Source organism: Nipponia nippon, unplaced genomic scaffold (assembly GCF_047370975.1).
Source record: "Nipponia nippon isolate SJK-2023a ecotype South Korea unplaced genomic scaffold, ASM4737097v1 scaffold_4, whole genome shotgun sequence".
Taxonomy (NCBI): domain Eukaryota; kingdom Metazoa; phylum Chordata; class Aves; order Pelecaniformes; family Threskiornithidae; genus Nipponia; species Nipponia nippon.
The window spans coordinates 81,086,899-81,375,256 of record NW_028262358.1 but is presented as its reverse complement, the minus strand read 5'-3'; the positions used below and the strand labels follow the sequence as shown (position 1 = coordinate 81,375,256).

The window sequence follows — 288,358 nt, the reverse complement described above, 5'->3', positions numbered from 1 at the left end:
ACTGGGAAGAAAAAAAAAACAAACTCGAGACCCTTTTTTCCCTTAAATATAAAGCAACTGTTAGGATCATTTACAGATCTATACATTTAGGGTTTTATTGCTTTAGTTAATGATTTGATTTAAATGGTAGCAAAGGTTCTACCAACTCCACACTATTGATTATGTGGTCAATAACTGGATACAATTATTATGCCAAAATACATTCTCATATTAATGCTGATGTAAAGGCATTTCAAAATACAAAGCGACAGTGGATATGTTGTGACTCAGAGCAGAGAATCAAAGCCACAGCATGGGATGGCAATAAAGAAAAGAACACAGTAATGAGGAGAAAAGTCTAAGAGAGAAAAAAAGGCAGCACTTGACAGACTCTTTGCAAGTTAGAAAACAAGCAGTTCTGAGAGCCGCATCATTAACGAAGCCTAGTTTACTATGAAACTGTGTCCTATATTCCTGTTCCCCTCCTCCTCCCCACAAACCATCCCAAATCCTCACCGTGTTCCCTATGGCCTTGATACCCTCCCACAGCATCCTTCCCTTGTCCCCTCATCCTCCACCTCCCCCAGCACTGTCATTTCTCTGCCGTCCCCCGTGCCGCCCAAGCGGCAGCGTGCGCCCAGGCCAGTCCCAAGGGGTGAGGGTGCCGACTGGCTGGCCACTGAGCACCTCCTGCTTGGCCAGCTGGCAACCAAACCCCGCAGATAACTGCTAGGCTCAGGCTCCTGCCACTGAGCTCCTCCCCGAGGAAATCTCCAGCACAGCATTGCCTTGGATCCCTCTTCCCTTTGCAGATGCTGCTTTTCACAGTTTCTAATAAACTCACGCATCTGAGAGCTGCAGTCAGTAAAACTTGTTTATGTCAATCATCAGTGGATTAAAGAAAGGATGAGGGGTGGGATGGGTGGAATCTCAGTCAGTACAGGTTCAAGTCTTTTTTTCCCTTGCAAAACCGCAAAACTGGATCAGAATTCCTGTCCAGTATCTACTTTTCCAAAGAAGAGCTACAACAAACAGCTCTGACCCAAGGTCGCAGCTACAGCCTCTTTCAAATGCTTGTTTTCCCTTTAAAGAAATACTCAGGTTAGCTACGTTCTGGCATAATATAAAGACCACATAAATAAAGACCAACAACTAAAACTCAGCCTCAGTTTCCCTCAGCCATGGGTATGCAATGGAAAAAGTAATGCTACCCTCTATACAAACCGCAGCTGCGTGTACAGCTCAGTCCAACCCTTGGCTCATAGCAGTATTCCTTGTTTTAATTGCGGAGTCGGGAGGCTCCCGCTTTTTCATCCCACGGCATCTGGGGATAACTGAGGCAGATACGGTGCAATAAATAATCAGCAGGTTTCAGCATTCACAGCGACCTGGGATTCTGCACAGGACTGCTTGATGGCATAATTAAAAGCTTAATTCAGAGACCAGAATTAAAGTTCAGCTGCCACTTTTACTCTTTTTCCCTGCCTTTGAACCTTTAATTTTGCTATGTTAATAGTCTTCTAAGAGAATTCCTACAGAATTTTTTTGTATTTCTTTAAAATGACAGGAATAAACCTATTCTGCCACGTACCTAGATCTGTTAGCAACAGGGCACCTGGGGCTGTTCAGGAGGTACAACCTGAGATCGAACTTTCTGCCTCATTTAATGTAAAATTTCCTGAGTTATATGGATAAATTTCCTGCGTTATAGGGATAAAACTTGGACACTGGCAGTGACAAGCATCTCTCCAGCAGCTTAGTGGAAAGCTTTCCATGCAACTCCAATAACCATTGAGAAAAGCAGGGTGTGATTTACATACTCCTACACTAGGCATTCCCACAGAACCACTAGGCTGTGATCACAGCACATTATTAAATGCAGAGAGCATGCAAGAAAAGGACATTTAAAAAAAAAAACCTTACCTTTTTTTCAAATCACAGCTAATTTCCACCAGCTGACAGGAACCACATTTTGCTCTCCTACACATCCTCTTTCTCAAAAATGCCCAGTTTCTGTTTGTTTTGACAAGTTTGGTCTCATTTTAGAAAGTGTTGGGTTTTTTTAAAGTTTAAAAAATGCCTAAGCCAAATAATTTTCCAAATAAATGGATAAATAAATAATTACAGAATTGAGAAAGCACTGACAGTTACAAAGGAGGAGGTAAAGAGTAACAAAATTAGAAGCAGGTGAAAAGGTGGAAATGGCTATATAGTCCTAACTGCAGGCATTACATATAGTTTTGTTTATGAGCATGTTCAACACATAGGCACATCACACTTTTCCAGTAATGACGGCCATATGGCAGAGCGTGGAACTGCGAGGAAAGTCCTGGATCAATGACAATATAACTAAATCATGCATGTATATTTGACAACCTCATTGACTCCCTGACCATCCGTCCATCTCTGCTGAAGCTCTTGAGATGTTCCAAACCTCTAAACAGATTAAGGCTTTTCTTCTAAACTAACCTACTAGAGCATTTCTTTTGTATTTCCTGCACAAGGATCAGCACAGATGCTTTGTATCATTGGGAAGGAAACCTCTCCTTCCCAAAGATGTAGAGGTTGCCAGAGTCACAGAGGAGGCCAAGGCTCCCTCTGAGTCTGGGAGGAATGTGAGAATGGACTTTCAATGCAGGACAATTTCATGTGCTGAAAATCTATTGTAGGCCATTTTAAGTAGTTTTTATGGCTTCCTCTGAGTTGTACATCCATATTATTTGCTTCCTGGATAAAATATGGTTCAAGGTTATGGATCCACATTGAAGTTTAATAGTTACTTCAACATCAGAAATATTTGTTTGACTTGTATCTCCCAATGTCACAGAAGTTCAAATACTGCTGCAACAATATTTTAAGGCAGAAAACCGACTTAAAAATTTGAGGCCAACAGGTCAAACATTCTATCATTTAAAAAAAAAAAAGAAAGGAAGTTGAGCATCTATTTCTTAAAAGATATTCAGAGACCACCAGATCTCATGCAGGAACTTCCTCTTTAGAAGATGTGTGTTTTAAAAATGCAAAAGAAGAATCTTAATCAAAGAAAGCTCAATTCATTCCCTTTCCCCCCCCCCTTTTTAAAGAAAATAAAATATGGAAATGCGAATTGAAGAGTGTGTCTGTGAGACACTGGAAGATGCTACCCAAGGGTGTTCACTGTAGAGAGGAGGATAGCTGTATTAAAATGAATAATTTTGTGGGGAAAGGATAGAGAGTTGTTGCTGTAAGAAAAAAAATCTTTTTGATTGACATGAGAAATTGCTGCCACATGAAACAGTTCATCTTCTTTGAAGGGCTCTTTTGTCAGTGAGGTCAGGTCAAAGAGGTTTGAAAGGTCCTCATCAAAGGAAGTTGCCTTTCTAGGCCCACTGCATTCCCTTGCTGGAGTAGTCTTGGCTTCAGGAACTGTATGGAGATGTGGGAAGCCGGGGGATGGCAGCTGCATAGCTAAGCAACCGCGTCTGGCTGAGCCATGAATCAACACTGTCACCTGCTGTGGGCAAGATAATCTCCTCATCGCCCAGGCCAGTGGAAAGCTGCTGCACAAGGGCGAGTGCTCAGTAGTAGTTGTCTGACTGTAGCTGCTCAGTAACAGTTGTCTGACCATAGCACGGTGCTGCTCGGTTTGTACATGTAAGTACGAAGCAGGAGGGAGACCCTGTGCTCACTGCCCCACGCCCCAGAGTCAGAATTTGGGTTTGCAGCTGAAATAGCAATGTAAGCCATGCAGTGTGTCCCAAAACCTAGAAATCCCTCTTCCCTCCTTTTCTGTCTCAGTGCTAGTCCTCAGCCCTTGGGCATCTCCACTCATCTGGGAGTGGAAGAGTCCAGGTTTTCCCCTTGGTAAAGGAGCATTGTCCCCAGGGAGGGCATGGCACCTCTTTGCAATGTGAAGGAGCAATACGTGTTAAATTCTAGCCCTAAGCCTCTGGTCCAACATGTCTGTGCCACCCCCTGCGACGGTGTCGCTAGCCCATTTTGTAGCTGTCCCCCACCACCCCACTTGATGATGGAGGTGCTGAACCAACCAAACCAAGGACCTGAGCATGGCATCTCGGTGTCACACCCAACCAGTTACCCAGGCACCATGCAGCGGGCTCAGCCGAACCAAGTCAGTGCTGCTGCAGCCTCCGCCAATGCAACTGAGACTACCACAGGGGACCTCTGGCTCCAGAGCTGCTGGCGTGCTCCAACCCGAACACAGCTCTGGTTCAATGCGGGCTGAACAGTACAGGAGGCTGTACTTGTCTTTCTGGTAGCCAGCACCACTTTCTGTATTCTCCATTTTCTTCCGAAATCTTGTTCCAAGCATCTATTCTTGCTTAGTTTTCAAGAGTCTACAGACCAGGATGGCAGTCACAATCCAGTGAGACCTGAGCTCTCCCCTTCTGCCCTGCAACTCATCAAAATTCAGAGAAAAATTCACCTCCTCCTTTTTCCCAGTCACTTGGGGATGCCCCACATGCTGAAGGAGGGTTCTTCTCCCCACTTCCACCCCAGTCCCACAGCCCCCTGCCCTGGTGGGACCTGGTGTCTCCCCGCAGAAAGAGAGTATGGGAATTAGCATCTCATTGAAATGAAAGAAGCAGCTCACACCTCTCCCAGCGAGGTGCAAAGCCCAGCCCTGGTAAAGGTCAATTCTTTTTTTTTTTTTTGCAGGGTAATTTTCTAGGAAGGCTTGAAAATTTGGGGGTTTCTGTTTGTTCTCCAAGAAAGAGGTGACCTTCTGGTATAGTTGTGTGACTCCAGGCTCCGCTTCCTTGGGCAGGAATTTTGGATGCTCAGTGCCTCAAAGACTCATTTGTCTGATTGCGGGAAGGTTTCACCACTGCTTACTCAGCCACATCTCGAGTTATGTGAAAAATCACCTTTGCTGATTAGGGCAGGGCTTTCCTTCCTGATTGCATTGCCCTGTTTACTGTCATTGAATTTTTGAATCAGGAGGACGTTTTGTTTGTTTCTCAAATTTTAATTGCTGTATGACTTTCCTCTTCTTCACTAACCTGCTTTTATGTTTTAGCAAACAGTTCCAGAGGTAATTGCCGAATTTATATATTCATGGAAACCCAGCAGATATGTACGATAATAGCACAATTTGATATTTATGAAGTGCCACTTTTCTATAAAGGCAGAATTTCAGTTAATTATCACTGGGCTGTTTATTAACACTTGGAAATGGAAAAATAATGAATGGGCACATCGTTTATTCATTAAAATGCTGATGATGAGTTGCCCCATTCATAAATTAGCCTTGCATTTCACTTCAGCAAAGCACTGCCTGTGCTGGTGGGTTTTGAAGGTCAATTGTGCTCTAACCCACGGCTTCCTGCGAATGGCGAACATGTCGCCTTGGACTGTGATCACAGTGACTCTTGTCAACCAAACAGAGTTATTCTGCAAGGAGTTTGGCTGGCAGGCTGTGTAGGCAATGGAAGAGAGCTGCAGCAAGCGCCATTGTTCAGGAGATAATTCTCTTTTGCTTGGAAGGAGTGCATCCGTCTCTAGCAGACAGTGAGGATTTATGCACCAAGCTGGGAAGGTGCTCCTGTGGACATCCCTATACGTCTTCTGAAATCAATTGCCCTTCCCTCCCACAGTCAAAACCCCAGGTCTTCTTGGGGAAGGTGCTGCCTTGCTGCTGTCCCTCCGATGAGAAATCACACACCCTTGACTGGCAGAGCTACCTGGGCAGGGCATTTTAATATAGATGCAGACGATGGATAGAAATTCTAAGCAAGTATCTGAACATTTGGGCCACCTATTACCCTTTTTCCATGGGTGACCCCCGGGAGGACTGTGCCAGGGCACGCAGAGCCCTGTGGGCGGAGAGGAGCCGCAGGGACAGAGCTGGAACGGAGAGGCTGGGCAGAGGACACCTCCTCACAGCCGTTTGCTATGCAGTGCAGTGTTGAGAAGATGCTACACTGGAATGAGATTAATAGAGACACTTTTTCCTGAATTGCTTCATTCATTACAATTATCAAGAACTTCCTCCCAGGATAAGTTAGCCCTGAGGTCAGTTTAAAATTGCATATTTCATTCTGCCCATCCGCAGCTTTCCTGCAGCTCAGGCTGGACGCCGCCTGGTGCCGTTGAGGAACTGCTGATAACTGCTGCCCCAGGGGCAGCGGGACAGTCTCCACAAAGTTTGCTGTATACCTTGGTACAGAGGTGCCATTGAAATGCCAGCTGTTATGAGGGCAGCGACTCTGCCAGATGTGCTAAACATGATGAAAATGACAAAGCAGGTGCCGAAATAATCGCTGGTGGTTAAATGGAGAAAATGTCTTCAAAGCCATCTTGAGCCAATGCCCATTTCCGATGGGTTTGGAGTAATCCACAATGCAGCTGGAGCTTGAGAGAGACCCAAGGTGTGAAATGGCACAATAGTAGTGTCCATTTCCAGGGCAAAATACACACCAATAACAGGAGCTGAGCAAGCACTCGTGGCTGTGGGCTCTGCTACTGGCTGCAAGCAGCTGTAGGCTCTCCTGAGAAAAAGCCCGGTATCGCTAAGAGAAGGAAAGCTAATGCCGTTTAGCACTGTAGCTCCAGTTCTGGAGATGAGTCACCCTCTCACATGCATAGGTCAAACTCTGCTAGCACCCCTAAGCTTATGCCCAGTTCCCTTGACTGTGGTCAGCAATAACATTAACTAGGTGCTCCTGTGAGTATCTCGGCCATGAAACAGTTTTCAGAGGATGCTATTCCTTTCTGATAGCATAATCACCGCATGCTCAGGTAAGGAGGAGTACGAAACTTGTTTTAGGAATGACTGCAAAGCAAAAGAATGATCCTAAAGGGTCGTGAAGGGCTGCAGAAGGACAGACGTGGTTATCTAAACGTGAAGCCAGTTATAAGCAAGGTGGGTTTTCTGAAAAACGGATCTCCAGTGACCTTGGACAAGACCAATACCTCTCAAGTGTTTGTGCTGCACAGAGTTGTTCAGAGAGAAATCTGGGCTGCTAACATTAGTTACTAAGACTATATATTGGCTTATTTTTCCAGTGGCATGTCTGAAAATGAGAATGCAAGAATCAAATTCAGGGTTTTTTTTAGCTGTCTTTAAAAATGCATAAAGTTTTGCTTCAAGTGTCACTGTTGGAGTTTTACTATTATGCTAACAATCCAGGCTACCCGCTGAATGCAATGGGCTACAGGCTCCATTTGGGGATTTTGCCTACTGTGAGCATTTTTTCATTTCTTTTAAAATAAAATACCGTTCTCAAGTGCCCACCTTGCAGAGTTCCTTTCATATTTTTTTAAATAAAAGGAATGTTTAGAGAAATTATCTCTGCTTTCATAGGTGTTGCTTATAAAGTCAAAGAAAAGTATTTCTGCATTTTTTTTTCCTTATCAGCTACAACTAAAATGCAAGACCCACCAAACTTTTACCTAGTTTAAGGTACACAATATTCTTCTAAGCATTGTGATCCTTCCTGAGGTAACCAACTGAATTTTAAGATACATGTCAAATAAAATGACTAGCAAGGACAAATTAAGGTTAGCATTCGACTTTTTCTTTTGAAGTACGACTTATTTTCTTGCAAAAGTACAGCATCAGTTCCTGCAAAGCACTTCTTTTGTTATTGATTGGAGAGATATAATATATAAAGCTGCTGCCTGTACCACTCTACAATAATTAAAAGTACTTCATCATGCAGCTTTGAGATTTATTTTAAATGCACAAAATATGTTCCTTATTGTGATTCACAGGAATTTACTGGTCTAATTTCTTTAGAGACCAGCAGGAATATATATTGACTCTGGTTTATTTATAAACCAGCTATTTAAATTACCAAGTTATTTACATTGTTATTGTCTCCATCATTTAGTCACCATTTGCAAAGATTTCACATTGCTCTTAATTTGGCACTCCCTAGTGCTAATAGTACATATGGTAGAAGGTTGTTTAGAAGACAGTCATGCAAGCCGTCTTGGTACAGGCAGTCTCCTTCTTGCGCCAGCCAGGCTTGTTCTCTTGGTGACCTCCTTTGCAAGGGGACAATGTGCAGGACCGGAGGATGTTGTGGTTATTTATCATCATGATACAAGGAAGAAACAGGGCATGTTGTGAGGAACGGTAGATCCAGGGGTTTTAGTTGCCCTCAAGGTCTGGATTAAAGAACCTCTAGGGCAGAGGTTTCTAATATTGCACAGCTGTAAATCAGTCAGGGAGAACAGGGAGCGCCAAGGGAGGGACATGGTGTCCCAGAAGTCCTCCAAGATCTTGACTTCGTTCTGGGGTTACGTGAAGGAAGGAACAGGCTTTGGGTGGACCCGACTGGCCCCATTTCATCTTAGTCCACCGGCAGTACATGAAAAACAGCAAGACCACAAGGATCTGAAACTGCTGTAAGAGTAGCAGAGGAAAATAGTTATTAAAGGAATATTTCATTGCTGAGAGTGAGGACGCTACCTAGTCCTTATTTTCATTTCTAGCAGCATTTACTTCTTAACGTCTTAAGCACACAGTACACTACTTAATTTCACAGCACTCGCTCTCCCTTTCTTCTTTTCTTTTCTGCCTTAAACTCTGTGTGTAGAGGATTGAGAATAATAGCTATTATTTATTGTGTGGCTTTTATCCTGTGGCAGAGTCTCGCGCTGAAGGGCCTCCCTGAGTATCTCCAGTCGAGAGACAACTGTCGAGCAGACCGTGATGAAGAGCAACCCTGGCGGCCCCTGTGGGGAGGCGAGCGGTGGGTGCCCTGGCCAAGGGGACGCCGTGCTTTCGGAGCCTGGGAGGGAGAGAGGTGAAGTGCCCCAGCAAGCCGGCCAGCCCCAGCAGACCCGCCTGGTGCTGGCAGGACCGGGAGACACCGGCTGACACTGCACTGAAAGCCTTTCAGCGCAGATGAAAGGGATTGCAGCTCAAGTGTTTGAGCGGGGCTTCGTTTTCGGTTGGCTTTGGGATGATTGTTGGCTGGGTGAGCCTGGAGAGGCAACTTGTCTTTTAGCTTGGGTTGACCTCAGTGCCACGGCGACTGGGAGCTGTATACAATTATGCAACTCAGTTTTCATTTCCAACAGCAAAAAATGAACAGATTCAGACCACCCAAGGCGGGGAAAAACCCACGGGAGTTTACTCGCACTGAGGTTTATTTCCTTCTAGATGCTTCAAGAAGCAGTCTCAGATGGAGGTACAAGGATCACAAATGCCACGTGAGCCATGTGCGAGGGCAGCGTGGGAGCCGCCCGTGGCTTCAGGACACAGTTGTCCAAATCTTGCCTTAAAAACAGGGCTCGGCGTGATGCCAAGCCAAAGGTGCCCACCGGTTGTGGTGCCTGCCACCCCATCTTTTGTTGCAGCTGCTGCTATGATGAAAACCCCGAAACCAACAACAAATAAACCTTCTGAAAGAGTGTGGTCCCCTCTGCAAGGAGATGATTGCTTCTTTCTGAAGGAGGAAATTACTGAAATGCATGCTACTTTGTTGCCTTATATTTCTAAATAGCCCATTCCACATAAGGAATGAATCCCTTCTCTTACACAATGCAGGCAGATTCATAGCACATTTTGGAATAAGGAGAATTTTAATTTTTTTCAGTCAGCTTTGGATCATAGCATTGGAGTTTTTACATTCAGAACAGTTTTAAGGGAACTGAAGAAGTTTCAGAGGTATGGGTCCCAAGCCAAGAGATGCTGATCCAGAAATTTTACAACACTGTACTTTCTCTCAAGATATTCAAAACGCCATGAATTATGTATCCAACCTTGAAATGTTGTTAAAAATATAATAGAAAGTCACATATTGTGCATATTTAAGTTTTTTTGAATACTCATACTTCATAGTTTTGAGCCAGATTTCTTCTCCTCCATGACATTTGTCCACACCGAGAACTGAGTCCAAAATACGCTTAAAGGCAATTGAAAGTTGTTTGGAATTTTTCTCATTTAAAGCATTTACTTACTGTGCAAGTTGCCAAAAATCTGAACAGTTTAAAAACACTGGGCACCTCATTTTCAGTTTTTCTCAGCAGTCATTCCATTTATTTCTTTGGAGCTTACAGGTTTTATTTAATTTTCACATCATGCATTTCAAGATCATTTTCGTGGAGTGCCTTTAATAGATATTGTTTTAATTCCCAGCATACAGATCTTCGTAGTTATTTATTGTTAATGTTTCCTTTTGGACTGAACCCAAGAAACTGAAGAACTTGGCTCCAGAACATGGCAGACACAGGGAGGGAATGCTCTGACAAGTGAATTTGGGATTTAATTGGCTTGTACCGCTAGATGCTGGGTTTGAAATGTATTGACAGCAAAGGGCTGAAAGAGAAGCCTTGAACAGTACAAGCATTATTATGCTGATAAAATGGAGAGCAAAACGAGTAATGGCATTTCTTTTTCTGGTTGTTATCAGCCATTCAGCCTCCCCCAAACCGACGAAGAAGCTGTTCTTCAGTAAATCTTCAGCTTGTGTAAAGCAACTTCTTTTCAAGTGAGGGCAGGTATGCCATTTTATACCATCTATGCGTGTTCACTGCCACCTTTGCAGAGGAAAACTGGCTAGTAAGATAGATATTAGGACTGCATCTGGCAACAAAAGAGAGTCCCCAAACCACAGTGACTGATCTGAAAAAAGTATGAAGCGGCTTCATTTCAACCCACATGGCCAGCAGATACAGTCATTCAGTTACAGGTAGGACAGAGGATAATGTCTCCCCATTCCCTGAACTCCATAATTAGTGGAAAGATAAAAACAAAACAAAACAAAACAAAAACCCTCTGACATTTCAGGGGAAATTCCAGAAAATCTGTGCTTAGAGAACCAGCAGCAGTCAAAGATCCCTGTATTCTTTCATCTTCCCTTTAAAAACCTTTTGTTATCAGTAATAAAGATAATTCAAACATGGACAGATCACATTTACCTCTGAGAAGAGCTAACTATGGTGAAGGAGGAGACATGAAAAAATCTATCCTGATTTTTCAAATCGTGAAAAAAGGAGACCTTGTATCACACTAAAAAAAAGACTTCATTCGCACAGGTATTGAAATCCTAACCTTTCCTGCTCCAAACTATATTACTCAGATGGGAGGATGGAGGGAGCAGGAGACAGGCAGAAGATGAGGGGAGCAGACTGCCTTATGTCATCAATTTATGCATTGTAGATGAAATAAAAATACATACTTTTATGACGCTAAGTGCTAATTCTTCAAATCTTAATTGATGCAGGGTGTGGATTTCTGCTTAAAAGGAGCATGCATGTTATGGTCTGGAAAGGAACCTGAGAACTGGAAAATTAAATATACTACTATATTTCTTAGAGGAGATAAGCTTATTCCTACTTGGAATGTATTTAATTATTATCAAATCCATTTTCTCTGAAACTGAAAAGTTTCAGTAATGTTCACAGTGAAACAATACCTACTTGAAAGAGTCCTAATGCAATGTGTGTTCTGGTGCAACAGAAGGAAACGCTACAAACCTCTCTCAGATACAGCAAATGACTTATTTGTTCTTCTAAACCAAATTGATGTGCAGCATTTCTGAGAAAGATATTTCGTGTCACCTGGACTAGTATAGGTGTACACAGCAGATTGTCTTTGTCAAATACGAGGTAGCTTAAAAAGCAGCTTTTATTTCTGTTATGGGGAGTGTTTACCAGTCTGCTTTGAAAGAGTGTGTTGCTAGAGGCATCCAGACTACCTGCTACTGCTGTTTATTATTTTGTTATCGTCTTAGCCTTTTTTCTGGATGTCCATATAGGTCATACAGTATGTATGTATATGGCTATATATGCAATTCAGTTGTGATTACACAACAAAACTGGTTAGAGCTTTGTAGATTTGGAGACTTTTTTTTCGTGGCTAGTGAGGCGAGTGAGGAGGGTACTGGCTTGCAGTGCTTCTTTGCCATGCTGGCATTGGCCAATGCAGCAGATGGATCAGTCCTTAAGCAGAGACACTTTTGATAAATCCTAGTGCTGGTCCAGGTGTCAGTGGGGAATGCAGAACTCCTGTTATGCTTAGACTTCAGAATTATATTAGAGAGAAACATAATACATTTTTTCATCTGTCTGAAATTTCATATCCATAACTCTCTATGTCAGTGCAACAAATGTAAATCTGTTCCTGCAAAACCTCTCCCATTGGCTTTAATATGTGTGCAATTTTTGCAGAAATCCGGATCCATAAAGTCACGTTCTGTTTCACTAATTACCTGCCCAGTATATCACAAATAAGATCCTGACACTCCCGTGCACAAAGTTCTCTGCAGCCAATAAAGGTGCAAGTGCACAGGGATGGTGCAAGGCTCCCTCTGCTTTCCACACTGATAAACCCCGCTTTCACAGCACTGGGAAGGGGCTGCGTTCGCCATTTGCTGCTCTGTTGGGACAACGAGCAGCAGTGCTGGTCCAGGCTTCAGCCTTTGTAATGAAGACACTTTCTCCTGAAACAGGAGTAAATTTATTTCAAGCAGATTCCTAAATAGTCTTTAGATTATAAAGTCATGTTGTGCTAGGGACAGATTTGAACCAGTAACCTACCTAGAAAAAGGCTTTATATCATGTGTTTTTTCCCTTAGCAAATAAGTCACCTATAGCCCAAACATTGGTCCTTGGATTTAAAAATACTTCACTGCATATTTATAACCTGCTTTTTGTATATTTATGTCTCTAATATTTGTAAATTCTTATTATGCATCCCTCTCCCGCTCTTAATCATCAACTACCAAAGATAACTAGTTATCTTTCCCCTTGTAAATGAATTCACTCCATGCCCCTAATTATTTTTGTAGGTCTCATTTCTCCTGTAAGACAGAATCTTATGATTAAGGAAGTGCCTTAAATGAATTCATTCTTTCCTGAATTATGCCTGTAACAAAATCCTTCTGAAAGGATCTGAGGTTTTCCTTTTACGTCAGGTGCTGCTCTACTGTATATTCAGTTTCAGATTCTATAGACATTTTTAGTCTCAATTTCATAGCAAATTTGCCTTTTGCCATTCCTGATAGTTCTGTTTAGTTACCACTTCTTCCTACTTTTTCTGCTCTTCAGAATATCTGTATTATGGACAATTTTTCATTAGCAACATTTTTTTTTCCAACTTAAATGTGCATCACAATTAGGGAAATACGTCTTTGTGCAGCTTAGAGGTATTTGGATTGGGATTCTTTGTGTATCTGTGTCAGACAGAGAAAACCTTCCATCTAGAAGAGGAATTTGTTTGCCTTCTCTGCTGTCTTTTGCATCTCAATGAGTTAAAACTTACACAAGTAACAAGAATCACTCTTGTACCTGGCTCAACTTTGGGCCCCTCTTACGGCTGAAGTTTTGGAAGGAGTTTGCTCATGCTTCTGGGAAGTCAGGACAAGACCCAGGTCTCCTGTAAGAGAGCACAGTCCCTGGAAATACGACATTGGACTCACTGGATACATATCTATGGCAAATAGGACTCAGCAGAAATACAACACTCCCATGGCACGGAACTTAGGACTTTTCAGAAAGCTGGTTGTTTCTTTCTGCCCTTTCTCGTAGTCTTTAGGTGACTGCATATAGTGGAATACAGGAAACAAGTGGTTGTAGAATCCTATCACTAACCAAAATGCTTAAGTACTTAATCTCCAAAGCAGTTTTTCTGGGCATACTGCAAATCACTAGAGTATTCTGATTATTTGAAAGAATTAAAAAAGAAAAATCTCATGTTTCTTTGTGGAAACGAGAAAGTAGTGTGTTGTGGTTGGTTCTGCTGACCTACAAAGCAAATGCACAAAGGCGTGGGATACTTCCATGAGGAAGTAAGTTTAAAAACAAAAGGGTCTGCTGGGGAACTGACACAAGTGTTGGCATATGTTTACTGTCCTCTGAAGGTTCTCACCGTGATCGTTCTTAGGCTAGTACAGTCACAGCCCTTCACGTGCATGTGTTCTCATGCAGTGCCCACGTGTGTGGGTGCTGAACAAGGAACCTGAGATAATTTTGAAGGAAAGCTCAGCTGTCCCTTATCACACAGCCACCTTAAGATTTTGCTGTCCCAGGCAGGCAAAATATTCTCTTCCCCAAAACAAAGGCCTCACTTTGCCACTCGTTGCTATTCATCCCAGTCTTCTTCCAAGAAGCAACATGACATGTTTTCCAATTAGTTTATAGATCCAGTAGCTACAGTGCCATTTCCATGCATTGCGCTCCATTTGTCGCTTAAATGAAAGGCCCTACGGAGACCACAGACCTGAGGAACGGCTGGCATTCAAAACTAACCGTGTTTGGATAAAGATTGAAGGAAAAGTGATGAAGGAAACACAGACAGTGGTAGGAAAGAATAAAAGATAAAAGATAGGACACGTGAGAAACATAGAGAAGGCACCTGATTTCATGATTTAAATTATTTTAAAGCTATTCGTTTGTGGTTTACACAGATAATTACTGGCAACTGCACAAGAAATATTTACAGGAATTTTGATGCTCAATTGTTACAGTAATATCAAAGAGCATTGATCCAAACCTGCTATCCTGCTTCAATAGTTTCGATCCAAACCTTCTACATTACATCAGCCAGGAAATTTAAATTGTGATAGGGTCAATTATATTCATCAGCTCTTGCTTTGACTTCTGAGAGAGACTTGGGGTTTGTCAGATACTGGGAGCTACACGAAAGGCAGCAGCAGTCCTATGGTACCTCCTCCTTTATATATTTGTTCAAAAACATCTTTATTCCACTGTGTATTGTACTTCCATATTCAAGCCTGTAATACATTTTTTTTGTAAGAGCATAAGGAAAGGTTATGACTCTGTTGAAATATTTACCTTTCCAAACATTAATAGGGTTGATTTCCTCCTTGGTAGAGCATTTTCTGGAAAAGACAAAGAGAATCCCATCAACATTTTTAAATAAGTAAAAATCAAAACATTTTAAGCTTTTGGAAGGCTTATGGTAACACTGTCTATTCTTTGGTGCCACAGTTACAGCAAAAAATACTGACATCTGAACTGCGGATGCTGTGCTCCCTAACACTTACCAAGGAGCATGTTCTTTCATACACTTAAAAACAGACTATTCAATGAATTTAAACCATTTGAATACATGCCATATTCACTCTTCCGAAAGCAAAGTGTTACACTTGTGTATGTGTGTATGAAACTAGTTAAAAAGTTAACTGAAAGCCAAACTTTTTATTTAAAGTTGTTCATTGCTATTGACCAGAACGGAAAGCAACAGGTGAACCACTAACACCTGTGTAATCTCCAAATAAAAGAAGACATTAATTTGTTATACATTTTTACAAATTAAAATTTTGACAAATGTTTTTACCCTGGGCATGAGTGGGGTGCATGCGTGGCTATGGGGTACATACAGTGTAAGCAGGTAAAGGAGCAATTACCAAGAAGTCCATAGCAAGGGATACTATATGCAGAAAAAGTTTTAATTAACCCGAGTTTTAATGGGATGGAGAAAAGAATAAAAAATGAAGGAGGTATTAAACTATATTAGTGACAAACCCTTGGTCTCCAGGGTAAGAAAATAAAAGAAGAAGAGAGATTAGGCTGAGCAGTGAACAGAAAGAAATGACGAGGAAAACAAGGTGATGATGATTATTGAATTTACTCAAAATACTTGCAAACACACAATTGAGACCAATCCTGAATTTGCTCTGGTTAGATAAGATATATATTTCATCTTGGATAGCTACCTGCCACACACCAGAACTAAAACAAGCATTTTCCAGAAAGCCTGATATTCGCCACACTCAATTTATGTGGATTAGATGAAATTTCCTCTTTCTTTTCAGCAATTTTGGCAGACCGCTGTACATTACCAAGGGTTGCCATTATCTTCCTCTGAACACTGCCGAAATGGTTTGTAATTTCATCCCAGTATTACCAAAGAAACCTGTAATCTCCAGCTACATTATTTTAAATAATACAGCCCAGCAATCACATCAACAAGCAGAATCCTCACAAATGAGGAAGTTTTTATCTAGAAGAAAACAACAATATTTATTTGCTATCACTTGCCTTCAAAATAAAATCACCCAGGCACCTTAAGAGTGTAGACAATGAGTGTAATCACAATTCTCTTTTTGTCTACAGAGGAAATGCATTGGATAGATGCAAAAAAACCCATATTAACAGTAATGTTTTTCGGTAGAACTGGTGTAACTGGGAGTGAATTCAGCTCAGGCAATATACTGTAATCTGTCATTACACACTGGACTGCTGTCAAAATGCCTTCCGATAGCTGGGCATCTAGATAGATATTTACTAGATTTAATCTCCTTCACTAGCAGAGGTTGGGAATGCAACCAATTTGATCAACATTTCAAAACAAGGCTATTGACTGATGCTATTTTCAGCAGAAAACCACACAACCTAGTTATTTTTCATGTTTCCTTAAATGTATACATTCAACAAAAAGATTTGTGGTTTCCATTGCAAAACAGTATGGTAATTTGAATTAACCTGTTCATTAGCAGAGTCTGATCACCTCCTGAGAGATTTTTCCAGGGGTCCTAAACAGGCAAAGGATAAAATGCCAAGCAGAGTAGGAATTTATGGAAAGATCAGTGTTTTAGATAGCAGCCCATTGGTATTAGGTACTCAAATGAATACTTTTTTAAAAACAGTAAGTTAAAAAATTATTATAGAAGGGCTTTATCAGACGAGAACATTTTAGCATCAACTGAAAAAGCAATGCTTTAGTGGGTTATGGCAGTAAAACTATAAATAGGGCTGAACTCTTATCTCATAATATGACATAATGAGCTCTGTGAACTAATGAATCCTGAATCAATTCAGCCATATTTTCACTGACACAGAGGATTCCTACTTTGGTATGTGTTTGTGTATGTGTGCCTATCTCATTATAAATTGCACTCATTATTTCTGCTCGCCACCTTAATGGCGGACCCACTTCAGCATTTCAATACAGTCACCAAGAATACTCATTCAGGAAACTGAAGGGAGGGGTTTTTTATGGGCATTCATATTCCTTTTGCTAGAATTACACCTGTACAAATATATAGTTCACTGGCCTTTCCCTTACTTAATATTAGTGTGATGTTTCAGTTTGCACAGGTGACCTGCAGGGGCTGGGGATATTTTTTCCTTTCCTGAACATACAGTTTGGCTTCTGGCAGGTTTTTCTCCACATTACTCCGAATCGTCTTGGACTGTCTGTAGCTAGAGATGAAATGTTGCACTGGATGCGTCCATGATCCTAGTGCTTTGGTGCACCATGTCAAATTGGCAGGGACTCTAGAAAAACAGGGAGCTGACTTGTCTATGGCATATGAGTGATCCACGTCTTAGAGTTGCTGAGATGCTTCCATGTAAATCCCTCACTATTGTGGGACTTCAGATACCTTTCACCGTCACTGCGCTCTTCTTGTGGCACTTTGCAGCTTTCTTGAATTTGGTATTAAATTGTCTGAAAGGATTTTGTGACTGGCAGCTGTTGGGGCACGTGAATGAGGTGCTCTCTTCACCCATCCTCTTGGATGTAAATCCATTGCAGGGCTGCTTATCCCTAGGCACAAGTCTTGGTAACCCATGCAGCCTTCTCCAGCCTGTGTTTGTAAGCACCAAGTGGGAGCACAAGAGAATTGTTTGGAAATTCAAGATAATAACATTGAAAGAATCCCAAATCTAGGCATTTGCAAAATCTCGAGCATTTTCTTCATAAGGTGCTCTGGGATGCGCAGGGATGGAAAACCGTGTGAAACTATGGGTGTTGTTAGTAAACTTTCCTTACTGTTCTTCTCTGGGTATGAGCAAAGATAACATGGGTCAGCTAATGATTTCCAAGGAATGCAGTTGTACTAATAACGAGATATGTACTTCTCGGTAGCTGTGATTGCTCCCTTCTACCCAAGGCATTTTATAAAATATGGTAATTAACGCAGCGCCTTCAGAAAGTCTAAATTTATTGCAATTTATATGTTCGGGAGTGTTGGTAAAAGGCCAATGCTGGCATTTCTTTAACTAATAATTATTGTGTTTTATTGTTGTGGTTCTCTAACACATTAACGAGCGAGGACCCAGCTTTATTAGAATTCACTTGGCCCCACTGTTCCATGCATATTTATTATGCGAGAGAATAGGATTCTCTTCCTCTAGCCTTTACTAATTTAAAAGAAGATATCCTCAATGAAATGTATTCAAATATTTTGACATTTTGCTTCACCTCACTTACAGAGCAGAAATTGTTTCTGACAGTTATTATACAGTACGGGAATCCTGCTGTTTCACTCTGCTGAAGCGCAGGTTGAAAAGACACAGCGATTGCATTTTGTTCAAAGAGTGATTCTCTGGCCTAGAAATAGCAACACTGTCAGCTGTGATTCACTAGAAGTTTAGATAATATCCACTCTGTACCTCTCCACCAAGAACATGGCATTTTTTTTTCTTCTTCTCCTTCTTCTTCTTCTTAAAACAGAAGAAAATGAATCAAAGTGTGAAAAATCTAACGTGTCCACCTTTGGGATCTGAGGTAGAGGGAGGTTTTGATTTTGAAATATAAGTGGAAATTGGGAGAAATTAGAGTGAGGGAAGTTGAGTAGGAATTTTTTCCTTCATTCAGACACTTTCAGTCCTGTCTTTTACTGTGTTTTAAAAAGGCCTGTTTAGAAGACGAAATAGCAGAGGTGAAAAATAAAAATATCTGGGCATTTCCAAAGTTTTTAAATGACTGAAACAATTATAGGTGGCACCTGCCTGACTTTTCTTTTGTATCATGCTTCCAGGGACGCTACATGTGCGGCAATGTCTTTTTTAATACAATAGCATCTATATGTGAAGCACAACGGCAAATTTCTCAGGTAATGCTCCCAAAAATTGCTTATAACATGAGAACCTCAGCTTTTTTTTTCCCATTTTAGAATGCATTTTGGTGCTGTCTCAAATATATATAGGTTGAAAAAGAAATTTTATCTTTAGATCTATACAATCAACTCTGAGTGAAGTTAAGCAGGGCTGTGGTAGCATATTTAACACTTTAATTTAGCCCAAAGGCCCTTGCTCTTAGAGCAGATCTGAAGTTTCATGAGGGTTGTTTATTCCATGGCAAGTGGAAGAGCACCTGGAGAATCTCAAGTAGGAGTAGGAGGAGGGAGGAATATGAGGAAAAACCTGTAAAAGGCTCTCCCGGATGCTTTGCTGCTCCCTTTGCTGTTCATGTTATGCAGATCCTATATCAGAACCGAGGCTTCTCTTTTCAGAATAAGAAAGAGGAAGTGAAATGCACAGTGAAAAGAAATCACAACAGTGGTATTTAATACAGTTCCTTAAGATTTCAGAAACTGAATTTCTGTCAAAACCACAGAATATCAGAAGGGCGTAGGAGACAGTGATAAAGGGTCTGTTCTTGTAAAGGGGGATTGTTCAGCTGTAATCTCTGTTAATACTCCTGTCATATCACAGGAGAATCTGCCTATTACATTGATTAGAAAATAATGAATATAATATCCGGAAAATCACGTTGCTCAAAGTGTTTCCTAACTTTTCCACACAAAAAAAGCCTCCCATACGGAGACAGACGTTATTAACTGGAGTGAAATAATGAGGGCGGCTGCAGGATGCAGCCCTTCTTGTCCTGGACATGCAAGTCTGGACTGTCAAATGATCAGCAGCATAGCATGCAAGCTCCGTTTGAACCCCGGTCTATTCAGGCAAGTGAACAGAAGCTTTAAATCAGGTCTTGTTTTGTGCCACTTCGTCAGGGGGCTGGAGGAAATAGGACGCGTGCGGAGGGCTCCCCAGGAGGCTTTGGAAAGCGTGGCATGCTGCAACTGTTCTCTGCTAGTCGCTCGGGCATGAGGCACGCCCACCCTTACAGAACTGTGTGGCAACGGGATGGCTATAGCAGGAGCCCTGCCAGAGCAATTGCCCATTAACTAGCCACCACGGTTTCAAGCGCTGGGGGTGCTGACTGTCCGGAGCATCCATCTTCCTCTTGTCAGGGCCGCATCCAGCCTTCCTCCAGGCACAGAAGGCACGGATCCCTCAGCAGCTGCCTCCCCAGCCCACGTTAAAGTTCTCCCCAACATAACAGGAGCTCATCCTGGACTCCCAGCCCAGCTCCTGGCCCCTGCTGCACCTTGAGGAGCAATCTCCTTGAACACTTCCTCCTGCAGAAACAGTCATCACACACACAGAAATAACTGGGTGTCAAAGCCTGGGATAACTGGTTTGATCTTAATTGCACACCCTGGCTTGGGACCTCTGCTTCCACATCATTTTCCTAGAGAATCATACTTTTTACGTGGCAAAATCTCTCAGGAAACAGTCGCTGGCAGAACAGGGTGTCTTTTGGAAACATGATTTGCCTAATTTCAGAGTCCGAGAAAAATTCTCTTGCCTTTGATCACCCTATTTGTGTGAAATGTCAGCTGGTATTTATGTAACTCTATGTTCCAGCTTGTGCAGGGGATGACACCATTGAAATGGATGACCAAGTCCTCACATCTGTTCTGCTTTTAAATACAATGGATTCATGGGAAGTTCCTGTTTGTTAATGGAATGAATTGTGGACCCTACCCAAGGGAAAAGAGATTTTAAACTTGAACACATAAAATGCACTCATGTTCTCCTCTCAGACAGCATTTTCTACAACGAAAGAGCTGAAATTACCAAGCCTGCTTCCCACATGCTCTAACGTCATCACATCATTTCAGATCCTCGTGCATCATGCAGCCAGCTGTGCCAGGACTGTAGTTACTGTAAAGGTTGATTATCCTCTCTGACATGGTTTTCCCACCTATACTGATCCCAATATTTTTCATTTCCACAAAACACAAACTAATACATTTTCCCAATTTTTTTTTATTTAAGGGACAGGCTGGCTTCTCAAAGGCTGCCCATGAAGGTATTGTCAGGAACTGTGTCTCACAGGAGGTCTGAGAGACACGGGACTTCACAGTGCAGTAGGCACAGATGGAGTAGCTGCTCAGCGGCCACTTTCAACACTGATATCCAGGGTAAAATCCAGTGCCCCAAAGTCAACGAGGTGGGACTTCACTCTTTGATTACACAAATAGGATTAAGACTGTCTAAACTGCCATTCGATATTAAGGCTAACAAAAAGGTATTTCAAAGAGTAGTGTGATTATTAAAAAGTATAATTGTAATCTCAGTTTCAAGGAGTAATATATATGCCAGTCTGTGAGCTGGTAGTCTTGATTCTTGAACTTAGGGCTCACTTGATCCTTATTACGAAAAGTTTACTGCAATATGAAGAAAACCACCGGTGGCTGGAAATTGAGGATGCAGTCATACCTGTGTGCTGGGCCTCGGCTTGCAGTCCTCCCCAGGCTCTCTGCAGATGCCTGCCACATGTAGGGACGCTCCCCTCTTTCCACCTCATGTTCTGTTCACTTTATTAACAGGCTTTCTAGCGGGAACTCATATAGAAACTAGACAAGACTCATCTTTTAGGTGAACTTCCAACGCAACCTTAATTTTTGTTACCAGGTGGCAAATTAAGAAAGCAATCATGAGAAGAAACTATCAATTAAGGTTGAGGGGGTTTTTATTCTGGTATTTATGACAGAATGAATGATCAGATGTGTAAATTAAAGTATACAGATAATGTCTCCAGAATATTGTTGGATCTAACTTGTTGGGTTTGTCAAATGATCCCTGACACTGAGTGCAATCTGTAAGTTTGACATATAAGGCACAGATATTCTTGTAAATACTGTGCTTCATTTTAAAAACATGAATGAATTGAAAAGTTGATATTAAGCAGGACTCAAGGGCACTTTTTAATAGGAACTTGGACAATACTCATTTGACAGGAATATATTAACTATGAAAAAAAGACGAATTGAATGGGCCTTGGGAGAGGGGAGAAAAATCCTGTCACTTGTTTCACTTCCAAAAGCCATCTCAGCTGCTTTCTATACTCAAAACCCTCTCAGACCTTCCCACACAGCCCCACTACCCCAGGGGCAGTTTTGGTGCAAGAGAAACATGAAAGAGTCCAAAACTTGCCAGGCCATCACGGGGCTGATGCTGTAGGGGAGATAGATGGAGGATGCAGTTAGGATGCTTCTGGCTCACCCTCAGGCACTACATCTTGTTTTCTGGGTTTAAGCTGGTCCCTTTGGTGTAGTGGGCTTGCTACCAGCGTGGACCAGACAGCAAGTTGTCTAAGCAAGACACCAAGAGACAGAAAGTTGTTTAAGCTTACTTAAAGAAGGGACAGTGGATTCACATGCACAGGCAAGGAGACACCAACCCAGTGCTGGCCAGCACGACTGGCCACAGTCTCGGCCTCAGCAGCACTTACACCAGTGTCCAGATATGTGTAGGGATCCTGTTGGCTTGGAGAGCAGGTAATGCTTAATTTTGCAGTGGTTACAGAGATCCTGCCAGGAGTGCAGGCAGCTCAGGAAAACCATGAAGATGCCTGTTAGAAATGCAGCAACTAAGCAATGAAGGCTGCTAGTCTAGGCAGACCTGGGAACTGACCTTACGGGAGGGAATGGTACATACAGCTAATGCACAGGAGGGAATAGGTAAGAAAAACCTTAAATACAAAGACGAGTAGGTTATGTTTGATGTAATAGAGAAGATGAAACCAGCAGAGGCATGTAAAGAGGAGTAATATTGTCAGTGACAGGCCAGTAAAATAATTTCTAGCAGGAAAATGAGGGCAAAATGGCATTTGTCAAGAGGTGTGCAGTTGAGGTGAAAACAGCTGTAGTTGTGTAGAGGGGTTGGAAGTACCTGTCACTGAAATATCATGAAAGGCTTAGCACGATATAAGGGCTATTGGCTGTGAGGGCTTAGAGAAAGGTACAGTACATCTATACAGTGTCCAGCATCATACAGATATGTAGTTAGTCAACCCTATGTACTGCCTGGACTCAGCCCCCATAGTGGGATATGGCACTCTTGTTTTGAATTGTTTTGAAAATGGCCTTCTTTTTTTTTTTTTTAAATGGCCACTCTTGTTTTGAAAATGGCCTTCTCTATTCCTTTGTGCCCTCTGGACTCTGTCCTTTTACCCTCTCAGTAAGCTTAGGACTGACACAAGCAGCAAGCTAAACTGCTTGCAGAAGGGTTTAATGAGCGCTAGCCATACACTGTAGTTCTCCATAGGTGAAGAAAATAAACAGTGATGGAACGAAGATTCGTTCGATACCAGCACAATGGTGGTATTATAGCAAAGATTGATTATGCAAAACAAAAATTCAATTCTAATAAATGCAAACTAATAGGCTTCAGAATGAAAGTGCACAGAAGCATAAGAATAAAAAACAGGGGTGCATTAAGAAATACAGTTTTTGAAGCCCAAATAAACAGAACACAGAGAGAGCCCCAGCAGCTGGTGCCGTCTGTGCTCCACGGCATTAACTACCACAGTGGCAGCATGCGCTGGGACCTAGCGCAAATCACAAGTAATGATCGCCAGGGCTCCTCTGCTCACCGGGGGCATTGCCACCAAGAGAAAATGTGCGCAATGACTGAGCTGAGGTCCCAGCTGCTCAAGCTGCCCCGGTCCCTGTCCCATGGGGCAGAAGAGGTACCACAAGATTTCAGAGTGCCTCAGCACAGCAAGCACATTCGTTCACTTAACTCAGACTTACGATATCGTATAGAAGAGCTTAGGAGAGTGGAAATGGAGTAACGCAGGCTGTGATCACAAGTCATAATATTTGTATCTTCTGTTCTGCTGATTTAAAAATTACCTTCATTTCTAATATCCACTGCCATAAGATTTCTAGCCAGTTTCTCCCGACCATCTCTTTCCACAGATGACCTTTAGAGACAGAAACACTAGTGTGCTATGTAATTCCCCCTTAAATTTCGAGAAAGTTCTGCTGCAGATATTTCAGCACCGATTTCTCCATAAATGACAGCGCTAACAGTGTCACTGTTCCAGGCTTGTGATTGTTCGGGTACAACCTTTTCCATTCATATTAATTGGCAGTGGGTTTATTTAAACCCATTACGATAGGTTTCAGAGATGACTCCTATTTTGTAAGCCATTGGGTAGTAAAAGCAACTGAATGTATCAGAGAATTCTACTACCTAATTACAAAATCTGCAGATTTTCTCATTTAAGCAGAATAAAATCTAATACAGTTCAGTTTTACTCTCTCTTACTTACTTTGTAAGTTAGAACTATGGCCTTTTCTCATTTTAATTGCTCAGAGGGGAATTAAATCCCTCCCAGTATCTTTACCAGCTGTTTCCCTAAGAGATCTATCTGGGTATTTATATGGTCCAAATCATCACAGTCTTTCTGCTAATCCCAAGGACTATATTCATAGATTTCTGTTTGCAAAATCCCTATGGGACAGGGTAGCGCCGTTTTCTCCACTGTACAAATAAGGAACTGACACACAGAGAGATGAAGGCTTCCCAGCTGGGAGAGAAGGGCCAGATTCCCTTGGGATTTGGGCAATGAAATGCTTGGCACCCCAGTGGTCCTTCCAACCACAAAAGTCTGCAATGCAGATGCTCTGCCCATGTGCAAAGGAGGACTAGAGAAACGTTGTAGCATAAAAGCAGGGACCTTGCTCGGGGTACCTGGGGCCTGAGGAAGGCGTCCTTGGCCCAATGGGCCAGGCTCCCTCAGTAGCTGAGCAAAAATGATCATCTTTTGCAAAAGGTGCATTATTTTTCCTTGCCTGGATAAACAGGTGGGATGGATGTTTCTGTGAGATAGAGATGCCTTGTGTAGGTCAGAAGGTGTTGCTTAGATGGGCCACGGCAAAGTGAGAGGAACTTCAGCTGGGGTTAATGTACCTATTTATGGATTTGGCCCTGTGATTATTCAGGGTCATATATGAAATCTGGAAAGCTGTCAAGGCATCAAATTCAGATCTCCTAATCGATGTGCAGTTTCCTAATGGCTGAATGGTCTATGTCTTCAATTTCCAGACTCCAGATTAGCATAAAGTCAGAGCATCAGATGCAGCTCTTCTTAATGGAATAGTACTTAGAGCAAAATTGATGCCTCTTTAAGAGCAAGTCAGTCCTGAAACAACACGTTTCTGCCAGATCTTGGGCACGTTCTTGGAAAGCAGTGCACTCACTGGGCATCATAACCAGAGAGCCATCAAAGTCATTGCAACAAATGCTGGCTCAGTCACTATGTCTTCTCAGAAGTACTCCAGACTGGGTTTTGCCTGTGCAAGGCATTCAGGATTTGGCCCAAAAGTAATAAAAAAGAAAAACAACTTCCCTGTATACCTCACTTTCAAATGCTACAAAGCATTTTTTGCAGATTAATAAAACAGGTCCCACAAGTTTGCCAAAATTTACTGTTCTCCCTTTAGCTAATGGGGAAAGGGCAGCACAGGAGGTGAGCTTTCTGCCTGGGTCATGGAGGAGAAGTCAGCAGCAGGCTTTGGGCTGGACTCCAGACCTCTGCAGCATGGTAACTGTCTGAATAAAAGCACAGTGTTAATAAGATAAGACTGCAGTAAGACAGTCAATGACTGCACTAAAATCTAGGATACGCAAAGCAGCTCACTGGGCTTCTTCACTGAAAGGTTCAAATAATTTTTGGTTGTGCCTACATTACTCACCAGTGCAGACCAGGATGAAAACCTATAGACTGCAGAGAAGAACAGGTGTTTCAGAGACCCTGATGTTAATCCCATGCACATTTCTTTAATTCAGCCCATCCCTAGTCTGGCCCCATTGGCTGAATGCCTGTTCATGGCTGGGGTGCTCTCCTAATGCAGATGCACTCTTAATGCCCATTTTAAGCCTGGTTGTACGCTGTCGTTGCTATTTGTTCTCAATTTGCCTAAAGGAAGAAACTGTTTCTAGACTGGAGGACTCTCTTGGTTCATAATTCTACCAAGGTTGCTTTGTCTTAAAAGTTTGGAGCCGTGCCCTCGTACTGATTAGTGAGCCCAGAAGTCTTTCAGCACTACATTCCTCAGACATTTAAAACATCTTCCTTTCAATCTTGTAGAGTATTAATTCTGTATGGCACATATCCCTGCATCAATTTTAACTTTGATCTTGAGGAACCATTCAAAGCAGAGATTGGTATTTAAAACTAATGCCCTTATTATTTCGCTCTTGTTCATCTTCCAAATGGAATATGTCGTAGTCTTTCATACCAAATGTTGGGGTGCCAGTGGTGTGGATATGGACGGATGTATACTATGATCCACAGATAAGAGAAAACACAATGACCTTGATTTGAACACAGGCACCTTAGGTGACAGACCAATGCTAAAGGGCAGCCAGATCTCACGTTGTCGTTTCAAAGTGTGTATTCAGTGTAACTTTTTAGAAAACAAGATGAAATATAATTCTTTAGCTTCAAAGGAGTCTTTTTGAAAGTTGTGATATTTCAACAAAAGATGACAACGTGCCACCACAGAATAACTTGTGAATGCAAATACCACTCACCTCATTGTTCCTGGTTTTCTTCAGAAGCCGTACATCTTACTTTTCTAAAAAATGTAGGCTGGAGAACTAATAGAATTTAAAAGAACTTCCTTTCAATGTGAAGAGTTGTAAGAGTGTTAGTTCTCCAAGTCTTTAAGGAAATCCAATTATAAGTCTCTTTATATTCATGCACCTTACCAAAAGAGGAACTTTTTTCTCCGTTGGTGTCATTTTCTCAGCGGGGACTCACCGTGACATTGGTGCTGAGTTTCAGTGCCTTTCTCATTAGGAGACAACTGCCATCAATTCCCAAGAGACTGGGGCGGGGCCCAGCCACACTGCCCTCGCCAGTGGTGCGTTATAAAAGGGGCTTAATGTTCAGAAGCGATGCAGAAAAGTTCTCCAAGGCCACTGGCTTCAAATTTTTAAATGTGTACTCCGCTGAGAAATGCAAAGTCTAAAGGGAAATGGGAAGTCTATGGGAAATATTGTTCCCATATTTTACTGTGAACCTCTGAGCAAAAGTCTTTCACTTCCCCTCCATTTACTGCAGTACATAATCACAGATTATTATTATTATTATTATTATTATTGATATTGTTATTGTTATTGTTATTGTTATTGTTATTGTTATTGTTATTGTTATTGTTATTGTTATTGTTATTCTATCCTAAATAGTTTAAAACAAGTGTCCGTTTGCCTGACTTTTAATCACATAATATAATCACACCAATAATTTCTGATGTAATGCTTACAGTTTTACAAGCAACGGTGAATTTGGGGGAATCTGAAGTTACAAAAGATCAAGACATTATTAGAAGGAGTATTAATTCAGTCTACTCTATGTCAGTCTTGTGAAAATGACTCTTTTAAGACTGACAAGTAATCACAACACTTTCAAATTAGTAACCTCCTGTCTCATTTGCCAGTCAATCACATTTGCTGCAATATTTCTGGTAACAATCCCTTACTCATAGGCCTTGGTGGTGTGATGTTAAATTCCGCTGTCTTTATTAATAAAGGTTTAGTCATTTATGTTTCCAGAAGAGATGACAGGATACACCAAGCCCTAGACAGACTTTGTGCCATTGAATCGCCATCCCGGGACAGCGCTGGTGCAAAGGCTCCTCCTGACCCTGGGGGGAACTGAGCCTGGGCGATGTACAGACAGACATCACGGGTGGCAGGGCACTGGTGTCACTGATTTGGCACAAGAAGGATGAGCCTGTATCAGCCTCTCCATTCAGATCTGGAGGGCGGTTTCAGCGTGAGCGTCCCTGCTGCGCTCATGCACAGAGCTCTGGCTCTCACCACAGCACTCGGACAGAGTGGGCTTGCTGCATGTTCACTTGATGAACACGCTTCATGTTCTCCAGCGCTGTGGCATTCACTCTATGGCACCAGACCAAATAAAACCAGATGTGCATAGGGTGAACGGAAGGTTTTGGCACCAGCTGACGCACTTCATATACCCGCTCCTACCAAGCCATGCTGCCTGCTGACTCAGACACAGCCAAGGAGGGTGAACTGGGATGAAATCTGTGACCTGCTGCCATCAGCTCCACAACCATTACATCCTTTTTAAACATCAGAAACCTGCAAAATGTTTCCTCTATGGCTGTTTCATAAAAAGTGTCCGGACAACCCAGAGCTGTTCTATCAGATGACTCTCACAGTCTTCATAAATTCACCAAGTCAATATTCTGCTTCAATATATTTAAAAAAGAAATACCCATCATGCTGCCACTACTCACTTTAGCCACAGGTAGCGTGCTATTATTATTAGAGATTTTCTTTTAAATAATTAAGGACATTTTCTGAGAGTTCTGTAAAATCTACAGTTGATAGCGCTAAAGTTTAAGGCTTTTATATCAATATATCAGAGGCACAGCATGTGGCTGAGGCAGAAGGGAGAACATCACTCTTAAATGACGGGAAGGAAGTGGGAGACTCTAAAACACTCTTCTGGATCAGCTGGAGCCATAGATGGCTTTGGTCCTCTCCCACCGCCAGCACCTCGAAGCAGCCGGCAGCAGCGGCGCTGGACAGGAACAGGCAGAAAGCCCTGCAGGCAGCGGCTCGGCCGCCTCCAGAGCAGGTCTGCCCAGGCCCCACTAGAAAATGAATGCTTTATAACTATGTTTTGCATGTTACATTTCCAAAGCGCCAGACAAACAATAGCTAATTATAATCCATACGAAAGGATTATATGTTTTGCAGCTTGTGGTAAAGCCTTTTAGGTAATTGCTTAGGGGTTTTAGAAATCTAATACTTTGTTGCAAAATAGCCTTATAAAAATCGTTGTGCTTGGACAGTGGAAGTTCGTAGGAAGGACCAAGCCCCATTTATCACTTTCCTGTGGATACAGTTTTAATACAATTGTGAAAATACTCAGTCAGGTATCAGTGACCACTCTAGTGGACATAGCCATCTTGGCCTCTGTAGCTCATGGGAAACAGGAGCCCTCTTCAGGGAGCCTCTGCACACGTGCACAGCACCCAACTCCTAGCTGCAGACACCTAGTAAATGCACGGGGCTGGGGTCTCGCTGCTGGGAGCTGGTCAAGGCCACTGATGGCACCTTTGGCTCTGGCCCATAGCTTATAGGCTTGCATAGAAAAGCACTGTTCTTAAAAACAAAGTAAATGCTGCAAAGTTTAGGAAAAGAAACACAGAGGCACCCACTAAAGACCAGCTATTATCTTTTAAATCTCATAATTATATATACAGTAATTAGGACAGGAAGAAGGAGTAAAGAGAAAACATCTCTGAATGGGCACAACAAGGTACTTTTAAGGAACAAGCAAAGCTAAGTGCTTAGCAAGGACACTGTATCATTTCTGATAATCCTCATCCAAAGCATGAGAGGCCTAAACTGTAATGGCAACGAGTGCCATCTTCATGAGCAATCCTTTTGGCCCCTGTGATACATACCAAGCATTTGCATCTGCAGCTCTGTAGCCCTCCAGGAAACCCCATAAAGTAGACACAACCATACTGGGAGCTGAGGCGGGACCCAGAGCCCCGTGCTGACTTAACCGGTACGTAAAACCAGGAAAATAGGCTTGGAGAAAGTAATGTAAGCCTCCACTTTACTTTGGGAGCCAGCTGAAGTGTAGCCAATGAGTTTAACAGACATTTTCACTTCTGAAGGTGAGCTGCTTTATTAAAGCAGTTATGTGGACGGATGCATTTTTGCAATCAATATTCAGCACTAGCAGAAACTGTACTGACAATACCAAAAGGTTTTCTGTGCCATTTACCTTTACTCAAAGGAATAAGACATATCCTTGCTTTCAAAGTATTTCAGCTGCCTGGTTCTAACTTTTCTGGATTTCTGTTTTAGTGGAAACCGTTGGCCTTACACTGCAGGAATGTAAGAAGAGACACTGGAGAGTGTGAGCAATCCTAGCAAGGCTCAGTGTGCGGCAAGGCGCATGCTGCCCTCAGGAAGGAGGGCAGGTTGCTCTGGGACAACGAGTGGGAACTCTGCCTGCCAAGGAACAGTTGCGAGAACTTCACCAGGCTGGCGTGCACCAACTGAGCGTGGAAGCCTGTGCATTCATCGACTGCACAAATTATAACCTTTAAATGTCACAGTAGCTGAGGCAGAGCATGGGCGCTGCTCTTTTGCTGCAGACCAAAGGACCTTTGGGCTCTCTGTACTGTCCCTTGGCAGTGACCAGGATGGATGCCTAGCAAGAAGACTAAGAAAAGAACCAAGAAAATGCCCTGCCCCACTGATTTTCCATTCCTCCCACCCCATTTTCCACATGTCCTACACTTGTCTCCATTCAGGAGATAGCCACAGCATCCCACTTTCTGACAATGTCCGTTATTCCAGCTGTTCAAAAGCCCATGTGTAGCAGAGGCATTATACCGACAGCTGTTTCAGGAGAACAATAGTTAAGCATAGTTCCTAGTAAATAGCAATGTAATCTTTTTCTCTGCCTTGCTCATGCTCATGGCCAACATTGTTTCTGATAAGTGATCATCACTGTATTACACTAAATTCAGAAACATGTTTAAAAAAGCATTGGCCTAGTAAAAATCTGGTTTTTCCTTCTTTTCTTGCTTCCTTCTTTCCTTCTTTCCTTCTTTCCTTCTTTCCTTCCTTCCTTCCTTCCTTCCTTACTTCCTTCCTTCCTTCCTTCCTTCCTTCCTTACTTCCTTCCCATACCCTAGAACATTTTGAATAATCACCAAATGTTAGAGATTGATTTTGATTTTTTTAAATATTATGTGTGACTTTTGCTTACCATGAAGGTATCTTGTGGGGGAGGGGTCCCAGGGACATGGACCCTCCCTCAGCTTGGAATGCCTTCAGTGGCTTACTTCCCATTGTCTTACAACTGCATAATGAGTAAAAAATCTTAAAAGTTCAATATTTAGCATTGCATATGCACAGTACCCATGTTTCTGCTTTGTTTAATGCTTGGTACAGTTTCACATGATGTGCTTTTCCCTATGAATGTTGTGGCCAAATTTGTCTCATTGGTGTAAGCCTAGAGTATTCCCACTACCTGGGAGCAGAGCCCTGTCTACAGTATTTTCAGCAAGTAGCAATTTTGCTGTGCTATTTTATGTGGTGGGTTTTGTGGAGTAATTTTAACTGGTCAGTGCTAGGATTGACAAGTTACAGGAAAACATGTCAACACCTAGCCATGGGCTTGCCGTCTTCTTAGGAATATGGCTAACTATTAATTAAATGGCAAAGCAAATACTAAACCCAAAAGGTCTTAGTGCTTCTATTTGAAAATGATTCAGGTTCTGCATCTCCTTCTAAGTGTGTCTCACACATGCAGTTAACACTAATAATGAGAAAATTGTGACTGCTACCAATTACCACTCAAATTTCATTTAACAGAAAAAAAAATCTCAGGAAATTACAGGCTGGCCATGGTTTGTGAGCATCCACGGGATGCAAGGAGGAGTCCAAGTATATTTTAGCATAACCCATTGACTGGCTGCCCTTGATCATTCATCAGTTCCCAGCGAAGGATAGTCAATCAGCTCTTAAATGCTGGAAACACTCAGAACAGCCTGTGCATTTCTGTCCTTCTCTTTGAAAGCCAGGAGCGAAGGCACAAGTGCGCAGACTGCCCTTCGAGCTCTGTGCCAGCCTGGGGACGGTGCCCATGCCAGCTCTGACTCTGCTCCTGCAGTGCAGCAGCTCCTCCAGCTCGTGAGCTGAAATGTCCCCAGTTCCTGCTGTCACCCACCAGAGCCACCAGTCATCCCATCCTCTGCACCAGGAAACAGCTGGAAGCACTGCTCATTTCCAGGGAGAGTGGAGACCAGAGAGGGGGATCCTCATCTGAATGCAGCAAGATCTCCAGACAGTTAGTTGGAGCGCTGTGTGTTGCTGGCAGGTTGTGCCTATGAAAGCATCCGTATCTTGGGGCAAAAAAGGAGGGGATCCAGCTCCATTGTACACACCATACTAATGAAGGTAGAAAACTAACTAAGGTTGAAAGCCCTTGAAACTAGCATAGGGTCACAACTGTACAGAGACCAGTTCCAGTTATAAGTTGAATTGTATTCCCCCGCCAGCCGTGCTAATGTGAGCCGGGCAGCCCGGCTCCCCAGGGATTAGTTTCTCTCTCTCCTACACTTTCTGGCAAAACCTTCACTGATGCCATGTGGGAGCCAGTCAGGCCCAAGGTCTCCCATGCATATGCTTTACACTCTTTTACAAACCGGCCAGGCTGGGTTTTTTATGCTTCTATGCCATTTTCCATATGTTTAAAGACAATTTCCATTTGGCAGCCAAGGTAACCTTAATTCTGGTTATTGGCATTCATTGCATGTGTTCGTCAGCTATGAAGATGTCAGGTTAATGCAAGCACTGTGGTGGATTACAGTTTTCCCTGATATATCAACTTGTAAAATTGCCTGAGGAAACACAGAGTTTAGTATCATCAAGTTTTGATTCTGCCCCAACTGCTGTTTGTGAGCAGCCTTTTTTTTTTTCATTTTCATCAAAAAGAGGTTGAATTGCCCAGCAGCCAAGCATTCTTAATACCTGTCAATAAGATTTTATTTACCTTGGATTATTTTGGAAGACCTAGGCTTCTCTATAACTGATGATTAAAACAGTGATACTTAGTACATTTCCCATGAAATGATGGAAAATATTTGCTCAGCTTTTCTCTAAGAGTGTCCCCTTAAGGTATACAAGCCACTGGGACGTCCACTATTAGGAAGTTCAACAGCAAGACCTGAGCGTTGGCTACAGGAGGCCCCATGGATAGTTCTGGTCTTCAGCAAATCATCCTTCAGTGCTCAGTCCCATGTGTGAAGCATCTCATTGCAGCGGTGTGGCTACTGGAGCTGAATTTCTTTCCCTTCCAACATCTTCAAAATAGGCATTTCAGCTCTGTAACTTGGTGTCTGAATCCAAGGGTAGGAGCACACGGGGAAGTCAGAGTGAGGTGTGATCTATGCTGCTATGAGTATCACTTCCCAGCCACTTGCTCAGAGCCCACTATGAGTGCCTTTTTTTGTCCGGTTTATTTTATGTCTGCTTAATGTAAACAATAAAAAGTCCTTATTGCAGGAAGACTAATTCTGATAGAAAAATGCAACTGTAGCATTCCAATTATACTAGCAGTGCTGGGAAAAAATACCATGTAGATAAGTCCATCAAGAAAATCAAAATAGAAAATCCCTTTAATCAAAAAATACAGCTGACCATCTATTTTCATTGCCAAAGTTAAGACAAATATTTCAAGTTGCTGGCTTTTGGAAGTTAATATCATGCAACTGTAAGGGTCGTCTTTCCACTTATTATTTCCCAGAGTTATTATCCTAACATGGCGTTTCATACTTTTGACTTTCTAATTTTCTTTCTCTCATATGCTCCTCCCTAGCACTTGTTCATGTTTCTAGTTACTTCTCTTTGCCTATTAGCTTTGTGTTAGTGCTATTAGTGAATGCTAAAGCTTTCAGTGCAATGCACAGTTTTTTTATCCATCTGTAACATTGACAGTAAGAAAAGCACTTTGGAAAAGGCTGGGGAAGGATGTTAGTTATGGAAAAATCCATTGCACCTCTGGAAACTCCTTTGTGTTTGTAGAGCAGTTATGGACAAGCTGTGACTGAGTCAACAAATGGGTAAAAAGAAGAAGTGATGTAAAGGATTTAAGAAGAAATTGCCTGGATGCTGTTTCTTTCTTGTTTCTGTGCAAGAAAGGAGTATGAGGAACAATTACCACCCAAGAAACAGAAAACAGTAAAAATACATGTGACAAAATGTCCTGTTCTAATGGTCAGGATTAACTTTTCCCTATAATCAGGACAGCACTGCCAAGTGTGTTGTCAATCCTATTTCAACAAAAATGGAGGATTTCCCCAAAAAAATCCCTTAAAAGCCCTCATATGGAAACAGAAAATTAAAAGAACTTTCTGGAATGCTTTCTGCAAAGAGCCATCGCATTAATTCTGAAATCACAGCTCTTCATTGAGAACCTTCCCTCAGAGAGAAAGGAAGCTGCGACCAAAAAGCTCCACAAAAGACAAACCTCTGGTGAATGGTTGAGCTTTTAATAACTGAGGAGAACAAGGAACAGAGACTCTGAATTAAATCACGAGCAAAATTTTGATGTCTATAGCATGAAACCAAGAATGGATTTAAAAGACAGCAGTCATGAGGCCTGCACAGAAAAACACAAAAGATTTTAAAATATGAAGTTGAATCGACTTGAATAAGTTCTAAATTTATCAGACAGGCTCAGTATCTGTTATAAACTGGTAATAAAGGGGGAAAGATTATGCATAGTATTCTTTCTAGGACAAATCCATGAATTCTTAAGGCAAGAAAGCAAGGTACAAAAAATAATTTCCATAAAAGAAATTTTTTTGACGTGCAAAAAGTAATTGCAGCTCAAGCAGACTTGCACTGTGTTCCTACTGCCATGGCTGGGTTGGGACTTTCCCCACGGTCCTGAAACAAAAAGTGCCTCTCACTCTTCTTGCCCTGGATCTTGGTTTTTATGTTGTTAGACCAAGGACTTTGAGCTGCAACTGGAAAAACAAAGGTCCCTATTTCCTTTCCTTTGGAGCGATTTCAGTTCTTTGGAGGGGATTCAGCAACTGCAGGAGCTGGTCTCCTGTTCTCTTGCATGAGCCTCACCATCAGATGGCCCCGTTGTTAGCACGGAGCACTGGGTTCTCCACAGCCTTCGGTGCTCACCAGCACCTGGGTGACAGGCAAGTCCTCCCGGCAAGGGAGGGCTGGGCATGCCCGGGAGCTAGGTTCACAAAGCTCGAGCCAACGTTTTTCTTTATTCTTCATTACAAGAAAATAAATTCTAGTCTCACCCACCAAAACACCATAATTTTAGGCTGAAACATTTTTTTTCTAACATTTGCTTTTGGCAAGTCTTTGCAGCGATAGCCTTATTGCACAAAAAGTCCTGTCGGCAGACAGAAGCAGCGCCATGTGAGTATTGTGCCCAACTGCAAGCAAGCGAGCACCAATCAAGCTGTAGAGTAAATGAAAAGAAATACGGTGCAAATGAAAATTTGGCAAAACACATCATCTAGTCTTGGTCAATGAATCTGGAAGAAGTCACAGCAACAGGCTACAGAGCCAACTGGTCCCCCTGACACGTCAGGGGTGTGAACATTTTGTAAATGCGCTCCATGTCATATTGTCAAGACACGAAGAGCGGTCTCTTACGAGCCATCCCTGTGCTTCATGGCATTATTACAGTCCTGATCGGCCTGCGGACATCCCATGAAGAGAAACAGAAAAGAGTGTTATGAATTATTCAGGGTTTCTTTTTATAAGGGCTTTTTCCCATTTTCCCCTCAAAATTAAAATATGATTTAAGCCTCCCTCACATCTTGCATTAGTGCAACAATTGATGGGTTTGAGTTCTTGGCCATTTTATCGAATTACACTTTCTTATCACAACATTTTTGAGACTCAGGCAGAAAAAGCAAGTGGTGCTTGTCTACTAATATTTTAAGTTACTAGGGATTACAAGGCACAAATTAAAATGGGTATAGGTGATTATTAGCCTGAAAAAAAACCACAAAGTCATGTTTTATATAAAATAGTATGAGTTGAATGGTGCAAGCAGAGTCAGATTTACTGCCATAAGAAAGGGTAGCGCCTGCCTCCCAACAGGCTCCCTCCGGGACACAGCAGAAGAGGTCCCCAGGTAGCAGGTACTCAGGGGAAGAGAGGCACGAGGTACATCCTTGGTGCCCCCATCACCTCCTTCTACAGGTCCAGCCTTTCAGGCAGGATAACCTCCTGCCAGAAATGCACTTGGGGCCAAATTCTGCTCCCAGACTCCCATGGCAACAGCATGATAACATTTCAGACCTGTTGGAAAATATTTACTCTTTGTTTCTCTACAGTGTCTTCCAGCATCTTATGTTGTTGTCAGGGTGCAGTTTTGAGGGGCAACCTATGTATGTAGTGGTTTTCTTGATCCTATTTTCCTATCAGCTTTTATATTTGACAAACACCCCTCCTTTATGTGTGTGCATTTACCTTTCCTTCTTGTATTCACACTCCGTGCATCAAAGCAATGGGATCTCTAAATCCAGGCTCAGCGTCCTCACCAGAAGCCTGTGCAGATGTTTTCTCCCTCAGGGACCCCAGCCAGAAAAGAATTAAGAGAAGATCCCTGAACATCAGACAGTGAAGTGCAGACCGGGAAGCATCCCTCAAAGATGCTATGCTGCCTTCCGTAAAGATGCAGGGAACGAAGAGTGGGCAGTAAGAAAATGGTGAGGCATCCTCTAAGGAAAAGGCTGGAACCTGCCTTTTTCTCCTTTTTCTTTTGTGGTTTTGTTGGGTTTTTTTTTAATGAGGGAGAACCATAGCCCACTAAGCTTTGTCTTTGTGGAACTGGAGGTGGGAGAGCAGGGATGAAGGGCAGAAGTGAGGGTGTGTTGGCTGTGAGGTGGGAACGTGTTGTTCCCTGCCAGGGAGGCAGGGAAGCAGCAGCCTTCCTCCACAGGCAGAGGCTGCCGTGCCTTTGACATTGCCTGCAATTAGGCAGGGAACTTCTCCATTTGAAACATGTCGCTCTGGCTCAATTGTTTTATCTTGCGAGGCTTCTCAGGTATTTATTTTCTTTCATTTTAGAGCAACTTGAAATCTTGTAATAAAGGCAAAAGGAAAATCTAACGAATCTTCAATGCCACCCGTGCTCCAGAGATGCAATTATCCCTCTCCGGGAGGGGATGCGACACATCCCCACTCCCACTCAGCAGGGCCCGGGCACACTGACAAGAAGTGAACAGTATAGGCAAAGGGTTAAAAATAAGCTATCAGATCTTCAGTTGTTTACCAACTTCTCTTGAATCTCAAGGATATTCCTGGTGGTCGAGGCACAAGCGGAACAAAAATCCTTGCTTTAGGGGCAGCCTCGAGAGGTGAGGCACAAACAGTAGGTGATGAGCGCACCCAGGGATGCCTCTCCTGCCTCCTCCACTGTCTCCCTCACCATGCGAGGAAGGAGATAACCGCTGTTTCCCTGACCCTCTCCTTGTCTGCCCAAGGGAGGGAGCAACGCTTGCGTTGCCCTTTCCCACCTGACATGCAGGAAGACGGCCAGGAGTGCTGACACGATTTACGTCACCCCCAGAAAGGTCTCTGCAAAACCCCACTGGTGGCAAGGCGTCACATTGCATCTGAGAGTGAAGGAGAGGGAAATGTGTGCATCAAGCTCTCCACTTCAGTTTACAGAGGACTGTCAGCAGTACCATCTTGTGCTGCTCCACGACGGCGTCCTTTCCTGACTGACGGCAACGTTCTCACCGCCAAACAAGACGCAAAATGAAGCCCCACATTTCTAGCCCATGATACGAAGGAGGGCACACCGAAAACAGGGAGAACATCCCTTGGAAGACAGCTGCTGCCTTCCTCATATTCTGTTCAAGTGACACCTGCAAATAAATCTGTGCGCAGTCACTTCAGCTGCTGTTAGCCTTCTGCACAACACGTAACAAAGAGATTAGAGGGGGTGATGGAGGGACGTATTGTGTTCACCCCACCTAGTCTGTGCCTTTGAGAGCACGCTGGGTGAAATTGCTGTGCCCAGGGTGGATGCAAGACCTGCACACGACTATCTACCTAGGGGCCTGGTTAGAAACGGGAACGGTTGCCCAGGTGTTGGGCTACCCCCAGCCGAGGGGCAGGTTTCAGCCAAAATGCTGACAAAATAAGCCACAAACACAGGGTCTCTAGCCTCACTTTCTCTGCTGTGGCTTCATGAGTGCATTCATGTTACAGAGCTCTTTTCATGCTGCTGCATGCCTGCATGAAGGCGGTCCTGGCCCAGCAGGATCTGCTTCTGACCCCTGCTCCCAGTGGGGCAGGGACAACAGACCAAGCAGACCTGGCTGGGGGGTCCATCAGCGAGCCAGGCCCTGCTACACCACGACGCGGACGGGAGCACAGGGCAGGGTCACAGGAGGACCGGGGCTGGCACCCACTCACGCTGAGCGGTTCCTGCGCTGCTGATGGAGACACCTCGGCTCCCTCCAAGGATGGTTTCCCGCAGCAGCAATCTTTCCTCCCCAAGACAAGCTGCACCCATGAGTAATGGTCTGTGGATGCAGCAAGAAAAACCTGCTCCGTCAGGCAGGGCAGGGGCTCTATTGCACTGCTCAGCAGCAATGTCAGGGACAAAATCTGATGCTAAATTTTTTGCACCAAGCACCAAATCCATAGCAGTAGCAGTCAAAGCCAGGCAGAAATTATAACTGCAGCATCTCCACCTCTTGACTTTATTTTTATTGCTGAGACTTGAATCCAAGAAAGAGTGTTTACCCCAGGACCCGAGTGGGTTTGTCTTTGGTATGAGCCCTGGTTCATAAGGAGATGATGTTTACACATGTGTTGTTTCTTAGTAACTTCTGATCCCATTGGCCAGACAAGATATTTCACAAAGATACAGTGTTCCTACAAGCTTTGCAAAAATTAGTGGCTGGATAAAGAAGAGGGACACAAACTGCTGCCACACACAGTGTGGGCTCTGCAGTCAGATGTGGCGTGGCCTCGGTTGCCTGGCGGGTGCCTGCATACACACTGCTGGCTGGGGCACGACGGCCGGCCCCAAATGCTGGCAGCCCATGGCTGACCTGGCATTGAGGGGCACGGGGCAGAGCTGGGGGCTGCGGGACTCGAAGAGGAGCAGCGATAAGGTGACGAGGTGATGCAACGAGAAAGATGCGACGGAGCTGTGACTGCAGCAGAGGTGGCAGAGAGATCCGAGATGTCCGTAGCAACTCCACCTTTGCTAGTGATAAGTGCCTTTCCAGGGCTTATGGCCATGGAGAGCAGCTGGAAACATGATCTCAGAGCACCTTAAAATTGCAAAATAATTCAAAATAAATAAGCCCCTTAAATATGCTGTTTTTAAAATCTCAGCATCCTTAAGCCAACTTCATTACTTTGGCCACACAAATTGTAATTTCTGAGTACTTTACACCAAGTCAGGCTTTTACAAGAATGTCAGTCCATGTGACACCTTTCCGGTACCTCCCTTGGACAGCAGCTAAAGATTGCACCCTGGAAGTGCCTCTTCCTTTTCATCAGCCCAGCCTGGGGTGGCTGGCTTGGACACAGACATCTGAGGATATCTAAAGCTGGGCCATAGCCCTCCTCTCAGCCCTTTCCAAAGCCTCTCAGGTATTAGTGTCTGTTTGGATGCAGCCAAATTTCCAACCTAGTGGCCACGTTGCAGCAGTGGCTCCTTCGTTTATCTGAGTCCTGAGCTGGAAGGGGTTCCCAAGGGACGATGACCCTGAAAATTCAGGGGAGCAGATGGCAACTTGCAGAACTGTCATTTCTGGACTCAAAGATACATTCTGGCCCAATTGGAGGCGTAAAATCCTGGCGGTGAAATCTGGGGGGGACCACAGCCATTCATAGCTTCATCGCTGGATGCCAAGACAGCCTCCATCACTTTCCGAAAGCTTCAGTAAACCAAGAATGCAAAACTGGAGCCATCGCCTCTCCCTATTGACTTATTGACATTGCTTGTTTGCTTTCCCTCCCCCCAAACTCTTAAATGTGAAGCAAATGGCAGCAAAAACCAGAAAAGCTCATATGACATTTTCCCATTTGGAGAACAGTTTAAAATAAAAGTAGTCACAATCGAGGGAAAATACAAATATAAACGTGTATACACAGATATATATATATTTGGCAAAATAGTAATACAGCAGGCATACTAGCCTAAGGAAAAGAATATCCTGCATTGGCTTTTTTTCCTGAGCATATCCCTAAACCCTCGCTGTTTACAAAGAACATTTTACATCTGTCCTTTGTCTGGCTTTAATACTTGAGTCTTCAAGCACTCCAGTGAGCACACACCAAAGGGAAAAGTGCCAGCATGGGACCCTGGCTTACTCCAAGACCTCTGCCTTACTCTTTGTAGCTTATAAGGCAAGAAAGCCTTGCCTCTGATCAAACCAGAATACATTTCATACACCGCGTACGTCGATCCACCGTTCCCACCAGGCACAATTTTCTTAGCACTGCCATAAGCTATTGAGGGTCTTTTTACCTTCCTGTAATCATTTCTGACACTTTTTTCAACAACATAAAGACTATGAAGATAGCTAAGAGTGGGTGGTATTCCTGTTTTTAAGCTGAACAGAGGAAAGAGAGAGTTTGTTTATTCTAGATTTCTAGTCTCAGGTGACACCAGTTGTTTTATTGTATTGTGTTTTTCTGACAAGTTATTTCGAATAAACAGAGCTTCTGTTACTGCTGTTTAGGGTGGCACTTGCTACATCCTCAACTTACAGCCTCCTTAGGCTCCTTTGATGTCCCTCGTGGTTGTTTCTCAGTTCCCTCTTCCTTTTGAGATACCTCTGGGTCCTTGTTTCATTATGTTGAGTCACGCATAAGACAGACTGATGTGCTTGTGGTGCAATGATGAGGCTGGTACTGAGCCTGCACTGTCTGTAGTAGTTTATTATTGCTGCCAGTGAAAAAGAAATCTAAACCTGGCAGCTCAGCAGCTCAGCCTGCTGTGAATCAATATTTTACAGGTAGTGTACTTTGAAGAGATGACACAAAGACAGACTTGAAGGAGGGGAGGTGGGGGGGAGGGGAGGAAAACGAGGAAGAGAAGAATCTACCCTGACATCCGTTGACATACTTTTCCACCAAAAGTGAGGGCAAACAAGCACCAGGCGCTGATGCTGAGGCTCTCTCACATAACAGGACTCTGCAGCCTTTACAGGAGCTGTTATCCCCTGCTTGCCTTCCCTGCTATTGCTCTGCCGCAAATGGGATAAAACTCGGGAGAGATACAACTTAGCACAGACAGAAACTGCACTTTGGGATGAATATGGAGCCGGAGAACAGAGCAGTACCCCCTCGGTGGGATCCTCAGAGCCACAGCCTCTCTGCAGCAAAGGACCCGGGAGGGAGGGAACCACCCTTCATGCGCCAGCCTGCGCTTTTTCTTCCTGGTGTCTTAAGGCTCTTGGCAAAGTTTGACTTATTTTTTATTTTTTCTCCTTTTTAGACTGGTCTGATTAAGCAATTTTTAGTTCTTTGTCACTGTACAATGGAGGAGCTTTCTAAGGTACCGTATGATAATAAAGCCTTTCATTACTTTGTGCTGGCCACCCATTTACTTCCCAGTGAAAATCAAGATATCAGTTACAATCTGCTAAGGCCTGAATAGCCCGACTCCAGATTATCTGAGAAATTATCTCTCCCTACCCGCCTCATTTTTTACATCTGCTTTTAAATAGGGTTCTTTGCCTGTTTAACTCAAAGGTAAAGCTTGCAGGAGCCAGACTCGGGCAGCTCCTCAAACTCTGCAATTCCCTGTCCCTGGAAAGAAGCTCGAATCCTTTTTTAAAGTACAACATAATGGCTTCTCTTGTTTGCCCTACATTGTTATAACATGCATAAGGCTTAAATATCCTGGTGGTAGGCACCTGGCACCTAGAATTCAGCGGCGGGCGGGTGTCCGACTGGCTGCAGGCTTCAGCCTGCAGGGTTTGCTCAGCCGCTATGGGAGGGCTGCAAAATCCTGGGGGGACCCCAGAATAGGGACCTTATCGAAAACTTGTGAGGTGCAATATCACGGTGACAGATGCGTCTCATAAATGCATATAGGGATGTCAGTCTTGCATTGAAATGAATAGAGTGGTTAAAATTACAGAGTAGTTTGTGTTTCATAGGATTTGGATCAACCTCTGAATGGAAGGGGAAGTGAAGAGTCTTCACCTCGTTATTCATTAGCACAGGGCCAATAAATTACAACATTTTGACTAGCACACCAACACTTACTATGTTTTATGTTGAAATCTGAATAAAGTAAAGCTTTCTAGAAGAAACTAGAATCATATTTCTCCACCTGTGCAGAATGATGCCCCAAATGAGAAACATAGCTGTGAGATTTAGTGCAGCAAGAAATCCCCAGGGGCAGAGAAATAACTTTGTAAAGATTAAGAAGTTTGCCCACAGTTTTACCAAAAAAAGGGCTAAATATTAAGTTCATGCTTTCCCACAGTAGTTTAGAAACTCTGCATTCTTACTTTGAGACAACATACATCAAAATGAAAATTATAATGGTCAGTTAAATACCAGCTAATCTGATTTTTAAAGCTGGTTATTATCCTTACTGAGAGAAGTCAGTAGGACTAAGTCAGACCAAGTGGACATCCGCAGCAAAAGGAGGAGGTTGGGGTCATGGAGGTACCATGACACCTTTCTGGACGTGAAGACTGACTTGTAGTTTGCAAGACATTTCAACAGTGGGTGGCTGCTTGTGTCCATCTTACCTGTGAGCCAGCTGAAAAGTACTTGCATTTCAGGGAATCCATCAGAAAGAGACATCAGATCTCTCATTCTAACATCCTTATCATAAAAATGTGTATAACATAATGCCTAATGGTTCAAAGACACACTGTGATGATAATTATTAGCAATAGCACATGAACTCTACAAAGTAATTTTGGTCAGGTATAAAAGGATTATTTGATTTGATCATAGAGAGTTACAAACCAAATTACTTCTGATACAAGAGATGTTATTAGTGATCTCCATGGCCTCCCTGGCTCATTTAAAATTTATTTTGCAAATTTGAATAATGGAAAGTGAAACAATATAGATTTCCACACCCCTTTCCCAAACTGTATAGATGAAAAGACCCTTAATCCACATGTGTGTACCTAGAATAATGACTGATCCAGGCTTACTTTTAAGTCTGCGCTCCCTGATGAGGCTGGTAATGAGCTGACATGAATTAAAGTAAATAAAACTCATGAGACCTATAACCTGGAACCTCTGTGTCTTGGAATTGAGGTCTTGATAATTGCTTAACTTACCACACCGTATCATTTTAAATGCTGAATTACAAACAATTTGAGAGAATTCTGTGCTGTACCCATGACATAATGGGTGTGAAGTCTTACATGCAAAAATGAATGCATCCCTGCTGTAGGTTAGTTCGACTCAATTCTTTAAACGATACAAATGCTTTCCATATGAAATGCACAACTGGCATTACGGAGCCTTCAGGTCTGCTCTTGCAGTAAGCCCTCCGCCTACAGACAAGTACATCATCTCCTGTGCACCAAGCACCCATCGAGGGAGGGACCCGCGCCCAAGGCACGGAGGGTCCCTGCTTCTACCCCGGTCCCTCCAGCCCCGCTTTGCCCTGCAATGGGTCCGGGGAGAGGACACTGAACAGGGCTTTGGCCGCAGACATCTGATGCTGGAAAACTGAGTTCACCAGGGTGTCAGTGACCCACAAGAGAAGCAGAGGCAGCTTCCTTTCAGTTCTTCGGGGTCATCATTAATAACGGATGGAATAAATCCAGGGCTGGTGCAGTGCCACTCACCAGCAGATCCCAGGATGCCGTGCAGAAGCACTGGCCCCAGGCTGCAGGCAAGGAGGCTGGTTTGACACCTGATGTGCCCAGGGTTGCTCAGGGAGCTGGTGGCAGGGCTAAGAGGAACATTTGGGCTCCTGAACGTGGTCCAGTATTCGGTGCATTGCCCCCTCCTCATCCCTCCGGCTGATGGAATAAAAGTTTGAATGGAAAGACAGAGATTTAAGGGTCTGGGGGAAAACAGAAGAGGGAAAACCAGACACTTAAATATGTTTCATATCTGTAAATGTAGTTCTTATGCTATACAAAGACTTTACCCAAGCAGACTTTATACCAAGTGGATGGACACAGCATGTTGCACTTTGTATATGGTGCAGGCATAACCAGTACATTTTCCTTCATGCTCAAACATTTCAGAGATGGAGCTCTGAAATCAAGTTGCCCACCCTGTTTAACACATAAAACATCACCCACCCTATTTTTTAATCTTTTAGTAGTGTGAGAACACCACCTCGTGCATCAGCATCCTCTGTCTTTTCCTCTTCCTTTCCATCGTGTCCCTTTTTACTCGGTTCACATCTCAGCAAACTTTGCAACCTTCTGGCTACTCGTAAGACAGAGCAGCTCTTTTCTGCATGAAAATACCTTGGGTTTTGGAACTGAAACCCACCACTCACAGGTGCTCTTAGCTAACCATTAATTAGTTGGGTTTCCATTATAGTTATTTGTTTACCTAGTGTGAAAACCTAATATCTCAGTACAATTACCTGGCATACATTGGATACTTAATATGTGCAGTTCATAAATTATTGAGGAAGAAGTCTTTCCCTTCAGCCTGTCCTACTGAAACAACAGCTGCTTTTAGAGGTTACCTTTGAAACTTTGGTAGTTTATAATTAAATCTCAATTGTGGGAGTCAAATGTTATATACCAAACTATGAAGAATGCATGAGAATTACTTCACAGGGTAATAAAAGGGATTTATTTCTTAATATTATGCTATTCTTTCCTTATGTTTCCATTACTGTAATCAAATTCCGGTTTTCTGATATTTTGGGTGCAATATTTTGGGCTGGAAGAATTGAAACCCTGCTGTATTTTTTTATGTCAGCATAGAAAAAAATCCAGAAAACTTTTTGTTTCTGTGTTTATCTGTGTTTCCACAAACTCCCTGCTTCAGTTATCTTTACAGTTGCTTCCCTATGTGACAGAAAGCGGGTGTCAGAGCTCACACAAAGCCTTCCTGTCCCACCAGCCCAGCCGGTGCCAGCAGGACTGGCTGGGGGCAGAGCACGCCCTGTGCCCCCCCAGCTGCAGCTGCCCACAAACAGCCCCTCGCCAGGCTGCAGCTTCACACAGACCAGGGCAATAGTCCATCTTTTTAAATACTTAAAGCCAAGAGTGATGGTTATCGAGAGTAACCTCACTGAAACACCTTGAATTAAGGATAACTCTCAGGATGAGGCCCTAAGCCTATAATCACAGCCTAATTTTAGTGCTATATACACAGTATCCCCTCACTAAAACCAATGACACCTTTGGTGCAAAGAGAAAAATAGATGTACCATGAGGGATACAGCAGAAAGCTCTAAAATCTTGTTCCACCTCACCTCACATGTCTACAGGAAACAAGAGGAAAAGATGTTCCTTTTAGTCTGGGCTGGTTTGTTGGAGGGGATTTTTGGCTCTTGCTCTGTGCAGCCTTTGCAGATTTTTTGGTTACATACAATTTCCCCTTTAAAATCAAAGGAAATTTGCTGGGACCAGAAAAACTGCATCTTTATGAATAACATTGTTATGTTATGTGATTTAGCTTTCACACTGAGAAAAACAACTATTTAAAAACAAGAGCTGGAATAATTGCATTTCACAAGGGTGACGTTATATTACACTGAGCTCTGAAGCTCACATCACTGTTATACTTAACTCTACCCTTCACGGTATTTGTAAACACATCAACATATTTGTTCAGCTGTAAGATGCTAAATAGGAAGAGTTCTTTGGATTTTGAAAGGAATCAACTTTTAAATGGCTAGGACAGTTTTATGACTCTTTCCCTGTCTCCAAGAGGAGGTACATAAACCATTCTCATTCCTATGCCTCTATTCTCCAAATGTGAACAGACAGTTTCTTTTCGATAGACCGATGACTGCTCACCAGGTTGGCACCTTTTGTGCAGGAGAATAGGAGCCACGTGTGCAATGCCGCTGTCAAATAGAGGAAAGGCAGCTGTTAGAATGACACTTTTCCTGCTTTAAAGCCAGTGACTGGTTGCAAGGCTTACAAATATTGCAAAAGAGTAATCTTACCCAATTCCTGCTCCGAAACCCAACAAACTCAACAAAAAGCCATCTCCAGGCACTCTGCCAATGCATCTGAATGAAAGGCCCAGCTTCAGTGAAGTGCTGTGATATAGCAGTAGCGCAGCCATTATGGTCCAAGAATCAGCTATTTTTCAACCCCTCTGAAATCAGGTTTCCATTAGACAAAAATTGAAAATCTGACATGTACAGATCTGAAACAAAATCCTGCCCTTCCCCTGCATGAGAGGTTTGCCCCAGATTTTACTTCAGGAGCAGGACTGGGTTCATGGATGGGTGTTACTCTATATAATCCTTATACTGTATTTATTGCGTTTATAGTAGCCAGGATAGTAGAGAGCCAGTGAATTAACATAACAGCTTGTAAAGCTGGTGTGAAATATGATGTTATATACAAAAATCTATCTGAGATCAAAGATACAGCATCAAGCCGGTTGGAAACCCATTTGATAAAGGGCATAAGAAACAGCTAGCAGTACTGCATTTAAAGAGAAACTCAGCCTCCAAGTGAGCCAAGCAGGTATAAACTCCCTTGCTGAGAACTGCAGATCTAATCTAATCTGTCTACCCTTTTATAGGATGCTACACTTGCAGCATTTAAGCACCTTACAAAGATAATCACAGCCATAAAATAGGCACATGCATGTGGTCTGCTAATCCACACCGCCCCCATTTCCTTTCATTCCAGCACCAGAATACCTGCAATAATACATGTATGCCATCAGGACACAAGGCTATAGGCAGGCATTTTGGAGCAGAGGCTGTTTTCCTGCTATGATGAAAGTGAGAAATGTCTACATTAATTTTATATTTATGTGTGCTTCTGCTCTGCTGTTTGCTATCTGGTTTCAAGGTGCTGGCTGCTATCAGAGCTCACATGCTGCAGGAAAGCATGTGACAACTTTAGAGAGCTCAGTGGTCAATATTCACCCAAAAACCCCAGTATTAAGGTTTAGAAGTTTGGTCCTGATTAAACTGGACACAACCACCCCTATCTTAAGGCAGGGTTGTGTCCCTTCAGTTGGACAACCTCAGAAAAATGATCAGGCAGGGAGACACACGATGTTAGGAAAAGTAATCCCAGCTCCCAGAAACGGACCTACCAGTGATGAATCAGGCTAGATCACATGGCAAGGGAAATGGCAGACTGCAAGACATGGAAAATACAGGTTGTTTCTTTTTACACTGACTGCTACATAAGGCTGTTACATATAAACTAAATAATGCTGTGGTGTGACGATGCTGATTTGAGTCATTATAGCTCATTCTGGGCACTCTGCTCTGGGATTGCACTCTGCTCTGGGATTGCAACCACAACAGACCGCACGAAGCAGCACGTTTGCGAACAGGGGTGGGAGCCAGGCGGTGAGAGGGAGCCTTGCCGGGGCTCCCGGCGCTGCGAGGGAGGATGCAGGCAGCCGCAGAGAGCAGGAGCAAAGCGCTCAAAAGAGGTGGATGGAGGGTCAGGGCACAGCTCACTCTCCAGCTCTGATCCCCTTCTCATCACCCATTCATTTCCTACATCTCATTGCCTCAGCTTCGGTTCAAGACAATGCATTTTCTTCCCCGACATCTTTTAAGTAAGGATCACAACTCTTTATTTGTCTGCACTAGAAAGATGTAGAGCTGTAGCTTTGTGTGATGCAAAGGCAAAGAAAATGCGTGCTGTATCTCCAATATAGAGTATTCTGAGCTAGAAGTCACATATCCCTAGAGAAGAAGAAACCAATCTCTGTAAAGGAATATTGGAGGAAAGCAATGGGCCAGTGCTCGGCCAGCTATCCTGCTTCACCTGCCAACAAATGATATGTAGGTTGTCAGGAGTCAGATTATTTTCCTATTAAAGTGAGTGATAAAAACTGCACAGACTGCAGTGCGCTCACCCTGACCACACAAACCTGCCCACTAGGAGCCAAAAATTAGGTTCCCTCACAATTTAGAAGCCAGATGTTAACGTTTAGGAAAGTCCTGGCTGAAATGAGTCCCCTGGCATCACTGAGGGACTCCAAGCCTGGGGTGCTTTGCTTCCTTCTTTGTGTTCAGGCCTCTCAGATTTATTTTGCATGTGGTCCCCTACAGCGCTACCTGCTCCGCAGCATGTCCTTTTCTCCTTAGGATACCTCATACTTCACGGGGGATCTCGGTGAAACTAGCAACACCAGCCTGTAATAAAACAGTTTAAAAAGAACATTTGAATCACTTGTACAAAAGCGAGTACACAAGATACAGGTAAGATACATGGCTATGGTACCCCAGATATCAGTTTTCCATAGCACTGTTTGTTCCTCATTAGTAAACATTTTCTTTAAATTATCTTGGATACTCATTAAATATTATCAGCTACTTAGAACCAAAGGATAATTATGAGTTTAATGAAGCGTGTACCAGCTTGCTGAAGTCTAACGTTTGTTTCTCTGCTGGGACTCCATTTTACTTTGCACTTATCCTTCAGCAAAGCTACTCTACAAAGTCACTTTGGCAATAAGAAGTATTTAATTAGATTAATGAATTTTTATCACCTCTCCCAGGGATTAGGCTTGTTAAATCCTGGCGACTAAAGAACAACAGATTTTTTATTACTAAATGTTTAGGGATGCATTGGTTGTGTTGCCGTGGCAGTCCTCATAACTCAGGCTGCTTTGGGCAGTTCTACCTTGTATATCCCTCGGTAGGCGAGGGATATTTGGCAGGGACAACCTGTGCCTTCAGTTAAATCACAGAAATCAAAATGCAAATGAGGGTATGCAGACTCCAGACAGGGTTTCCAGCAGCTGACTTTATTTCAAAGTTTTCTAACTAGCTCTGAGGGAGGATTAATGAAACCAGTCATCACAGGGTCCTCTCAAAAAAAAAAAAAAAAAAAAAAAAAGGAGGGCTAGCAGTCTGTATTTAGCTTTTCTCGCTAGCTGAAGAGCACAGGTGCTGCCTGAGCTAAGGAAAGTCTTAGAGTATTTGCTGTTTGTCACAGTCCTACTCACAGCCTGGGAAACTGGTTTTAGATGCTGCACTGAGACGCAAAAGGAGCATGACCTCTCCATCCCAAGGAGTTTCCTGCTAAAGAATTCCTTGTGTCATGCCATACAGGATGACGTGAAGCACATTTCTCAGGTGACACCGCTCAGCCATGAGCCAGTGGGCTCCTGAGACGCAACCTGGAAAACCATTTTGGGACCCCCTCACCAATGCAATTGATGTGCTTAATATCCCAATTATACATGCAACAGTTGCACTTTGAAAGCACAATTGCACTTTCATAGAGGTGAACTGAAGTAACCTCACAGCACAAATAACCAAGCTGTTAGACCAGGATAGCTGAGTCCCCCTCAAGACAAGTGAATATTTGAGATTTTGATGTGGATGTCTGTGGTCACAAACACAGCGTGGGGATGATTCATGTGATTTACATCACTCAAGCCTTGTACCAGTTGCACACAAGTGATGGTTATCACCATTGTTCAAGTGAGGCATCCAAGCAGGTGATGTGCAAAATTTCACAAATTTTAAATAGGGGCAAATGGACTGAGAAATATAAACCATACAGCTAATGTCATTGCTGTTCCTAAATCATCTGGGTGCTTTAAAATTTCCACCTGCCAAACTTGAAGGACAGATGTCATATTAGTGTTGGGACCAGAATGGCAGAGGTCCTGCCTGTTGCAGCAGGGATCAGTCTATAGCTATCATCGCTCTGGATTTCCCACTGAACGTGAAACATTAATATCATGTTTCTTCACTCAACACAGCACCAAACCCACCTGCAAAAGCTGAATGTAGCATCAAGTTTCCCCTCCCAGGCTGGGCTCTGCAGAGGCTGACGGCAGCCCTGCTGGCTTCCCTGTCACCAGCAGGCAATGCCACCTTCCAGACAAGCGGCTTCAGAGACTTTGCAGGAAGGAGGGAAACTAGTAGCAGCAAAAGAGACGACAATAACATCAATTTTAAAAGGCTGTTGTAAAGCAATAGGGAAGGGAGAACACGGCGTTGAGGCAAACAGATGACTTTTTAAAAAGTCGTCCCTGTGCGATTGCGCATTTGCACAGGTCTGCTGCATGCAGCCAAGTATACGAGATGGTGCAGGATTTCGTGTGCGTGCGCGTGTGACATCGTAGGCCCCCAGCTGAAGGCATCAGAATGACACGGGGTCACCAGTGCTCCGCACATGTTCAGTAGGCTCAGGCAATTTCCCGGGCATCTGGATGCGACCAGGGAGCTGTCAGCCCTTCCAGCCGTGGAACGGCTGCATCCAGCCTCATGCTAATGTATGCACATTTCTGTGCCCATCTGTCTTCAATAATCTGTCCCCCAGGACCAGGAGAAGGAAGGAATAATTAAGCTGTTCCATTAAGGGAAGAGGATGTTTTTGACCAGCGAAAGTAACTTATCCATTTAGCTCATCTCACGAACCGAGTAAAATGTGCACTCGTTGACCACTGATGCTGCAAGTATGTAGTCATTTGAACTTGTTAATGAAGATAACTCTCTGTGCTGGGAATGCTAGAAGATGAATAGCGGGTTAGAGGGGAGCACTGAAGTTTATCTGTATTCTGCAGAGTGCATCTGAGTAATAAAGTCACCTTCCTCAGAAAACTTTGCCCAAGAGTGAACTCGATTCCTCGCAGCGTGTTTAAGAGTCCTGTAAGACTGAATAATACCGAGTAGGACATGCTCACTGAACTTCCCAGGATGCTGGATTCGAAAGGGAAAGAAAAGAGGATGAGAAGTGGAAGGAATAGGAGGAAAGAGAAAGGGTGGGGGAGAAAAGCAGGATATGAGTAAAAAATTGAAGCTGTAACAAAACTTACTGATGATATACCAAGGAGACAACGCAAAAGTCAAAACTAGGATCCAAGGAATTCATGGCCTTATCTCATATATTTATTATGAAAACACAATAGGACTCTTTCTCTGAAAAATCTGCCTTGAAATGTATTGAGAGAAGCATCTTCCAATTACCAGGACATTAAACTCCAAACTCTGCGGCGTCACAGCAAACAGAGAGAGGGAACCAACACTGAGGGGAAATGAGTGATGAGGACTCCATCCACCTCCCAGCTGTGACAGGATGTGTTTTCACAACATGTCAACTGTTTAAATCATTTGATCTTCTTATTGTCTGATAGAACAAAATAAATATGCAATCTGTTTTCATGAGGCCTCCTTGTTCAAACCCTGCAACTTTCCTTTTTTTTTGCATTCACTTTTTAAGTTAATTAGAGCTCAGCTTACAAATCCCACAGAAGGGGATCCATGGGTGATCCTCGGTGAAAACCTATCAACTCATGGAGAAAGACTTTTTATAGCTGTCTCTGCTCAGGAGACTGAAGGTGCAGAGCAGACCATGGTTGGAGGCAGGCTTTGGTGCTTTGCTATGACCTGACCATTCAGTTGTGCTCACAGGTGAGGGAAAACATGTGCTTGCTGCCCATGGGGCTGCCTCCACTGCCCTACCTGTTTTGGGAGGGAATGAGCTCTGTGGAGGTGGTTGAAGCAGGGCAAGAATATTGGAAGGGGGGTGAAAATTGCACAAGGGGCTAAGAGTGAAAAGGGGGGAAAAAAAAAGGAGTAAAGTCTCTGGCAGGACGGGACCCTGACCAGCTGCCACTGCCGAGGGGCTGGAAGCCACCAAGAAGCACTCAAACACCCAAAAATGCCCAGGAGGAGCAAAGGCAGGAGGACCCTAGCACAGAAACACCAGTGCCTGTGGTGGGTGGCAGCGCAGAGTCCCCTGGGTGGCCATGTCCTGTGCCGGCGCGTCAGCAGGGCCACGGGAAACACATGCATCTGGCTTCCCCACAGCACACCTGGATTTTGAATACACAGTGCAGTTTGCCAAATTCAAATGCACCAGACTTCTGCACATTTTGCTAGGGAAGATCTGCTGTATAAAAGTGGCAGTGAGCAATACAACCATCCTCAGAGGTAATGGATGGGGAGGTTTACGGTACTGAGAGCATCCGACAGGCACAAGTTGCCCTTTACGGATAAAGAAGGAATTCCGACCTGGAGGTAGTCTTTAGTTCCCAGCACAACACTGATGAGCGAAGGTTGGTCTCTGGACACATTGGTTTATGTTGGAAATGGGTAAGCAAGGCCAGGAATTCACACCTAGGGCAAGCACAGGGCACACTGCTCGGTGACCTGACTTCTATCCCAGAGCCTGCTGACCCACACGGTCCCCACCGCCTTTTAGGTAGTGCCAGAGCATTCTGCTGTAGATGATCTAGTTGAAGATGTCCCTGCTCATTGCAGGAGGGCTGGACTAGATGACCTTTAAAGGTCCCTTCCAACCCAAACTATTCTATGATTCTATGCTAGGAGATTAACAGGATAAAGGTAAAATAGTTTAGAGAAAGCACACTGTGCTACTATATACATCTGTACAGTATATATATATATATGTGTGTGTGAGAGATTGACATACACTGTATATACCTTCCTCTAAAAATTCATTGTAGCTTATAAATACTTAAGTTTATTTATGAAATAAGATACTTAGGGCAAGGACCCTCATTTTATTCAGTGCTTGTAAAGTGATTAGAATAAAGGGGTCTGAAGATCTTTGCTGCAGATCCATACTGCAGCTTAGATATTGCAGTGTAAATAACAATAATTAGTGCATGAAAACTTAACATTCCTATTAGTGAGGGTGCTTCAATCAGGTGACTTTTGTTTCCATTTAATTCAAGACCAGTTTGGCACAGACTATTCAAAATTTTCAGCAATATTCTCTGTTCCTATCAGCGTAAACATGGTAATTTTCAGGCCAAAGGAAGTCTCCTAGCCATCGTTACAGGGGACCTAATAATGGAAACTAACTGCAACTTTAACTACACTGCCATGATTATACGAGGATATTTAGTTCTTCTTAGCAGACCACAGTTTGCAGAATAATTACTTTAGAACAATTAAATAGAATTTACTAAGCGAAGCTCAGGAAGACTACATGGCAGTACTGCTGAGCATATATGCCGGCTAAAACTATGTGATTGGAGTGTGAGGCAGCTGAGTAGAGCACACAATGATTTTGCCTGGTACCTTAAGGCAGGATCCACTGTGTTATACTGTGTAATGTGTTTCACTCCAGAGCGTGGCAGGAGGTAGAGGAGACCACACTGTGGAGACCTTACAATTTTTGGAAAAGCCTTTGACAAATATGTGCAGCTTAATTCAATATTGCCAGCCTCTGGTTTAGCACTGAAATAGTTCCTGCCTTATAAATCTCTCTGTTTATCTGTAAGTGCAGAGATAGGGAGGCATGATGGATACGTCTTAATACTATCTTTGTTGTTGCATATAGGTTTTAATTTAATTTTACGTTATATGGCATTTATTTTATCAGTTCCGATTAAACTAATTCTTCAAGGAACACAAGGAAGGTGACTGAAGGTGATCCAGGCAATCTCCTGGGGTCTGGATCTGCATAGGCAACCCCTTCTAGCCAGCCATGACTGGAGCCGCCAGAGAATGGGATTAGAGGGAGAGCAGCGTCTTCGATGCTCGGCATTGGGAAGGATTTAAAAACTAAGAGAAAGTGAAGGTAAAACTATAATCTAATTTTGAAAAATGAGGATTAAAGGTTCCATTACTCATGCTGTTTCCACTGTACATATGGAGGTAACAATATGTGATTTTGCTGGATAAAAATATAGGCCCCATGCAAAGCTAGCATGGTGCAAGTAAATCCCTACTGTGTTTGTAATGAGGGAAGGTTAGGATCATGCAGATGTGTGACTGTAAGCCGGTTTAGTATTCGAGCTGATATAATAGGAAGAGATTGTTTCTTGACTCACTGGCAAGTCTGGATATTCACCACCGTCTTGCAACAACAACAACAAAACCACCGGGAGACCGGTGTGGCTCTGCGCCGCATCTCCCCGCTTATCGCCTTCTAATGCACAAATTGGGTGTCAGCAGGGGGGCTCCCCACCTGGGGTGCTCCGGGCTTTCTTTCCTGTAAGGCTGCTTTAATTTCATATGTTTGGTAAGCATCTGTTTTTACAGGTCTAGGACAATGTCTAGAAGCATGGAGAAAAATATTGTCGTTGATAATTTCTAAGTAGTTGGAGAGGTCTGCCGTACTACTCCAGAGACACCCCAGGGGCAAGGCTGCCTGCCCTGATGGGCTTACAATTTAAACTGGAGAATAACACAGCCAGGGACATTGGTGTGGGAAGGTGAGGGGGAAGGAGGACTTCCCTGCTGAAGGAGGAGGTCACTTCACACATGGACAGCTTGTTCATCCAATGTCCATGTAGATTAGTGCAAAAGGAATAGACGAAGTTAGCAGCAGCGAGTTATCCCAATGAAGGATGCTTTGGAGACGTAGGAGGAAAAGCTGTTTGAAGGTACCTGATGCACAAGGGCATCACTTCTTCTGCACCACTGAGGAGGGCTGGCAGTTTTGGCTAATGGAAGCAGAGCCATAGAGAGGTGCAAGAGAAATCAGAGATGGAGCACCAGCTGCGAGAGGGACGGAAAAGAAGGAAGCTGGCAAAAAAAGAGAGCATAGCAGGTGGTGTTGCAGGGGAAACAGAAAGCAAGAACGAGGGATGGAGTGATGTGGAAAATTAACATCTTTGCTGTGAACCTGTGTGGACTGCGTGGAGGTCGTAGCGAGGTGGGTGTCGGTCTCTTTTCCTAAGTAACGAGTGATAGGACAAAAGGAAACAGCCTCAAGTTGCACCAGGGGAGGTTTAGATTGGATATTAGGAAAAGCTTCTTCACCAAAAGGGTTGTCAAGCACTGGAACAGGCTGCCCAGGGAAGTGGTTGAGTCCCCATCCCTGGAGGTATTTAAAAGACGTGTGGATGTGGTGCTTAGGGACATGGTTTAGTGGTGGACTTGGCAGTGCTAGGTTAATGGTTGGACCTGATGATCTTAAAGGTCGTTTCCAACCTAAATGATTCTATGATTTTCTGACTGAGGAGAGACCGGCAGAGCCTAACTCTGAACTCTCAGGAAGGTGAGGAGCTGCGGGCTGGTGCGGGGGGTGGGGTTACATGCAAAGGCAGAGCACAAGCAAAGGAAATTATATATCATTTTAATCTGTAGCACATTCCTTGTTGTCTTGGAATATGTATGTCACCAGGGGACATACCTGTGGAGGTTTCTGAAATTAGTTGTATTTTTACATTTTGTTCTCTCTTTCCCCCTCGCCCCCCCACAGATGCACACATACAAATTTCTATAGCTATAAATGTAACACCGACTTTTCATTATGGTTAGCAGTGTTGCTTGTCTCAAGCCATCGCATTGCCATGCTAACATTTTTCCATTCCATACCTCCCTTGATTCCCCGGACAGATAAAGAAGTCGTAATTTCTCAGAAGAAAAGGCTGGGTTCTCCGGGGGGGCTTTCTAAGTTTGTCTGTGTATTGAATCACCAAGAATTTCCTGAGACATTACCTGTGGCTGAGTAGATCTGGCTGACTGAGGTTTGAAATTTAAGTCTCTCCATCACTGCTTTACTGCCGTTGAGGTTTTTCTAACCTCTACATCCCAGTGTATTCATCGTGTCCGGGAGATAATGAAGCAGGAACACGTTCACTGATGCTGACCAGATAGACAGAAAATGGGTGATGGGCAAGGACCCAAGAAGATGAATCAGAAGATCCAGTGTCTAACAAACATGTAGGTCCCAGGTGCTGGGGTGAAGTGGGTCCACAGTAGTATTTTTATTGCTCTATAACAAACAATTCATTGTGAAAAAATAAAAATCATATTGATAATGTATCTCTAGCCTGAGGACACAGCGTATCTGAAACAAGGACACGTTTATTTCTGTGAATGTACCTGTTCTTTATTGAACACATTAGCATATTGACTGCTGTATGAAAAGACACAGTATTTGTTCCCCAGAGTTTATAATTTAAATTATAAATACATTACAGTATCGGAAGGGGTATCGGAATCAACTCATGCTATGATTCACTGCGGCAGCATGTCGCCCTGCAATGCTGCTGCCACGCTGGCTTTTCCCACAGGTGAAGGGAAAGCACCAAGGGAAATCCAAGTCCCAGTGCCCTCACTGAGAGTTTTGCACTGACTTCAGCGGAGGTGGGATTTCATTTGGAAGCTGTTGCAATGCTCCTACCTGGTTCACTCATGTTCTGTGTGTCTGCTTCATCCTCCACTTAGAAAGGCATTTTCCTCATTTTCTTGTAACAGTAGCCAGCACAGATAAGGTTTTATCCAAAATAAAAATGCTGCTGTATTGGAATAAATGACCATACAGTATTGAGCTGAAAGATTATGTCAGTGTGACTACATCAACATCACAGGAACACTTCGCTTTCCAGGTCTGCCACCCGAGGAGCTGGGATGTGCGCTGGCTCTCCATCACCCTCCCCAGCCTCCTGGTCCCCGCAGGCAGGAACCTCGGTGTGTTGGCTGGCAGGGGGACATGCTGCACCCCAAGGCGCCCGGGTTTGCCACAGGGCAGCCCAGCAGCTACATCAAGGCACGGTGCAGGGGACTCAAATGACGGCACTCATTTCTACAGTGCCATCCTCGAGGTACCAAGGTATTCTGGGGGGTTTCCTCCTTCGAACTGGAGCCAGAAATTGTCACTGATGCAAACTGTTTTGCTAATATAATGGATGTTAAAGGATGCCACTTTTACCTCTATTATTGATATTAAAAAATGCCAATTGTGCCTGGATATCAAAAAATAAGGAATCTTTTTGTAAACAAGGATTTTTTGGATCTCCTTTGTTTAACATCTCTTGAGTCTTTAAGATTCCTATTTTCCATTTTTCCTGAAAGCTATCATATCAGAGAACTTCTTCTGTTGGCATTTTTTCTTTTATCTTTCTTTTTTAATTAATAAAAGCTGAGATGTCTACATGAGTATAGCACAAACATTTGGGCTCCGAAAAATAAATCTATGGTTTTTAATACTTGATGGGTAATACTAAGTGATCAGCACCAATTTAAAATTGTTAGTAATAATATATCCACAGTTTGCATTTCAAGACATTCACTCGAAAAAGTCCAAACTGACAGCTACTTTCCATTTACTAAACAGGTAAATGCTGCCTTTAAAGCAGTGATATTGGAACAGGCTGCCCAGGGAAGTGGTTGAGTCTCCATCCCTGGAGGTATTTAAAAGACGGGTAGATGTGGTGCTCGAGGACATGGTTTAGTGGTGGACTTGGCAGTGACAGGTTAACAGTTGGACTCGATGATCTTAAGGGTCTTTTCCAACATCAACGATTCTATGATTCTATGATTCTATGATATTATTTGTCAGCATCAGCGTAAACTATTTTCAACTTGTTCTTGTAAATGGTTAAGATTGTGTTTTCCTCTGCTTTTCTGCTGCCAAATGAACTAGCACAGATTATTTTACACCATTTAAATGGTGCTTAGGGCATGCACACAAACCATAAGTCATCCATGTCGCTTTTGCCCACCACTGATCACTGTATTTTCCCTTTAGTGGACAGAGATTTTACTCCCCCTCCTCTAAGAGAAAGATTGTGGAGTCATCTCAGGGCTTATTACCCAATGGAGGTGTCACACAGGGGCACTTTTATGAATGACCCTGACAGAGTTAAATGCAAGAAATCAGTGCTAAAGGGTATGTGGCTATGTGAAACGTTTCCACCGATTTTTTTTCCCATACCACAGGATCTGAGTTTTCTCTATTTGACCAATTATTTAATGGGATTATTTCTGTGTGGTCACCTGAAGTGATAAGAGATTGTTACCTCTGGATCACAGATTCAAAGGTAGCCTAGGTGTCCTTTCAATAACCATTGTAAAATTAGTCAGCAATTTTAGTACCCTCTTCATTTTCACAAAATATTTAACCTAATGGTTGAAATTGTCACCAGATAAGGAGAATGATGAAGGAGTGAACAAGACTGTCCTGTGCCCTGCGTCCTCCTGCCTGGGAGAAGACCAGGTAGGTGCGACTGAGCCTTGTGACAAAGAGAAGCAAGCCGCGTATTTCAGTGACCGCGAGAGGGGATGTGTACGGCGGCTGCCAGGCGCAGCCCGCTCCTATTGTTCTTCCTGGCTCCGCCGCTTCAGGACGGGCTGCGATCGCTGCCGGCCCTCACGGTGTGGCCTTTCATCCTGGTCTGCTTCCACCCTCATGGAGCAGTCTGGAGGCTGTATTGCTGTGGACAAATTCAAAATTTCATTGCTGGTTTAGTGCCTGTTCTGGGGAGATACAAAAGGTATCAATCTCCAAGCCTATCAGTGTGGCAAGCAGCATGAACAATAAATTCAGGAAATGTCATATTTTGAACAACCAGTTTTGGTGTTTTCCACCAGTTCTCAAATGAAAAGGTCTCATGTTTTCTAAACACTGATTTTTTAATAAGGAATAATCTGCGGTGCCAGGACAATGCAGTTTTAGACTCATACATGTTTACTGCATATACTGTGAATCCTGTGAAGATTTATACAGTGATCAGCTGCTGCAGCATCCTGAATCATTCCAGAGACAGATTGTCTGTAAATCGGAGACCTTGAGGGAGCAGAAAATGTAAGTAAGAAAGTGAAGTTGCTCTAACAAGCAAAAAACCTTAAAATAGGGGATGATCTTCAGTACTTAAAAGCATTTAAAAGAAAAGCTGACAGTTTTCCATACAACGACATACTGACGAAGCAAGACAAGTCAGAGGAAAGGTAGCTGCCGTATAAAACAAGCCACAACAAACCTCTGCAGCATGGGAGGACCCAGACCGTAGGAGAGGACCCTTCACCCTTGTGCTCCTTCTTAACAGCGTGTGGGCAGTGCATGGGCAGCATAGCCCCTAAGAGAGCAGGGGAACAATTCTGCCTTTGGGCCTTCCCGCACGGGTTTGCCTCCTCCTTCCAACACAACCTCCTCCAAGGTCAGACCTCCTTGAAGACAGTGGGACCAGCAGTGGCTGTGACAGAAGCCCCACTGCGGCCAGACACCCCCAGGCTGAGGGTGGTAGGCAGGGACACAACCAAAATGACAACTGTCTTTTTAAGAACGGTGGCAGTGCCCTGTACGCTCATTGGGACAAGGTTTGAAGGCAGCACCTTGGCTCATCAGTGGCACAGCAATGCCTCACTCTCCCCCAGGCCTATGTGGGCTTAGCTGGGAAGAGGCACATGCATGTGGGACGGATGGGCTTGTTTATGCCACCTGCTATAAATGCATTAGTAAACAAGATGATGCAGCCTTGGTGTTTCAAAGATACCTATTTCTGGGTAGATTTTATTAACTTGAAGAAATTGGCTCCAGGAAGCTGGAGAAGGGTCTAAAATAACTCTTCATCATGCAGAAGCTTTTTAAGAAAGAAAAGAAGAACTTTCAAGAGTCTCCTTTGAGCAAATTCACAGGCGAATCAAAGCAAGGATAAAATGCTCTTTGCAGATCGCATGAGCCACCGGTCCTTGCCCACAACAGATAGCGTGCAATATCTGCCTCTGTGAGAGCCCGGACCTGTGCGTGGTCATTTACCTGGGGGGAATGAATGCAGAGCATTTCCAAACAGCAGCATGGACACTTCCACCAGCTCTGCACAGGGCTGAGTGTTTGGAGAGGGGTCTCAGACCTGCCTGAGCTGGCAGTTATGGAAAAGCCCATCTGCAAAAGGAGTCTTAAAGTGAGCATAACAAAAAACAGTGTACTTGTAACCGTGCCTAATGTGGGCACCAAAAGTATACACCAGGGCCTTGGCGTAGTGAAGAATCGGACCTTTAAACTCACGTGGAGGTTATGCCCTCCAAAATTTTGCCATCTGAAACTACGAGAGTCTCTAAGTCATACATCCAAGAGACAGCAAAGTATAATCTACCAAAAATGCAGCTAGCAGAAATTTGCGAGGAAATACAGGCTGAAGTAGACCACCTTTCCCAGGCAGTAGAGTTAAATCTACTACCTCTCATGTACTGTAAATGTAAGCAGTGAATCTAGTTTGTACGAGCTTCCCTGGCCCCAAAAGCTGACCCACTGTCTTTACTTTCAAAGGCAGAATTTATAAAGCCTGCATTGCAGTTCAGCCTTGAGTTTGGGCTGACATTTGTCTCCTTCCCCAAATGAGTTGCCTGGTTACATTTCAAGCAGACTTCTGAAAGTATACAAATGTACTTCTTCTAAAACTGATAATCATCTTCAAGGGGGGAAGGCTTATATCCTGTTTTTGCCAATGAGAAGGGCCCCAGGCACCCTGATTTAAAAAATGATCTGACAAGAAGCGAAGACTCAAATGCTCCTTGACACATATACATCTGACACCTCAGATAATCAACATCATTTCATGGAATTAGTTGAAACTCCATCCTCGTCCCCCACCCTACACTTGTCATCTCACAGCAGAAAACATGCTGAATAACAGTTCATCGCACCAGGGCTAGGCTTTTATTATATTTTCAATCCAGAAAGAAAAAAAAAGCAGAGATTCTTTTTTCTCATTGTTTCCTTTCCATCAACAGAGCTATTCTTCCCTTGATGCCATATCAAATGTTTAAAAACTTTCCACAGTTCAGTTTTAAAAGCAGTACACGAACCCAAGAAAGGGAAAATGGAAAAAGAGAAGACAAAATGGAGCTACTTGAGCTCAGCTTTCAAAGGAAGAAGCCTGACCAGGACCTCCGTACTCTGGAGCTGGAAGCCCTAGTCTGCCTTTGGACTAATGCCTTCACTTCCCACTGATTTCAGCGACATCTGCATAGTGTGGGCATGGGAGAAATTGGGCCCATCTTGCTTAAAAAACTATGTAGCTGTGCAAGAATTTGCCCATCAAAGAGAACCTATAGGATGTGAAAGTCATATGAAAGCACATGGATTTGGAAAAGGAGTACTTTATAGTGTACAGGAGTGCAATAAAGCCTTGCTCCCCCCCTTAGCTGAAGTGTTTTTGCAACTGCTACATTTACAAGATTCCTTCTTTATTTTCACCCTCTTTGATCTATCCAGTTCCTTTGATGTGAGTGATCAATCCCTGTCTTTCCTCCCAAGACTTTCAGAGAGTTTGTGCCCTGCTCTCATGACTACAGTCAGTATCCCCTGAGCTTCGTGGCTCATCCTCCTCCTCCATCCTCCTACTGCTCCACCCACTGGCCAAATTTCCCAAAGTCTTTGCCCATGGCTGTCTCCTTGTTTCTAGGCAACATTATCCTTAGGTGTCCTCACAAGTGACATCAATAGACAAATGACCTGTAATCCTCTCAATCCTGCCCAGATCTCCTTGGTTTCCAAGGATGCTGGTGCAGGTGAACAGGGAGCTCTGTATGGTCTGGCTCAGAGGGTTTTGTTTCCATTCTTTCATCTCCACTTCAAATGTAGCACAACAAAACCTGATTTCCTTCACCTTTCCTGGCACCACTGTTTTTCTTGATGACCAGTATTGCTGGTCCTGCAGTCCCATGTCTATCTGTACCTATGTGTCTCCTGACCCTTTTTCTATATGTCGTAGTCCAGGGCAGGAGCTCTCTTCTTCCGTGCTTTTGTAGCCCCTGGAGCAGCCACGTCCCAGCCCATGCCTGGACCTCCCAGCCACTCGGGTTAGGGCCATGCTGTAGATGAAGGGTTTGGATGTCTAGACATATTTTCCTTTCCATTTTTCTTTCAGCAGTGGGCTGTCAGTGATCTTTGAATAGTGACATCTTTACCCAGGCTCTGATTATCTACCATCTTACTGAAGATAGATAGCTTTTCTACCAACCTTCCAAGTTCTCACCTAAACTGACTCAAACACAGCTTCTTTCTCAGCCTTTGCTTTAGCTCACAGACGTTTGAATTTGGGAATAAGTTAGCATCCCCATAATAAGACTAGAAGAATTTCAGCCCACATTACATTTTGGCTGCTTATCTGAGGTCTCTGAGCAACCATGGTTTCCATCAGCTTCAAATGTGGATGCTCAGCAACTTTGGAGAAAAGTAGGTCACTAAATTCAATAAATTTCGTTTGAAAAACTGATATAAAACTGTTCTCTTTAAAAATTTCCAGTAGTTTTTGCTTCTAAAAGGCTAGGTATACTTAAAAGGATGGTCTCTTCCCCCATATTTTAGAGTTGCAGGTGCCAACAAACCCCCAGAAGTGCAGATAGCTGGGACAAGGAAGACAGTGGGGGATTGATGCTTTTATAAGTTTGGCAAGGAAAATGAAAAAGCCACCACAGTAAAAGGACAGAAAATACACAGTGAGTATATAAGATATCTCACCAGCCTTACAGCATTCGTAGATAAAGGGTTTGCAATCCAGCCTCATTGTATTCGTGTGGGGAGTATTTTGTAAAAGCACTGGCATCCAGCTGTACACAGTACTGCACAAGTGTTACTATTAATACTGTTAAGGCTTGCGTTTATTATGCTGGATGAAGGTAACAACTGTGGTAGTTGAGACTGCAAACACTGCCCATTTTAACCCTTTTTTTAACCGCTTTTTACCATTATTTTTCAGACATCATTTTCCATACTCATTTCAATACTTGGTTCCATGCCTATGCTGGACAAAAAAAGTGTTTTTAGTCAGCCCGTTATAGTAATCATTAAGTATAAGAGGGTTAATTTCAATAATTAGATACAAAATATACCTGTAAATGATGTAGCTATCATCAATATTTTTAATCTACATATTCTACATGGAATTTTGTGTGTTTGCATGTAATTGTCCATCTATTTTAAGGACTGTCCTGGGCTCTCTGCTGTTACAGAGTGTCTCTACCTTGTGGCACTTGGTATTACCTGGCATTTTACAGTAAAGAAAAGGCAAGGACATAGAAACTTTTATAAATAACAAATCTAGAAAACAATTGCAGCCGCAGGACTTATTAGTGTTCACTGTGCATTCTTGCAGGTAAGAGAGACCATCAGTGGACAAAGCTTGCTTCTCTGTCCAGGGCAACTCCATGCCCAGCGGAGGGCACGGCCGCAGCCCCAGCAGTGCGCACCGCACGGGGCGGCAGCATGCTCAGCCTTGTAAAATTTACACAGTGATCAATGGCTTCAGCATCCTGAATTACTCTGGAGATGGTTTGTTAAGAAGGGGCCTTAGGGAGCAGAAAATAGAAGCAGGGAGTAGATTCACAGTTAAAGGAAGAATGGGTACTAGGCAACTTACAGGTGAAAATTCAGATCCTCTTGCAAATTTCCTAAAAGCTTGAGGTGTTTGAATCCAGGGCTTTGCTCTGGGCCTGTGTCTAGAACTGATGTGCAAGTAAATCAGGCTCCTGTATGAAATCTCTCTAAATGTGTAAGGCACCATCAATCAAAAGGTGTAATCAGCGTTCCCCTGCTCAGTCCCTGCAGAGCTATTCTTGGCATGCTGTTGGAAGAAAGCAAAAGCAGAGAGCTGCTTTTTTTTCCCCCCTCCGAACGTGGTCCCAGTGAGATGGCTGCCCCACATAACAAATGCAGCCAATATCCCCTGTCTGTAAGCCAAGTTTCACAGTGTGTCATCGCTGCCTCTGCCAAGGTGATCAATTTCTGGTGTCTGGAACTGTCGGGTCAGTGTCTGGTCCATGCTCATTCACAGATATTTCTACCGCATTCGACTGTCAAGATTTCCTTTTTCATTTCTGGAATAACGTTACCAGACATGCCCTAAAATTTCATGAGGGAACTACAGACCAGCTCCTGCCTCCCCGTTCATGTATGTTCAGCTCCTCGGTGCACCAGAAGCAACATGAAAGGAGGGCAAAAGGAGTCGTGTCCACCAGCACTCCCCCTCACACATACGGCTGTGAAGCAGGAGTTGGGAGTCATGAGGTAGGAGTTTCAGATGCCCTTCGCATTAGCAATTATAGAAAACCTCAGTATGTTGCTGCCAGCCCCTGAGCTGGGCCACAGCCACAGACTTTTGCTGAGGCTCTTCTCCAAACCAGGAGCTTTACACTGGGCATCAGGGAGCCTTGCTTATATGGACACACACACACACGCAAGCAGAGACATTTTGGTTATAGAACTGGTTTTTGAAACAATTGAAAGGATGTTTGCGGAACCAGGAGGAGATATAAAGGCAGTAGAGCCTCACAGGAAAGAGGTGGGGGAGAAGGAGTGCTGGGAATTACCATACCTGGGGCTGCAGCACTAAATCCATCCCCTCGGTCCTCCGCAGCACATCGCAGGATTTTATGTCAAGGTTTCCCACACTGACGTTAGCCCTCGATCCACACATCAATGGCTGTCTCCCTGCTGGGATGGTTCAGAAGATACACTGCCAAACAAAGACTTTCAGCAAAGAGCACAGCGGTGAAATCAGATTGACCTGAGAAATTTTTTTCCTTTTTTTTTTTTGTTATACAAAAATATTGCATAAGGGTTACCACCTATTTTGCAATGCCAAGATGCATATCATTCACATATAGAGGTTACACAGGTGTCACTGGGAGAATGTATCCCTTCAAGAATTGTTCTAATTAGTGACTTGAGCTTTCATTTAATTACACTCTTTAATACACATCTTGGAATTACAGAGGTGGGTGTAATTTAATTAGGGGGAAAAAAAAAAAGACACATTTATATTCCCTTAAAATATAGGTTACACTTAAGACATGATGGGGATGACACAGATTTTTCCCGGGAACCAGGTCTGTACGCCTTCACCTTGAGGCATGTTCAGACGCAGCCCTGGGCCTGAGAGCGTGAGCATGGCTGGGGGCTGACAGATGCTCGTTAGGGTCTGCCAGGGGTCTCAGCCCGGCTCCTGGCGGACAGGTGGCCACATGACAAACGAAACCCCTCACAATTAGCACTAATTGACACTCTTGTGGCCGGTCTCCAACGAGAGGTCAGGGAGCGGGTGAGCTCGCAGGCTGAGCATCCCGTCCTGGCAGCGAGGGCCCAGGGAAGGGCGCCCTGCCACCGCCACCGCTGCCACCGCCGCATTGCCGCCTGCAAGCACGAGACACAGTGCCAGTATTTTGACAGCCCTGGCGTTCACCAGGGCCTCCTGCGGCCGCTGACTTAAACTATCCCGGTTTTAGCTCTGCTGTGAATGCCTCAGCCTGGCCTCCTTCCTACACCGACTCTGAGAATTTGCTCCATCCTCCCTCCTCCCTGCCCTTCACCCCCTCCCCACAGAGGCGCTGGCTTTCTGGGGAGCAGATGCAACAGTCTGAGTTTACTACCATCTCCCACCTTTCATTTTTTTCATTTAGAAACATTTCCACATTAAAAATGTGCAGTAAACTGACCAGCTGCCACCCCTTGATGCTTAATCCTCTCTAATCTGGTCTGGGAACACTGAAATGTACAACTTTTGTTTATTATGCAGCTTCCAAAAATAATTGAATGTAGCAAGTAGAGAGGGTAGCAAGTGAGGAGAAAAGGAAACTAACCCCACAGCTATTTATTTATCATTTGCTAAGGGCTTGCATGGCACACACACCACCGAGAATGATGTTCACCTCCTTAGAGGGCACATAATGCTGCTCAAGCCATGGACTGAAAAATGCCCCCCATCCAACACAGGCCCTCTCCACCCAGGAAAGAGATAGCTCGTGCCCCATAGACCTTGCAGTCTAACAGCAAACAACATGGTCCTCAGGGACAGAATTAATTGGGAGTTTGGCTTTTATACTAGTTGGCTTGATTGACTTCATCCGAGGCCTCACAAAAGCAGTAAGTCTTTCAGAGGGGCTCCCTATAAATTTATGGCTCACAAGGCAGGAAAAAAATCTCATGTAAATTATACCCTTTGAAAATGATCATGAGGTATCTAGATGGCCCAGGGGACTGGGGAGGAAGCCTGAAGTTTCATCTCTGGCTCATTTAGCATAGGTAAGTAGCAATAACTCATTGTTATTCTCTTAAAGCAATGTAAAAGCTTAGTAAAAACAAGTTGGTTTATTGGTCTGCTTTTACCATGCCCAGTACCAAAATATCCAAATACGTTGCTGTCGACAACCACATATCTACAAGCATTTTTGCACATGAAAACCAGCACGTCTCAGGACTGAGCGGTGGGTAGCCACAGAGACAGACTGGTCCTCTCCTTTCTTCATGGACAGCCTCTCCTCCTTTTGCTGAGAAGCCATAGATACTCCTAGATAATTTTGTGAAATGACGATTAGGAAACCCTGCTGTATGGGGAGTGATTGAAAGTATGTCTGACAGTGCCACTGGCACATTGCTCCATGTTGCTCCACATTGAGCCTAGGTTCATCTGGAGCCCCACCATCTAAGCCTTGCCTTCAACAGCCTCCATGGCTTCAGTCATGATTTCTAATTGAAACACCTAACATGACCTTTTCTTATGGTGCCAGCAGCCTTTTCCCCAGCATACAGCTCTTCTTCTTGACAGAAATACAAAACCTTATCCTTTGGAGAAAGGACTTCTCTCAGGATCTGACTGTCTAACTTGCGTAAGAGAGAGTTCCTGGCTAAGGCATCTATAGGAAGTGAAGTATTCAGTAGAATTCAGCTTTAAAAAATTCTTTTCCAGTCAGCTGTATCTCCCTTATGTCTCTGTTCTGAGAAACATTAAGTCTTTGTTTTTACTTGGCCTGGGCAAAAGCTTAAAAAAAAAAAACAATATAGAAAGCTCTGGAGGTCAGGGTCCTCTCTCAGTCGTCTGCAAACCATCTAACAAAGTCATCAGTTCTTAACAAAGTGCGATATTAAGAGCATATTTTTTCACACATGCTGCTTATCATTTTCCATTTTGAAACAAGCAGCTACAAGCTTTTCTAGAGGGGCATTTTATTTCTAGCAAACAATCAACCTGAAAAAAGTGACTGATGGCTATAGTGCTAGTTTGCATTTCATGTCACCTTGCTTTTAAGATCTCATTAATTACATTACATTAATTAATTAATCCTGATAGCACACCTGTTGTTAAGAATTATCTGTACTTTATAGTTAGAGACACCATAAGAGGGCTATTAAGAGGCTTGCTTAGGGTCTATATTAAAAATGGAGACTCTAGTCCAGTTTTATACTGGAACCAGATTATGTCCGGGTAAATATATGCCCTCCCTCTACCCTTTCCAATTGTATCCAAGACTTCCCAACTTCTAAAAATAGAGGCACTATCAAAGGAGTCACACTCTCCCTTCCCAGTATGCAGGAGAAAGCTTGGCTCATTTATAGGGCTGTACACGTGCAAGAAAATTATTGCGAAAAGGCAATAATTGCAAAACCTCGTTCATTTGCACACCTTTTCTGTTCACCCCAGCTAGGGCAGACCAATGTGGCTGGCTGGCCCTTGACTTCTGTCTGGGGTTAAGACAGAGCCAGTGCAGGCTGCTGAGCCCCCGCTGGAGGGTTCCCTGGGTGATGGGTACAGCTGGACCAGCCCTAGGCACAGGCGGAAAGGGCAACCACCGGAGGCAGCTAACAGCCAAGTCCTCACTCAGCCTTTCCTTTCTGCAGTGCAGAACACAGCAGCAGTGCTGGGGGGTGCAGGGAGTTGGGTTGGGCTCCCCTTTCTGCGGCTCCCATGCTGGGGGTGGGCAATGGTGCAGGAGACCAGCCGGACTGGCCAGAGCGCTGCCCTCTCCTCCTCCACCCATCCACCCAGCCCAGCTCAGCTTTGCCCGTGCTCCAGGAAGCCCTGCTGTGGGCTATGGCACTTTGTGCCAGTCGTGTTTCTACAGGAGTGCTATTTCATTCCTAGATAGGGCGTGATGCCACAGCCAAGCATCAAGATGATGGGGACACAGGCCACCATGTCCCAGTCTCTGCCTGATGGGATGTATTACAGATTTCCTGGTAACTCCCTTCAGGGAGAAGCGGTCTTTTTCCAGGCATGGTGTGTTGGGTAGCCAGCAATGTCCAGACAAGTCCAAAACCCCTTTGGGCTATGGCCCACCTTAATCTCAGAGTCTGTGTCCTCAAACAAGGTCCGCACACAGCCCTTCGCATGGCTTCCTCACAAACCAACCAACCCAGGAAAACCAAGATTCCTTGCTGCTAGGCTGGGTGCTGAAGTGTGTCCTCACATCTCATGTACCTCAAACAGCCCAGTTTCCCCCCTTTCCTTATTTCTCCCTCCATCTCCTTTTGTTGCACATGAGGAGGGATTGGGTCACCCTGGGGCATTCCTGTTGCCCAGGTGTCTCGTCAGAGGCAAGGGGAGGCTAGCACCCGCAAGCGTGGGCTGGGCACCACGTCACTGCATCCCCCTTCCTCTCCAGCAGCGTTTTAGCATCGCTCCAATCCCGGCAACTGAGAACTTCCCAGAGAGTTAATTTGTGAAAAGAAACGGTATCGATTCAAGGGGTGTGCAGCAGTAATTCTGTTGTTCAGCTTCAGCTCCGTGCAATCACACTTCATTTTTAGTCTCCAAACAATAAATAAAGATGAAATGAGTGTTGGCTTAAACAGGATTTAACAGGCGTGAGTTCCCAAAGAGTGGCATAAAAGCAGGATCCGTTGCTGCTTTTCCTTATGAGAATCAATAGGAAATGCTGAATGAGTTAAGAAAAGCAGAGAATTAAAAAAAATAAAGATTACTGTTAGAACAGGGGGCTCTCTGCATCACTTGTGCCATGTATCCGTGATCCTTTTGTGTCCCTTTTTATTCTACCCTGGAATGGAATTAGCTTTCAGCTTTTCCTTTTTTTTTTTTTTTTTTTAAAAAAGCAAAAAATTTGATCTTATTTAAATCAGCCCCTTAGCAGGTTGGCTGAATTCTTGAAAGCCTAACGCAGCCTGCAGATGTCTGTCTGTGCAGCCACATGGCAGAACCAGGCTTTGGGGGTCCCCAGAGCATCACGCGGGACCGTGAACTTCTTGGTGCTGGTTCCAAAAATCCATATCCCTTTCCAGTTCATTACAAACGCCTATTGTTTGCCATATTTATCTGCCATCACTGCTGTTTGTTAGCAAATGGAAAAAGAAATGCCAGGACTAAATTTCAGCCTGCCCTTAGAATAGTGGAAAGGGGCTACAGGAATTGAATGACAGATGGTCTTTGAATGATATACAGAACCTCTGCCCCTGGGCCTGCTTTGGAGGAGCTGTTTTGGATTGTTGCTCAGAAGAGTGGGAGGTTGTTGTGTGATATGTGATTATTCCATAATAATTTTAATTATTTTGCCTGTTTTCAAACAATAGTCTCAGCCTTTTTTAATTTTTACACTCACTGAGTTGTGACACGAGCATTCTTTCCTCTGTGTTAGCAGGGATTAAAATCAAACCCTGTATCCCTTCCCATTTTTTTTTTTTCAAATAATCCATGTTTAAATAAATTACCTCAGCCTGGAAAAGTGAGTTACAGAGCATTCTCCTGACGTGCGCGGCGGAGAGAAAAGCGAAGGGCTGGGGAGCGGGGCTGGGGGGATGGGGAAGGCTTTATTGTGTTTTGCAGGATGAGATTGTCACCGTAACAAGTTTCAAGAAGAGGCTGCTCTTTAACTCCTCTTCCTCGGTGCGGAGAGCGCAGCTCTGGGAGCCTCATTTACATGCATATGGGTATCTGATTGGATCTGTTCAAAGGTACAGTAGGAGTCAGTCAGATTGCATATGATGTGCATATAAATGAAGTTCCCAAAGTGGGGTGTGATGCTTCGGGAGAGACAGGGAAAATATGCTGTCTCTGCTTCATCCAAAGTCCAATAGAAACTTGGGGATTATTTTTTTTTTAACTGGCTTGAGATAACCAAGACTGCAAGCCAAAAAAAATACATACATATGTACATATATATATGTATGTATATATTTCCCCCTTCCCCATTTCTGAATTTACATTTTAGACCAAACGCAGGTCATCACTGAAACCCCATAAATCGCGTTAGCTCTGCATTATCGGAGCACATGTTGTTTGGTTTACAGGATGACGGCACACACATCCCTCTGCATGGGGCAGAAGCACTGGGTTCAGCTCCTTTGCAGCGCACGCATCTCCCCTTTGGCACGCCAGCATTGCGCACACCTCCATCCCTCTTCTGACAAGCAGGGATCTGGGGAAAGCTGTTGGGTTTTGCTGGGTTTTGGTCTTTCTCTCAGTATGGCAGATCTGCTCCACCAAAACCACAGCTCCATGATTTTTTGGGGTAACCGCAGGGGCACAGGAGCCTGTGGTTTCAGCTGAGCTTTGCCCTTGGGTGCAGGTAGCAAGCGTGGGGAGTGCAGGGAGCAGCTAGAAGTGTCAGGCAAAAAGTGTTGCTTAAAAGGAGGCTCAGTCCGCCCTCAGGAGCTGGTGTGCTCCAAAAGTGGTAGGGACACTCAGAAAAATGCAGCAAAATAACATGGTAAAGGACACAAGGAAACATTTCCCCCAGTGAAATAATCATTAAAGAAAGATACATTTCTGGGTGACACTGAATTTAAGTAACGCTGCAGTGCTAACCCAGGACTGGAAAAAGCACTGTGCCTACAAGCCGGGACCCCTTCTGTCTATGGGGCCTCCTGACCCACATAGTGTGACAGGAGCTGGGATGGGACCCTGCAGCACGTGGGTGCACGCCAGACCCCTGGGAGAGCCACTTAGCCCCACGCTGCCCCATCCCTGCCTGCACAGCTGAGATCCCAGCCTCCTCCCCAGAGCTGGCTGCGAGGAGAAATACACGGAGACTGGGAGGTGCCCAGAGGCTGTAAGGATGGGTGCTTTCCCTGAACCTAACTCCTACCCCGAGATGCTGCACCCATGGGGCTGGGGAGGGGGCTGTGGAGACAATGCAAGGTGATGTAGACAGGGGGATCCTGCATCTCGTCCAGGGGGGTGCGCTCTGTAATATCTGCAGTTTTATTTTCATCAAATCTCAGACTGTCTCTCCACAGAGAGGTGCCTCACTCGTCATGCAGTTAATGCCCAATTGAAATTCAGATTACTCCTGTCCCACCAGTGAGGAGAGCCTGGGAAGTGTACTCTGCCTCCCCGGGGATACACGCCGGCAGATGAAATCTAACCAGTCCCTACAGGGCACTCTTATGCCACATACACCGAGCCGAGTAAGCATATATCTACCCGTGGAAACAAAAATACTCTGTATTCCTGTCTCCTCAGCATTACAGGGAGACCAGAAGAAATAGCTTAGACAGTGATGAGGATGCTCTGGCAAACATCAAGAGTCCCTTGAAGCTAGATGCCATGATTTCAAAACCTTAAAGCCACAATACACACCTCTAAGAGAAATGTTTCCAAAGCAATTTGAAAAACTGAACTTAAAAGCTCTGTCTTTTTCTTTACTTTTTTTTTTTTTTTAACCTGCTGAGACTTGTATTCTGGTCTGGGTGTTTCTCATAAAACATTAGATGATATCAAACACTTCAAGCCATCATTAAAAGGAATTTACTGTACAGCTTTAGGGATACTACCAGACATAAAAGGAGCCAAGCAGAACACTGAGCACAGGTGAATACAACAGAGAGACATTTCCAGTTCTGCAGCTTAAAAAATATTTGTTTCCATAACTTTGGGCTACTTCCTATTTGCAGTTCAGAATCTAAACAGCTTTGCTTTGCTTTAAAGCTGAGCCTTGAACTCCTTTAGAACGAACCCGTGACGAGCAGAGCAGGTATCAGGTCTTAACACCAGGGCTTAATCACCGATGTTTGCAGGGAAAGACGAAGGAGAGTCACTGCTACAAGAAAGGGCTTGCAGGCAGAAGCCCATTTCAATTTTTATCAGCAACCCAGCTGATAAAATGAAATCTTGTAAAACTCAGTGATGACAGGAAGATTGGTGGAGTGGTAAACAAGGAGAGCCGCTTATTGTTACAGGCTGACGGGAATTGCCTGGCTGGCTGGTTGCAAGCCAGCAACAGGCATTTTAAGATAGCTGAATGCTGCGTAATTCAGGTAATACATTGGGGATCAGAGAGCAGGCTCTGCCTGGGACCACGGGGCCTCAGAAAAGGACTTAGAGCTGCTGAAGACAATTGCCTCTACAGAAGCTCTCACAGCAGTGGTATTGCAGAAGAGAGCAGTGCGATCTTTGGATGTGTGAGGGGGGATATCATCTGGTAGAAATCACAAACTATCTTGTCTCCACAGTCCTAGACGCTAATGTCCATCTCTGGAGAAGACCATGAAGGGGTCCGTATACATACAAATGAAATACAAAGCAGGGCTGGGAAAGTCTCTTCAGCTTCTCCACCATGGGCACAACACAGATGCTGAGCAAGAAGCAAGGCAAAGCGTTGGGACCCCAATTCTGCACATTAGATGTCAGGAGCCTTTTCGAAGATAAGGAAGCATAAGGGTGCCCTGTCCACAGGGGATTTGTGCAATTTAGAGGAGTCTTTTACCACCTGAAAAGCAGCCCTCAGTCTGACTTGTGGCACTAGCAATTAGAAAGTTACAGTGGCCGCTCAGCACCCTGCTAATGTTTACAGTGAACCTGGAGATGAAGTGAACCTGCCAGTGAAGTACTGGGCAGAGGGCCTCACTCTTAAATTTGCTTGAAGATAGGTTGCTGTCTCCTATCTTTCTGTGCTTCAATCAGGGGACTGGACTAAATGACCTCCCAAAGTCCCTTTCAACCTGAATTGTTCCATGATTCCGTCATGACACCTTATAAAAAGTAACGATCAGGTCACAGATCTCACCTCCAGACCTTGCAGCGCTTTGCTGCCCATCACACTGGGAAGATCTTGAAGTTCCCAGCTGGACAACAACTCTTACCACTGAAACACTGCAATTGCCTCTGTGATACGTGGAATAGCATGTAAAGAAAACATGTGATTTTGGATGGCTGGGGTTACTTTATAAATCTTTTTAGAAGAAAAAAAAGTACCCCTGGGAAATAATTGTCATTCTTCATTCATTATTTAAACCTTCAGAAAAAGCTTTGCAACTAGTTATGTACAATGCTCTTTATAAAAAAAGTTAAACCATAAGATACATATATCATATGCATTATATCACTTCCTTGAATTGGCCAAATATAAGAGAGACTATAAGGTGAGAATATAAGTGGTTGCTTAAGTCAAAATTCATATTGAAGTTTGAGATAGTTAAATACAGATCTAGCTCCCAGCATTAATAATAGCAGCAACAATGATTAAGTTTACTTCAGAGGTTTTTCCCAGTCCGTCATAGCTAAGGCTTAGATTTTGGTGATGTGTAATGCTAATCCACATTGTTTAAATGCCTGCTGCCCTTCAAAGTACAATCCATCTGGAACTGCGAGAAAAACAAGAATCAGTATCCAGTGGTGCTATTAATTATCCTTCATGGATTAAATGCTTCAATTTCACCGAGTTATCACCCTGTAACACCACTGCTCAGTAACTTTGCAGTATCTTTCCTCGCCCAAACAAGCTGAATCACATCGTTTTTGCATACTGCTGCTAACGTAGTTCGGGGCATCGTCTACATAATGTTGTTCCTGGGAGCCGGTGATTGAGAGAGCGCAAAATGTGTGTCCTGAGGGTTTCCACTGAAGGACTTAAATGGAATAGAAAGTCAGAGGTCCTGAGAGGTCTCCTGGTAAGGATTGTTTGCCATGCCTTTGAGCAGAGCCCTAAACTGCAACAGCAGCAGAATATTGGATATTTTTTTTTTCTGTTTAAGAAGCCCAATCCTCTTGAAGTTGCTCAGACAGCTCTGATTTTGAAACAATTTATTCTGGATACCGTAACAGCAGATTTAACTTCTTACTTGCAATAATTTTATTAAACTTCACTGACATTTCACTGGGAGACCAGAGAAAAAACAGTGTTACTCAGCCCATACCCTGAACTTGATCCTGCAGATCAAGTCAGTAGGGAGGTGGCTTGTGTAAGGACTCCTGGAAAAGGTCCGTAGTGGAATTAATCAGTATTAAATGCGCTAACACCTCTTGCAAGCAATTGACACGTTTCTTTGTAAATCAATTCAGAAACAGCTGCAATGAAATGGTGCTCCTGGTTCTGCTTTACTCTTTCTGATTCAGGACAGGTGATGTGGGGGGACACAGATTGTGCTAGCAGAAAAGAAAGGTATTTTTCTAACACTTTCCCAGGCACCCAGGGAGGCTTTCTTCTCTTCCTCTATCAGATCCCATCATCATCGCAGCTTTTAATTTCCTTGGCAAACCCAAGCAGCAAGACCTGGTACTGCAAGAAAATACATTCTTACTGAATGCTGAACATCTGTATTTTTTTCAGGAAGCCCTTTCCACCACAGACAAGGTACTGGGATACTATTCAGTGAGTGAGATTTAACTGCAGGATTCAGGGTCCATCTTCTGCTCCCGGCAGCACCTTTTTTCTTCAGTTTTTACTATTTCAAATAGAACTACTAAAAAGAGCTATCTTTTCCCAAGTATTTGCAAATGCATACATACATACACACGCACATACAGAGAGATGGAAAAAATATACAGCCTAATTTAATATAGCATATGTGCTCTTCCTTTATGAAACTGTGCCCAGTCTGTATATTAAAAATAAGCTTATTAATCAGTATGAACATTAAAATACAAAAGCAAAAAAGTCAGTATCTAAAAATGCGTTCTTCAGCAATTCCAGGAAGCTACAAAATAAATGGAAACAGTCTTTTAATGCTTGCTAAGTACAGTATATATCCAGTTAGTCAATGTAAGAATACAAAGGATATGATTAAAATGCAGTTTTTGTTATTAAAAGGTACAAAAGGCTGACTCTCAATACATATGACTCACCTACGCTAGGAGCAGAAATGGTCAGAAAATTTATGGCTTAGGAAAAGGTTGTTTGGACTGCAAATAACTGCAGGTGAAATCATAACCAGTTCAGTGAAATTTCTTTAAAATAAAAAAAAAAATCAGCATTTTGATGTAAGACTGTAATTTGGAATATTAAAATTTTGCTTTGTGTTTATTTGAATTTCATTTAAATGCAAATATTTACTTACTGTATTACATATTTACATGGTCAGAGCATGAATGCGTATTTTAATTATTATATTGTCTTAATGGCAAATTGACATTTTAAAATGTCACATAAAAGCACAAATTAAAGAGGCTAGCTTAATACAATAAACATGATGTGTGACTGAGAACAGGTACTTTCAATTTTCTTCTGTTAGCCTAGAAATACTTAATTAAGCTATTTTGGGGATTAATAAAACAGTTTCAAACCAGTTTATTAAAATACACACACAGAGTTTGACCCAGCAAAAGGAGTTTTAATCCCAGTTAAATCATAAAAACTAATGGTTTCTATTAAAACTTTACAACTTCACTCAATTCATGTTTTGGTATGCTACTCATATAAGTAAAGTAAAGAATATGAAAATTTAAAAAAAATACCAGTGAAATTCAGGAATTTAGTTTTCAGAGTGGAAGGGCACAAAATTTGCAAAAGACACTTGAGGTAATTCCTATTTCATGGGGAAATTAAAGATGTTTGACACGATTACAAGGAAGGCAAGGCGGTGATGGTTTATTACCCTCAGCATATTGATGTATCATATTGTGAATGGAAGAAAATCACTCTGGAGGTCTTAGAGCCCACCCCTGTTTCCTTGCCATGGACCCTGCTCCAGCGCTTAGCTGCCCTTGAGGGTGGAAAACTCTTCTTCCAACCTACATCTTCATGATTTCTCATCTAATCTCAAAAGGATACTCAGATCACCTGAATACCTTCCATTTATGCTTACTGTGTGTTAAAATTGGCCTGTATATCCTTACTTTTTTTTCTTCTTTACTTGAAACAAAGCTAATCCTGACATTTTTCCTTCAGAGGGCTTGTTTTCTGCTGCCCTTTCCTGGCCCCTCCAAGTGGCCTTTCTCTCTCTTGGATATATGGTACCTAACACTGGTCTCCAGTGCCGAGCACCATGTTATTCGAATATCTGCATACTAACATCTAATACACAGCTTTAATTATTCTTATGTAATGCTGTGGATGTACATTCATCATTACAACCTCCAACTCTTTTGCTGCCAAACTGCTCCCTAGGCAGTTATTCCCTTTCTTGCATTGCTGCAGTCAATTATGCTACCAAAATGTAGGAACTTGCATTTATCAAAATCTACCCAATTTTTGCAGATAAATTCCTCAAATTTTCAATATAATTCTGAATTCTAGCCCTGCCCAGCAATGCACTTGAAGTGTTTCCCAGTTTGGTATTTAAATCTGTCTGAGAGTGTCCAAACCACAGAGGAGGGACACTCAGTGCAGCCTTGCAGTCTGGCATTGAAGAGTTGCTTGCTGTTCTTTGGCCACTTTTCCAGCTAACCATCCACCCATCTGACCATAGGTCATGTTTTCCAAATTTGCTCATGAGACTGTCATGTGAGACATGACATCTAGGAATCAACAGCTATCCTGCATATCATTCTTCCTTCATCCATAAGGTCTGTTGCCCATAAGTCAGTTACCTTGGCTTGATGTATTTTATTCTTGATGAGGCCATTACTGGCTGTTGAGCATTTTTTTTTGTTTCATCCAGGTGGTTACAAATTGCTGATCCATTGGCTTGTATGTCCAAGAATTAAGTTAAAATGAGTCGAATTCCTGGGATCCCCCCTTCTTCTCTTTTTAAGAGAAGATAGATCCCCAAGTTGTCATCGCCCACTCTTCCAAAGCTGCACACCCCCTTCCCAAAGCTCTGGTAATTCTCCAGCTCCTTCAGGTAGTTCCCAAGCTATCCAAATTCAGCCCTGACATGTCCAGCTGATTCGAAATGTCTCAATTTTCATATATATTAGGCATTAGTTACTACTATTAATTGTTTTAGCCATCTCATTTAATCCTTCATGAAATACAAGGAAATACCAAAAACTTTGCCCTTCTTAATTTCCTCCTTGTTAGATTTTCCTCACCGCTGAAGACTCCACTGACATTTTTTCTGGTCTTCCTCTTACTAGTAGTATATTTTCAGAATTGTATATCTTTTATAATAAACTTTGCTTGCTGCACTTCCACTTAACTCAGTAAACACCTTGTAAAAATCATTTTTATTTTAAGAGGCACACACAAAAGAAAAATGCAATTGCTTTCCGTAACATAATCAAATAGAGGTTTTTCAAAGTTACCATGTCATTTAAATATCCCGGATCAGTAGTGACATGGTGAATGCCAATGAAATACCACTTTCATATTATACCAGCATCATTCTGCCAGTAAATTTCCCCATGTAGACAAGTCCTTAACAATATTCCCCAATGTTCTCCCATTGTGAGTGACATTTCATAGAGCTGAGAAGAATAACATTGAAATGACCCTAAACTGTGATGGAGCATGGCAAAATTGTGAAAATGCAGAGGCTTTGAATACAAATGATTTTAGGTTTTAAATACATCTTTCTTTTATTAATCTAGTGGAATTAGGGAGCTATTAAGTACAGCAGACCAAACAAAAAGAAGCCAGGAACTGTCGTGCAAAAAAATTATTCCAGTCAAAGTGAGACCACCAGGCTAACAAATCTCACTGCAAAATACCTACAAGGTTACAGCTATTTGTACATGTAGACCCTAGCCTTACTATTCCATGTGGTGATAAATGCTAACTACATGTATTTTTTCTGGGAATTAGCCTTTAATAATTATCATAATCATATCTGGCTCTAAATACTGGGTAGTTTCTCCACTGTTGCCAGCCTGTCGCCCTTCTAGCTGACTTCTGTGTGTCCCGTGACCAGCAGTGGCACTGTGGATGTCAAACTATGCTCGGCAGCTTCACCAGGAAAGCTGGGAAGGGCTCTGAGAATATCTCCAATCATCAGGCTTTTCCTTCTCCAACAGCAAGTGCAGAAAGCCAGTAGCCTTTGCTGAGGAGGCAGCAAGTCAAGATGAGGGTGTCTTTGCATCCAGTGTCCTATAGGGCTTCTCCCCCAGCTACACTGAGGTAGATCGCGTTAGCTCCTACATGTTGGTCATATTCAGGATTACAACAAAACCTCCCTCTTGCAACAAAATGGCCAAACTGTCACACTCCATTCAATAAGTTCTCAGCAAATGATGAATATATACAGAGAGGAAAATCTCGATCATAAATTAATTGTGCAGCAAAGGACGTCATATCTTGAGGATCTGCTCACTGGCAAAACTTCCCCGTGCAAGTGTTTCTCCCCCAAAAACTTGAAACTTATCATGGTAGGTGGTAAATAGTAATAAGCAGGGCCACATCCAGTTGGGTTTCGAATACCTCCAAGCATGGAGACTCCACAACCTCTCTGGGCAGCCTGTGCCAGTGCTCAGTCACCCTCATGGTAAAAAAGTGTTTCCTGATGTTCAGAGGGAACCTCCTGTGTTTCTGCTTGTGCCCACTGCCTCTTGTCTTGCCACTGGGTACCACTGAAAAGAGCCTGGCTTCTTTACACCCTCCCTTTTTTACACCTTCCCTCTTATTCAGGCTGCACAGTCCCAGATCTAATTCTTGTGTGTAGAAAGCTCATCAACTTTAAATCCCAGTCTTAAAAATAGGCTTAACTAGGCACTCACGTGGGATGGGGCCTTTCCAGGATGCCTTTGAGCTACATCAGCAGACCACTACAGAGAAGACTTGGCTGCCTTGGGCTCTGCAGTAGCTGTTGGGGGCTTAAAAGGGAGGCTTGTAGGTGCAGCATCTTCCATCTACCACAGTTTAGAAGTGGTAAAATTCCAATTGTTTGAAAGGTTTGTCGCTGTGTTTAATCATGCTCCTCGGTTACTCTTTGATAATGCTTGTTTTGTTCTCACATCTTTTTTTGCATTATTTTAAAATGGGTGGGGGGAGATATTTCTCAGAAAAAAAATATATATATATTAGCAAAAGAGAGTTTCATGCAACTATAATTCCATTTAGATCACTGTCAGTGACAGGCGGAATTTACTTAAAGATATTTTCTGTGCTTTACGGTTACTCATTCATGCAAATAAAGATAGCCCTTGAAGCCAAGTCACCTTGCCCTCTCAATCATCCACCTTGCCCTCCAGAGCTCTGGGGGGAATGCTAAATTAAAATCTGTCTGCTCTGGCAGAGGTGGGTTTTTTGATATAAAGCCAGAATAATTATTCAGACATATGTTTACAGCTGCAAGGTTATATTTTGCTGAAGATTTTTTAAAGTGAAAATGTAACTTGGTTGCTAAAGGGGTTTCTATTTAATCGCTGCAGAGGTATGGAAGACAGGGAAATTTGTGAATTTACCCTCTTTCATCTCACTTCTTGCAACTTTTATTTGTTTAGCTCACCTTTTTTTTTTTTAATAACCTAAAATTTTGGAGGGTTGAAAACATTTCCAAGTCATATCATTTAAGGAGTTTCATTATATTTTTGTGCATAGAAACAAAGTTACAGTTTTCCCCCTTTTTTGGCCTTCTGTGATGATAACAAACACTGGTTGGACTGAAGTAAAAGACTACAGGAAGGTTGTGTTAGTCATGTTAAGAAGAGTTCAATGGAAGGCTTCAAACAATATTTAAAGTTGTTTTGCAGCACTGAAAATTAGCTTAAAGGATGACAAATGCAAATTGAGAAATGCCTGGCTGGAATTTACAAACTCTCCTGTAGTGAAAAGAGATACAGACTTTAATTTTTTAACTGTAGCAATCCTTGAAGCAACAAGATGAACCGAAGAGACAGAAGAGGAAAATTCTCAAAAGGAAGATGACTCTGTCTTTGATGTTTTAATGGCACTCATGTTGCATAACCCTTGCAGGAACAGGTAATATAATACAAAATAAAACTTCCTCAAATGTGGCAGGATTCCACTTTAGGTATTAAACTCTTGAGTAGCGATGCATCTAAAGAAACTGTCATAGGGCTAACTTAATGGGAGACCTGAAATAGCTCTAGATGTTCATTCCCACTTTTTATTTAACCCACATTCTATTTAAGCTTGAGCTTTCAAACAATGCCTGTTGCGAACCAGGTCGGGCCAGTTTGGCAGTGTCTGTTTCCACCTCAACAGCTGGAACACATATGCAGTGAATGAGGTACATAGTGCATCCTGATTTTTCTCTCTTTCTTTCATTAGTGTGTTGTCTAGCTGCTCTCAGAAGAAAATCAATTATAGTTAGATCAGTGGTTTTCAGCCATTCACCTGCCTTGAGCTTTCCAGTGCCCTGGAAGCAGTACCTCATGAAGCTGCAAAGCCAGGAAGGTGGTGGTCGTGAATGCTGAGGCTCTGAGCAAGTGGAAGTTGGAAACACTGGGAAGTGCCTCAAGTTGTGGTAAACATTCAGAAAATTTGTCTCATAGTAAAAGACTCCAAAATCTTAGTTATATTATTTAAAACAAAAAAAGACTTAAGAAGTGATTGACTGTTGTAAGCAGGCACCTTCATGAGGAATTGATCTCTGATGCTGCATGGCTTTCTGATTCAGCAGAAAAAGACATCCAGGAGTTAGAAGCCAAAGGTAGAGAAAAAAGTATAAACAGATTTTTTTAAAAGGAACATTATTAACACCTAAAAGAATCATGGGGTGAAGTTTTGTGGATTTCTCAAAGCTTTCATTTCAGGACTCGATAGGTTTCTAAAGATGTAGGAGCCACCTAAGCATAGACACCTGATGGGAGCCTGCCTTGCGTCCTGAGGGAGGTCACACGACATGGTCACTGAAGTTCCTCTGGTCCTGCAGACTCCTGGAAACAGTCAGAGACACCAAGAAGATAGTTTTAAGGTATGAAGCTTGCAGGCAGACAGAAATTACCTGGAGCCTACGAATCCTTACTTGCAGCCAAGAATCACTTCTGATAAAATCTTTGAAATTAGCCCACACTTTATGGGGTGAGAATGGGCTGAAAGAGGAAAAAAATATTGCAATTAATTCAGAGAAGGTTGGCTTGTTTGTTTTCTTCATCTGCCTGTCTCATACTACGTTACACATAGTGGTGTTGAAGTCTTTAGTGTAATCTAATAACCAAGAAAGTTTGGGAACAAATTTATGTACACAAAGAAACTTTTTCTCAGTTATAATCTCTAAGCCTGGATAATGACATTACATTTTTGAGACACTGAGATCAACATTGTAACTGAGCCCATTCCAAGACCTATCAGCTTTCATTAACACAGCCATTCATCCCTGCTTTAATCTTTCTTCTTAAACTAATGAAACTATGAATCAAAGAAAATGTCTGTGTCCATATGGCTTAAGTTTTACCAAAGTCTGATATTTAGCTCAGGGTCTGATTCACAAAAACATCCGCCCGCCAGTCTAGATTTGTACATTAATTTCCAGGTAAGACACCTTTCTTAAAAAGACCATACTTAATACTGGAATTTAACACTGAGTATAGAAAAAAGCATACTGACATTCAGTTCAGGTGCTTAATGAATCGAACCAGAATGATTCAGGCCTTATTAGCCCCAGTTATGTGTCATTTCATCTTATAAAATCATTTTCCCCACCCATTTAATTTATGAATAATCTTTTGTCACGATTATTTTTTTAACACTTAGGAATCAGGTGGACTGCCATCAAGGCCACTTTCTGATACAATTTTTTCTTCTTTAATGAATTGTCAAGATGCTTTTGAGTCTTTCTGAAAGCAGCTCATAAAAGGTGCTTCTTTTTTTTTTTTTTAAAGGAGTAGGTTTCTGCTCTTTGTGGACCTTGCAGAGAGTTTGGCCACCTGTTTAATTGAACAGCGGACGTGTGAGATGGAGTAATTCCAACCTGTGGGTTGACTATTGATCCAGGAAGTAGCAGTCTCCTCTCATTGGCCTTCTGCCTTTAAGGTTTCCAAACATAGAATCATAGAATCATAGAATCATAGAATCATTAAGGTTGGAAAAGACCCTTAAGATCATCGAGTCCAACCGTTCACCTATCACTGCCAAGTCCACCACTAAACCATGTCCTCGAAACATGGGGTTGGATTAACTAGCATTTGCCAGTAGCAGGATTTTTGAATGCCAGCAAAGGCTCATCTGCTTTCCGACGCTTTCAAGGTATCTAAAATACCAAATGTTCTGTTCCAATTGCATTATGTTGTGAACAAGCAAGAAGCTAGGTTATCTGTAGCAACGCAGAGAGATAGATGCCATCACCAGCCCTCCTGCATTTCAGGTCAGTGCTGCAGTCCTGTAAACAAGCACTACTGTTGTTAAACAAAGATCTCTTTTTAGAAAAGTTATTTACAGCACATGCAAATCCTCCAAGTTTACTTCCATCGCATACATCAGAGTAACACTCATTTACAGTGAGTCCACTGAACTTATAAGTACTACTCCTTGTGAGCATGTGTTGCTGAAAATAAAGGTGAAGGCAGAGGAATCAGGGAGTACGATTACACCAAGCTGTACAGAGAACACCAAATCCTTGCCTCCCTTCATGACCCACTCTGGGAATCAAGCTTTGAAGTGGTGTTTGCTGTCAACATGAGTGGCTAAGAGCCAGATCCAATCCCTTTCCTCACTGAGAGTAACTCCTTATTCCCTGAGTAGCCTTGCTGATGGAGAGGTAAGGAAGTGTGGGAAACCTTGGGCTGTAGAGCAGCCTAAGCAACTTGTGAGCCTCCACAGTTCGAATAACTAAGCAAGGTGGCAAGTCCATTGCAATCGTTGTATACAGGAGCTGATATACATGCCTATGTACCTACATATATAGTATATATACATATATGTGGCACTTACACTCTTATCAAATCCTGCTGATTGGATGGGATAATAAATATCACGCAAGAATTTTTGCAGATGACCATCAAAAAAATACCCTGCACCAGCAGTGAGATTAAGAAAGAGACAGAACAAGTCATGATCTGCTTCGAAACATCTCTCTTCCTCAGTCTGAAGTCCTCTTAAAATGCATCATGACAACTCTATGCAGAGCTACAGCTGTCTCTACATCCAGTGAGCCAACCTCACGTCCTCCACAAGCCACTAGCTACAACACAAAACTCTCCACTGGCTCCTGACAGCCATCTGGCTCCATCCGGAGGTTGAATCCCTCTCCTGCAATGGGATTAACCTCCTTCCCAAAGGCCTCACGCCCAGGATCTCCACTGCTATCCCTCCATTCCCTCCCACAGCCTCCTGCCACTGATGCCTGGAGAAGACAAGAGAAGCTGGAGAGCTAAGTAGTGCCATATAGACTGCTGAAGTGTGACCATGAGAAGACACGGGCTGGTGCAGGTGGCATTCATCTCACAGCTGTGCATTGAAAAGGCAGATTTTGGAGCTGTCTGATGTGTGAAGTTACTCTTCTGTCTCCCAGCACACTGCTATATGCTAGCAGGAGGGTTTTCATAGGTAACCAGAGAGACAGACTCGTGACTTTTTGCCATCTCCCTTAATACCACTAGAGGCTTTATGCTCCCTTCGAGTAGGTAATACCTCCACCTCCCTCCACTGCAACTCGCACCACAGTGCTTGATAGACTTATAAAACCATAGGTGACTCAAGTTAATATCATCCCCAGGGAGTATGGGACTTGCTTGTAACAGGTGTTATTTAGATTTTGAAGTTCCTGAAATTGCCTAGAAGTTAAGGGAAACAGAAAAAACTTGAACAAAATGTGTTGAAATACTTTTGGGCGTGGAGGGAAGGGAAAGATCCTGAAGCCGGTGTCATGCACATAACGCTAAAGCATTTAAATTTCAACATTTGAAGCTTAAGGTTAGCTGGTTATGGTCAAATTTTTCAGTCCTAGAAGCTAGGTAATATGCTTTAAATGTGGACTTGGTGCAATTAACCCTTTTATTTGGAAGCCAAAAACATATAATTGTTAGACATCTCCTGAAATCAGGTGAATGTGTGTGCCCAGTACTTACTTACAGATTCTAGTAGGCTCCTGTAGTTGTGAGAGAGACGCAGTACCTCCTGCTTAATCACTCTTGTCTTAAATCAGTTTGCAAAGATGCCTCAGACGAACCCTGTGGTCCTCAGAAGAAAATAAGCAGGATCCAGATCTGAAGTTTAAAGGTACATACACAATCTGGTGCTGCAAACGAACTCAACAGAAAACAGGTATTAAACACAGAATTCTCTCTTATCAACTAATACTGTGGTGGTTCATCTAAATTGGAGTTGTAGCAGCCATTGCAAAGGAAATATGTTTCCTATAGCAGACGGGAGAGAGAATTTATGTTCTGCATTGACGAAGTCTGGGTAAAGAAAACCATAACCAGCAGACCACAAATATATGGATGAATGAGACAAGACCTATTTTGCAGAGGAAATTGTTGTAACTATATAAGGAGATACAGATGGTCATTATAATTGCCTCCAGTAACTGGGAGCAAATGGAAATTGCAAAATGTGTCTTCATTGTTTGATGAAGAGCCTTCTTGGCAAAGACTGCATCTGTGCTCTCCATACCAAAGGATTGCCCTGCCCACGTGTTTCCCAAAGTCCATCCATAAGGATGAACCCTCAGTCAGCTTGCATTAATTAATGTCCCAGTATGCACCAGGCACTGGGAATGTGCCTTGTCTGGGTGGCACGGAAAGGGCCTTGCAACTGCATGATGGCATTAAACATCTCACCATGTCCCCCTGAGATGGAGCAGGATTTTGTGATGATCCCAAGGAGACAGACACCATTTGGGCAAGGTACAAAACTCCTCAAAGACAAATTCACCCTGGATTCCTGTCCTCCTCTTGGGTAGGCCAACCAGCGAAACTCATTAAGCTTCCAGGCTATGTTTATCTGCAATCAGGTGGAAGGAAGACAAGAAAAATAAAGGGAGCCTAGCCAAGCTTTTTAATAACTAACACTGTCAGTATAAAGCCCTGCCATTTAAAACTTTCAGTTGAAAGCCTACACTAAGCTTCTGGATGGCTCTTTTATTTTTCCTAATGAAACTTCTGATTCTTGTGCTCCGGACTGTACAGAAGTGTAAGTGCCTGGAGTATGTTGGTATGCACAGACTCTCTTGTCACTTCTCCTCCTACAGCTCCCTTCCTTAGCAAGTCTTAGACAAGAAAAGTTTCTTCAACTTTTTCAGCATTCCTGTTACAGCACCTGGCCAAGCCAGCCTGATCACAGAGAAAGAAAGTGACAGTGTTCACTGCCTCATCTCCTTTCCTCTCTCTGCATGGTATAACCAGCCTGGATAACACTGGAAGCCACCAGTCTGGTGTGCATCGGTCTGATATGAACCTTTACTGATCGTGTTTATCCAGCACCTACTCAGTTTGATCTGCATACCGAGCCACATGAAAGCTGTGAGGCAGAAAGTGCATTTCAAAAATGTGATTTTCCTTTCAGATAAATGCGTTTTACTCAGAGCAAGCTGAATTCTAACTTCTCTCCCAGATTTTGCATTTAAAAATTGCTCTTGAAAGTTGAGCAGCTAAGCGTCCAAATCTATGGGGAAAGTTCCAGCATCAGTCTGTAAGGCAGGAACTATCCTCTATCCATGCCCTGTGCTTTCTGCTTCGGCTTTTGGCTAGTCTTGAGTTTACTTATTTTTTATTGTTATAGTCAGGACAGTTCTGGATGCCTCCAGATGCCCAGAGGACTGCTGACCAACTAATATAATTGTATATCCATCCCTAAAATTACCAGAAACAGAGTTCTTCATTTTCACTGAAGATACTTGTGGTTACTAAGCTGGACCTCTTTAACTGATGTTAGTTACATCGAAAGTGAAACTGATGACTGGGAGATGCCCGTCCAGCTGTCACTGCCCAAAGCTGCTGCTATGGCTTAGTAACCTGAAATAACTGATACTTTTGGATGAATTTCCTCTATGTAGGACAGGATGCTGCATGGGACTACATGGGGGCTTCCTTCAGTGTTGTAGCTGGGGTCTATAGCAAGATGAGACTTGTTTTTCCTGTGCTTTCTGTGATGTCCCTGTGTAATACTTCAAGGGCAAAGGAGAAAAGGCGGCATCTATCAAAAACCATGGAGAGAGTGAATGGTGTCAAGGAATCAAAGAGGGACCAAGAGTCAGGGAGGGAAATAAGGCTAGAGCAATAGCCACACTGCAGCGTGCCAAGATCAAGATGGGAAAACAAGCTGAAACAAAAGGTGGGACACACAGAGCAAGGAGCTGGGGATCAGAAACTAGCAGAGTGGTGGGGAGAGATTTGCAAGAAAAGATGTGTCAACAGTAACTGCACATTATGTTATAGGTATATGCTTAAATATAAATACAAGCGGTTTGGGAAAATAAAGCCCAGGTCCCATGTATTTCAAACTGACCACCTGAAAGAAGTCTATTTGCAGCTCCTCCTTGCTTCCACTCCTCCTCTGTAAGACAGCAACATCACGGTCACCATCACCACCCTCAGTGGAGAGCCCTGAAAACAAAACAAGGTTTCTGAAGCCCCACGAAACCACAGTGGTGGACAATACAGCAAAACCCCAAGAAAATTAACAACTTCTGCCTGCAGGGCCGAGTTTGAATAGTGTGCAGAGACCACACACAGAATAAGTTAAAAACAAAGTGCTGAATAGTTGCCTGTTAAGTAAGTATTGCCCCTTCCATGTACAGAATAAGGCCACAGCCCCGTGGGAAAAATATTATGCAAGGCTATGACTAAAGCTTGTTATGCAGGGGGTAAATTAAGGGCTGCATAGAAAACTTGAACACTATTGATATGTCTCTTCTGAGTGCTTGTCCACATAATAATTTCCTTTGAAGGCATCTTTTAGTGTAATAGATATAAGAGTGGAAAACAAAATTATTCAGAGCCACGTGAAGGTCCATAGAGAAATGAAATACTTGTTTTGTGCTTTTGGGTAGACTCGCAGATGAGTGCCACTTGCATGGATTTCTCTGATTTCAGACCCTTTCTGTGAACTTTCCTAAGGAAAAAAATCCATAAATTTCTAGAAGCCAAAGCAAACAGTTGGTTTGCTAAATTCAAGTTTCTTCCATTTTCTTTTTTTATACATCCCCATACGTAAATGTCTTTTTCTGATAGTGTATGTGCAAAAGGTAAATACAGCAGTTTGGGGGCTTTTTTTTGATTCACCAGATTCATTTCTGAAGAGCTTGTCTCAGAATTTCTACCCAAGTTCAGGTTTATAATTATATGATCTCAGATCCTCAGGCATCCCAGCAAAACCTCCCAGAAGGGAAAGCCCAAAATGTTTAGGATCTGTGTCTGTATCTCTGTATCCATTAATATCTCTAAATACCTCTCTATATAAAAACATATATGTATGTACTATATATACTTACATTTATATTTCTATTGAGATACATTCATATATACATACATATATATGTGGCTATAACAAGTGGTATATCAAAGAGCCAGAGAACAAAATACTGACTCCCCTGTGCAATGCAGACCCAGCCTTAGCATCCAGGGGAAGCAGCAGGGAAAGGGAAACCCCTCCTGCACTGATGCGGCCACAACCTCGTCCCATCCCACCGCTGGTGGAGGGTGCCTTGGCCACCGCTGGCACTCCCGGGGGAGCCAGCGGGGCTGCCGCTGGTGGGAGCAGGGGGACGGGAGCAGGACCAGGACTGGGATGGGGACAGGGGAGGCTGTGACATGTGCCCTGCCAGAGGGGTCCCCAGCGATGCCGCAGGTATCCCCTGCTGCAACTCAAACTTCCCAGGGAAGGAGGGGCCAGGGGAGAGGAGGAGAGGCTTGGTTCCCCGATTAAATTTTATACATCTCTCCACTGTTTCTCAGGTTGCTTTCAGAATCAGAAAATCCAAGAAATATATTCACAGATGTTCCCTTGTTTATTTGTTGACTCTGTGTAATTTGTTTGCCCTAATTTGTTTTTGTCTATCATGGGACTTCCCTTTTTAATTTCCCTTTCTCTGTTTACCACTCTTTGTGGAGCAGCGGTCTGTTAAGCTGTGAGAGGCACATGCCAAATTAAAAAAAAAAGGGGGAAAAAAAAAAAAAAAAGGCACCGCAGATTGTTTTAAGCATTGGCTGCCCCTTTGGGCCTGAAGGCCTTGCTTGCAGCCTGCACCTGCTCCTCCTCCTCTTGAGACACAGGGCTCCTGATCTTTATCCCCTGCCTTTAAGCTGCCTGATTCCTATTATCCAAAGTCAAACAGCGTTCTCTACATTCACGCCTCCAGCACTTGGCATGAAATTAATAAGCCTGGCTGATATATTTCCCTGGAAGCCTGCCACTCTTTAACAGTGGTGTTAGATTAAAAATTTTGGCATGGTTAATGAACAGGGAAAAGCTGAAGCCAAAAGTTTCATGCAGCAATGCAAAGATTTGGGGGTTATGAAAAGAATACCAACTTTGTTCGCATTTTCTGAATGCCGTCCTAATTACAGGGTTAGATAACAGACACAACAAAATAGTCATGGCTAGAAGAAAGGACGTGTTCTCATCCTTCCCTCACATTTGATTTTATCTGTAGCCTTTTCAATCACATCCCATTCTGCTGCATTGTGCAACCTGAAACACAGAGGCACTCAGTTAGGTTCAAAACTCTGCAGTTCACACGATTAGCAACAAAAGGGGGGCCCAAACCCAGATACTGCCCTGTCGCCCCTCCCCAGGGCCTGGGAGCAGTGCGGTCCTCCTTCAGCCTCTTCTGGAGACTGGGCACAGCCTCTCCCCCAGAAAGCAAAGTCCAGGGCAGATTGCACGCAGCAGCGGCGTTCCCAAATCATTCTGGCATTTGGGCATTTCAGATCTTCATCCATCTCTGGTTTTAACAGATTTCGTTTAGAGGATGCTGTCAGCAGGGTTAGGTTTTTTCCCTGGAAATAATAATCCTAAAAAGAAATTCCATGTGTTTAAGCATGTATGCATGTGTGTTACATAAATGCATATTCATATAAATACTTGGGCATATGTATGTGCACTGCAAGAAATGCTACCTGAGTCTTTCAGGTGCAAGGCTTTTATCCAAATTTGTGTGACACACAGCATGCACTCATTGACTTTCTGTTCTCTTTGAAAAGAAATTATCTTAAAGTTTCCCCATAATAGCCACTTTCTGCCTCCTGGTCACTACGTCATGACTACACTGTTACTACCAAAGGTATAAAAATACTCTTAAACATACAGTCTGCCAAACTGAAAGAGGTGGAAAAGAAGCTAGTGCTAAAGCATCCTTAGCATGTCACCTATGGGCCTGATTTAGTGTTAGGAAGGGCACAAGACCTGTCTCTTTTGCCAACTGCTGTAAGTCCCATAGCTGCAAAGTCACTGTGTCTTAGTAGTGGCAGAAATGCTCCCCCTTTCCGTTCCCTATAGACTCTGAGCTGTGCTCCTGAAAATCCCCCAAAGTACTTTACCAAGCAGCTGAACTCTATGCAAGTGGCCATCCTCTACTGCAGAGGCCAGCTCCAGGGAGATCTCCAGCAGTCATCTTGCTCCGGAGAAGCTGTGCAACAGTGCTAATGGCAACAGAAAAGAACAACTTCTCCAGCTCAGTGCTCAGAGGAAACTTGGAGGGAAGGGGCCTTGTATTGCCTTACTATTGTCCTACTTACTTTTTCCTGATGTGCTTTCCCTCCCCTGCCCTTTTTTTCCTCTATTACAAACACAGATTTGTCACCATGCCTTGAGCAAAGCCATTTAGCATCTCCTGGCTCTTCTGCAGCTCCCAACTTCTTCTCTCATTACCTCTTGCCTCCTGGGATGTGTTTGTTTTCTGTCTGTCAAGGTACCCTCTGGAGCTGTGTTTTCCTGGTCTTTCGATGTAAATTCCATCCATCAAAATTTTCTTTTCCGTAGTCTGTAATGACTTCCAGCTGAGTCAAAGGGACATCTCTTCCACATTAAAAAGTCTTGGCCATTCTGCTACCATTGAAGCAGCCAAACTCTTTTCTTTTTGGAGAAATGGCCTGTCCTCAGTACTACTTTTCTAAAGTGAAATGTGTCCCTCCCTTGAATTATCAACATGAGGTGCACTGGTTGGGCTGGTTGTTAGCTCTTCATACACCACGATGTCTGGTTTTGCTCAGAAAGTGCCGGTATCACACAGCAGCTAATGAATTAATGGCTAGCTTATACTACTACGTCAACTGTGGCCTCGGCTGATATTGTAGAAAAGTGTGAAACGATAAGGAAATTCCTAATCTGAGTGATAGGGCATGGCTCTGTGTGCAACTCCTACCTTGCACAGCTGCTCTTTACAAATGCATGCCCTTGGACAGCTTCCCAGGCTGTCTCACTCCAAGGGTCTCCCGTAACACTCCTACTCTCCACCTAGGGTCAAGTCGTCTTCTCCTACACCAGCACCAACAGCTGGAGGCCAATGACATATGAAGTGCATGCCGAACGTAATAAGAGTTTACAATGCTAATAACTTAAGCAGGCAGCATTTGACCGAGGCAAAAGTGTGACATGGCAAAAAAGTGATACGGAAGTTTAGACAGCACAACTTGGCAGACTTTGCATCTTACGTCCAGATGAAAGAGGGCATCTACAAAACACGACCTTTCCTAAGCTGTCCTGCTTGACCTACTGTGGAGCTGTTCCAGGAGTCAGGAGGGACAGGCACATGGGGAGCTGATTAGACAGTGGGAGCTTTTGTTCCAGAATTTTGAAATTTTGCTGAGAATCTAGAAACCATTTTTTCAATTGTCTGCCAAAAGAAAAGCAGTTTACAGTTTTTAATTTACAAGCCACAATTTCAAGGAAAATGGCTTTTTTTCCATCAAATTGCCAATTTCCCATTTGAAGAAAGCAGGTTGGAAGGAAAGTTTTTAACTAGTCCCTTCCACCAAGCATCAGTTTATTCATTCTGCAACCCTACTTTATGAGTCCTTTGTGCACCATTGAGCTGAACTCTTCCAGCCTGCCTAATGGCACCAGGCACAGTGAGTTTCTCTGTACAGTCAGAGCAGGTTATGCAGAAATGGCATTAGATCATAAGGCAAGGTAGTCCCAGCCATACGCTCCAAGTATTGGCAAAGTTATGATGTTTTGAATGGCCGCCACACCTCTAATTTTCAATGATGAATTACACATGAGTTTATGATCAGTTAAACAGAATCAAAATCAATTGATTATGAGCTCACTGTGTATTAATTGGCATTGTCTGCTGCGACTAGAAATAGCAATTAGTCTATATTATTACTGTGTGAAAAGCAGAGGACTGGTTTAAATATGTGGTAAGTCATCATCTGGTATTATGTGGCTCCTGCCATTCTGGTCTCTCTATTCCATATAAGAATGGCAAAATCAAAAAAGATGTAGAGCACAATGATACTGCATCAACTAATGCTGGTAGAAACAATAATAATAGAGAAATTATTTGTTTATGTGACATTTTGAAAAGAATGTGACAAAAATGCTAAATATTTCTCTGCATAATCTCACTACATAAGCTGTTTCTAGCGTCTGAGTCAACCATACTACGTGATACTGCAAACTCTTCAGATTACATGAAGTTTGAGAAGTGCGGATAAACACAAATGTTATAATTGCCAAAATAAAAGAGTGTTAAGGCAGGGAGAATCCAGCTTAAAGCCTAGCTTAAGAGACTGGATCCGTTCTATTTCTGAAACAGCTTCAGCTGTTAGAAATCTCCCTATAAATCTTCATCTGCAGCAGTGTTTATTTCCTCCATTCCCAGCAGGCAGCCTGATGCCTTCATGGCTTGGAACCTCCTCTTTATATTAGTTCCCCCTCCCCTTGTATTTTAGCTGACTAGAAACTTTTTTTCCCCCTTAATCTTTATTATTGTTTATGTTGATGTATGGAAATTAATGATCATAAGGGAAAAAGACATCTTTATTTAGACTGGGTTGCAGGAATAGTTGGAAAATGAAGACTGGCTGGGACCTGGTTTGCAGTATTTTCCCAGTAGAGGCTCTGAAGAGGGGTATGGACCAGTGATAGCTGCAGCTGTCTGCAGTGTTAGTCCTCATTTCAAACCCTTTCTGCCACATTTGTTTGTTCTCACTGTCCACCCTGTCTTCACACGTCTTCCCCAAAGTCTGTGAAAGCAAATCCCAGGTTAATGCTGGCACACGGTGAGGCACCAGCAGAACTGGTGCACGTCAACACCTAAGGTTGAGTGAGCTGGGGAAGTAAATTCCAGTAAACATGGGGGCTGGGCTAAGAAATGGGGCTGTGGGGTTAGCTAGTGAATCAGGGAAGGGGTGTAGAAGAAATGAATACTATGTATGAGAGGTGTACATGCGTTTTGAAGACCCACACAAAAGAAAAGTCACGGGGACAATATGCTAGAGAAGATACACCAGAACTGGACCCGAGGACAACTATCTGCTGTCATTCGTTCCCCTGGCCTCTCCCAAATGGCATCAGATAGTCAGAGGTCAGCTGTAAAGTAGCAAAGATCACAAACCCATGGTGATACAGGATCTTGAGAAGGTCGCCTGTTCTTCGGCCACCCACCCATCTCCTTATCTTCTGTGTTCACAATGGGTTGGTTTGACTACTGGTTCTGGTTTCTCTCCAGAAATTCCCCAGCTCTTCCTTTTGCCCCCATGTGTCTCCCCAGATTATGATTGCATTGTACTAACTTGAAGATTTTCTCACAATACTTTTCCTAGTGGAGGGGGTGCCAGATATTTTCCGTGTGACGTATTCAGCTGGTGGCACCCTCCAGGCGGCGGTGCAGGTGCTGCACCACCACCTCTCCCCGTCCCTGGTCTGCATGCTGCTCCTCACCACCAGGCACACACAGGTGCTGGGAGAAGCAGCACCGGCACGGGGTGTGAGGAGTGTGCCTCCTGCAGGGTCCGGCTCCCCCGGCCTGCCACCTGGCATATTTAGGCATACAGTTCTTGTTCCATACAATGCATGTGACTGCATCCATCTTATGATTCCATACGCCAGATTTCCACCCCAACATGTGACCTAAGAAGTGTCGTACTACATTTCACACTTGCCTAATTCCAAGTTACCTCTCAGCAGTTCATATTTCCTGTCTTTCTGTGTGTTTTCTCCTCCACTTTTTCTTTTTGTCTGCTTTTTTTTTTAAGGCAGTAGATGGTTGTCAAACACGTTATCTGCGCGGATCAGTCCCAGTCGAAGCTGGAACACATCACTGGAGTTTTTCCCTGGGGTTGTCTGGGAACTGTGCACACTGCTCTGTGGCGAGCTCTCCCTTGCCCTGCAACAAGCAAAAAGATCTTAAACTACCCCAGGTGCCAGCTGCATCCTGCCAGATGGTCAGGGATTTTTCTTTTTTGGTTTCAAACTGACCCAGCAAAGATGGCACGCTCCCATGTGACCCACCGCAAAACTATGTCCTTACGCTCAGGCAGCTTCAAATGGCTGCTCTCCCGTAAATGTGTTACTGTCACTTTTTTGAGAGATCTGGGAGGGGAGGATCAATCTTCATTAATTTGTGGAACAGGGACCTTGCCGTTACCAAACGATTCATTTTCTCGGCGCCTGGGAGCACGCTGCCACCTCCAGCCCTGGAAAACCCCGGTTCCAGGCACCAGAGGCACCTGGTGCAAAACTCCGTGCCACGGGCTCGCATCTCGCCGCACATTTGCTGGAACGCCGAAGGCCAGATAGGCTGAAGATGCCATGCATTATCCTGGGGGCTCTGCTGACACCCTGCCAGAGTCAGGCTGGCAGGAGCTGCCGAGGCAGATGCTTGCCCACATCTCCCAGCAGAAGCACAGCCGAGTGGTGACTATCCGGGAGAGGGGAAGAGGTACAAATAAAATCCTCAAAGTAAGAGCATGGTGCGCTCATGAAATCTGATTCTTTCCTAATTATGTCACTTAGCACTCTTAATGTTGCCAATTATACAAGAGGGTGCCATTATTCATGCTATAGGAATTGCGACATGAGAGCAGGTCAGTGGACTTTTTATTATTAGGTAAAGTTCATCTCTCCAGAAATATTCTCATGGGCCAGTCTGTGGCAGCCGAATGAACTCTCACAGGAGTGATGAACCATTGCTAATTTTCCGCTGCTCCATATGCAGAGCACATTTCACCATCCTCATCATCTTTAACACTATCAGCAAGGTACCTTTTAAAAAATCTGAAAGACCCTACAACAGATGCCTCCATCATTCTCTGCCCTGGGAAGAATATAAAATTAAAAAAAAAAAAAAAAGTAAAATATGCACTGCTAATGTAGCACAGGAGAAGCTTAGTATGGACACACTGAAGTTAGTGTTGTGATAGCATAGAGCAGAGCAGGACAGAGCAGGACAGAGCAGAAGTTACTTCTTTGTCCAGATCAATTAGCCTATATTCTGCAATTAGGAGTAGTTAAAATTGATGATGCAGACAGCTACCTCTTTGAATCCCTTTTATTTACAGGCATGTATACAATGCCCTGTTTCCTGAGCAGGGCAGGAACCAAGAGGAAAGTTTCCTCAGTCCCAGCTCCACAGCTTTTCCAGCCCACACTCTTCCCAGAAAGCAAATTCTCTTCCTCTTTTTTCCAGCATTGTGTTTCCTGTCATTTTCTTTCTGTCCCTTGGATTTTCTTGGCTATGTAGTTGGTCAAACTCTTCCTCTCCCTCCCCTAAATAAGTTAGTTTTTGACCAGGCTTACAAGCAATCTACATTTTATGCAACTGTTGTATGCATTTTGGTCCTGAATGATGTGCAGTTGCCACATTCAGCAGTTTTGATGAGGTTTCCCCTAATCTCCATTATAAAAATAGAAAAGCCAAGTAATCAAAGTTTGGTAATGTGCAGTGACAGATGCCTTGAAGAAAGATGCAAGAAGTCTTCATACAGATAATTAAGGAGAAACCTGCTTTTGGAGGACATGTCTGCTTAACCTGTCTCTTGAATGGCTTCTGTATTCACTGAGGCAAAAGGTTTCTAATCTAATGTGACTGTAGACTTCTTAGTTAACGGTAATTACCCTAATAGTAAATGTCTAATCTGTTCTTAATCTTCCTAACCACTTAGAGCTCTATGATATCTAACCAGCATGAGTTTCACAAGTTTATTTTGCATTGTGTTAAAAAAGCATTTCTTTGGATTTTAAGTAGTAATAGTGTTTTTTAGTTTAGATATTCATTTCATCTGGCATTACCAGAAAGAATATACGAACTGTTTACTTTCTCCATTTTCAATATTTTATATTCTGCCAATATGTTTCCACTTCCTTATCTTCTTTCCAAACTGAGCAGTCTTAGTCATTTGAGCCATAACTCAAATGAAAGCACCTTCTATTTTTACAACAACCTCTGCTACCGAGATGGCAGCTTCTGCTTCACACTTCTTTTTGAGACAAAGGAAGCAGAACTTAGACCAGAATTCTGGATGATGTCATACTTTATGATTTGTGTCTTCATGACATGTCAGATATGACTGTAACGTGTTCAGTATTGAGCCCCATTCTTTGCATGGCCAGCCTTTCAGTCCTTTCACCCATAGCTGCATATTGATTAGCCACTTTCACTGAGCTCTTGGGCTACCCCAATTATTTTCTTAGTTATGCTGAACTGAGATCCCAACAATATTTATGAGTAGCTTAAATTATTCCTTCCAATGAATTGTATTAGAAGGAATAATTTAAGCTACCTTGCATTCACTAAGAACAGAAAACGTCACTTTCCATGTCACAATCTATTAAGAAGTAGTTTATTTTATTTTATAAATCCTCTTTTCAAAACCTGACTGTCAACACCCTAGGTTTTGGCATAAGCTCTTCTCTCGGGTCATTGAACTTTTTTCCCACTGGTCTTAGTTTTCAGCAGGCCCCCTGTAATTCCTACCTGAGCTCTGCTCTGCGCCCAAGCTGGCATGTCCACCCTCCTCCTTTGTTTCTTGGCATAGAACAGAACAGCTGATTTCTCTCCCTGTATATCATGAAAATTTACATTCAAACAGGGAAAAGTTTACACCCTGGGTCAGTAACACTTGACTGCACGTATAATTCCTGGTACTTTGGCCTTGGGCTGCTGAGGAGCTATTTTTGCCATCCTTCTCCCAGTATGACATACTTAAAACTAGTAGCTCATTATGTCACTCATTTTGTTTTCTGTAAACACAAGGTCCAAAAATACATTTTAAGTCTGGTTTCTTTTGCTTTAAGGCTAAATTAAAGCGATACCGAACAAATTCTAACATTCCCACCAAAGGAGAATGGAAAAGAGAGAGAGAAGCATGACCTGCTGACATAAGTAGGACTGAATATGACAAATCCTCCACAGTAGGTGGAAAAATTTCTCTTTTTGGTTTTATAACTGTAGATACCACAGTCAATGTATTAAGCTATTCGTAATGGCATGTCTTAAGCCTTGCTCTTCCAGATTGTAAATTGGTTATAACTACACACAGACAAGAGAAAAACGTGCAATTATGCTTGGCCCCAAAGATCTTAACAATAAAATAATATCACTGACCCATCTCCATGACGGAAAAAGTGCAGCCCGGACAGTGTGAGAAGACAGGATATAATTATGTAACGAGGAAAGACCAAGATTTTGAAAGAGGGAATGAAACGTGGGAACCTAGCACGCTGACAACAGGATCCGTCTGCCCTAGCTTTCAGGGCTGAAAAGATGGCAAAGCCTGACCTTGTCGATTCATGGTTTTTTAGTTATCAACAGGAGGAAGCAGAATTCTCCAGAGGGGATTCATTGCTACCTGTTGTAGGTGTTTGTCTGAGGGTGCTATGAAACACTCTCTGGAGATACCTGTTCTATACATTGGACTCCAAAGGGAGCCTTCATGATCTAATTCCAGTGTAGACATCCAAGAGCCATAAGGGAACTAGCTTTGATTTAGACATCTAACTTTAAGACAGCTGAATTAGGTTGGATGTACTTCACCCAGTCTTCCTTTTGTTTAATGCCATCTTCCCTTTCCAGAAGACAGAGAAGGAAAAGATTGTGTCCCCAACACATAGTGACCCTGGCATACAAAGCTAAAAAGGCAGATGGCCAAGCTCATCTCCAGAGAAGCTACTGTTTGGGCCACTGCAATGCCAGATGCTGCTGTGCTTAGCATCTTTTTGGGTCCACTGCACAGTGCCTTTCCAGCTTATATACAGTTCTGCCTTCTGCTGTAAACCACAGGAAGACTCCAGCTAACAGCTCACTCACCTGTATTCACGGCAAAGAATCAAAATTGCATGCAGACAGTAAAAAAAAACCACAAAAGCCCCAAACCCCAAGATTTTCCCCGTTACCCCATTAAACCCACACTGAAGACAAGAAAGGGAAACATGAGCAGCCATGAGAGGCACACTGACATGACTGGGTGCAGATGGATGTAATCTCACTCCAGTATGAAAAACAGAGAGCTGCATTATTGCATGGATGTGCTTGCGCTAAAAACTCACCCTCGTCTCTCCTCGGACCTTAGTTTCATTGTGGGAACACTGGTGGGGATGGCAGTGGTGAACACCTGCTTGACAGAAATGACTGTGAAATGCAATACTGCTTGTTCAGCTCTTTGACTGCATTAAGTGCCACTAAAACACTGCAAGTGCTACATATATTATTCAACCTTTAAAGGTATAACGGGAACTGGCAATCATTATTGGCTTGGCCAGACCCTGTGTCAGATTTGTTCTGGATGGAAATAAAAAGCATAGCTATTACAATTTGAGTAGGAAAACTTGATCATTAGCTCATATAATTGCCTCGTAATATATAAGGACTGGTTTATCTCTCTGTGATCGGACCAGGGAAATAAGCTCATAACTCTCATAGCCAGTGCCACCAGCTTTTCTATTGGCCATACACGGGCTGAAAAATCCAGCTCAAACTCTGCTCTGATAGAGACTCCATGCAGGCCTAGCACAGGCAAAAGAGCTGAGTGGGATGTGAACTCTTGCGATAACAACAGGAAATAAGAAAAACCAGAAAATAAAATAAAAGAAAGAAAGAAATCCACTCCTACCTTAAAAATGCAACAACACAACCCTGTCAGTTTGTTGCCGCTGGGCTTCTTTTGCAGTCAGACTTCATCAGCCGTCTAGACCAAGGCTGTGCACCAGCAGCTGCCTTCCTCCTGCACAGGGCTAGCGGGCCCATAGTCACAGCTGGCTGGGCAAGAGGTATTTAGTCCAGAAGGTCCTACAGAACATCTGCTCCAGTGTCACCATACTGCCTAGCCCAGAAAACACTTTCTAAAATGTTATCATGCCCACTAGTAGACGCCAAAAGCCATTGCCTCAGCAGCATAAAAAGAGAGCAGGAGATATCCACCAGCATCTAAGACCATGCCTTTTTTATAATTATTATATTCATAAATTAAAAAGTAATATAAGTGTCCAGAAGTTAGGAAATGACAAAATGAATGTGACCCTGAAGCTGTCTTGTGGGTAAATTTTACAATATAGTCCTTACTTACATTACCGTTGTTTTTTCTCTTTCTTTCAGTACCCAGGATATTGGGTACTGGAATTGCTGTTTTCTCCTTGTAATTTACTATTGTAGCACTTAATCTTTTCTGTCAACCCCTTACATCAGTGTAGCTACACGCCCTCCAATGACTGTCCCACACTCATGTACTAGATCTGACGCTTCCCAGAGCATGAGGTTAACTGTAGATATGCAAGGTACCCCATCAGCTGGTTTGACAGCTGGATTTAATGCAGTTGCACGCAATCAAATAGTCCACACAATACTTTTTCTGAGCACGCTTCATAAACCTGAGACTTCTGGGAGTGCCTGCATGCACAGCATCAAGTCTTCAGTGGGGTATTGCCATCTGGAGGAACCTTTTCCCTCTCTGACTGTATAGGAGCAACCACATGCCTAATGCAAGAGTTAGCTGTTTACAGTTAGGCAAGGCAAACAGGTACCCATGGTACTTGTTTTGTTGGATAGCCAGCATTTTTGTAGTAGCCACTGTGTTTGGGTCAATCTCCATGTACTCTGTTTATTGTTGTGTGTTTTGCTGGTCTGAGAACCAGGGGCTGAGCAACTCAGGCTGGACAGCTTTAAGAAGGGACCATACAGATGTGGCTACTTGTGAATACACGGTCATTTAAATTACTTGTTCAGTATCATTGAAAAGTTCTGTCTGGGGCAAAATCCAATTCTCCAGGATGGTATTAGCCAGATAAACCATGGTGCCGTCCTTTTTCTTACTGCAGTTTTCGATTTTGTTCATTACTCACTTCCCAACTTCTGCAGAAGACACAGTGTAGAGGCCCTCCAGGCAATAGTCTCTTCTACCACCCAGTCCTGCACACCCTCCCAGCTGTGCTCCGGGCTCCCGGCAGCTCTCCCGGCCCCGATAACCCCGTGATTTGAGGCAAGGCTAATGGAACAAATAAGTTTACAGACTTCCTAGAGAACTTAGCTCCCCTTCACTGGAAAAAGTGGAAAGAAGGCTCACTGAATTCCATTAGAGTGAAAACAATGGCAAACAGGCTCACAAAGATCACTATACAAAAATTTTAAGTGCTCTTAAACTACACTTACAGAGGTCTTTTTCCCCTTTCCTAGAAGTACATGTGTCACATGCCCCTCTTCCTGAGGAGCAGAGAGCATTTTAGGAAGGGTGCAGTTTGGTAAGCAAAGAAAAAAAAGATGAAGACAAGGCAGCTTTTTCAGGCTGGGCAGTACAAACACGGAGCTCACCAACATTTAAAAGAACCAAAATTAAAGGATGCAGTGAAGAAGCTCCAGAACTGACTACACAGTAAGAAATGAATCTGACAGAGCAGGATCAGAGGGTCTACAGGATGAGGATGTTTTTTTTGATTTAGAATCAAAAGGAATGTTACAAAGGGGAGGAAAAAAAGGTAATGAGGGTAGTTTTTACATACCACATCAGAACAAACAGACCAGAGGAACCTGAGACTGTCCAAATATCTAAATGAAAATTTAAGAGAGCCCGCAGCTCCAGAAATGAAGAACTTTTTGCCTGGAGCTCTGACCTGTCCCCAGCAAACAGCAGTGCTTAAATACCAGGGAGCATAAAAAAAACTGTTTAAAACAAGAAGGTTAAATGCAATTTTCACTTGAAATGGGCTTGGTGGTGAATATCAATTCAAGATAATAGAAAACCTTATCCTTTCTACTCTTCCTCTGCAGCTTTCACCTGTAAAGCTTATCATCAGGCTCTTGAGATGCATCTGGGACTGTTCAGGCAGTCGTAATTGTCAGCGGGGCCTATTTCTGCACAAGGATACGCCTCAGAACTCTCTTCAGATGCGAAGACAAAGAGACTGCAAAGCACATAGCTTTCATCGGCCTTATAAATTTCCCCCATTAAAACTGGGCTTATGTAGAGCAATCAGGTTTGGAACACCGCGAAAAACTTTTGAAGGCCCACTGGAAGCCAGCTAGCACCACCTTTGCTGGAAGTTGAACTGGGGCTGACGTAGCAGGTAAAAATACAGAATAAATTTAGCCAAACGTATCAAAATTCCACTGGCATGCAGCAGGGATGGACTTGATCTACTGTTTTGACACTATAATTATCTGCTACCTGATTTATCCTCTACCCTTTATAAGATATGACAGTGTTCACTGATCAAACATAGCTTTTTTCTATCAAAAGGGGTCAAAACCTTTTGTTTTGTGAGCCAGTGCCTGGCTAACCAGACCTCTTTGTATTAGTATTCTGACGGCGGCTCAGCAGCAGAGTAGCATGGAGGGGAGCAGTTGTTTTGGTTTGAGTCCACTTTGTGTTTTTTAGCCCCAAGCATTGCCTCCAGCCACTTGCACTTCCTTAAGAGGATTATTTGCTAGTGATATTTTCTTGAAAAAACATCAACACAATGTGATGCTGTTGCCTTTGCTTAGGAAAATAAGAGAAGTTAATGACCAGGCATATGTCCAGGAGGGATTACTGATGTCATTAATATTTCTTGTTTACTTAGTGGCTTAAAAATAACAACAGCAACAAAACCAGACTTGTCTCAAAACTTTTTTAGTGCAGAATAGCTGACTTTGGTAACGCCATGTCCCTCTCTCCCCTTCCACCACCCATTTCCACTGCATAACCTGGGAGAAGCATTTGGCTTTCATCTCTACAGGCAACAGAAACAGCTCTCAGAACCAAAATGTTCCTTCGGGTTGACCCAGATCGACATTTTTTTCAGTATTTCTGGTGAATTTAGGCTGCAGTTGGAGTCACTTCTGGTAAAGAATAGATCACTGGGGGGAAGTCATTGTCAAAAAATATCTCCCATGAGGGAAGGTCATGATGGTGAGGGCTTTGCCCTGGTGCTGAAGGCATTGATGGAGGTTGAGGTGCATTGATATGGGGATGGCTGTGCTTCTGTGAGAGCAGAGAGCTGAACTGAAACCCTCCACTGTTCAGAGCGTGCCCTAAACCCCCAGCGGTCCCTCTTGGCCCTCACTGTCTCTCAAAGAATGACAGTGGGGGATGCTGTTTTGGGAGGGCAAATGAGTCTGAATGTGGACCTGCAATCCATTTTCTTTGTCCTCCTCCTGAACCTACAGCTGTTGTGTTAGGGACTGTGGAGAGTACCTCCCTGTCTCACACGTGTTTCTGGACCTACAGAGCACTTACGCAAAGCAGAACAGCTTCAGCAGAAGGAACTGGGAACACGTCACTACACGTCACTACAGACCACACAGCAGTCTAGTGGAAAACACTTGAGTTTGGATCAGGTTTGAATTAGAGGAGGAATTTAAAGTATCAACTCCCACAATCCAACTGACTGTCCTAACTCAGTTGGGAAGATTTGGTGTGTAATTGAATGATTTACAGGTAATACTCAAATAGAAAAAGGTTAAAAGTCATTACGGATTAGGACTGCAACTCAAAATTAACATCCTGCTCTGGAAACAACGTCTCATTTCTATGTACTACTTACCTCCACTTGACACAGGCCAACCAGCCATAGACTGGTTCCCTAGCCATAGTTCCCTTTCCCTGCAGCAAAAACTGTTTCTTATGTGAGAAATTTCAGTACTCCTTTGATGGGAACTCTCTAGGTATGTTCCAGGTGGGACCTTTATGCACCGCGGCAGGTTTCCAGCCTTCTACACAGCACCATCCCTCTATGTGCTTACATGTTGCCCCCAACACAACTGCAAACTATATGAATACTTAAAAAATACCTACTGTAGGCAGTCGTATGTCTCTGTCTCAGGACATGGGAAACTCACAGTTTCCAGCGGACTTTTCCTCAGAAGAGGAAATAATGAGAGAGTATTGTTCCTACTTTATAAATGGGGAACTTGGAGGCCAAGTGGGCTGCCAAGACCTCACAGCAAGGAGCTGAGGTTTTAGAACTGGTTGTTGATGTGCTGGGGAAAGCTCCAGATATTAAAAGTATAAAAAATAATTAAAAAAAAAAAAAGGAATTGTCTACGGATTGGTAGGCAGATAGGTCACAAGGAACCAGCTGACAGTATACAATATTCAATATTTAAACAGTTGAAATGATCACCACCCCCATGCTGCGTTCGCTGTTCGGAGGAGGTAACACGAACGAGCATCTCTGCAGATACAGTTTCTCAATTGCTTCCTGTGGTGTTACAAAAGTCATTTAGAACCCACTTTATCGGGAGATGTTAACCCACTTTATTGGGAGATGTTTCTGTCAACAAACTTATTACCCCAAATATTGAGGAAACCAACAGAAAAGGGAACAAGAATCTAATAAGAGACATGCTCTCCCTGCCTCCCCCAAAAATCAGTTACTGGTGGACTGCGCGTGTGCTTGTGTACACACACCACTGTCGGGTACGAGCCTGGAGGCCCAGTTTGATGTAGGTGAACAGCAAAAGCAATGCAAGTACGGAGAAATCCTGCTTCTTGAAGTTTACATGCAATTTTGGATGTACTGTAATTCAAGCCTTCAGCTGAAAGAAATGTATTGCAACCCAAGGCTGGTGACAGATCTGGGAGGCCGTAGTCCCATGCAAAATAAGCCAGATTTGTAAATCCGTGTAAAACCACCGAGAGATAAATCACATATGTACCTACACAGCGAGTCCAATCCATACACAGTGGGCATGTGGAGTCTGACCCAGCAAGCATCAGGCTGGCCAAATAGAGATTTTCATCAGTCACCCCGTGGTTTCTCATCTGCCCTTCATGGTTAAGGGTCAGGATCCTTTTGCTTTTCCAGTGCCATCTGAGCATCCTCTCCTGTCAGCGTGGGCACGCTGAACCTTGCATTGGGAACTGGTGACCAGCCAACCTGGCAGATGAAACAATGGGTCAATAACCTACTGGCATGCATCTGGCCAGTATATTTATACACTGTCTGTTACATGGAGTCAAAACTACTTCAGTACAAGTCGCAGCGCTCCTACTTGGTCAGCTGCTATGGGATGTTCTTCTATAATTAGCTAATGGAGCTTGTACTTGGGGAAATGTGAGTTTTGCCTCTGCTGTGACCTTCTTTTTCTGCAATGCCTCAACACACAGACTGGCTACTCTACTGCAAAAATCAAAAAGCTCCAAAATGCTTGAGAGATGATACTACTCAAATACAAATAGAGACCCTCTCCTCAGCATCAAAAAGTTACAGAATCAGCTCCCTGACAGCTATTCGGAGGGACTTCTGTCCCCGCTTTGCGATAGGGAAACTGAGGCACGGCAAGCGTGGGTGACTAGCACAAGGTCATACACGTCAGTGGGAGTTCTGGGAATAAAGCCCAGAAGCTTCTGGCATATTGAGACACAGGCATATATTTCATACCGCCTTGGCAGACTGCGGATGCTCTCCTCTCCTCCCCGCACTCAGTGTGCCACAGAAACAGCCTTTGTTCTCCCTAACTTGCTTCCAAATGTTTCAAACACCACTTCTGCTGTGAACTGTAAAACTCGTATTCGGTCTCTATGGAGCACTTGTCCAGCCGGTATGTGGCTGTTTCTGCTTGCTGCTAGGCCGGGCTTCCTCTGATCCTGAGTATTTGCCAACTTCTATACTTTTGATCGGGGTACGGGGTCAGTCTGGAGAGCTCGTCCTGACTTTTCTAGTTGTTTTTTGTCCATCCCAGAGACCCTCTGGCCACTAACACTGATCACGAGGAGACCTGTTTTCATTTGTTTTTACCAAAAATGGTTCATTCCGATTATAATTACAACTTTTACCCTTCGCTAGCTTAGCAAAAAACTAAGGCAAAAAGATACACCAGCCCATTAGCAAACCACAGGAGGGTCTAGAGCTATAATTTTGTTATTGAACTGCTGGTTGGCTGAAACCTGTGCTGAACCTGGGTCAGGTCTTTCCACGAAGAAGGAAGAATTCGGAGTGCATCTAGGACAACTTGTGAACACCACAGATAGCCATTAAACTGTTTGTGGGCTCTCTGTTATTTTTTTCTTGGAAGAAAGTCCTGACCTTGAAAGTCGTGTAAACACGGGAGTTGTACAACCATGTTTCCCCTGCTCCCCTCTTGCCCGGCGTGCAGTACCAGGGATGGTATCACACGCTCTCCACACACTGATGATAAGCTGAACTAACAAGAATATGAGGAAAATGTGCCAAACCCGCAGAGGGAAATGAAAATCAAATCCCCTTTCTCGCATCAGCGTCAAATTTTTATTTCTTGACAAGATAGGAGCTCGGTGGAAGGGAAACGAAATGATTAAAAAACAGATAAAAACTAGAAACCGCATATCCAAGTCATCCACTGCCCTCCCGTGGCTGTATGTAAAGCACCTCCAAAGCACTTGGCAGCAGAGGAGGGCCTCATCTTCAAGTCCACTCAAATACATTTGCCAAATTAGTAGATTATCTTTATGTTGTCTTTCCCCAGCACTTAATGCTTGGCTGTTGGCTGAAACACCATTTTTAACTTAAATAGTGGTAGAATATTAATTAAAAAAAACAGAAGGTATGTTATATGTACAATTTAAAACCATGGGAAAGTATAATGTATTAATACTTCTCTATAATTTTTAGGAAAATATAATAGTGCATTCTTGTGACAAATTCAGTAAAAACTCTTGCTATAATAGTATTACCCTCTGAGATTAACCCTATATTTTTCCTTAATACAAAGCTAGAGTCCCTGAAAAATTCCTGGATTGGGTGCAGATAAGATTACAAAGTCTTATTCATTTTCCCGTGCTGTTGCCAAAGGGGCAGGATTGGGATTGTCGAGTGCGTTGGAAGCGTTATTTTGTGGCTTTTGATCCAGCAGCATTTCTGGCGTGCAGTGTATTTGTTGTCAACACCTATACGATTGAGGTTTAAGAGATGTTCAACAATCCTAAATCAAAAATTGACTACATTTGCCAGAATTTCTGCTGTTTGCATGAGTTGTTTCCCACTTTCACCAATCAGTAATCTACAAATTGCTAAATTACTGCCACGCTGCCGACATCACGCAAGCGTGTCATGTTTCTATGAAAATAATGGTAAGATGTCCTGTCACCACAGAGGTGAGTGCTGAAGGTCAGATGAAGGACAGGTTGCCGACAGAGGCGGTGTCAGTGCAGATGTGATAATTAAGGGCCAGCTTCTCTGCTGTGGATGTCCCCGCCGGGGCAGGGTGGCAGGCAGCTGCCCCAGGCAGCGGCCAGGGAATCCGGTGGAGGGATGTCCCATGCTGCCCAACCCCACCACAGCCATCCTGTGGTTGTGAGGAAACCCCTAAGCAAGGGGATGAAGAGGGAATTTTGAAGAATGTACAAGTCTTTCTATTTAAATATGTCTCCACAGTAAGTAGCCAACAGTGAGGAAGAAGGAAGGGCCTTGGTTTCCTCTCCACCAGAAGAGAAGGCTGAGTTGGTGACACACAGTGAAGCCTGGAGGTATTTGTTTCAGCACAACATAGCACCTCCGGAAAGCAAATGCACTTAGACAGCTACCTCCAGACACCACAAAACTAAGAGTAGGTGGTCAGGAACAGGAAACAAGAGAAACTGAGGAGGCCGATTTGTCACCATGGTGGGGTCCAGGAGTCATCCAAGCATGCCGGCAATACTGCACTACCACCATGTATCCATCAAGGCAAGCACAGAAGAGTTGTCTGCAGAGGAATGATTCAGGACGCAACAGGGACCTTCCCTGCAGCTGACAGCAATCGATCATCGAGGATTCTGCAAAAGGAGAAGGGGCACAAACAACAGAATTATGTACGTTTCCCTGATGTATAAATACGGCAAGATTGGATGGGACATCTCGTGTCTCTCTTCTAGTAACAATACATAAGTAAAATCAACAACAGTGCCACATGGGCAACCCCTGGAAGAAAGATGTCAGGGTCTTTTTTGCAGCTTCTTCCAGAAGATCTCTTCAGAGACTCTTTCAATTTTCCCCAGGAAAGAAAACAGGAATATTTATGGTCAAAACATTCATTGCTGGATCCTCTCCGAGTGAGATGGCAGACTGCATGAACAGGAGGGGGCACATCGTGGCATGCGGGAGCAGCCGGCTCTGCTGGAGACTCGTCAGAACGAGCGGGAGGAGGTTGAACTGCAGAAGCTAACTGAAGGCAAATAAGCCCAACTTCAGTCCTCCGCAAAGATGTTTTGCTGAACGCAAAGTGGATGATTTGTTTCTGCTTTCTCATATATGGCTGCTAAGAGACGAAGTACCAAGTAGGAAGCACTAGATGTTTTAGAAACATGGTATATCTGTGTTAGATGATGTAATTGTGTCATTGAAGGCTTGTGGCATGATTCACTTGGCTTGAATGTTAAATTGGCTGACTATACCCTGCTTAGGATGGGGAGGTTAAAGGAGGGGAAGGATCAGCACTTTAAATTACAAACATCGTTCTTGCATTTAGAATTCTGGATAAAGAAATACTAATGACATTTTGAATACATATGGAATAAAATGCTGACTAAACTAGGCCAGGAGGGGGGCATCCAAGGGGTCTGACATCTCCAGTGTCAGTCAATCACTCATATCTATTTCATTTCATTCACATGTCAAAGAGAAAAAAATATTTACTTACCTAACAAACCTTCGTTTGCTTATGTTTGCAGTGGCCTGATGACATGAGCTACTCTCAACTCCAGTACGGAGGCAAATAGGCTTAGATTACAGTTAAAAATGGCACTTCTGTTTGACAGAGATTACACACAGAGCGAGAATGAAAAACCAGCTAAACGGGGACTTTGTCGGGGCTTTCCTTATCCGGGGCATTGTTATACCAGATCAAAATCAGGGTGATTGACGCCTAAGTTGTCATTTTAACCCCAGCAGAGAAGTTTGGGGATGTACAATTAATAACTGGCCCTGGTGCCTCCCAGCAGCAGGGAATCAGATAAGGGGCATGGTGCGAGGCTGCTGCTGGGGCCAGGGCTGCCTCAAACTCATTTCCCTAAAAATATTTTTACTTTGAAGCATCCTTCTGTCTTGAATCTGGATGGAAACAGGAAAGTTTAATAAGATTTGCAAGCAGAAATGCTGCAGGACGACTCATTCTGCTTCAACATTTTTTGCCTTGTTGAGTGGCACGGTGCATACGGAAAGGCTGCCCTGGAGGGCAGCATCTAGCAGGCTGCAGGGAAGTACTCAAGCCAAAATAAATGACTTGTGTCTCCTCTGAGTCATTCCAGCCATGTTTTGGTATCCTTGAAATTTAATCATCGATGTTTATAATCAGGGCTGTACAAATTATGATTTTAGAAATGTTTACTTGAATGTTAAGTATTTTATTTGTCATTTCCTTTCTCACCCCAGTTTCTTCTCCCTCAGCCACCAAAAGACAGTAGAACATAAGATTGTCTGTACAGCTGAGAAACCGTTTAATTTAGATGATGAATGAACATCTTCCTGACTTACAATTCAATGTGACAAGAATTCACTTATATTTGTGCAAGTAAAAGTTGTCGCAGAATCTACTAATGCTTACTCCTGGTGCTAAAAAGAAACCTCAAACAACAGCAGCAAATCCAGAAGTTTCTCACCTTATTAGCATGGAAAATGCTGAATTTTAAGATATTCTGTTAGAAGCCATTCTGAAGCCTTCAAGACGCCCCCAAGCCTAGGAGCCTGGTTTTAGACTGGTAGAAGTCGATCACAAAATCTACCTGGCCTCTCTGCCAGCATCAGCTACTTTAAGAGACGGATTGAGCCATCACTGCAATAAAGCAACCTGTTTCATGTAGACTGGGTGAACGGGAACCTGCCCACTGCAGCCACTAGATCTCTGTTGTTAGGTATCATAGCGTGAAATACGATGGAGACACCCGCCTGTGGATCTCATCCCTCTTCCTCCCCATGAAGTATTAAAATTCTACTAGATAGAATTTTAAAACATCACCTAACAACCATTAGGTTTGCATTTGTAAAACGGTTTCTCATCTTCTGCGTCCTCCTCCTATCGATATCTTCTGGTTTACCCCATTTGTTTAAATGTTTGCTCTTTTTTCCCCACCAGCCGTGGCTATTTGCCAGCATGTATCACATATATGGTCCTTTCTGACAGCTTCCTGATGCTATCTGGCTCAGGCGATGCATTTTCCAAAGCTCTTTGAAATCTATCTACTGATTAAAAAATATATATAATAATAGACAAGGCAAATCATTACTAAGTACTTTTATCCATCTTGTTAGCCAGCTCCAAAAACACGGAGAGATTAATTAGCAATCACACCATTCATTCTTGTTTGTCATATTTTTAGGCTCATTGTAAAAGTACTAATGTTTTCATGGCTTTCACTAAAAGACTGAAGACTTCTTTAGCGACTTATCTAAGGGGTTTGATATTGTGAGCCATTTCATTAAGCAGGCTTTAAAAAGATTGCCATTCACTCTGATTCCCCAAGTGGATTCCAGATTTATCCACAGCTATATAAATGGTGTATCAGATTTAGTTACTTTTTTCCCCTCTTTGGTTAAGGTTTGCTTTTGGCCTCACAGCAGAAAGCAAATAAATTAACTAACAATAGTTATAGCAGCTAGAAATTCTTCATATCATCCTCAAACTTTTCCTACCCCTTGATATTCTGCAGGGTTTTGGTAGCTGGTTATGAGCTACAATGAAATCCAGGCACTTCCCAACTCACATTTGTTAGGACATGTATATTTAAGTAAATGTAATCTTTTGAATTATTTTAATGGGAATAGCAGGGCTGGCGTTGGCTTTCCCAAAATAGCTGGGAGAATATTTACTATTCAGATTGTACTAAGCCTGAGAAGGCAGAATAGCTACAGTCCAACCTTTAAAATGTGTAACAGTACTTTACAGCTGAAATATTACAGGAAAGTTTTCCAGAGCTGTAAAGAGCAAAGGCATGGGCTGTTCCCAACTTGCACAACACCTCAGGAGACAGGAGGCACAAACTTCACGCCCTGCTTCTGCAAGAGTAAAAGATGCACGCGTTCGGGAGCCAACTGCTTTCACGGTGATGCTTTCTTCATCAGCAAACCTTCGCATTTTCCCCTTCCGAATCGTTGTGTGACAATGAATCACTGATGATCCTCAGTAGCGGGACCAAAAATAGGGCTGGGCGTAGAGAAAGGCTGGGGTAGGGGGAAGGTTTCCTATGCTCAGCCCCAGGTCTCCCAAGCGACAGCGAGTACGTCACTCCACTTCTGAGCACTTTGGATCCTCCTGGGAGCAATCACCTTTCCCTGCTCCGCTGGCTATTTCTGTGATGCTGTATTCACGGGTTAAAAGGGGTACCAAGAAACCACGACGACAAGAGCCGTGGCAGCGTGCGGTGAAGTTTGCACACTGAATAATTATGGTTTGCTTTGTCACAGTGAATCACTGTATGTGAAATCACAGCAATTTCTCTATGCGTAGCTGTAGCTGACAAATCAAAGCTTCTTATTAGATAATAACTATGCTTCAGGTGGCTCCCCAAAGAATGCTGCTTTCAAAACGATGGTGAAGCATGGCCCAACCTTAAAGCCCAGGCAAAGAAAACTAAGCTCCTTTCATTATTGTCTGTAAGGGCAGCACATCCTCAGCTGCAGCAGATTTTGCTTTGACGGACAGAAAAAGGACCACTGCCTGGTGACAGCCTGTGCCTCCTCTCTCCAAATCTTATTACTTCTGTGTCACATTTCTCCTTTAAATCATTTCCTTCCTGTTTTGACAAACAAGGCACTATTTTAGACCCTCATCTTCCATCCTAGAGTAATCAGCACTTCTGTAGGACCCTCTAACCCACATAAAGTGCATCTGCTAAGAGTATCTTTGATGCCTGTCGCTTGTTTATATCTTTCCTTTCTTTGAGTCCATCCACTGGCTCTTCCTATATCAAATTCCAGTTTCTTGCACTTAGTTTCAAGGCTCTTAACAACTCTATCTTTCTAGTCTTGTCTATTACTGCATCTCAACAGGGATGTTGTGAAAATAAACTTGTTAGTATTTTTGAAGCATCCAGAAACCATGGTAATGACTGCCACAGAGAAGCTCATGAGGAAATTAATCATTCCGTTGCCATTGTAGGACTTGAATCTTGCGCAGTAAATAAGGCTTGGGGGTCACACTTCAAATGAAATCACCAGCTCATCATTAATTCACTAGTCTCTACCCCCTGCACCAGATGAGGCAGAGGTCTTAAGGAAAAAAAAATAGTAAGAGACTGAAAGAATTGAAATCTGCAACTCAATACTTATGCAAAAAGAGGTGGCGTTAAAACTATACGGGCAATTGAACTCTGCTATTTCCCAGCCCTGGAGTGCTCAATGTTACAGCCTGAAGTTGCCTCGAACGACTTCTTGTGTCTGCAACGCTACATCATTTCCCAGAAAAAGTATCGAAATAGAGGTGATGGCTGGGCTCCCAGGTTAAGACACAAACATTTTAGGGTGGGATTCAGCCTGGAATGAAGAGGTGTTAATTTTGATGTCTGACTATAGTGTACGCTCGTGAGCTAAACATTCGGCTGCCACTGTCACCCGCAGAGACCTGGGCCATACAGTCAGCGGAGCGGGAGCTGTTCAGCTCACCCGAGAGCAGACATTTCTGCTCCGCTGAGGAGCCCCGAGGCCCCACGGACCACTCAGAGCAGATCTCCACAGATTACAACACAGACACCTAGAGATGCCTAGCGAGGTCTTAATATAATATCAAATGTACATGGCCGAATCCAGAGCCAAATATTGGAACAACAGCCACTTGACTGTCTTTCTCTTCTCACTGTTGATGCACCACCTTTTTTCTGGGATTGTAAACCTCATGGGAGGCAGTCTGAGCCTCTGAAGAACGTTGCATGCAAGGATTCATGCTGGTCAGATTATTTGGGACCAGCCATGATATAAACATTGAATAACATTAGTTGTGACACCACCACCACTACCACCTTCTTTCATTTTCTCTTTGAAGTGGTTATCCAGGGTGGATTCAGTTGTCTAAACACGGGTGTTTAGCCACGAATTCAGAAGCCATAAGACAGCCTACCTGGCCTCCGGCTGGAGCTCCTGGTCACGGTCTCCCCTGGGTCCTGCCAGGCAGCTCTGCACAGATGCCCCAGGTCTCTCAGCGCATCTCAGGAGACACTGGGCACCTGCGTTGGGCAACTGAACCCCAGTCTCGCAACGGACATCAGAGTGGGGACAGAGCTGCCACAGAGACTTCTCATCAGCTGCTATTAACAATTTCACTGGAAAATGAGGAATATTAGAATCATAGCATGGTTTGGGTTTGAAGGGACCTTCAAAGGTCATCTAGTCCAACCCCCTGCAATGAGCAGGAACAATATTCCCACCCAGGATCTGGCTGATGGCTAAACGGCTTTTCAGGAAACTTAATTGTGCAGTTCCCTTAAGGGTGCTGTCCTGGGGCACTCTTGGACCGCCCACCTCCATCTCCTCACATGGAAAACACAGGCACCCTCACCTTTTCGGCAGGGCTCTCTGAAGTAAGGATCAGGCTTACCACTAGCTACTACGATTGACCAAATTCCCACCAGCAAGGCTGCAGTAAGCAGCTGCATGTGCCTGCACGGCCCAGAACTACCATGTAATGTCCAGAATATTTCTCACGTGCCGTCATGTAAAGTTTTTGGGACTGGGGGATAAACAGAGTTTGTGAGTATTTCACCAGGACAGAAGTTCTCTGGAATGGAGAGAGACCTGACCTTCACAGGGCTCTCAGTTTTGGCTGCCAACTCTTCTGAGCTTGCAATATTTAATGATTTAAGTCCTGTATTTCAACCTAGGTACAATGTTTCTGACCTCCGTGTTTATTAAATACATTGACATTTCTAGCTTTCGTGGAGAAAAAGTCTATAAACATCAACGTCACTGACCATAAAACTGCAAGGCAATGAAAGGAGCTAAAAATCTATTCAGAATGGTACTACAGGGTTGGGCCTGACATCAGTTTTGATGTTCAGGTGGGTGAAGTGTACCTACCTGTCTCCTTCAAGACACACAGTTGGATCAACAGCCCATCAATCCCACCCTTCCTTTCTCCCACCCACTCAGCCCGCACTTTGAGGCACTGTCCCAACCCTCACTGGAGGGAAAGCGTCCCCTGCCCTGGGCTGCGGCTCTGGTAGGAGGGACACGAGAGCAGGACCTGCGAAAGCAAGAGCAGCGGGCAGGCTGGGCGCTTGCAGGGTTTCCCGCGGCACCAGCGGCAGGCGTTGGCCAAGCACCCCCCTGCAGGGCGAGAACACCCACCCGCGCTCTGTGCTCCCCGCTGCGGGCGCCTGACGCATCCCAAAGAGAAAGCTCTACATTTAAGTGCGGGGGGTGGTTACACACCCACCCAGCAGGTTTTTGTTAAACATAGATGTTTATGCCTGCAACACTGACGTCATCACTTACGAAGCGGGATTTGATGTCAAGCCTCCGCGAGGTCTGAAGGCAACTGTGTATAGTCTTGCACCTTTATCACTTGCACGCTGTTGCCCCCTATTTCTTCCAGCACGGTCACGTCTCCCGTCACACAGTCCCTAAGCATGCTGCCCCGAACGCAGCAAAGTCTGGCTAAGGACTTTTATTTGCTGAAAAATTTCCAAAATATTATCGTACAATGAAACTAGCCAGCACAGTGCTTCAGGCAAAGACCTTAAAGCTTATGCGATCCTCCGACAGAGTCCCCTTCTCAGGATTATTTTCATGCTGGTAGCATTAACCACGAAATAAAGAGAGAGGAGCAGGGACCCCTCCTCATGCCCAAGTTTAAGTGCAGTCCTTCCTCCTGTGCTGGCCCCCGAAATCCTTCCTGCGGTGCCAAGGGGAGACATGAGCAGTGACAGAGCGACCCCATCCAAATAATGCTGGAAGTATTTGCCTGGGGAGATGTGGGTTAACTCGGTGGCCATTAAAGTTTCATGCACTCCCCGCTCTCACACTGAAGAGAACACCATTAGTTCACAGCTCTACAGAAAACACAGAGATGTTCAGAATAAGGACATGAACCAGAAGGGTCTTTTAGATCCATTAGTTATAATTTACACACCAATGACATACGGCATAAAGACAAAATATACAGATTTTTCTCACATATATATACATGGATCAACACAGTGCACAATTTAAAGTTATGTTACAATTAAGTGTACAATTTTAAATATGGCTTTATAAACTAGTAGTAATAACAGTGCTAAAATAATGTGTGTCCCATGTAAGTTCATAGACAAACAACATAATGCAGCTAGAGCATTAAAATCCTCATGTAGCAATGGGTTGCTTCATTTTGTTAGTTAAACCTCATACACCAGAGCTGGATATATCCCTTCTCCCGTACCCATCTACATATATTTTATTCTTGCTGGATTGCACACCCCAATGGTTAAAACTTTAGGACTTGCATTCTTCAAGTATCCTGAAAAATAAAAACCTGTACATTCGAGGAAACATTAGTTGTAAGAACAAACTAAGAAGTGAGGGAAGAACACATGCAAAGATAGTGCCCAGTGAGAATATCAACACGACCAGTGAAGCTTAAAAAAGCACTTTTTTTTTTTTGTTTAGACAGCTTAAAAAAACAAGGGTCACATCTTGTTTGCCTTACTGCCCCAAGTAAGGCAAATGTTTAGGTGAGGATAATTAGACAGAAGAATAAGAGAGTGGTAAATCCTGGGTCACTTGGAAGCTCGGCTGGAAACTCTGGCCCCGCTGAAGCAAATGGCACTTTTCTCAGTGACTTCAAAGGGGTCAGGATTTTACCCGTTCTGCAAAAGTTGAATGCCTTTTGGAAGCATGTGGTCCATTTCAGCTTTAGTTTGTTGAGCTGGATGAGGATGAAATCCTACAATCCTTTATGCACGAGGCAGACTAAATGCCCGTAAGAATCTCCTCTGGCCTTAAAAATCTGCAAGTGGGGCAACTAGGATGTGGTACGAACAGTTTAGCACTGCAGTGACACACTGAACAGTTTCGCCGACTGAGATTCCTGTGCTGTACACAGACATCCCATTTCTTTTCCAAACTCCTCAGGGAGCTGCTGAAACCTCTGCTGAGAAGTACTTCGCATTAGGGTACTTCCATAGAGAAGGAATGCAAAAAAAGCCCTCCCCGATGGCCGTCAGAGGGAGGATTGCCCAAAACCGCTGAGACAGAGCTGATTTGTGTTTCAACACCTCTCTGCTAAGGCAAAGCCAGAAACGCTAGGGTCACTGGCCTGAAAATTAAATCCTCCCCCCTGTCAGAGACCCACGCAGTGCAGGGGGATGGAGAACGCTTTCCCTCGACAGGGCACCAGCTGGACACGACGGCCCACGTTCACCGGTAAGCTCAAAGCTGTACTTGCTGCAATGCTCTGTAAAGGGGTCAGATCCAAACAGATCCCTGTCCTCGCCCTTCGTCACCAGGATGCAAATGACTCTGCAGCACGGGCACAGGATGATAGCACGCTGGCAGGCTCACCAGAGCCACAGCTACCAAAAGGAGTGCCTCTGCTGTCTACCTACCAGTAACAAGCACCTGAAGCATAGCACAGCATACACGAACACCTGTAGCACTGATCAACTGCTGAAAACCACCACGGTCATTCACAGGTACCTCCAGTCCTCTTGGTCCATGGGATTAGACACTACTACTTAGGTGCTCCTCCAGATCACAGCCACTGACACCTACGGCACAACTCAGACCTACGCTACACATATCTACTTCTATACTCCAGCTATTGGGCTGTCCAGCATAATTCTGCATTTAGAAAGCATAATTTGCTTTATTTCGATCACATGCCTAGTTTATAATTTTGCAGTATTTGGGGATGGGGGAAGGGGCTAGGCTAAACAGCTACTTGTCAGAACACAGATTCAAATTCTTATTCAAACATCTAAGGACAAGACCCACTTGAATTCATCCTCTGCCACAGAAATTTCACTTGGTGAGCTGCCCTGCATAAATCTGCACATAACACACTTTTCCAGCAGGCAATATTTTGTAAGGCTTAGTATCTGACAGATACAGCCCTTTCAATGAAAACAGTATGAAACTGTCATGATTACTTGAGCAGACATCACTGACAAAAGGAAATTTGTGCCTGAACTGTTGCTGCAGAATTATTTCAGGCAATATTTTTTCAAAGAGAATATAGATCTGGAGGGACATTGCCAAGGTTTTAAAGATCAAAACGTGTGACTTGCAGTGTTATAATTGGATGGGAACAGTCCTCCAGATCTGAAACATCGGGTTTGGTTTGGTTTTTAAATCAAGCACCACATTTGTAGGATTTCTGTAGGACCTATACATCCCGGCGTCTGTTTCCCCCACTCGGTAACATTGAGCTCTGCTGACAGAGCCAACGAGTCCGACAGGGGTAAACAAATCCCTTCTGACATGACAGAGTGTTACACAGTCAAACACTGCAATTCACATGAGAAAACAACAGACTGCTTCAAATCTAACTCTATTGGAAATGCAGAGCTTGCTTTAAACTCCCATTTGCCAAACGAGGAGCAGACCTATTATCCATTCTCTTAAAGCAGCACCACATCGGCTTTTGGCAGTATTTAAGGTAACGTAACCAGGAGGCATCGTGCTCTCATCACTGGGACGAGGGGTCACACTCCAGCTCGTGGGCAGGGGAGGGCTCCTGCCCGGCTGCTGGAAGGGCGCTGGCTGGGCTGAAGGTTCAGCCCGTGTCCTCCTGCAGCAACCTACCACTCAGCACCCTCCCCGCACATGACCCCTCTCCTCTCCTACCCGCTGCCTCCTCCCCTGACCATCCAAGGGCCCCCTGCCCTATTTTGGGAGGGGACGGACAGCGTGGAGGAGCCCCAAGCTAGCTTTCCTCCTGCCAGGACCATGTACTGCCATCTACCCGAAACCAGCTGGGGTGGCTGGGACCACAACCAGGTTTGGCGCTGGCAGCTGTGATGCTCTCGGAGACCTCACAGACATCTGACTCTTGTGACAAGGATCTCTGAACCCTTCCTAAGATCACCCCACAATGAGTGTCTGGCCACAGCAACGGGATCCCCAGCCAGGGAAAAACCTTATGTGGTCCGTGTCGCCTCAGACATGACATCGTGGCATCCATCGCCCTCCAGCTCCAGCTTGAAGCGGCCATCCCAGCTCACCCGCCGGGCAGTCGGCACCCCACGGCTGTCCCAGGTTTCACCGCTGCAGAGGTACCTGATGTCCCTGGCCCCCATCAGCAGCATGGCCAGGACCTCCAGCATCCCTATGACAGACTTGCTTGCAACTTTTATCCATGAGGGAGAAAAAAAAAAATAAATTAAAAAAAACAAGAGGAAATAAAGATACTCTCCAACTATTTTTAGTTCTGTATAGCCCCTCAGCACTAAGATTAAAAAATAGAGATGATTGGGGGACAGGGGGAGAAACACTGCAGGACTAAGAAAATGTTGCTTTTTTAGCAGACTTTTGGAAAGTAAAAAAAAAAAAATCTGTTCTGGGTTGGTTTGGGGGGTTTTTTGTTGTGTGGTTTTGTTTGTTTGTTTGTTTGTTTTTTAAGAAAACTCATCTTCTCTTTCCCCATGCAAACCAAAATGAATTAACACTTTTTCACACAAGTTAAAAAAAGCTATTTTTTCTTAAATATCTTCCCCACCCCCCCAGAACACCTTACCAAGCTTCCAAAAGAGAAAAACTTGGATTAAATCCTTTTCAACAAGTCTAACAGTATTTGTTTCCTAAAGGGATAAATAAACCCAAGGACTACCTACCAAACCTGGACAAAATACTATACCTATAAAATCCTAAAGAGATGCCGTTTCCTAATTTCACCTCTGGTCTGAAACACGGCCAAACAAAGAAACACAGACTTTATCAAGAGTAGCTGTCACGAGGAGAAAGCAAACTAACTTCTCCCAGCTAACTATTCCTCTAAAATAACCTGAGTAGTCCCTCAGAAAGGGAAGGCATCTGACGAGCTGCAAAATACATTCACCTCACTGATTAACACCCTGGAAAACCTCAGCCGACAGCAAAGCGCCCCCTCCCCTTCTGTAACCCCTTCCAATCCTTTCTTCTTCACCCTCCCCAGGGTGAAAGCCCATTACCTGGCCAGTCAGGGTGAGGTTCAGCCTCTGCTGAGGCACGCTGATTATTCACAACAAAAGCAAAATACGCTGGGTGCGAATGTAGCCGTGGCCCTACATCCTCAGTGCAGGTACCCATGCTGTGGTGCAGCAGCACTGGCTCTACCCGCCATGCCAGCAGCTCTGGGTGCTGGTGGGAGAACAGAGCCGTGGTGTGACATGGGCTCTGCACTGCATTGGCGTCTCCCGTGTCCGTACCCAGCCACATAAAATCCAAATCTGGCTGCACACACACGGGAGGGTAAAATGACATCATCGACTCCTGGTTAACCTGCGTTTCGGGATGTCGCAAGGGCTGCTGGCATGGACAGATCTGTCAGCCCACCAAAATTATAAAGGTGACAGTGTCTGCTGAACTCAGGCTGGTCTTTTAATAACTGTGACTTATGGCTGGGACTCATCTGCTGTCAGCAGGAGCGTCCATACCTGCAAGCACACCCTCCCAACACTGAAAAGAAGAAGAAAGCACAGCCTTCAAACATGCATGGGTAAATGAATGAGAACATCTCCATCAGAATTTCCAACACACGAACGTTTTTGAAGAGGAGCTTTAAGACGTGGATGCCTTTTATCCAGAATATCAACACCTACATCTTTGCAGGTAGCATCTGCCCTGACTTGGCTATGAAGTTTCACGGGCATTTCAGGCCATCATCTCTGTGCTTTCAAGCCCAAGACTTATCTTCTTGTGCCCTATTCCTATGCTTAGTTTCCTGAGAAGGGTCCCAAGTAACTGGATGATACCTTCCTCCTCCTCCGTTTTGGTTCACTTTTCAAGTGATACGAGACCACTGACAGGAACACAGCTCGAAGGGCATGCCTGGGGAATTGAGGAAACAGGTGCAAATTCACACCCACCTCAGACCACACCAAACTTGTCAGCTCTGGCTGCGTTGACTCCCATGCATGAAGAGACCTGGGAACTCGCTGCAGACCTGTGTCCCCCTGCTTTCAGAGCCACGGTGTTTCCCGTGATGTATGTTTGTTTGGTTTTTTTCCCCTGGTTTCCCCAGAGCAAGTGATTTCCTCTGCAGGAGACACTCCACAATCCAAGAAAGGGAGGTATTCTTTGAAAGCTGGAGTTATTTCAAGCTCCAGACTATTAGGACTACCAACAATTAACATCCTAAAGCAGCTGTCTGCCCTGTCTGCTCCCAGAACATATGGCACAACCAACACGTTATAAAAATTTTGCTAAGGGATCCTGATTCATCTAACTGTAACTCACTGAAAAAGTCATAATTAAAATATTTTAAACAGGCCACCACCAAAGTCTGCAGGCAAATACCTGATTTTATATGCATGTTACCGCAGCTGTTTGTATGTTCTATATGCTTTATCTCTACTTAAAACCAAATAGTCACAGCCAAGCAACACTGATGTACGTGCTTACCTTCAAACTGGTGAGTAACTCCAATGGATTAATTTCTCACCGCTAAACCTGCAGTTCAGGAGATGCAAACATGAAGCATGTCAGCACCTGTGCAATCATTCTGGATTTGGGGTTCCAGATTCACAGATGTGCTAGAAAAGGCGTTTTAAAATCAATTCTGGTCACTCTTTCAGCACCCGGAAATCCCCACAGACAGCAGTGCTGACAGAGCTGTCCTATCTCAACTGCCTCTCGTGTACTGGCTTTAGGGATTGTGCACAGTAGCCAGCACCCACTGAAGCACCTTCCTAAGCAGCTCTAAAGCATTTGATTGCCTGGGCCAACATCTTGCATTTACACAGCATCCGATGTCTAGAAATACCCCAAATCGCTTTGCAAGCTTCACAGGTTTGATGTGTCTGTTGGTAAAGAGCATAAAGCACCCCTGCTGAGACACACCCGACTTTTAGTAACAAATCCCAATTCTTTAGCCTTGCCTAGCAATAGCAGACAACAGCCAGTGGCAGAAAAGTAAAAACATCGTAATAATACAAAAACACAGAAAAAATTAAGATGCCTGAGGCAGGCTTTGGCCAACACACATTCCAGATGAGTGTTTGGGAGATTATACATTAAAACTGACATTTCCCTTCTAAATAAAAATATTCTAGAGTAGCAATTTCAATCTTCTGCAAAGAACAAGAAACACTAAAAAGCTCCTTTCTGTAGAAAGGTGTTTTCCTCCTGCCTTCCTTGACTGTCTCTGAAAGAACTAGAGGCAGTTCTTTCCTGCAGACCCTGTAATAACATATGCACCCAGAGTAAGGGTAGCTATCAAATAAAATCCCCCTGAAACTCTGCCAAATGAATACAGCATCAGTCATTTTCTTCCATGGGAGAAAGGCGTGCCAGTCATGCCTCTTCCATGTTTGTCCTCAACCCATTCCTGTAAAGATACGGTATCAACACAAACCAGCTCTGGCAAATGCTCCACTTCCCAGAGGTCTGTCCCAGCTGGTTGCGGGATCTGGTTTTGAACGCAAACAAAAACGTAGATTGAAAGGTCCTGTTGCCCTCTGGACCTCTAGTTTGCCCATATGCGTTTTAAGTAACTGTTTACCTTGGTTCCACCTGAAGAGTTACGCAAAATGAAATAAGGTTGAAATAGTCCAAGTAGCATGTGACAGCTGAGTCAATCACAATGGTCTCTTCCAAAGTGGTATAAACCTCTTCCTGACCTGGAGGAGAAAATAAATCAGACTGATCCCAAGGAATAGCTTGTCTGCAAAATGGGAGGTGCCTGTACGCATCACTTGCATTGTTCATGATCTCTGTAGTCATCCATGTCCACATCTGAATCAAAGAGGGAGTGTCCAGTGTAATCTGTGTCAGGGGTTTGAGAAATACTGTTCCCTTCCTCATCAAATGTTTCTGTCCTTGAATAAAAACTGAAGTCCTGCAAAGGGGAGTAAGTCTTGCTTGCTTCACTGCTTTCCTCAGATTCATACAGAGTGTTATCATCATCATGGTGCCATTCTGGCCAAAATTTCCTCCTTATTCTTTCACAATACATAGCAAGGTTAATCAGTTCACCTGCAACACAGCACAAAAGACTCCAGTAAATACATCCAGTCAATAATGCTCTAACTCACCTGCTGATGCAGAAACACATTAGCACTGTTTGGAAACAAATTGTGCAGGTTCTTTCCAAAGAGGTTTCAAAATTCCAAGATCCCATCAATCCTCTTAGCAGCTCTGTTTGTAACTTTCATGTAACTTAAAACATGTATTATTAACCAACATACAACAAGAAGGGTTACACTGGAATGAACATAAATGTATGTAGCAAAACAACTATCCCAAATTCAACCTCTACAGAAATAAATCAAGACAAGATACTAATACTGTAAGTTTTTCATAGTAAAATTCTTGCTTCCTTTGCAGAAACCTGGTTTCTAAAGACAGAATTTGATCCTATATATATATACAATACACTTAATAAAATACAGTGAATTTGGGTTTTCCACCACCAGATGGCAGCGTTGGCTGCAAGATAAAGTCACATTTTCAAGTTTTTATACGGTCACTGGCTCACCCCTAACGTTCCTAGCCTTAGTAGCTTATGCCTTATATTTACACATACATGTATGCTTAGAGTGTGCTTAGAGAAGAAATTACCAAAAAATTTCAAAGAACAAAGAAATAATAGCATATTAAAGGGAATGCTTATGTGAAACCTGCACTCACAATAGCATGAGTAGGTGGATGGGTACAGAGAATTACCCATACTGCTTGGGTATGTACATTTATTACCATCTATTTATTTTCGTTAGAGACAAACTAGTTCAACAAACATAATATTCCTTCTTGAAAGCCACGGACACTTCAGCATTTTATCCATGATTCCCCAGACAACAAGGGGAAGAACTGTATAGACAATACTTACGACCTCATCTCAAGTATTTTTTTCCTCAAAGTTTTAATAATGAGCAAGTCTGTGCCTCCTAACTGTTGCTTTAGTAGTTCTCTCTTGCACAGAGTAGATCTACAGGTCAGATTCATTCATTTTTACACCTATTTTACGTCCTTTTCCTCCTTAGTTACTCCCATTTTTTATACTGTCTGGTTTTATTCTGAAAACAGGTGCAAAGACACTTTCGCATGCCTATACCACCCCACAAGAAAAAAAGAAAAAAAAATGGGTGAAGTGGAGGGGTATGTTGGTTTCCAATTCATGCAAAATCCAAAGTCAGGTTGGACTTTTTCCTTGCCCAGCATCTTCAATAACAGCAAAGGCTGTAATTTCAGTGGGACAATAGCACTTGCAGTTCTGCCGTCAATGAAACTACTCAGTTCAGCAGAATTTGGCTCACGGCCATGCTTCTGTCTTCTCAGAATTTACCCAGCGTTCATTCCTTAGAGGCGTTCAGTCTTTGCTATGTTAAACAGGGAAAAGATCAAGTACAGGAACAAAAACAATTACCATGTAGAACATTAAAGAGAAAACAAACAAGAATTTTAAGAGAAAACAACATTACAGGATACAAATGCTATATCAAAGGCAAGAACAGCCTGCAATGCAGTTGAAGTGCTGCTGCAGTCTTCAAATGTCCTTACAAGGTGCTCCAAGCTTAAACACGGCAAATGCCACCAAGAGTTTCTCATCAGAGATCACTTAAGCTTTCTTACCTTTGATTAGTCTCTCTGGTCGAGTCCCTGGTAGCGTCCACATTGCCTGTGCCAGATGCCCAAAGACAGTGGCATCAACGGTGGAAACTTTTGGTCCCATAATGTACTTCTTGTCACCTGCAAATATAACAGCAAACTTTTCTCAACTGGATGTCACTTCTCCGCAGTTTAAAAAAAAAAAAATCCCTGGTTACATCTTTAGCATATTTTTTTACTGAAATAATTTAGCTGAAAAGGTTCACTGGTTCAAAGACAGGGATTCAATGTTGAATATGGTTCAAAAGCTGTTGCTAGGGTTCAGCAGGTGAAATCCATTACTGCAGCTTCCCCTGCGCTCACCACTTCTGTAACTAGGCCAACTACAGAGCCACCACTGGCCAAGTAACCTCCGCTCATCACAGCTGGCAGCGCATACGCACTGCACTAGTTGTGCTGCATATAAAATCTTCTCTGCAGGCAGCAGGTGCCTGAAAGCACAATTTTCTCCTTTGGTGCAAACCCAGAATCAGTCAACTGTGGTTTGAAATCATGAATGCACCTGCTGAAAGAAACTAGTCACCCTGTTTCTCTCATGCATGCCGCTCCAGTTCCAGGTTACTCATCTGATCACACAAAAAAGAAAGTCATAGCCAAAGCTTTCCTCTCCCACCATTTATTCAGGCTGAAACCAATGCACCAGTCAGACTGGCAGCAACTGCTCAGAAATGACCTGCATCCCCAGGAGGAGGACACAGCCATAGGCAGGAGTGAATAGCTCCTCTCGCACGCCACCAGTGCGGTGCCCCCACCCCCAAACACCGTTTTCTACCTTGCAGGGACCAAACCGAGGCACATCAGGCACGCAAGCAGGCAAGCGAAACAGCAGCTGCTTGGGACTGGCCTGGGTCAGAGGACGGACACGTCTGCTCCACACCGCTATTCTGCTTACCTCTCTGGGCACCCCAATGCCATGATGGTCCTAAGCGGCCACCACAGCACAAACAGATGGATAACTACCTAAGACAGGGAAGAAAATCATGTTTCACAGCCACCATTTGCACAGAAACATCCAGTATAAACTTGTTTCCTCATCACAGGCACAAGATCGCACATAGGGCACACAGGTGAAACATGCAGTATTGCAGAGGTCAGGTTGGATGGTTGCACTGTCCCTGCCTTGGCCCAAAGCACTATAAACTCTGTGAAATGCGGTATGTAATTGAATTCTCCAAATCCAGTTATCCCACCTCCCCAGGTCATTCTTCCCCTGCCCAATACAAGCTGCCTGTAATTCAGCAGGTTATTGAACGTTAGGGTTATTGAGTGAGTTTAGAAAAACTGTCCAGCAGTAAAATGCATCAAATTTCAGAGTACAGTACAACAAATGCTGTCATCCGCCTGTACTAGAGTATAGCAAAGCAGTGCTCAGGAATAACCAGTAACAATAACCTCCTCTAGCCTGTCAGATGTGATTTTAACATGGAGTTAACTCTCCCCAGCTCTTTCAGGGCTGCATCAATCTGTTGTTTGAAAACTACATACAGGGTAAATGTTGTGTCTTTTCATTATTTATGTGACGCCTAGCATTCCTCGATCTCAAACACAGCTCAAAAATTGGTCCCCAAATCACAGTTATATGCCAACGCTAAGAATTTAGCGCCATACAACCGGGTCTGAGACTCAATCCATAACAATGTTGTGCTGGGAAGTAATACTGCCATTTCCATCTTGCTGCAACTAAGGCAGGCAGTGAGTGAGGGCTGAACCACCCCACTCTTTTGCAAACAGCGTGGCTCCCCAGGCACAACACCTGTACCTTCAGGTGTGTGGAAACAAATGGGAAGAGGAAGAAATAGAGCTGTGGTTCCATAAAACTGTAAATCTGGTTTTAGGTCGCCCTCCACCGCATAACACAGCCTCCATGCACATTTCCTTCTATCAGTTCCGATCCTTTCCCAAAACTTCCAGTGCAACATTTTTCCAGAAGACTTTCTGACAGACCAGATATCATCTCTCAGTGTCTAGTTTCGTGCCAGATTACACAGTGCCTGTTATATCAAGGCTGCCATAGGGCTAATCATCTCAAAACACCTTGCTGCATCCTCTGGCTAATCCAACAGAAATGCAATCACCTGGTCACACTGGACTTGAATCAAATTCGTACTGCCCAGGGATTTGAAAGCTCCGCTATTTATGAATGCATGCACCAGAGGATTCAAAAGCAGCTACTTCAGCACTGGGTCAAGAAACCCTGGCAAGAGACAGATCTATGAGCTACAAGGTCGGCAGGAGACCTGCACCCTTCCACAGCAGGATGTCCAGCCCACGCAGGCTGCTGCAGGGCATGTCAACTAGCATTGGAGGCTCACGTTCAGGTTGGTCCCACCTCTTTGTTTCAGCTCTGAGCACCCCTGCCCTCCACAAAGCATCAAATGCTTTTCAAAAGCTGGTTCACGCAGCTGCTGCCCTGCGACTCCCTGCCCAAAATCCCCATTTACCCAAAAGCCTGAGGCAGGCAGACAGCTGAGAGGGCACCAACAGATTTATGGGCACTGCTCACTCACTTGTATCTTTTAAATAATTACCAAAATGTATGTTTTTATATATTGCGAGTTCATATGCCCAGCTCCCCCCACTTCCTTACACTACTGCCAGGCAGTAGGAAACTATTACAACACAAGGAAACAACATTTGTGGTTTAAAGACTACAGGACGGAGAGCAAGATGATACCAACGGGGCAGGCTGATCCATCACAGGAGGATTAGTTCCAATTTCCAGGTTTATAAGAGATCTGGAGGAGTCTGTCAGGGAAACAGGTACATGGGAGAAGGAAAAATGATTCTCAGAAATAAAAAAGAAAGAAAAAAAAGCACCCAAGATGTGACTGGGAATGTCAAAATGAGTGTCACAAGACCTGGCAGCTGCCAAGGTACCATTCTCCGGAAGCAGCTCTTGGAATTTAAAAGTTATTCTTGTTCCCATGTGAATGGTTTCTTAAAAATGGGAAGCATTAATTTAATCTGATACGCCTGATGACTGACAGCTACAACTTGGTATGTGCAGCTATTCTGCATGATACGCATCCTTTTTAAGCTCTTAAGATTGCCCTCTAATTAACAGCCAAAATCCCAACTGCTTCCTCTTCTGGGAACATATATGTGGCGCGGAATCTCACAAAGATTTTTGTGCAGGCAACAGGCTGACTGACGGCTTTCTCCTTCCCCCTGTGAAACAGGAGAGTTTCCAGTCAGGCTGGAAGTCCTCATCCCACCTCCCATCCCCATCCCAGGATACTACTTGGAGGCCACAGTTGCTAGACCCAACCATAAACAGTGGGCTGGAGAAAACCTGAGCATGCTGGTGTTAATGAAAAATCAAGGCAATTGTAGAAAAGTAGACAAACACACCAATAACCAAAAGGGCAAATGCAAATGATTCACATAACTGCACACTGACTAATCTGACATCCGTTTCAGGGGGGAAGATGAAAAAAAATGTACAATATTCAGCTGGTAATGTGGTAAAATAACAGGAATACAGCAGATGCCCATCAAGACTTTTTGAAGTATACAAGGCACAACATTCTCGTCAATAGTCTGGAAGTAAAAATAAAACCCCTGCTGATTAACATATGTATCATACAATTAAAAAAATTGATATAGTGAAGAAAATACCTTAGCCTTGAGGATTTCCTGTGATTTTCCCCACCAAAAACAAAAGAAAGAGACTGTCTGATTATAGCATTTACCTTCACAAGGAGATGACCCAGGCCACCCAGGGAGGGAGGAGGAACATCTGCCTGCAGGCTGGAATCGGACAAACTCCGATTTGAAACAGGTCAGATTTTGAAGAGATTTTGATGGTGATTAACATCTGCTAATTACTAATCAAAGTGGTGGCACCTCCACCTGCTGAAATGATTTCATAATTAAAACTGGATGCCTTTTAGAAAGACACGCTTCAGCCAGAAAAAGACAGAGGACTCAAGACAGCAACCAAGCAGTCTGATTCACAGAGTGTCAGTATAGACTCCAGGACAGAAGGATGCAGACTTCAAATAAGCAAACCAAGAGACTTTTACAGGTACTCCGGAACATGTTTCAGTTTTCTCTTGAAGGCTACGTCTACTCTTGGCAGACAGGGATGACTTCAGCATAGACACATCCACTGCTGCTCCATTCAGCCTGACGGCGTCATCTAGCCAGAACCAGGAGGCTCTGCTGAGCTCCCAAGTCATAGGTTAAACTTGCTCCAGCCTCTGTCCCAACGCCATTCCTCCCTGCGACATACTTGGAGCCACAGGGTGCCAACCTTAAAGCTACAGCAACAGTAGTCCCACAGTTGAGGGAACCTTGAGCTGGCCACAGCTCTGCAGCAGATGTGCCCAGACCTCTTCTTCTAAAATGAGCTGGTCCCTCCCTCAGAAAGAAAAGGGACCTCTTAAGCTCCAAATCTGGGTTTTCTTTGAAGAGGCACTAGAATAGCTAACTTTTTTTGTTAACAAAAAAAATGCAGCATGAGAAAGCATTGACAGAAGAAGAGCTGTCAAAAAACCTCCCCCCTTGCCCACTGCACCCATGCATCACGTGTCTTTTTTCCACCTTGCTCCCAATCCAGCAACTCAGCAGGTTTGTTTCAGAAAACAAAGTTACAGAAAACTCTACACAGCCCCATCTAGGTCCTCTGCAAATATCTTCCTTTCCAAAACACCTTGGAAGTCCAGAAGCACCTCTCTTCCTTCCCTTTCTCAGCAAGCACTCAGTTTCTGCCTTCTGCTGGGCTCTCCTCACCTTGCTCCCTCCCTCTACTCCACACTTACCTATTTGGAGCACATGCAATATGTCCTTCCTCCGGAGCGCAGGGCAGGGAGGCATCCCTCCTGCCCTCCACTCAGCCACTTCTTTAAAGCAATCATATCAGGGAAGAAAGCAGCCACACAGGTACCATCTCTGTTGCTTCCCTTGAGCTTGCTCAAGGAACCAGGAATCTGCCCCAAACCAATTCCTCAAAATGCAAATTTTACACAGAAGCACGATATGGTTAGGTCTCAGCAGACTGCAAGGTAGACAGCTCTGGTGCAGATTTCAGCCTGACAAATGAGACTCGTGGTTCTAGCTAAGTGAGGTCAACCTTAAGACTAACCCTACAGGATCCACCCATGACAACCAAGCAGCCTCAAACCACTTATTTTGACAACACAGACCCGTCTCCTGCTAGCAGCTTTGAATAAAGCTGCTAACACCAACCAAAGTCCAGCTCATCACATTAACACCTGCAAAGGGTTTTCAAATGGCAGCTTCATAACTATCTATCAAATAGCCATCAGTCCCATGAAGAAAAAATGAGACACACACACCGCCCAAATATAAATAAGAGGCTTCATTTGCAGAACTAAACACTACGTTTTCCTAAATTCACACAGCAAAATGCTCTTCCAAAATTGCAGGCCACATTCTGCTCCTCTAGATACACATACCTGGTGCTCAGAGAAGAAAGCCACTTACCCCTCTAGAGAGACAATTTGGTAGCAAACAGCAGGGAAAGAAACACTGTCCCTGCCAGAGCGAGGATGGCACTGAATGACAGCAGCAGCGTAGACTCTACCTACTGATAAAATGAGGTTACTTGTGTACGCGATCAAGCTGCCGGCTAGTACTCGCAGTGGATTTCATCCTGTGGACAGCGGGCTGTGAACAAACAGAACACGTGTAACTCGCTGTACGTTACCCAGGAGGCCTGCCAGAGTCCGCATGTCCTTCTCCATCAGCGTGTACATCTCCTCCTCCGAGAAGCGGCCAATGCCATGGCCGTACATTTCCCGCTTCACGATCCCTTTGGTCAGATGGCAGAGGATCCACTTCAGCAAGTCACTGAAGGGGCCAAAAAGCGAAACCATCTTTTGTGTCTCGTGGAGATTTTCCACCCATTGGCAATAAGCTAAAGTCCTAAAAGGATGCGAAAATAAGTTATAGCTGTGCAATACCCAGACAGCCCATCACCACCCTGCAAAGGCTCACACAAAGGTTAGGCAGCGAGCTTTCTTAACGCTGAGTGCTCACTGCCCTGATGGAGAGGTAGTTCCCAGTAAACAGTAGACCCTGATGCAACTCAGAGTGACAGCAGAAAAAACTGACTTTGCAATACTTACACAGACTGCCCAGTGCTTATTCTCCCAGTAAATCATGACTCGCTTCAAGAGAAAATTAGGTTCACATCGAAATATAAAATAAAAGCTGCAGAATTCTGCTAAAATCTCATAACAAAATACAGTGCCAGAAGTGCCAAAAAGATTAATCAACTGAAGATGATTGACTGCACAAACCTGGGGAAAACAACAACACAGCCAACAAAGAAACCAATCTTTCCCACAAACCTGTTCTCCTTGCTTTCTATACTGCTGAAACTTAGCCAAGCAGTAACTTTGCCCCAACATAAATATTGTAGCAGTCATTTTTCAGAAGATCTCTGCTCTCCTCAGAAACTAACAATAACACAATCTTTTAAAAATAAAATTTAAAAACATGAAGGAGTGGTGGTTATTGGGTTAGTTTTCTCCTGTATTTTTTCCTCTCCAAAATGTTGATTTTATGAGAGAAACATTTCTAACGGACTGTTGTATTATGGGCTGTATTTCAGCTTTATTGAATGGCAAATATATTATTTTGAGAGATCTTTTTACAAAACTTTGTCTTACCAGCTGAAATTTTTGTTTCCTACATGAATTTTTGTTCTTCACTAATATTGTAGGCAAACAAAAAAATTATTTGTTGCTGTTGCTACTCAAGAAATTTACGAAGAAAGAAGCGTTAACTTTAATATCTAGCATCTTCTAATATTACAAAGAAACCAAAAAGACTACATGACTTCTGTCACCAAGTTCAAGGGATGTTGGAAAAAGGGCTAAAGACACCTCAAAGTAGACATGACAAACACATGAAGCCAACAGGGTCTCAGAAACACTGGGAGTTGATACCCATATTCCATTATGTTTGTAGCACTTTCCAGATTGAAAAATCTAAAAGTGGATTTACATATTTGAGATCATACGAAAACAGGCTCATGGAGACAGGATATACTAATGAAGGTAGATCAAAAAGTTGAAATATCAAAAGTTGTGAGTTCATGTATGCAATTATATTAAATATTAGCTTAATAATCAAATGTTTCAATTTCCAATATGATCAGAGCTCATTTTTTTTTGTTTGGTATATGACTTCAGTTTTATCATTGTACATATTTCTAATTGCACATAATTTACTTAGTGCTGATATGGATTGCCTAATTCAAGGAAAAAAAAAGAAAAAAAACCAAAGCAGTATCTCCTGGAGAACTCCTGTGAATTTTTTTTTAAATGTACATTTTATCAAACTCCTGTATGCCATAAACAGAAAGTTGAATACAGCAGTAGCATCAGGGAACAACTACATTTATACCATGAAAATGTTCTAATCTTTACGTTTCCACAGATTCTTTACTTGAATTACTAATAACATAAGGTAAAAGGAGAGTATTTGGTGTAACAGCTGAAAAAAAAATCCACTTACAGCTCAAATTTAGTATGCTCCCAACAGAGAGGGTGAAAGTCATTTTAATTCTATTAAAAATTGTCCACTACAGGACAATGCCTTCTGCTCCAATTGATTTCATTACAGTCAGTAACAATGACGCATGTGCAGGTTTTGCTGCAAATGCACGAACAGTGAAGAACAAAAATGCACCTGCTATGTTTCTGATGGCTTTTATCCTCAACAGGTTTCTCCACAACCTCTTGCACTGTATTAATATGACAAAAGCATCCCGCTGACGTTTCACACGCTTCAGTACCACTCTTCAAACGTGGGTGTTCTGCACAATCCTTGTTTTTCAAAATGGATGGACCAACTCAAGTCATTGGGCTGTTTTCAGCACAGCAGAGTTTGCACCAAAGCCAGATTTCGCAAGAGGCACCAGCACAAAAGGGGGAATGTGAAGCCAGCAAGCACAGGAATAAACAGCTACTGAAACTCCAGAAGTATTAACTTTGGCTAGAGGATGCGGTGCGGGACTGCCTTGCTCCAGGAACAAAGGCAAAACAGGATTTAAGAAGGATGGAGAGAAGACTGGGCTGAAAGCATAAGGGTGCTCCATAGAGCGGAACGCTTCGGAAGTCACACTTCACAGGCCTGGAAAGGACAAGGCCCCTTGGACAGGTACAGGTTTGAATGGGAAGAAAAACTCTGATCTTGATGCAAACACTGGGAAATAATTACAAATGCTGTCTATATCTGCAAGTTATTATTTATTACTTGAATAAGCTAAGAAAAACCTGCTCTCTGAGAGCACTGCCATGCGTCTCACTGCAAAGACCTTCCTTCCCCAGCATGGAGCTGACCAGCTTCACCCGGCAACTCTGCAACACAACTTAGTTGCTTTAGGACCGCAGGCCTGGCCGCGGAGAGGAACAAGAAAAAGAAGCCAAAACAAAACAGAAAAAGAAGAGAGGAGACTCTGCTGCAGCATTTTTTAAAAGTCACCCCAGATGCACAAGACTAACTCGGCCCTATGGACTTGCCGTCACTATTGTTCACTCCAACCACACCAGCGAGCTGGCACTGGACCAAGAACGATCTACCACGTCCAGGATGGCTTTAATTTAATGAGACAGCATGAACAAAGTTTCCCACAAAGCTAATTAGCCTATACGTTAAGGCAAAAATGCATTTCCATAGCGCTCATTTGCTTGCTCTGGGGCAGGTCTTTGGGTCTGGAAGAGGCAGAAATCAGATTAAGCGTTTAACAACCAGGACAGCAATGCAGGAAGAGCAGAACTGCACAGGATTTAGGTAATCCTGCTTAGGCTAAACTGTCAAGCACAATCTTAGACATCTGCTTGTCACTTTGAATGAGTAAAGTTGTCACATGTCCCAAACCTCAAATTTACATAGGCAATGAAGGCAGCTAAATAGACAATCACAGAATTTACTCCTAAAATTTTATGGTTCTAAGCACGCAAAAGCAAAGAAAAAGCAGGCTTAGATTCAGAGAGACAGTTAAAAGCACTTCTAAAACTGCCGCTACAAGCACTTTTTTAAAATAATTCTATTCAAAGGTTCATTAATCTGTGCTTCCTATCAAAACATGCTCCTCTGCATTTAATCCCACCCATCATCCCTCTGCTCAGACTACATTACTAGAGTATTATCAACATTACAAAAGGTTAGAAAATGCCAGAAATGAGGTAGTCTACATAACCTACTTCAGCATAACTATACATTTTAAACTACAGTTAGTATCTATAGGATGACATAATTATTTTAAATATTGGCCTGAACTGAGCGTTTTGGGAAACATTAACATTCCCATTTGTGCCAGCACATCTGTACAAATCAGAGTATAAATAAAACAATAATGCATTAAAGAGCAATGCTGCAGGGGTGAAGCAAATCTGAAGTCTAAACGTAACAGCAGCGCTGGCCTCAATACGTAAATCAGGAGAGGAGACGGAGAAAGTGACTCATCAACAGCGGCTTGCCTGATTACCCCCAAACTGTCTGAACATCAAGGCAAGGGGGAGGTGTTCGCAAGGATGTGAACTGAGTGTTATTTTTCCTATCCGAACCTGTGCAGAGTGGAATTTCTTGATATACAAAAGGATTATAATGAAGTCATTCCACAATCAGCTGTAGAAACCCCACCTGCTGTGCGCCATCCCAGAGCAACTGGCTTTTAAGCTGCCAGTGGCATTCAAGCCTCATCATTGTTAATAGCAACAGAGATGTCGCTCTTATAATTGGCTTGATGTATTTAAACATATTTATATTATAAACATATTTTATGTTTAATACATGGCAAGCCTGAATACTGACCAAAGTCAGATTCATTTGTATTCTCATACCGTGCTTTTCCTGTACTTCAAGCACTCATCACATATGTGATGTTTACATGGTCTTCTTGAAAAACAAAGCAGGAAATGAGTTAAATATGTATGTGTGTATATATATACACACACTTATAAATCACTAAGGTTGTGTTTGACAACACAGCTAAACCAATCTAACGGGTTAGTTTGGTTTAGCTGCACATTCAAGGCTTTAGGTTCCCACTAAGCACATTAGTGTCATCAACCTGAGAGCCCTCTCCTGAGATTAAAGTGTCAGAAAGCACCTTGCAGTGACTGCTAGCCCTCTAGGGACCAGGAGTTGCCCGGTTTGAATGCTGGCAGTGCCACCGAGCCCAGTGTGCCAGCTGCAGAAGGACGTGAGAATCTGACATCCTCCAGCCTGTCTTACACAGAGGTCCGACCCCACAAGCGTGCTGCAGATACACCGAAAACTCAACGCATCCCAAAGATGGCTGTGGGTGCCCCGCTGGTTTCTGAGGGCCCACGGGTCGCTGCAGGCAGTGGAGGTGACCCAGGGCAAGCCTTCAGCAGATGACAGAGGTCTGCACTGGATCCAGGACGTGGGGTGAGAGCCACAAAATCGGTCCGCTCCCAACTCTTTCCTGCTGACTCGGCCTAACACCCATTCAGGTTAGCAGGCTTTTTTTAGTTTGCTGATTTAAACCGAGCAAAAACCTAATAGTTAGGGCATTCTCCAGGGACAGGAGCTCCAGTGCCAGCTCCAAATCAGTCTTGTGTATTTCAGAGATATGCTCTAATCCCGGTACTAAAATAGGTACGCCCAGTTGCTTGCTGTCTTTCTGCCTGACCCCCACCCAGGCAGCCTGGGGCGGAGGCACGGCGTCTAGAGGCTGAGGTTCACAGCAGCCCTGCATCGCTCTCAACTCCAGCCAGAGCAGCAATTTCCATCTGTAAGAGGCACTAATTGGTGAAGAAGAGCAATTACCTCAGCAAAAGTAAAATGGTTCAGGAGGAGATGCTGAGCACCCACCAGGATCAGCTCCATCCAAAGACAGCACACCACAGGATGTACTTTGCTTCTTTGTTCGATAAATGTACTACAGTATTACTTATTTATGATGAAGCTACTTTGGATGCTGCTGGCAGTGAAACAGTATGAATCACATTTTGTATCACTGTTTTGGAGACTTGATTTTATAAACCTTATTCTGCAGAAAGGCGATCGCTATTACAAATTCCTCACCGTGGGAATGAGAACACCATGAACAAACCCTAAGCTTCTGATGGTTAGTGGACAAGTTCAAGGATGTGAAAGGGATCCCACAACCACAGATGCAATGCTGTCAGGGAAAAAGGTGGTCCTACACAGCTAAAGCCCGATTTTATTTTAGTGTAACTACTGGATGGTCAGAGCTGTTACCCAGGAACTACAGCGGTACAACTGTGATGCCTTATAGCTTTGCCTAGTACAGAGAACTGGCATGGTGTAACCTCATCAACGTAGCAAGCCCCTGGTACAACCACACAGCAGGGACACATAATAAGACTTATGAGTTGGATGTTTTACTGCACTGAAGCAAAAATACATGCCTTAGGGAAACTCAACAGTGTGACTAAACAGGAGAAGCAACAGGGACATACAGCCAGGCATGTACATCTCTATTCTTACTTGGTCTAGCTTTGTCCACCCGTTTCAATGCCACCTCCCTGGATCAGCACCTGAATTTGCAATACCTGTCCCCCATGCTCCCCTCTGTCATGCCCAGCAATGCCGAGTCAGCTCAGAGGGAGCCTGGATAGACAGACAACAGCTTCACAGAGAAAAGTGCAATTTGTAATTGCACACACAACAGAGGTGTAAGTTTGTCATCAGTAATTTTACATTTAAAGCAGTTAAATACAGACTGCATAACAACCGACATTAAGGCAAGGAGATGGAGCATTAGGGGATTAAAAGGCCTCATCTTCCCCTGGGCAGCTATAACTGAAGGGGGAAAAATGAACAAAAGTTACATTTGCAGGCTACTTGAGTCAGATTTTTGAGGCAATGGCATTGCAGATGGGTATAACTGGTGAAGGTCACACTTCTTGGAAGGCAGGGATTACATTTCTAAACCATATCATTTAAATCTGCCTACTGAATGCTAAAATTGTTCCAGGAAACCTTAAAAATTATTTGAAGAACTATATGGGCACATGTTGCTGCTCGTCTTTGATCACAAGGTGAAAGGAAAAGCAGGTAAATGCATTCAACTTAAATCACACATTGTTTTGAAGAAAAAATGCAAGACTTAGTACAGCAAGGACTTAAACGCATGCTAGAAAGCAAACTATAGGGAAAAAGCCTCGTGCCTGCTGAGGCAGCCAATGCAGCATCCAAGATGCCACATCTCCCTGCTACTTATATGAATCCAAACTGGAAAGGGCACTTAAAAAGGATTGAAATATAAAGTGGGGGGGAAATCACAGGTATTATTTTCAAAGGTGCCAGTAAAATGCACAAAGTACCAGCAAGGTTATACTTTTGTTTTCCATTCATATACATACTTCAGCTTCTCAAGATACTGAGACTAATACTGTATCCTATCAACTGGTAGTGTCGTCAACAATACATATTAACAGGACTATCCTGCGTTACAGGAAAAGCAATAATCCATATTGTAATCACACACACAGGTAATTAAAATCAGTAGCTGTAAGACCACAATATTCTGGATTCACTACGAACGCTGGATTTGCTCCCCTGCACCCCCCAAACCACAAATGTATTCAGCCATCTTCGTTTTTTGTTCTTCATTAACAAGGCTGTTTCTATATGGAGGTCACATGAAACAGGACGGAGGAACAGCCCGCTGCTGCTCCCTTCAGCAAAGCTGCAGGCGAAGGGCCCGACTCCCTACCTTGCTTACACAGCATGACAGCTTTTCAGGGGAATCACCCCCGGCTCATACTAGCATATGCAGAAAGAAGCAGCAGTTTTCTAGGGTGAAGAGAGTTGTGAAATTAGTAATTGGGTACCCAAGCTTTCTGCAAGAGCAAATAAGCATTCACCTCCAGGCACAAGTGCAGGGGCAGATCTGACAGCACAAGAACGCAGCCAGCTTTGCCATGCAAACTTACCAGTAGAAGTGCTCCTCCACCATTTTTGTCACGGCTCTGGAAACAGCTCTTTCATGTGGACCAAGGTGTTTATTTAAATTCACTCCAAGTTTCTCTTCCAAAAAGTCAATAATGAACTCGGTGCCAGACACTTTCTTGTGATTGTATTCAATCCAAGGCATTTTCCCTTGAGGGGAAAGTTTTCCATCAAAATAGTTCTAAGGAAAAAAAAGCAAGTAAACAAACAAACATACAGACAAAAAAGGCCCTTCAGGTTCTGTTTCAATGAGAATAAAGCTTTTAAAATATTTTTCTGTGTTTTTAACGGCAACACTATCTAACAAACTTTTTTAAAAATTAATACTCTAGACTAGTGGTAGCTGTTCAATCCGAGCAACAGCTTTACCCTATATGACAATTCAGATAAAATCATTTCCAGGTCCAGCAAGGTGTCACACGCTTTTATGTTGGATGCCATATGATGCAATATTATTTAAGTACCCGGGTTATTTAAGGGGTTGGAGATGCTCTGATCTCCCCAAAGACTGGGTTCATTATTCTAAACAAATTTTTAATCACAGGACTGACACCTAAATTGAGCTTTGTTCAGAGCAGCACTTTTCATGTTAAAAGTACTTCATAAAGATTAATTCACTACCTATCTCAGACAGCTGCATTACCTCCAACGATAAAACACACAAAATCACAAGCATATAATGAAAGGCATGTCATTCCTTCACTGGGCAGGAGGGAAATCTGCTTTTACATATGCTTCTGCAACTTCATAATTTAGAAAACTCATACATTTACAGACACACTTGTTACAATCGGGTCTCCAAGGGCCCAGCACCAGTACAGCACTAGTGCATCACTGAATACTGGTATATCCGCTCAGCGTAGCACTCACACAGAAGTAGCAACGTTATTTTCCCCGTTTTACAGTTGGAGAAGGTGAAACACAGAGATTAAAGAATTTGCGTCTCATCTGACAAACACAAGAGGAATTGTTGGCTTTCAAAACGTGACCAGACATTGGACTTCGATACTCTCTTACTTCCAAAGGCAGAGACACAAGGCAGAACTTTCTTCCTTTCTTGCGATTCCCGTCCTTGCATCCTGTTATTTAATGAATGAAAAATCCTAGCTCAGAAAGCCGAACCATAAAGGTTCACCATAAAGGCTCTGCATTCGGTCTCAGGCAGTCACTCGAAGCATTTTGGGATCTGGCTCCTAATTGCCAGAGGGTTAGCAGTTCTGGACGGACCTGTTCGGGTCTCAAGTATTTACCCTTCCTGAATCCACTAAAGATGGATTAAGGTCTTCTCGCAGCAAGGAGCATACACCACAACGCGCCTCCAGCTCAGTCTGAGCGCGCAGCATCCTGGCTACCGCTCAAAATGTGGATGTGCAATGCACTACGAGCACGCAGCCATTCCCAGAGGCTCTTCCCTTGTGGATGAAAACAGACAAAATGGGTAACGCTGCTGGGAAAACAATGCCTTCTGGCTGTTGCCTTTTCTGGGATTTCTGCCCAAACAAATAGCCTGCTAGGGACACCGGATTATACAATGTCTCATCCCTGTGTGGGTGAACAAAGCACCTGAATCCACCCCACTTGCATGTGTGGGTGACATGGGGGTTATTACTCTGGTCCATGGGAGAAACTCTAAAACTGCTGAACACCTGAAACTGAAAGGAGGGCACTGCCCCATCCTTCCACCTTCCAGACCTTTCCGTCACCAAAAAGGCTCTTTCAGCACTCAGACTGACTGATAGCTTTCCAGAATTTTTCATTATTAATTTACTACAGAATCGTAAGCTTTTTCTGGAACTACATAGTGTGTCTATATGGCACCGAGAATTGCTGGCTTAATCTTTGTTAAGCCCTTTCAGTATGAGATTTCCCCTCTTGTGCACAAACACTGATGTTTTGTAGAAGCTCCTAGACTTGAAGATGTGTTTATTACATATTGCAATTACTGTAGTCCATATTATTTGCAACCCATGAAAAAAAAGCAGGTTCTTATTATTCAACTGCACATTTCTTCAAGCACATACATATAATATATATAAATACATTGTGTAAGAACTTGTTAGTACTGCATTAATATTACACTCTCAAGAACACAAATGAGAGCTAAAGTTCTTATTGGAAAGTTGGTTTACCTAAACTTAAAAAAGCCTTCTCAGGATTTTCATGTTTCATTACATACGGTTTATCAAACAAAATAGGAAACATCTTTCAATGACCTGAGAAAACCTTAGTCTTTTGCCGAATCTGTTATACTGTTCTTGTATCCACTGTTCCAAAACTGGTATTTTTAGGCTTGAAACCTCGGTATCCTTACGGTTGCTACTAATTGCCATCAAATATTTATCAATTTTCCACTTAAAAATTGTTCCAGCTGCAAAGCAGGGAAAAAGCTATGGTATTATCATTAAAAAACCAAAAACAACCAAACAAAATATCCCCTCATACCTCATAGTACATTTAACTGAGCTGCAGCCTGCAAAGCAACAATAACAAGAGCTCCCCAGAAACTCATTTATAGAGGAATTTATAAACAGAATGGCATAGGGCACTTCTGGGGTAATTTTATAGTACTATCCAGAAGAAATCAGGTTTGACATTTTAAATTACTGCTGCCTATGCTTTTACTTTTACTCATGTCCCTTCCCAAGGAGGCTACCATCTTCACAGACCTGGCATTAAAACAGCACATTTCTGCTGTGCTAATTACTTATCAGATTACATAAGCGCTCAGCTCTTCATATTTGTGAGGGAATCAAGGAATACCCAAAAGATCTCCACAAGCACCCAGAATGGGCTCTTTCAAAGCAAGCTTTATCAAGAAAAGCATCAAACATTTTGGAAAAACAGCTAGGTACTATGACAACTCAGCCAGGGTGGAGCTGCCTGAATTATTTTTGATGGAGAACTCGCACCTAGAAAGGCAGCTTGAAGAAAACGTAAGCACATTACAAGAGCACATCTATTGGGAGAAATTCAGATGAGAGTAAGGTGGGAATGTGTCACCCAATTTCACTTCTCGCATGTCATTAAAGCACGTTGTGTAACACACAGGACATTACTCAATAGTCTGATGCACTATAATAAAAGTATAAACACACGGAATCGAAAGACTAAAAACAGTCTGACCACCCTGCTGCCTTTTCTTCACCTCTCTTCACAACCCCCGCTTCAAAGCAGCCCTAGGAAGGTGATGACCACAGCAACTCTCCGGAGGCGAGCCCCGGCACCAGCTGCCACCCGGCGCGCCATGGCTTCTCCATCACAGCCCCTGTCGGCGCACGGGGAAGCGAGGTGTTTCCTCCTGCATCCGGCCGTACCCCCCCTTACACACCCACCCTGCTGCCCGCTGCGGGGGGGCCATCGGATGTCTCTGTCACCTACAGTGTCCCACAGTAACACAACCACGAGGGAACAAAATAAAAGTCTCCAGGTAGTCCAAGTATAGGAAACTTCGAAACTCCAGCTGACAACGATGCTGGCTCCCCTACCGCTCAATCCCAGGGCGGCATCCATACCTTCCACCACCCGTCAGAGCCGAACACAGCACCATACTCCTAACGCAAGGACAGAAACTTGCCTCTTCTGGAAAAAAAGCTGTGTCCTCAGCTCGTAAGCTTACCTCCACCGAACTTACCTCTAAAACCCTACATAGGGTCAGTAACCCCACAAACACCTTCAGCCCGTGTAAACCGGCACAGTTAAAGCAGAAGCCTGGTGTTCCCAGCACCCACGAGACCCATTCCTGCTCCTGCAGCATGGCATGTGGAATGTGGGGGGAACCAAGCTGTGTTAAAAATACATAAATTAAATCTTCATGGCTCCAGCTAGGCCAGCTCTGCCCCAGCCTGATCTGGCACAGAAAAGCACGTGCAGCAAGGCACAAGAGGGAGCTGCTGAAGGTAGGACTGTTACTTTTGGTGGTCCTGCTGACCTACACCAGCTTACTGTGCTCACAGCTAGTGAGTAGGGATAGAGAGAGATGCAACACCAAAAATCAATGCTCACTTTCAGCACAGAAAATAAAGATGGGAGAATAACCCTCTGGAAATCCCTCTCTCTCCAGAAAGCTGGGTGACTCGCTTCTACCCAGCGTTAGCTATCTAAACGACTCCATCTGAATCACACAGATGCGCAGCGTTATCTTTTAGAAGTGACCGTATCCTGTCACAACCATCTTTTATACTGCAGCCTTCTTTAACTACTCTCTACCAGAGCAACTTTGATCATTGCAAACCTCTGAACCACATCAACTGCCATTAGAAAGAAAACAGACCTCACCAAAATACTTTTCCCTTCAAACATGCAATTTCTACCCAAACTTCTCTGGGTGGAGAAGCAATGTGCACTAAGTCCTCCTGCTCCAATGACACGTTCAAACTTCAGTATCTCGCAGGTTCTGTAAACCTAAATGAGGAAAATACATCCCATGGGACGGAAATCTCCCTCTTTAATGCTCTGAAGTATCTGATTCAAGTACCATTAAATCTCAAGATAATGAACATTGAACTCCGGCTTTTAAAGACTTAAGCAAAATGTACTAATTAGGTTTTCTTTCACTTCCGATGTAAAGGAGTTTAATCGCATATGAAGCTGAATGAATATCCACCACAAATGTGTAAAAAAACCCCAAAGTTGTAATATAGTTGGTTTTCCTCTGTAAAACACCGGACATAAACGAAACGTTCTTCCTAACACCTTGGTATGCAGCAGTGAAAAGTGACTTGAACCCATGTGGGGTGAGCGTGCAACTTACCCACAGCTCAGCCTCTTTGAGACAAAGTCAGATGCCAAATTTACATCACTTGGGGGGAAAAAAAAAAGGACGGCGGGGGGGAAGAGACACATATTTCTTCTACCTAAGATCCTTGTTATACTTATCACCACTGTTGTATCATCCTAAATGCACTCAATGCTTTACACAAACAGAAAAGAAACCTGCCCCATGCTTCAAAGAGCTTGCGTGCTGTACAGCCTGCGACACCTCAACAAGGCACATGCCAGACTCGCGGCGTCACAACTAAACCTTGACGCTAACAGACGAGACTGCTAGATTCAAATTTCTGCTCTTCCAGCTTTCATTCACCACAGTAGCTCAGGCTTCATCCCCTGCGGGAAGATGGCATAGGATGCACTCAGCCACAATTCAGAAGCAGCATTCACGACCTCTAAAAGCAATCCTGTCTCCCTTCACTGGAGGGGAAGCACCGGCGATGGGAGGTGAAGCAAAAGGCAAGCACGACTTCCCAGGAGAGCTCCAGAGAGAAACCCTCCAGGGAAATAAGAAGCTGCAGCTGCCTCATCTTGATCTTTTAGCATGTTGAAATTCAAAGACCAAATAATGTTACGCTTTAGTTTTGGGGTGTTATTTAGCGTTATATAAACTCCAGACTACTGTCCCACTTCAGCATTTCCAGCCAAGTTAGCTTCTAACGTTCATTTAGCTTTGCCAGTTAAATCAGGAGCTGTTCCAGACTGACGTTATTCAAGTCGTATCTTTAAAGGTCATACACCAAATTTAACTGGAGACCTAAAAGTGTTGGTGTACCCACCTAGCTGTAGGTGTATGTTAACATCTCCCCGGATGAGATGGATTGGGGGGAGGGGAGAGGGGATGCCTATTTGGCATTTCATGAAATTATAGCGACTTGCAACGTAAAGGAAAACTGCACAATGTACCTGGTAGGGTAAATCAGCCATCCTCAAGTAAGTTTCCATTTTCAGACAGAATGGAGATAAACTGGGAACACCATTGCTAGGCCTTGAAAACTGATGCAGTATGATAGCATCCTTCGAATCAAGCTCTTGCTCTTTCCTGTCAAATAGAAAATAGAATTAAAAAAAAAAATGAACAGGCACACGATACATCAGCACATTAAATACACAAAGGAGAAATCCTGGCCTAGGCAACAAACACGGCCTCCCTTAACGGAGTGCTGCAGGTTTTTGATTCATCGGATCCAGAGGCAGCGAGAAGCGCCCAGGCCGCCGCGGCAGGCAGCGGGCTGGGCCGGCCCTGCACCGGGGACGAGGGCCGGCAGGGCCCCAGGCAGCGCCGGCACCGCGGCCGCCCTGGCCACCTGTGGAGGCGAGCGCGGGGCACCTCTTGGGAGCCCCCCCTGCACTGCTGCAAAGGGTAAACGGGGGAAAAAAAGGGGGGGGGGGGGGGGGGGGGAATGGCAAAAACACGGTGAGGCAGAGAAACCAGGCCTCGACGCCCTCTCCCCTCAGGTAAGCGCCGCCTCAGCCCCGCGGCGAGCGCGCCCTTGGCGCCCACCGCTTCTCCTCAGGGGGCTGCGCCCGGCCCGGCGCAGGCCCCGCCGCTGCCGGTCCCCCGCCGCTGCCGGCCGCCCGCCGCTGCCGGCCCAGCCCCCGCCCGGCCGCCGCCGCCGCCGCCGGCAGCCCCCCGCCGCCTCACCGTATGGCCAGCAGCTCGTGGAGCAGGTAGGCGGCGGCGGCCAGCAGGGCGCCGCCCGTCAGGTACAGCGTCTTCTTCCACCAGGAGTCGGAGCCCAGCGCCGCCATGGTGCCGCCCGCGCCCCCGCCCGCCAGCGGGAAGGCGACGATCTCGCCCCCATAGAGGGCGGGCGGCGGCTCCTCGGGCCCCGCGCACCACCCCAGCGATAGGCTGCGGTTGCGGCTCAGGTCCGCCACGCAGGAGCGGGGCGCCGCCAGGCCCACTCCCCACAGCATGCTGCGCCCGGGCCCCGCATCCCCCGCCGAGCCCCCCACCTGCCCTGTCCTGCCCTGCCCTGCCCCGTCCCGTCCCGTCCCGTCCCGCCCCGCCCAGCTCAGCCGCGGCCGCGGGGAGGGCCGCGCCGCGCCGCGCCGGGCGGCTCCGGCGGCTCCCTCAGCTGGCGCTGCGCGGCTGCGCACGGCGGCGGGGAGGGGAGGGGAGGAGAGGAGAGGGGATGGGCCGGGCCGGGCCTGCCCTTGCGGAGGAACTCCGCGTCCCCCCGCCGGGCCCGGGGCGGGAGGGTTGCAGCGGCGGACTCCGCGGCCCGGCCGCGTGACCGTTCTCCAACATTCAGGGCGAAAAGCCCGGCCGCTAACCGCGCTTCACGCCTGGGGGCTGGCGTGGAAGCCGGTCCTGTGAAAGCATCCGTGATCCACCGCTCCCTCACGGAGGAAGCGAGGCCCCGTGTTTTATCCCGTGTCGGGGGCGAAAGGCGCCGCGCCATCGCGGGCCGGCGCGGGCCGCAGCGGGCACTGCCGCCGGCGTCTGGGAACACCTGGCATCCGCGGCGGTTTTCTGTCCGCCGTTCCGACGAGGTGGGGTGGCTGAGGAGAACAGCCCGACGAGCAGAAGGGCACAGCGAAAGGGCAGCAAAGCGACCCTAGAGCAAATCCCTCGAGATGCGTCTGGCACTGAGGGTCCCACTGCTCCCTTGCCTGCAGCCTGCCTGCCGCAGTGGGAGCCCTGGGTGCCCCATGGTGCTATCAGCGGGACTTCGTGTTACATGCTGCCAGATACCACAGCTTGCACATGACACTGACCCTAAACCGCTAACAACACCCTTTGCTTTGTGATTAATACCACTGCCCGAATACTTAAATGCTGTGGTGTGTACACAGCTGCCCTAAAAAGCTCCCACAAGTTAGATATTTCATTACTCCATCAGGGGCAATAGAAGCGACCCAATTCTTCACACAAATGAAGCAACTTCCAGTGTCCGGTTGGGGATAGGCAGGGTCTATGACCAGGGCTCTGTAGACACTTTACCTCAGGGTATGGGACAGATGAGACAAAGGAGGAAGATGAGGAAGGGGAGAGCCCTGAGCGAAGCCGTGGAGTTCCGATCCGTGTGCCAACTTCCCCAAGTGCCAGCGGTGAACAGTTGCACTGGTGTGCAACATCGGTGAGAGCAAGGGTCTCTGCCTCCTGCCTGCGCTCACCGGGAAGGCTGCTGTGCACTGACACTTCCCTGCAGTGGCTCCTTGCAGCATTTTGTTTTATTCCTCGCTTTTAACTTGTTGTTTACAGGTTTGCAGTAACCACAGGCTACAGTGCAAGAGCCCAGTGTTTGTTACATAGCACGTGTTTGATGCTGTGCTGATGCCCTGCTCTCGGGAATTAATGGGATCAGAGAGGTCCCAGGGACCTGGTAAATCTCGTTTCCACAAACAGATTGCTCCCTCCAAAACCTGCTGTGCTCCTTTGCCCTCAGCGAGGTGCTGGCTGAGCACCTTCTTCGCAGCTTTTGGGCCACTTCACGCTACAGATGGCGCACAGGTAATGAAGTAAGAGTGGAAGGCAAGAGCAGCAGCCGCTTCATGCCACGACTGATCATTTGCAGCATGAGGTTTGGTTAAAGTCTTGTGACAGGGCAGCGAAGAGACAAAGAAGAAAAGCGCTTTTTCTCTGCTACAGCACCTGCAAATCTCAGGCTGAAGATTTGTTTCAAGTGGCAGACAGCCTAATAAATCTGTACTGTCACAGCCTGGTAGTTGGTCTCAGCTTTTGCTGCTGCAAGGGAGTTCCTCGCCGTGTCACAGATAAGAGGGATCCAGTTACAGATGGGATCTAAGCTTCTGTGAGGGCAGAGAAAAGTCCTGGGCATCCACGTCCCAGCTGCTGACACTGCTTGACTTTCAGAGGCAAATGAGCTATCCTAAAACCTGCATTTTGAATCAGTGGCCAGCACAGCTGGGGAAGACCTGTGAGGGAGAGGAGAGTGGGAAGAAGGTATTAAACCATTCACATTCCGGAGCTGCCCCAGACAAGGGAGGCAAACCTGGTGTCTGGAAGGAAGCATTACTGCAATTTATGCTCTGGAAGTCAATGCTTTGTGTTGGTAGTCCTGGCTGCGCCTTTGCTGGCATTAAGATGCTGTACAGATGCAAGGGAGACAGTAAGACAAACCAGTTGCCCCAGGATTATTATTTAGTCAGGTGTTTAACATTTGTTCAGCAAGGAGATTGCCACCCTCCTTTTGGACACGGACCTTACGCTGCACTGCTGCTGCTCTGGGTGCGGTGTTGCCCAGAGGCTGCAAGGATCCAGCACACAGTGATGCCACAGCGCGGGAAGCCCCAGCTGCAGATCCCCTGTGCCTCGGGGTGGGTGTTGGATACAGATCCCTGCAGACACCCTGGCAGCCTTGTCGTCCTGCTCGTAAACCAGATTTTAAGAGGTTGGTTATGACCTGCATGGCACTGACCAGACTTGGCCATTTCAAAGGTGCATGTCCGAATGTCACATCTTGGTAGCGAGAGTTTAACAACAGTAAATAAAGAACATGGATAAAACACAAGTTCTGTACCCTCGTACCTGTCCCACACACTTGACTCGCTAGCGGTGCTCTGCCAGCCTCTTCCTCGCGCTTTCAAAGTCTCCTGCCAGAAGATACGGAATCAATTTGGCCAGGCAGTGTGGTAGTCAAGCTTATCTGCTGGCAAAACAGCAAAGAGCATGTCCTCAGCCCGCCTTTTCCCTGGCTGTGGAAGAAGGCAGTGTCCATTCCTCCAGGGAAAGTGCACAACCTCACAAGGCACCACTGTTGCCTGTGACCAATGACTTGTATTAGAGAGGTTTATCAGACGGTGGTAGTGCCCAGGAACCCAAGCCATGGCACTTCGTCCGGCGGTGGGTATCGCTTTCTGCTCCTGTGCGTTTCAGGTGCTGCAGTCTGGGACTGGTTCCTGGCATACCTTTGGGTTTTCACACCTTTGCCTCAAAGAAGCTCACAGGTGATGCACGCCGGACTGACGGCCAGCTTGCTCTCTCGCTCAGGGAGGGTGGGAATCCGGCTCTGCATCTTTGCTAAATTACCACTTTTCATTTTTTTGAGTGGGGAGAATAAGAGCTAACAGTGATACACCCACATGCCTGTCTGGCTGCAAACACACACCGAGCACGGCACAGTCTGGAGCAGTCATCCCTCAGACACATTGTGCAGAGCAAAACAAGATCTATACCTTGAAGTATACTTTTATCTGTAATCTGTTCTAGTGTGGCTGCCTAAAGGAAGGGAGAATAATAGAATAAAATAAGTAGATTTTTCCAGTTAACATGAATCTAAGCCTACTTTGTTATATAGCAAGTCAAGTTTTCTGCTGAAGTCCGCAGCTTGATTTGAGGGCAGGGAGGCACTAACAAACTCATTAGTAGTACTGGCTTCTGCATATTGGTATAAAAACTCTTGATCTTCATTACATTAATCTGTTTGGTTTTTTTTTTTTTGTAGTGTCTTTGTGTTCATTGCACCTCTTTAAAAAAAGCCTGTGGTTATGTTGTGGTTTAACCCGGCAGGCAGGTAAATGCCACACAGCCATTCGCTCACCTGCCCCCGCTGCAGTGGGATGGGGCAGAGAATCGGGGAAAAAAAAGTAAAATTCATGGCTTGAGATAAAGACAGTTTAACAGGACAGAAAAGGAAGGGAAAATTATAATAATAATGATAAAAGAATATATAAAATAGGTGATGCACAATGCAATTTCTTACCACTCGCCCACCAATGCCCAGCCAGTCCCCGAGCAGCGGTCCCCATCCCCCAGCCAACTCCCCCCAGTTTATATACTGGGCATGATGTCATATGGTATGGCATAGCTCTTTGGCCAGCCCGGGTCAGCCCCCCTGGCTGTGCCCCCTCCCAGCTTCTCACTGGCAGAGCATGGGAAGCTGAAAAGTCCTTGACTCATGTAAACACTACTCAGCAACAACTAAAACATCAGTGTGTTATCAACATCATTCTCATCCTAAATCCAAAACACAGAACTATACCAGCTACTAGGAAAAAAAGATTAACTCTATCCCAGCCGAAACCAGGACAGGTTAGCACGGCAGGCTGCTTGCGGAGCTGGCGGTGGGTGCCAAAGCCACACTCTGGGCCCCGTGGTTGCGATGGGTCTTTGAGGAGTCCCACCACAGAAGCTGTCCCGCCTGTATTTTGGCTGAGAACTAACGAAGCTTTTTAAAAGTTAGGGCTCACGCCAAATGCCTCACCCTGATTTTTGCTTTCCCGTACTGCTGCCAACTGGGTTTGAACAGCAGTTTCACGTGCCAGTTCTCCCCCAGGACTTCAAGAAATAGGGCCACCCATTTTCTGCCTGTCTCCCACACCGGTAGCACCCGTGGCTTCTGCTTGTTGCCCTCTCTCTTCCAGCTGGCCAGAGTTTGGGCAGCACGAAGCTTTTAACAGCTCCGTTAATCGGTACAGGTTGTTTTTATGGGTTGCTCTGCCTGAAGCGAAAGTGCCTTGCTGTGCCCATGCACGGTGACCGGCTGTCCCCAGCCAAAGTGACACCCCTGCCCGGGCAGGGCTCTCGCTTCATGTCCTGGCGGGGCATCCTCCGGTGGTACGGAAATGCTTTCCTTCTCTTTCAAATAGCTCTTGTCTGCAGAAGATTTAATTTAACAGAGTTTTGTGGTGAGGGCTGAGTTTATGAGAGGGTGAAAAAAGGCTTTTTCATCGCCAACAGGCTCTCCAGGATCCTTTTGAAATAATCACTGACTGCTGCCAGGATTGGTTTTGTTGCAATATTAATAATCTCTCTGGGCACCTTGAGTTTCATATACACATCTTTTTAATTATTCAGGTAAAAGTAGCCAAGGTAAAGCTCCAAAATGGTCATGCTGCATTTCGGTTTGGATTTAGAAAAGGAGTTAATGATAACTTTAGTGACATACAAAGGTACAAATACATAGGAAACGCAAAACATGCAGAGTCCAAACTACTTCTACTGTGCTATACAGAAGTACCTGTATCTAAGTCCACATTAAGTGCAATTCCAGCAGTTCCCCAGTGTTTACCTTGCACTTTCTGGTAAAGAAAGCCACTTTCTGAGGTGACGCATACCCTGAGACTGCCCCCAATGATGTAAATATCTCAGCATTCCTTGCTTTCACCAAAAAAAAATGGCTTTGCATGAAACCTCCTGCTTTCTGCAGGTGGAAATACTCAGGCTGGCAGCTTGCTGCTAAGTTGGTCACATCCGTAAGTCATTAATACAGAGCCAGATAAACAGAAAACTGACAGACCTCCAGCCTCACGATCCTTTAGTTGTTTTTATTTATTTACAAGCTTTTTGGATGACTGACAACCCTCGTAATGTTTTGGGGGCGGTTACACACTTTTATAGTCAGATCTTTCATGTAAAACTCGCTTGGTAGCAGAATAACGTTGGGAACCAGCTACAGGTTGCTTGCCATAGCCCGGTGTGGTGGTTCCCAGTCTTTGCCCGTTTGTAAGCGCTCTCCCTCTCCCATTTACAGCATCCTCTGATCAGAAGAATTAAGATTTGCAGTACATACTGCTGTGACCTGCTTGGCGTCTCAGTCCATATTTGATTAATAATAGAGATATATGAAGTTTTTGCAGATTTCCTTAAACAGCTTTCCTTTCCTTACCATATTTACTGTTTTCAAAAGATGCATACAGTCTTCAGATATAACCCTGTGAAGTAAGAGGTGTTTGCTGCTGGGAAACAAGTTGTTTAAGCATCTGCCTTAGATTAGCTAGCAACTAGCCTAAGGTGGTAATGACAGAGATAAAAGCGTGAGCTGCTGCAGACTCTGCAAAACGGGGCGGTGTACCATTAGCGAGCACAAACCCTGCCAATCCAGGGCAATAGGACCACAAAATGCGAAGAGGGGATCATTCCAGCGCGACACATTTTCCTGCGAATCAACTCTCAGCTGAAAGCAGTGGGAGGAGAAGGAGAAGGAATGGAAACAGGGAGGAGGAGAGCCCCTTCCAGAGGACGTGTCCCTGAGGCCAGGGCTGTGCTTTCATCTCCTGAGAGCTCTGGAAATAAAGAGGGATGGGAGAGACAGCAGCAGAGCTGATGGCCTGCTGTCTGCAGCCTCTGGGAAGGCAAACTGATGAGCACCATAGCAGATAGCAGGATTTTGGTTTATTGTGAATTTGGTTGTGGAAAAAAGGTGTTTGTCAAGTAGTCCCGTAGACAGCAGCTTTTTCCTTACCTACAGGTAGGACTCGATAAGGGAGAGATGCTGCAGGACCCACAGGGGAACGCTGTCCTGCCTAGACAGGCCATTTGAAGTTTCTTTCATTACCCACTGTGAAGTCCTGCAGCCCGTGGAGCTTCCTCCCTTTCTCGTCCTTTCATGGGACGTCATCTCACCTGACTACAGCTGCAGAAACTTTGGCACCTAGGTTCACCCGGGGTCTCATGCTTCCTCTGGAGAAGGAAAAAACAAGGTGTCTCCAGAGTACTGTCTCAGCAGCTGTAGCAGGGTGAGCCAGGTCTCATCCTCCCCACGCACATTTCTCCATAGCGGACACCCTTTGGCAGGACTTTTCTTGCTGTGGTGTACCGAGAAATGCTGTTCTGGTGACTCAGAAGTCAGCGGGTCATTTTTCCCGGCTGCAGAGCAGAGGCTTCCAGGCAAACCCGTGATCGGGGAACCCTCCCGTGTTCAAAAGTGTTGCGCTCTCGAGGAGTTAGACGGTCTCGCTGTTAGGATGGGGTAGCCAGGTCCCCTTGGTTTTGTAAAGCATAGCTTCAAGGTGGATCAAGGGAGGCGAGGCACTGAGCTGCCGCTTCTCCAACAGCTGGAAGGCAAAGCTGGGAATTAAACCCCAAGTTTCAATGCTGAGGTTGTGCTTCATCAGAGGGCACTCAGGGTGAATCTGCTAACTTCTACAGTTATTTATGCGAGCTGGATACATTCTTCTGAGGTCTCCTTTTTATTGTATGTTTTGTGTACTTTCACTTTTATACGTCTTCAAGTTGTATGTGCTTATTCTAATTCAGGAAAATAAACACCAGATAATTTTCTATATCTTCTATTATTGCAAGTTTTTATAATGCAACTACTGTACAAGGCACTATTAGCAGTTTAATCTCCAAGCTGTTTCAGGGTTGTTTGGCTTTTGTTTTTTGTTTTGTTTTGTTTTTTTTAAGTTAACACATCTCATGAGGACACAACAATGGTTTCAGATTTATTAATGGAACACTAATGGTCTTCACAATCCTTCCAAGCAGAAAACAATTTTATTTTTTAGAAAAAATGAATATTGATTATATCTCTGGAGTGACTCCACATAGGAATAAAAGCACAATAAAATGCAGATCAAAGTATACATCCTGAATTCCTAATGGACTGAGAGGTGGCTGTGCAATTAATGCATGTGTAAGTCAAGACAGGTCAGGTGATTTTACATCCTAGGTGAAATCCCAGCCCTTCTGGCTAGAATAAAACATGACATCATTTTATATTGCTTCAAGAAAAAGGCGCGTGTGTCAATACAAATAAAGTCTACTGTTAGGACAGCCATTAAACGACTAGAATTTTATCCTATAACCTGGAGGAACCAGGGGAAATACAGGCTGATTTTTATCACAAAAACATCGTCTGAAAATAACGTTCTTTTTATTCAAATTGATAGTACTGCTCAATCTAAGCAGAATCAACTGATTTTGAAAGGGTTATAAAAGCAGTGTTCTGCTTTCTAGTGGAGAAAGGGCTGGGAAAAAATATGCGGTTATGATGGCAAGACAGTGCATTACCTAAAAAGAACTATTTTTCAGTCACTCACCATGAAGCAGGAGACAAAGCAACAAAATTCACTCCGAGTTGGAAAAACAGAAATTTATTCTGAAGCAGCACAGAACCAAATAAACCACGAAGTCTGCTTTAGAGGTCCTGAAGGCTGATTGCACACTGAGTGTTACTGCTCCCTCGCAGGCTCAGCAAAGCCCGGCAGAAGCAGTAAGGGAGAAGCGGTGCCGTCGAGCAGTTTGAGAACTTCAAAGGCGAGGTGACGGGGAAGAGAAATTATGCATTCGGGCTTCTGCATTTTTCCCCTTTAACAAGTTAATGTTAGCAATTTTATTAAATAAATGCTGAGTCGAGTCAACGGTGTTGCAGGTTTAGGATACAAGTTGTTCCTACCTGTGGGCATCTTGGGATAGATAGTGAAGAAGTTTGCTATAACTTACGCTCCTGGTAAAAGGTTATTAAATGCAAAGAAATACAGCGGGAATACATCTGCAGGTGGCAGGGTAAGAGATGCTCTACACCAACATGGGGAGCACCATGAATGAGGGAGCTAGCAGCTACCCGTGAGCACTAAGTGACCAATATTCAGTTTGAAGCGAGAGGAGCCCACCTTTGCTTTGCAGGACATTGGTGGGGGTGTAGGCATTTGGAACGAGGCACTGGAGGTTAACATGCAAAAACAAGTGGGAGGCTGTGAATACCTGAACTGTTATGCCTCCATCTGACAAGAAGCCACTCTCCCAACCATCAGTAGTTCCTCGTTGAAGGCACACTTGAACCTGACTGTCCTGTATACCATTATTTCACGTTTCTCATCTCCACTGGAATCACATTTATCTTCCAGGCATCGCTCTTCTCCCTTCTACAAGTTCTGGCTTTTCAATGCTGTCCTCCATTCTGGGTACTCCTGGATGCCTCTCAAATCCCTGCAACTACAGCATCAACACTGATGTGATGATTCATGTTCTGTCTCACTTTTTCTCCTCCAATCTGCTTCATCAGGCTGGCTAATTACAGAAGTTGAGCCTTTTGACTTCTAAACCTCTAGACTGCATGCAATTATTCTTTTCAAGCATTTCTTAGAAATGTGTGGAAAATAAGCCTTTTTTTTTTAATTAAAGGTGAGATTTCAACCTAATGAAAGAAGTTCATAGAATCATAGAATGCTTTGGGATGGAAGGGACGTTTAAAGGTCATCTAGTCCATCCCTCCTGCAATGGGCAGGGACATCTTCAACTAGATCACGTTGCTCAGAGCCCCATCCAGCCTGGCCTTGAGTGTTTCCAAGGATGGGGCACCTACCACCTCTCTGGGCAACCCGTTCCAGAGTTTCACCAAGCTGAGAAGCTGTTTTCAGAAAAACTTTCTACAAGATAGTCTTTATTCTTGTCTCCACTCACAGCCGCTACACATTTCTGTTCCCACTACTTTCTCCCTCCTCTTTTCCATTCCCTAAGAAACTGACACAGAGCATTTGTGGAAAAGTACGTAAAGAAATTGTAAAAACGGCCATGAAATCTCACTGGACCACCAGGGAAGAATGGGCAATGAGATGCCGTAATGAGACATCATGGAAACTTCAAGTTCTGTTTTTATTTAAAAAGGAAATTAAATGCAAATCTCCTCTGAAGCTCTCCTACTACTTAAATTGGGCTTGAGTACAATTAGTGTTTCAGTTATTATCTGAAAGTGCCATTCCACAAGACAGAGTGAGCCAGCCCTGGCCCTGTGCTCCCACTGCTTACCTCCTGGCTGGCGCTAGTCCTTGACAGTGGGAAACTTCAGCTCCCTGAACAGCACAACCGCCCCCAGCACCCTGGAAAAAAAAAAAACAAACATATATATATATATTTACAACTCGGAGAAGCATCGGTCTCAGCAAAGGGGGTGGGACTGGGACTGTGTGGACTGATGGGGGAGACAAGACAACGCGATGAGCCACATCAGAGCTGAATAGCTGAGACCGCCCAGAACAACGTAGTCTGCTCTGCTGGATTTTTTGGCTAGATCAGCTCCTTGCTCCGACTGGTTGTGTTGCAGAAACAAATGGGTGGGAACAGCAGATTCAAGAGTCTACAACCATAAATAAACACAGAGGCTGAAAAAGATAAGGCCCGAACATGACTTTTTCCCAATCTCAAGGCAAGAATCACCTCTTGCCTCACCCCTAGTCCCAGATGTGTGCCTGGTACTATAATATTACCTTTTTTTCCTCCTACCACCCCTATTCCTGTAAGCGTCAAAGCTATGGCTCCATACTTATGAACAACTTGCAACAGGAAAGCTAAAGATTTCCAAATTTATTTGACTTAAATTCTGTCCACTTCAATAGTACCTATTAAATTTCCACAGCAACTGGGCTAAGAGAAGCGTGAAATCTCTATTGGTTTCCTATGCATAGATTTTAAGAAAAAAGTTTCTGCAGCACGAATACGTAGTATGCATTCAGTGCACATTACTGAATTTGATTACACTGTATCAGATGCACATTTATGAATAAAGCAAGGATTAAAAAAAATAATCAACTAAAAAGCAAGGTGTAAGATACTCTTGCAATGTTTGATATCTCACTAAAATGATCTCTAGTTCAATTGTTTACTTTCTAGCTTAAGAAGAGGTCGTTTTAACCAGAGGGATGAAATACAGACAGAATAGTTAGGGTACTCCACCAGGAGAGGAAAACTGGGGACTAGAAACTGAGGATGGATCACATCGGGACATTTGGAGACACGCCGTGAGTACACGGACCCGTTCGAGCAGCCCCCACTCCTTTGCCCACGCCACTCACTAAACTCTCCTAGGTTGACAGGGCTCCTGTACGCATGCAGGAGCAAAAGGTCAGCTGCCTGTGATAAGGTTTTTGTCAAAAACAGGGGTATCCGTGGACAACCAGGTCCATGTGCTCGTGGCCTAAATGCCAGCCATTGTTAATGAGGTACATGAACCCTTTTGTGAGCGCGGGCAGAGAACCCAAGCAGCATCAAAGGCTTTCTGTGCTAAGTGCAATAGAAACAGCAGTGAAAAAAACCAGTTCCTCCCCCAGGCGGCTCACAGTTCAATAACAAAATACAAGCAAGTGGGAAGAAAGGAACAGACGAGAAAGCCAGGATAACAGCTAGTTACACAAACATCTGGATTTAGGACTTTTAAAGCAAACAAAATCTGCTGTTCTATCCCAGTTTTATCTACCTGTTTTTTCAGCTGACAGGTCTCCAAACAAGTAGGTGAAGGGGGGACTGTCCCCCTTGGTAGATGTTTCTAGTCAACTACCCCAGGAATCTGTCCAGGTCTCAGTGCTTTTCGGATACTGTTTCTTTCAATTCACTATTGGTAAAACTTGCAACAAAGAGTCATACAGTTGCAATAACTTAGAAGTTGATTACTTGGCTAGGGGAACTCACCCACATGCCAAAACACGCTGTTAGGAACAAAACCCGCTGGTTATCATCTGCTCTGGCTCCACGTTTTTCCCCAGTGTCACTCCTCTCCTGACGGCTACGCGCTGCTTTGCATGCGTGACTGACGGAGCAGAGACTCCTGTCCACAAGAACATCAGGCAGAAGGAGAAGGACAGCGTTCTTCCTGCGGACAGCATTAGCGAGACCACTACTGAAATGCTGCATCCACTTCCACTGTCGTGCTTCAAAAAGGATGTTTACCACAAAATTTTGTATGAACTCAGAAACTTACACTGTAGCAGTAGCAGCTGTAGAGATAATATCCGTCCATTTATCTAAGAGAAAATTAAGGGGTGACTTGCCTCAAAACTACACCAACTACATTTACAAGACAGGGACAGCTGACAGCAGAGAGGTCCCCCACCTAAGAAATGAAAACGTTAAGACGTCACTGGCTGGGATCTGAGGTTAGACCACTTCAGCTGATGAACTTTTGGAACAAGTTACTTATCGACATAGTTGCTTCTCCACCACTGAACTCTTTACATGAAGATGAATCTCCCTCCCAAAGCCAAGCTACAGCCCAAACAGATATTATAAAGCAGAATTTACTGTCATGGAAGCGATCACACTAGGTAACCCTTTTCAGTCTTAGTACCTATGAATTACTATTATTTCCATTATAAATGAGCGATATTCTTCTGTGCATCATCAGGTCCATCATGAAACTTGGATCCCAAGGCAACATGCAGATGTAGCAAAGCAGCAAGAATGCAAATGTGTAATACCATAATACAGCCCACCAAACTTGTGCATTTCTCCTGCTGTAGAGGTAGCAACAACAGCAAAAAAACCCACCCAACCAACCAACCAAAACCAAACAAACAAAAAACCCCACCCCAAACCTTCTGTTTTCATCCCTGCAAACTGTAAGTTAGAAAAACACAGCTGGCCCACCTCTCTACCCATATACAAGCTGAGAGGAAGAGAGAAGGAAAGAGATACAGCCGTGGACACACACAAGACATTTTATTTAGAAAGTCCTATTTCATCGTAGATCAACACTTTTCCTTAACCTGGCACTAGGACTTTAAGACTGAGTAGGTATGGCACTTCAGTCCTAGGACAGACTGCTAATGTATCATTCTTCTAGCAGAAAGCTCTGGTTGCTTAGCAAAATTTTACCTGCAACTTTACTTCCCTGTATTTGGGTCGAGGGAGAAAGTTGAAATAATAGGCACAGATAGAAGTACCTTTTTGGTGAAGAGACTTCTGATAGCTGAGGCACTCTGGTCTAGGAGACTCTCCTTCTGCTGCAGTTAGCTCACATCAACTGTGGAAATAGCATGACCCGACAAAAAAAGTTTGCTGCTTTGGTTTTTTTTTTTTCCCTCTTCTCAGGGAGAAGGCATAGTATAAAAACAAGTGTTTGTGGGTTTTAAGTGTTTCGTATATTTAACTGACTCAGGTGAGTAACTTAAATATCTAAGGCATTTTATTCATCATACATTATAGTGTTTTTAAACTGATTCTACATTTAAGCTATTATTCTATGGAGATGGGAGTTTTCCTGGTAGGACTGAAAAAGCCGTCAGATAAAAGGGCTTCCTCCAAGCTACTGACAGAATAATTTGCATTTCCCTGTCCAACAATTTGAAACTACTTTCTTATAAAAATACTTACTCTTTAAAAGCTTTTCTCATTTCAATCTTAAATGATTCCTGAGATAACGGGCACTTGTTTTTTTTTCTGAGCCTGCCCTAAAATAGTTAGCCAAAACCAGCATAAGCATTATTAATGCAAACAGCAAGCTTGTTGTTACAAAAGGTTTTATTATGTCCATCTGGGTAAAACCATCTTTTCTGCTCCTGGTGGCAGTCCATCACCACACATCTCCGACAGTCACATGGTCGTGCCAGCTGTGGCTGAGGGCTGTTCCCCTTCCGTCTCTGACGGGGCGTCTCCGGGGCTCGACTGCCCCCGAGCCCCAGATTTCACGGCATGCATTGCATAGTTAACGCTTGTGCTTTCCATCCAGCTCCACGACCCCGAGAGGGGATTATACAACATCCCATTCACAGACTTGACTGTAAAGCCATCTAGAAAAGGAAGAGGGCATAAAGTAACTGATGTTCTTAAATGTTGTAAGTCACTGCAACATCAAACCCTTTAGAACAGCGAGTCTGAAACACGCTTCTTCCCCCGAGCTGGGGAGCAGTGCTGCACAAGCTGGCCTTCGTCAGACACCACCACAAGCGGCGGCAACAGGCACCACTGGTGACAGTGGGTTCTGCTACTGGCAGCAGCAGCGATAGCTCTGTGCCAAGCCATGCATCATTAGCACGCTATATGGTGAGCCGCTGCAAAGTGGGATGCTAGAAACCCCAGCTTCACAACACTGCGCTTATGTGACTGGTAGCATCTTCTGTAGGTGGAGACATTCTTCAGATTGACATCACACACTTCAAAGTGAAACTCTAAGCATATCTTTGGAAGGAGTCTGCAGATTCCCCTTAGGAATGGAAAATATAAGAGGCAGAAGAATGCCATCAAGGACTCAGTGCAAGTAAAGAGTGATTTAGCACTCCCTGCTGAGCAGCTCTCAGTTCACTGCACGGCTCTGCTGTGTCCCAGCAGGATACAGGAGGGAAGGCAGAAAACAAACACCCTATCGAAACAAATCACTCCACTGCACTTGCTTCTCCTTTTGAAGGCAGAACGGAAAGAACCACCAGCATCTGAACCGGTACTAGTCATGTTCCTTACTGCGTCACTGCAAAGTGCCAGGAGAAGACCTTGCCAAGAGGATGGCTCAACTCATACTTCAGCTTCTTTACAGTGAACTAAAGCAAAGTGAAATATTCAGTGAGAGGGTTTTAAAACATCCACAGGGAATGAGGGCAATGGGCAGAACTCTTCCCACCTCAGCGCTTTGTCTATTTTAAAAGCAATCAAACCAGGGCAATTCAGTTATTTCTTCAAATTAGTATTATATTGGCTAATGAATCCGTGATAGGTTTCATCTTCACGTTTTTGAAGAAATATTTTAGTAACGTAACATGGATAAAGAATGCAATGCAGCACCCAAAAATAAAAACGCCTTCTCCCAAGGGGAAGATGACAAACAATGCATTGGCAACAGTGCAGCGCTGGAGTGCCAATACAGTTATTTTCTCAAACCTGACCTAAAGGATACAAACCACTTCAGAGCGTACATTCTGCCACCAGAACAGGATGGAAAACCTTGGCATTTTCGCTTAGGCTATCAAACAGTGGGGCACCTGTAACGGTGATTTTGTTTGAGTAATCTCTGCATTCTTAGGACTCCACTTAGTTTATTTACTTTATGCAAAATCCAGTAAGGAGTAGTGTCTTTAAACCAGAAATGATACTCATAATATATGACTGGTAACTCACACAGGAAAGGCTGTGTACTGTGGTTAGCACTCACCCCACCTATCTTATCCCCTTGCCATTTCTACAGGGAGCATTTGAATCTCTCTCTGCATTCCCATCATCTGGCCTGGAACTTACTTGATTCCAGGATGTGCTCCAGCTCTTCCGGGGGAACAAACTTCTCCCACTCATGTGTTCCTTCCGGTACAATGCCTATCATTTTTTCTGCAACCACAATTCCCAGGACATAGGACAACTGCGTTTTATTGATTGTAGTAATGAATAAAGAACCTTCAGGCTAATTGAAAGATTAAAATGTTCAATTAGAAGAATTTTTTTTTTTTAAATTGTAAACTTAATTGCATTAAAACACATAATTTGTCTATCTACAAGTCTACATGGTCATCATATCATAATCAAAACAGTCAACATAATCAAAGTCTCAGATGGTCCGATACCATTTCCTTGCCCAAAAAACATCTAACAAAGTCACTTATAGCGTAACATTGCCCAGGAAATGAGTAAGTAAAAGGTATTAAGGTATATATAATAGCTATTGTAAAAAGAAACTTCTTTTTAACTAAAACCAAAGTAAGATGTGCAATACTGCCTAATTTTTGAGACTGCTGAATGCCGTGCTTGTTTTAATGATTACAGGGTCAAAAACCAAAGCCAGAAATGAATTCTAAGTACTAAAGAGACTGTTTGGTAGAGATAAAGGATAATTTCTACGTCCCCAGCAGGCTGAAAATTAGTTAAGCATTCCATTCAAATAACCTATATTCTTTCTGATGACCCAAAAGATAAATCAAAAGATTAAAGGAAAGCTGCTGCTTGTGCACTGGGCCTACCATCCTTCTTCACAAATGAAATAATATCAAGAGGAATAAAGCAACACCTGATTATCTCCAAGCATAACTATCTGATGTGATGCTAGAGCTGGAATAGAATCTCATGAGTCAGAAACATCATTACAGTCAGTTTCAATGCAGCCTTGAGCCACAGCTGTCCATCAACAGCAGCACTGCCACGTTTTCTCTCACCTAGGTGAAATCAGATGCAACCAGATTTCTTAAGGTCTTGATGCAAAGCAACACTGCAATGCTAGGTAATGCCATTAACACTTTTCTAAGGCAGCGCTGGGGAAATAAATTTCCTCGTAACTTTAGTTACTGAAGTTGGGAAGACGTACTTGCATCATGGAAGAGAATGGAAGGCACCTCTGGAGCATGGTTCAGACTTCAAAGTGGAGAAACGAATGCAGATGTAGGTGTTTTCACATTCCTTGAAATGAAAGCCTTAATAATAAAAGAGAATAAATATTCCCAATAATGAAAGCAAAAACTCTCTTACCTTTAACACCTGAGAGCAACACTTGATAAACATTTCAAGGTCAGCCACATGCTCCACTACTTCAGAAGCTACGATTACATCAAAGGTTTCCATACACTCTTCCACAATCTCCTCCAGTGAACTGGACTTGTACTGTATTCTCTTGGCCAGGACCGGATCAAATGACTTGTGTTGATCTGCTGTTCTAATGTTGTCCTCCAGAGGATCAATTCCAGTAACCGAAGCTCCCAGTCTACCTAGAGGCTAATAATACAAAGTATAATTTATTCTCTGCATGAAAACAATTTGCTTAAAGGTGTCTGCAACTTTGCAATGTACATACATGATGCAGAAAGCATCTATCAGAGAACAAGACAAACAATAGTGAATGATGAGCTCTGATCCAGCAGTTTTATTTGAAATGTTTATTAAAGCAAAGAAAATAATATACTGGAATATACACATTTAAATTGTCTTTTAGAATAAAATGTTCTGAATCCATTTTGTTACACCAAATAAAGAGTTCCTCCACTATTACCCTCAGATAGAGGAAAAACAAAGGGGGAAAATCAACACAGTACTTAAAGGGGGAAAGCAATGCCGTATTTAATTACTGTCATTACTTTCTTCAACATCCACCCGCGATAGTAAATCCTCATATCTTTTTAATGGTTACTTAATATATGATTATCTCTAGGACTCTCTCACTGATGAGAACTAAACACTGATGTTTACTAGGATAGCATCAGGCTTGGCTGTCACTCAAGTTTCTCCAGTGTCTTCTTACTCATGGGTTAACACCTCAGCCATCACCTCTTTTGAAACTGAAACACGCTGCAGAACATGACCACACGTATGTTATTCCAACCTGAAATTCACCGGTTGTTCAGCCTGAGAAGGCGAGGCAGCACACCAGTTTTGCCAGCCTTGTTGGAGAGCAGGCACTTGCCAAGACCACAGGATTTTGCTCAAAATAAAAGAAGAAAAAAAAAAAAGCCACGGGGAGAGATTTAAGTCCTTTTGTAACACCTCGTTTCAGGTGCTGATGAAGTTCCCAGAGTAACTCAGCCAGATCTGTAATCCTAAACTTGCAAGCCATCCCTAGTCTATTGATAGGACATAGCACTGTTCAGAGCCCGCGTGGCCACAGGGTTCCACCACAAATAGTTACATCTCAGTCCCAGGTTTGCGTAGCCTCCTCGGGAAGCAGCTGTAACATCAGCCCCTGTACCGGGAGAATCTCTCCGGACAGAGAGGAGGTATGTCTCAGGTGTTTGACATTATTCCACACTTTTCCCATGAGATCAAAGCGAAGGCGAGAATCCCTACGCCAATATAAAAAACTGAAGAGAAGCAATTCAAAGAAATGAATATTTAAGAACGGGTTTATAATTGAAAATACTTCTTTGGTAATGAGGATTGTCATGATTAAAGTATTCTTGCCTAGGCACCAAATTAAAAAAAAAGGAAAAAGAAAAAAAAAAAAGAAAAAAAAGCTGTCATACTGTGACAGCTAGAATCAAGCTAGAAGCCTTTTACATCATTCTTCCCCTCTCCTTTTCTTTACAGTGTTTGAAATCTTATTTTTCTGATGAACCCCAGGATTTTACAATTTCTCATTACCAATTCCCTCCTTTTCTGTAAACCACCACCACTACGCAAACCAAATACTCTATGAGGTTCGTAGAATGCACTGCACTCCAGAACATTCGGTAACTAATATATCATAGAAGAGAGAAGCTCCTCCCCAGAGGATTAGAAATTAAACAGTGTAACAGTAAAACATTTCAAAACCTTTGTAGGCTTTTTAACAAGAGAAACCGGAGCACGCTGTTTCTTACCTCACTTAGCAGTCCACCGCCACAGCCAACGTCGAGGATCTTTACTCCAGAAAGTGGGGTTCCCAGATGATAATTACTACTCATGTTCAACAGAGTATCTCTGAAAGAAAAGGGATGTGATTAATGGCAAACACACAAGATGGTTTAGCAGATGCAATATGTAGTTACCTTAAGTACTGATAATTGTTTCTCTTTACAGTGTTTCCTGAGGTTATGCAGAAATAGCAGATATATAAAAAAAAAAAAAAAATCGGTCTTCAAAATCATACCTAATAAACGGCACTCTAATATCATTCATAGAATGAAGGGCTGAATATTCTCCTTCTTCATCCCACCACTTATGCGCCAGGAGCTGGAATTTTCTCATTTCCTTTGAATCCACTGATGAGTGTGAAGTGCTGAAAAGTCTCTTCATGGTGAGCCTAAATAATGAAAGCTGAATGTCATGAAACTAATACCGGTATTTCATGTCAGCTGAAATATGGGAAAAACAAACTCTGCAACAGAAAATGAAAAAAAAACAAAAACAAAACAAAAAACCCCTCCTGTTCCTTTAGAAATTCTAGTTATACTTGATTAAAACCAAACAGATTTTATGCACTGTATGTATAACGTATCTTCCCAAACAGATGGCTGCACACCTGTAATTTTTAAGTTATTAATTAGTAAAACAAAAATAGGCCACATCAAACATTTAAACATTTGTGAGATTTAAAAATTACTTTATGTGACACTGTCACAAAGTAGAACTAAATTATTATAGAAAATGACAGTCCTTGTCCCATAGGATTACTTGAGGTACAGTACTTACATGCTGCTTTTTATTTCAGTCCGAGAGACAGGCAGGGTACTACTGGATTTCAGCTGTATCTTCCAGTTGTGGTTCTGAAGGGTACCTCTCAGGCCTGTCTGAAAAGACAGATCAGCATGGTCATCTGCATAAATAAAAGAAAAGCAACCAAATGGAAAACATCAGCTTTATGAGAGCTCACAGGCAAACCCCCTAGTTTAACAGTGCTCCCCTCGAACAACAATACTAACTGTGCAAATCTTTACACGTTTACTCATTATTGTACTTAGGGAGTGCATGGGGACTAAATAAAAGAGCACATGCTAGTTTACCATCCCAGTACTTCTCAAAATATGTACGATGACATTTTTCAGAGCCTGAATGAAAAAGAACTTTTCACGCAGCTGAAACATTTCAGTTAGCGAGAATTTCACCAAAGTGTTTACTCTGACCACAAGCTGTGCATACACATGCTTAGAGTTAACACAGGGCTCCGATGTTTCATTACATATTGGAGTAAGAAATGTATGTCTGCACGCTCATTTTGTGTCATATGAATTGGGTAAGGAAACATAAGTAAGAAAACCTGATGGGTGGCGCAAAGACAGGCCAAGGACACAGTCTTAAAACCTGTTCTCCACGCCTGCTTCGGCAACGCACACTCCCTCACCACCCAGCTGCTGCCCGGCCACCAGCAATCCCAAACCACAGCAATACCTCGCTTCCCCCAGAGCACCGGCCCCCTGAAGATGACTTTGGGCCGCAGTGAGCGATGGAGAGACCTGCGGGTACCTCTGGGAACACCATCGCGCCGAAGGGCTGCACGGGGGCCAGAGGAGGTGGCGGGGGGGAAAGACGTCTCCCTTGGGAGAGCTCTGTGGGAGGTGTGGAGACCCCGCCAGGGCCTGCCGCCGGAGGCCCGACGGGCTGGCGTTGGGCCGGCTCGGCGCTCGGCTGGCTCCCAGAGCAGCCTTGGCGGCACGGCGGCGAGCACGAACGCGGTGCAACCGGGTGAGAAAGGCCGGTCGGTGCCTGCTGTGGGAGAAGAGCGGCAGCGCTGCAGCCCAGCTGACGGCCGGTGGCCAGGCCGCTCCCGCCGAGGCTGCCGGGCGCCCTGGGGACAGGCGGAGGGGGCCAGGCCGCGGCCGGGACGCCGAGCCCAGGCCGGCCGGCGGGGCCGGGGGGACGCCGCCAGGGCCTGCCAGAAACGCCGGCCAGGTGGGGGCCGGTGGGAGGTCTGCGGGGGCCCTGCGAGGGGGCTGGTGGAGCGACGCCCCGTTAGGGCGGCTCAGCCGCGGGGGGCGACGCGGGCCGGGCAGCCCCCGCCGCTCCCGGGCACCGCACCGGGCCGGCGCCCGCCGTCCCTCCCTCCCGCCCGCGCCCTCCGCCCGCCTGCTCACCGCCCGCAGCCCCCAGCAGCGCGGCCTCCGCCCGCCGGCGCCCGAGGGCGCGGGTGAGAGCGCGGGCCGCCCCGCCGCCGCCGCCCCACATCGTCGCGGCCGCCGGGCGTGCAGCGCCGAGACGGTGCCGGCTGCCTCCCGAGGCGGGCGCCGGGAAGGTTGGTTCCGCCCGGCGCTGGGGCCCGGCCTGGCCCTCGGCCCCCGCCCGCGGCCTCGCAGCCCGGCGGCGCTCGCCTTTGGCCGCGGGGCCGGGCCGGGCCGGGCCGGGCCGGGCCGGGCCTCCCGCCGGCCGCCGCCCGAGGCAGCGGCTGCTGCCGCGCCGGGCGTTGTGGGGCTTCGCCGCGGGGGCAACGCCGCCGTTTAGAATATTTCATAAAACCTATGTATAGATATTTCTAATATTTATTATTAAAATTTTACCAATGTTTATTTTATAAAATCTAAGGGAAGCAAAACCAAAACGCTGGACGGACCATTCCAAGCACTTGTTCAAGCTTGTATTTTACAAAAGAAGATTCCGGCTTCAGAAGATGCGGCGCCAGCAGCAAGAAGCAGCGCGGCGCGCACCTTTCCGCGCACAGTACCTTTCCCCGCACGGCAGGAAAGCCCTGCGGCGGCCCGGTGCGTTCTCCCTGCGGCCCTGCCGCCGGCCCGGGCTGCCCCGCGGGTGCAGCACCTGGAAGCTCTGCTGAGAATGAGCACAGTGGCGTTATTTAAATGCCTGCCCCCTTACTCCTGCATGTGGACCTGATCCTCGCGTGTCTTGGAACGAGAAAACGCTCCCTTAGCGTTGGCTTGTCGGGACGGCTCGGTGTCCCTCTCCGTCATTACCAAGTGGCACGCTGGGCCTGCAGGGGAGGGCCCAAAGTACAAGATGGCTGGGAGAGGGGAGCCGCGGGAGAGAAGCGATACCCAACAGCCCGCAGTCCCCATCCGTGGCACGGCGCAGAGCTCTTGGGCCCCCGAGATGGCCGGGCTTGAGCCAAACTCCCAAGCGCTTCCCCTTAGGAGCCATCCTCGCTGGTTTGCTGCCTGCTGGGCGGTTTGCGGGCGAAGCCCGGGCTGCGGCCCCGGCGGGACCAGGCCGCCTGCCCCGCTCGGGCGCTGCAGCCCAGGGCCCCGCGCCGAGGCTCGGCTGAGGGGTTTGAATCCACGCGCCGCTGCGAGGGGCAGCGCTGGAGGTTCAGAGATGACAGCCGCAGGGAGCTCTGCCTCTCCTCTTTCCTCTTGGCGGGCTTCGGCACTTTCAGATCCCCACGGTGAGCTAGTTTAACATGTTTAAACGGTAAAGAATTAAGCCAGTTTTTAAAAAGAATCGTTTTCTCACACTTTATTGAGCCGCAGGCCTCATGAGAAAGCCCCATGAAAACCAAAGCTGGCTGGAAGGGAGCCGTGCGGAGCAAGGCGGGGGTAAGCCACGACGGCAGCAGCCGGCAGCGCTGCCGTGCTTCCCAGGCGGATGATCGCAGCGGCTGGGCTCCCTGCCCGGCCCTGCGGACGCTGGCACCCGCGGGTGGGGGGTCACGGCCCGCGCAGAGCCAGGGGCAGGAGCACCCTCCAGGCAGCAGCAGGTTTGGAGTCGTGTACCCAGTCACGGTGTAACCAGTCATGGTGTAACCGGTCACAGTTTGACTCGCTCCTCCCTCGATCCACTACCAGTCTGTTTTATTAACTGACCTTGCTCGGTGCTACAACCCTCACGGCTTTGACATCTGCCCATTTACAAGTCTCCTGTAAATATCGTATCTAGTAGTTGAAGTTTGGATGTTGGGTTTTTTTTAAAGCTAAATAAGGACTGAAAGGTCTCAGAAGCTCGTCTCAGCAGCAATTAAATATATGGCAAACCTGCTTAGCGTGTACGTGCACCGCTTCTCACCTACTTTCCATCCAGCAAAGCTGATGGTGCAGTGGACTTACGAGTCAGTAACACCTCAGAGCTACTGCAAAAAAAGCTCAAAGAAATCCTTTATGCTAAGACACACTGTCTCCTTAAGACACAAAACTAAGCCTTCCTTCAAAGTGCGCTTCTGCATATTGCTTAGGCAAATTAATTTATTACTTGTGATTTATTTAGTAAAGCAAATGCAAAATCTGGAGAGAGCGAGCCAATCCTTACGTTGCCATTGCTTTTATATTTGTGATTTTAAAAAATTTAGTAACAAGCAATTAAATACATGCACACTGGCAAGTATTTTACTTAACAGGGCAAGCTGGTTTTAAACTGGGGGTAGCTATTCCATTTTTCTATTATTAAACACAGACTTCAAGATAACAGCAGTTAAAAAGCAGCAGCCCAGACTCTAACCTATCCCACAAGACAGGGCCTCAAAGATATAAATAATAACAGATTTTTCCAAACCAGTTATGACACCATATTTGAAAAAGTGTGTAGTTACTCAATCTTTAAAGTTAGAATATTTTACCCAACTACTCTTTCTTCGCCTATCCATGGCCACAGCTGGTTCCTCTTTCTTAGAGAGCGTAACTGGTACCTTGGGGTACATATCCACATTGGTTTTGTTATAGTCATCTTCAAAACAATTTGCAGGGAAACCATTTTTCACTTGATTCCACACCATCCCTTATTTATTAAAAAAATTTTTCAAGGGAACTGCCTCTGAATGTCATGTTGCTGCATGATATTCAAAATTGTATGTCTTGCTCTCCTGCAGTGCACTGAAATATTTTTGCAGTGGTTATTTTAAAACGTAAAAGAATAGAGCAACAACCCAATTTAGACTTTGCCAAAACGATACATTCCCATTTTTGTATATACTTGCATATGTTTTAAGATCACTTCAGATGTATGGAATTAAAGACTGGATGTTGTTTTAGCCTTTACCATTGAAAAACATTCATAAGGGAGTTACTAAAACACAAAGAAGCCTCATGTATGTGAAGCTGACACGGTACCAATGTATTTTTAATTACTCGTGTGCTGAGTATGCTGTTTAGTAAGATTTCTGAAACAGTTAAATACAGAGATCGTATGCTCCTTTTATTGGCATACAGTCACTACCCATATAAGTGCATTTGTGTCAAAAAAATAATTCTCATTTACAGGAAGTGACAGAATTCCAGTTGTTGGCAGAGTATATAAAGCTTTTCATACACAATCCTTTTTATTATTAGACAGAGAATATAAAATCTGAACTGAAAATCAAAGTCAATGCATCATGGAAACTGTATTCCTCAATAGCTTTTCTTAAACTTAATTGTAGTTTCTTTCTCTCTCTCTCTCTCTCAAAAGACATCTTTCTAAGGCATCTGAACTGTTACGCTACCTACTGTTCAAAAAATCCCCACTTTTACCAAAAGCCAATAGTGTACTGAGATTGGATCACTACATCATTATTTATCCACACCAATACAAGTCAAATTAGCGTGTTGCAAATTATGCCTTATTTTGCTACGAGGTATGACTGCTTACTCTATGTGAAAGGACTTAATTGGGAGGGGTATGTTATTTATAACTGATTATTTATCTGTAACAGTGTTTTGATAAACATGCATGTATTCCCCAGCCATTAGCTTGCTTAATAAACGTATAGTTAAAATGTGCTTCTTTGCACTGAAGCAGATTACTTCTGCATCTAATTTATGAAAAAAAATTACACTGGCCAAAATGCTGCATAGCTGAATTCTAATTTTAGTTAAATGGATTAATCTGTTCATGAAGACATGCTTTGCAAGTTGCCTGTACTAGTATATCTTTTTCTTAGAAGATACAGCCATCAAAGAGATCTTACTTTGATGTCAAGCCTTTTATCTTTTTCGCAATTGGTATCATACCAGACCTTCTAGGCACAGATCTCCAATCTTTTCCTGAATTAATGTTCTTCTGTAACAGTCACTGGCCTAGCATCGTGTATTGGTTTGTTTTATTTTTCAGCTAGTATTATTTCACGCTCTTGTTACTAACAGCAATAGTTCATTTCCTGAAGAAGGAGGTAATCAGTGACCTCTTTCACTTTATGGTGATACTAAAAACAAAAATTTAGTTACATTGCTGTCTAATCAATATATTAGCTTTACAGGAATCACAATTCTCGTAACACTAACAAAAATAACCAGCTTTAATGTTTACTACACAGTTAACGCATGTGCCAAAATGTAAAGTTAACCTATTGTCAGTTTTTGAATGTGTACTGAGTCCCATTTATAAATATATTCCATAAAAACATCTAAAATACTGAGTCTTGTTCCTGTAATATCCCTGAACATCCAGAAAGTTCTCTGGGAAAACTGGGTGAGGAATATAGTTCCAGAGCTTAACACTGTCACACAAGATCAGTTAGTCGCACATAATTCCTAATGGGGTTCAGTCTGTTTAAGTATAGCTTGTATTACAGTGCCCCATGTTTTACACACACAGCATATATTACTTGCTAGTCCAAATAAAAAGGTTATTAAAAATCTAAATACACATATCTAAAGAAAAAATAAGATGTCTTTTCTTTGTTCTTCCACACCCCCCCAAGAGATTAATCTCATGTCCATGGATTACATATTTTGACAAGTGTTTTACGTTAAAATCTTTTTCAAGTACTTTAAAAATTTCTTATACCAAAAAAAGCTGCCTTTTTCTTTTGTTTTTTTAAAAAGTACTTTCTACAATTTAACACAAAATTCAGGTGCAAGAATTTTAAACAAAAAATGAACTAAAGAGCTTTATTGACATCACAGTACATTCAATAGTAATTTTAAGAACATTACAGCTGAAAGAGAATGGCCTGTTTTATATTCTTAATAAGCACTACCGTTCTTGAAAAAATGTAATACAAAGAAATCCTATTAGGTATTTAATTCTGAGCAGCATTTGGAAAAAATACACCTATTTACAGATAAAAAAAGGATTCTGGTTTCACCTACGTAGCCACAATGTGCCTCTATAATGAGACAAGCCTTTTATAACTCATGGAATTTTTAAACGTCATAGCACTGGTGCCATAAATTCCTCAGCGTTTACGACGAAGAGGAGTCGTTGATCTGAAAAATAAAGGAAAAGGGGGAAAAAGTTAATTGGAAAAAATAAAAGACCCCCAAACCCACACACACTTTAGGCTTAGTAATCAATAGTTTAAAAGATTTTTCCAAAGTTACTTTTGCCTAAGACAAAAAATTTAATAAATACCATACTTTATTAAAAAAAGTTCATATGCTGTACACATGAAGATGAATATCAAAAAATAAAAAAAAAAAAAAGTCAGACAAAATACTTAAAAAGTATACTACCTTGATCGTGACTTAGACTTGTGTTTGCGGCTTGCCTTCTTACCAGACCTTTGAGATTTCTCCATGGAGCATGACCGAATATGCTTCGATTTCTTAGCCTTCTTTTCTTTACTGCTTCCTGGTGATTCAGAACTACTCCTCGCACTAGATTCGGAGCCTGACCGTTTTTTGCTATCTTTGGTAGAAATTTTTTTGCTTTCTTGTCTGGAATCCTGTCTTATTATTTTCACACATATTGAATCACTGCGAGAGAAAGTTCTTTCGCTGTCTCTTTTTCTCTTTAATCTACTGTCGTCATGATTGCCAGCCTTACCCTCTTTTTCCTCTTTTTTGGGCTTATCTTTTCTTTTTTCCTGATCTCTCTCCCTTTCTCTGTTCTTTTTCCTGTCTTTATCTACACCTCCGCCCGGCTCCTTCTTCCTTTCTTGATCTTTACCCTCACTTTTATGTTTGTGCCTATTTCCAGTAGGGCTTCTACGCTGGTCTTCCGTTTTACGTCTATCCCTGCTTCTGCTGCGGCTCGCACGGTTAGCTCGCCTGTCTCTTGAACGGCTACTACTTCTACGTCTATCCCAGCTTCTCTCTCTCGAAGGACTCCGATTTCTTCGCCTCTCCCCTCTTTCAGCACTGCGATTTCGACTAGATCTTCTCCTTTCCCTTATTTTCTCCCTGCTCCTACTCCTCTCTCTCCTGTTTCTGTGGGAGTAACTCCTGCTTCTACTGCGCCTAACTTTATGTGAAGGCGTCCTACTGCGACTGTGTCTCTTCTTCCTTTTAGGAGAGGAAGAACGCGAAGAGCTGTGACTACTACCTGAGCTAGTGCTATAGGATGAACTAGATACAGTGCTGCTACTGCTACTGCTTCTGCTATTGCTGCTAGTGCTACCACTGCTAGAGCTTCTTGACCCACTCCTTCCTGTCCTCTCTTTACCCTCTTTTTTGAGTTCTAGATCAGGTGCGATTGCATTTGGAGATCTTTTCTTTTCATGAACCATATCTGCTTCAAGTTCTTTTGCCTCCTGCAATGCCGAGTTACTGTTTTGTTCTTTGTTGATAAATTCATTCATATCTTTTGAAACTTTTTCATTTTGTAGCTTTTCTTCTGGAAAAAAAAGTATACAAAAGAAAAATGCAATTGATTTGGAGTAATACGTCAATAATTTCCATACCTTTACTTTTGGCAAAACCAAATTTCCAAGCACCTTTCACAATACTTGCAATTAATACACTGTCTGCCATCATACCAACTACCTACCAAACAACGTGTTATTTTCTTTTTTTATAATGCTAGGGAAGTTGTACACTTTCTCTAAACCAGGAGGACAACCCAGACGCTTTTAGAAGTCCTTGATGTTATTTCATGTTTCAGTGGTTTAAGACAAAGTTCTCAAACAAATACCCTGGACCATCAGAACTCCCAAATTCATCTACACACACATACCTTTTCCTCCTGCGACCTTTTGACGCACCTGATTCTCCCCTCCTCCTCCCTACCACACTCCTCTAGGGGTACCTACGCTTCCTGCCTGCCTTCCAGCCCCGTTCATCTGGGTTTGAGTAATGACTGGCTCGTCTGAAGAAGCTGCATTTTCCCCACACAGTGCACGGGTGGCCTCTCAGCCTCAGAACAACATTGGCTGTACCTGTATGTTTTGTAGGCCTCATTACCCAAAAAAGTCTGAGAGAAGCACCTTCTGCTATAGCAACGCATGTCTGGTTTTTGGAAGAAAAATACCGGGTTTCTGGCGTTTTCTGAGGACAACTTAGATTAGTCCTAAACACTAACCAGTACAAGCAATTTATATTTTTCCTTGTTTTTAACAGGTTTTATAGCCAATGAATTCCAAGGAAGGGAGGAATAGCATAAAAAAGGAGACTTGTAGATAATACTTTGCTTAAGACTCAGCTCAAAAGTAAAGACCACAGCATTTAATACAGGCAGATGGCGAAGCTCTTGCAAAACAAAAGTTAATGTCAGTTGAGATTGTATGTAATCTTGGTAGTCAGCAAATACTATAAACATGGTAAGAAGAAAACATAAAACAAATTAAAAATACATTTATCGAAAGTAACATAATAAGGCCAAGATTTTCATATAGCAAAATAAAGAAATTCAGACGCTCAGAGCATTTTCCAGAGGTTTCCAACTTTAAAAAAGTTTAACTAATTTCTATTCAACCTAGGATCCTTTGCATCACTGGCCAAATTTATCTCCCCTTCCCACTTTAAATTGAACCCAGAAAAAAATAACTGACATAAAACATTTCTAGCCAAAAAATGGCCTTTTGATGTGGGCCATCAGTTCCTGAATTAACTTAGGGAATAAAACTGCATCCGGAAACCCAGAGTGATCCAAATGGCAACTGATGGTCAAATCTAACCCAGAAAACAATTCCATCTGGTCCCAGAGTTATTAGGTAATACAGGCAGAAGCCAGCGTATGTTAGAAAATGCTGTATTACATATTTGAAATCTTCTGCCTTTCCTAAATGCTGCTACAAATGAGACCCTGCATTTAGTATTCTTCGGTATTTTGGATGTACAGAATCGGTTTCTTTACTCTAGATTTATATTTTTGTAAATAGCCCCCATGGAGATGTCCTCAAACTGACATCTGGCTTCCTGCACTAGGAAGACAGAGGTCATAGGCCACCACTCAGTAACTCTCCATACGGCTATCTTTTTATGCATAGATCTTAAAACACTCAGTGAGAGACAGGAATATTAAGGAAACCAAAAGTTTAGCTAGTTCAGCCTTTTATTAAGGGATCCATATGTCTTATTTCTAGGCCTTTAAAATAAAAAGGAAGAAATCATCCATCTTAAAATAAGAAAAAATAAGTGCTATCGTAATAGCACTTTCTTTCTCCTCCAGCTTATGAACTTGGATCACAACTTCTTACCATTGTATTCATCTGTTGATCTAGACTGCTCTTCAGCAGTGCAAGGTGACTGTGATACCCTTTTGACCTATATTATTGGTACAAAAGGACAAACCTTACCTTGTATGGAGAAGCAGAAGTAAACCACAGATTTTTTTTTTTTTTTTTTAAATCAAGCCTGCCACCTTCTCAGAGGCTAAGTGTGAACTGACTGGGTTTAATAATCTTTCCCCAGTATTAGGTATAAAAATCCAGTTATGAAGATGCAGCATATGGAAACAAACCTCAACTACAACCAAGAACAGCGAGTTCAAAGAAACTGCGGCCTCCCACTGTACGTTCTGAAAGGCACGCTGCTCAAGGTTATGTCACAGAAAAGCAAGTTTTTCAGATGACGTGAAATGTGCTGCATATACTTAAGAGTACACAACTTTAAGGAATCAAGTTTATATAAACTGCAGTCTGGTGGAAAAAGGTTAAGTTTACCCCCCAGTCACAACTAAGATACTGATGATTTTTAAAAAACACATTATACACACACACGCATTTTTATAAAGCAATACTATTATTTATATAGTACAATATCTATAGCATATAGCTATATATGCACCATGTCTGCTCTTTCAACGCTGAAGTAGAATAGTTCATGGAAAACACTACATGGATTTTTTTTCTTATTAGAAAGAAAAGAAGCAAACTCCATTTTGATCAAGTAGCTCAAACATATTTTTTGTTAAAACTTTTTCATTCAAGAAATTAATTTCTAAATTTGGCTTCATATTTTTTGGCTTAAAACGTGTTTTCTCTCCCACCAATTTACATATACTAAGTAGTAAACTCCATAGACAGCAGCACAGTAAGGAGACATCATATGCTTTACCTTCTAGCTGTTTTTCTAGTAGTAGTTGCTGTTCTCTCTCTTTTCTCCAAAACGCTTCCTGTTTTTGCCTGATTCTGTGTCGTAATTCCTCATCATCAGTATCAGATGATTCAGAGCCTCTGTCACTCCTCTCATCTTCACTGTCTCCTGATCCATAACCACCCAGTCCACCTGCGTGCATAAAGTCCAGTCTATCACGAGGAAAGATTAAGCTTTGTTCTTAATATTTCTGTGGGGCAAAGAGGAGAGTAATATTGCCCTTCCTTCACTTCCTCTTCTCTGAAGAAGTTATTTTATTCTGGTAAGTGTCAGTGTTGTTTGACCGGTGTGATCAAGGCCCCCATATCTGCATTGATGCTCACTGTCTGGTTCTACTCCTTCTGGAACAGCTCGTCTATTTTCGGCAAGCAACCACTGTGATCACGGTACTTTTTCCATTGTATGGAAGGGCAAAAAAAGCTCCCTGCAGAGATCGTAACAGTGCCTGCCTCTGTATCAGCAACCGGACAGAAAATGCCTGGGACCTTTCCCAGAAGACATCTCTGAAATGACTTCAGCCGCCTCCATAGTCCAAAGCTACAGAAATTCTGAATGCCATATTAATTTTTCTATATTGATTTAGAAAACACCGCACTTTGACAGGTACGGAGACGGAACAGAAATGAACTTTCTTCTCACCTAGAGATATTACAACTACTGGACTGATAAGAAAGATAAAGTCAATTTAAGCATCTGACATGGAGATATTTTACTTTCTTTCAGTCTGAGGTTCTTATGATCTTTATTCAGTTAGCTTTAAAACATGAATACTTGTGATGATAACATTCGATCTAATTCATCGGAATTCCACATAACGAATGCATAACTGATCACTGACACTGCTGAAGGGTGTTTTAAATGACAAAAAGCATGTTGGAAAAGATCTTTTGCTGTTGTGTCTCAAGCTGGAATTTCAATCTCTTTTTCCTGTGTTGTTTCTGGTAATATATGATACGGGAGCCTCTGTGCTTATGTAGCTTTTCAATAAAATAATAATTCCAAAGATTATAATATTTTTGTCTATAGACTTTCACATTACTCTTCTATCACCTTTCCCTTCTTGTTTGGATGGAGCAAAATAGGAGAAAAATATAAAACAGTATTCTCTGAAGACTGCAGTGTGCTTCTGAAACAATCATACTTTGAAAGGGAAATTCATCTAAAGTTTTTATGTATTTTCAAAATTAGGGCAAGATTCTCATACACTAACTCACACTGACTATTTCTTTACTCCAAAAACCATCCCACTTATATCAGTAGGATCACCTGTGGAACAAACAAAGGTGCTGATAATGATAAATTTATCAGAAAGTGACCCATACTCCTGGGCAATTACAATCTAGTTTCAAAATGCAATTTCTAGAAACGCAAGGCAAGAGTGAAACTCCCCCTTTAAGCCCTCTCGAAAATAAGGAACATACTTACCGAGTCCAGTGAGGGAAGCCAGTGCACTGGACTGTGCCAGCTGTTTTGCAGGAGCTTTGTATCACATCAACAACAGGAACAACATGTTAACACAAATAGCCACGATTTCATAGTCATGAGTCTATGGTATTGTTAAATCTACTACTATTGCTGTTCTTTGGAGGGAGAGAAAAAACATTAAAAACGCATCATCCATTTAAAACCAATTCTAGATTTTCTGACCACGAAGATTTAGAATTTAACTGCAAATTAATAGTGAACAGAAAAAACCAAATATATACTCATAAATCACTTTCCAAGTTACAGCATCTGCACATAATTTTCAAGTTTCAGTAGTTACATATTTAGATTAACTCAGTTATGTTAAAAAAAAAAAAATCTGTTATGTAAGTACAATACATGTTAATAGTGAAAGCAAATGAATTACTAATTGAATACTCAAAGTTCGTCTCTTTTCACTTCTGAACAGCTAAGAACTTGAGATAAAGATGATAGCATTAAGAAACAGCTACAACTCAAGAGCCACTGACACACAGGTACCATTTTAACTAAATAAATGAATTGTGTGAAAGAAATGGAATAACTGAAGTAACTCACAATACACTGCACAGGACAACAGTACATGATTACTGGATTTGAACTCTACCAAGTTGGATGCATTATACTGGAATTGTTCTTGGGGGATAACTATGGAGGTTGAATGTTCTAGAGACATGCAAATATAGAATATTCACAGAAGAAACTAAAAAAAAAAAAAAAAGAACAAAAAAAAAGAACTGGCATACCTTTAGTTGCTTTACGGTGAACATCTTTGGCCACGTAATAAATTTCTTCATTTGTAACATCTAAGAGAATCTCTGTCAGCAGCATTTTTGTCAGCATCATCTGAAGAAAATTGTATATACAATTAAAGGCTAAAACCTCTTTGAATAAATGCTACATTCAAATTATATCCATAGAGCTTCACCTCTTTTGACGGATATGAAAGTACTCTCCTGCACATTTTATTTAATGATTTCTTTCAACAGATATGACTTAAAAATTTAAGTCTGAAATTGTTTAAATTTGACCTGATTTCAAAACTTCCAGAAGTTTGTATTTTGACTGTGAACTGTATCCACATGTATTACACACAACTATCCAGGGCACTGATTCCTAATGTCAAAGATGATACAACAAATGAATATGTAAATCAGAAATGTACTTAGACTGATCCCATTTATTGTTTTAAAAAATAAAGAGCAAATTTCTGTCTGATATGCTGCCTCACTGACCCCAATCCTGCAAAAATCATCAGAGGTTACTCACATAGGATTTTATTATTACATATTTACTATAAAAATTGAAATGTTGGTAGCTAGTTCTCCAAGCTGCTGAGTCTGGCCATGTGCTTTACAAAAATACGTTCATCAAACTTTTTAGAATCCAGGCCCTTCATTAACAAGGTTTCAGTTGTACAATTAGCATACAACTATGATTTCAAAGTATGAAGTTTCTGCAGACACAGTGAAATTGTTGCTGGTCTAGGACTTAGGTTTCTAGCACTTCCTTGCAAGAATACATTTCTTAATATCCCTTTCACAGGAACTGAGGTTGAAGCATAGATTTCATATGGGTGCATTTGATCATCAAAAGTTTTCAAGAATTTGACAAGTTAAGCCAAATCGTAGAATTAATAACAATCAATCTAAAGATTACAGTCATAGAATGGCTTAGGCTGGAAGGGACCTTAAAGATCATCTAACTCCAACCCCCTGCCATGGGCAGGGACGCCACCCACTAGACCAGGTTGCTCAGGGCCCCATCCAACCTGGCCAGTCATTACATTCTTTCACTACTGTGCTAAATATGAGTTATATAACCTATATCCTCATCTATATGAAAAAGCATTATAAAAGAGACATGCAAATATAACCCTGCTTTACTGAATGATATGTACTATGCCTCTATTGACAGTATCAGGCAGAGGAAAAGTGTTTTACATTGCTCATGTTTTTCAGGCATAGCAAATAGACAGAAATATTTAGTGATAACTACAGTATTAATACCATTTGATACTCCTTTTCTTCTTCTGTCATTTCTGGTTCACTTTGCTCCTCTTGAGGAGCTGGGGATGGACTCCTGCTGATTTTCCCAATGCTTACAGCTTCCGTGTTTTCAGCATCTTCATCTTCCTCATCACTGTCCTACAAGAACAGCATCATATATTTCAGGGAAAACTTAGATGTGAATCTCATTAGTTTCTATTTATGATAGTCAACTTGATTTACTTTGTACTGAAATCTGTATTACAGTTACCATAAAATTCTATTTCTTTTCTCCCTTCCTAATAAACATGCAGGTACCTCTCTACCCACACGAGATAAGTAAATACGTAGTTGTGAGTTCACTGCCAGACAAGTACTCAGAACTGCAAACAAATGAGATAAGTGCTAAAGTGAAGGCAACAAAAGCTTTCCTAAATGGGCTCGGTTTAGCAAATACAGGTATCTGAATTCGTTCAGCTACTGATTTAGAATTCAAACCTTCAAAGACCATATATGTTCCCAAAATACAGAAAAGAAAAAAGCCCAATTTCAACGTTGTTTCTTTGCTGCTACAGATCGAATAATGTACTTTTACCTCTCAGACATTAACAACTACAAAACACCAAGTAAATATCAACAAAGCAGCAGCTTAACTTTACTTTAAGCAACAAAAACAAAGAGATAACCAGGAATACAGAGTCTCTCTTTTGAAGAGACCAAAAAGTTGATACCTTTCAGGAAATACAAACCTGATCAAAAAGCAAACCCTTCTACTTACAAATTTACTTTTCTGAGGTAACCGCGGGCCATCCCCTTCTTCAGCCTCCTCGCTTTCCTTTTTTTCTTTTTTAGACATCTGTGAACGTTGCTGCTCCATCCTTTCTTTTTCCAATTTTTTCTGTTTTTCTCGTTCCATCTTTTCCAGGCCCTCACGAATCCAAGCAGGCAGAGTTCTACGCTTCACAGCATCTACATAAGCAAGGTTTACAGTTTTGTACGATGAAAAAACCTTCCCCCCCAAAAAAGAAAAAAACACCCAAGAACAAAGAAGCAAACCCTCCACCCCAATCCAAACAAGCCACAAATCTGATTGTGGGGAAAAAAAACATTTACAATAGCTTTTTCTTTCCCTTCTTTTTTACTTTATTACAAAAAAAAAAAAAAAAAAGTCCTCAAATTTTGCAATTCTTTTCAAAACACAGCTTTTATGTTTTTTCATTAAGGAGTGGTTAACATGTACCAATCTGTGGAGGCTCCTGCTTCACAGGCATCGCGATAGGTGAACGCTGTCTGTCTCTGAATGAGGGTCTTTCCCTTCGATTTTGAGGAGGTGCAGGAGGTGCTGGTGGACCTGGCGGCCCTGGTGGTCCTGGCTGCCAATAAGGTGGATGAAATCCACCTTGAGGTGGACCAAAAGCAGCCCCATGCTGAAAGAGTAATGCAGTTTATTTTTCTTCACATGTAACACTAAACACAGCATGTGCGCAAGTTGGTCTACAGAAATCCATGCAAGTAGGAATCCACGATTTCTAGGCTACTGAGATCTCTCAATCTCTTTTTCTGTGGTCCCCAAGAAACAAGTTTTCCTTAAATATTTAATGAGTAAACTTAACTTTAAGCAGGGATTCTAACGAAGCTGAAAGGGCTTCAACCAATCTCCTTTCATATTGGGCTAAACATTAAGCCCTATAATCACCATCTATCTCCAGCAGTTCCTTGCCAGCTTATCATGACAGCATGCAGTTAAATGAAGAGTATACAAGATCAAGGTTTAAAAGTCTAGCTATGTTAGCAGTCTTTCCTTGTAACTACAACGTGAGGACAAAAATGAAAAGTTCAAGCTTTTATTACAAAAGAATTTTCCACTGTGCACTTTCCAGTAATCATTCACGGATGTTATTAGTATGGCTGATTAAAATATTAAATGCATAAATATGCACATTTAGTACAGACCCTGGGTTCTGAGCAACCTGTATACAATCCAAAAGTCACAAGTCTTGAGGCATACATGAGGTGTTTTTTGTTTTAATATTTGCTGCCCAGAAATGCCTAGTGAAACTATTTAAGAGGAGAGTGTTTAGGAAGAAAGCTATAGCATCAAAGATTTATTTATTATATTCTATTGACTATCTATTTAAGTCACTAGTGGTAGAAGCACTCTTCCACTACAATTTCAGGCCAAGCATCCCTCTGTTATTCACTGCAAAACAAGTTTTCTGTAGTACTTCAAGAAATTAATTTTAGGAGTTGCTCCCACAAGAGTAAACAAAGGAAATTAAAATAAACTAGTGTATTTGAAAATATTGGTTCACTTCCTAACAATACTGCTGAACAAGAGAATTTAATAATAGAGAAAAGTAGGCCAGAAGACAGAAACACATTTCTGCCCATCTTCCCTCGGGTTTGTTTATGAAAAGGCGGCAGGTATTTTAACAGGTACAGTTTGTCATTTATATCAAGAGTTTTGAAAGAAAAATACTGACAATAGGGAGAAGATCCAAAACTTCTTTGTGTTTAAAGATTTGTGCAATGCCCCCTGCTATTTATTAGTGCTAAAACCACCTACAGATTTATTATGCTTTGCAACTTATATGCCAGAATGAAGAAAAAATTGGATGTGGATTTTTTAGAAATATCATTGTTTATTCAAAGAATCACAGTAGATAGATATGGAAAAGATCAATGGATCATCCAGTCTATCTCCCTGCAAATACAGGGCTGCTCCCTATGGTACATTATCTAGTGTATTTAAGTATATATTTCTGAATCTTTTTTTCCCCTCCTCCTCTTCTATTTTGTTTTTAAACACAAAACTACATAATGTTAATTTATATACTGGAACACAGTGATTCATTTTAATATTGCAGACAACAGCCATTTCTCATTACTAGTATAGGAAAAAAAACTCTTTGGCCTCACAACAGAACTGAAAACTCTAAAGTCTCTTCTGTAAAGTATTTGGTAAAAATGCATCTTAGCAGATAACAGATTCTGTAGATGTTTGTAGAACTGAAGAATGAAAGTCGCCGCTAGATGATATTAGAGGAACACATCCACGGAAGGGACTCTGCGCGTCTACAATATTAAAGCAACAAATATGTTTCACCTGATAGTCAAACTGGTTCACTGGCCCCATTGCAAAGTTATCGGGAGGTCCCCCAAAGTTGTGATTGTTCTGGTTAAATATATGCCTGTTGTCAGGAGCAAATTCCCCACTGTCCTGACTGTTGCTGTCTTCTGATGGAGGAACAATTTCCATTTGACCTGGGGTCGGAGCCATCCACTGCTGATCTGGAGGTGGGTGAGGGGGTTGGTGAGGCATTCCCCATTCTGTTTAGGATTTAGAATACAATTCAATACCAAGTTAGTACCATTTATACGAGTCACCTATCACTCAATGTTCTTGTATTTATCACAAGGTTCCTCAAAGCAACACAGATGATAAAGTTATGAAGAATCATCAATCTACAGACTGTTATTATACTGTCTCAATAATTTCATCAACTAAACAAAGGAAATACAAATAGATGTAGCTGAACATGGCGGGGGGGGGGGGCAGGGAGAACTGAACGGACACAGAGACGCTGTGATTTTGTTTTTATAAATTTCCAGTGACATTGAGTCCACCATAACACTTACAGATTTTGTAAACTGCTAAAGACCTGCTCCTACTTCTCTATTTCTATGTTGTTTCAACTTCCAAAGTAATGAGCTATTTTATTCCTTTGCATGATGGACTTAAAAGACCTATTATGGAAAGCAACTGGTTTTGTGAGAAACCAGTTTCAGAACCACTGAAACCTGCTTTCCAAAGTCTTGTGTCTTGATAATAGATGATTCCCTGGATTCTCCAATATCTACCAGAGGTCCCAGCATAAGCTACAGTCCTAAGTCCACAGTGAAAAGGGTTTAAGGAATAAATTAATAGCTGATATGGCCATAAGCTTTGTCTTCTTAAGAAATCAGTCTAAAAATTATGTCCACTATACAGATATTTATAGACTGTGACAGAACTACCTTGTGACTTTCACCAGTAACAGAATTAATACCTCACCTCTCAGGTTAACTCCTACCTTCCATCCAGTCCTTTAAGAATTCTTTCCATTTTTCTAATTTTTACTGTCCTTCCCATCTGCATCATAACTGGATTAATTACTGTAGCAACTAAAAAGGGTTAACATAGTGTTTCTACTTGGTTGTTCTTTTTTTGTATGTTCAAAGATTGTATCACTCCTTTCACTCTCACTGTCATCCTGGTAGGTCATGTTTAGCTGATTAATCAAACCTTTTTCCAGAGTCAATACTCCTAAAATATTCTAAGGGACAGAATCCTTTAAGTACAGTTTACAAGAGTTATTGTTTATAAGTGTACATGTTAACATTTGACACTATTTAAACACCCAGTTTACTTCAAGTCAACTGACTTGAAAACTTGCAAGTCGCATACAACAGATGCTGTTTTCACTTGTGGAACATGAATCCCTTTAAAATGAATTGTCTGCTAGTTACGCAGTTGGTTTTCAGATCAGCATTCTGCTTTTTTATTAGTAGTGCGTGGAGGACTTTTGGATACAAAAAGAAATTTGGAAGGATATGGAGAAAGATGAAGCTTTGTAGGAACACAGTAAACACGTGAAGAGAACTTTGGCTAGCCATGCATGCTACAATTTAGTTTGTCTGCTGTGACTACTTCTACACAGTATGAATGGCATTGCCTAAATTAAGGGAAGCTGGGTCATATCTGCATCGGCACAGTCTTTATCAGTGTCCAAAAAAACTGGGAAAACAACATATTCTTTGAACGATATACTCAATGATAACAAAATGCATTGGTACATTGTTTCCCATAAACAAAAGGTGTTACGTTATTCTCAGTCCTAGGTCTAAGATGTTTTCCTGTTCTGCATTTTCTGGGTGAGCTTGGGTGCCAAACATTTATAACTATCAGTGAAATGTCTTCCTCACTTTTACCATTCTGTGACTATTTGCAAAAACTACCACTTAAGGTATTATTCTCTTTCACCTCACAGATGAAAAAGCACAGGAGGAAGAACTCACCACCACGGGATCATATGAAAAACAAAGTTGTCCAATAATGACACAGTATTTCTGTGAAAACCTCTACTTACTGTAAAGAAATACAGCTAGAATACACTCTATGTACTGCCACATAGTAATGTTAAAATTTTTACATGTGGCTACAACACCCAGGGCAAGTAGGTGAAACTTACGTGAAACCTGATGGCTCCCTCCCTTTTGTTATGCACATGTAGGAACCGCCAATGACATTTTAAGCCTACTTTTATTAAACATTGCACTTAAACAAATTTGAATAGTCGCAGTGAAAATTGGAGGTGTTATTCTTTCAATCATTTCCAGAATCAAGCACGAAGTGCAGTTTTCACCAACACAACAGAAGGCATGCATGCAGGCTTACTAACTACCTTGCTCACACGTGTCAAAGTGCATTATGGTGTGGTGACGTAACAAACGTTTCAGAAAACAACTTCAGAAAAAGCCTTAGCAGAAAATACCCAATCTCTACCCCATGCTTATTCCCAGTGTTATTTTATGAAGTTTTAAAAAGAAAATGAACTTTTGGCCAAAACTGAAGTTTTCAGGAAGTTATAAAGAACTGAAAATAATCGATACTAACAGAAGTGTTCAACCAACTTTAACTTACAATAACTGAAAAATTATGCAGATGACAATCAGATACGTAAGTCAAAAAGGGCAAATACTAAGTATATGAAACATGTAATAAAAACGTATTTTACACACAGAATTTTGCTCATCTCCTTTTTCAAGATTTTAAGACACCTAAAGCCAACATCTGCCAGTTATATCGTGAACTCATTCTACATGTCAAGATCAAGCCAGGAGCAGGTATCACACTACAGGAGAGGGCAACAGATGCTCTTTAATTCTAAGGCATCCTGTTGCCTTCAGTGCTGCTGTTCCTAGTGCAGTGGGATAAGCAACAAAACACATAAGATGTAAGAATGAGATCCAGGGAAATAATATACAACTGCAATTCACACTTTATCTTTCTACAACATTCAGGAACAGCAGAAATCTTCTGCATAGGTATATTATAAAACCAATTTATTTATTTTATATAGATTACTGAGTTGTGTTATCAGACCTTTGTGTCTGTACTGTTACCCATCTTGCAGAACACCTGACTGGAAAGTAGCAGCTGTGATACTCAGTTAATTAGTTGATGCTACTGGTAGTTTTGCATCTTGAAACCTGAGGGACAGGGCATGTACACACCGAAAAATGTCTGACAAAAATAAAATTTCATTACATGACAAAAAGGAATGAATGGGACGGAAAACAAACCTGGCTGCCACATTCTGTTGAAGTTGGGATCCCCCTGAAAATTATTATGGTTGTTTGGACCAGACTCTATTCCTGAAATATCCTGTCCGTTTGGCATCATTCCTTGTTGTTCCACTACACTCTGTTGCCCTGAGGCTTCTCGCTGAGCAATCCATGCTTGAGCTAATGCAGCCCAGTCAATCTGGCCTAAAATAAACAGAGGAAATTTAAAAGGTTAGTATTCACATCTGAAGCTTAACACTGTTTCTCAATTACATGTCTCATTGCTCAAGAGAAACGGGCAACGTTTACCCTCAGCAAGTACCATGAACACCATTAAAACTTATTCACAGTGTACAGTAAACCAAACTGAAAGCAAATGTCAAAGTGTACATACTGGCTGAAGTACAGTTTCTCTGCGTACATTCAAAATGCCATAAGGCAGATTATTTTAGGTTCACATTAGCACTGAATGGGTGGTAGTAATACACTTTTTTCGTAAGTGAACTAAGTTTGATATGAGAAAGAAATACATATAGCCTTAAATTCTAAATTCATTAAGTGTAAGAATGTATGTAATTATGTGTAAGAATGTATGTAATTATGTGTAAGAATTTTGCAATGTATACTCTTTGTAGAACCCCTGATTTCTGGAATGCTCTTTTATGTTAAGAGTTCTCTCCCCCCTTTTTTTCTTTACTACCATTACTATCAGTAAGTAAATAAATTGCACTCTCAGATGGGGACACTAGTGTGTCTTCTGCTCGTTATCAAGTCAGAAAATCTCTTAACTGAAGTTACAGAAATTGAAGTGATGGAAAGCAACGTAAAACCAGTGTGCCTGATCACTCTGCCCAAGTATTAAACACACACCTCCACTCTCTTTACCCATTTCTGTATTTCTCTTGATACTTTGAATTGTTGTCACCTCACTCTCAATTTAAGGTATATCATGTTCTATTCTTTAAAATGGTTTGGTTTTTTTTTGGTGGGGGAAAAAAATCCAGACAAGAGATCATGATCATCACTGCTGTAACCTAAAGCAAGTATCATACTAATCTTTCGGTGAGAGTTTTTCTGTGTATACATCTGTATTAGTACTTCTGCCACACAGGCACTGAATAAAAGGCAGATTTTCTCAAATAAATGATTCAGCTTGGCTAAAGAACTGACAGGGATACAGATTCTGTAAAAGTACATGTGGTCTAAATGTTGATCTGTATGGCCGGTAAAATGTTGATAATTTATCCAGGATAACTCAGGTTTCTTGCCTGTATTTTGCATATTAAATATTAACTATGTCAAAACATTTGGAATCAATCTATGTTTTCTATTTTTTCTAGTTCAGAAAAGCATCATAAATGTATTATCTTGAGAGCAGCTACAAAAAAGCAACTAATCAGCCATGCTCTGTAACAAAGATTAAAAAATTCAAATGACAACAGATTAAAAATAAATTAATCCACAAAGCTTTCTATATACTTACTTGGATCTTGCTGGTGCTGAAATGACTGCATCCACTGCTGTTGGTTCAAAGGCCATTGCTGCCAAGGTTGTCCACCTTGATCCCACATCTTTTAAGTCTTTATATAGTCTATATTTCAACTAAAAATAATAGTTGTATGTTTAAATAGATGCCCATGAAATATCACATAACTGAAACTTACATAACTGCAGATATAGTTAAGCCTTGCAAAGCAAGCTGAAGCAATGCTGGCTTAATATTTTAAGCTGGAGGAAATGGTTCATCCTTTAGAGTAATATCTGAAAATATTACTGTAAGATTTCAGAAGCCTAGTATGCTTTCTCTGTATTTTCGCAAAGAAATTAACTAGAAAATGATGTTCAAGGAGGGATATGACAAGTTTGTAAGACAAGAACTCATCTGACAATAAATGCAATTTACAGTAAGTCAAAATATAAAAGACATTACTTAAATGATATCTTTGCCTGTTTCTTCGGGAAAAGATGTGTATTTTTCTATAGAAGTGTCATGCAAGGCTGTTAAGCGAGACAAAGGAAAGTCACCGAATGGTAAAACACATCGTTAACAATTGCACTGGAGAACTGCACAGGTACAAGACGGTGTCCACTTGCATTTTATGCATTGTACAGGCTCATTATAATCTCTAAATAATATATGCCTTCAAATCTGAGAAAGAAAAAAAAAAAAAAATCACTGCATAACTGAACATTTACCACATGGTCCCTTAAAACGAGGAGAAATGTTTTTTGGTGCCGTGTATATCCTTACTGAGCAGGCAGCAGCAGTCCCAGGACCTAACAGCATGGGAGCTCCACAACCTGCTTGAAGTGAAGCTCTAGGACCAGCTTTGCCGGAATTCGATGAGGCACAGCAGTCTACCAAGTAGGTACGTCTGTAATGGCATACCAGTTCCTTCTGGTCACTTGTACCTCCTGTGCACACCTAACCTGCTACACACAGAGGATCGGAGAGCAGCCACCTACACTGCTCCAAACACCTTTTCTGAAGACAAAGCCTGGGCACAGTTTTGAGAACACTTCACTCCAGGAACTGCTCCCTATGCCAGCAGGGGTAAGACTGTACCAAGCGCGACTCCCTCTGCCCTTCCCAGTCTGTTAACAACTTCTCAACAGGCTTTCCGCTCTCAATAGAATATATCCTCACGCCATTCAACACACAATCCTTGATATCATGCTATAAAACCATCACCCACATAGGCTGTTTCAAACACTCCAAAGTTAAAAGAAACGGAGGAAAAATTCGTTCCCTGAGGTCACAGGAGCAGCACACAAGACCTAGTCGATGCTTGCAGCCAAGTGCAATACAGAATAGATGAATACAGCCTGTCCGCTTCAGAGGAAGCTAGCTCAAAGCAGCCGGTGCCGCTCGGGTGGCCGGCCAGCAACATAACCCCAGCCCTTCTTACTGAGCAGGACGCACGCAGCCCCACCGGCAGAGCCCGCTTTCGGCAGACACAAGAAGAGCAATTAGAGCGGATCCTGCTTGCAAAGGGATCTCGTGCTTAGCGCTTACACATTCATACAAATAACTGCATGACTGTAAGGAAGAGAGCATCACACTACAAAAATGCACAACAAAAAAAGCTGTACATAACACTGTGGGGTGTTGGGTCATGCAGAATGAATGCAAGCTCATATTTTACATACTTCTGTCAAATTTTATTTTTAATCCGAAGAACTGTAGATCACCTGTTTTGAGACCGCTTACATTCAAGCCAGTACAAAAACTACACACGTATGGCTCAGAAAAATTCAGCTGCAAATCCATTTTGGGGGCCTTAAACAAGACCAGATCAACTTTGGGAACGGTGGGGAGTATTGGGCAAAACCTACTTTTCTACTTTTGCAATCTTTTCTTGCCAAATTAAGTATTTGGTTTTTTTCCTTTTCCATGATATCTTCATGATATTCAAACTTTTAGTAGGTGAAGACAGTGTCCTTCTTTTGGGTTTTTTTGGGTTATTTGTTTTTCTTAAACATTTTGATCTGTACCTAGGAAGTCAACTTTCTTTCACCAGTCGAGAGTAAAGTGGCGGCTAATGGGCACTTAATCCAACATTTAAGCTGGCCCTGCCACTCCTAGCTCTCTGAATACTCAGATATACATATTTCACACACAAAGTATTAAAAGGTAATTTCTCATACTATTTTCACCCTAAAGTAAGAAAAAAGTAAGTAGCTGTTTCTTCCTCGCCTCAATTCATCTTGCCATCCAGAATCCAAATTCTTTCAATTGTCAAAATAAACTTGTTTACATCTTAAAACAAAGTTTTAACAATTGTGGTTCAAGATAACCACTAGCCTTCAAAGCACTGTGCAGCCTCCCGGTGCCGCTCTCTTTGTTTCCAGCTGTTAAATCACACTAACGATAATAATTTCATTAATTCTGGTATCACTTTTTTACCTGAATACATAATACCTTGGAAAACGTTCGTGAAATTTCACTAAAATAAACTCAGCAAAAGATTTAGAAGATTAAATTGTTCCACCAATAATATAAGAGGCAGGTTTGCATATAACTGAATGCCAAAAAAAAAAAAAAATCAATTTTTCGAACAGTTAAAGAAATTGTCAACTTCTCTTATGGAAGTGTAGCAATATTAAGAGCACCTCTACAAATTCAACTGAATTGGAACCTCCTACACACAGTTTTTACTTGATTGGATCAATGAGATTTATTTTTATTGGAATGGCTCTATCTCTGTCCTAAAATCCTGGACATTCAGGATTGTGGTTTTTTTTTTACATGATCCAGCTAACACAATTAGCTTGTAATAAACTTTTGTACCTGTTAAAACACTTACCAGTTATCTGTTTCTCATGGATTCTGCACTGGAAAGGATGTTCAGTATTCTAGCCTTTTTTTCTTTATTCTCTCACTATGGACAAACTGAAGCACTAGTCTGGAGCGTAAGAAGGTCTAAGGTAACAAATTCCTCCAAATCTCCTCTGTATAACCTGTCCCCAAGATAGCAACTACCTTACTATTTTACAAGGCGCTCAAAGAAATTAATTCAACTTTTTTTGTGGGGGAGATAAATTATTCTGCATCTATTATCAACTGGCATCTGCAAAGGTGACCAAGACACAGAAGACAGACACTGACTTAAGGCAGCGGCAGCATTCGTTCCCCTCCTGGCTTCCCTCCTCTCATGCCCTAGGCCGCCGAGGCCAAGTCCGCGCTCCCAAGGGAAGCGGTGCTTAAGGACTTCACCATCTCCCCGTTAGAGAGCAGCACTGACCCAGGCCACCTCAGACTCCTCCGGGCTGCTCCCCAGCACGTTTCAGGTGTCAGCATGGACCTGGGACCCAGCAAGCAGTTGGGACATGTCCGTTCTGGTTTGGAAGGTCAGAGACTTTCATTCAGTGCCAGCTGGCTTCACGGCCAGAGAAAAAAAACAGTCGGGTTTTAGTTGTTAGCAAACATAGCTGCTTCTCCATCACTCTGCAATATAATATGGCCTAGAGTCCTCAGCTTTCCCCAGAGAGATTATTTCACCTTATTATTGCTATTTTGGGAAGAGAAATCAGGTGGGGGAAGTGCGAAGTAAGAGGTCAAGACATGGAGTTGATTTCTATTTTGATGCACAACAGTATGACAAGACAGCAACAACTGTGTAAAACCTTGAAGAACTTCAACATTTGGTTAATTCAATTTATACCATCCAGAGCAGAGTGATTTAAAATCACTGCCATTTGAAATTGCTAATTTTAGTTTGTGAACTGTATTTGAAAGCTTTTAATTCTGTATTGCATTTGTACTTTCATTGTTTTCCTGAAGAAATGTTGATTTTCATTGGCAACTATAAAACATGCTGGCTTTCAAGTACACAGATTTATTACCAAATTCAGTGCAAAAACTTTCTTTACTAAGAAATATGTACTACACAAATACTTAAGCAATTACATCACTTTCTTTATGCATCTGTATATGTACACACAAAAGCCCTTTTTCAACTATCATGTGAAAACTGGCCAAAACTATTTCAGATTTTCTATTTATTTCAACTCATCTTCATTGTTGTGCTATTTTTTGGACAGAAACAGGAACTGGATATGGAAGGAACAAAATTAGCATCTTAACATGTTTATAAAACTAACCTTAAGATATACTGGCTAAAAGAGTATATATTCAAATTCTTTTAGTATTGAAAACTAAATGAGGTATTGTAATATGCACTATTCAAAGCTAGTGAACAGAAGAGGTTTGTTCTAAGGCCTCCTTCTATATGGTGACATGAAACAGCAGGACACCATCACTTTCTGAGAAACAGATTTCCCTGCTTTTTTGCTCCCTGCTTGGTTTCCTGCACTTTTTCCAAGTTTTCACTAACCAGTATACGGTAAACATGAAAAAGGTACTTGATGAAAAGTCTTAGCACTTACTACAGGGAGGCTACAAGCATTTAAAGGTGTTTTATTGTCTTCACAACTTGTTTTGCTAAGCACTGCAGTGTTTAATGGTTTCATCTGCTTTTAAGTTTTAGAGGCAAACTGGCTTTAGCTCTTCATTTTAAGTTATCATATTCTAAAAGGTAGCTAAATAAGTCTTATATACACACATCTATTAAATTACACACACGTAGGCTATTTGATGTTACTCTTTTTATGTAAAAAAGTAATGTAACTTTGTATACTGCTTGTAAAACTTTACTGAAAAGAGTGTAAGAACTTTTCAACAGAAGCTCAATATTGTCCCATCAGACATCACTGGCATTTTCCTTTGCTAGTGATGCTATTTTAAAGGTGTCAAAAATAAAAACAGACCGAGGCAAGTCTTACCATAACGAACAAACCAGATGTGAGAGTTGCCAAAATAACACTCTTGAACCTCAGTGCCATAAACTGGAAAAGGCACAAACCACTTCAAAAAGAACTCATGAAACACAGTGAAGAAAACGTAACCTGTTCTCAGTAATTTTACCTTTACTGCAAGGGATTCAACCCCACTACTGAAGGGGGAAAAAAAACCAAACCCAAAACCAACAAACAATGCCTCTCCCCCACCAAATCAGTAACTTAAAGGCTTGAAACAGCTTTCAAGCCTTTATACCTCTTGTACTAATGTATGTGACAAGAAGCAAACATTATTTTCCTGAGACATCAAGTAGTAATAATGGAGAATCAAAGTCCTCTCCCACCCAATTAAAATCTGCATTGCCAAAACTAACTTAGGATGCTCCCACACAAATTATAGAGTTTTAATTTCTTACAAAGTTCCCAAATCAGCATCACCTGGAAAAAAGAGGCTTCACCTAACACAATGGACAGCTCTAAGCCTACTTCCCACTAGTGACACAAGGCCAAATACACAGCAGAGCATCCAAATTGCACTTTCCACTGGGGGGGGGGCGGGGGGCGGGGGCGATGAATACTGGCTAAAATCTACTAAATTCAAACATTAGCAAGACACTTACTTACTAACAGAGGGGTACATCAACTGAGAAGTCATTAGGACACTCTGGTCACCAGTGAGTACAACAGGTTTTGAAAAGAAAACAGGTTCAAAGAATGGATCCAGTTTACAGGTACCTACTTGCAAAGGAAAATGCAGATACTACCCTCCCTTATCATGATGGGTTAAGGTTCTTTTACTTAGCTCTTCTACCCTCCAATTCAATTGGATATAAGCTTTCTGCTTTCTCTCTCTCTAGCAAACACAAATAAACAAAAGAACATTTATTGGTGCTTCAAGAGCCATTCCCTAATGTCAGATCACAGAATAGGAACCTGAATCTATTAAAAATCTGTTTACCAATGAAGAAACAGAAGCCAATTCAGGATTCATTTTGTTTTATACAGAAACACAATCACATGGGAAAAACACCCAGTCAATTCACATTTAATTTCTGTTGCATGTACATAACATTTTATGAAAAGTTGATGTGATATCTCAAAATTTTGCTAGAGTTTTTAAGAGCAGATATGTTCTGTTTATGTTTAAAGAAAAAATCCTATTCAAAGGTTGGATGTACTGGAACTTTATTCAAAGGCAGGACCTGTTGAAGTTTTATTATAGTGAATTACTGGTACTAAAACATGCCACCTTTGCTGGTGAAAGCTCCCCTGCTGGTGATAAACGCTGACATAGTGGCATAGATAGGACTTACCTTGATCTCCAGCAAATAGCAACCTCTGAGAGCCAACAGCACCCAGAAAAATGTAAAGTTGGTGTCAAACTCTCTACTATACTTCAGTATTTTACCCAACAAAAAGCTGGGTTAAGACAGAGAAAGAAGAGATATTTTTAAAGGCACCTTTCCACTCTTCTTGATTGTGATGTGCATCTCAGCTATGGATTACACTTCAGTGTTAACCTGTTCTTTTAGGAAAAAAGGCATCTCCTTCAACCTGCCTATTTGTCTGCAAAATAAGGTATTTTCTGATATGGTTATATGATGTGTTCAAATGCACCACACACACTGAGAAGTACACAATTAGATGCTACTTACCAGTAAACAGAGTTTTGAGTGATAATTCATATGCTCACCTTTAACTCTGGCAGACTCTCCCCAGCACTCCCCACAAAACACAGTTACCTTGAAGCAAATTACAGACTTTCACACCAATGGGAATGCCACCCCATCAAGTAGAGCATGGTTGCATGACGACTTCCCAGTGGCACAGTGCTTGGTGAAGGCCCCCATAGTTAGTTGCCCACTGATGTCAAAGATGGGCCCGTTTTTCAGACAAGGCCACCAACAGAACTTGAGCTCTAACAGACTCGCTCAGATTCCTCGGACAACTCTACCTCGGCAGTTTCACAGTGTAAGCTCATAAAATCTGTTATCCAGTTCAACAGCACTTATACAGAGGTAACTATGCTCGGACCTCTCAATAAGGGAGAGGAGCAACCTTAGAGGAGTGAGGCTCAGTCCTGTGAATGTCAAAAGACAAAGCCCACTTGTCATCCTGGAGATGCTATTTTCCTTCCATGCCTTATGCCATCCGCTGCAGCAGAACTGAAAAATATCAAGAAATTTCCCCTGGAAAGATAAGCAAGACCTGCCCCGAAATAGAATTTAATAGAGCTAATGGATAATCTGAATTGTTCCAATTCATACAGATAGTCCAAGACAAGAAGCACATAGACTTAAAAAGTTAGCTCAGCTCCAGAAAAGCATCAGGAAGATAACTAACCATACCTAGTTGGCCAGATGAGTACATCTAGCAGATTCTCTCTTGCTTCTTCTAAGAACCTCCTGTCATTGTGACAATGTGCTTTGCCCCAGTATGAATGTTACACAGCAACAGAACTACACAGAACACCTTACACATCAACAGCTTCTGCAGAAGAGGAGGTCTGGAGATTCTGAACGGCTTGTCCCAGGAAATTCGTGGAAGTGAAATATCTTGGCAATGAAAAACAAGTATTCTTTGGAAGATGAAATTAAATAGGATATTTGTTAGAAGCAAGATTACCTCAACTCCAAGAAATCAGGAGACAGGCCAGGACTCAGGCCGTCCCTAGGAGGAAAGTAGCAGGCCCCTTCTGCTGTGTCATGAGCTGAAGAGATCAACTCCTACATCAACATCATTTGACCAGATATCCAGGACACAACCTGGCAGTCTTGTTTATTCAACCCTGTAGACAAGTAGACTAATGACAGATGATTCTGGAGCCTACAGAACCAGAACCAATAATCAAGCATTTTCTGACACAGAAGAGAAGCTGTTGCATCATCTTTCTGATAACGTTACTCATCATCCCTGAACGGCAGGTCCATATGTGACGTGAGATGGCCTGACAAGTTTTACTTGCAATCTGAGCTCTAATACGTAGCTGCAGAAGTTCTTCTGGTGACTAAAGATCTTGTCTTGCAGGCCTTCCAAACAGCCACTGCATTTCAGCAAAGAAGTATCCATTACCTAAATAAACAAAGAAGCTGAAACCGCAGGCCATCATGCATACTTTGAGAACACCTACACAGCTAGTCTTTGGACCCCAGGGTTTAAAGACAACACACTCTTTTTGATATTCCATTCATAGGTCAGATATCTAGGTAAAAAAACAGATGTTCCATCTCCTCTAAGATAACCTGCCACTGCAGCCATGACTTTTTGACTATCTTTAGGTCTACAGAGTAGCTGATGGGAAGGACCCCAAGAGGTAGGAGTCCTGGTTTGTAATAAACTGCAAGTACTGTTTTTGAAACAAATTAATATTAAATAAACAGTGTCATTAGCTAGGTAATCTTTTGGCATGAGCTCAAGACAACACAAGCAGCAAAGGTACATCAGTCTCTGTTTGATGTCTCTGTGGAATTCCTGGGCTGCAGGGAGTCATCTGTGTCACACCTTGAAAAGGATCTCAAAAGCACCACACACTCTGTGGGCAGAGCTTCTCTGTCCCATATAGGCTTAGGCTCTGGAGATGGACCTAAAGGAAAATTGAGGTCTCAGAAGCAGACGTCCTTGAAATCAACAGCCTGATCTCTTGATCTTTTGTGTGAGCGCCTTTTTCTAATGTAAGGTCTTTTCATTCAAGGTAGTTGATATTGACTCCATGAAGTTTCAGCACAGTGACTGAAGGTTTATGGTGAATTTCCATGGTGAATTTTGTGGAACCATTCAGTTGCAAACAGGATAAATCTAACCATACATTCACAACACCTGGAGCAAAGCAGCTAGCAGAAAGACAGGAATCAGACCAATGCCACCAAGAGTTCAAGCTGAACAGTGCTGCTTGAGAGCTGTTTTTTCCCCCTCTTCCTCCCACTATGCTATTGCTTCATCAAGATCATGATAGCATAGACATCACTGATGAGGCTGGAAGGACTAGTGGATAAATACTCTAAGGATACAACTCCAACAGTTCACATGTTTCTCCCAAGGAATTACATAGAGCAGCTCATCCATGGTATTACCGACATCCAACCAAGCTGGAATCCAAAGTCAGTAAAGGGCACAGACTGTATAAACTCCAAGAATATCTATCTCAACGTGCTCCAAACTGGAAGGAAACATAAACTGAGCACTTCTTCCACGACCGTGTCACTGGAATAAAGAATACTTTACTGTAAGAATCTGTACACAACAGGTGTGACTGAAAAGAGAGATGCAAAGGAAAAATGGCTTTGCACACCTGGAGGAGTCCCTCTACCAAGAAGAAAAATTTAATGCAGAAAGGGTGCCATGAGAATCATCAGCTGGTGGTCTTAATGTGGGAGACCCAGGTAAGTCAGAATACCTCTGCAGCTGAAAAGATCTGGGAGTACGGAAAACCACTGCACCCTATGGACCCGCGTAGGAATGAACTCCAGGAGTTACTACAGAAGGGCTGCAGACACACATTCACTCAGAGTCGGAACAAACGCATACCATCACTCAGACAAAAACATAACAGCTTCCATTTTATTTGGGAAAGTGAATATTTACCACTATATTATACTCAGCTGCTGATTATAAATTAAACATTTATGGGGTGAGTTAAGTTTGCAATAAATCAGAAAAAAAAGTTAAAATAACTATCTTGACCGCTAGCTACTCTGTTTCACCCATCCCACCTTTAGTTGGCCAAAGACTTCTCTAGATCACCCTAAGTTGTTGCAGGTAGTTAATGCCGAGATACTGTGCATCTTTTCTCTCCCTGAGAACCAGAAGTTACGCCAACGTGCCTGCTGAGATCTGTTAGCAAGACACCCCGTCAGAAAATGTGTAAAATTCTTCCAGCCCATTTACAGTTGTGTATCACTAGAATGCTGGAAGTCAACTTTAGGTACTCCACTACGTTTTTTAACATCAGAACTATTCTTTCTCAGATTGAAGAACAGAGGCTTTCCAAATGCGTGACCAAGACCCAAAATACAGAACCAGAAAAAGAACTGAAGAAAACAGCTTGTTCGGTATCTACAAAGTCTTCCAGAACCTGGTTCACACGTCAGCATGTCTGACTAATATTATTTACAGTGCTACCAAGATGAAGCAGGCTGAACAAAGGCCAAATTAAAAAAAAAAAAAAAAAAAGTACTATGAAAACTTCTTCAGTGAGTCATTCAAGCAGTGTAGCTTCCAAGGTCTGTTATTTTAAACTTAAATCCACATATCCACTGAGCTGAAGCCAACCCTTTTAAAAGGCCAAAAGAACCAGATGTTGGCAACTCAGGTATCATTTACTTATTTTTTGTATTTTGAAGACATAAGGACAAAAACATGCTTTGATTATCATAAAGCACCAAAACCACTGCTAAAACATTCACTATCACAGAAACATCATAGTAACTTAAGTAGTTTGAGTCAGAACTCTTTTGGGGTGGGGGGGGGTGGGGGGAGTCTGATCTGATTATTTTTTGCACTTATCATTCCACTAGAAGACCTGATCCTAGGTTTTTAATTAGTCATATAACACAGCATTATGTTTTTTTCTGAACTGTCCATCTGCAACTTCCTCCTTGATGAACATGCTCTGTACAAAAAATGAATAGTACCAATAGCTAAATAAACAAACAACTATTCCTCGCTGCTCATGAGCCAATATTACCCTCAATGATAAATACGGTTATCACTTAAGGAAGAGAGATCAGCTAGTGATCAAAGTAAGAACATTGAATAAAACCTACCCACAGAATTATTTGTTGCCAAATGCAAACTTATCATTATCACGTACCTCAGTCATGAAAAGAAGGGAGACTAGACACTCTTGTCTGCATAATATCTTTGCATAATCCTGCACCTAACTGAAAATCAAACATGGTTAAGACACTACCACTACAGGTTATATGGCCAGTTGCCCACTAAAAATTTGTGGAACTGTGCTAAATTTGTAGTCTCTTAAGCCCTGCAATACTTTGGAGCCCAAAAGTGGAGAAACCACTCTTTCAGAGCAGGAGTTTGCATGTCACATGTGACAAAAAACAATACAGGAAGCCTCGTAATGGCATAATAGCAGAGATGACACAAGGTTTGCTGCTGCCCCAGACAAATTAAATATCAGTAGCTTGTCTTCTGATTTGTCACTGAATTGTCAGCAACCTGTCCCTGGACAAGGGCGAGCCTCCCAGTTCCCCCTGTGCAGTCAGGGGTTGCCGCAGCATCTGTCACTTCCGCAAGAGGCACCATCTCTCAGCCCGGCCTGACTAGAATTCGAAAGGGGTTTCTTACTCCTACACATGATACAGCTATTCAGCTGGACTGGACTGTTATTTGTAACTCTGTCTTTGTAAAATGGCGTTTGAATGCTGTCTGCTAGTAGACATGCCTTATGCTTTGAAGACTACTCTTCCTCATCTTCAAAAGGTGGCTGACCCTTTGCCTTAAAACAAATTATTTAGAGCATCCCTTGCTCCCTGTATCCCACACCTTTCAATAAAGATTGTTTGCATACAAACATTTACAGGTATGACAAGAAATGAACAACAACCAAGGTGGCTGAATACTCTGTAATTTGTTTCAGAAGCTTGGTATATTTCAGCTGGGGTAGCACATCATAGAATTATCCAATGGTTTGGGCTGGAAGGGACCTTCAAAGACCACCCAGTCCAACCCCCCTGCCCTGGGCAGGGACATCTTTCACTAGACCAGGTTGCTCAGAGCCCCGTCCAACCTGACCTCGAACACTTCCAGCGATGGGGCATCTACAACTTCTCTGGGCAACCTGTCCCAGTGTCTCACCACCCTCACTGTAAAAAATTTCTTCCTTATGTCCAGTCTAAAGCTACCCTCTTTCAGTTTAAAACCATTGCCCCTTGTCCTGTTACTACAGGCCTTGGTAACAAGTCTTCCTCCATCTTTCTTATAAGCCCCCTTTACATACTGAAAGGCCACAATAAGGTCTCCCCAGAACCTTCTCTTCTCCAGGATGAACAACCCCAACTTTCTCAGCCTTTCTTCAGAGGAGAGGTGTTCCAGCCCTCTGGCCATTTTTGTGGCCCCATGCAAAGCCCAGCACATCTCATCCAAGTTTAGTTCAACACTGAACTTTGTGGGATCGTCTAAAAAAGTACTGAGAATCTGTGTGCATAAGCGCTTGATGCAAAAAGGCTTGCAAACCTGTGGTCTGTTTAAGGATCGATTTAGAAACATCTGGCATTTGCCGAGCTACTGAACCAGGTTCAGGTATCTTAAAAACGCTGCTGCGTGTGATGATGATGTTAATTTTAGTTCTCTGGAGCCCTCCAGTGGAACGACCTCACGAGAATAGCCATGAAACCCACGAAACAGCACAAATATCCCACAGAGACGTTTTCTCTGCAGGAGCCAGGCTGTTGACACCGTCAACTACCAAATCCCCGTGCACGTGTTGCTGCCTAACGAGGGTACCGGCTAAACCAGCAGACGCTCTCCCCTGCGGCCCGGCGGGCGTCGCTGCACTAGCAACGGCAGCGCTCCTTCGGCAGGTCCCGGGCCAGCGCCGCGCTGCCCCCGCCGGCCTCTCCCGCTCACCCCGCAGGGCGACGGCACCCACGGCGGCTTCACCCCCGGCAGGGGCGGGGCCGGGCCCCCCGCTCGGCCCCGGGACAGGCGCACCGGCGGGTAACAGGGCCCGGCCCCGGCGGACACCGGGGACCCCCGGCGGGGCGGCGGCGCATGCGCGCCGGGCGGGACGGGGCCCCGAGGGCTCCCCGGCGCCGGCCGCCCCTCGTCCCCCCGCCGCGCATGCGCAGCGGGCCGCCCGGCCGGCCGGCGGGGCAGGCCCAGGAGATCGACTCTTCCCTTCCCGTCTAGGCCGACGGTGTCCGCTCGGGGCGGCGCGGCGCCGCCGGCTCCTCACGCCCGGCGAGGAGCTGCCGCCACGGCGCGGGGCGCCCTCCAACGCCTCCCGGCTCGGCCCGGCTGGGGGAGGAGGAGGAGCGAAGGGGAAGATCGGGTCAGCTCGACACCCGCCGGCCCCCGGGAGCGCTGGCGAGCGCAGCCTGCCCCGCTACTTACGCTCTCCCCCGCCTCCCGCCGCAGGCGTTGCCGCTGCTACCGCTCCGCCGCCGCTTTCTCCCCTCTTTCGCTCCTCGTCTTCACGAACAAGACAATATGGCGCCTACTGGCGCTCACCCGGAAGTAAAACGCGTCACGGTGTTGACCCTTGCCTGGGACACGCGAACGCCTCTCGCCACCATCTTTGCTAAGGGCTGGCGGCGGGCGGGCGGTGCCTCCCTTCCTCCCTCCCCCGGGGGGGAGTGGGCGGCCGCCGGCAACGCCCCGCCGCCGCCATCTTTACTGTGGGCAGCCACACACGTTCCGGTCGCCGGCCGCTCTCCATGGCAGCCGCGGCGGGGGAGGAAGGCGGGACCCTCCCTCGGCCCTCCTCACCTCACCAGCGCAGGACGCCCCAGGGGCCTCCCCGAGGCCTCCCGCGGGCGGGCTGCGGGGCTGGAGCGCAGCCGGGAGCGGTGGGAAGCGACCGGGGTTCACCTTCCCGCCTGCAGGCGTTAGTGTGAGGAGACCCGGGGGAAGCTCGTCAGCTCGGCGGCCGCCGCAGGTAACTGCTAGTCAGGGGGTGGGATCCGTGGCTGCGGTGCGGAGGGCAGAGCCTGCCCGCAGAAGTACGTAAAGCTGCTTCAGTAAGTGGATGTAGCTGTGGGCAATGGTACCGCGTTGAAATAGGCGAGTGACTGGCGCGTTGCAGAGCCGCAGGGTGTCGGCGGTCTGGGTACGTCAGGTCAGCGTATGCGTGCCTGGAGCACTCGCGGAGCAGGACAGTCCTTTCAAGTATTCAGAACATCCAAGTTAACTTTTAAGTTGCCGTGAGATTTACCTTCAAATTATCCTTCTGTTTTAATGCATGAAGATAAACCAAAATCATCCTTGGTAAATAGCTCTTCTTGTGTTGGCATTGGGGTTGATTCTGTAGGCAAGGACTCGGTGGCTGCATTGCTTTTTGTGGAACAGATTTTCATTAGCTAGCACATTTCTTACTGCTGTGATCACTGCTTTTCCTTCTTTAGCGTCGTCTGATGTAAATGCCTAAAACATCCATAATCTCTCTGATCATTGGATAAAGTAACATTAATACCCACAAGGAGTAAAAGAATAAACTAACTTTTATAAATCTATAGAAAATGGAAAGCTTCGAGAAACTTGTGCTTTACTTCATCTAATGATTTCATTGTAAGATTTGTTGGTGCCACTTACGCTACATATTACTGTTAACTGGAGTGTTCTAGACTTTTCCCTTTTTGTGTCACAAGGAATGGCTGGACCGAGAATGCTTTCCATGGACAGAAGCGTTCTGGAAGTTTTAAGTCTGCCCAGCGTCAGCTGACGCGCAGCTGGAGCCCTGGAGTGGTACTTCTGGATGGGCAAGCTTTAAGCTACTACTGAAACTGGGGACGTGAGGGCGACCCACTCTTGGTCCTGGTCTTATCACAGCATTACAGAACTCAGTTCTTGTAAAGGGAACAAACTGTCTCTTAATCTATGACCCATGCCACAGATGGCAAGCCAGGGAGAAACAAGTGGCGTAGCTTAAGTGTTCAAGGATATGGACTCACCTCTGGGTAGCTCTTCCAAGTGCAGTGAAGTTGTGACACAAGATGAAAGAAAAAATATTCTCTCTTTAGTTGGGAAAAAAATGGAAGCTTTGTGAACTCGATTGTACAACATACAGCTTATATTTAAACAATATAGTTTTCCAAATGGTTGGATGTTTTATTTATACATTTGTGTGTATATATACATACATACATATAAATACATATATAACACAGATGAGAAGACAAAATGAACAGAAGACAGATGGCAGCTTTATTCCGAGAAACTTGTTAAAGCACTTGGTAGATTGGAAAACTGACCAGACTTTTTGTTGTTTAAATACAGTCTCTGTTTGAGGCCCTGTTTACTTAGTAACATTTGGAATTAGAAATCCACAAATAAAGTATACAATGTATCAGTGCTGTAGTAAAATTCTAAAAATATTATTTGTTATTTAAATACCTGCAGATGAGTTAGACTATTAGAAACAGATGAAAAAAGTAAATGAATGAAAACAAGATGAAACTTTTAACATGCTTGATTTATTGCTCACAAGTATTTCAGACTTAGCAACAGGCTTTTTTGATTACTTGAATTGTCTTTTGTATAAGTGGAAGCACATATGAACATATCGGGGATTATCCTTGTGCATAAATGACAGTAGAATCGGAACTCAACTTTGTGAGATGGCCAAATAGGGAATGGCTGCCATTGACATGGTGGTTTCATTACAGAGTTCACTGTAACGATCCCCAGGTTACACAGCTCAAAACCAAAAATCTAGCCTAGCAAAGCAATGAGGTAAGTGCTAAGGAGTCATAAACCTACTCAAAATAAATGCTTTTCTGTTTTCTTTTAAAAGCAATACTGCACCTTTATATTTTGTACTAGAAAAATATTGGAAGCTGCAAGAGATGTAAGAAACATTTTTGACACTTACAAAGTAGTTTTTCTACTAATATCAATGAAGACAGAAGTATTTATAACTTTACATAAATGGAATGTATACCAAGTAGTCTTAAAGTAGTTACAATGCATTGCAATTGTTTTATTATAACAAATAAATTCACTTAGACTTTTTATATAATGTTGTGCAAAGGAAGTGTTTTGACTTGCACTAACAGACTTCTGTCTGAAAATATATTTTATAATCTCGGTTTACAAAAAAAAATAGATTTTTGAATAATCACTTTCCCACTGTTTCTGCTGTTTATTTATACACCAGAGGGAGAGGTACGAACAGCTAAAACAACTGGCAAAATGACATCCTAAGACACAGCAAATAGCTACAGAAGCAAAAATAATCCATTCTAAAGTAATTAGACTGAAATGGTTCTACTGAAAATTAGCGGCATCTCTTTCATGTAGATGTAAAAATCTTTGTACAAATGCATAAATGTGTACAAGGCACAGCAAAAAAGTTTCCAGCTGATGAAAACTGAGTAATTTCAAATTTTTGTTTAGTCAGGGCTGCTGTGAAGCTGTTTTGTGAAGCATACTACCACTTTTTAATTAAAATCAGATTTGCTAATTGTTGCTAACATGAGTTGTATTCAAATGCTTTGTTCCCATTTTAGTACATCTTAAAGTTTCTCCTCAAGAAATTATTCCTTTCCAAATCTTAGTTTGTTACTAATATGTTCAGATAAGATTTTTATAATGGGCTGAGAACATAGACACGTTAATTTCACATCCCTTTATGATTCAGTTCGTAGTCGTATAAAAAAGAAGTCCAAAGAGAAGCAAATGGTGAAGTTAAGACATTTCAGCCTTTTAATGAATTTATAAACCACTCTCACCTGCTACCACTTGAAATCCATAAGGAAGAGCACTTCATTGATAGACACAGAGGGTGCAGCTGGGAATAGGGGAGGAAGGTTTGGCAGACTGCATGGATTTCATTTTCTAAACAAAGACTATTACAGTGTGTACATTTTGGGCGGAGGAGTTTAGGGTTTGTTTGTTCGTTTGTTTTTCCTTCACCACGAGGTATTTGTAGCCCTCTTTTAGGAGAACAGACTTATACAGACATGATGTCTGTATGTGTATTGGTGTAGACGTGTTAGTGTAATAAATCTTCTCCCCATCACTTTTTGCCATACTTAGCATAAACGGTATATAAATCCAAAGATAACAAAGTTCTTTCTGAGGAGAAAGACTCTATAATCTGGACACCTTAGCTGATACCGTTGTCTTTGTCGATGCCTCTGCTCTGAGAAAACTTTTGCAGGGGGTTCCAGTTGTCCATATGCAAATCAAGTACTTCTCATAAATTAGGTTTACTTACTGAAGAGTGAGGAACTATATTTGCTTTGCTTTCTTTCTCATTGTTTTAAAGGCACTGTCTCGTGCCTGGTCAGCAGGGAGCTACCCAGGAGTCACAGCTTTTCTCAGATACCTGCAATTGCAATCTGTAGGTAGAGCCAGTGGGGTGGGTAGGTAGGGAGAGGCAAGACTATGGTTACAGTCGCTCTTCCAGTAAGGGTTTTGCTAGTTCATGGAACACAAGTGATGGGACTGGGAAACATTATGTTAAGGACTGGTGAAAGAAAAGACATTGACACAGAGGCTTATTGGAGGCCTCGAAAACATAAAGAACAGATGAGGCTGCTGAAGAAAACAGCGGTGTCCTTGTGAGAAGAGTGGGACAAAGAGAAAGACGTTTCTAAGCTATTCCACATGAAGACGCAGGCTACTGCACTTTCTCGGGGTTGCAGGGGGCCCCACAAAGGTACGGTGTAGCTCTACGACGAGGACATGCTGTAGGCCTGAAAAGATTTTTGGTCTGATAACAGAAGATATTTTAAGGAGTCTTAAACTTTAGAGTCCTTCAGTTAAATTCTGAAGACACACAGCTTTTCAACAGTGTGCACGCATCTGGCAGTTGCAGGAAACTACGAGTTCCTAGGCTTTGCAAATAGCCTCTAGAATCATGTTTAACATTTTAGCAAATCTAGGATGTACACCCCTGTTTTCCTGGAACGCTCTGACCTTCTCCTGTGATTCCTGATAAGGAACTATAACAGGTCTTCAGTATGAATATTTATGTACAGTCACTTGCTTTGGAGCCAAATTTTGCCACAAAAAAACCTCCAAACCTATGTCTTGAAGGACACACTAAGCATGACTTGCATCTAAAATTGTGTGTGACATCTCACGCTAGTCATCGTTTCTTCATTCTAAAGCCATAACTTCACCTGTCGCCCTCATTTTTGGAGTGTTTCCTTCTATACTATTTTCATACCTGTTCCTGAGTCTGAACTTACTGGAGTTGCTGATAACACTGCTTTTTATTTCAACTCAGGAAGCCCCATCCAGGAGCAACAGTGATGGCTTTCTCGGATAAAGGCATTGGCTTATTTTCATGCCATTTTCTCTCCGTGTTCTATAAAATTCCTTAATAGCAAGGAAATGTTCCCTGGCTGTTAATGAGGAAATAATCCTGCCAGTATCTTTCAAGGAATCCTAGTCAGTATGTCCCTTTGGGAAGATTTCAGCGGTCCAAACAGTGTGTGAGCTCCGGTTAAAGAGAAGTGAAGACCACCTCAAGAGTTTCCTGAAAATAGCATTAAAAATAACAGGTTAAGAACCTTGTTCTGTTTCTTTCCTAGTTTTGTACTTTAGGGAGGTAGTTCTAGGCTAAAAAGGAGGAGATTAATTTGGTATTTAAGTTCAGTAGTTTTACAGAAGTCGGCAAAACTAGGAACTTCAGGCCTTATCTAGTCAGTCTGTCTGCTTTAAGGTGGATGAAATACACTCCATCCATGGTCTCCTAGCAAGGTTGCATCACAGAAGTGAAACTTAGTTGGCATTTGCTGTGACTTTTGCCCAGAACTAATTTTCAGTTTTGATCAGCTATATACAAAGAGGGGGAAGGTGTGTGTAGGTGGATGAAGGGTATGGGAGAATAAGGAGGTCAAAGAGAATTAACATATTTTAACCAACTCTAGTCTAAACATGATTTTTTTTTCTTTCTTTTTTTAGTTTCTTTCTTAGTGTAGACGCAGGTTAAGATGCGTTTAGTTGGAATACAGATGGCTAAAGTTGACTGCTTGGTTTCTCTGAGTTTTACTGCTTTGGGGTAGACTGAGACAATTTTAATCTGTGGAGGGAAAAAATTATTGTGTTGGCCGAAATGCATAGCCTAATTTTGACCTAAATAGAGTTTTCCTTTGGAAAATACAATCCTGTGCGACCAGGGGCTCACTCTGTTACGACAATTGGTTGTATGGCCTAACAATCCTTAGTGCCTGCACAAGTATGTAAGTAATGCGGCTATAAAATACACCTCAGCAGTTTGAGCAAATGCAACTATGGCAGGTTTTGCTATTTTCTTATTCAAAAGAGTGAATGCAGGTGGGATGAAGCTCTGAAACAGAACTAGAGAATAGGACAGTCGTGCAAGTAGCAGGTATGACAACACGTGGTAGGGGCAGTAATAGGGATAGCATGTTTTTTCACCAAAAAACATTTCCGTAAATGAAAATAGTAAGCAGAAAAAAAATGTAAGTCTTTACCAAAGACCAAGTAGGACAGAATGGAACTGTTACAGAAGTAATTTGTATTTAAGTAACTGCTTATTAAATAAATGAAGTGCCACGTAGCTTCAAAGTAGTCATCAGAGTTTGACCTTAAAATGTATCTATTACTCTCTGGGATGGAAATGAGAAGTACCAAAAGAAGTAACAACTCAAAACAGGGCAGTCAAACAGGACACAGAAACAAGTTCTGCCACTAGGACACCTGCTGTCCTCCACTGATGACAAAGGGAAGTCCAGACACGTACCGGAGGGCAAAAGTCATCATTTACTGTCCAACTCACACACACAGTGCAAAAATAATTTATAGTTTATTACTCCTGTGAGAAAAGGATTCAGGAACAGATAAACAAATTCATGTTTAGAACCAAAAGTAACAGAATTACCCGGTTACACTTAAACCCCATATATATTCATACACAAGCTTATATGCTGTACATTGTCATAATTATGAAGTTGAAAATTTACTAAATACAAGTATTTGCAATTCTCTTTCCTAGTAGGTAAAATGACAATATATATTGATGGATTTATGGTGTGCATATATATACACACACACACACACACACACGTGTGTGTGTATATATAAAGAGGATATACATATGCACACCAAGTATATGTTTATACTAAAACAGGAGTACATTGCTATACCAGTGCCAGCTGGAGACAGCTGAAAGGGTACTGGGTATCTGAGGATTCACTGTCACTTTGTAGAAGCTGTATTTCCCCAATCTGTTCCCTGCTCTATCAGGAAAGCTCACCGCAGCATTACCCAGAGACAGCTGTTGTTACTCCATCCTGGAAGCACTGTGCTTTCCAATTACGACATGTGGAAGTGACACGATTTGACAGGTTCTTGTTTGCAGAAATCTTAACAGCTGACATCTAACCCGTGACGGGAAGGATCTGGACTAAATCACAAGAAGTTGAAATACTTTATATTGTTTCTGTACACCAGCAAATCCAGGCACTTAACGCTATCAGTATTTTTATTCTCAACTGTTCTAGAACTATAGGTGAAAGCTTATCTTTATTAAAATCAAGAACAAACTTTCCGTAGACCTCAGTAGGATAGGACATCATCTTACATTCTAACTATACTGTATTTTAATGAATCCAGGAATTTTAAATGTTTGGCAAAGTGCGTACTTTAAGAGAACCATTCAGATATTTATAATAGCTTGACTGAACTTCAGAGTCAACATATGATAAATTCTCTACAAGATAAAGGCACAATATTTACAGGTACTCTTACCACTGCAGCTTTAAATAATATAAACTAAATAACCACTACCATCTTTTAAATTAAACTGTTGAGAATTATAGTAATAATCTTTCATAAAAAAGTAGATATGCTTGTGCGTTTAGTACTCTTGATTCTGGAACCATCTGAACGTGGGCATCACTAACATACACCCACTGTCCTCCTGATGCTCCCATGGCTTCTTTTAAACCTGAAATGCAAAAGCAAAATAAGTTGTTTCTTGTCTTTCACGTCATCATCAAACAAATACAGTGGATATTTCAAAAAGGAAGAGAAGCTTCTAACCCACAAGAATAACTCATGACTTAGATGCAGTCCAGTATTTGTAGTTTGAAATTTACACGTCAAAGAGTACCGTAAGAGAAACTGGTGGAAGACAATGCTTACAAATGTACGCTGCCGTTGCTTTTTTCATATTTTTTCAAAAAGTCTAAGACATTTCAAGTACAGCTGAGTTCTAACAGTAAGTTATACTAGCACACAACCAGTTCTGACATAGAAAAAAATCGTATTTCAAAAGCTGACCAGTGTGAAGTTAAGAACCCTAAAAGATCTAATGTGTTCTAATAATCACTGCAAGGGAAGCATAAGACTGAGGGAGACTTCTGTTTCAAAAATGATATGAAAAATTGTCCCTCTGGGAAATGAGCTTCAAATGCAAAGTGATACCACACAGGACAGATGGGATAGTGCTTGGTTCTCACTCCCCTCATGAAGGGAAACAGTAAATATATTTACCTTACTCTGACAGCTCAACATTCTTGCCTCCACAAATCATTTACTGACAGATTCTATCCTAGAATCTCATTTCATTCTGCATATCCAAAACATATTAATAAGAACTACTGTGCTGTTCTCAAAATACCAAGAGAAACCCTGCAGCAAACCTTGTATCTTCCATGAAGAAGTTTCTTGCTCTTCATGTTAAACCAGAGTATTCCAGATTTTTAAGCATTAAAAAAATTCCAATCCTTTGATAGGTAAAATGCTCAATATACAGAAAATTTAATTTAAATTGTCATGGATTCGGCTCTTGTACGGGAACATTTTCAAATACCAAATATGCCAAATAATTACACTTTACCAGGCACAACTGTTCATCTGGACATATTATTTTGACTAGGAAAGAGAGGAGAGTTTTCCATCAATTCTCTGTTTAATAACTGAACCAAAATTCCATTATTCACTCAGCTTTATGTGGGGTTAATACAGAAGTAGGTCAGGTACCGGGTGTAACAGAAAAAACCCAGAATTGGTTTATGTGGCCCTAAAAATAACAGAATATTCTGAGCTAAAAAAATTATTTGCTATAAATCCCCTTAAGGATGAGCTGTAGCCAGTGGTTGCTTTTGGTTTTACTCACAGAGAAAGAAGGCTCTGTTTGTACATACCCAGAACATTTTTAGTGGTAGAAATATGCTCTAGTAATTTCTTGGAGGGTGTCCTGACTTTCACATACGCCGCATAATGACCACCTCTCATTGACCCACTGTGCTCCACTATTCCATAAAGACTGTATAGCACTCTTGCACCATCTGTAACATTCTGCACTCCCAGAAACACAGAAAACAAAGATAAATTATTTCACGATGAATTTTACAGATATCTTAACTAGCTGTCAACAGTATTACTTTAAAAGAAGCAAGAAGACATCTACAGCATTTCCAAGGGTGAAATACATCTCTTAAAAATACTCAATAGTCTATTAATTGAATTTAGTTACTATGGAAGGAGCAATACTTGTCCTTAATGCTGTTAGATATACTAACACCATTAGGGCACCATAGCTTAACTAATACTAGTTAACATCTGGGATAGTCTTGATATGAATGGAATTTCAATTAGGTACAATTCTGATCTCGGGACAGTATTTAAAAACATCCACTCTATAATCTCTCTAGGAAAGGAAGCAATAGTAAACATCATCATCTTCATCATCATCATCAATCCAGTTTAACTTGTGCTCAGGACAACAACTGGTGAAGTACAATAAAAATAAAGATTTGAAATGTGTACCTTGCAAGATGCAGAACAAAATGGTGCTAAGTCTAAAATCAGTGGGAAATCCACATGCCTATTTACTTTCCGTAGACTCAAACCAGCCTTCAAAAGAAAAGAAAAAAAGACAACTGTAAAACAAATATTTTTACTAGGAAGCTTTTTAAAGCTAAGGTGTATTACTATACTATTAAAATAAACCAAAACCAAGAATAAGATTGTAACTGATTTAAGCGTTCTTTGTTATGTTTTCCATACACCGCCTGCTACACATAAGCATGATGGACACGTAGGAGGTTTCCCTGGATACATCTGAATGGCTAAATGCACTCTGAAGGTATTAGACGGTCAAAAAAACCATAAGCGTGTTTCAAATAGGGGTTCTACCAGTTCTCTATAGAAAAAGCAAATATCGGTATGCACAATGACACTTAAAGAACTGCTTGTCCACCAGTGGAGCAGAGGAATATACAGGAGGGTTTGGCCTTTTACCTGGTGGAATCTTTTCAGATGGAGAATAAGAATAGCAGGAACTGAAGAAATCAGCAGCTGTTTCCGAGCATTTGTGTAGACACCTTCCATTTTCTTTTCTGTATTTATGAATATCAAAACAATTTGTAAAGTGAAGGCAGTCACAGAGAATTTAAGTATTTTTTAAACATCTGACAGAATAGATCTACGCTGCAATGCTTTGGTACATGTTATATAAAATGCAGGGGAAATTTTGTGGAGTAACAGAAAAATATTTTCTCATTTTTCTAGTTTTTAATAAACATAATCTGCCAAATCTGAGCATTATTTTAGCCCGTCCTGTGCAAATCAGATCAAAAGTTGGAAGCATGTACATTATCTCGGTCAGCTTGCACACTGAGATACCTACATTGTCTGTTACTATAGCACCCAACTTTCCTGCTAAAACAATTTCACCTGAAATAAATGGATGATCACTGGAACAACAAATGGAAGGCACAGGTCTCTTTCTATGCTGATGTCCTAACCATGAAGATAGAGATTAATTTTCCATTTTTCAGTTCTTTCTGAATGACTACATACTTCGTGCTTATTTAAGAGAAAGGTCTGAGGAAGAGGTGTCTACTTCAGGATGCCTCATAACCTGCTGGCTCGAGCACACAGGATTGGGATATGTGGACCCCAGTCCCCCTGTGGTGCAGAGGGAACCGAACCCGGGGCTCTTACCAAAAGTAGCTTAGTGGTTAGCTATACAGCAAAAGGGAACATGCCACCAGCATTTTTTTTGCTGAAAAAAATAATTAATTTACTCATTTTACACATGTTCAAAGGAAGAAATTTCATTTGAGGTAGAAGGGAGCATTTAATGTAAAAGCAGTTGACTTCTTAAATCTTCTGTTTTAGAAGGAAAAAAATCAATAATGATGAGTTGTGAACTAATTTTCCTTTTCCATTTTTCACTGTGCCCATGGCACCAAAATATTATTTATATAGCACTTACTCTCAGTCCAATAATGACAGATGAATGATTAAAAATACTACTTTTGGATTAATTTTTATTAAATTCCTCATCCTTAACTTGTATCTCTCCAGAGATCTATAAATGCATGCAAACGGGAAATTTTTTGTTACTGTAAGACCTCCCTTTATATTTTATTTACAAATAATCTGAAGAGCTTAATTTTTTTATCCTTCTGAATTACTATACAGCAAAGAATCCTCCAGTCCTTTTAAAAAGTTTATTTTTCATTATATTTAAATTGTTTTTCTTACTCAGTGAACCCTAATGGTCTGCTTGGGCTATACAAACATTGAGGAAAACACTGTCACAAGAAAGCAGATTTCTCTCATCTCCATTCTTACAAATCTTTGTACGTTTTTTTCCCCTCTTCATTACAAGTGTCTTTTTTTGCCCCTCTTACATACTTAATTACATTACTTCCCCGAGTATGTAAGTTGCTAGAGCTGAACAGCATTTGTCTCAAAGCTTCTAGGATTGTAAAGAACAGAAACAGCAGCAAAGACTAATATTGAACGACAAGCCTATTTAGTTTATGGTCATCTTGAAATTACTTATCTTGGATAAAATAAAGAAAAGATGCAAAATAAATTCCAAGTTACATCTACAGTTATGCTCTAATATAAAATTTAGTGTTGTTGCCTTTGCAGGATGAAGTTTTAAATCGTTACAAGCAAGTTCTTCTTGAGGAGACATTTCCTATTTAGCCACAAGGGGGAGGCCCATGCTGGAGCAATGAAACAGCAGCGAGTACACCGGTTTTGAGAGGCAATTCTGGAGTGTCCAGACAGATACAAGTACTTTACCTGTGGAGTTGGTTTTCTTCTGATACTTCTGTTTCCTTTCTGTGCAGCTCTCGCATAAAAGCTTGTTGTTCCCCATTAGGAGCTCTACGGAGGTGAACTGGTAAAGGCAGGACTGAACAGAACATTCCTTTGAGCTAGTTATGTAGCTTTGGGAAAGCGTCTGGAACGCATTTTGAGGGTTTTGGGATAGCAGGGACTTGTCTACTGAGAACATGGAATTATTCGATAAACCTACTGCTGGATCCCCACGGCTCGATTTTTTATCTTCATTTATAGTACCACAGAGGCTGAGTTTGGATACGGCACTGGAAATCATCTCGTCATTACCATCACTTGGTTTGTTGTGCGGCATTTTAACATTTATGTGGCTGACATGCAAACCAGACACGTTGCTGGACGCGCTGAAAGCTGTTTGCTTAGAAGCACTTTCGCTTTCTGAGGCTTCGCTGTCTGCATCAAAGCTGCTTTCCGAGCGGCTGGCTTCCTTCTCACTGCCATCCGTCTGACTTCCATTTACAGCGGAGTCAGCAGTTGTGTCTTTGGAGTACAGGGTGCCCGAGCTACCTTCCAGCTCAAGCTTTTTGTTTTTCTCCTGCAGGATAACAGGACTTTTTTCTTCTTCATTAGAGGAAGCTTTTCTAGCAAGCCGTCTCTCCTGGTTCAATTGATTCTGTAAATTATGGCATTATTATTTCAGTAATATAGGGGAGAAAAAGAAAACAGATCTTGGTCTAACATAGCTTTTGAAACATGACAAATACAAAGCAAATTAAACCTATTATTTTATCTTCTCCATCTCTCACGTGTTTAAGGTAGTTGATCTCCTTAAGATCTTTTTAAACCAATTTAGGATTAGAAACCTACACCCGAGTCAGCTAAGAGCATTATACTTACTGTGAGATCAATACTTCCCACAACTAATTACATTCACATTGTGACAGCTGTGGATGGCACATTTGAAGTGGTATTCACTTAATCTAACTTAAGCTTCTAAAAGGTTCTCAAGTTTAAGCTAGTCCCGTAGCCTCCCATCAGAGGCCCTAGCTGATGAGCAGCAGCTCCAGAAAAAAAATCAACTCGCCTTGTAAGCGTTTGTCTTAGTATTAAATAAAGCATCCCTAGTTGTATGTTTGCTAATCTGTATATTATCTGAAGTTGATTTTTTTTATTTTATCAAGATTGCAAGAAGAAAAAAAAAATGCTTTGCTGCCACAGAAAACTACTACTATCGATTTAAAAAAACAAACAAAAAAAACCCTTAAAGCTGCCATAATTAAGTGATTTGTAAGTGTTCATGATTCTTTTCTTTCTTTTGTTTGGTTTCTTTCCAAAAGAAATGAGCAAATTTCCTTCCCTTTTGCTTTCTCCTTTACCTGAGTTGGATCAAAATTCCAGTGATGCCAGTAGGAATCCTTCCATTAACCTCAACAGTTTGAGTTTCAGGCCTTTTCTCCTGTAAAAATCAGTGCCTGCACCTTCTTATTTTCATTCTTTCCTTTGTTTCTACCACATGTCCTTTTGCTACTTCATTCTCTTCTCTTATCAGTTTTTTATATGGTTATTCTGTTATATTTTTTCTTCTCATGTATTTAGTGTGTTAGGATCTGTTTCAGGAGAGTATTTATGGTCCCCAACAGGGCACAGACCCTTTCAGTAGGGCTCACTTAGACACGAGGTAAAAGAATCTAAAATTGCCATGACCTCACAACCTATAGCCTAGGCACATTCCTAAAATAAGGCTCGAAATTCCTTCTGAGTGTTGGGAGCCCTGCACTTGCGCCTTCCACTTCCTGGCATTAATAAGAAAATACCTTTTAAACACACAAAGTGACGTACAGCACGAGTTAAGTTCACATCAGTGCTTTCACAGAAGAAACTACAGAAACTAACTTTCACACGTGGCTTCCGTAACAGGGAACCTAAGTGGAGGGAAATACCCTTCTGCACACCTGGTCATGCGCCTGAGCTGCAGCGAAGGTGTCATTTTAGACACGGCTTTCTGTTTAGTATTCCCTACTGACTATCTTTAGGTAGCTTCTCATTTGGTAGAGAGGGTTTCTGGACTGTTTTTGTTTTGGATCCCACTCCAGGTCATGGGTACCAAAATGTTAGGCACTACAAGTAACTGCCTAACTTGCAGGCACTGAACTTTGTTCAGTCTATCCCTTAAATATATACCATAGACTCAATTCATGAAGCATCCTCAAGCACATGTTCAGTTTTAAATTTTAAGCAAGAACTTAAGTCCAAATGAAGTCTGTATGAAAGACAAAAAATATTCCTGAATATTTTCTTAAACAGGGTTTAAACCTACACTGAATGTACAACTTCATAATTCCAGTCCTTAAACTTAAAAGCAAGTGAACAGTTTAGCAAAAAAAGAACAAAATCCCAATAAAAATCACTAGAAATCCCCAAAACTGTTTTCCATTAGGACCATTTCTTGTCTCAGTTAAGCTTGCTTGCTTTATAAATAGAGGGAGAGGAACTTACCTGACATGACTGCTAGTGTTCAGGGCTATTATGCAAATAGCAGTCAAAAAGTTCTTAAAATTGTGAAGCTCCCCATTTCAGGAGAAAAGCCTAACCACCAGTGTTCAGGTACTCTGTTGCCTACAAAACCACCCACCGGACACTCCCCATTTTCACAAACTTACAAACTGATGAACTGAAGTCACAGAACACCAACAAACACTGATTGAATTCAACAATTTTTTGCTTTGCATTAGAAGTTTTGCTGCAGAACAGATATATTACACTGAAAATCATTCCAAAAAAGCCTAAAATAATGATAAATACGTGTCTGAAAAAATGGAGGGGGAGTGGAGAATCACAAAGCCTGACCAATTAGACAGACATACTTCATAGGTCACTTTATCCATTCTTATCGAAAGCAGAGTTATTGCTTCCTTTATATTCAGTCTAGTTTACTGAATCCATACTATATTTTATTTTCTTAATTTTGAAAACGTTTCAGTAATCGTGTTTTATGTATCAATATTAACACTATTATTAAGATTCTAAATGGCCATATAACCCTACATGGATGATAAGGCTTATTAAAAAAAGGATGTTAACAATGACAGTATATGACATATAATGACATTATATGACAATAATGACATTATATGACAATAATGGCAATGAGAGCCTCTGTCACGTTTCATTAACAGTAATATATGTGCACAGTAATTATTACAGATTTCTTTTAATCTTTAAACACTAGTACATACAAATAATCAATTCTGTTAGGCTAGCATATTTGCAGAACCCTTTTGCTACCATCAGAAAGGATTAGGAGGCTGCACTGGAGACGGGCTGAACCGAGCTCCCCAGCCCTCGGGCTGCTGAAGGCCAAGTGGATCATGGAAACTGTTCTCTCCATCTCCAAGAGTCTCTTCTGGCTGTACTATTTTTGTTGTACCCACTGCCAACTAATCCCTCAGATGGCACTAACGCAGACTTGCCAGCTCTCCTAGCCAGCATTACAGTTCTTGTGATTGCAACCAGAAACAAACTACGAGGACACCAAAAGAAAAGCAGTCAACAAAACCAAAAGCAACATGGATTCAAACTAGTTTGCAGATTATTTTTTTCCCTGACAAACAAAACCACGTGCCTGAAAACTAAATGGTTCCCAATGATTGTAATTTCTCACACTTCTAATAATGACCTAACTACTTTGAAACAAGTCTATCTCAGCTATACATATATAAATCCCCCCCACTGACAGCTGTCAAAATTCCCACCCCGTAACCCTAGAAACTTCAAAATAAACTCAAGATGACTGGTTAGTGTGAGTATTTAAGTTCTTACCTTATCTTTTGTTAAAGCGTGTTTCTTGACAATTTTGGGTTGATTATTCAGTGTCGTGATAGAAGAACAGTTATACTGACCAAGATCTGCCTCCTGTGCACTTTTACCTTTACCTGTTCTTCCCAAAGGCACAGGTTTTGCAACCTAAGAAATTAGACAGGAAATTAGGAAAGGAAATATGCCAATTTTGTATTCTTTTGCAACCTACAGAAAAGACAAATGTAGGTGGTTTTTCTTCCTTGAGTTTAGAAAATACTAACCTACATAAATCCAATTAACCGGCCCCTGAATTATGGCATAAGACTACTTTCTAATGTTATTTATCATAAACTCACTATCAACATCTTTGAAAGACCAACTGAGAGCCACAAGGAATAAGAATGATACTAAATTCCTGTACAGAATACATACCAAATAATCTATTCTAGTATCTAGATATAAAATCATATAATGAACCCACAGTATGACAGCACATGTATTTATGGACAATCATACATTTTTAGGCTTGAAGTCAAAATTGTGTATATACATAACTATCTTCATAAAGGTATGTAAAAAAAATCCACTGGAAGCAATAGTTATTTATTACATATTCTGTTTCTTACCCTCTCCTCTATTATAGGAAGTGAAAGATCAATGAAAGGTTCTTTTACTGTTGAAATCTTGAAGAAAAAGAGAAAGTGGATATTAAATGCAAAGAACAATATATGCTCCCATTTTAAATCAAATTATCAGAAACTATACAAAAAGCTAATTAGTTAAAAGATGTATCAAACTACAATGAAGAACTTCCCCAAAACATTTTTCCTATTTTTTTTTTTTTATTTTGAATTAGCTCTGATCTGGGCACAAACTGGACCTGGAAGCAGTGTGGTGCTCAGTTTCTCTGAGCTCCAGACAGATTTTCAAGTCACGTGGGCCTTCTAGATGGTACAATTCTGCAGAAAACTAACTTTTAGAGTTTCCTGATCCTGGACGCTTTTGTGCAGGTGTTTGACCTCGTATACTGTTAAGCAGCAAGGACTGGTTAATGACAGTTAGATGACAGGTTCTAACCTGATGCTCTCATGAAAGATCAAGTCAGGCTTACTGGTTACAGCCAAAAGCTTTATTAGACATTTTCACACCATAACGTACACTAGTAGTTGTTAAAATAAATCCAATTACTGGGGAAAAGGGGATTAAAAAAAAACCAACAACCCTTCTTTTCTTTACTGGAGTTTTATTTTGCCATCTATAAACCATATAAAAATCTAAGCTGCAACTGGAAATACCCGGCAAATCATACCTAAAGACATTCTCTCTCAGCACTTCCCATCTGCCTTTATGGCTAGAACATCGCTTCCAAGCCTGTTCCTTAAGCTCTCTCCCTTACCGTTCTCAAATTCCTTCCAAAACCGACTTATCTTACCTCAGGAAAGACTGTGGAAAACAAGGCCTTAAAAAAACATAAAAATCATGTTGTACACGTAAGTTACTGAACACAGTTCATGCCTTCGATTACTGTCATTGTTGCCCTTATATTTGTGACCCTGTCTTTCACCTGCAACATCTGATATGGACTGTAGCCTTATTTTACCTGTTGTGCAAAGGACTCGGCATGGTTTAGGTTCCAGTAAAGCAATAAATGAGATCAAACCTATTGTAACTATGAGGACAGACGCCTGATGAGCGATGTTCAAACAGGAGTTCCTCTAAAGAGTGAGTTTGCATGAACAAACAGTAGTCAAAAATATTGTTGCCAGTGCAGGCAAAGGAAAGTGAACACTAAACTCTTCCTCAAAGGGCTACAGCTAGCAAAGTCCCGAGTCCTGTGCAGGCAGAATATAAGAATCCAGCAAAAATACATGAGACACACAAAACACATACAACCTCTACGTTGTGTATAGTCGAAGTTCTTCATTGATACTAGTAGCACACTGAAGTGTAATCTGCACATCACACACGGGGAAGTTTACCTGGCACTGCAGGACTGTGCTTAATTATTCAGACTGATTGATTTACTTAATCTCTATAATATGAAATATAATGTTTTAAACCAAACACAAATGTAACATTCAATTAGAAAAGTCATGCAAATAAGACTTTTTCTCTTCCAAAGTCAAAGAAAATTATAAGGATCATGGAAAGCATTTATGATGAAATGTCAGTAATATTAATTATGAAAGGATTATGCTGTTCATTAGAGTTATTACATTATCAAAAATACTTCAAGAAACAAAAAAGTAATTTTAGCATTTCCCCACTCATACTAATTCAAAGTAAGTAATTCCCAATTTTCAGGTAAATCCCAGAAGAGTAGGCAGGAGGATTTATGTTTTAAAATAGGTAGGAGTTTTAAAAATACCAAATAAAATTGGGGTGTAACATGGATGATTATAGAATTTGGAACCTCCAGCCTTAAGTTAGATGTAAAATCAAGCCCAGTACTTGAATCCCTTTTGAATTCAAAGGACCCCTCTTCTTAGGTGTGGGAGGACAATGCTTTAAAGAAGGAATAAATCATTTTAAATGAGAAACTTTCAATAAAGTCTTGTTTTTACAAACAAACAAACAAGTATAAAATTGGCAATACAATTTTATACTTTCGAGACAACGTAATCAAACCAGTATGTGATCTATTCCACATCAAACCAAATTCCAGAATACCTACATTTTCACATTCCTCACACATGACAGTGCTAGTCAATTCACCAACAAAGATCCTATCTATGAAGTTCATCTTCACACCCTCTCTTCCATATGCTGAAAAAACATTGCCTTTTTTAAATGTGAAAAGTAACAGATCCAATGTCATACTATAAGTACAACAAAATTCTTTCTAAGATTTATTGTGAAAGCACCATTTTAAACATACTGAAAATGTTCTGAACACAATATAATAACTAATACACGATATACTGTATTATCTCAACATTTAAGAATACTTTAGTGATACGATTCCCTTTTATCCTTCCCTTCCCCACCTACTGTAACAGAATAATGATACTGTATCTCTCAAGAAGAAGCCTTTTAAATAAAATCTCAGTTTTATTTTGAATACATAATATTGTATTGCCTTGATAGAGACACTAGGGTAGCAGACAGGTTGTTACCCTTTCTAAATGGTTTTTGAAACTATAAAACTCTAAAAAATGAGACAAAAGCTTGTTCTAGTATGTCTCCATGCCTTAACTATTGCAGATTTGGGAAGAGTGACTTTCAAAACAGCTTAATCATTATTAAGACTTTAATTAAAACAAAATCCCCAAAATTAGAACTTCTGCATAAACACAAACACACACACACAAAAATTAATTAAAAAACTCTTGTTTTGAGAAAACATGCCTTCTTTTGAAACAGCTTCCTATCTTGGCTTTGTCATCATATTTAGAGTGCTCGCAGTAACAGTCAGCTGACAGAAATCAGTTTTATTTATGGAAAGTGGCCTCTCTGAGTGATACAATAATTGTGGCTACATAACAAAACCTGCAGGTGCAGCAAACTGTTTTAGAAAACAAAATGAAATTCTACCTATCATTACAAGAGGCATTATTAATACAGGGGAAGACTTTATGCTGGATACAAAGATGCAAATCAGCACATACTAAGCTCTCTATCCTTTAGACACGCACTAGGTGGCACTGGAATAATACATAATAAGTCTTGTAACTACAGTACTTGGGGATTGCTGTTTGCAATAGTCAGTTTTGGAGAAAAGGGTATTTAAAAACTTGTGCATTTTTAAAAGTATTCAATAAAGAGTTGCATACCTTTGACTTTTCTTCTAGTTTCTTCATCTGCTGTCTTAGTAGTCGGATTATTAAATGCTTTTAAGATACCAGTTTGTATACGCTATAATTAAAAAACAAAACCAAAAACCTTTAGCAAGTATTTTAAGTGTGAACATTCTAAAAACTATTAATATATGATTTTATTTTATCTACTCTTATTTCCATAACATAATTTAATATTTCAAAACTACTGTTGTTATTCACTAACAGTGTCAAAGCTACATGAGCTTAACTTTAGTAGGTAACCATCCAAAAATTTCCTCCCCTTAAAAAGGGAGCCGCTGTAGAGCACTCGAGAGGTTATCAAGAAACTCTAAGATTTTCAACGAACAAATACTTTCCATTTCTTCCACTGCTGGGGGGGGCAGGAAATGCTGAAGAAAAGCGGACTATTACTGATAGACTACTTTACAAAATACTTGAAGACACCTAAGTATCTTTCAATAGCCAGATTTCAATGATTCTGGGCAGGTTTTTTTATTCCTTCTGTTTACTTTCTAACACTGCACATTTCAAAGTTATGTTAGAAAACCTTAGGAGAGAGACAAAACTTTTTATGAATCCAGATAAACGTCACCAACATTTGCTCAAGCAATCCTAAAAATTACATTTTTGAAAGAAGAATCAGAAAGAAGCGAATTCATACAGGTGAGCCGTAGCTGCACCTCAGAACAGGGGCTGCTTTCCCTCCCCGTTTCTCAGCTGCCCTGGGACAAGGAGGTGATGCCGTATTCCTGCGACGTGCGCCCTGGCAGCAGAACCGCACAGGCTGGTACAAAAGGGGCTCGGCCCAACCCCCGGCACGCTGCGGAGAGGGAAGCCGGAGGCTGCATCAGGTCCGCGGCCAGAGGACACTGCAGCGTGCACAACCCGTGCTTCCCTTCTTCCTGGCAAATGCGCCGGCTCTCTAACCCACAAACTCTAGTAACACGGTCGAGTCTCTCACGTCGGTGTGCAAATGACATGTACAGTTACATGTGTCACTGAAGTCATACTTAGAGCAAAGTACCGTTCTAGAGACAAATGGTGATACCAAACCTCCTGCAAGTAACTCAAACCCTATGTCCTAACAGGAAAAGAATAATAAATAACTCTTGTTTGCAGGCAGCAAATAACACTTTCAAGCCATATATTACAAAAGAGTTACGACAACAGACAGCATTGGAGGTTCGGTTTCCAGTTCAGGCACCCATCAGACCAAGTCATGCTCCTACCTGATGAGTATGTGACCTAGCTTGTGAATTAACTCCCGCTGCCCCGAGCTCAGCTTTGTTCATCTTAAAGCCAACAATATACTAAAAGGACTAATCAATAGGTAATTCATGAAGTTGAGCACCATAAATGGGTTTAGGGCCATAAGCAACCCTTTTGTTAGGATTAGCGCGTTGAACCATTTATTTAGGTCAAAGAAAGACACAGTCTTTGAATGGGCAGGGTGCTGCCGACAATGGCAGCAGACATTAATCAATTAGCAGCAGGGTTCAGCCACTTCAGGCCCCGGTGTGAAACCATCTCCGGCCCACATTGCTGGAAACGGCAGACGCTATGTCATCTTCATTGTAGTATTGACAAGCTTTTATCTTAAAAAATCCACTTGCGTACATACGCGCTTTCTAACTTTTTTTAACGCGGACAGGAAAAAGTTCAACGCTGGTGTCGGAAAGCGTTTTTACGAGATACAAAACCATGGAGAAGAGGCAAAAGTGGAATGTGTTTTTTTGTTAGTTCCTATAACTAGTGCCATGTTATAGATCATATGTATTTCTCATCAAAACTCTTAGGGTTTTAAAAAAATTAATCCCAGTAGGGATAGGGAAGCAGGGACGGTGGCATTCAGCTCTCTCGCAGGTGGATGGCAAAGCAGCCGGCTGCCCTTTCAGCAGGGCTGTTCCCTCTTCCCAGAGCGAAGTGTAAAAGTGGCATGAAAGAGAAAGGTTAGCGGCTGTAACCCCTGGACGGGATTCTGGTGGCAGACACGTTGCTGCAGGCCGTCCCCAGCCGGAGCCTGTGCGGCGGGGAGGCCACGGGGGCAGCTGCCGCGGCAGGCAGAGCTGCTCCTGCCTGGGTCCGGCCGGCGCTCACCACGGGCCTGACGTTCGCCATTTGTCACACCATCTACAGACCTGAAACACGGGATAATTAAAAAAGACAAAAAAAGACTGAGAGCTTTTACTAGTACTGTCCCTGGCAGAGCAGCCCGAGGTGATAAGGACGGGTTGGCAGTAATGCACCGTTAGGGCAGCAGAAGGGTGTAATTGCAGGGCAGGGTGGGACCGACCTCCCCCTGCCTGGTGATGGGGTGGCAGAAACACTCTACTGCCCAAAAGGTCATTTAAAATTCTCCCCATCTTCCATTACTCTTTCGTGGTAGCTGCTGTAGCTGTCACCGCTAACAAAGACAAAGACAAACGCGGGTTATCGTAACGATAGCACATTCACTGGTGAAACAGGAGACTGACTTGAGGGGAAAGCGCAATCGCCCAGTGGAGAAGAAGCTTCATTGTAGTAATTCTGCTTTCGGTGAATCCTCATTTGTGAAGCAAATATAGTTTCCACCTTTTATTACATGAAAATCAACACGCAACAAAATAAAGTTCCCCTCTACTACAAAAACATGACAGCTGGTTTTTAACTGAAGTCAGCTGCTTCTGTTCCGTGCCCCATTCAACACCTAATTTTGTAAGCGTGACAATGTCAAGGTTTAGCTGTTTCTCCCTGTAGTTCAGTTCTGGTTATGATCAAGTGTACTGCAGGCAAGACCGATATATATGAATATTCTGGTAGGATGGGCATTCATTCAGCACTACTCCGGTGCCAGGAACTGGGCGCAGATACAGCTTTATATCTCATCTCCAAGAAAATTCAGCTCAGGATCATGACATTCATCTCATTACTACATGAGAGGGAAGAGGAAGTACACTGGTCAGTACGAGATTTCAGGACCTCCTTTTGACAAGACTTAGAAAAGGCTATTTACCAAAATATCATCTGAAAAGAAGGTTCCAAGACTAAGTCAGGCAGATGAAATCAGATATGGCCAAAGTAGTTCCAGCAAGCAAACACACACTTTCTTGTATTCAACAATGCAGGAGGCAGGAATAACAAAGGAAAAGAAATTTGAGAAAAACCACACAGGGACATTTCTAATATAATGTAACTGATTATATAGTTAACATACTTAGATATAGATTTTAAATAATGAAAAGCAGCACCTTATTCATAAAACAAGTAGTTCTTCACACTTTCAAAAGATACAAGAAACTTTGCAAGATGTTATTTTTGTCCTCTTTTTTTTTCATTGAACTAGATTTCAATGAAAACTATGGGCAGGCCCACAGCTAGGAGCTGCTAATTTCTGTCCCAAAGCTTTAAAATGCACTTTGCCAGCTAGATCAGAGGTTCTGCTTCTACTTTCTTGACTCCTCAGAAGTCCTTTTTTTGTCCTTTTATTTTTTTTTTAATAAAGGCAAACAATTCGGATTCATAAAGTTATCATGATCTACTTACCATACTCTTTCTACTGCTGACTGAAACTTTTATTCCAATCAGCAACTTTAACATATCAACATGAACATAATTAAATCCTCTTTCAAAAAAGTCATTATTTTTCTCAAGAAAACAAAAATAGCCACTCCTACTCCATTAAGTACATCTTTAAGACACTGGGAACATGAAGAACATTGAAGCAATGACTAGTAGTTTACCATACTGTTCTTTAAAAACACACACAAAGACGTTACCTTTGTTTCTTCAATCCTCATCGCATCCAACAGATAGTGCAGAAGCTCCTGGCTGTCCTGCTGCTGGAACCCCTTAAATCGAGGAGCCCTACAAAAGAAGTGGTAAGGAATTTAAATGTTGGGAGGTTCTTAATGAGACAGTGTCTGCATCAGTCTCTTGTTGGATGCCTGGGGTACAGTTAGGTACAATCCCTGCTGGACCTAATGGGGCTCTAGGAAGCTCCTGGTGTGGCTGCAGTTACACCAACAAGGCTGCCCTTCCATCTGGGCAGCATTTTGACCCTAAGGGGGATGGCTTGACTAAAATACAGCTTTGCCAGTAGAGTTTCATCCATGCTAGCAGCACTTTGCTGACAGACTACACCAGTACTTCTGTACGTCCCAATGTCACGGAGGAGAGGGAGAGAGGATTTTCAAAGTGCTTAACCCCCCCCCCCCGGCTATCTCCCCCTTCTCTCTACCAAGAAGAAATCTCAAATATGCATAAAACAGTCCATAGATGGGAAACCAGAAACAGCACTATAATCTGAACTGAAAAAAAGATGATCTTGAAATGGAAGGGAAGTCCCAAGGCCGTGCATCAAACAAACAAGAACCGCGGGTCAGAAATGAAATGAAAATTTCCTAACTTCTTGAACAGAAGTATACATAACCATCTTTTCCAAATGGCTCTACAGTCAATCAGTCCAGTAATCTGCAGCTTACTGAGCTGAGTGAACAGTCAATGAATAAGATGGTAAACGTGCTAAAAATAAGTAACATCAGATAGCATGTGAATTTCAAATGCTATTAAAGAAATATAAGAGAAAACTGTAATAATATGGTATTCTGATATATGTAATTTACACTGTATTCAATCAGCTTCTATTTATGCTAAATTTCTTCAATTCATCTTACAGATATTGGAGATAAATGCTCTAGACATAGGGTTTCCATTCTAAGAGTATTGCTAATGAGAAAAGCCAGGGTTTGGGGCAGGTTTTCTTGGCAGGAAGAGTTAATCACTCTTACATTATCAGATAAGAGTTATACTTGCTTCACAGAAGGTGTAAAAGGACCTTTTAGCATCATGAATTATCAGCTCACACCATATGCACATCCAAACTTCTGTCCTACCATCTAGCAAACTGCAATATTTCACGTCTGATATTCATGTTAAAACATGTAGTATTACCAGAAGCAAACGAAACACAGCTTCATACCTAAAATGGAAAGAGCCTGAAACCAATGAGACAACCTCTTCACAGTTGTTTTGTCTGAGACAATATATTTGAATCCAGATTCCAAAAACTATCAGGTTTGCAAAAGCAGCTAATAAATTGGCTACACGTTGTCCGATTTTTCCCCCCCCAAAGCTGCTTATGGGAATTGTATACCCAGCTGGATTTTAGAGCAAAAAAACCTGAGATGACAGAGGCTGAAATATCACGAGTCTTCTGCACTAATTCAAAGGAACCTTCCTGATTCACCCATAACAACAGCCAAGTATATCAAGTACTTTGCTCCCACCGCATATTGAATACAAAGACATGAGAAATTCTAGCTTTTTTGCAATTTTGCAAAGTTTTGCATCAAAACAAGTTATGTGGACAACTCATGGAAGAACATAAAGTATCCACCACACTGTTACTATGATTTAATATCGTTACATTTCCTATCCATTAGTTTACTTTACCAACCTGGATAGCCAGCATTCAAAAGAAAATCCTGATACAATGCTCTCTTCTCACACTATCCAAGTTTAGAAGACGGGGAATAGTGTGGCCCATCTCATCAGAACTTTATAACCCTTGGTAAAATGTTTTAAAGTCTCATTTCCATGCCACATCCCTACGCACGGGGTGGCAGATACGCCAGCCCCAAGCCCACCAGAATCGGTTCCTGCAGGGCAGCCCCCCACGGGGATTTCCCTGGCCATCCCCAAAACGGCGGCGAGCAGCATCTCAGGCTGAGCATGTGAAGCGGCCTGCAGGAGAAAGCCAGGAGGCTGCAGCTCTCCAGCTGTGATGTTGTTTGTGAGGTGAGTGATAAGCATTTCTTGTAGAACCGTGTGCCACAGCCCTCTTTTTTATAACAAAGAATGAAGAAGGGGGGGGGTGGTGTTTTTTTGAGATCCTCACGAGCCAAAAAGCGTTAGAGCGGCAACTGAAAAGGACACTGCTTCTGCATAAATAATAACGTCACTCCCTTTTGGATGTGCGATACCGAATGACTGTCAAATTCCCAGATTACAAGCCCACCTTTTAGAATAATATATACTGGCTATTCAGGATAAACAGAGATGTAAGTCACCAAAGACTGCAACAGCTTCTTAAAAAAAACTGCGTACTTACAAACTTTTCATCTCTAGAAACTAAAAGTCTTGAAGGAAAGGGTCTATGCGCCTTGGAAAATACACATCTGGTGTTGCCCTTGTCCCCTCAGGCTCCACCATCCTTTGAGCTGTCCTCCTCTGTGGTGCCTGGCCACAGCACCAGCAGCGACGAGCCAGCGTGCGAGTCAGCCCAAGGACGCAGAAGGGACACTGGCACTGGCTGAGTTTGTACCGTCAACACTTTACTACGCAGGACAAACGAAAAACCCAAGGCTCCACAGGAAAGGCAATTCTCGTAAAAAGACCACCAGCAGCACCCGCATGAGCCTCATAAACCAAAAGAGGAGAAACCTGTTTCAGGCTACGCTACCATTTACACCAGTGATGTTTTAGTCAACTGCACGGGAGTAACATTGCATCTGTTCATAAGCCAGGCATTCAGCAGTCTCAATCACTGCTATCCAAAAACTGTAGATCCCTTTTCTACTACTCACAGCATCTCAGCATACTCAAAATATCATATTTTGCTGGCATAGATTACACAGAAATTACAAAATACGCTTGTGAATATGTGGATAAATCCTTAAGGTGTTATCCTTACTAAGATAACCATCGCTCAAAGGTTTCTCATAAACAATTTAGATCTCCAGCTTCTTGCAAGCCCAAATGAGACGGAGCAAATATTCACTATTAACATACTTCTGTTCACATTAACTACAACTGCCAAACCATGCCTGTCTTTCCAGACAAGTCACCCTTCAGATCTTTAATTAAAGTCTTGGACCAATTCATCTAAAATGGGATTTGAAAGGGTGGGTTTTTTTGCATTTCCAGTAACGCCACCAAATGGCAGCTGTGGCTCTCGCTGCACAAATGGGAAGAGCACACGCAGGCGTAGCCATGTGCACCCCTTCGAAAATCTAGCACAGGAGACAACTGGCTGAGCCGGGCTCAAACAGGAATTTTATCAAACTGGCAGAGCAGCCAGAAAAACCAACCACTTACTCGGTTACTCAATATTATTAAGCGCATGTTGAGCCAGTTTTCATTTTCAGCCTCAGATTGCATGCTCTGGCTAACCAGTGCATCGAGCTGTAAACACGTATCAGTATTTTCCCAAGGCACAATGGTCTTAGTCGCCCAGCCATGCTCTTCAGCTGTTGTAGGGTTCCTGAAGGTGAGGTTTCTTTCCCACTCATACACTAAAGCTGCTCAGGTTTGCTTCAGAAATTTGTGCTCGTGGCCAGGAGCAATTAAAGGCGATCAGAAAATGCATCAGACGTGCAACGTGCCTCCAACAGTGAAAGTTAAAGCTGGGCACGATGTTGAGATGCCAAGTTAGGGCACAGCAGCCCTGGGCTACAGGCAGGACAGTGATACAAGGGTCTCAGTTTTGAGCTGCTCGCTGGAAGCACTTTGGGATGTAACTGGAGAAGGACCTAAGGTAGCGAGGCATCGAAGGTCAGTGCCTAAAATTAAGTGGAATAAATCTGGACTTGCATATGCAAAACAACATGTTCCCATTTACAAATATGATACTTTCACATTCATACTTCCTATCTACTTTTTCAGACCAAGTTCACAATATCCCTAGTTAAAAATGATTTAATGATGCTGCTCAATTATGAGACTGACTATAAAATCTGGAATCAGCAGAGTGGGTGATTTTTTTAAGCATTCTTTCTAAAGCCAATTTTTTTTTCTTTTTGCATATGCAGGTCAACCTAAAAAATTAATTTCAAATTTAAGAAAAAAAAAAAATCAGTAAGTTCAAACTTGAAATATTCCTCCTAAAAATATATTTTTGTTTAGTATTATAACAATGCAGGGTTTCGCTTCTATTAATATCAAATGTTTTATTTCCAATTAATTTGATTATAAAAACCAAATGCATTCTGAAAAGCACTAGGCCCTTATTTTGGATCCAATAAAACACTCAATATACATTAAAAAAATAAACATTTATACCTGCATGCACCTGTTTACAGGAATGTGAACACACATTTTCACTTTTCAGTTTGCCAGAACAGTTTCTCATTGTTTCTTTCATTGAATGGCCAGGAATCTGAAAGAATCTTTTTTTTAATCCAGATACCGAAATCAGTTCAATTCTGAGAAATCTCATTAGTTAGCCACAGCATTATCATTAGTTTTATTTATGAGAAATTTCTTGTTTTCCTGAGACAGTGGGGATCAATGAGTATATTCAGCCTATCTCCTTCAATATATGCACATTAATAGCTCCAGTGTATAGCAAGAAAACAAAATCTTGCATTTATACAACCTGGATCCTGGTACTAATAGGATTATTTTTTTTTTTTTGCCACAAAAGCAGGGCCACTGCAAAAGACATTATAGTAGAAAGGAAGAAAAATTAATAATTAATTGACAAAGAAGTAATCAAAAACTCCTTCACTGTTACAGGAGGTTTTTTTCATTGTCGGCACACCTCACAGCGCTAGATCCTCAATGCAAATCAGAAAAAAGCCCCACACATACCTTTCGTTACTGTTTATGGTTTGCAGTGTAATCTCCCACTGATAAAATACAATAATCATTTCAGATGAAAATTAATTTACTAAATGATATTTCAAGGGAAAATAGTTTACCCATATGTTCCACACCATTTTATAAGCTTAAATGAAAGGAGGAAAAAAAATGAACTCAGCCATGCCAGTTTTTCGTTTCTCTTGGACTTTCATTTTACTAGCACATAGAGCATCTACGAGGACAGGATTATTTAGGCTTCTCTGTGCTTGTACTAAATCCTCTTCCAACCTCACATAAATCTACATGATTGAATTTTAACGGAAACAAGGATGATGGGAATGTAACAGCTACCACTTTAAAAGTGAAGTGGCAGCGAAAGTGACTTGTAAAGATGCTATGTAAGGTTTGAGTCAGTTACTTGGACTGACAAATTATGTCCTTGGCAACACTGCTTAACATATATCTGTCATTCATGTACATAGCATGCTATGTCATGTTGTATATAATTCTAAATATCTGGTGTTCCGTGGAAAAACATTTCAGGTTAGTGCATTTGTTTTGGGGGGCAAGAAGCCACAAAAGAAAATCAAAAAAACAGCAATAAAAAAAGAGGAGGGAGGGATGGACGGAGGGAATTTCACACCACACAATGCATTTACTGGAAACTTCCTGTACTTGCAAACCAGTATTAGGGGAAAAAAAGAATGAATCCATGCTGATACACAGAAATCTGACAACTAAAAGATGTGCACTCTCGTCTCCTTGAAAATATGCTTCAAGCGAGATCCTTGGCAAAAGTGGGGGACTTGAAGATGGTTGATTGAGTTGACCGCTCACAGATGTGCCGACATATGGAAGCCAGTGCCAATGCGATACAACCTGTTGTACAGTGTCAGCAGGATAATGACAGAACAGGTTGAACTCCTGCTAATGGCCATAAGTGGTGAAGGACAACTGTGACATCTACATGCATACTACTTATCTAGCTTCCTGTTACTCATCTGGAGACCAGTTATAATTGCTTGACTGTCAGTTAAAGAAATATTTTTTCATGATGATTGACTTCCTAGAGTGTTTTAATAACAAAAATTATGTAATAACATAAAATTTTAAAGGAAATAAACCCTCCGTCCTCTACGCATTAATAATTTTAATTCCTATCTTATATTTGAGGGAAATTAAGCTATCCTTCAAAAGCAAAATCAGGATACAATTACAGTCATTCAATCATACTGCACAGAACTGCCATACCTTTACTGTCTCTAATAAAAATCCTCTCCAAAACCATCCTTTCAATAATTACTGTTTTTGAGCAGAAGATATCCAGATACCTTGGAAAACTTCAGAAACTTGGAAATAGAAACCAGAACACACTATTTGATTTTTTCCAGTAGTGCAAAATGCAGAGGAACCCCTTTAATACTGCAGTACCCTATAGAGAAGCAAAGTAAAACGTTTACTTTATGTTAGCCTGAGAGAAGAAATTCCGCTTATCTGCAGATGATGTTAATCTCTCAAGACTGATCAGTTACCAATGAAAGTTACAAAAAAGCATGCAAAGGGCCACTTTATAAAAGTTTTCACAATTCTCAGGACTTAACCTTTCTCAGGGATATGATAAAATATCTATTCACTGTTATTATAGAATAGCTAGAATGAAAAGTTTTGTTCTTCCTAAAGCAATCGTTCTCGTTAGTGATCCCAAGTTATATGCAGCACTATGACAGAAAATAGAGCAAATTCCTATAGCATGATTAATCCCCATGATTAATCTTATCTCAAACCTGCCCCACAGACAGAAGAGTTCTGCTACCACGAGGTGCTTGGTAGGAAAAAACACAACCAAACACAGGCTTGGACCCATGTGTAACTCCAATAAATAAGAACAGACATGCCTGTCCTATCTCAATGGCATGGATAGACAGGACTTAGCTCTCCTTTGGCCGTGCTGGATGATTTCTTCCTTCTTTTTCTGTCTCACCTTCCCCAAAACAAGAAAATGAGGCACCATCACTTTCTTGCAATGCACCAGATCTCTGGTACATGAGCAAAAAGCACTTGTTAGAAGTAGCTCTGAATGGACATAATAGCTGACATGCCACAACAGAGCCATTTCCCACTTGACCATCGGAGGGAAAATACAGCTCTTTTTACCGAGTAATGGAAATACCTGTCTAGGGAAATTTCTTCCTGACTACCAGCTGGTAGCCAAGTGAAGGCCTTTATGCATGAGGTCTTGTGTCCCTAGAAAAAAAGGTTTCTCTTTATATGGACATGTAATTCTTCTTTCTTCCTTTAAGTCTGGCTAATATTTTCAACAGTGCTCTGTGACAGTAAGTTTCACAGGTTAGCTCTATAGAATGTTAAAAAAAAAAAGACTTTTTTTCCCCTGGCTCTAAATCTGTTGCCTTTCAGTTCCATGGAGAGCTCCTTGAACTGTTTTGAGGGCAGTTAACCAAGTACAGCTAATTTATCTTCTATCATGTATTGTCTTCTCTTGCTGTCATGACTCCTTTTCATGTCTTCTCCTGTCTAAACTCCCAATATTCAAGTCACTCCTGACATGAAGGCTTCCTATTTTTGTCACCTCTCCCCAAAGCTCCAAACTAACTTTCAGGTTAACCTGAACATTGCTACTGAGGATACACCTCTGCTGTACCGAATGAAATTATTGGTTTTCTCCTTCACTGTATCTACAAACATTGCTTACGTAGTTCACCACACACATTGCAAATACTTGTGTTGTCCAAAATGCCACACAGATTCTTCCTCCTGAGTGGAAGAAGCGAACACAAAACTCGGGAACAAGTGAAGATGATTCCTGCTAGCGCACACTACTTATATACGCGTTTAATCTACTTTGCACCCATAAACCTCATCCATCCAGCTTTGTTAGCTTGTTCCTAAAATTAAATTCTGCCAAAGTTAACTGAAATAAAGATGTGCAATCTCTCAACTGCTGATGCACGGAGAAGCCTCAATCTCCTCTGTCAGAGACTCCTGAACGTGGTGCGGTACCATCAGTGAGGCACGTGGAGGCATGACAAGGACCCAAAATAATCCTTCACAACTGATTAAGGAAACATCAATGGTGTGTTCTGCTGCTATTATCTTTAAATGGTAAAAGTCAAACGGGAAAAATAAGCAAGTTGGAAATCTTTTCTGAAAAGAAATTTTTCTCTACAGGAATATTATTTTAAAAGTCTCAAAAAGACTCCTAAAAAAATCCTGTTTCCTTCACCCCTTAAATCTTGTACAACATTACCTCAGTTTCCCTTAGCATTTCCTCTCAGAAATGATGAATGTGGAATGCTCCAAGCACTGTTCAGGTTTCCCTCCAAAACTAACTGCCTATGGTCTCTGTTCTCTCTGCCCCACATAAACCTCTGTCTTGAGTTCTACTTTCTGCACCTGAGAAGGAAGGATGAATACTCCTTGGGGAGGGAAGACCTATGTACGTTTTGTGACCACCAATAAAATCTTTGTTAGGTGAGTGTTTTTTCCTGCATGCTGATGTAGCAATATATTATCCCTATAAATAATTATTTGGTAGAGGTTTGAAGCAGCTAAATTCTGTAACTACGTTCTGGACTCATCACTTATATGCTGCAACATTTACTGGCTACACAAATCTAAGCTTTCTTCCACCAATAAAGTTATTCAATCATAACAAATAAAGGAAATAAAATTTATGTCCTCTTAATACATCAGTGTTGCATTAGTCACTAAGTCTCCAGATAAGTCAGAAGTCTGCAGTCCTGATATTCAGCATAGTGGAAAACCAACAGAAGGGCCCCGTAGCTATGCTTACAATCTGTCCTCGCAAAACATCTGACAGCTGCAACACTAACAAAATTAACAGTGGATGAATTAGTACCAGACGCTAAACAGTTGCTACAGAAAGACTCATCCATTTCTTTTCTTCTTCTCCCCTTCTTCAACCTGGCTACCCCACCACTCGATAAAATTAACACTCAGTATCATTTTTTTCTTTTGTTATTTAATAAAAAAGCACCACAAATACCCTTTCATACACAAGACGATGAACTTTATGCCATGATCTCCCTAGACTCTTAAAGACGCAGTTTGCAGTTGAAAGGACTGTGTCCCAGTTCTCTTATTGCTTTTCAGCAGCAAACACGCATCCACTTGCAGAGTTTCTCACTTGCAGGTTTTGGGATCCCACCTGGTGCCATGACAGAGCTGCAACTGAACAAGGCAGCGCCTGCTCCCTTTCTTTACAGGCTCTCTGCCCATACCTATCTGTATTTCTACATGCCTTCGCCCACTCCTTTTTTGTTCTTCCTTCCTTCCCTGCCTTCTTAGGTCTTCTTTCACTGGGCACTTTTCAATTGTTGAGTAAGGATGCCTGTTCAACTGTGAGCATTCAAACTCATACTGCAACAGCTGAAGCAGGTGGAGTCCTGTTGTCCTACCAGGAGATCAAAAAAAGCAGCCCTGGACATCAAATTCAGAAGTGTTATTCCAGCACTGAACTGGAAATGAGGGCAAGTGTCAGGTGTTACATTATACTACATTATATTACCTTTACTACATCATCAACTGATCCAACGTGAAAATATGTCACCATTCAGCTAGGAGATTAAAAAACAAAAAAACACCCACACTCATCAATACCAATTTAATAAAAATTTATACATATTTTCATATATATAATCCTATTGTGTCATCAGGGAAAAGTAACCATTTTTAAAGGATCAGCCTTCTGCTACAAATAAGAAAAATGTTATTAGGAAATTGCTTTGTTACTTTTTGGCTAGATAGCGTAGTGTAACAGTCCTGACAAGGAGATAGATCAAGAATATAAAGAACAGCAGCATACCATCACCTGCTGACAGCTTCAGCATTTCAACCATTCACATTTGTAAGAAGCCTAGTAGGATTTGTAAGTGACTATACTAAGTAAAACGTCTATATTCTGCATGGCCACTCAGTGCGCATGCCCCTGTTTTGCAAGCTACAAGCAACTGCTCAAAATAACGTTATGGTAAAGACTGGGATGGAGAAGACAATTCCTGGGTCATTAAGTCCAACTCTTGATATCAGACAAGATATATGTACTATACTATCTGTACAACCTGCTTTATAAATTGTTTACTGAGGAAAGGTACGGTCATATACTGTAGACTGGGACTGAGACAGCAAGATCTGTGATGGGGAAAGAATAAATTAAAAAAAAAAAACAACAAAATGAGGTTGCAACTGGAGTCAGAAAACTTTTATGTAAAGTACATAAAACCAAAACATTATTATTAGAAGTCCTTCCCCATGCCATTCTCCCCAGTAGTTAACTGACTTGTATCTCTCTGACATACCTCTCTGAAATATGAACTTTTCTTTTCAGTGGAGTTCTTCCTTTTACACATTCATCCTGTCACCTCTTTAGGAAAGATGCTGTTTGAACTTTACTTGTTAAGTAAAAAGAGTTTCTGCTAATGCATGTGAAGACCACAAGTAGTGCATGCCTGTAAGATTGCTTTAGTAACACGACTTCTCAGCAGGATTCAAAAAGCAGTTTACGGAGAACGCTGCAGCAACACAGACTTCTTCCTAGCTGGGACTCCTGCAATCTTGCCATGCTCTCTCTTTCATTTCAGCTTTGCTAAAGAGCGGAAAGCCAACTTTAAAAGATGAAAAAAGGCTTTGTAAAAATGGCATGACAGAACACTACATTCATACTGTTTAAGTTAATACATAGTAAATGTATTCAGTTTGCAAAGATAAAGATTTCCTGTTCTCCTACTTCCACCACTGCAGACTGCTGAATTTGCTGAAATTCTCGCTTTCTTCTTTCTTGCTTACGTCACCATCAATAATAAAACAATCAAAAGACCAAAACTTTCTGTCATACCTGTGCAGCCACTTACTGCCCCTGAACACCTAATTTCTTCCTAACACGATGTGGCTGACACTTTTGTTATTGATACTCGAGCTAGTAAAGGATTTATATCTCAGTTGCGTTCTGCAAGGATAACAAAAGTAAGAAGTAGGTATGAAGGCAAGAGATGGCAGAAGCTGACAGATACGTGTCTAAACAGCAAAAGTCTGCTGCCCACATTAAAATATGTTTCAATTTTAGCTGGTAGTTAAAGTATATGGCCATCTTAAAGATCAAAAAACAACAACAACAAAAAAGAACAACTAGATATCTGGGATTTAATACCAATATATTGTGTAGCCAGCACCTGATGACTATACAAACACACACCCAGAGCAGATACAAAATAGCTATCACTTCAAAAATACAATGCCATCTGAAGTGCATTGCATCGTGATTATTCTACAACAAGTTTGCTAAGGTGGGCTTCAGAACATGTTTTACATCATCTTTTCCCTTCTATCCTTAATACTTACAGAGAAAAAATTACTATTCTTATTTAACCATGTCCCTACCATTTCTCAACCAAATTTTGTTCTTATAATCCCATTTTTGAGTCAGCCCCAAAACAGGAGGAGTGAGGAAACAGCATATTTTTCTTCCCTACATATTTTTATTCCAGGTAGATAATGCTGAACAGAGAACACTGTTGTTTCACTCAAAATCACTGTAAGGATGCTGTAGACACCTTTCCTTTTACAGCTCAAAAGAATCAAAAGGAAGTCAAGTACAACAGAAAAAATTCAATAAGTTTCTGAAGTTGAATTCTGAGGATAAAGAAAAAGTAATAACTGATTTCTTTATCAGAATTAAATTGTCCCTGCTCCAGTCTAAAAGCTTTTGTTTCTTTATACCATATTTTAAACCCATGCTTGCACACTGAGGTTGCCCTGGAACGTCATGGAAGGAGGCTGCAACTTTCCTCCTAACTCTCTTGCTGCAGAACAGTTAAAATTCCATACAATAATTTTGTAGCAAATAAATTAACATGCATTATTAATAATTTTAAATGTGAGATTCAGCTATATCATCCTCCAGTTACTCTGTTTCTACAGCTTCTTTTACTTGTAAAGTCAATATTTAAGTATTTGTATCAACTTTTAAATAGGTCTTCTACAGGTGTTTTACAAAGCAAGATTGTTTGCATCATAATTGAAGGCACCTACAAAGCACCACTGTAAACATTTTCCACATCAAGAAACAGGAGTTTCTTTAGGGCTTGTAAGCTCTTTGCAATCTGGAGCCATATGCCATTTCAGTACTGCTTCAACTTCTCACTTGTTAGACCCTTTTTAATTTTGAATTGATGCCAAGGTCAGACATCATAGCAGAGGTTTCCCATTTAAAAGCTTACCCTGTTTTTCAAAATACCTACATACACTTTGCAGTATTAGCACAGCTTTATACTAACATACAACAAAACCTGAACGGTAATTCTATTTTCTTCAGTTTTACCATGCCCTCTTCTGCCTCCTCACACCTAGTTCAAAGCCCACTGAAAGTTAGTGGTTATGGACTGGGCCATACGTTTCATGAAGAGCAGGTACAACCCTGGAGCCCTGCAACTTTAAAACATGAAGAAGACATTTTCTGGACTGCCCCGTAAAAATCTAATGGCACCTTAGAAAGGACAACAGACAGGCGCATTTAGAAACATATGACAGGAAATTAAAAATAAACAAGTAAATGCTACTGACAATACGTACTTTTGACAAAGCTGGCTGAAGAGCACTTTGGGAGAAAGAGGACCTTTTCCAGCCTCCCTCATGCTGTGAAGGAACAAGAACATCGCTGAAGTCAAGGGTCCCGGGCTGGAGAGGTTTACCACCAAAGGATCCTTCAAGGCAAAGGTAAACTGCACATCAGATTTCAAAGTTAATGACACACAAAACTTATTTCAAGTTAGTACATTTATGACAAAGAACAAGCTAACTTTCAGTCTTAGAATTTTTTTTTTTAAATGTTGCTGTCACTACATGATTGAAATAGTTGAAGAGAAAGCTTATTAAAGCAGTAATAGTTGCAAAACCAAACAATTCTTGTCAAGCAAATTGGTTGGTAACAAACAGTTTTGGAAACAGGCATGTCAATGAGCCAGTCTGATTCTTACAAAACCAGACTACCTCCTGTATTACCTGCTTTACTCTTACTCCCACATGCACTGAAATTCAGTTGGAGAAACAACACAGGCGACCTCCTCCGTGGGCCAGGATAAGACAGAGCTCAGTGGCACTCTGTCTACTCAGCCTTAGGGAAGGGGGGGCCAGTTTCTCCGAGCTGTGAGCTGCACACGGAAATCTCCACACATCTGACAGCCACAGAAACACACCCTGTTCCTCCAGGAACCAGGCGCCTGCAAGGTACGGGCAGCGGTTCGCAGCAGGGGCTGACAGCAGGCCCCACAGATCCACCGCGTGGGCGCGGGACAGGCACGGGGTGCATCCTGCACAGCCCCTCCTGGTGCAAGATTCACCCCAGCCAGCAGGTCCCAGGCCTGGAAGGAGCCGGCCAGCAGCCACCCGAGCCAGTCTTAGAGCAGGAGAGGCTCCCGCACTGCTCACATGCCACGTGCATCTCAACGGCCACAGATCGCCAGCTCTCCCTAACACGCTCCCAGATTCCTACGTGACCACAATGCTTCCTACTAGCTGGCCGGACTCTCACCAAAACAGGTCCCAAGTGCCAGACAAACAATTAGAGAGGCTGCCTTGTCCAGAAAGCAGATCCACACAAAACATAAGCGCTATGGATACACACAAATGTAAAGTATTTGCATTATATACACTACCAAAAGGTGGAAAAATGCCCTTTACCAAGCAAGAAGCTGGGAGTTTCTACATTACTATTAGTTAGACTACTGCAGCCCTCTAATCCTGTGTTGACATACAAAGACCAGAAAACACAGTCTTTACTCTGAAGATCTTATTTACATTGTAAGCACTGTCATTAAACAAAAAATAAATCTTTCAACCTTACGGCTGTGCAAGTTTCGCATCAAGCATAAGCCAATGTACCACTGGCTTTCTAAGCCTCCGGGCACTAACAAGCTCCAGACCTCCACCATGGCTCAGGATAACTTAGTGAAACATGCTGCTGCTCAGAACTGCCACCGGAGGAAATACAGACAGCAAAGCAGTGAACTGCACACTGTTCTTGCCTGGAGAAGCTATGAACACCACCGACAGCAACATACAGAAATCTTCATCATTTCAGAGGTATCTGAAACAGAAATTCACCCCTCAACCCTCACTGCCACCAGAAAGCTCCCAACAAACAGCAGGAAAAGAAAAAAAGAAAAAAAAGAATAAAAAGTCCTCTGTAAACTGCTTTCTTTAGCTAGCAGAGGCAAAGGGGTATTTCTCTTTATTGCCAACAACATATTATGAAAACCCAAGTCTCTAAGACATGACCAGGAACAGCAGCATACTCTTTTGATAGTAACCACAGGAATCTCTTTCCCATATGCCAATGAGCTTGAGAACAAGAAATTTGGTCCTCACTGAAATTTTGCTTCTCTCAGTTTAATCCTCTGGCACGTGAAGCACATAAATAAATTTTACAAGCCTTTTCAATGAAGCGCTGGGACAGACTGGAATAAAATATTTCATGAACATTTTCTAGATCCAAATATACTATTTTCTGTATTATACATGCATACTGAAGAAATAAAATAAGAAACAAAAATAAGCCAGCCACTCTTTGTTAAGGTCAGGCATTATTTGCTACTTCAATGTCACAAAATGTGAAAGGAGGTGATTATTCCTCCTCCTCCAGGGCTGAATAATTAGTTTTGTAAAAGAAGTGAGTTCACAGATATCATAAACCAGCTAAACAATTAAAAGGCAAAAGAAACGGGAGAGTGCGAGTGTGTCTTTAACAGAGATGCGCTCTCCCATCCTCCAGCTTCTTCCCACACTTCCCCAAATTTGTATTTCTTACTGCATACTTACCGATTGGGAGTCTGAAGTATGACAGATTTTTAACTTTGTTCCTTTCTCCTTCATCTCATACATCAGTTCATTTAATATGTGAGTCTGTGCCAAGTTCTTAAAGAAAAAAAAATAAACCCATGAAACACATGCTGATCTTTCAACTACACATTTTTCTTTAGTTATAAATTCTAGCTTCAGGGATAGACAAAACCAAATATATTTCATAATGTACAAGTGAGGTTTAAATCAGACCACTAGAAAAAGCAGGTATTACCCTTGTAAGAGCCAAGATCATCGATCTCAGGCTGTTCCTAAAATTATATCTACTGCTGTTTCTGTAATTCCAAAATAGTTACCTAGTAATAACTTTTTATTGAACAACCAGATTCATTCTTTTTTTTTTTTTTTAATGGTGAGGACCTTAGTATCAGAAATTATTTGTTTCTATTAAACTCTGCAGTCCCTCTCATCATGCCCCAAGGAGCACAAGGGCTCTGGCACACTGAAAAGCATTACCTCTCTGAATTTAAGAGAGAAATCAACTCAACATACCTCTGATTTGTTTCTTTATTTTTGGTTAACTTTGACTGCACATCACTTAGGTTTCTACAATGCCCTAAGTATGGATGGAGAACAATTAGCAGCAGTTCTACTCCTTACAAATTTACTATTTGTTTGCTGAGTTTTGTAATCACCACCATAAACACAAGGTAAAGAGTGCCATTACAGAACACCTTCGTAGCCGTTTTCTCTGATTTGCTCACTCCTGTCTGCAGACATACAGATGTCCCTGCTCAATTGACAAGCAATAGGATGTTCCAATATAAAACCCAGTAAGGCTGCTGCTTTTCTGAGGATGTTGGATTAGTTGTACACTCAACATCAATAAAAGTGTATTAGTATAGCTCATTCCTCTTATTCTGGTCAGAAAGAAACCCATAATCAACAAAAGTGTACTTTTATAACTGCATCCATTGCAGGGGCTTAAAATCATCACAATGCACTGTGCGGACATTTACATTATGCATAAGGTACCACTTTTCACACCCACCAGTATGGTAAATACTGCGCATTACTCATGACTGCCTAATGCTGAACTACAAATAAAACCATATGCTAGCGTACAACCCACACACATATGCAGCGTGTAAAACACTTGACATTTTCATTTGTCTCATTACTGTGAAAAACGCTACTGATCCAAGAATTCTTTTTTGTTATAACAGGAAATATTGCTTGGATAGCAAGGAGTGAAAAGAATTTGAAAAGGACCTTCAGAAAGCGGAATGAAGACTGGCAACAGTCAAAACCTTTTCGGAAGCCCAGAGTTTATACAGATTAAGTATTTCTGAAATCTATGAAGAGAAAGCTGTATAATCTTTCCAACTTACCTGCATGACAGCATTAAAAAAGCACGTATTTCCTAAATTATTTATTCCTTTGACTGGAACAGATGCACCATTACCAGAACTTTTTCCTTTCAGTATTTCACTTGTTTCACTGTTTTCTTCACGGAGTCGTATGATTTTTGATGAACCTATAATTAAACTATAGATTAACGTTACTATATAATTGCAGAGTTTAATCAATTCGGTCCTTCCATGGATTACGTTTATCGTTTTTAACATATAGGAAAAGATACCTTGATGGTTAAAGCAGTTAAAGACAGCTTTACATACTCCCTAAAAAAAAAAAAAAAAAAAAAGAGAGACATCACCAGTTAAACCCCTGGAAAAAAAAAATCCCCCCAACAACTACATATGTACAACAAAACCTTCCACAACGACTACATTGTCCCATAAGACTGTAACTTCTTCAATTACCCAAGCAACACATAAAGTAAAACTGGCTCTGTTAGTTTATTAACAATAGGCAGTTTAGCTGTACGTTCATTAGACACACTAGAAACACCACACAAAGGCTGCTTTTTGGTGCATTTGAAGAAAGGCAACCAAAAGTTACCACCTGAATGCTGCAGGTCTTTATCAATTATCACACTTTGTTTGAATTGCCTTGCACAACTCGGTCAACGGCCGAATCGGAGTTGTTATTGGTTTCCCCAAAACACTACATTTGCTCCTCCGTCCACCTCCCTTTGATGCAGCCTGAGGAATTGCTAACACAACCCAAATGCATACATTGCTGCTGTTTTAATCTTATACAACAAAAACTTGATAAAACTGCAATGGAATATGCTACCAGTATAATGTCCACATGTTTCCTTATTTCCCTTATTATTCAAATAGATGAGGGGCAGCAAAGTTAGACAGTCATTAACTTGTAGCCTAGAGGTAATGGCAAGACTTGAGATAATATTTAGCCTTGAATTCTACTAGCAACTTTCATATTGTCGTGGTTGCAGGACTAAATATGAACATTACTGACATCTGCAGTGTCTTAAATATTGATTAACAATGCATGTCAATGTAAACGAGTTATGGACTTAATAGATGCCAAGAACTGTGATGCTGCAATCTCTGTCTTGACATATGAATTCATGTATTTGTTCTAATGAGTTTCACATTGAAGTCTCATTAAAGTGTTCTTGAGAAATAACTAACAGACCTATTTACGTTAATGAAATGCTCATGCCAAAAGGTTCTTTTATGTACACTCCTAGGTAGTTTCTTGCTTAGAAGATGAAAAAAATATAATTAAATAAAAAAGAAGTCATTAAAATATCTATTGTATCTGGCAACAAGCTTCTGACGCAGTCTGTCTGCACCCTATAGTGCCATCAAGGCATAATTATTTTTCCAAATTGTATCCGAGTTTGTTGAAATGCAGTTAAGAGGTGCTTTGCTGTTTAAACACATTATTTAAATGTTCTTGGTAATACTGCTTACACAGCTTTAAAATATTCTCCTTTCCACTGGTGTGGAAAATTAAGATGGTACAAGGGCAAAGTAAGAGATCAAGTTCTCCTTGAAAAAGCAGACAACGGAACGAATGACAAATAGCTTGGGAGCTGCTCACACCCTGAAACACTCACAGTTTTATGGGCTATGTGCACCTACACCTTTTCATTTACATGCTTACAAGGGGCACACTACAGTGTCTGAGACTCATCCACCCACACAGGGCTCCAAAAGAATCACAGCAGGAGGATGGGAGCTCCAAGTGTCTGCAACTCGAAGGCACTGCTCGCTCTCAGAAATTTAATAATATAAGTGGAGACTTCTTCCCCTCAGAAAAGTGTGCCATACAGAGAAGTGCTGGGGAGAAGAGATGGTTAAAAAAAAAAAAAAGAAAAATGAAAAAAAAAAAAGCCAAAATTGTGTAAATAATTTGTGTATTAGTATACCACAGTTGTTGCATTTATCCATCGGCATTCAAAAACATCTGGGACAGCATCTTAAAGTAAACAATGTTCACAAGGCCATCTGGACAAAACTGCAGGCAAAAATTAAAGCATAAGCATATGGAAAAGCAGATTTTTCTCTTCCCTTTAGCAGTACAGGATGACAAATGTCAAACCTAGATCTGTCCACGCTTCACTGTGCTACGCTTTGCAGCACCACCTGGCTCTCCTTGCACAGCCACCAAATATGGACAGCACTGCCACAGCGGACCATATCTGCAGGGCAAACTCGATAAAAGCATTTCACTTCATGGTTAAATGGCAGCTTCACACAAGTAGCAAGGTTCCATTTGCTAAACCTTACATATAAATTATTTAAGGGAGGGAAAACAAAGCCAAAGCATCCAGCTTTGCGAGAAGAGCTGGATGAATAAGCAATTATAAAACCCAATAAATGAGAACCAGACATCCGATTGCCACAAAGCTGGATAATTAGTATAGGGATAAGGAGAAGTACAAGTAAATTAAGAAAAGGCCTGTATGTTATTACTGAAGTCTAGGAGCCTCCTTTCATTCAGAAGGTTTTAATTACTGCCTCTTGATTTTTTAATAGATTTTACAAACACTATCCATGTGACATTTTACTAGGATTTTTGTATCTGTGAAAAAGTCTTGACAGAAACGTGTTGCTTTGCCATTACAAAGATTATCTGCTGCCTTGCTTATTCCACACAGATATTTTTAAGGACATATACAGAGCCAGAGGAGGGACAGCAGTTTTTAATTGAACTCTACTCAGTGGCCCCAGTTCAGCGATAAATGACAGACAGGCCTGAAGCTGAATGTTTAGTTGACATGTGAAGAGTTGGTCAGTCTTAATAGGAGATGCTGGTAATGACTGCGATAGCTAATACTTCTACAGATTGGGGCTGGAGGGTCCTTCTGCAAGATTAACCCAAGGCTACAAGCATGTTATTAATCAAAAGGGTAATATGTAATTTTTTAAAGTGAATTTGCACTGAACTATTTCATGGACTCTTGCCGACGCAATCTTGCAATCCTGTAATGTTTTAAGAGGCATGCTTTTGGATATGAAAAGTGACTTTTATGCCACTATAGACACAACAAGGACCCCAGCAGAAGGATTCCATCGGAATGGCTGTCATCTGCTGCTGCCCACAAGGGCCTTCAGCTCCTGGCCAAACAGTGTTTTGAGAAAAGAAGTACTCCAAGCCATCCAGCTGCATGCAGTAATACCTGTTATAAATGAATGTTAACGAGAGCAAAGCAAGTGAAAAGCACAAAAGTAATGAAATTCATAGATTGATTTCTGTCTGTAGTTCACTATTACATCTTTTAGAGAGTTGACATGGTGCCCCTCAACCTCTCTGCCCTTCTCAGGCGCTATGGACATCAGCCCCAGGCAGGCCTGTCCCTGCACAGCAGGGACAGCATATCCCACTGTGACTGTTTCGGGGCTCACGCGTTCAGACTACACCTCTCTGTCAGACTCCTCCTGCAGTTTGGTTGTGGAAGTGGCCTTTCTAATCCAGTCACACTGGGAAAACTCTCACCCAAGTTGTGCCTTGATCACCACAACCTCCTTTTCCCTCAACAAAGCGCATTTGGCTGCAGAGGCGCCCCACCGGCGCACTCTGCCAAGACCCATTGCCCAGCTCTCCATCCGACTCATCACAGCCTACTGACCACCTCTTCCCTGGCACCAGGTCAGCGCCTGCCTCTGGTCCCACCACGACGTCCACCTCCAGCGCTCACTCCGGTTCTCAGACAGCTGCGTTGGTGCTTAGGCGCTGCCTTCATGTTCAGCAAAGCTTCCCGACGTCACCCTGCTCTCCCCCATCCCATCAGACCCAGAGGAAAGACTGCTTTTCTGCTCCAGCTCTTGCTTGCAATGCACTCTTGTCTTGCCACTCCTTGCTTCAGCTTTTTTCTACCTACTTCTGCTCACCTGTAGTCTTGTCTCGTAAGCTCTCTGGAGGCAGGGAACATCGTTTTGTCCCACAGCTGCACAGCACCAGCCTCATGAGTATGTGACTGAGATTCCTAAGCCCAACGTTAACAGACAACGATTCAGTCCATTAATCAGAGCAAGTCACCGGACCACGTGTACAAACACACATGGTGCCGACACACCCTTTTGCAAAAGACGTTCAGAAAACTTATCACAGGTTTCCTATCAATTTGTTTTGCCAGTATTTCAAACATTTGCAGCACACATGGACTTCTGTACTGCCCTTGCTGAAACTGAGCTGTGCCTGGGGATGCAGATGGTATGCAAGCAAAAAGATAAATGACATCCCATTTTTCTTTCAGCCAGAGGAGTAAGCATTTTTGCTCATCTTTTCAATGCAACTTTTTTTTAATTAAAAATGAGGGTTCCAGGAATATGCACTTTTATTCCAAGGTCAAGCCTTTTCTATTGAATACAACTCTGGTGCTTCAGTTGAAGGTCTTCACAGTAAAAGCAAGGTTAATAGATTGCCTTTCTTTTACCAAGTTCTCATCATGCTGTATTATGAAATGCTACTAAATTGTCTGGCACTCCTTTTTTATTTACAAAATTTAATTTTTTTTTCAACACTGTACAACAATGAGAATCTAACCCTTAGAAAAACAGCGCGGTTCTCTTCTGAAATGGTCACTAGCTCTATGTTTTAAAAGCCCAATTTCTCTTGCAGTGGTACAATCTTACCAAATTAAAGATCACAAACTGCAGTTTTATTTCTCTGATTCTGCCAGAATGTTATAAACTAAAAAACACGTCTGCACAGTGTGAAAGAGCAAGCCATTCAAGCACCAATTTTGATCCTCTACCCTCAGATGACTTGTGCTACACCTCACAAGTAAATAATTACATGGACAGGAAAGGGAAGAACCTGTGGATAAAAATGACATAAAGTCTAAAGAATTTTTTGCCAATGATTGAGTTTTCATTTCTTTGCAACACATACAATTAACAGCAGCCCCTAACAAGTAAGTAAACTTGAAAGAAAATTTATGACTGACAACAGAAATGTCTTTTTGCTGAAGTGTATCTCAGATTTGGAGAATCGACATATTCTGCTTTATTTTGCTAGTTAATTGTCTTTATAAGTAGATAGAATGGACTTATATGCTCCAAACTATATGTAGTGAAAATCAGTTATGAAAGAATACAATTATTTTTTTCAGTGCTATCCTCTGTCAACTGCTAATATCCACAGACAAATGCAAATCTGAAAAGTTATTCATCATACTATTTGCTTTTCTATACAAGTTAACACCTACTACTTGTAGTGTAAAATTATATATTTTTTAATCTTTGTTTTACATCAGTTATATCCATTAAAATAGAAATCAAGTTTCTAACTTTCACCTATTGGCAAATCTGGGCAGCTGAACTTACTAGCAAAATCTCATTCCTCTGCTTGACCTTCCCAACAATAAAATTAACTACAAAATTTGAGAATAAATATTCTTCCTTCCCACTCTATTGCCAAACAAACCAATTTAATTAACTGCCCTATAAAAAAAATTAAGTATGCAATCTTATGTCTCCACTGACGTCTAATTTGGCTTTTGTAAAGGAAAATACGTGTAATATTCACTTTTAAAACTGCAAACCAATTTATTTTCTCCAGCAAATGAGCAGACATGCAGATTGCAATGTCTCAGCATGGTTTCTGTGTACTACATGTGCATTATGTCCATGTGAAGCTCACAAGTGTGCCACACGGACAATACTGCACCTGCCTTTCTGTGAAAATCATCATGGCCTGCTAACCTTTTCCACAAAACAAATTTCTGGGTGGTACACCCTAGAAAGCAATCTTGCTTTATTCTTCCATCTTGTGCCCAACATGACCTCTTAACCAAACAGACTCCTCAAAAAAAAAAAAAAAGGGAAAAAAAAAAAGGGGGAAAAAAAAAAAGGGAAAAAAAAAAAAAAGCAGGCATTGCTGGGTACAACAAACCGTAGGATCAGATGTGAAAATCACACAGCTGCAAGCATTCTTTTGGGAACCCAGCAGTGGGATTTATCTCAATCGCTTAATGTAATTACAAAAGTCAGTCATGTAGTAGTAATGTAATTTGCACATTTTTACAGCTGAAGTGAAGTTGAATCTTTATGAGAGGCTGAGTGAAAAGCAGGGATCCCGCTGCCACACTATTCCACCACATTAGTACCAAATGACAAGCATTTTGCTTTTGTTTATTTTCCAAGATGCATTAATTAGGAAATCTATATAACCCTCCCTTACATGTTTAAGCTGATTATTTTATCTTTAAATTACTCCTGCACTTTTGAGAACCAAAAAAAAAAAAAACCACTAGCAGCCCTCATCTGTTACTTATGTCCATGTTCATACTGCATTTCTGCAGAAATTTCTACACAATGCTATTTGAATTTTAATGACGCACCATGCCAACCAGTTGTTACAACAGAAAGAAATCCAGACGTAAGACGAATTGTTGTTACAGTGCCACATTCTGATATGAAAATTAAGTGTCTTCACTTTGGCTGCTTTTTTAGGAAGAAATAGAAAAGCAATGGCAAAAAAGCACAAAATTGATTTTTAAGTGGGAAATATGAATTATTCATTGTCAGTTCTACACTAGTTGTTTCTCACAAGTTATTTTTCATTTAATTAAAATGAGTTTATTTTTACAATGGGTGAATATACAAAATGAATAAAAAAAATGTAAGCCAACTCAGAGTTTAAAAGATGATAGTTACACTGAAAATATCACTGTAACATGAAATAAAATTCTACACTTGAAAAAAATAAAAGATAGCTTGTCAATAGTAGAGTTAGTTTTCACTGTTATACTTCGTATCCTTTGTTTTCTGGACAACAGCATGAATTACACTTTGATTTCAGATTTTATTTTTAAAAAAATCCTTAAAGGCAGTCTAACTTAAAAAAGAAAAAAATCTTACTTAAGTTACATTTCTTTATGGGAAGTACCAAGTGTGTCAGCCCAAGTATTTGACATAAAACAGAAAAGGCACTGCTGTTACATTTATCAAAGTGAAACAAGAATGCCAGTCCTCCTTGGGAGTTCCCCTCTCACACACACCACTTTTTTTTTTTCAGTACGCCTCTGTTCCCCAGCCTCTTCCAGCAAGCAGCGTGGCCCAAGGCAACAGGCCATGCCAGGTAAACAGCTTTTTTGTCTTTTCCTTGCCACTTAAGAAAACCCAACAAATCATTTTTGGGCCCACGTTCTCGGAGCTCTCAAGAACGGCATCCAAACTGCTCAGCACAGCCATACTCTCTGCCACGTGGAGAGGGTCGCTGACTTCTACCTTTAAAACATTACTGGAAGTACACACACGCTTGTTTTTTGTGTGAGAACAGGCTTGCACATGAGCCTTAGCCCCTTCCCAGCATGGAGCAGGAGACACGACCGCCCTGCAGGAGCAACCTCCATATGCTGAGACCTCTTGCTGCTGAGGGGGCCACCCTGCAAAGCTTGCGCATGACTTCCTTAGCTCTGAAGGACGTCAGCATGTCTATTCGCTCACTCAAAACCAGGGACGTGCATGAATCTGAAGGATGACGTGTAACCTTGCAGACTGGTAACACATGGCCCGAGACACTGGGAAATCAGTCCGTCACCGATTTAAAACTGCCCTGCACCTCCCACCGCCTTGCAGGAGGACCCTCGCGCTGCCCACAACACACCGCAAGCCTGACATCACCATTGGTACCCAACTCTACCTTTTACATCACTGTCGTGAACCTCATTTTCCAAGGCACCAAAGCAAGCAGGGCCAACTCAGTGCACTACCACAAAATGGGTGACCACAAACTGAAGCTGGACTAGAGCTAGTTTTTCATTTCAATGCCTGGTCTTGGAAACTGAAGGGAAAACTGGTTTAACTAAAACAGGGCAGGGGAGTGGGAAGGAAAAAAATGTTTACACCCTAAACAAAAACAACACAACTTTGTTTCCAGTTATAGAAGAGAGTTTCCAGTTATATCAGGCAAATACTTAAATGAAAGATAAATGTTTTCAAAACAGAGTATCAAAATGAAACACAAATATACACCAGAAATATATTCTGCGCTGCTCTGCTATAAACACCTGATTTTTAAGAAATCCTGGGTCTAATTTAAACTTACTTTTCCTGAGTTAGGAATTTTGGTTGCTTAATTTAAGACATTTCACAGAAAACTTCTAAGCACCACACTCTGAAAACTTTAGATATTTTGAAGATTTACAAATTAAGAATCTAAACCATGAAGCACACAGTCATATCGCTCTGAAAGTCTTATCCAGCAGTACAAAACCAGAATGAAATTGTTTCCATTAAATTAACTGAAACAAACACTACAGCATTTTCATCTGCAAGCAAGCTGCAACACACGTAAACTTGAAACTGAAGCTGTGAACAAAAGTGAAATCACATACTGTATTTTCATTGCTCCAAGCAAAAAGATGCAAAAAGTAGCAATTTATCAATTTATTACAAGTCAATAATTTAACATACAACTTGTGACTAGATCAAAATATAAAATATCTATTTCTGAGCAGCTCTTCATTTTTTTCCCCTCAAAAACTATGTAACACCTCTTAAAACCAGTAAGTTTCATGCACATGCAGCTAGAGGAATACCTAGTCTAATTCAGTAAGGCAATTCTTTTTCCATTCTTACTTCCAACCAGTTGATGATCTCTGCTAAAAACTGCAACCAATTGTTTTAAAAGTTTATTTAGGCTGGTTTTCGTGAAGATCTGGAATCTGATGCATTCGCTAAGTCACAAGCCAGAAATGCTGCCGAGTGTGTTACAGTAGGGATGAATAACATCAACGTTATCAAGAGTAGACAGTTGAGGGCCACACATACCAAGTTTTATCTACTATTACATATATTGAGAAGATACAGTAGGCTTCTAACATAAGAAAATAATTTAATACTATTTTCTATTAATAGAAATGAGCATTCTGTCAATTAAGATCCAATAACATAAATGAACAGAAAGCATTACATCCAACCACAGAGTACTAGAAAATCAACTTAAACAGATGTAATTAACTGTGGAAAACAAATTTAAATCAGAAAAAATTTAAGATGTGATACATCCACACTAGGAAAATTCAATTCATTTATGTTTCTATATAGTTTTTGTGCATTAATTTATATAGCACCTTATTTAAGGTAACATCTTGTCTACAATAAAGTTTCTTCATTAAAGACAAAATTTGGAAAAACTGTCCTACAGTGCCCAAAATATTTTTAAAATGTAATCATACTGTAGAAAAAAAAATGAAATTATGTTTCACCAGGCATCACTTGCCCAAGTAATTGTGCAATTACAAACTGTATTATACTCACATCATACATAATTTTTCAATTGTATATTTAACATGACTCAAAATCTGCGATGTTCATTTTTAAAGACAGTACGTTACAGATGTCTCCAGATAAAACTATTTGTGCAAACTTACTTGGTTCAGCCCTGGAACCATGTTTCTGAAGAAAGTCAACTATCTGAGCCAAAACCTTTTTGTTGCAATGTGTTGACAGCTCTTCATCACATTCATAACACCTAAACAAAAGAAGAAACAAACTAGAATTCAGGATATCTGGATGCACCTCCCAACTCTGACAAACCTCTCTAGCAACCTTACCAAAATTACTTAAGCTCTAGATTATGATTTTTCATACTAAAAAGAGGAATAAAATTGAATCCTCTCATCCCATATATGCTCTTCTGTAGATCAGCCCCAATTCACTGTGATACTGTCCTGGTTTCAGCTGGGATAGAGTTAATTTTCTTCTTAGTAGCTGGTATAGTGCTGTATTTTGGATTTAGAATGAGAATAATATTGATAACACACTGATATTTTGGTTGTTGCTGAGTAGTATTAAGTTGTTGCTAAGTAGTTGCTAAGTAGTGCTTATACTGGCCAAGGACTTTTCAGCTTCCCATGCTCTGCCAGGTGCACAAGAAGCTGGGAGGGGGCACAGCCAGGACAGCTGACCCAGACTGGCCAAAGGGCTATGCCATACCGTATGACGTCATGCTCAGTATATAAGCTGGGGGAAGAAGGAGGAAAGGGGGGACATTCGGCATCATGGCATTTGTCTTCCCAAGTAACCATGACGCGTGATGGAGCCCTGCTTTCCTGAGGATGGCTGAACACCTGCCTGCCGATGGGAAGTAGTGAATGAATTCCTTGCTTTGCTTTGCTTGCGTGCGCAGCTTTTGCTTTGCCTATTAAACTGTCTTTATCTCAACCCACGAGTTTTCTCACTTTTACTTTTCTGATTCTCTCCCCCATCCCACCGGGGGGGAGTGAGCGAGCAGCTGTGTGGTGCTTAGTTGCTGGCTGGAGTTAAACCACGACAGATACTTACAGATTTAAATAATCTCAGTTTATAGTCCTGCAAACAATCACACATAACATATATATCATATAACTCGTATAACCAGCCAACTCTCTGCAGAACACAACGGACTCAAACTTCTATCTTAGTATTGATTTGTGACCCCTCTGACAGTCCTAAGGACAAACTAGTTTTCTCTCCAGAAAGCCTGCCTTTCCTCTATATGAAGTATTCATTTTCTCTGTTAGAATCATTCTTTATCATGAGAAGACACTGCTTTAAATTATGAGTAGTCCTTCTACACAAGCATACACGAACACCTGCATACTCATTCTTACCATATGATCCACGTGCTGAGGTTGATAACAATGCAATGAGGTTCTGCGCGTGCTGTTTGGAAGTGTTTCAGAGAATGCTGGCCTTCTGAGTTCTTACTACATCCCTAAAAACGGAAACATCAACACAGTAAGAAGGAAAAAGGGAAGCAGGAAAAGACTGTATTCTTTACTTTTCAAAATAGACAGAAAGCTGTAGTGCCCTAAATACTCATTTAGCATTTTCAAGGATTGAGAGGGTTTAATATTCTTTATAATCCAGTATTATAAAGATAACAATTAACTGTTGTTTTTTTTAAAATGAACACATTTTCTTTTTACTAATAAAGGAAAATCAATGACAACAAAAAACTAAAACATCATCTTTTCTACTTGGAAAAATCAGTTAAAAGTACAGAAGATCATTAAGTTTGTTTTAACTTAATAGAAATAATTCCTAGCTTTTGAATAAGTATCAATAGACAGCAAATGATGTCATTCACAAAAGTAAGAATTCTCTAAAAAAATGTGAATTAAATGACTACGTAGCATATTTAGTCCACAAAGTGTCAAGGAAAGGACAGCATAGGTAACCCTGACTGCTCAAGAATGCCAAATGCGTTCCAGACATCAAATACAAAAGGCATGTAAATTGATTTTGTACTAAAAAGCTACTCAGAACACACCATTTATGTACAGCAACTTCAAGAGAAAGCATTTGCAATTTTTCAAGTATCTACAGAGTGGGACTTAGAAGATCCAAGACTGGTTTCTGAATGAGGCATGAGTTTTGGAGGCTATTAACAACGTAAACATGAAAAAGCACACAGATTTAACTCTTTTTAAAAGTCCATCTTAACTACAAATTTTCAGAGACAAGCTATATGAGTCCTCCTCAGATCCAGTTAACTATCGTCTGAAGCCTCCTAACAGCATGTTTCTTTGCAAAACTAAATCTGTTCAAATACTCGTAGAAGCTGGCTTCTGTCCCTACTATAGCAAGACCTACCAAAAGTCTAAGAAAACAGTGAAATCCTTTGTTCAGGCAACTATTAGCTGAACCAAGCATGGCAGTGTCTGTAAACTGAATTTTTTTGTATCAGGCTTTACTTCACTCACACAAGAGAAATCTGCGCAAGCCCTTGGGGTCAAGACCTGCCATTTTAAACTCTGAGGCCACGATTTGACATTATAACTGATCCAATCTAATGGCTAGCTGCCACAAAAAGCAGCATTGTCACTCCTGCACAGTCCCTTCTCCCTGGTTTCAATCAAATCTAGCAACTGAGTGTCCATAGTATAAATTGATTCAGCAATATACATATCCATTTTTTTCATTCATTTGTATTTGCGGGATCTTCTGCCAGATGAGCCAGCTGAACGGATGCATTTTGCAACGACACAGTTCCTGAAGCCAATTCTCCGCAAGTGGCAAGAGCATGCAGATGAAGACAAGAGAAAAGGCAGGTGCATCACTTACTGCTTGTGATGCTGAACTGCACCATAACACATAAAGCTAACCCAAAACACTGCTGAAAACCAGACAAGAATGTAAGGCCACATCCCACTCCACTGAAGAAGCTGAAGCATGGACTCTTACAACTAAGTGCTTTTATTACACTGTTTCACTGAAGGTAATGAGACACCAAACAGACAAGGATCTAGACTGGTCATATCCTTTAGAAAACCAGGGCCTATCCACCCCCGTAAATTTCCAACATATGCTTACCTGAGAGCCACATTTGAGACACAGCCATATGTCCGAAGGTGCCACGGGCTCACCATCACTCATCCGCCTCTCCTTCAGACATTCTGCACATATTGACCAAACGCTCTGAGCCACCGCTCTCTTCACATGATGCACATCCACTGCTTGGCTCACGTGCTGGCAGGTTAAGCCTAGAGAAAATGACACATACTCACTTTCATCCATTAAAAATAATAGCTATGAAAGGGAGCGTGTCTATACTAAAGGAGCAGAGTCCTCAATGAATTCAGCATTAGGAAAAAAAAAGGGAAAGAACTAAAACAGGAAAAATCAGCCAGCTGCTCCCCATGTACTGAATTTTACAAAGGATCTATTTCAGTCTTTCTATAATGAAAAACCTTTTCAAGTCAATAAATACCACCTCTTAAAAACATATAAACTATTTTGTACAAAAGTACAAGGACTGCTTTTGTACAAAATTCCTTTCCCTGTTTGGTTTTTTTTTTTGGGGGGGGGGGGGGGGGCGGGGGTGATGTGTCAACCAAAAATACTACATAAATCTATTTTTGCATATAGCAACACAGGCAGCTGACCTCCTTTCCCATTCATAAAGACAGATTTCCAAATACCCGTGCATCCTTAATACAACTGTCTATTCTGAACATGAATATCAACCACCTTTCTTCTCTGTCATATTTATGTACAAATTACACTATAATATCACAGAATAACCTAGGTTTGAAGGGACCTCTGAAGGCCATCTTGTCCAAACCCTCATTCAAAGCAGGGTCAAATACAAATTTAGATCTGGTTGCTGACGGCTTTGTTCAGCTGAGTGTTGAATATATTCAAGGACAGAGGTTTTACCACCTCACTAGAAAATTGGCTTTCTGTTTGACCATCCTCGTGGTGAAAATAAAATAAATTTCCTCATACCTAGACAAATTTTCCTTGCCCTAACTTTTGTCTGTTGCCTTTAGTCCTTTCATCGTGGACCTCCTAGAAGAGTCTGGCTCTGCCTTCTCTACCTATCAGCCAGTCAAAGAAAGAAACTATACTTCCACTCCTTTGGCTAAACAAATCCATTCCCTTCAGCCCCTCTTCACACATCATGTTCTCCATCCCCTTAACCATGTGGAGGGGGTGACCTGCTGCTGGACTCAATCTGATAAGTCAATGTCTTTCTTGTAACAAGGAGCCCACAACTGGACACAGTACTCCAAAGGAAGTCTCACAACTGCTAAAAAGATGGGAAGAATCACATACCTCAACCTGCACTCCAATTAATACAGTCTAGCATACAGTAGGCACAAGCCACACGGCTTGCTTTATTCAGCGTGTGCACTAGGACCCCCAGAACCTTTTCTGCAAAGCTGCTCTCAAGCCATTGATTCTCACCTTGTAATTGCATGTGGCTATTGTGGCCCAGGTGCCAAACTCTCCACTTGCCTTTGTTGAACTCTGTGAAGTTTCTGCCAGCCCATTTCTCCAGCCAGTGTAGGTCACTCTGAATGGCAGACCTACCCTCCAGTGTATCAACTGCTCTCGTCAATTTGTTGTCATGAAGATGACAGAGCATAGCCTCACAATGACATCACCCAGCTCTCTCAGCACCTTCGGATGCATTCCATCTGATCTCACGGACTTGTGCACGTCTCGTTTGCTTAACAGCTCTCAATCTCCTACTCTGGACAATGCTTAAATCCAAATTCTGCCACTAGGCTCAGAGACCAGGAAAGACTGAGTGCAGAGCTCACATGTGAAGGCAGAGGCAAAGGAAGGATTGAGTTCCCCAGCCTTTTCCCATGTCCCTAGGTCCCCTGGCCCCTTAAGCAGCAGGTCTGCACTTGTCTTAGCCTTCATTTTACTGTCACAGTACCGATACAAGCCCATCTTACTCTTCACACCCCTCATTAGATTCAACTCTAACTGAGGCTGGCTTACCTAGTCCCCTCCCTGCACAGCCAGAGCCCCTGCAAGGGCAGCCCAAACCTGCCTCCACCCTCTCTGCCCTTCCTTTTGCCTCTGAGCTCAGTCAGAAGCTTCCCATTCAGCCAAACAACCTCCTGCCATGCGTGCTTGACCTTCCATGGACTGGGAAGGACCGTTCTGCTCTGAAGAGGTTGTCATTAAAGATCAACCAACTCTCCAGCCCTTCAGGGCAGTAACATGGTATAACAATAGATCGTGTCATAAACACCTAACTGGGGATATTTCTGCTATAAATTCAAACAAGAAAAGTATTTCATGGTACCGCTGATTTGGGGTTTTCATCAGTCAACATGGAAGTTATTAGCCCTCAACCTCAGGGCCAAACATCACCTAATGTATTTACCTGAAATATCATCTGAAGAGTCTTCATCCTGTGGCCTGTTAGGCCTTTTGCTTCTCTTTGGTTTCTCAGGGTTGGCTCTTGATGGATCTTTCACCCGCATCTGTTACCTACTGGGAAAGAGAAACAAGCGTTGCTTTATTGTCTAAACTCTTCATCAGCTGTAGTGAGTTTGAACTCTAAAAGCATGAGATCAAATCACACATTCAAACTTTACGAACGCAGTCTTAGGCTTTGATTAACGTCAGCTATTGTGTAACAAGGAGTATGAATGTGTCAGGAATGAACTCTTAGGAATGCTGCAAGATCAGTTAGTTACATTACGTGACATTATAAATTGCATCCGTAGCTACAGGGAACACACACTTCCAGGCAGCGGTGTAAATATTTGAGATACCAAGATTTTCCTTACTTTTGTTATTGTAAACTACTACAGAGCTCCAGCCATACCTTACCAGAAAAATGTCATTAAAATAAAACCTTCTCTTCCTTAACAAAGCTCCATTAGGAAAGGTTTCTGTCACCATTTACCCTTCCACATTCCCTAAAAGCTTTTGAGCAATTTCAAACACTTTAATAAAATACAAAATCTCATGAAAGTGTCCTCTCCTATGAGTGAGGACAGACTGGAGTGAGAGATGACCCCTCTATTAAACATCAGAGAATCCATACAGATGAAGTCTCTCATAGGAAATATGGGTCATTAATCAAGGAGTCCTATGAGGAGCAGAATTGAAGGATAAATATTTGCCGCTAAACTTTAAAAAAAATCCCAAGAAATTTCAGCACACTGGTCATTTAATCAAAATCCAAATGTGAATTCACTGAAGGAGTGTAGCTGTGCATCACACAAACAGCTTCTGAGGCGTAGTTTACAGGTTGTCTTTTAACGATGTGCTTCATAAAAACAAATTTATGTTTTCATATAGAAAGCATACGAATGTAAGATAGTCAAATATACATACATTCCAAATCTGTGAGCCATTCTGTTTAGAAAAATTACGTCTTGTTGTGTACCACGTACAAGTTAATAATGTCACCTGAGCCACCAGTACCAAACATTTTCAACTCTGCTACCTCATTTATGTATAGGAAACCTCTAAAATGCCCTACATTTGGGAATAGCAAAAGCTATCTACTTGAGCCATAGCAAGAATGTAAGTTTGCCAAAGTTTAAAACATTTGTCTACCTAAGTTTTTAAATCTTCTCTGCATGTGCATTTAGACCTTTGTACTACTGAAGCTCTGAGAGACACGGGAAGTGACCTGTATATTGAACTCAGTATTCCCTCTCCTTTCCTATCCATTAAGCCAATCATCAGAACAGTCATCACTATCGATACTAGACCACCACCACCGCTGGTATCTGAACAGCCTCGCTAAAGCAAGGCAGGCAACCCATACCTCAGAGCTCCTCTTCCAGGTTCCTACAGATCTGGACAGACATCTCTGCATCTGCCACGCATACTGTTAGTGCTGGAGGTTTTCTGCACGAACGTATCCATTAGAGATTTACTTTGGACAAGTCAAATTTCTGTAGTGTATGAAAAAAAACTTTACTCTCTGCTTCCTTGCATCAACGGCTTCATGTTTCCTCAACCTTTGAAAATGCACTTCATTTTTTTCAGAATACTACGTTTAGATAGCAATCAGTTTATACCATGGTCTTCTTGAACTATAGATTACAAAATTTCCTGTACTAAAGGGTATAAAGCTTCAAATGCTTAAACATGCAAGTGAACAATGCCACTGAATTAATCTTTGCTGATTTTCTAGGTTCGCACTTCATGTTCATACAGTAAGAAAGATCTGAATATTCCAGCTCTTGACTATTTATATTCAACAAATTTTAGCTTGCCTAATGTACATCAACAGCCACGTATCACAGCATCCCTAGAAGAGGAAAAGGTGCTTCAGACCCAAACAACTTCAACTCTGTATTTCTGCCTTGGCATCTTATCATATATATCCAAGGTTCATATGAAACTACCCATCGCCACTTGTCACACTGCCACTTAACTGAGCACAAGATTCATTGAGACATTCATGAAACAGTAAGGCCAATACAGCTACTGTTAGAAAACTCATGATTTTACACTAAATTATGTAAAGAGTCAATAGCAAAGACAGCAAAAATGTTCTCCCTAAAGGAACATAGTTGTGTTTAGGTTATTCAACATTGACATAAATGATGTATGAGTTCATTTCAGCATAACAATTCTTATCTCTTTGGACAGATTATGTAAGACTGTCCAAACCACAGATTTCATCCAAATGAAAGTCATGTTCATATCAGTACATTTTGAGAGTTCAGATAACTTCATGAAAGAACAATTATGGGCCCAACCAGCTGAAATGCAAGCAAGTCTTTACCACCTGTGAAATCCCGGGGCCCACAGGCCAGGTGATATGACCCAGATCGGGGCACGCACAGCCCACCGCTCAACCCACTCTCTAGGGTCCTTCAGGACACGTGGAAAAGACAGTGTCAGCTGGTACCCACAACAACTGAAAACGTGGCATTTCTAGCCCGACATAATCAACATGGCATTAGAAATGAACACGGGCATAAGAAGCCGGTGTTCACACTGCAGGTTTGGGAACCCACCGAGCAACCCGGAGACTTTTCAGTCTTCTTTCAGTAAGAGCAGGCAGAACAAAAGATAACACGGACCATTAGATTCATCAGTTTTCATGAACACACATATAGACAGGCTTCCATCAGACAATGTTTACCGACCTGTGAGCTCCTGGAAAAGCCACAGCATATCAAGGACCTAGCCAGCTGGGATTTGTGCATCATTTTGAAAAGCATATAAGTGGGCTAAAAGAGTGAGAGCAACAAACTACTCAGCAAGCATCTACGATGCAAGTAGCACAGTATGTATGCAGTACTCTCTGCCCTTTTCCAGTATATCTGGGGACAGAAAACATTACAAGTAAAAGATTCCATTTAACAATTAAAAACATGATCAGCATTTCAAAATCAAAATGTTTACACCAGGAATTTGATTATTATATTTAACTGAGATAAACGAGGAAGAAACCTAAGGTGCTTGAGAAATTACTTCTCAGAAATACTTCAGTTTATGGGAAATAAAAGATGGAGATTTTATTGGAATGAAAACCCTGAACAAACATAGACCCAAGAAACCATAAAATAAAGCTAAGAAAAAAGCAAGAGAAAAGTTCTCTAAGTTTCTGTTGACCATAGGCACAAGCCATTCAGGACAAGCAGGCAGAGGAGAAATGAACAACTTACACAAAATGAACTTGATACACTGAAGATGAAAAAACCGTGGCAATATTCCCGTGATTTGCCTCTTTCCAACCCAATCTCCTATTTTTTTAGTATGCTCAATGAGTAACTTGCACCTACAGCCATCAACCGTAGAGTGTCCTAAAGGAGACAGACTCTCCCTCTTTCCCCATGCAGAAAGAAGTCTCCATGAATCCTTGCTTGGAAGTTTCTTTTTGTGATGGAAAAACAAACACGGCAAGTTTTTCATTTCGTATACACAAAATCAAGTCGCAGTGCAAATGATACTTGACTAATGAATCTGACAAAAAAACCCTAATTTTTGTGGTAGAAAAAGCTGAGTTCAGAGGGTATGTGGGTATGTTAGCTCCCCCCTGATCTCTATTTGGCACACAGTAAAAATCTTAAGTAGAAATTATGCAGTTTCATGGGAAAAAAAAAAAAACACAGAAGGAGCTAAATCTCTTCCTTTTAAGCAATCATTTCATACAAAGCTAAGAACTAGTCCTTGCCAAACATGTTCAGATTCTTTGAGCTCAGCATACAAGAGTCTGAAATGTTGTCGTCGCTTGCTATTCTCAGTTTACTTTTTACTTCTTAAAAGACTCCTAATGGCAGTCTGCCTACAAAAAGCTGATTAAGATCAAAAGCTCCTCACTACAACTGCTCGCTTCCACCTTTCTAGAAAGAACAAACCACTTCAAAAGCAGCAGAATGATCTGCCTATCTAATTTTAAAGCATCAAATTTGACAAAGTGCCAAAAATCAACGCGTTAAATTTGCTAAGTTAAATCTAAGGTATGCCTAGATTATTTTAAATGTAAGGTATGCCTGAAATAGTCTATATTTAACAGCATTAATATTTCTATATTTAGAAATGTACCCTCTTCATAAAGTATATATTTAGAAACTAAAAAGAGCTGGATGCAGTTCCTAAAATAAATAATTGTTATTTTTTTAAATTTTATATTTTAGTGGAACTCAGTAGAGCCAGGACCAATAAAAGATACAAGGCTAGTGTGAACTACAATTCACTTTTCTTTTGGAAAAGAAAAAACAAACAAACAAACAACAAAAAAGCCAAACAGGTCGTTCCACTTCACAGCATCTTTATGCAAGAGAGGTGGAGAAGCAAACTAGGTCTCCACTGTCTAGACTCCCCAAAACGTATTCCCGTCTTATCATCTTCCGCTCCTTACTTAGAGGTTGTGTCTACAGCTCACTTGCTAAATTTTCAAATGTGCCACCTTAGTGAGTCTTCCCATGCTGTACCTTCACTATGATGCTTATAAGAAACCTGAACCAGATCATCAGTGTGTTAGAGGAATAACCTGCCGTACTGACTGCTACCACACCACTGCTTCCATTCCATCTTCCGAGATCCACCTTCCCCTCCTCTTACAATCAGGGTGCCAGCTTTTTCAGGCAAGTGCCACATTTTTCTTCTTATCTGTATAATACCTATTACAACATTTTTCCTGATTCATGCATTACAGGAGGATTACACTTGCACTACTAGAATGCAAACAAGATATAAACTGTGTAATAACCATTAGCTTATCTAAGCATACTCACCCTATGAAATATAGCCAAATGAGTCTCCAGATAGTCTCCAGGTACTATTCTGGATACAGGTAAAACTCTCCTAGTAGGACTGGCCATTAACTGTGAAACCAGTATTGTTAATTATTCCATCAGTGAGCATCTGAATTCAAAGTAGCTGGGGCAAATACATTTACCTCAACCCCTCAATTCATCTGAGGTATCCTAAATACCAACCATCTCACCACTTACAGTCAAACTCTCCAATTAAAATTATATGATTTTATGTTGCTAACGGAAAAAAAACCCTGCATCACACCAAAAAGGCATAGCACACTGAACACAGCATTTAAAAAATTACCACTTTCACATAACTTAACGGAACTGCCCAGCTGTCGACCGCAGCCTACCACCAAAGCAAGGGGCTGAGGAACAGCACAGACGTGCAGATTAAGTCCAAAGGCCAAGATGCTCTGTAGCCCATTTGTGAAGGGGCTTTATGAGCTTCCACGTAACTGCGAGAGTACAAAAAGAAGAGCCTTGTACAGGTCAGTAATGCCAGATCCTTTGCAGAATTGCTACATGTTTTGATGTAAGCTGCAAGTTGATATATTTTGGACGTCTGTTCCGAGCGTTACCTGTGGCATTTTGGCTTGCTCGCCTCTAGATCAAATGTCACCCAATCAGAGCAAGCACCGCATCCATCACGGTTAGCAACCGGGCAGTGTCACCCATCAGCGGGCCAAGAGGCTCAGCGCTCTGACAGCCACCGAAACCTTTGCGGCAAACAAGCCCCCGCTGCCTGCTAGAGCAGTAAAAGGACCAGAACTGCTGACTGGTAGTGGCAGCAACACTTCTTCCCCTGGAAAATGTCATCGGAAATTCTGAAAGTGTCATCTCCAAGATTTCCTAGCCCAAAGGCACATCACACATCCTACACCGTCACTGGAGCACAAACGCCAATTCCGACATTATATTACAGTCCTAAAAAGGCTGAGACACTGATGTACTTTTTGTGCTAAGGGTAAGACGGAGCCTTCAGACCACTAGATACAACTTTGCAAGTGACAGTAAAAATCCCGTAGCATTTCTCACTTTTATTAATCCTTTTTATCCAGCCGGCCATGCTAAACACGGTCTGTCAACGTTCATGTTCGCATCCTACACAATCTCCCGCAGATTTCCTAGTGAAACCTGCCTGCCACAGAAAAATCACTTCTAAGGATTAACGGAAACCAGATGTGTCCAGAAACAAGAATGAAAAGACTCTGTAACTGGGCTTATGACTAAAGTAAATAAAAGGATTGAGTGGGCAAAAGGAGAAGTATTTTGATTACATGTTTTTGGTTGTATTTTATAGCAAATGCTTTGCTAGTGTCTTATGGAAAATTTCAGGGATCCCTGTCAATATCCAAACTCATAAAGCAAACTGTAACTGTTTCTTATGCTCTCTATCCCACCTTAAATGTATTTAAAAAACATATGAATGCACCAAGAGGGAAAAACATCTGGGTGGATGGTCTAACATGGGTTTTTCTACACATTCATGGATATCCTTTAAAAAGCAGAACACATAAGTACCATAAAAAAAGCCATGGCTTACAACTAATGGTGTTGGCCTGCAAGTGAAAACTTTGTATGTGAAAAGGCAGTCAGATGACAGAGCTAACAGACTATGCACTCGTGTGATATGAACACTGATGTAAACAGTCCCATCATCACAGAAAACATGAGGGCGTAACAACTGAAACAGCTGGAGAGCTACCAGTGAACTCACAGTATCTTGGCAGGATAACCCTGTGGACAAAAACTGGGAAAAAAGTGGTTCAAGATGTCATAAGAGAAAATAAAGAGCAACATGAGCAAAGGATGAACTTCTGAGACACACTAATTCTGTGAAACCTCAAAAAAAAAAAAAAAGAGAAAAATAGTAAAGTAATGTAATGCAAAGGAACTGTAGTTGCAGCACAGTGTGTGAGACAGCAGACTGAGGCCCACACAAGATAACACGTTAAGCTGAGACTCACGCTGTACCCCTGCCTAAAGGGCTGAGTCGGAGCAGATGAAGGAAGACAACGGCTACGCATAACTTTCCATCTGCTCTGGAAGGGTGTTGTGGGAGTCAGCTAATTAATGGGGGTAAAACAGATAAAACCATAAATGACTACAGAAGACTAGTTTGAGCTCTTTGAAAGTCAGTGTCTTGCTGCCGAGAGCAAAAAATTTCATTCTACTTTCTTCCTCCACACAAACTGCCCCAGTTTGTTTTGATGATACGTCTAAAGTGGAACAACTCGTCCTTGATCTACAATTGATGCTCACAGCAAGACCCGCGAGACGCTAGCTGCATTTCTGCGAATCTCACAGAAACAAAACTACAGAGCACCAGTTCTTCAATATTTCATGAAGAAATCTGACAAAATATTTACAACCGTAGTAAACTGCAAAGCGATTTCACAAAGGCATATTCCGCTATCAGTCTGGCACACGTTCATGCCACTATTATGCTTCCATTTAAAAAGCTGGAAAATGAGAGCGGAAAGAATCCTTTAAACATGACTCTGCTTTATATGCTTGTATGAGAGGATTATTTAGTGGAATTGGGAAATACTTGTAGGTAAAGACAACACGCAACAAGAATACAGTGCTACACCTGGAGTTAGTGCCATCTGCCTCTACATTCTTGACGTCTTACTTTATTCTTGTGCATCTGCGTTTAATATGCCGTCATGCGTATCCTGTTCAACCGTGTGAGTAGCAAGAGCAGGACGAAGTCCTAAAGTAAAGGCCATCAACAGTAAAAGGCCGAACGAAGTTCTAAAAAAATTCCAGGAATCAGCGAATCAAAACATTAACTCAAACAACAACGTGCAGAGTTGCAGTTATGGGTCCAAAATACCACGTCTACGATTATCTGAGAGGACCGTCACCAGGCTGTCACCTCATCACCAGGCTCACGCCGGTCCGCATTCGCTGAACGCTGAGGTTCGGGTAGCGGAGCGCCAGCGCTGCGGCCGCCCGCCCAAACACTTGGCGCGGGGAGCCGGCGGCCAGGCAGCCGTGGCAGCGGGCCGGCGGTGGCACCACCAGGCCGGCACATGCCGCCCTGTCAGAGTGGGGCAGAAATAATCGCCCCAGCCTCCTGGCACAGTGCCGTAAGACCATTTTATAACTGCGCTCGCTTGCTAACTTGCCTAATGCAAAGCGAAGGGAGCTTATGTTTAAACCCGACCAAAGGCGATGCTACCGACTCTCTCCAATTTAACAGACCGAGAAACTTACTGCAGGTCACAGAGACGGCCCGGTGCTGCTGTCTCCATGTCACGGTAGGGTTCACCTACTTCAGACCGACAGCGGACGCTCGGCACCAGCAGCTCGCCGCCGGCGACCCAAAGCGAGCCCACGCGAGCCCTCCTCGGCTGAACACCGGTTCAGACCGGGGCGGGAGAGGCGCCGGCCGGGGCTGCCCCCGGCGCCCCCGGCAGCGGGGAGGGCGGCCCGCCCGGCCCGGGCCCACGGCGGCGCAGTGCCCCCCCCCTCCCCCCCGCCCCCAGCCCGCCACAAACGCCCCGCCCGGCCGCACCTGCGCGGCGCCCCCCGGGACGCGGCTCCGCAGGCCGCGGGCCCGGCCGCCGCCATGGCGGGGCGGATCGGTCCGGCCCGGCCCGGCCCTGCAGCCGAGGCCGTCGGCGCCGAGGCTCCGCCATCCCCCGGCTCCGCAGGAGGAGCCCGCCGCGGCCACGGCGCCCCCGAGCTGGGCCGGCGGCCTCCTCCCTCCCCGCCCCGAGCGCCCCGCACTCACGGAGCGGCGGGCGGCAGGCAGGCGAGCGCGGCGGCAGGAAGCGGCGGAGGAAGCTGGGCCGCAGCCAAGGCCGCTCCGCTCCGCCCGGCGCGGCCCGCCCCCGGCCTCGCCGCGCCGCTCCCCGCCCCAGCCTCAGCCCGGACGGCTCCCCGCGGGCCCCGGGGCGGCCGCCCCCGGCGCCGTACGAGCTGGCAAGGAGGGGGCGGCCGGGGCCGGGCGGCGTGGAGGGCGGGTGGTGCCGGTTCGGGGGCAGGATGCGGCTGCCGGGTGGGAAGGGAAGCGGGGCCGCCCGCGGCTGCCAGCTGGGCGGGAGCGTACCCGGGCCCGCTGAGAGGCAACAGGTAGCGTCAGGCCTGGCTGCGGGGCGCCTCGGAAGCGAAGGGCAAAGAAGGGGAGGGGGTGGAAAGGAAGGGGGACATGATGGGCTTACCTTCGCGTCTGAATTTGGGGGGGTCTTGCTGAAAGACCTGGAGCTACCGCGCTGGATTTGTGCATGTGGGGAGCAAGCTAACCGGTTTGCCTGCCTGCAGGGCTGTGGGTGGTCGTACCCGCAGGTCTTGCAGAAGGGCCCGGGCCCTGGGTAGATTTTCAAGGCAGCCACCGTGGGAGGGACTGGAGGGAGATCAGAGCCAAAGGCGGGCATCCCGGATGAGGGACAGGCAGAGTAAAGGGTGTCTGGTACTCTACTCCGGTAGAAACCGGGATTGCGATTAAACTCAGCGTGTGACTAGGGGCTTTATTTGGTCAGAAGGCGAATCTGAATTAAGGACTGAGAGGTAGTAGTTTTATTGGAATAAGATTATCCAGTGATAAGGCATAGAGAAAAAAGGGGGAAGGTGTGAAGTTGCTGTGGCACCCCTCAGAAACCAAGGATGGAGACCCCGTAGTGGATCTGCTGACAAACGGGCTGAAAGAATGGTTAGAGAAGCACGTAGAAGTCATTGGGCCAAGCAAAGACAAGATGTCAAGAAGAGTGTTGTTGAAAGAGGTTGACAGATTAAGCGGGATTTGATTTAGGTGGGAGGAATTCTTTAGGCACTTCAGTGACGGTGGTGACAACTGAGCACAAAGATCTGCGGGCAGACTGCAGACCGTGTAGCAGGGGAGCCCCAGACACGGGTTGTGAACACCGCGTTCGCAGGGTCTGTATGGGAAAGGGAGAAGGAATATGGGACAATAATCCGAAACAAACTGGATCGAGAAGCGAGTCCTTCCTCCTCCGCACAGCAGAGATTAGAGAATTATTGCACTGCAAGAGCAATAACTAGATTAAAAGGCTAAAGAGAAGGAAGGAAAAGTGAGCATGTGTGAAAGGGGGTAGCGTGATGTGAAGGGGAATACGTTCATTTAGCACAGGAGAGGAGAAGAGAAATACCTGGAAGAGGTAGAACCTCAGGGCACTGGCAGAAGGGGAAGGCAAGCAAAGGAGGTGGAAAAGATGAGGTGAGAAAATGTTTCCCAAAGGAGATGGTTTGAATTCTGTGCAGAGAGTGAGGACAGCAGGCTTTATGCATAGGTTCCCATTGTGTTTGGAAAAATGGGATATAAATTAGGGTTGCATGTTAGGAAAACAGATTTGTCACAGACATCAGCCAGGTCCCCAGCTTTCCTCCAGAAGCACTCAACAACGCAAAAGCAGAGCTAAAGAAAGCCAATGTTGAGATTGAATCATGTGTGGGGTTTGGTAATGAGAGAAAATGAAGGGTCAAGGGCAAAGAAGAAAGAAACACAAAGAACATCAGCAGTCAGAGGCGTGAAAGAAAGAAGAGAGAAAGCAGAGAGGAAGGGCCAAAAGCAAATAGTAAAGCATGGTGAAGAATACTATGGGAAGGCTGAAAAGTTTGTGGGGAAAAAAAACCCAGACGGTAGTCAGGAAAGAAGATGCAGTAACAAATCAGAAAGGCTTGATGAAAGCCTAGATCTGTGAACCACTTCTTCGATCAACAAAGGCTTTAGTCAAATGAGAAGATGAGGATAAAGAATGTCCAAGGGTGAAGGCAGCTGGGTAATCAGCTGGGAAGTGATGCCACTGAGGATGAGTGTGGGAGGCTGGGCAGAAATGGAGAGAGAAAAGAAGAGGTGAAGTGAAGAAAGCTGCTGAGGAGGGGTTGAGTGAGTGCTGGATGTCACTGCCACGAAGGCAAGAGGAGAATTCAACGTGCTGCTTCCCACCCTTTCACTGACCAGGGGAGTTTGCCTAGCTTGATCTCCTCCGACTTCAAACTCTCAGTCTTTCACATGGTGGCTAGTGGATCATTCCTATTTCTGCAAGCAAGCTAGTGTGTGCTCTCTTTGTGTGTATATATGTATGATCCAGGGTCAAATTAAAACCATTAATTAATTTATAAAAATGCAACTTCATGTGAATATGCTTTTCATACAACAAGTATCCTGACGCTCCCACATTGCATGCTTTATGGTCCTTATAGCGATACATGCAATAAATGGAGAGTAACTGCGGTCGCTATTTTACTACAGATAAAATATACAGTAAATTATACTTCAAAAGGGAATTTATGGAAGTAGTGTATTCTACGCATACTTTGTTGAAAATGGAAAATGCATCAGACTGACTCATATATAGATATACTGCTTCAAAGAGACAATTTGCAAATGCCTGTCAAGGAGGCCATATGGAGAGGCTGGCAGAAGGGCGGCTAGTGAACCAGTTATATGTGCCAGGTTCAATTTGTCACACTTTACAGTACAAAGAAATATTTTGTTCTCGTTTTGAGAAGGAAAACTCTCATTAGTAAAGATTCAATAACATGCTCCTCAAAATGCATCTTTTACAAACAGAAAAGATCCAGCGCGCCTGCCTTTAAAGACTGGAACCGCTGGTAGGTAATGTATCTACAAAGGTATGTGGTAGATACGGAGTACTGATTTAAAACGTGTTGAACAGAGGGACCCTCATTTCTCCACTTAGGATATGTCTTGGCCATCAGTCCTTGGGGCTGGAAGACTGACCGCTTGGAAAAGAAAAGCGTATGGAAAGTAGGGATGTGGTTATTACCCTTGGACCACAGCTCCCGGGGCTGCAAGGGGAGGGTGGCAAGGGTGAGAGTGGTGCAGGCCAGTGCTACAGTCAGCCGCCCACGGCTTGTCCGCCCGGGCCGCTCGGGTTCTGACAGCCCTGGCGAAACCCGGGCCTTCCCTGACGCAGGGGGATGCCCTCGCTGGCCACGCGCAATGCCGAGACGTAAATTCATCGCGTGCGAGCGTGCCAGTATTTTACCGACGCCGAGTCACAGATTGTCAGAAATCAGAAGGATTCACAAGGAAAGTTAAAAGAAAAAAAACCAAACCCCAAAACTGATGGTTTTTAACCCGTCCTGTCTACCCCGGCGGTGCTTCCCAAGCCCCTGAGCGGGCCAAGGCCGGATCAGGGCCTCCGGGCCCCCGCCTCTGAGGAGAAGGCGGTGCCGCCCGGGGAGCCGTCCCCTCCCCCGCCGCCGGCGGGGGCGGGCGGCAGGGAGGGCCCGGGCGGCCGCCATCTTCGGAGGCGGGCTGATGGGGGCCGGCGGCTGGGGCTGGTGGCGGGCGGCGCGGGCCCTGCGGGCGGCGAGCGGCGGCCGGTGGCGGGCGGCAGTGCCCGGTGAGGCGGGGACGCGGGGGGCGGAGTGGCGGCTGGGCCTCTCGGAAGGCGGGCGGCGGGGTGAGGTTTGCCGGCGGCCGGGAGGAGCCCCGTGTGGATGTCTTCAGCGTTACTAGGGGCGATGGCCTGCCCCGAGAGGCCGGGGCCCTGCTCCGGGCTCACGGGCTGCGCCTCTGTCAGGTCCCGGGGCGGCGGGGGCCGCCAGCCGCAGCCTCTGCACCGGCGAGGCGCCGAGCCTTTCCTACCAAGAGCTCAAAGACTTGAAGAAGACCAACGTCCTCCACATAGACGTGCGGGAGAGGTGGGAGATCGACAGGTTTGGAAAGATCCCAGCGTCCGTCAACATACCGCGTAAGTTGTTAACACTGCTAAGGCCGTGGGTGTTCCCCTGTGCTTGATGGTCGAGTCTGTGGACGAGTGGCAGTGACTGAGCGAAGAGGAGCTGTGCTAGGCACCTGCTAGTATGTTGTGAGGCTAAACTTTCCCTCTGGAGGAATTAGAAGCCCTACAGCGTAAGCCTGTCTGTGGGTGGAGTATAAATGAGACCTTTTCTTTCTGTATTCCCCAGTGGGTGAATTAGTGGAAGCTCTACAAATGGACCCAGCGGAGTTCAAGGAGCAGTACAATCAAAAGATGCCGTCCAAGTCAGACCCTGTGGTTTTCTCCTGTTTGGCAGGAACAAGAAGTAAACAAGCGCTCGGTTTTGCCACGTCCTTGGGTTTCAGCAGGTATGACTTGTGTGTGTAAGGACGGGATTAATGCACCTTCCCCCCCGCGAAGCAGAACTTGTACTCAGCTTCTTGTGGGCAAGGGTAAAAATTTAAATGTGGAATATGAACAAAACGACTGGTATTTGAGTTAGGCACCTCCTCTTGTCTCCACTGAACTTTGAAAGATGCCGTTGGGTGTTCCAGCAAAGTCAGGTGTATTGCCCTGTGAAACAACCCCTCAGCAGCCCTGTGCATGTGCCGCAGGTGACGCAATCTGCTGCAAGACTCTGCTGCCACTGAAGGGTCCTTCTGCTGAGACCTTGCCTCCTTATACAGCTTCATGAGCACTAGTCCTGAGATGCACGATGATTGGAAGGGTGGAGAACGGCTCACTTTGGTAGAAGTACAACCTTAGATTAAATAGTTTATGAAACCACACCCTTTGTTACATTGCAGTTCTACCTGTACAGTTCACTGTTGACAAAGTACACCTTCGCTTTCAGTAAGGCATTGGATTGTTTGCCAGGAGTAAAGCAGCGAAGGCAATAGCTAAAAAGACAAAGAGATTGATAGAGAGAAAGCAAAAGCAGCATTTGCTTGGTAGAGTTGTTACACCTGTGCCAGAAGGTGCCTCGGTGGCTTGACGACTGCAAGTAGAATTGTAAAAATTGTTTGTTTGCTCATGTTTTCGCTGAACTGCAATTCATGAACTGGAATATCCCTGCTAATTCTAGGCAAAAGTATGGAACCACGTTCTTGTTTTATAAATATATTGTTTTAATAAGTGCAAAATATCCTCCATTACCTGTTTTTCATGCTGCCTAATTGAAAGAGTCAGTATTGTTTTGCATGGTGGGGTTTTGTTTTCCAGAGTTTAGTTTTGTGCAGGCTTATGTCAGGTCTATAGAGCATGTAGGTTTGCAAGGAAGTAAAGATCAGTGTGCTGCGTTTATTTGATGACGTCTGAAGTATGAGACATAATAACACATAAATCTTCCACCAGAGTGAGTCTGTTCTGTCTTTTTAAAAAAAGAAGCGGCAAACTGTTTCATTGATCCAGCTGCTACTACTTGCTTGATGTTTGATCTCCAGCATTGTGTCATTTGGAAGAAAAGAGTTACAGAACACAGTGCATGGAAGCAGGCAGTATTAGAGTACAAGGAATGTCGATGTGGCTCATTGAAGCTAGGTACAAGTGTATTTGATTGCAGAGAATTTCTGTATGTGTGTTTTCCTCTGATTTTTGTTTGGTTGGTTGGGTTGGGTTGGGATTTTTGCCATGTCCTCTTAGATACCTTTTTCAAGGAGAGTCCTTCTTAACGTTGTATCTTCTGCATATTTTCAGAGTTCAGCAGTACGCTGGTGGCTTTGAGGATTGGGTAAAACATGAACCTCCAGAGAAAAAATGAAGATGACTACCCCACCCTTTGCCCCGTGAAGGCTTCAGGATGGTTTGTAGGTTTTAGCATTCAAACTACGTGCATTCCACTTCCAGAATACAGCCCACTCCAGTTTTCTTGTGTAAATGGACATTCACCTTCAAATAGCCGTGCATACCAACTGCTTGGTTTAAATTATATCTAAAGACTATGACATGAACAGAGGACATAAAATTTGTTCAGCCTTTACTTTGGGGTATGTTTTTTGGTGAAAGTACGTGAAGAGAACCTAAGTGCTTATCATGTTTACTAAGATTTTTGTATGATGTAGTTTATGACTGTTTAAACTCATGATGACAGGATAATAAAATCATCCTTTCCCAAATAACTGTGTTGGGTACTTTGTTTATAATAGTTAAACTGCAGATATTCTAATGGAATTGGGCTAACTGCCCTAAGCACAGGTTTATTACACTTCATGTGTAGCTGGGGTTTTAAAATCGTTGCTGTGTTATCAAAGAGGACCAGTAGAGTACAAATCTTTAGGTTTATACTATGTGATTGTAAGGCCAAAACTTCACTACTGGTCAGAAAACACAAAGGGAAACCAACCTGATGCTAGAATACTTGCTATTCAAAATGTTGTGTCATTCCTTACTTTAAAAGTATATCAGTTTTTATACAAAGATCTGCTTCTGAGCACACCATGCTATAGCATGCAGTCAACAGCTTCTGTTCCCTCAGCAGCTCAGTGTCAAGTGAGAACTTGCCTATATTTGAAGTCGTTACTACAGAGATGTAATTAATCATTTTAGGCTGGAAAATTTGAGGTGTCCAAGGAAGTTACTAAACTCCCTTCCTTCTTTTATGTGCGTTAATTTGTGTGACTTAAACTTTAAAAAAGCAAACTGACCCATCCCATCCCCACCTATAAGTTTGCGTAGTCATAATTTTAAGGATTTGATTGTTTGTTTTTTTTAATGTTAGCAGTTCAGGGGAACTAGCAAAGGTGAATCGCTTTGGCCTCTAGAAAATTTAAGTCCTAGCACAGAAATTCAGGACTCTGCAGGATGTCTGGAAAAAGAAATTAAAATTTTTGGTTCTGCTCTAATCAGTATTGCAGGCAACGTGCCCTTACCCTACAGCTCTTCCATTCTGACAGTGCAGTCTGCATGGTGAGAGGACCTAAAAAATATCCCCTCTCAAGTTTAGAGAACATTGAAGAAAAAGTGACTAATCTTACTAGGATTTTACTTCTAATAAGTCCCCCAGTCTCTCTGCCATCATTTTTTTTTTCCAGAGCATTCCCACAGTTGGCGCAGCCAGCTGTGTTAGCTGCGCTGCCCTGACTGTGTATCTCACAAGGGTTTCTGTTCTTTCGTCTTTGCTAATAATTAGAGACCCCGTAGTGTAGCTGTCGTAATAGTAATGAGCGCGTTTTTCTTCAAAGTATCATTGACTTTTTAGCGGTCTTACTGCTATACTTTATTTCCAATCCATAAAAAAAAAACCCGAAACAACTTAAGAACCAGAATTTAGACTAATTTCCAAAATACTGGTTTAGTTTAACTAATAAATTAATAGGAGTAAGATGAAATTAAAATGCCAGGATGAGTATGGGTGTTACCTTGTTGTGGTTAATTGCTCTGCAATTCTCACTATCTTACTGTTGAAAGGTCTTTTTCAGACTGGATTGGGAGGAGTAACAGATGCCAACAGTTTTGTTGGATTTGGCCAAATTCTATGATCTATTATTTTTGCCTGTTTAACATGACCTAGGCTGTCAGTTCCACGGCGCTGTGGGCACATGGTCAGAGGGGCAACTGAAGCCTGCTGTTGGCTGCGTTGCGTCAGGCCTCACCAGGACTAATGATGCTTTTTGATCTAGATCATTAAGGTCAGATGATTATACAGAAAATTTGAAACACACTGAAAATATTTAGCTAAATGTGTAATTAATCATACCTAGCTGTATTGGCCAAGCCACCAAACTTCAGTATGCAGATGAGCAAAGCAAGGAGATCTAATCAACTAAACTTAGTCATGATTTAGTGGCCAATGCCCCCTTTTGTAGCTACATTAAAGTTTGTTGGGAACACCTGAAACTACATAGCCATAAAAAATGAACAGTTATATTGGGTCACACCAAGATCTGTCTAGCCCGTTGTCTGCTGTTGCATTTTCAGCAACCAGTAATAAACGTCTGAGGAAGAGCATAAAACAGGACAAGTATGTAGTGATACAATCCCCAGATGAATCTTATTTACAACCCAGGGAGCTTTAATACCTCTTTCGGGCTTTGCATGTCTTGATACATTTGGGTATTTGTAGATTTTCAACACAAACTCCCAGCAGTCACAGCAGGCTGCGCGGGGTTTAACACCGCCTTGTGAGAAGAAGTCTTTCCCTTTGTTGCTTCTCAACTTGCCGTGTGCTGTTTGCATTGGCTGCTCCTGCTGCTTCTGTCAGAAGTGATGAACAGTTGTCGCCTCACCAGTCTTCACACCAGTCATGATTCTTCTAGACATCTGCTATCTTTTCTGAGCTGAAGAGGTCTGGATTTTTTTTTTTTTAATAGGAAAGCCACTGTATACCTCTTTTTCATTTTCAGTAGTTTTTGTTAGTCTTGGTAGATTTAGTTTTTATGAGTCCTGGTAGTTTTTCACAAGGTGTTTCTCAAACTATTTGTAGCTTGTGAAAGTTGATGATCCCTTCTGTGTCGTCTTCTGTATCTTCCTTACGTGGATATAACTTGCTTTTCAAATGATGCTTTTTGAGTTAAATAACTTGTCTGATCCAGTTCAGTTTGCTTCCTTTTAGATTTTTCCTTAAGCCTTTTTGGCATAGGTGGCCTGGGTTTGCTTTGACACTCCGCTGTCACCTGCGACCATATAATCTGTGAAGACCTTCAGCTACCTCTCTTTTAATGAGATACCTCATTTTTATCCATTTCTCTCCTTTGAAATGAAACAGAGTAAAGGTGATTTTTTCTGTATGGTTGGTGGCAACGCTGTTGAATTCACATTATGTTCCCTTTCTTGTTGTTCCAATTTACACCTTTCTTCTTATAACTGTCATCACTGAATGCAGTTCCTTCGACTGCACTTCATTGCCTTTCACTGTTTATGCTGGAACCAGAGCTGGTAAAACTATCCTCACCTCCCCAGTAGAGAAATGACTTAAGATACTTCTATTTACCATCAAGAAGTGCCTGATATTTTAGCTCCTAGGTTTAGGTCACATAGGTAATTTACGTGTGAAGTAAAGCCTGCGAAGGCTCTTGAGCAGCAAGAAAACTTTTAATCACTCCAGCCAGAATTCTTCATTAATAGTGTGAAATCCCTAATTTCAAAACATTAGCTTTCTTAGCAGATGATGTGGTGTATGTGAGAAGACCGATGCTTACCTAAGGAACGGTTCCTGTTTAAGAACTCCACACAGTGGTCAAGTTGCATTGATTTATTTCTACTCCCCAAGTCCACGTTACAAATAGCACATTTTAGACTTCAAGAAACAAAGGCAAATAGCCAAATTCCACTTAGTCAATCAAGTGTCTATAAAAAGTATGGATCAAATGGCAACAAAAGTAGCAAAGACCACAATGTATATATTTTCTCTCTCACCAAAGTGGTTTGGGCTTGTTTACCTTATGTTTTACAAAAATAACCTGAACAGAAATAAATGCTAGTAGCCTAATGGGCTACAGACAAACACACTTCAGTTACATTTCACTGAATGGCCAGCCAATTACAAAGACAGGTATTTGCAAAACCAGGGGTTTTTTAAAGGGCCAGTTTTTTGAACCAAGACGCATGATAAAGCAAGGGTTTTCAAGAATTTCCCTCCAGTACTTCAGAACAGTGAAATGTGTTGCTTCAGGAAAAAAAACGGAGAACAATGTTACTGCACTTTATCATTCAATTTTTATATTTGGGCAAGTCGGCATTATCATTCACAATGAAGTTGTAGAGAACAACTTTGTTTCTAATTATCTAAAAATCAAGAAATTCAATTTAGGCCAATTCCTGACTTCAGTGGGATATCTGCCTGAGTAAGGAACGCAGGATATGGCCTTCTGTTTGAAGGAATCTCATTTTCTCCAGCACATAGTTGACCAAGGAATCCCATTTCAGTTATTCTAAAGAGTTGCTCCTAACATCACAATTAAAATTAGCCAGTATGAAGCTCACTGAAAGCTTGATCCTCTTAAATAAACTCTCTAATGAACCACACAAATTCACACTAACAGTGAAGGCAGACTAACAGTGTATATCTTTTGTACAAAAAAATCCACCATAAAAAATAGCAATCATATCCAGATTTGTACTTGATTGTGAAATATTCCGATTGTACTATACAGTACATTTACTTACAAAAAAAAAAAAATCATAGTATGTTGGGTTTTTTTAATTCCTAACAACTGAAACGTTTAAGAAAACTGCAGAATCACTATACATATTGCACTTCTCTGGTAAGCTGGGCTACTATGCTTCATGGCAAAAACATCCAAGTACATCTACTGAGTAAAACAGCATTTTTCTAATCCAAAAAAGGAACTGAATTTCTTTCCTGCAGCTTTCATTAAAACTGTAACAATGTTCTTTGCAGGCTCTTCTAGGCTTTGTTTCTGAAGGATTGCTGTGTTACTTGTTACAGAATCCATATTTATTTTTAAAAACTCAACAAAATTCAAGGTAATGAATAGATTCAACACACAGTGCACTATCTTCCTTCAGTCACAAACAAAATGAAGACAACACAAGTCATTAATACAGTTACACTTAGGCTTCAGGTTACTGTCGCTTTAAAAATAGTTCAATTCAATGGCAAGTTACAATTTTCTCAAAGCAAACAAAACCAATAGTGAACTATTTGTTTTGAGTGGATAGTGTTAATCTTTTGCAGCTTGGTTTAACATTTGATTCCTTACACTGAAAAATCTTAGTACATTTGCTCCAGCTTCAGAGAAAATGATGCAGTTTTAGAGAAAAAGCTTTCAAAATGCTTGACACAAACAAGCTATTTATTCTTCAAGTTCTTTGTCGAAGATGTTACTAAAACCTTCTGTCCATTTCAAGAACACAGGAAAGATCCCAGGATGTCTTGAGTCAAAGTGGTCCATAAAGAAATTCTTTGGAATGTCTTAAGATTGGCTATAACTAGAGTTCTGGCTACCATTTGGACCCTGTTCTCCTTCACTGTTTGGAAGAAAAAAAAAAACAACAAACCAAAAACATGTGTCTTCAAAAAGAAGCATCATATTACATTTTTGTCTTTTTTTTAATTAAAAAATATGGCATTCTGAGAGTAGTAAAAACCTTTTGAAGGAAAGTACTTGAACATATACACAAATAGGTTAAGGTATTCTGCTCAGTTTCATAAAAAATGCAAAGGTCATTCTCAGCATGCATAAAGAACTTCAGTGTATTGAGTTGAATAATAATTTCAATATATCCCCATGCAGCTGCCTGCTGAATCTACTTCTGAAGTCAACATTTCCAAGTTCACATTACATAAGCATGTGCACAAGAATTTGCATGTGCAGATTCCCAACAGTGATATTTAATCACAGTGATTACACACGACATCAAGGAGGCCCAGTTCCAACAAATCCGGCCCAGCCGCGGAGCCTCACACCACGGTTCCTTACATTCGCTAAGCTGTATTGATCACATTCTAATCACATTAACGCTCTCCATAAAACAATGAATGTTCTGCTGCTCACTAGCCCCTGAACAATCAGGCTGGCTGTTCGTAATAGAAAGGCCTGCACTGTAAAAATATACGCTACACCTCTAATTAAACATGTACTCGTTCTTAAGATAGTAGTCCAGTTTTTCCATATGAAAAGTGTATTAAGGAAGCACAGTACCTGTTTGGAGGTGGTTTTGGTTTAGGCATTTTACTAAGAATAGTAGCCATCTCTTTCCTCTCATCAAAGTTCTTCCACTGCTCATACAGCTTCAGAATAACCCTGATTATTTCTAAAATCTGATTAGAAAGAAAAGAGATCCTAAGGTCAGATACAATAGTGATTTTATCGTTGTCATAGTCAGTTTTAAGTGTGTAATTAATTAAACATGCCCCAACCTGAAATTAAGCAGCACAATTTTCATATTATGAACAGAGCTGTCTCACATTTAATCTGGTCTGGCAATCAACCATTTCTATAATTAGTTTTTTGATTTAATTGTGAATGGAAGCCTGAACAGAATACGTTCCCTCCCATTCAACTGTGTATACCACTTCTCCTTCCCTGCAAGCTAAATAGCTTTTTATTTATTTATTTGCAACTACTGCCACAACTTACAACTATGTTACTGGGAAGATACGGACACCTGGCAGCATGACTGCAGCTAGATGGTCATGGATTATCAATACAGTAACCGATGATTATCAATGTTCTATACACATCAGAGGCACAGTGTAGGGAAAAAAGAAAAAAAAAAAGCCCAAAACCACAAAACATTGGTATGAATTTTTTCCTTCCAAGAAATAAAGAGCCAAGGAGTGTCTAAATACTTCTTATTCTTCTTCTTATTATTATTATTATATTCTTATATACATAAAATAAGAATTGTTGAACTTTCATATTCCACTTCTGGAAGCATAAGCATTCTCTACCAATTTGGACGTTTTCTATCTACTGCAACTCAACTACCTTAGTTTCCAATTAAATTTCTAGCTCAATATTCTATATAAAAGGTGGATAATGTTTGGTTCATATTTCTCTCATCATTCTCTAAATTAATAAAGTAGACTTCTTCTTTTTAATACGTGCACTTTAATTAAGAGCTAGAACAATACATGTCCTTGAAACAAAAGTCATAGTTGGCTAAGAGGTCCATGGTGTTAATGTAAAAAAATCAAGCTTAGATTGTATCACTGGCACGAGAACCAAGACACGTAAACATTCAAACATGTTCAGTATCAAGCTTATGGCAACCTTATCTGTCAAATATAGGCTGGTTCTCCTCTGCTGCCAATTTATTATCACCCTGCTTTTACAGGCATGACAGCATAATTCACAGAGCTCTTGATGCAGCATAGCATCCACACTGCGCTTAAATTTGAAGACGAATTCTGGAATACAAATACAATGCCAGGACATCATCAGTGGGATAAAGGGCAATACCGAAGGCACAGAGGGCAATGGTATGTCTCATCCATGAAATGCTATTTAATTCCAGACACTCCGTTTCAAAAAAGATAGACGGAAAAATATGTGCAGAGTGAAGGGGTATGAGTACCAGTTTGGCTTGCTTGCTGGAGCTAAGCAAAGGTTAAAGAAGTCAACCTAAAAAGTAAAAGGAACTAGTGAAGATGAAGAACATTATTGGTACGAGAACAACTGCACCTTGGAATCTGATCAAGTTATTAAGAGGATTATTTGACACAGAATTTGCAATAGCAGGGAACTCAACTGAATGATCTTGGCGTCCCCCTGTTTCACGCTGACTGAAGTCACAGCCCTGGTCATTCTGAAAGTGTCAAGAATGTCTCACACTCTGCTATACTACGTACATTTATAGGGAGAAAATGAGAACAGCATGTAGGCACTATGTTGAAAGGCGAATCAGAAAATCACATGCACTAGAATTTAAGTCAAACTCATGCTGGCAATCTTAAATGATGAAAAACACTGGGAATTCTTTTTCTGGAAAAAATTGCAAAGGATATTGGTTTTATATTTCCATCTGAAAAATGGCAACACCAGCAACACTTTGCCATTATGCAATGGTTCTGTCTTGACTTTCAGAGCAGGGTGAAAACCGAACGATCTGACATCATCTCCCTCCCCAAGAGATCTACCTAATTTCAACAGCGCCTAACATGATCACTGAATGAAGTTCAAATCAGTACCACAGACATGCAAGACAGCAGTTTTATAACCATGACTACCGTTTTTGGTCAGTCCATAACAGGTGGCGGGAATTAAAAACAGAGTACCTTTTCCATATCAACAGACAGCTCAGCAAACCATTGCCTTGCATCCTTCTGCTGGACAACGCAGGCCACGTGTAGGCAAGCTGCAAAGATCAGGTGACATGGATATCGAACAAAGATCCCCTCTTGATACAGTTAGAAACATTCTACTTTTTATAAACACTATACAGTTCAACAGAGAAAACTCGGGATTAATTATCTGATTTTTCTTCTGGACTTTTTAAGTTGCAAGGCTACACTGTCAGTACTGTATGAAACGCAAACTGAAGCACCTTATGAGGGCACTCTAAGGAATGCTTGTTGATGGGACAGTGCACAAAATACATCCATTTAAACATGACAAGAGACATTACTTGTGTTACTTACCTAGAGCTATCATGAAAGGAGGGTACAGCAGACAAAGATCAGTTCTATATGTGTCATTCACTATCCTCCTGTGCAAAAAGGGACTTGTAAGTATCATCGTATTCACCTTTAGACTATATGACTTCAAAAACTGCTGTCAGTTTATAAACAGTTTGTCAGTTTCCCAGATGGTAGAAGCAGTGAGGCTGCAGGGCAAAACAGCAAGAGAAGAGATCTCTTCCCTTGTAAAAATCTCCTAAAGCTTTTCATTTTTCTCCTTGTAGTCACAGCAGAAGTTTATTTGGAAGCACTATTATAGTACCATAAATGTCTTTCTGCAGAGGTTGTTGACATATACTATAAAATAATTATCCCTGTTTCACAAATAAGTAAGGGCAAGCATAAAAGTAGTGGGTTTACTGTCTTTCTGTATTTGAGAAACAGTTCAAGAATAAGAGTTCTGCTAACACAACTAAAACCCCCTACATACTGCTTCTACCTCCTATGACAAGATACAACAGAAAGCCAAAGCTGATGGAAAAAGATTACCTCTACTCATAGTCGCCATTCAATAGTGTAAAAAACTGTGCTATTAGAGCTAGTCTAAAAAGAAAAATTAGACCAAGTAATATCATTACAAGGTTAAAGACAGAATAAGTTAAGTCAGGGACATATACCTGCACAGGTTAACTAAGGCACCCTTTGTATTCAAATATGGCTAAGTCTGCTTTTGCTTAACCACCTTTGAAGCATAACTGTTAAACACTCGCTTTCTTGCTGAAAGGAGGCACTATTGTTAATCATTGTCTTCATTACCATGCGAGAGGTAGCAGCATATCTTCTTGGCCCATATCTTGCACATATTGGAGCAAAGGTCTATAAGGATGATATACTATCAAACAGCAGTCCTAGGAAAAATGTCAATGGGATAAAAGTTAGATTACAATGCAGAATGTGTTGCCAGTTCATATTAAAAACATTTGGTTTACAAGTCAATTACTGATTATTTTTTTGAAGTAGAATTCTGACACCTAACCCTGCTCTAATGAGGGCAGTGCTCTCTCTAGAATACCATTACATAGCATGGTTGCCAGTCTGTCAATGTCCTTCCCCTAAGAGACAGAGAAAGCCACATCTGCAGCACACTGAAACCTCATTTGCTTACAAACCCGTAATTCCCACTTGGAAATACAAAACACTGCCAGAAAACAGTCTGTCACTAAATACCATACATGGAAAGCATGCCAAAATAATTGACGCTGGTTTGGAAAGAAAGAAAAAAAAATCCACTGCTCTCAAATCCCCTCTTTTCAGGCCCAGGTTGGTGTAAACAAGAAGGAATAACCCTTTTGCTGAAAGCAGGCAACTGTGTGAATACTATAGGGAAAAGCCGCATTAAGTTACATGTGCTGAACACTGAAGCGAGACACAGTTGTTATACATACTGTATATTGCATAGCGTACTGGAAAAACAAGTTAATCCCCAAACTGTAACTTCTCGTAAATGCAGTTACTTGTGATAAAAATCTTGTATACAAAACTCAAGAGTTACTGCCATGTATAGCAGAGGTATCAAGGACTAAATCTAAACAGGATATCTAAAGAGGTGTTGTAACAACTGTGGACACAAACAAAAACTTTGATCCGACCTGCTCTGTGTCCTGTTCCCAAAACATATCCTTTCTCAGTTTCTGCCTAACTCACTAGGCTCCTCCCTGGCTTCTCTCTCCTCTTCTCTGCACTTGAGCAGAACTACCTTAGTACAGCGAGCTTGGTGCCTAATCCATCCAAGTCCGACCAATACGCAGAAATTAGGCACCACTTTACCTAAGCCCCTTAAGAAGCCTGGGCTGCATCCTTTCAACTGCCCTAGAAAACACAGTAACGGGGTAGCAACCCTTAGAAAAAGCAGGTACGACTCCTTTCTTTGAAAGCGCCTGGAAGGAAATGTCACGTTGCGCTCCTTTCATCCCACAGCCTAATAGTTACAGCACCATCTCAGAAAATGGGAGGCCCTTTGTTCAGTTTCTTCCTCACAGGATTCAAACCCACATTTCAATTCCTAGAAGATTACTCTCATTATCAGCTTACAGACTAGCCTGAGTGGGATATGACCCACACCTTCTGCTGAAGCTGAAACATATATGTTATGTATAGCTCCAGATTCTTTCAGGCAAGAAGAGGGCATAGAAAGAATACAACTCTTTATGCTTTTTCATCTGGCCATTCATCTGGGGAAATGAGGACACTGACATCCTAGTCTCTCCATCAGGACTTATACACAGTTACCTTTCTTTTAAAAACAGAAGCAGTTCTGGAAATTATGCTTTACCCTTCCCAACAGTGCTCTAACCACTAGGATGCAGAACCATACACACTCCTCCTGTCCCCACCGCTCCCACAATCTGCCCTCTTTCTGTTGAGAGGTGGTCCAGCTTAAACACAAGCTGGTGAGAATGCCCTCACTCAACCTAGATGACAGCACAGTAATTACGGCATTCTGCTGAAAATGTATATGTTAGACCTGCACGGATATCTTTCTGAAATTGGAGTGGGAAAAAGAAAAAGACAGCATAATGCATATTTCATAGCACAAAACTCAAAATATTCTTCATCAGTAAAAAGTAAATTGAGGCAACAGTAAAAAAAAAAAAAGCAAACCACCAAAACAACCCACTTACCATTAATTCTAAGAGATAGAATTCACATTCTAGTATCTGCAAAGAAGTAAAATCACAGTTAAACAACAGCGTGTTTCAGACAGCAGAAAGAATTAACCGGCATCCAGTTTAACATCATGAATGCACAGGAATTCTCAACACATTTCCAACAGTCCTAAATGCATTTCATCTGAAGCTACAAAACCAAACAAAAATCAAACAAACTGCCTTACCACCATTATAACTTAACTCCAGTCATAACAACAATGCATTTAAACTTTTTGGATCAAGTTTACTATGAAAGACTACTTCATTGGCAGTACTTGTCTGATTTGTTTCAACACCTGGCAGCAGCAAATTGTTCCCAGTGTATAAACACTTAACAGCAATAGAGAAGTCCTTTTGTAGAATTAGAGCCCCTTCATCAGGCCACTAACACACCGAACGGCCTTTTAAAGTATTTTGAGATTAATTTCATAGGAAACATTCTGTCCAACTGTAGCAATTAAATCAGCTCTCATTTTCGATAGTGATGTATTAGTGATAGCAAGGAAAAGACTGGACGGCTTGGGTTATAGGAAAGCAGTACTCCGAAATATATTTCCATTTGCCTTTATCTGTAAAATAACAGTGCAGTTTTATTGCAAGGTCTTAGATATTTTATGTTCTGATACATCGTTTGGCTTCTAGATTGGGTGAAAAGCAAACCAACAAAAAAGTACGATTTGTCACAGTCAATCTAAAAATAATTAGATCTGTTTAACTTTCAAAATACTACAGCACAGGTCAAAACTGGTTTCCAGAAAAACTACAAAATTTCTCAGCATTGTGATTGAGAATGCCTTGAAAACCACTGGTAAATCTAAATTTTAAATAATAAATAAAAATTCTTTTTCAAAAGTCATTACATTGTACAGGCAAAAATGAAACTGCTTTCTGTAAACCAGCTGCTCCTGTGTGCAAGCTTGGAAGCATCCCAGCTGCAAGGGCTATTTACCTTCCCTGCAGCAATGTATCTGTAAACAAGAACATTCAAAAAAAGCTAAATCTCTTTTATCATCATACTATATAAAAACTACTACTGCAGTCACCCAGTCACGTCACTTCTCTTTATAGCATTCCTGTCAACAATTTAAGGAAAGGAGGTTATATAAGATTTATTACTTTTAAAAGTAATTTTCCCAATAACCTATCCAAAACTTAATTATGAGCAACCTGACATATGAGTATGAAAATATTTCTTTCTTAGAATTTAAAAGACAGGATTTCCTGCTAACAATTATTTGTCTTCTAATTTATTTGATCAAGTTGTATTTCACACAGCATACTTACATGGTTCATCCTATAAGGAAACTCCTTCGGAAAGGCATACGAAAACCTAGTTTTCACTACAGTAAAGAGAAATCAGTATGTTAAAAATTATGTAAGTAATGCTTCTACTCCTTTCCCTTTCTATTAATTCATCTGTATATAGCCCTTCAAATCCATCTGGCAGCAAAACTGCTTGCAGTACAAAAGGTTTGTATGTGAAAGATAGAAGTTAAGTTATAAGATTTAAGATCCTGAAAGGGACAGAGAAATACACCTGAAACCCAGATTTGCAGAGGTAGTCAGCCAGACACTCGTATGCTGCTTTGGGCACTATTAAATCTTCTGGTTAACCACCAACTATCTTATGGGCACCTCACTTTACACAAGTTATCATTCACAGAGCTACCTACCTACTGATGTCACTCCAAATCTAGTGATCTCTTCAGGATCCCAGTTCCAACAATAAAGCCAAATGGAATTTTCACATGGGATTTTTTACATAGGCTTGACCCTTCAACACGCAAGATTTTAAACCACATAATGAAGTCTTAGAAAAGCGAGACCGTGGGCAGGGTGAAGGAGCTCAGCCAAGAGATCTTGTATGTCCATGACGTAAAGACTTTGGATATGCAAAAAACAGGCTCAAATACAAAGCAAGAAGTCAATTCACCACACTGCAGATCAGCGTCCTAGGCACTGGATTATCAGACATTTCAAGGGTGTGTCTCTCCTCGAGAGAAAGACACCTAAGCATCTGCTTCGGCATATGATATGATTCAAGACACTTGCCTCCAAAAAAACGTTCAAATATATCCTCAGTTTTCTAGCTTATGATGATCCCTGACTTAGATACCTAATTATCCTCATGCATTTTACAAGGAGAACAGGTACAAATAGCGCACTGTTAAGAATTATGTTAAGTTGCAAAAACAGAGTGACCTCATGTTAGAATGCTGAGCAAAGAAAAACCTAAGTACACTTGAGGATGTGGATTTGAGATTTGTACAAGTGAAACATTTAAAAATCTATTTTAAGTCCCTGTCCTCCAAGGAAAACAGGTAACATTTAACATCCTGGAAGCAGACAATATTCCTTGTATTAATGACAGACAGTATATTAGGAATTGATACTAATTCCAGAAAATCAGTACGCCATTCACTTTGATGAAAAGATAGTGTCAGTCCTCTGGACTAAAGACTTCAACATTTAGACCTATGGTGGACTTTGCTATGGGACAATAAGACTAGGCTACTGGTTGGAAATTTCAATTATTTCAAGAAAGAGAAGAATGAATAAAACAGGTTTCTCAAGAAGCATGCAAACTGAAGAGATACATAGTCAATAATAAACCGCGTTGAGGGGGAAGATAGGGAAACAAAACATTTTTCCCACAAAGCAAGCTGCAGACACAACCATATGGAGCTGTCCTTTTAGTGAGCTGTGGAAACAGAGCGAAAAGCTTTTGAAGAGGTTGCCAGAAACCAATCTGAGATTATCTTCCTTACAAAGGAAGCATGTGTTACTAACTTCATGTTTCTACCTAACTAAAAGCAAACAAACCTTTTCAACCGACCACTATTACTCTAGTCACCCCTTTTGTTAGCTTTCTTTTACTTGTCTCACCTCATCTTTTTTCACCTTTTGTACGAAGACCTCCAAAAAAATTGCTGTGTGCTACTGAAGCAACTCTGGTAAAGGAAGACCAGGTAGAATAAAAGACATAAACACTAGGAGAAAGCCTGTTGCTTTTTGTCCCCACTTCCATGAAATGCAGAGTACTTATCAGGACAGGCAGGGTTTCTAAGTCTGAAGGGAGAACTGTGGGGGAAAGCATCTGTGGGATTCTGAGACTTGGGACTTTCAGAAACAGCACAGCTCAGGACTAGAAGTCCAAGTAAAATCAGCTACTGGCGTATTTACCAAAATCCATCTAACTTTCTCACTGATGCGTCAAAACTCCCACATAGATCTGTGCTTTGAGATGCTACTGCTGTAAAAATAGCAACTCTTATTGCTAAATCCAGTACTGGTCACGGTCATGCTGGCACTGAAGATGCGTTTCAGTTCCTGGTGGTGGAACTGTCATACGGCCAGCCCCATCGACTGATATACTGACTGCATGTGGAGGCTACAGATGCAGCCAGTCACCTGTCCCCTCAATGGCTAAGAGGGATTTTGAAAGCAATGACCTACATTTTGAAGAGCACAGCCAGGAATTGCCTACTGAGAGCAGCTGGACCTTCTGGGTCAAATTATAGCACTCAGTTAAGGAAGCCATCACTAAGACCTTGAAGGATGAGATGCAAGTTACAGGAACTGGGAAATATAAAGCAAGTGGGAAAGATAGAGAATTAAGTAACTACAGTGTGATTTTATTGCATTTATTTGTGAACATCACATAGGTTATAAAATGTATTTTTAGAAATAAATATCATGTGCAAAGACTAATTTTATGACGGGGAAAAAAAAATTAAAAAAATTAAAAGGTATACAGCCTACCAAAAATTCTGAAAACAGGTACTTCCATGGAGCCATACCTTTTATAAAACAGACAAATAAAGCCCTAAGTTTCCAATTCTATCTTTGAGTAGTTCAGAAGTTGATTTACTACTCAAGACTGTTTATAAACCTCAATAGTTTAAATTTATTACTTTGTTTTTATTTATGCTCGGCATAAGTTCCAAACAGAATCAACCAAAACTAATACAGAAAGGACCCTTCTGTTTCTGTATTTAGAAATGGAAGTTATTTATTCTAAATAGCTTTAACTGGCTCCTAGCAGTCAACACACAAGCCCTCCCATGACTTGATAAAAGGTACCTTTTAAAAATAAGCAAACAAAAAAAAAAAAAACACAAAGAAAATGTCTGATCTCCTTATAGAGATACCTAACTACAGTGTAATGAAAATCACCAATACTTACATACAGAAGTAGCAGCAGAAATCAACCTTGTATTTGAAACAACACCAAATTCCTGAAGAAAAAGAATGGTAAATGAGGTGAACCACCTGAAATACCATATACGCACACTGTTATCAAATTAAAATAATGGCTTCTTACTAAACTGGGCTTCTTTATGCTGTATTTCTTTTTTTTCCCCCACCCCTTTTTCTTTCCTTTTTTCCTTAAGATGAACAGGGTAAACTCTTAGCTAAAGAGTTTTTTTTCACTGATTAGTTACTTTGTTGTTTGAGTTGTGAGGAACAGTAAACATTTATGAAAGGTACTAAAGCCACCAAAGCTCAGTTGGCCAAAACTCTACATATAAAATAGGCAAGAGGGCTTCAAGAAGTTATGTTGTTTTTCCTTAACCCACTTGGAGAGAAAACTGCCTTTAGAAACCTGTCATTAACTACCTTTTTCTATTATGTTTCCATGAAGCCTTAGCTCCTCTGCTGAGACAGTCAGCAAGCTGAAAATTTTCTGTATACAGTGTTCTTTCAGAGAAGTGCATAGCTGAATCATTACTGCTATAGCTGCCCTCTGAAGTTGCAGAAGCTTTAGCATAAGGAAGGCTGCACAGACTTCTGGTATTTGTTCTAAAATACAAGGTGCATCTGTATATATACACTCCATGTCTGTACTTTCTTAAAGGCTTAATTAACAGGCTGATAAAAAAATACTCTCTCCAATACTCTGCATCTTTCTCTCTTCCAAACACTGGAATGTATCACAGTATTTGTACAGACAACAGCATCACATGTAGACACTGGTTTAGTAGGACTGCTTCTACCATCCACTAGGTATTTGAGTTCCTCCTGTAAAATTAATTAGTGCTGACATATCACAAATTGGCCAATTTGATTTTTTTTTTTTTTCCCATTACGCAGACACTTCTCAGCTGAAAAACTTCTTGCATTACAAAGGACTAAGAGCAGCACCCAGCTGATGCTAACTCTTGGCCACATTCAAAGTGGATTTCTAATGGTGGAAGCACGGAGCCTTCTCACCGCTATCCTTAGTGGGTCAGTTCCTTAGCATAATTTCTCAAAGACAGCGTATAAGCTACAACATACTTTTAATTCAAGTAACGAAAGTGTGGTAAACTCTGAGGATCCCTCACTATATGAAAGGGAAAAGGATAATTAGGAAAAAATTTCAAATTATGGTTTAAAGTTTGAGTAAACATAAATAAGGAAAAACACATCAGAAAGGAGACATTGCACAATTTAAGATATAGTGTATGTAGTTACGTAAACACTGTATCACAGTGAAACAGCCATTTAAAATACTCTTTCCAATCTTCAGAGGCCCTTCAGTGTTAGTAATTCAGACAAAACTGTGAAAGATCAAATACTAAATAACATGTTTGAAGGCCTTCTCCGTCTCCTTTTCTTAAATTGCTATAGAAATCCATACAAAACGAGAAGGTTTCAACCCCCAAAGCATGAAGAACAGCAAAAAATGTAAAAGTCCTAAACTTTTTCTCTCTCTCATACATCACATAATTTTACATTAAAAAATTGTAATACTTCATACCTCTACTTTGGATGCCAAAAACACACACGTAGGAGCCATTAATACTGGATCTATACTTTTTAGGGAATATCTGAAATGTTACAACAAAATTATAATATGTTGTTTCATACACGTAGAACGATTAATCTATTAAGAGCACCACACTTCCTTTTGAAAAAGCAAAGCTTAAGTTAACTTTATTAGCATAAAAGCTTTACACCATCCAGAAAACAAAAGTGGCACTGTTTTTAATACAGAACTGCATTTTAAAAGGGCCACCAAAATGTGCCTAGCAAATGTTTTATTCTTGTACCATCATAGTAAACAGTCCTACCTGGCATAGAATCTCTTGAAGTAGACTGTAGCAGTGGCAATAACTTGTTGTCTTAATTTAAGATGTTCACCTAAAGCCTGGATAACTTAAAAAAAAAAATGAACAAAAGCTTGAGTTGAGTTTTTACAACAATTTGACACCAAATAGCAAAGGATCTCAAAACATGACTAGTGCTGGGGATTCTAAGGAGCAGCAGCACAGTCTTCTCCCTCAGTTCAGATCCGTTGTTCTGGTGAGACAACACGTTGCTGTAAACCTACAGACCTGCAGGTGAAGAAGAAACACTGCATCCTGAAGCTTGTAGACACCTTCAAAAAGGGAAAGGTATCTTGACTTCATTGTGTACAAAGTGAGTATGACCTTTAAGAAGATGACAACACAAATCTCAGAAGGGTAAAGCTTGGGTATTCCATTTTAGAGCAAAACAAATTCAAACACTTAAAATACAAGTCTATGGCTTTTCAGTGCCATGCAAAATGGATGGGGTTTTTTTCAAACAACTAAAGCTGCCAACACAAACATGGTCATTAAATTTGGCAGAGGCAGCAGGTGTTAAAAAATGACATATTTAGTCTAGGGAGAGGGGGTGGGAGACCAGAGGATGCAGTCAGCTGCTCCATCACGGTCGTCCTCTGCCAGTTGGCCAAGAAGCAACCCTGGTGTCATCTGCGCAGGTAGCTCTTGTTTGGCCTCCCAGGCAAAGGAAAGGTGCCAAGCAAATTAGATGCATCAAGCTGGGATTAAGAGCAGGGGTTGGATATAGAGAATGGCACAGTGAAACATAAGGTTGTTACTTGTTATTTTTCCCGTACTTCTTCCCGGCCATTATTCTGAGCAAGCCTCGGCTGTATTAAGACTCCCTCTTCTTTTTTTCCCTCGCTCACCAGAATGTCCAAAGCAATAATTTAAAATACACTTAAGTACCTATTTAAAATACGTACAGCAAGATCAAGACAGTGACCACTGATGGGAAAAGCAAACAATTCTGTTACCAGTCGTCGCTAAATTCTTAGTCTCTGCTTACGCACACAAGTCCAGATTTTTTTTCCCCCATGCTCTGATCCCATATCCCTTAGGAACAGTCAGGGTACACCCTACTCTCACTTTTCATGAACATCACAGCATTTTAAAACAGGCAAATATTAAGGACATTGTTGGCTAGAAAAGGGCTGAACATAGAAGAAAAGGAGAAAGCCACCCTGAACAGCACTGATGATTGGCAGCTTATTTTTCTTCCACAGGAAAAGGTAACTAATTTGTCACCCACTATGATTACCCAAAGCAACATTAAGTCCCTGTCCATGTCATAATCACTCTTTTCCTGAAGAGAAGAATGCCAAATTGAGACTAGCTTGCCAGTGACAGTAGGACAAGCAATACTGCCAGAGAGGAGGTTGATCCTGGTATGCAATGTCTGTACAAATATTAAAATATTTATCAGCCTATCTGGGGAGGTTTGAAAGGATTTTTCCCTTTGATTTGACCATGGGGCTATAACACTGTCCTACTACTAGGGCATCAGAAAAATTCAAATATTAAGCTAGACAGAATTCTCCAAATATGTTTCTCACTCCCATGGGATTTTCAGAAACAGTTAGGCCATCTGCTGTCAGAGAAAAATCAAGTGTGATTTAGGGGAAAAAAATGGACAAGAGCCTAGAGAGACTTAATGAAATGGAAGCTTGTATATGCTCGGAAAAAGTCCAATACTTGTAATTAATTTTTTAAATATTTTAGAAGAAACTATTGGATTATTTATTCTCCTATGTTTACAAAATAAGTGGTTTCAGTGTTTTTTTTTTTTTAATAAAAATTGTTTTAAATCTGAATATCTTGAGTAGCCTGTAACACAAACATTACAGCTTCTGCCCTAAACCAGAAAAGGAAATCAATTAATGCACCTTTCAACCAAAAACTCTATTAAGACTTGGTGATCCAAAGAGAGAAAGCAACATCAGTTTCCTTTTTTGAACTATTTTAGAAGATGATAGTTTTCCTTCTCTACAGCATTAACACTCTGAGTAGTTGCGCACGGCCCTGCAATCTGTTGGTGATCTACTGCACTTGTTTTCCAGCAAGGAGGCAGCAGGAAACTGCCTCTCTCCAGGCAACTTTTTGGTTGCTTTAGGGAACAACCATCTCCTGGGCAGACACATGCCACAAGCCGTGGCCAAGACTCATATCCCTACCCAGGTAATGCAAGGGGTGGGAGAGAAGAGGGGGAGGCTCTACAAACCCACAGCAGGGTCCCTATTCAGAGGTAGGTGATGATACAACACCTATCAAGGGCTTGAACACGGCAAGCTCTGCCTGAGCTCCCACCAGTACAGAGCAGCCCCTGACTGTCCTCCCCGTGAAGGTGCCTCTCTTTGCTACAGAAGGGGTGAAAGCCCAGCACCACTCTCTCCTCCAGGGTAAGCTGTGTTCGTACGGGCACGAGGGAGATGCTGGCAGAGCTGTCCTCCAGCTGCTGCAGCTCACACACTGCACCTTCAGGGGAGGCAAGGAACGCCAAGGAAAAGGAGCCTGAGAACCACAAACTGAAACCACCTTGTCTGCTTTGTAAATCTTCACTTACTCAAGAAAAATACTGACGTGAAGCATTTAAAAAAGCATATTTCGTAATTCAAATTAATACTAGTGAAAATTAGCATAGAAATACAGTTTTAGAAACATCGGTACCCCATTTTCTCTTTTTGCATTAGGAAGATATGACACTGTTTTAACCTCAAGGAATTTCAGGAATTGATTGAATAGGTAAATCATTACTAGCTTGATTTCCTGGTGCCGTATAAGCAATAACACAGATGTATCCACAGCAATCAGATTTGCAGCATACGCAATTATTATAAAAATAGCTAAGCTAACAGAGAAGCTCGGATAAGTATCTTTCACAGATATCATTCCAGCACTGACATAAGATCTTCCAGTGGCATTGGGAAAGTCACTTAACTGCTCTGTCTCAAGTCTGGCCAGACAGCTGGGAAAATAAGCATTCTGTACTTTAAAAGACTGCTGTGAAAAAATATTTTAAAAGCTATCTGCAAACAAACTACTACTTAGCAATATCCTTTGCTTAGGGAGATTTTTTTAAAATGCTGAACAATTGCACAGAAAAGAGTTTAAGTGCCTACGTAATCTGATATGACCAGTGCGGCCATTCATATGGCTAAATGCTTTGCAGGATCAAGTAAGTCTTAGATAACTTCACAGACAAGCCCCAAACTCTTTGGGAGAACAGGCTGCCTGCCAACAGCTCTCAAAGTTGTAGACAATTTGAGAGCCACCCGGTGCTGGAGGATCGGTCACAAGGCAAGACACAGGCTGTGGTGCAGGTTTCAAAGAACATAACTGAACACAATTACAAATTTCCAAGCTTTGCTGTTTAATAGGACTGCATAGATCAGCTAAAATACTTACCACAGCCTAAGAGCCCACCAAAAGCCCAGTTTGAGTATTAATGCTCAACACTGAGTCTTTAATATTCTAGCTTGTCAGCTTCTGCTTGCTTCTCCTCCTTTTATGTTAATGGTAAGAACCTCTTGAAAATAACAAAATGTACTATGTTTTGTCCCAGCACAGGTTAAAACGTTATACATGCAGCTAATTTGCCTGTAAGTTCTCCTAAAATTGTGCTACTACAAACAACAAATGACCATGTTACTGATATTCCAATTTTTTGTTAAAATAGGTTGTAAAAGTATATGTAATATCACAGTGAAAACATTACATCCTCTAAGCAATTCAAACTTGCATTTAGACATAGCAGACACTGTACAGATTTTACGGCAGAAATAAAACAGTTTTACCATTAGTAAAAAATATCTGTAGTTTCCAATATTCTTCTTCAGTCAGAAATTTCAAGTCTTTCTGGCGTTCCTTCAATAGATCTTGTTTATCCAAAATCCATTGTAAACTAAAGGAAGGGAAAATTATTTCAGCAACTCTTTGTCAGCATTATACCGAGTGACTCCTGCACAGCCCACAGATTGCAGGTCGGGGCTCGTGACCTTTCAACAAACCACATACATCTTCTCAAGGTAGGGCCTGACTAGGGTTTTCAAAGCCAGACATCTGACGAAACACTTAACTCGCAGGGACTAGGATTAGCCTTTACCTACAGCGAAGAGCTGTATAGCTCTTGCGCACTGTCAGTTACCGGCAAGGTTTACGTTATATTTAGCACATCGCAGGCACCCATTCAAACCTCGACGCACTCAGCACGAGGCATTTTAACGCAGCTCAGCCTTGGCTGCCCTATATTTATCTGCTGGGGATAAATATATCGCGCCCCAGGGACTGCAACTGCCCGCACCCCATCGCTTGAGACCAAGGCAGCGCGGGCACGGACACCGGGACGCCGCTCCTCTCCCGGGGAGCCCGAACACTCCGAACGCCACGGCCAGGCCAGGCCAGGCCAGGCCGGCCGGCAGGGCGGCGCGGGAGCCCAGCGCCTCCGGCTGCTCTCGCACCCCAGCCCGGCTCCCCTCAGGGCTCCGCGGTGAGCAGGCTCCGCGGTGAGAAGGCCCCGCCGCCCGCCGCCTCCGCTGGGAGACGCGGCCCAGGGCCGCGGCGCTCCCCTCGCCCCTGCCGGGCCTCCCGGCAAAGCCCGGCCCGGCCCCGCCGCCCCGGCCCGGCAATGAATGGAGAAAGCGGTGCGGCGGCCCGCAGCCCCCTCGCCCCCCGCCCCGCGGCTGCGGCACCCACTAGTGCGAGCTCTGCCAGAAGTTCCCGGCCATGGGGAGGAGAGGAGAGGGGAGGAGGCGCCCGGGCCCGCGATGCCCCGGCCCCGCCGCGCCAGCGCCGCCGCCCCCGCGCCGGCAGCAGGAAGGAGGCGGCCGCCGCCACCGCCCCGCGCCCGCCGCCGCCGCCGCCGGCCGGCAACACGCGGCACTGGGAACCGTTCCCCTGCGTGCGGGTTCCGCCCGCCCCCGGCGGGCCCCGGCGGGCCGGGCTGGCGGCAGCCGTCAGCGGTCGGGTGGCATGGCGCTGCTGCTGCGTCCTGACAGCCCCCGCACGGCCCGCCGGGCCCCGGAGCGCAGCCGGGCGCTGCGGCGGCGAAGCGCGAAGGCCCCGGGTGCGGGCAGCGAGCGCCTTACGGCCGCGGGTGGCGGGGGCCGTTTGAGCGCCCGCCGCCGGGGCAGCGCGTTCCTGCGCGGCGCTGGCTTCGTGGCGACGCGGGCGGTTTGGGCTGGAGGCGGCCTTCAGAGACCATCGAGAGCGACCCCCCTGCCCCGGGCAGGGACACCTTCCCCTAGGCCAGGTTGCTCAGAGCCACGGCCAGTGGCGGTGCATCCACAGCTTCTCTGGGCAACCTGTCCTCACCATCCTCATCATAAAAAATGTCTTCCTTATGTCCAGTCTAAACCTGCCCTCTCAGTGTAAAACCACTGCTGTCTAAATTCGGTACCAGTCTGCTCCCAATGAAGTCCCACTTGGGACCACAGACCAGTGGTCCCAATAACACCACTTATTTGTCTTGCATTTACTCCACCTCACCTAAATTTACCTTTACCTTACCCGTTCCCAAGGTTTCAGGCACGGCTCCTGCCTTGATGCACCCTTCCCAGCAGTACGTGGATTAGCAGAGCCTCCCCATTCCACTATGAACCCAGGCTGGGGTTCAAACCCATCCCTGCGCCCACAAAAGTCAGCCAGCTGAACGTGAGCCAGCAGTGTGCCCAGGTGGCCAAGAGGGCCAATGGCATCCTGCCTTGCATCAGAAACCGTGTAGCCAGCAGGACCAGGGAGGTGATAGTGCCCCTGTACTCGGCACTGGTGAGGCTGCACCTCAAGTACTGTGTTCAGTTTGGGCCCCTCACTCCAAGAAGGACATCGAGGTGCTGGAGCATGTCCAGAGGAGGGCAACGAAGCTGGTGAAGGGTCTAGAGCACAAGTCTTCTGAGGAGCGGCTGAGGGAGCTGGGGTTGTTTAGCCTGGAGAAGAGGAGGCTGAGGGGAGATCTTATCGCTCTCGACAACTACCTGAAAGGAGGCTGTAGCGAGGTGGGGGTCGGTCTCTTCTCCCAAGTAACAAGCGGTAGGATGAGAGGAAATGACCTTATGTTGTGCCAGGGGAGGATGAGATTGGATATTAGGAAAAATTTCTTCACGAAGAGGGTGGTCAGGCATTGGAACAGGCTGCCCAGGGAAGTGGTGCAATCACAGTCCCTAGAAGTATTCAAAAAACGTGTGGATGTGGTGCTTAGGCACACGGCGTAGTGGTGGACTTGGCAGTGCAAGGTTAAGGGTTGGACTCGATGATCTCAGAGGTCCTTTCCAACCTTAACGATTCTATGATTCTATAAGAAGCACTCCCACAGGGCAGATCCTCGGCGAGGTGAAGTAAGTCCTGGTTTATCCTGCTGGGAAGGCTGTGCTTGGTGCTAATGCTTAGCAAGACCTGTGAGCATGAGGACTATTTTTTGCATGGTCTGTGTCATGGTTTAACCCCAGCCAGCAACTAAGCCCCACACAGCCACTTGCTCACTCCCCCCGCAGTGGGATGGGGGAGAGAATCAGAAGAGTAAAAGTGAGAAAAGTCGTGGGTTGAGATAAAGACAGTTTAATAGGGAAAGCAAAAGCTGTGCACGCAAGCAAAGCAAAGCAAGGAATTCATTCACTACTTCCCATCGGCAGGCAGGTGTTCAGCCGTGTCCAGGAAAGCAGGGCTCCATCACGCATAACGGTTACTTGGGAAGGCAAACACCATGATGCTGAACGTCCCCCCTTTCCTCCTTCTTCCCCCAGCTTATATACTGAGCATGACATCATACGGTATGGCATAGCCCTTTGGCCAGTCTGGGTCAGCCATCCTGGCTGTGCCCCCTCCCAGCTTCTTGTGCACCTGGCAGAGCATGGGAAGCTGAAAAGTCCTTGACCAGTATAAGCACTATTCAGCAACAACCAAAACATCAGTGTGTTATTGACATTATTCTCATCCTAAATCCAAGTCACAGCACTGTACCGGCTACTAGGAAGAAAATTAACTCTACCCCAGCTGAAACCAGGACAGTCTGACCAGGGCTGTTTGTTTTGAAATTTTAGTATGCCTTGTCCATCTGCATGCAGCATACCATGCGAAAAGCAGCCTGCTTGCTCCCTAGGGGTTCTCCTCACAGTAGGCAAACTCTCTCCATCTCTGTCCACCACTTCAAACATCTCCCTCAGCTTCATCAGCCTGTACTGAGAGGCTGCCTGCAGAGCCAGAAGTAAATATCCTGCAAGGCAGCCAACACCACCGTCACCAATAAGCAAGGAAACAGCTCCGTTCAGCAAAACTTAACATAGGAACTTTCTACATATTAAGTGAGCAAATCATTGAGAATATAATTAACGTAGTTCTGGGTACCTTTTGGGATATTCATATATTCATATATATATGAATATATTTGGCATTGTGTTAGGCAAAGATGAACCTAGAAGTATGCAGGTGTGTATAAATATATGTGTACACACACACACACACATACACATACACGTACACATACACATACACATGCATGTTTGTGCAGAGGAACCTGAATGCTGTCTTGATTTTATCATGACAGAGATGGTCTGTGAATGTCCCTCCCTGTCCCTGCAGCATACAAGGGGTGCTTAGTTTGGGCTTTGCCTTGAAACTGGCAGGGGCTAGGGACTGGAAGCCAGGAAACCAAGAATTTCTGGGTGGCAGGAGCAGTGAGAAGCACCCAATGGTTGTCCTTAGACTGACCAAGTACCCCTGAAAGGCACGTCAGACCCATCCCACAGGGCTCTGCAGTGATCTGTTGCTGGTGGTGTAGCTAAGATGCTGGAGATGCATGAGGAACTATGAAGCGGAGAGGGAAGATGCACGGGGTAAGATGGGAGACAGTGGTGTTTCTAAATGGCTTTGCTGGTGGAATGAGACACCTTTCTTGACATGTCAGAGAGACTAGGTTTGAGACCCTGTTTATAAGTAGGAATGTGAGGGTGAGGTAGGGAACAAAGAATTTGCATACCCTGGCTGTGTTTCCTTTACTTCTTCCTTCTCAGTGCAAGGAGACATGATGGAGACCCAGGTAGAGTTCTGTGGGATTTCTATGGAGGGTCTCTGACCTGACACCTTTCTCCAAAAAGCTGGCCAGACCTTGCAGAACTTGCTGAGCATGTGAAAACTCAAAGGAGAAAGTCCTTACTCCACTGTTTCAATGTCACAAAGAGGGGAACCAGATTGCCAGCACATGCCTTTGGATCACAGCCACCCAACTGCATGACACCCAGCTTAGCACAGCACCCAGGAGCCAGCAGAGAGAGAAGCTGCTGTACAACAGAGAAGCCTGTCATTGTCTCACTGAACACACTAGAGCAACCAAAAGAGCAGCGGACCGCATGCTGCTGCTTGTCACATCAAGCAGGCATCTCTTTGTTTCACCATCCTTCTCTACCTGCCTCCTTGCCTTTTCCTTGCTCTGCTGTGGTACCTGTGTTTTGTTACCTCATGTTGGTGATTTGTGTTTCTGCATGCTGCAGTGTGGTACGAAATAATTAGTAGGGAGTGGGCAGGAGACTTACCGTGGCTATGATAAATACCATTGCTGCACTGCACGCTGGGCGCAGGGGACAGCTCTGCTTGCCCTGCACCTGGCACTGCAGGGGCTAACACGGCTGGAACAGGAGCGCCTGGCACCGCAGGGTCTCGCCAGCTCCGCTCCCAGTCTTTTTCTCGGCAGGACAGGCCTCATATCGTGTGACCCCATTTCACAGCACAGCAGTAGACTGCACCAGTACCAGACCTCTGGAGGAGTAAACCCTCCTGCTGCCCTACAAAGGGACACCCTGTCATGCTGGACAGCCTCCCTGTGGTGAGGCACCCAGCGGGCTCCCAGTGCTTCGGGGTGTCTGTCCCAGCCCTGCAGCATCCCCTGTGCAAAGGGGCAAGGGCTCCTCTTGGCTGGGGCGTGCTGGGGATGCCCGTTTCCAGGCCAGGAGTCCCACGGCTGGTGTGGAGCTGTGGGGCCGCGTTACACGGCGCAGGGGAGATGGATGGCCATGTGCGGTTTCCCGTGTTTCTTGGAGGACGTGGGTGCCGCTACGGCTCCATCTCCCTGGAGGCCCAGCTGGGAGGTGCTTTCCTGGACAGGGGCATGGTGGGGGGCAGACAGGGCAGAGCTTTTTCCCCTTGGCATTTCTTTGCAGCCTTTCTTTGCCAGGAGCTGTGCAGAAGATCGCTTTATTTACCATGTCCTCTCTGTGTGTTTCTGTCAAAACAGGCAAACGAAGATTTCATGAAACAGATGTGCAGTGCTGCTGTGTGTGCCGATGTCTCCTGCTCAGCCTTGGACCTGGCTGCTGCTCTGAGGGACATCTAGATATAGGATGAAAAAATTGCAGCCAAGAACCTGCAGGTAAAATTATACTTTGTTGTATTTGTGAGATGAAATTATCTGTCAGCTCTCGCTGATCTCTTCCCCCTCTGCCCCCCTAATAAAACCCATCACAAACATATTGAATATACTTAGTAGTCCATTGCTAGATATAAATATACAGAGGATAGTTAGATCAATTCTTTTTTTTTTTTTTTAGGAAATAAATGCTTCTTCCAATCCACATGTTATAAATAGCATTGAAAATGATGGAAGGATAATGCACATTCAGTTTTTTGTTCATGGGTCCTTCTCCACAATTCCAAATACAATATTTCCTTTAGCCCTTTCCCTCAGTTGCACACAAAAAACAGTCTCTACTAATACTGTCAGGTTTTTTACATGTTTACGTATTCATCTAATAACTGAAAATAGTACGTATCTTCTCACAGATCTGACAATAAGCATTCCTGTTTGCCCTCTTCTGTTTAATATCCCCTCAG

The 288,358-nt window shown here is 42.6% G+C and overlaps 6 protein-coding genes and 1 long non-coding RNA gene across 27 annotated transcripts; 2 read left to right on the top strand and 5 right to left on the bottom strand.

Annotated features, from left to right (window-relative positions):
• Positions 1–111,950: 111,950 nt before the first annotated feature.
• FAXC (failed axon connections homolog, metaxin like GST domain containing) lies at positions 111,951–140,604 on the bottom strand. Of its 6 annotated transcripts, none has more exons than XR_015708783.1 (9): positions 140,202–140,604; positions 139,463–139,598; positions 133,774–133,970; positions 126,540–126,757; positions 120,833–120,949; positions 118,961–119,236; positions 118,764–118,881; positions 117,665–117,795; positions 111,954–115,412 (listed from the first exon to the last, which is right to left on the bottom strand). XR_015708783.1 is itself a non-coding variant. In XM_087776705.1 (9 exons), exons 1-8 carry the CDS (start codon positions 140,474–140,476, stop codon positions 117,667–117,669), a joined length of 1,383 nt encoding a protein of 460 aa, XP_087632831.1. In that variant the 5' UTR covers positions 140,477–140,604; the 3' UTR covers positions 111,954–115,412; positions 117,665–117,666. The 6 variants fall into 6 exon arrangements, 5 of the variants coding, with proteins under 5 accessions (XP_087632828.1, XP_087632832.1, XP_087632829.1 ...); XM_087776705.1 differs by having other exon boundaries at positions 117,665–117,712; XM_087776702.1 differs by having other exon boundaries at positions 111,951–118,670.
• Positions 140,605–145,772: 5,168 nt separating this feature from the next.
• COQ3 (coenzyme Q3, methyltransferase) lies at positions 145,773–160,640 on the bottom strand. 8 transcript variants are annotated; one of them, XR_015708155.1, is made up of 13 exons: positions 160,409–160,631; positions 159,726–160,043; positions 159,030–159,153; positions 158,488–158,640; positions 158,219–158,318; positions 156,399–156,641; positions 155,184–155,343; positions 152,903–153,748; positions 151,942–152,073; positions 151,653–151,833; positions 149,997–150,067; positions 148,953–149,183; positions 145,773–147,301 (listed from the first exon to the last, which is right to left on the bottom strand). XR_015708155.1 is itself a non-coding variant. In XM_087774383.1 (8 exons), the coding sequence occupies exons 1-8, from the start codon at positions 160,497–160,499 to the stop codon at positions 153,552–153,554; spliced, it is 1,386 nt and encodes a 461-aa protein (XP_087630509.1). In that variant the 5' UTR covers positions 160,500–160,631; the 3' UTR covers positions 152,660–153,551. The 8 variants fall into 8 exon arrangements, 2 of the variants coding, with proteins under 2 accessions (XP_087630509.1, XP_087630510.1); XR_015708156.1 differs by lacking the exon at positions 145,773–147,301 and having other exon boundaries at positions 147,680–149,183; positions 152,903–152,982; positions 153,333–153,748; XR_015708154.1 differs by lacking the exon at positions 145,773–147,301 and having other exon boundaries at positions 147,679–149,183; positions 151,653–151,857.
• A 1,100-nt stretch (positions 160,641–161,740) lies between these two features.
• On the bottom strand, positions 161,741–193,745 carry PNISR (PNN interacting serine and arginine rich protein). Of its 2 annotated transcripts, none has more exons than XM_087774376.1 (12): positions 193,594–193,745; positions 180,707–180,825; positions 179,242–179,427; positions 176,003–176,226; positions 174,137–174,323; positions 173,675–173,865; positions 172,918–173,055; positions 171,655–171,754; positions 170,870–170,923; positions 169,406–169,576; positions 165,644–166,742; positions 161,741–165,397 (listed from the first exon to the last, which is right to left on the bottom strand). In XM_087774376.1, exons 2-12 carry the CDS (start codon positions 180,792–180,794, stop codon positions 165,367–165,369), a joined length of 2,469 nt encoding a protein of 822 aa, XP_087630502.1. In that variant the 5' UTR covers positions 180,795–180,825; positions 193,594–193,745; the 3' UTR covers positions 161,741–165,366. The 2 variants fall into 2 exon arrangements, with proteins under 2 accessions (XP_087630502.1, XP_087630501.1); XM_087774375.1 differs by having other exon boundaries at positions 161,742–165,397; positions 165,644–166,745.
• Positions 193,746–193,860: 115 nt separating this feature from the next.
• Positions 193,861–195,298, top strand: LOC148053400 (uncharacterized). Its single transcript, XR_015708160.1, has 2 exons — positions 193,861–194,137; positions 194,847–195,298. It is a non-coding gene; the product is annotated as an uncharacterized LOC148053400 (long non-coding RNA).
• Positions 195,299–199,959: 4,661 nt separating this feature from the next.
• On the bottom strand, positions 199,960–255,899 carry USP45 (ubiquitin specific peptidase 45). 6 transcript variants are annotated; one of them, XM_087774378.1, is made up of 18 exons: positions 255,788–255,899; positions 247,188–247,297; positions 244,874–245,043; positions 243,169–243,272; positions 241,948–242,048; positions 232,580–232,725; positions 231,207–231,302; positions 228,963–229,111; positions 216,554–216,641; positions 212,793–212,874; positions 211,694–211,785; positions 209,646–209,702; positions 209,041–209,184; positions 205,225–205,894; positions 203,422–203,519; positions 202,948–203,034; positions 202,323–202,476; positions 199,960–201,121 (listed from the first exon to the last, which is right to left on the bottom strand). In XM_087774378.1, exons 2-18 carry the CDS (start codon positions 247,285–247,287, stop codon positions 200,988–200,990), a joined length of 2,472 nt encoding a protein of 823 aa, XP_087630504.1. In that variant the 5' UTR covers positions 247,288–247,297; positions 255,788–255,899; the 3' UTR covers positions 199,960–200,987. The 6 variants fall into 6 exon arrangements, with proteins under 6 accessions (XP_087630504.1, XP_087630503.1, XP_087630507.1 ...); XM_087774377.1 differs by having other exon boundaries at positions 247,188–247,294; positions 255,788–255,892; XM_087774381.1 differs by having other exon boundaries at positions 228,963–229,093; positions 247,188–247,294; positions 255,788–255,892.
• A 1,311-nt stretch (positions 255,900–257,210) lies between these two features.
• On the top strand, positions 257,211–261,856 carry TSTD1 (thiosulfate sulfurtransferase like domain containing 1). 2 transcript variants are annotated; one of them, XM_087774386.1, is made up of 5 exons: positions 257,211–257,230; positions 258,587–258,627; positions 259,566–259,736; positions 259,954–260,113; positions 261,441–261,856. In XM_087774386.1, exons 1-5 carry the CDS (start codon positions 257,226–257,228, stop codon positions 261,502–261,504), a joined length of 441 nt encoding a protein of 146 aa, XP_087630512.1. In that variant the 5' UTR covers positions 257,211–257,225; the 3' UTR covers positions 261,505–261,856. The 2 variants fall into 2 exon arrangements, with proteins under 2 accessions (XP_087630512.1, XP_087630511.1); XM_087774385.1 differs by lacking the exons at positions 257,211–257,230; positions 258,587–258,627 and adding an exon at positions 259,230–259,385.
• A 3,062-nt stretch (positions 261,857–264,918) lies between these two features.
• Positions 264,919–283,368, bottom strand: CCNC (cyclin C). 2 transcript variants are annotated; one of them, XM_087776454.1, is made up of 12 exons: positions 283,238–283,368; positions 282,340–282,446; positions 278,531–278,615; positions 278,218–278,287; positions 276,661–276,712; positions 273,759–273,814; positions 272,448–272,483; positions 270,583–270,674; positions 269,788–269,855; positions 269,425–269,504; positions 267,347–267,465; positions 264,919–266,672 (listed from the first exon to the last, which is right to left on the bottom strand). In XM_087776454.1, the coding sequence occupies exons 1-12, from the start codon at positions 283,267–283,269 to the stop codon at positions 266,618–266,620; spliced, it is 852 nt and encodes a 283-aa protein (XP_087632580.1). In that variant the 5' UTR covers positions 283,270–283,368; the 3' UTR covers positions 264,919–266,617. The 2 variants fall into 2 exon arrangements, with proteins under 2 accessions (XP_087632580.1, XP_087632581.1); XM_087776455.1 differs by lacking the exons at positions 278,531–278,615; positions 283,238–283,368.
• Between the last annotated feature and the right edge of the window lie 4,990 nt (positions 283,369–288,358).

Bases quoted from the DNA above. Each gene is read 5' to 3' on its own strand.
- FAXC (XM_087776702.1), bottom strand. From the start codon at position 140,476: ATGCTGTGGGGAGTGGGCCTGGCGGCGCCCCGCTCCTGCGTGGCGGAC. The intron at 119,237-120,832 runs GTAAGAAAGCTT...GCTGTGTTGCAG, and splicing joins ACCAGAGAGACTAATCAAAG to GTGAACTGATTAACCTTGCT. The intron at 118,671-118,763 runs GTAAACAGTTAC...GTTCAAAACCAG, and splicing joins ACTCTTCAGGTGGAACCAAG to ATCCCGCAACCAGCTGGGAC.
- COQ3 (XM_087774383.1), bottom strand. From the start codon at position 160,499: ATGTGGGGCGGCGGCGGCGGGGCGGCCCGCGCTCTCACCCGCGCCCTC. The intron at 159,154-159,725 runs GTATTGCTGTGG...TTATTTATGCAG, and splicing joins GGTGCTCTGGGGGAAGCGAG to ATGACCATGCTGATCTGTCT. The intron at 155,344-156,398 runs GTAAGAGAGTTT...TCTTTCAATTAG, and splicing joins GTTGCTCTCAGGTGTTAAAG to CCTGAAGGTTCTTTATTCAT.
- PNISR (XM_087774375.1), bottom strand. From the start codon at position 180,794: ATGTGGGATCAAGGTGGACAACCTTGGCAGCAATGGCCTTTGAACCAA. The intron at 179,428-180,706 runs GTAAGTATATAG...TGTTTATTTTAG, and splicing joins TCAGCACCAGCAAGATCCAA to GCCAGATTGACTGGGCTGCA. The intron at 173,866-174,136 runs GTACATGTTAAC...TTGCTTATGTAG, and splicing joins GCAGGAGCCTCCACAGATTG to ATGCTGTGAAGCGTAGAACT.
- USP45 (XM_087774378.1), bottom strand. From the start codon at position 247,287: ATGCGGGTGAAAGATCCATCAAGAGCCAACCCTGAGAAACCAAAGAGA. The intron at 211,786-212,792 runs GTATGCAACTCT...ATGTTTTTTCAG, and splicing joins AACTAGAAGAAAAGTCAAAG to CATATGGAAGAGAGGGTGTG. The intron at 209,185-209,645 runs GTAAGAAACAGA...CTAATTTCTTAG, and splicing joins TTCCTATAATAGAGGAGAGG to GTTGCAAAACCTGTGCCTTT.
- TSTD1 (XM_087774385.1), top strand. From the start codon at position 259,301: ATGGGGGCCGGCGGCTGGGGCTGGTGGCGGGCGGCGCGGGCCCTGCGG. The intron at 259,737-259,953 runs GTAAGTTGTTAA...TGTATTCCCCAG, and splicing joins AGCGTCCGTCAACATACCGC to TGGGTGAATTAGTGGAAGCT. The intron at 260,114-261,440 runs GTATGACTTGTG...GCATATTTTCAG, and splicing joins ACGTCCTTGGGTTTCAGCAG to AGTTCAGCAGTACGCTGGTG.
- CCNC (XM_087776454.1), bottom strand. From the start codon at position 283,269: ATGGCCGGGAACTTCTGGCAGAGCTCGCACTA. The intron at 269,856-270,582 runs GTAATGAAGACA...CTTTTTGCACAG, and splicing joins ATGCTGCTACCTCTCGCATG to GAGGATAGTGAATGACACAT. The intron at 267,466-269,424 runs GTACTCTGTTTT...CTTTCTAATCAG, and splicing joins TGTCTGTTGATATGGAAAAG to ATTTTAGAAATAATCAGGGT.